This window comes from Pelobates fuscus, chromosome 6 (assembly GCF_036172605.1).
Source record: "Pelobates fuscus isolate aPelFus1 chromosome 6, aPelFus1.pri, whole genome shotgun sequence".
Classification (NCBI taxonomy): domain Eukaryota; kingdom Metazoa; phylum Chordata; class Amphibia; order Anura; family Pelobatidae; genus Pelobates; species Pelobates fuscus.
Genome location: NC_086322.1, coordinates 229,743,796 through 229,968,647, shown reverse-complemented (window position 1 = coordinate 229,968,647; position 224,852 = coordinate 229,743,796). Strand labels below are relative to the sequence as shown.

The window sequence follows — 224,852 nt, the reverse complement described above, 5'->3', positions numbered from 1 at the left end:
TACGTCAGAAGAGTGAAAATTGTGTTACATGTTACGTAAATGGCGTGGTCACCGAGTAACTACGTCCAAGAGTTAAAAACAAACGCCCGGACGGGGCAAGTTGAAAATACAGAGGCTACCTCAGCCTGTCAGATTGTATCCATAAAGCCCATAAGCCCCTTTCATGAAAATCCCTTAATGTGCATCAATGTGTGTATAAAGATAAAGTGCCGTGAATAAGTGAAAAAAAGTACATAGAAAAACTTACAGTGCATAAACTGTGTACAAATCTACACATCAGAGGTTGAGAGCGGGGCTGGACCATATGGTAAACAATAAACTAGTAAGTATTATTGTGTTATCTACCCCTATGAGGTATATTGGCTTTCTACTAGCTGCCCCTGAAGGGGTATATCAGTTAGTCTTAGTTGCTATGTCAAACTGCAGGTATTGAGCTGGGGAAAAAATTGAATAGCTAGATATTGGTCTTATCGTATATATACACGGATAGAGATATATCTACACAAAAATTGATCAATAAAAAAATGGTACTTAAACAAATTATTAGATAAATAAATACATTTATATCTGATCCTCTCCCTGACTATCTAAACTGGCCCACTACGTTAGGGGCGTGTATTGCCTATACACATTAGACTCCATTTATAAATATATCTAACTGATGAGAATCAAAGACTACTAATTAAGGTGTTAATGGCAAGAGAAAAATTGGGTGCGATCTTTTCTTTATGGACTAATAGGTAGTTCCATATAATGAGGAGTAGAGAGTATCACTTGTTTATCAAGTGGGCACTGTATTGTAAAGTTGCCGCGATGATTTTTATCGTACTGAGTACTATAATGTATAACCATAATATAGATTATAGCAATAAAAGTTCTGTTTCAAAGGAACATAGACAATGCAAGGTGTTCATTCAGTCCATTCGGAGTCACTGTGTTAAGATGATGAATCCAGTAAGCCTCGCGTTGTAGAAGTAACTTGGATCTGTCACCTCCTCTCGGTTGTACCGGGACGTGGTCAATGGCGATGAATCGTAGTAAGGGTAGATGATGGTTGTTAGCTAGGAAATGTTTTGCAACGGGTTTTTCGGTTCGTTTATCTCTAAATGCCGTCATTATTCCTGACCGGTGTCCCCTGATCCGGTCCCTTAGAGTCATATCGGTTTTGCCGACATATGAGAGTCCACAGGGGCATGTGATCATGTATATGACGTGTGTGGTCATGCATGTAATGTAGTGTTTAATTGCCATTCTTTTTCCACTGTGGGGATGAGCGAATGTTGATCCCGTAAGCATATGGCTGCAGGTAACACATCCGCTACATTTAAAGCAGCCTTTTTTATGAATGAGCGGTGGTTTCGCATAGCAATGCCGAGGGTCGTTTCGAACCAATAGGTCCCTTAGGTTTCGGCCCCGTCTATAGCTGATCATAGGACTCTGGACGCTGGCGGAGCACTTGCTTGAGCACCCCCACGATTAAAATTGGATTTATCATCTAAACGGTGATTTGGACATAGCCATCAAGATCGTTTAAATATGGAGGATTTCTTACAAAGAGCTGGGGCTTTAACGGAGGTAGCAGAAACACTATCTATTACGGATGAAAAGGCTCAATCTGTACTATGGCCACGCAGCTCACAAGATCTACCACATAGACACACAGCAAAGGATCTTTACAATGATCTATCCAGACTTAAAAAACGAGAGGTGGACCTTGACCTGCACGGTGTGTTCCTATCGGACTATTACAGATCCAAGCGGATCCCGAGGGGCTTCCGCATTAAAAACGCTCCCACTATAGGGAGACAAAACCCTGAGTTCTGCAAAAAGTGGATGAACATTTCTAATAAATGTTCCTTAGACTGGCTGGTGATCGTTATTGAGGAGGTTGGAACAGAATTGGTACAAGTGAAAAAGTTGATACAGGATTTTGAACTTGCGCATGTAAGCGCTTTACAATCCATACCATCTACAGATTTTATGCTAAAACTCCAGGACGATATACAAAGATACCAAGATGAGCTGATTCGCTTCAAGAAAGTAAAACTGGAAAAGGTAAATCATGACTATAAGTTCCACCAAGTGTACCGCTGGCTCAGCGGCTCAGACTCCAACACGCGCAACCCACCTCCACGATTCCGCACACGCATTAGGAAGCCTTCATTACAAACTGTAGATGTCAGTTCAGGAGAATCTGCCTCTGAGGGTGACACCCACACCGATCAACAATCTGCGAAACAGGTGACTTTTTTAAAAACGGGAGAACATTTAAACGATCCACCACGAGCATACAACACCAGCAGACGGGATGTAAGAGACGTAAGAGACACCCCAGACGTGGACAAAAGGGTCACAAGAAATACAGGCAACATGGGAAAACCTCCCAGACAACGGAGATAATACCGATATTTAATTTATCCCAGAAAGTACTGGACCATAACCATCTTTCGGTTCTACAAAAAGGGCTTACATTTATACCAGTTACCCATCCGAAACCATTTGAGATGGCAATCGATTTGTATAAACTTCAAAGAACCCTCTACAGTAATGAGATAATAAAAGAGACACCTACAACCAAAACATACAGGTTCCCTACACGGAACAAAAAAGACATATATACACCGAACCCTTCAATCAAAACCTTTATGCAAACGATACGCCATGAAACCACAACGCCATGTATCATACCACCTGCCCATCGTGACAATCTGTCACCAGAGGAACACACGGCACTTAAAGATCTAATGCAGGATCCCAATATAATAATCAGACCTGCGGACAAGGGTGGTGCTGTGGTAATCCAGGCCTATGATGATTATAGAACCGAAATTTTACAACAACTACAGGAGGAATCAACATACCTAAAACTCACGTTTGATCCAGTCTCAAAATTCCAGAAAAGGATCACATCCGTGATTGAGGAAGGATTAGCACACCGCTACCTGGATGAACGCACTGCTGAATTTTTATTTGTGAAACATCCCAAACACCCGGTGATGTACACCCTACCAAAAATACACAAAGATGCTGACCGTCCACCGGGCAGACCGATTGTGTCAGCAAAAGAAGGGTTAATAGAGCCCATTGCTCAATTCATAGACTTTCACATCAACAGCAGCATAAGGAAGCTACCGACATGTTTACTGGACACCCAGCACTTCATTAGTCAGGTAGAAAACATAGAGCTAACCAACACAGATATCATTCTAGCCACCATGGACGTTAAAAGCCTTTATACGATAATACCAAAGAAGGAAGGCATGGAAGCCATCAGTGAAATTTTACAGCAAGATGAAGCATACCAAGGTCCTCCGATCCCATACTTAATGGAATGGCTTGATATTGCTCTAACCTGTAACTACTTTAAATTCGAGGAGCACTTCTATCTACAGACCTCCGGTACGGCCATGGGGGCAGCCATGGCACCGGCATATGCCAATGGATTCATGTACTGGTTTGAAAATACGTACATTCTCCCTAGATACCAACATCAGATAATTAAGTACTTAAGATATGTTGACGATATCTTCATGATCTGGAAAGGGACTACGACTACACTTGAGGAAATGGTGGAGAACATTAATAGTCTACCAATACCAGTAACGTTGACACTTAGTTGGCATAATACCAACATTGAATTTCTAGATGTCTCGATCTTTAAGGAAGAAGATCGGCTGGGGTTCACCCTATACAGAAAGGTGACCGACCGTAACACTCTTCTATCGGCTACCAGTTTCCATCCTCAACACATCAAGGACTCTTTACCCATCTCACAATTTTTAAGGGTGCTACGATTCAACAGTGACCCAAGTAAGTGTGAAGAGCAACTGCACGAAGTTCGTGACCGCTTCCTAGCAAGGGGATTTCATCCCAGAATATTGGATATTGCATTGGACAAAGCTCGAAGCAAATCCACACAAGTCAAAACTACTAAATCTAACACCAAGGACAGACTGTTTCTTCCTTTAACTTACAACACCGCAACTGCATCACTCAAAAGATCTATATTTAAAAACTGGAACATACTTCACGCGGATCATAACCTTCCTAAAAAATTTAAACAGAGTCCTATGATCAGCTATAGACGGGGCCGAAACCTAAGGGACCTATTGGTTCGAAACGACCCTCGGCATTGCTATGCGAAACCACCGCTCATTCATAAAAAAGGCTGCTTTAAATGTAGCGGATGTGTTACCTGCAGCCATATGCTTACGGGATCAACATTCGCTCATCCCCACAGTGGAAAAAGAATGGCAATTAAACACTACATTACATGCATGACCACACACGTCATATACATGATCACATGCCCCTGTGGACTCTCATATGTCGGCAAAACCGATATGACTCTAAGGGACCGGATCAGGGGACACCGGTCAGGAATAATGACGGCATTTAGAGATAAACGAACCGAAAAACCCGTTGCAAAACATTTCCTAGCTAACAACCATCATCTACCCTTACTACGATTCATCGCCATTGACCACGTCCCGGTACAACCGAGAGGAGGTGACAGATCCAAGTTACTTCTACAACGCGAGGCTTACTGGATTCATCATCTTAACACAGTGACTCCGAATGGACTGAATGAACACCTTGCATTGTCTATGTTCCTTTGAAACAGAACTTTTATTGCTATAATCTATATTATGGTTATACATTATAGTACTCAGTACGATAAAAATCATCGCGGCAACTTTACAATACAGTGCCCACTTGATAAACAAGTGATACTCTCTACTCCTCATTATATGGAACTACCTATTAGTCCATAAAGAAAAGATCGCACCCAATTTTTCTCTTGCCATTAACACCTTAATTAGTAGTCTTTGATTCTCATCAGTTAGATATATTTATAAATGGAGTCTAATGTGTATAGGCAATACACGCCCCTAACGTAGTGGGCCAGTTTAGATAGTCAGGGAGAGGATCAGATATAAATGTATTTATTTATCTAATAATTTGTTTAAGTACCATTTTTTTATTGATCAATTTTTGTGTAGATATATCTCTATCCGTGTATATATACGATAAGACCAATATCTAGCTATTCAATTTTTTCCCCAGCTCAATACCTGCAGTTTGACATAGCAACTAAGACTAACTGATATACCCCTTCAGGGGCAGCTAGTAGAAAGCCAATATACCTCATAGGGGTAGATAACACAATAATACTTACTAGTTTATTGTTTACCATATGGTCCAGCCCCGCTCTCAACCTCTGATGTGTAGATTTGTACACAGTTTATGCACTGTAAGTTTTTCTATGTACTTTTTTTCACTTATTCACGGCACTTTATCTTTATACACACATTGATGCACATTAAGGGATTTTCATGAAAGGGGCTTATGGGCTTTATGGATACAATCTGACAGGCTGAGGTAGCCTCTGTATTTTCAACTTGCCCCGTCCGGGCGTTTGTTTTTAACTCTTGGACGTAGTTACTCGGTGACCACGCCATTTACGTAACATGTAACACAATTTTCACTCTTCTGACGTAAACACCTAGTAACTACGCTATCTACGTAACACGTAACACGTCATACGCACACTATCACGTGGTGGTTCCTCACTTCCGGGTTTCAGTCTACAGGCTGTCCGATCATCCTAATTGGTAAGTTCCACATATGTTTATGTATAAATTGTTAGTATTTTATGTTTTGCACTGTGATCTTGATAAAGACCCAGCAGGGTCGAAACGTTGATTTGCTGTACCACAGCGTTGTATTCCTTTTGAATGCAATAAATACTTTTTGCACAATTTTCAAGACCTAGTGTGCTCCCTTTACTACCTTTTGATATATATAACGCGGGATTGCACCTAGGCTCAGAATACCTAAATTATAAATACGGAGGAGGGCCTGGCTTTGGTATTTTGTTTATATATATATATATATATATATCTCCACCAGAGCTGTTGACCGTGAATTGAATGTTAATTTCTCTACCATAAGTCATCTCCAAAGACGTTTCAGAGAATTTGGCAGTACATCCAACCGGCCTCACAACCGCAGACCATGTGTAACCACACCAGCCCAGGATTTCCACATCCAGCATCTTCACCTCAAAGATCGTCTCAGACCAGCCACCCAGACAGCTGCTGCAACAATCGGTTTGCATAACCAAAGAATTTCTGCACAAAGGGAAGCTTATCTGCATGCTTGTCATCCTCATCGGAGTCTCGACTTGACTGCAGTTCGGCGTCATAACCGACTTAAATGTGGCATCTGGCACTTTGGAGGGGTGTTCTCTTTACTGATGAATCCCGTTTTACACTGTACAGGTCAGAAGCCAGACAGCGTGTATGGCATTGAGTGGCCCATGGTGGCAGTGGGGTTATTGTATGGGCAGGCGTATGTTATGGACAACGAACACAAGTGCATTTTATTGATGGCATTTTGAATGCACAGAGATACTGTGACGAGATCCTGAGGCCCATTGCTGTGCCATTCATCCACGACCATCACCTCATGTTGCAGCATGATAATGCACGGCCCCATGTTGCAAAGATCTGTACCCAATTCCTGGATTCTGAACACATCCCAGTTCTTGCATGGCCAGCATACTCACCGGACATGTCACCCATTGAGCATGTTTGGGATGCTCTGGATCGGCGTATATGGCAGCGTGTTCCAGGTCCTGCCAATATCCAGAAACTTCGCACAGCCATTGAAGAGGAGTGGACCAACATTCCACAGGCCACAATCAACAACCTGATCAACTCTATGCGAAGGAGATGTGTTGCACTGCGTGAGGCATATGGTGGTCACACCAGATACTGACTGGTTTTCAGACCCCTCCCCCCCCCCCCCCGGACCCTTACAATACAGTAAAACTGCACATTTTAGAGTGACCTTTTTTTGTGGCCAGCCTAAGGCACACCTGTGCAATAATCATGCTGTCTAACCTGTGAGGTGGCTGGATTATCTCGGCAAAGGAGAAGTGCTCACTAACACAGATTTAGACAGATTTGTGAACAATATGTGAGATAAATAGGCCTTTTGTGTAAATAGAAAAAGTCTTAGATCTTTGAGTTCAGCTCATAAAAAATGGGAGCAAAAACTAAAGTGTTGCGTTTATAATTTTGTTCAGTATATATACACACAAAATCAGTAAAATAATAAAATATCCGGGAGGTTACCAGCATGAAGCAGTGTTCATATATTATAAAAATAAGTGTATATAATTATGCTCATTGCTGATGTGCAACCCGGTTAGTAGACAAAACAAATTATAGCAGCATTTAGGCTCTGAGTAATGGGAGTGTGACTCCATCCCTCAATTTTGTCTTTAGGTTTTTTATAGTATACACTATGTTGTTATTTTTTGTATTTGTTTCACAGATACTGCACCTTATTCTTGCACTTATTTAAACATCACTATGGAAAGATCAAGTGTCGACATAAGATATGTTTTTTTCTTAAATTCTTTATTTTTACTGTGCATGAGATAACAGATAACCTTGCTGTGCCACAACAGCAGAAGCAATGATAATGAAAACAATAAGTTATATGGCATTTGAGAGAAAAACAGCACAATTTTATATATGAAGGTAGTCAAACGGAAAATGCATGAGTAGACTTCTATTAAGGGAATAAGCTAGGAATGCATGCATAGACAATAATACTGTAGTCATGTTGGTCCACATGAATAAAAGAGTAATAAAACAAAATACACCACCCAAGGGAGATCTAGGGACAGAACATGTAGTGCATGATTGCTTGACAAGAGGACACCAACCATCTGAGTACTACAGAGATGAGCATAGAAAATAACAAGGTGTTAGTAGCAACAGAGATCTATAGGCCATGTGTGGACATAAGGAGTCTCAGTCATGCGGTAAGCACACTCCCGTTATGGGTACAACTCCCGTTATGGGTACGATGCAGTGCCAGCCGAGATCACCATGCTGCTTGCCCAGTGCCAATAGTGTCAGCTGTGGGTTCCTCATGCTCAGCCGCTTCCCCCCCCCGTTCTGCTTCCCTCCTCAGTCACGCTGGACGTAAGATTGCTCAGATGCCGATCTGCCCTCCACCTTCCTCGTGGTGCATCTGCAAGGCCTTCGCCGCCTGAGGCGAGCTGTGTGGTATCAGGTACTGGTTCCAATTACATACATAAGCTTCTGAGCACCACTAAACATGATCACCAGGGCCGCCATTACAGTTCTTGAAGCTTTTGACAAAAACACTGACTGTTCCCCCCGACACTCAGACAGAGAAACACATTCATGTTGACAACCTGACACCCTGTGTCCATTAGTGTGTATTTGCGAGTGTGTGTTTCTCTCCTGACAGAGAGAAATACACACTAATAGACACACACAGACAGATACTAAAGACACTCTGTTAAATTTACACACACACACAGCTACACTAAACTATATACGGGTCTTTCTCATGAAACCATTAATAAACCATTGCAGTAATGATTTTAAATATAAAACATATAATTTAGGAAAAATATAAAATATAAGAATGACATTATGTTCTCTGCCTTGCACAAAGACTATTCTCCACATAGGAATCAATTGTTTTTTTTTTTTTTATTATTTTATAGCATTTTCTGTTGAAGTTCTCCAATTATGTCTGAATGTATTTTATGTTGTAGTTTAAACAGAATAACATGACTATCATAACCACGTGAAGCTTGTTCTTTCTAAGTTACTTGGATTGGATTGCAAACTTGAAAAGTGTCTATTTTATATAAAATAGGTACAATTCTTGGGATACATAATATCCGGTACAGGGTTTCAAATAGATCCCAAGAAACTAGAGGCTACATTAGATTGGCCTTGGCCAATCGGATTAAAAGCCATACAGCGTTTCTTTGGTTTTGCTAATTAGTAGAGGAGATTCATTAAAGGGTTTTTATCTATAACAGCCCCGATCACTTCTATGAATAAGGAAGGAAGAACACAACAAGAATGGGCACCTGAAACCCTTGCCGATTTTGAATCTCTTACGTTTTTTGCCTTGGCACCTATACTGGCACACCATGAACCTTCTCTACTTTTTTTGTTGGAGGTGGATGTATACGAAACGTGTGTAGGGGCAGTACTCACTCAAAGTCTAGCAGCTATTTCACCCTTGTGAAAATCACTGCTTTAAAGGAATGAAGACACATTTTAAAAGGGTCCTCCACTCCAATAACGATTCTAACTGATCATAAGATTTTGTCATATCTTGGGGAGGATAAAAGACTAGCAGACAGGCAGGCATGTTGGTCTCTGTTCTTGTATCATTTCAACAATATAGTAACACACAGACCTGGTTCTAAAAAAACTGACGCCGTATTTCGTCATTTGTATGCCAAAACCAGTCCCGAGCCACAAATGTAATTAATTATACCCGAGGACTGTTTGTTAGCCAAAAACAAGATCGAAATTAGATCAGAGTTGATGAATCTATTAGAAAGTCAAAAAGATCAAGCACCGGAGAAGACACCTTCTAATAAGTTATAATTTCATAAAGAACATAGAGAAACCGTTCTCTCTCTTATGCATTAGAGCAATCTAGCAGGTCATCCAGGAATCCATAAAAATTAAGCTCTTCTTGCAAATCAGTTTTGGTGCCCTTCCTATAAAAAGGATGTTCGTGATTTCATAGAAGCATGTGCTACTTGTTTGGCAAACAATTCACTACATAAACAACCTTGTGGTTTATTTCAATCTTTACCAGCGGTATTAACTATCATAGATAGATTCTAGAAAATGACTCACTTAATACCCTTTTTAAAACTACCTACCTCTTCTGAACTAGCCACTGTTTTTACTAGAGAGGTTGTCAGGTTGCATGAACTGCCGAAGGAAATAGTTTCAGACAGCGGTCCACAATTCATTTCAAGTTTCTGGAGGGTTTTCTGTAATCAATTGGCGTCAAATTGTGTTTTTCTTCCTCCTATCACCCGCAAACCAATGGTGCTCCAGAAAGAATGAATCAAGATCTTGAACAGTTCTTGTGTTGCTTCATATCTGAGCATCAAGACAATGAATTTGCACATAACAACAACAGACACAAGTCCACCCAATATAGTCCATTTTACATTATTATTTTTGCCATTTATATAGCGCCAACAGATTCCGTATCACTTTACAATATTATTAAAGGGAGGATTTAACTATAAATAGGACCCATCGAAAATCCTAAACCCCTCAGATCGCAATGGACGTGGAAGCTAAATGAATTCCCTACTAGAGGACCCACTAATTCAGACAGAAATACGTAACGCCCCAGAGCACTTCTTCCTCACCAATAAGCCACCTGAATCCACACAACCCACCATCTGGGAAAGCACATAAGTGTGTCATTAGAGGGATCCTTATCAAACATAGCACCCGCCTGAAAAAATCACGCGCACAAGAAATCACACACCTTGTCACCCGGATAGCCCAACTGGAAGCAACACACAAACACACCCTTCATGAAGCCGCCCACAAACAACTCCTGGAGGCCAGAGCGAAACTCAACTCATGCCTCCAATCAAAGATTCAATTCCAGTTCCAACTTACAAAGAAAACATTCTACGAATTTGGAAACAAAAGCGGCAAACTGATTGCTAGGGCACTGAGGACGCAGAGGCTCAAGAGTCACGTACAAAAGATCTCCGCGGCGGGGAAACCCCTGCTCACACCAAAAGCCATAGCCGAAGGTTTCCGACAATACTACTCCTCCCTGTACTGCAAACCTCCGAACAACTCACGCGCGAACACTGCAGAGGAGACCTTCACAGCACGCCAGAAAGCATATATCGCGGAGAACTTGACTTCCAAGCTTACGCCTCAAGCCATATCCACACTGGGGAAGACATCACGAGCGAAGAAATACGATTAGCCATAAAACTGGCTAAACAAGGATAGCGCCCAGGACCAGATGGATACACGGCGAAATACTATAAGATGTTCGCAGATGTCCTCACTCCCCATATGCTAGCCCTATATAACTCCATCCAAAACGGAAGCTCCCTGGACCCCAACATGCTCCTAGCCCATGTTGTGGTGATACCGAAAGAAGGAAAGGACCCGTCCTCCTGCACTAGCTACCGTCCGATATCCCTGCTAAACGCTGATCTTAAGCTATTTGCCAAGATTCTGGCACTGCGCATCCAACCCTTATTGCCGGACCTCATCCACCCTGACCAGGTGGGATTTGTTGAGGGACGAGAAGCCAGATACAACACCATCAAGGCACTTAATCTGATACACGCAGCAAGGAGGGATTCATCGCCCACCCTGCTGGTTTCAACAGACGCGGAAAAGGCGTTTAACAGGGTGGACTGGTCCTTCCTGATGACCACACTTGAACACCTCGGGATGGGACCACACATGATGGCATGGATATCGGCCCTATACACCAACCCAGCTGCCCGAGTACAAGTAAAGGAATCCTCTCTGACCCATTTGAGATTAGAAACGGCACAAGACAGGGATGCCCACTATCGCCTCTGCTCTTCGTCATCAGCGTGGAACCGTTCCTTAACGCCATTCGAACCCAACCCGACATCACTGGGATCAGAGGCAACTGGGGAGACAGCAAAGTATCTGCATATGCGGACGATCTCCTATTCACTATCACCAACCCAGCATCTTCCCTCAGAGAGCTACTGCATCAATTCGACATTTACGGCACGCTGTCGAACCTAAAAATAAACTTCACGAAATCGGAAATCCTTAATGTAGGATGCCCCCAAGCATTAGTAACCACACTGCAAAAAGACTTCCCCCTCCACTGGTGCTCTGAGGCAATCAAATATCTGGGGACTTGGCTATCGGCGGACCTCTCAGACACCTTCCGCATTACCTTCCCGCCCCTCCTCGACCGGATAAAAAAAGGATCTAAACTCCTGGCAACTCCCTACATCACATGGTTAGGGAGGATCAGCGTACTTAAAATGAACATACTCCCACGTCTTCTATATCTCCTACAAACCCTACCAATACACATCCCCAAAACCTTTTTCACGCAAACCAGACAGATAATGACAGACTATGTCTGGTATCGCAAAAGAGCAAGACTGAACTTCACCACCCTCACAAAACCCAAGCAGCACGGGGGACTAGGACTACCAGACCTGGCTAAATATCGACGGGCCGTCCACCTCCAGCGCCTGATAGAATGGACGCACAACCCAAAAGACAAACTCTGGATTCCGATAGAAGCAAGTTTCTCACAAATACCTCTATCTCTCCTCCCTTGGCTACCGAAGGCCATGACCGGCGAACTACCGAAACAACACCCAACCCTACGTGCCACAATGAAAGTCTGGAGACGCATAGCGCCGCACAAAGACCTAGCCCCGGAGCTCTCGCCTCTGTGCCCCATATCACACAACCTAAGATTCCCTCCGGCGGAGGATCCTCGCTATACCATGACACTGGGACTGCCGTACCCTTGTAGGATAAATGACATATACAAACAAGGCACGATCACGCCTCTGGGAGACCTGGCTCCGAACAACCCACATAACTGGCCACTTCGCTTCAGACACCACCAATTGACGAGATTCCTGAAGAACATACCTGGGCTGGACTCAGCATCATGGACACTCTCTACCTTTGAGGCAATTTGCTCAAACACCCCATCCCCACCGCACGCAATCTCCTTCCTCTACCGCCTACAAATCACACCCCCCAACGATGCACCTCTCCCATACTTCACTAGATACTGGGAAAAAGACCTAGGACACGAACTCACCGGGGAACAATGGACCACTGTGTTCACACTTATACATAAGGCCTCCATAGCCATGAAGTTCCAGGAAGCAGGATATAAAATGCTCTCACACTGGTACAACACACCAGAGAAACTATCGGTTATGAAAGCCACCCGCGAACCGGAATGCTGGAGATGCGGGAGAGAATTGGGAACACTCTTCCATATTTGGTGGACCTGCCCACTCATCAAACCCTTCTGGAAAGAAATCCACACAACCCTGGAGACCGTAACGGAAGCGAACCTACAACTCACACCTGAAACCTACCTCCTCCAACTGACCCCAATCCCCATGAACAAATTCAAAAAATCTGTGATACCGCACCTACTAAACGCGGCCCGAAGCCTCATTCCGAGACACTGGAAACGTACCACGGCCCCGACGATGAGAGAGTGGATGACCAGAGTGGAGGACATCAGATGTATTGAGGAGCTCGTCCTCTCGGCGGCGGGACGTATACAGAGATATCACGACACCTGGTACCACTGGCTAAGGTGGCTGGCCTCCACCCCGACCGCCGACCGGGAGCGGGGAGAGCTGGAGTGGGACCGGGACCCGGACCCCCCCCTAGCCCACCCCCACCCCGCCACTCCTTCTCCTGCTCACCTTAAACCCATCCACCCCTCCTTACCCTTTTCCCCCCCTACTTTTCCCCCGCCCTCCTCAGGCTGGCTCTGACCACACACAGCCCGCCAGGGACGAAGTAACGCCGAGACAAGTAATTGCACAAGATAACCGACGCACCAAGATACACACACTTCCCCCCCCCACCTTATCCCCCGGGACATAGGAAGGACACACACAACTCGATTAACCCCCGGAGACACAACTACGCCACCCAACACACGCACACACACACACACACACACACGTGACAACACCCCAGAGACGGCCCACCCCCCCACCACACGCTAACGACCAGACTGCCAATCCCCTACCTCCCCCCCCACGTACCGGACGCAGCAAGGTCCCCGACAACCGCCCCCCCTGCTGCCACAAGCCCCTGAACGCTAGGCCCCAGGCGGCCTCACCGAAACCTCATTGACGGACCAACCCCGCTGCTCGCGAGGGCTGCGAACCACAACTTGATCCACTGAGTAACATAACCTCATAAATATCTTATCAACTGAAAAAACCTCTCTTAGCAACCGATGTTAGACATGTAATTTACTATGTATGCACAGTACGCTCTCAACCTGTTATTGCATTGTATACCATACTGAACTTCATGTCACTGTACTCGGACATCTGTGTGATCACACCCACCTGTAACTATTGCATGACCTTAATAAAACCTCTGAATGAAAAAAAATTAAAAATAAACTATTCCCTTAATGAAATTTTAAAAAAAACAGGCGAAATAACGAAATAAGCAGGAAATTGATGAAGATTGCCGTCTGGAATGGACAATGAACATTGTACTTGGTGGAGGATATTGGGAACAAAATTACAGAGATTTGTATTTCTGAATGACTAATAAAAATACTAAAATATAAAAAAAAATAACTATAAATAGGACAATTACAAGAAAACTTACAGGAACAATAGGTTGAAGAGGGCCCTGCTCAAACACGCTTAGAGTCTATGGGAGGTGGGGTATAAAACAGATTAGGACAGGAAATAGCAATCAAATTAGGTGGGAGTGAAGCAGAGCTGGAGGAGAGAGTAGAGTGCTGCCCTTTGGGATAGAGCAAGAGACAGCTATGTGAGGTAGATGTTAGTCTGGGAGGCCATAAGCTTTCCTAAAGAAACGGGTTTTAAGGCACTTCTTAAACGATTGAAGACTAGGGAAGAGTCGGATGGCAGTAGGCAGGCTACTCCATAGGAAGGGAGCCGCCCGCGAGAAGTCTTGCAAGAGCGAGTTGGCCGTACGGGTGCGAGCAGCGGACAGGTGGAACGGAGCGACCGAGAAGGGGCATACCTATGGATCTGTGAGGAGATATAAGAGGGGCTAAAATTGATTCAGTGTTTTATAGGTATGGGTTAGCACTTTGAATTGACTCCTATAGTATACAGGAAGCCAATGTAAGGACTGACAGAGGGGTGAGGTGTGAAAGGACCGACTAGAGAGGAAAATCAGTCTGGGGCAGCATTCATTACAGACTGTAGCGGGGCAATACGGCCATTGGGAAGACCAATTAGGAGAGAGTTACAATAGTCCATGCGAGAGATTACTAGAGCATGGACAAAATGATCAGTAGTAATTTGTGTATTGTGCGGATGCGGGCAATGTTTTTTTTTTTTTTGAGAATTCTTTATTTTTGTTGTGCGGGTAGGTACAGCATAAAATCAGGCGCCATAACAGCGTATTACAATTATAACATAACATTAAGTATTGGCATGAAAATTCGCAAATTTTTATAGGATATATAAGCATAGTTTAACAATAATACTGTCGGCTTAATATTGAGTAAGACAAGAGAGTAAACCATTGCGCAACAGGTTTAGATTGGCTATGTTTTTGTCGAGGAGATCCTTCTATTTTGCTTATCATGAGAGGAATGATACAAGATTAGGTATAACTAAATAATATAAGATTAGACAGTGCACATTTGTATAGAGACAGGTTTAAGTTACTGCGGTCATTATGTGCTCGTCAGTTTACAGGCTATGCAGTTTCAACATCTAGTACTGGTTTCTAACTTCTCAATTAGAGTTAAGCATTTTTAAAAAGAATAACTTTTTCTCCTCATATTTAACGTATGCAGGCAACAGCATGAGAAACACTGCTAGGAGCGGAACGGTGTCCGTTAGGAACATTAGATTTTAGTTTAGCATGTCTCGGTGTAGATTGTACGTAACAGAAGTGAAATCATAGTTAACGTTTGTAAGGCATAAGACAATAGTTTAGCTGCCATCTAATAACTAATAACAGATAACCTGCACGGCTAGTCAGTGCAATATGAGTTTAGGTGTCCCCAGTTCAAGATAGGCAAATGCCATGATGCGAGTGTTTGGGCTGTGTGGTATTTCCAGCGGTGGCCTTGTCCCGTGGGGTGTATAAGGCAGGAGTCCCGCGCCAGTTGCCTGTGAGCCTACCCCGTTCAGCCTATACCCACCGGGTGTTTCGTTGTGTCCATCATTGGGTGGTCCCGCCCGGGGGTAGCCCGCTCGCATGGCGGAGTGATGGATGTGTTGTTGCGTCGGGGCGCTCGTCCCTTCGGTGTTCTCCCGTCTGTTGGCCGTGGGTAGGTTCCCTGCTGGTCGGACCCTCGCCCTGTTGTGGCCCAAGTGGTGTCGCTGATAGCTCCGCCGGTCCCCTCGCGCTGGGTTGTGGCATGCGAGGTGATTGTCGCTGGGACCGCTGGGTGATGGGCGGGTTGGGTACACCGGCGGGTTCCATGCTTGGGCTTGAGGACGTTGCCTTGTGTCGCTTTCCGCCACACTGCTCCTCTTCTCTTTTCCTGTCGGGTGGTCCCGCTAGGGCCACGTGGTATGTTCCACCGCAGGCAACGGCGAGTCGCCGGACGGATCCAGGCCGCAGCCTCTTTCGCCGCCAGTGTGAAGGGTTGCGTTCTGGCTTTAAGTTTTACCCACAGGTAGGTACAGAGCTTGCGGAAGAACTCTATTGTGTCCGTGGGTGGCGTGGAAGGCGAGTTCTTCTTTGTGTGTAGCGTCGCCATCTTTGTTGGGCCCCGACTTCTCTGTGTGAGTGCGGGCTTCTTCGCTTGGGTAGGCAGAAGTGCTGGAGTGATGGGTCCCAGCGAGGACCGGGATATCCCCCACCGGTCCAGAGGGGGGGGTTGCAGGGCTGAAGCGTGCTTTCGTGTATGAGCTCGGCCCGGGTCATGAGATCGGCCGCCTCCCCCGGATTCCAGGCTTCGCTCTGTTGTAGGCCGCATGGCCGGTGCAAGTTTTCCTGCAGCGCTCAGGTGCCGGGCTGGTGTCAATCGGTTGCTTTTATCGTGCTCTGCTCGTACCCGGTCTCTGTTTTCCGCTGGTAGCTTCAGATCTCTCTGTAGCAGCTCTCTTTTACCCATCATTGTGGGAGATCCATGAGTATGCGACCAGCCATCTTGGCTGTCAGGCCCCGCCCCCGCGGGCAATGTTTTTAAGGTGGAATTGGCATGATTTGACAACAGACCACCTGTTAGGCTCAAAGGTGAGGCCAGATTCAAAAGTAACACCAAGACAACGTGCTTGTAAGGATATACTGATATTTGTACCACCAATCTGAAGGGAGAGCGAGAGAGGAGGATTAATATTAGGAGGAGGAAGGACAAGAAGTTCTGTTTTGGAAAGATTGAGTTTCAGAAAGCGGGAGGACATCCAATCAGATATAGAAGAAAGGCAAGAGGTGACACGTTGCAGGACATCAGGAAAGAGGTCCGGGTAAGAGAGATAAATCTGGGTGTCATCAGCATACAGGTGGTATTGGAATCCAAATGAGGTAATAAGTTTGCCAAGAGAGGCAGTGTAAAGAGAAAATAGAAGGAAAGAGCCTTGGGGGACTCCAACTGAGACAGGACGAAGGGTGGAGGTATCATTGGAAAAGGAGACACTGAATGAGCGTTGGGTGAGATAGGAGGAAAACCACGAGAGGACAGAGTCATAGAGACTGAGTGATTGAAGAGTTTTGAGAAGGAGAACATGCTCATCGGTGTCAAAGGCAGCAGAGAGGTCAAGAAGAATTAGTATGGAGTAGTGACCTTTGGATTTAGCTGTGATAATGTCATTAGTGACTTTAATAATGCCTGTCTCAGTAGAGTGGAGGGGAAAAAGCCGGACTGAAGAGGGTCAAGGAGAGAGTTGGAGTTGAGGAAGTAGGCCAGACGGGTAAAGACTAGTCTTTCAAGAAGCTTTGAAGAAAAAGGGAGCAGGGATATAGGACGATAGTTAGAAGGGGAGGATGGGTCAAGACATGATTTTTTAAAGATGGGTACTACAGTAGCATGTTTAAGGGCAGCAGGGACAGTGCCAGAAGAAAGAGAGCAGTTGAAGATGTGTGTTAAGGATGGCACAAGACAAGAGATATCTGATAAGAGAGATCTGATAAGGTGAGATGGGACAGGATCAAGTGGGCAAGTGGTGGGGCAAGAGAAAAGGATAAGCGCAGCCACCTCTTGTTCAGTAGCCTGGGAGAAGGTCGGAAGGGTTGGAGAGGCATGATCCAGGTGTGGTTGAGAAAGTGAGGGCCAGGGTGGTGAGAATTCTTTCCTTAGCTGTTCAATCTTGTCAGTAAAGTAGCATGCAAAACTATCAGCTGTAAGGTTAGTTTGGGGGGTGGCCACAGCAGGGCAAAGAAGAGAGTTAAAGGTATCAAAGAGACTGGGTTTGCAAGAGCATGAGCTAATAAGTGAAGAAAAGTATGACTGTTTGGCAAGGGCAAGGGCTGCGCTGTATGAACGCAATATGAATTTGTAGGGTGGAAAGTCTGACTCGGTGCTCTGATTCCGTTGTCCTTCTGAGGTCCTTCTCTACCAGTGGTATGCCTGTTGTGGAGGAGCCTTTGAGAGAGCTTCAAAAAACATGGATTGGAGTGCAGCAAATTCTCACACAAAAAGCAAACCTGCACAAGAAAAACGCTGATAGGGGTCGAAATGCAGCTCCTGTATATACTGAGGGTGATAGGATGTGGTTGAGCAACAAGAATATCAGATTGCAGACATTTTAAGATACTTAAAAAACTCAATCCTAATGCCTTCCATGTTTCATTGCTCAAATCTTTGTTATGCACACTAAACTTGCCTCAATGCCTTCCTCCATTCCTGTAGATGGACAGGAGGAGTATGAGGTTAAATCCAATTTGAATTCCATGTTTTCTCGTGGTAAACTCCAGCATCTCATTGATTGGAAGGGATATGGCCCTAAAGAGAGGTCCGGTCCGGTCTTTCCATGTTCGTTTTCCTGATAAACCTGGTCCTACACACACAGTGGGCGGTTTTCTGGGAGGTGGTACTGTCAAAATGTTTTACCTCTCTCCAATGTGCCCACGTGGTGCAGCACCCAACGCCAGCTCCGCTCACAGGCGGATTGGCATGTCCTAAGTCGGACGCTGGAATAATTTCTCATGATGTGACGCATGTGCATTGATGTCATTACGGTAATGACGTGGATTTGCATAATTTTCACCAGTCGAGAATGTTTTGGAGGCGTGGCCTTAAACCGAAAAGACTCTCCCATATAAAAAGAAAGGACACCTTTTGCTTTGTTCTTTGCCCTATTGTGGCTCTTACAGTTCCCTCTAGTGATACTTATTATCTCTCAGTGTTTTCTTTGTATATTTGACTCGGCTTGGCTATTCACTATTCTGTTCTCTGGTTTTCTGACTAGGCTTGTATCTTGACTTTTCTACTTTCTAGTATCCTGACCCAGCTAATACTGTATCGCTCTCCTAATTTTTGGCATCCTGATATATTTTGGCTATTATCTGACTTTTTTTTTCTGTCCTACGGTAAGCCCGACCATACTAAGGTTCGGTAATACGTTCATACTGCGTGTTGGGGTTTACGCAACCGTGATCCTGTGTAATACATCCCACCCCTTGACAGTTGCCATTGTAACAATATAATCAATGTTATTCACTTCACCAGTCAGTTGTTTTAATGTTGTGGCTGATCACTGTACACTGCTATTCACACACTAATACTGATACTTTTATTTACCTACCCTCCTTTTAAGTTACCATTGCAACTGGTATCCCTGTGGTCCAGTGGGGTACAAGCCGGCACAGGGATGCAAATTACATTCTTCTTCACTCACGCACGAATGCCATGACATCCATTTATCCCAGCAATGGAATAAAGAGGGGCAGTCATTGCACTGTGTTAAAGGGCCCAGGCTACCATAGACCGCCCTGCTTGACCAGAACCGTTAATATAGTTCTGGCTATCACCCCATGGTGGCCACCCTCTGCATCACCCACAATCACATTCCTCCTTTCTTGTGCCCTAATGCGGGGAATGTATGCCTGTGAATGTGCGGGTGAATTTTAGGAGCTTTATCAATGTGTGAATGTGCGTGGCGCATTTCTATGGAGCAATAGAGTATGAATTTTGAGTGGTGCATTTCCATGGCTCATCACTGTTTAACCCCTTAAGGACACATGACATGTGTGACATGTCATGATTCCTTTTTATTCCAGAAGTTTGGTCCTTAAGGGGTTAAATGTTTGTGGTGTATTTCTGCTGAGTGTACGTTTTTTTTTTTTTTTTTTAACGTGGGGGGTACACAAAGCCTTTCCACCTGTCATGAACTAATTGATCCATCAGGGATTTACATGATGGATCGATTCTCTCGGGCATAGATGAACAATTACTGTATTAGTTTTTCGCAGGTGAAAAGGATTAGTGCACAAGTCTAGTGGGCTACCTAAGTGTTGTGTGCGGAGGCTGCATGTGAGATTGTTTGTGGGCTTGTGTTTGGAGAGGGTTGTTTGTGGTATAACACATGTGTTGATATGGGCTATAATGTTTGGAAAGTATAGTGGCTGTGGTGTGTGGGGATGGGGGTAACACAGTGTGTGTGTGTGGGGGGGGGGGGGGTGTGGATATAGGGGCTTTATTGTGTGGGGAAGTGTGAACAGTGGGCTGTAGTATGTTAAGGTAAAATATAAGCAGTATTGTGTATTCTGTGTGTGTGTTTGTGTGTGTGTGTGTGGGGAGGTTGGGGGGGGGGGGATATAGGGGCTGTATGGTGTAGGGGAGGGGGAATCGAGGGCTTTTTGCATGTTAAGGTGAAATAGGGGCATTATTGGGTGCTGGGGGTGGAAGTGCAAAGGCTTGGCATTGAAAACATTAGGTTTAGGTTTGGCATTGAAAACATTATTTTATTTTAAAACATTTCTATTTTATTTAAAAACACAAAAAAAGCTAAGTACAGTTTATTCTTCCCCCCCCTCTTACTTTTTCTTGGCTCAGGTGGGTTGAGTTGATCCCAGTGGACAGTTACCTGCACCATCAGGTGGTGCAGACTATGCTCAGCGCTCCCTCGGGCCAATGTTCTATTATGATGGTAACCAGGGCAGCGCTCTGACCCGCTGCACGGAGCAGTGCACTTGGTCTGCACCCCGAAGCGCAGACTGCAAGCTCCCTGGCATCAGTCTCAGAGCCCCCGATACATTACCGAGGACCTGAGTCTGCCCCAGCCGGTGCTGCAAGCTATGTGACCGCCTAGCGCCCCTGTTGCCATGGTGCCCTGCCCTATCTCTCCCCCCCTCCCCTCGGTCGGCAATATACTCTGGCTGAGCATACAGTAGCTCTATGCTCCCTGCCTCCCCTCCCTCCCTGGCTGTCAGTTTCCTGGGCGGGCAGGAGGTGGAGCTGTCAGCCGCAGCAAGCAGAAGCAGAAGGAGGTTTTTTGGCCTCTGAATGGATGAACTTCGGATTATCCTCTTCCGTTTCCAGCACTTCAAGAACCCAACAACAACTACTACTACTACTACTACTAGTGACCAGCACGGCGGGCAGGACTGTGAGGAAGTGGGGGGCTCCACGAAGACCCCCGAGCTAGCAAGCACTGAGTGCCAGGGTGACAGATGAGCCCAGTGTGTGAGATACTGTGTTAGTACCCTCAGAGGGTAGAGACCATGGGGCACTGCCTCTGCAGGTCATAGCACTATGTATGCTGCAGCCCTTCTATAAGAACACAAATGTGAGATTTATTATTGTTTTTTTTTAATGCTGTGTGTATATCACTGTTGCTATTGGGGCTCTGGTGCCCAATTACCTGCATTTTCTATATACAGTACTGCATTTGCTGTGTGTGCCATTGCTCTGAGAATGTGCTGCAGCTGCATGTAATTTTTTTTAAGTCAGTTTGTACTGACCTCTTCTATTTTTGTGTGCCTGCTGCTATCTAAAATACCACTGTGATATCAATATCCCCTTCCAGGGAGAAAAGGTACTAACTATCCTCTTGTGACTGGACATATCTGCGGAGAGTGTGGCACAGAGCTGTGAATTTGACAGTCTTTGGTGCCAGCACACTCTGGTTGCTGCTGTTTTCCTTAAAGGTGCTGGTAAGACTTTTTAATCACAATGAAGAAGTTTTCTCGGATGCCCAAGTCAGAAAGCGGCGGAGGTGGTGGTGGATCTAGTCTATGTCCAGGGTCCTCGGGCACTGCTACCAGTGGAGGGGTGACTGTGGGCAGAGGCTTCACCATTGGGCGTTATCAGGTCACTGTGGAAGAACTTGTGGCAGAAGGTAACAATGTTTTCATAAATTACTTTATGTAAGATTAAAGGATTAAAGCTATTTTTTTTTCTGTTTCCATTGTGTTTTGCGAAATAATTGAACATACCAGTGGAAATTTTCATCAGTGTTTAAGTAGTATAGGTTTAATATTTTGTACACAATTATCTGTAACGTGGTACTAAAACATACATATGTTTGATAGTAGTACCATCTGTGCTGACTGCAGACATATGTAGACTGCTGTACACGTCATAAAGTCATATGTTGCTACTTAGTTGGCAGACACACACACACACACATTGCAATGTGGAATAACACCTAGGCCCTTTCCTCAGGTGAGAGAATGCATATTGTTTCCTGAAAACTCTTGTTATGTGTGCGCCAGTTCACTGAGAGCTGGCATGGGTCTAAGGAGTGGACTGCTATACACTTGATCACACCAAATGAAGAAAGAAAAACATTTTATCTCTCTTATGCATCGTTAAAAAGTTTTAAAGTGTAGTCACAAGTTTTCAAGCCTCAAGCTAGGCATCTTGCCAGACTTGTTTATTATATTGAATTAACAGACAACATAGATACAGTTAGCATAATGGTAAGTCTAAGTACTAATAATTTAAACCAAAATCATATTTTAATTATTTACTTTTTTTTTTATTATTTACACCAGTGCCCAAATGTCTGTACCAAAACAGCAACAACAACTTTAAAACTAACCAATAATAATGGCGTAGCTTCTAAAGTTTAGTTACTTATGACAAGACCTTACATTTCAATACTAGAGACATCTCACGGTTGCCCTCCACTGCAGCCTGGAGGATCCCTGACCCTTGCCAGGGCCTAAATTCCACTCGCCAATGGGCAATGGGTTTGTGGAAACTTTGAGCCCTAACATGTAATTTCATTCTTGGGCATACTTTGCCAGGGTTTACAACTTAAGGCCCTCAAGGTCAATGTAAACGTGAAATTATGTATAAAGATTATACAAATTAGTGTATTGAGGATTCAATATATTGATCTCATTGTATTCCTGATAGTATTCAGCCAAACTGTATATTGTTATTAGTTAAATGTGCCTGATACAGTCAACATACAGTGTAAAACATAAATAGTGCTTGTCAATTAAACATATTGCAAACTAACTCTCTGGCACTCACATTGTTGATGTATAGTAAAGTTGAAACCAAATATTACACGTTAAGTGGGCATTGTAAATTGTTGCTGATTGCAATGTTTACAACTGCTCTCTTTAATTCTGGGGTCTTGGCATATTTTTTTTGTGTGTGTGTGTGGGAGTGGGATCGAGCCGCTTTAACATCATGTAGATATGAAAAATTAAAAGTTTTATCCAGGGTTTGAGATTCTCGGACAAGAGTTATGGAACTACTTGCCAGCTGCCTAAAGAAAGCCCAGAAATACGAAATATTTTAGTTATTTTCTTGACTATAACAAAGCTGCCATAACATTATTTATTGCAAAATAGAAGAGGGAACCGCACTCAATTCGCATAAAACAAAGGGTGCTTTTATTAGAATATATAAGCAGGCATGTTTATTAGAACATGTGGGACACTGCGACGTTTCAACCCCAGATCCGGTCTTTGTCAAGACATGGATTTGTAGTATCTAGTTTAAAAATGATATGTCAAAGGTTTGGCTTTCACATTTTTTATGAAAGGGACCCTATAGGCACCCAGACCATTTCACCTCATTGAAGTGGTCTGTGTGAAGTGTCACTGTAACCCTTAACCCTGCAATGTAAAATATTGCAGTTTTACCAAACAGCCAATAGAGGTGCTTTCTGCAGTTCACAGAGCTTGGTTACGTAAAACATAGTTGAATGTCCTCACACCTTGTGTGCTTTCCTATGGTGGACATTAGGTTGCTTCCATCAGCTGACATTGACAGAGGAGGAGCCCGAGCCAGTGCTGAGGGACATTGGTGATGAAATCACATAAGTGTTTAAAGTTTTTTTTTTTTTGCTAACCCTTTACATTGCCAGGGGTTTTTGAGGTGCAGGGCTGTATTTAGTGTGAGGCTAACAAGCCATTTGTGTTGGGTGGCACCCAAACGCCCAGCAGATGCCTTGTTAGACTGGCCACTTTTGCCCCCCCCCGAGGTGGGCGGTGATGGAGCGCTAATCCTTGATCTGCCTTGCAGTGATGCCGGGAGCCGGCGTATTATGTCACTCCGGTCCTGGCATCCCTGTGGGGTGCACGAGGGAGCAAAGGAAGGAGATTACACTGCATACACGCCAGCCAGTATGCATGCCTGGTTCCCAGGGACATCAGCCCCACTGGAACCCAAGAAAATCAACCCCAATGAAACCCAGGGAGATCAGCTTCACTGCACCCCGGGGAGATCAGCTTCACTGGACCCCGGGGAGATCAGCTTCACTGGACCCCGGGGAGAGCAGCCTCACTGGACCCCGGGGAGAGCAGCCTCACTGGACCCCGGGGAGAGCAGCCTCACTGGACCCCGGGAAGAGCAGCCTCACTGGACTCTGGGGAGAGCAGCCTCACTGGACCCCGGGGAGATCAGCCTCACTGGAGCCCAGGGAAATAATTCTCTCCAGCTTTCCCAAAGGTAGGGAGGCTGGGTGGATTTAAATGAACATAAACAAACAATAAAAATTTGTGAAAAAGTGAGTGTGAGTATGTCAGTGTGTTAGTGAGTGAGTTTGTGTCTTATCAGTGCGTGCGTTTGTCAGTGTGTGTGTGCCTGTCAGAGACTGTGTGTGTTGGTTAACCAATGTGTGTGCCAATGACTGTGTATCTGTCAGTGAGTGTATATCAGTTCATGCATCTGTGAAGGTGTGGGTCTTAGTCAAAGGACATGTTGGTCTCAAACAGGATAAGGTGTGGCCTTGACAGGAAGGGGTGGGGCAAATTTAGTTTAGGGGGTGCCCCAGTTTTGTCATGCAAAGGGCAGCCCAAATCCTGAAAAGGCAGTATTTACATGAAAATATTCAGCTGTAGTTCTGGTGACTATAGTGTCCCTTTAAAAGATGTTAACGCCTGATATTGTAAACTTTATTTTGTTTTAATAATCTTCACTTTAAGTTTGATTTAAAACACATGGGTGATTTTGAAAAGCCAGAAAAAGTCTTTACATTAGGTTATTTAAAGAAAGTTTTAGCTGAACTTGATGGACGCATGTCTCTTATCAGCTGTGTAACTATGTAGCTGAGGAAATGAAGCAGATGAACTGTGACGCAATATATTTGCGCTATATAAATGTTATTGTAGTTGTGAGAAATAAAGTGAATACATTGCTTCTACATTTTACGCTTAAGACTTTTCACTCCTCGAGGGTACTTTTTAGTGTTTTTTTTGTGTTGTGAATCTTGGGACAGTTTTGCAGGGCATTGATAAAAGTGAATAAAATGGTATAATAAAAGAAAAATCATGAAAGATTTTACACGAGTCCTTTAAGTAGTGTCTCTGGCCTGAATGAATCCTCAAGGGAATTTCAATGGTTCCCAGTATGCCTGTGAACAACACAGACTTTATTACATTACCTCATGGTTATTAGGTTAATCTTAAATGGCTATGGACTTCTTAATATTATTATAAAATCGAGAACGGCTTCTGCTAGCAGTATTTTATATTGTGCGATAGAAAGCACTGTAATGATTAATTTTGTTACTTGTAGCAGGCATTAGGACTAATGATACAACAAATGTATTTTCCTTCTGGTCTTGTCATTTTCCAGTATTCGGCTTTTTGTCATGATATCTTCAGCTCTCTACTTTGTTGGAAACAAGTAGAAAGTATTTGTCTTCAGTTTTATAAATAAGCACAGAGATTATTATTAAAAAAGCTAAACCGACTGAAAAGTGAACTGATGATATTTGCACAGGCATGTCTGTCAAACTGTGCAGGGGGTGTCTACATTTTTCAGCAATAGATTTTTTATTTTATTTTTTACCTTCCAATTGTTTGTCCTCATTTATAAACCTTTCTAATGTAATCGTCTGTTTCTAAATTACGGTAGTTATATGCCGATGATCTATTTTATAACTCCATGTTCGATATGTGATTTCTGTCATTTTTACACTGGCCTCTGCATTGGAATTGTATACTGCATCACATAGATGATCCTACAGGATATTGAACCATTGTCTACGTACCTATTTACATCCTGCTCAAAGAGGTTTTAAATTTACTCCTGGTGTGAAAGACATTATGTACTGAAAGAATTAAAGCAACACTGTTCTCTGCAAACCTCTTTTACAAAATCAGTTTAAAAGAATAATGCAAATAGATTGTTTCAGGATGGAGATTGCCATTATTTAAAGTGGCACGGGGTTTTCATTTTTCTTTCTCTTTTTTTTCATTATGCCCCTTGTAGCTTAATGATTATGTTACATTTCTTGTTACTTGTTTCTTCCTTGCGCCAGATCTCAATATCTGGGTGCTGCCATTTTGTTCTCCTTTCTCTGTGATGTTTGCAGTTTCCCTTCTATGGGATCATTTTGACTGATGGATTGTGAGAATTTTAGCTAACAAACTGAAAATGAACTTTGCTTAAAGGGACACTCCAGACCTTTGAAGCACTTTGGTTATTGGACAGCCAATGAAAGTATGGGTTGGGTTAGCAGGGGGAAGACTTGCAAATTCTTCAGACAAGATCTGCAGCTTTTGCAAGCAGTTTGTAGATACCACCAATGTAAAAATGTATAATTAAATGCATGCATATTATTGAGGGGTATATTTACTAAACTGATTTTTATATATTTTTTTCAAATGTTATTTGTGCAGTAGAGTGTTCTTTTAACCCCTTAAGGACCAAACTTCTGGAATAAAATGGAATAATGACGTGTCACACATGTCATGTGTCCTTAAGGGGTTAAGGGGTTAAAGGAATACTATAGTGTCAGGAATACAAACAATTTTGCGCATGCGTGGAAAAATGCCATGCTGCGTCAATCAACATCTCCTCCTAGAGATGCATTGAATCAATGCATCTCTATGAGGAATGTTCAGCGCATCAGTGATGAGCGTAGAGATGATGATTGTCAGTGCTGCACACTGCAGCACTGGACTAGGAAGCACCACTAGTGGCCATCTGAGTGACTGCCACTAGAGGAGTACCCAGGCAGAAATTTAAATACTGCCTTTTCTTTAAAAAGGAAGTGTTTACAGTGCTCAGTATCCAGGGACAGGGTTTAGACACCAGAACCAGGGGGGTGGGGGGGGGGGGGGTTAATATGTAGAAATAGAGGGACAAAAAAAATTATCTTTTGCACTGCCTCCATGACAGTTACTGATATAAGAAAAACAAGGTTACAGAGAACATGTGATTTTCCAGGTTTTCATTGTGCAGTTTTCTTTTCTGTTTATCAATAAAACAAACCGCTGAACAGATTTAAAAATAGTTTGCATTGTTTATACAGATTTTAAAATTATGCACCTAGTCGAATGTATGTACCCGAAGTGTACTTGAGATCTATATTTTTGAATATAAAGATAGAGAAATGTGTCTCATTTGACTTAAAAATTCACTAACCATTATAAATAGTGGACATTTCTTAAATGTAATTGATTTTCCATTGAAGATGATTTGGCAATTTTGAGACTTCCTCATTCCCATTTTAAGGGGCTACATGTGCTTAAGATAATTTAATACATAGCGTTTCTTGCTCGTGATTCTCTTTTATGATTATCTCACGAATAATCAAATTTGTCACTTGTAGGGTCTGCATTTTTTTTGCATAGATCCACAAGGACCATTTGCATAGTGCTTGATAGAAAGAAAATTGTAGAAAGGGAGATATGCTTATCTGAAGCTCTCCTCTGTTTCTGCTGCCATGTTCCTGCACTTCTTTTTCTTTGGCTCCTTCGAGCCTCACCAGCCAGAAGCCCCTTCAGTTGTATACTAAACAGGGCTAAATAAAACATTATACAATAGATCTCTTGCACATACGCAGTAAGATTACATCACTCATGATGGTTGATTGAAATGGCAAGATATGTCTGTGGAGACCCATCCATTGCCACATTTTGCCTTTATTCAACAAAGTACCTAATTTTTCCCTTGTATCTTTTGATTGCATTCGAATTTCAGTGAGATTCCAATGCAAATAGGCATTTTTCATATAGTTCTATATTTATGGGAAACTCAAGTGACAGTGCTGCTTTAATGCAAGTCAGATTACTGACCAGCAGAAAATGTAGAAAAAAAAATATCATCAGAATGTACTGTAACACTGCCTTATTTTTAGGTTAACACAGTCCCAAACGCTCTTTGCCCAGCTCTGACTACATCGACGTGCAATTCAAGGCCAGCTGAGACAAACATTCTTTCACAACACCATAAAGGGAGATACTCCAGATCATTATAAAATATCTAAGATCTCCTTTTTTTTGACTGATAATAAAAAGAAAGGTCACATACTACATACTACGTACTACAAGAGAAGGACACAGGTTGGACCCCTGTCTGCTTTCACTTTCAAGCAAATGGGCCTTTTTGGGACAGAAGAATTAGAGTAACAAAAACGAAGTAGTATTCTAAAATTTATTTTGGAAATGTCACTTCAAATAATGAGCAGACAACAAGGTGTCCACGGCACGAAGGGTGCAGATAGATAACCAGAATGTAAATCGCTCATCCCATCCTGCTTTCCTTTCTCTGTACCCTCGCCAACCAACCCCCCCGAACTTGGTTATGTAAATCCATCTGTGTGTTAACACCACCTTGACAAATGTAAGATGAGTACTGTATTCGATATTGCACCCTATCCCCCTCCCTCTTCCTTTTTGTACCCCACCCCAACCCTAAAACCAAACGATTACAAAAATTGATATAATCATAGAATTTACTTGTATACAAACAACATACGCTGAAACCAAAGACAAAATACCTGCATTCCTGCTCAAATTGTTTGATTGTCACTATAAGTACATGTATGTTATGCGAAGATTGTATCACAAACCTTAACCCCCATTTTTAATTTCTGTACCCCTTCCCCATAAAACAAAATCTTTCAAAATAAAGAATTTATAAAAAAAATAATGAGCAGACAAGGGGCCATGCTTATGACATTCTCTGGCTCCAACATATAGTCTAGTTCAGAGGTGGGCAACCTTGAACCTCCAGATGTTTTGCACTATACCTCCCATGATGCTTTGTCAGTATTATGGCTGTAAGAGCATTATAGGAGATATAGTCCATAACATCTGGAGTGCCAAAGGTTGACTTTATTGATGTTGACTTTTATATTTTTAAAAAAAAAGTTTTTTTACATTTTTATTTTTTTTATTTTTTTATTCTTTATTTTGGTGTGCATGGTGATTAGTACATACACGCTCTTGGTGCCCCAACAGCAATCCTCGAGCATTTAGTCCAGCATTACATTAGGAGCAGTAGGGTAACGAGCACATTTTTATATATTAACAGATTCATAACAGGAACATTCTATCAGATTGCGTATAGGGTATGGTTAGTGGCCATTTAGTCACAAGCACTTACTGCCATGTTGTCTGAGATACGTAAGCATTTTGTGGTGGCTGGAGTAAGTAGTATGGTTCATTTAACCGCTATTGCCTCTCATGATGGGTCTGCCATACCTTCGTGTACTTAAGCGTGGAATACATGAACTTTGCCGATGAACCCTCTTATATAAACTTGTCTGAGTATATATGCGTGTATACATTATACCAAGTAGTTAAGTTCTGCTGAACCACCTAATGTGGACTTTTGTAAGATTAACGTCGATGGAAATACCAAAGCTTTTTGCAGACAGTGCCTGGAGCTATTTTTAAGAAATATAATTTTATTTTATTTTTTTATTGAAGTATTTATACAGAAATGGGTTATTAAGCAGGGCTTGCAGGTCCATGTCACTCCAGCAAAGATCACAAGAAACATTGGTAGTGTATAATCAGCCTGGAGCTATTTTATGGTTGGGTGTATTGATGTAGTAGGAATTCAAATGACATCTGGTAACTCACTGTTATGTATTTTTCTGAGGCTCAAGGATAACAATTTGATAAATAACTCTAATATGAAGTCACTTTGAGCAAGGGAATTCCTTCGCCGTAACCTTGGGTAATATACACATTTTCTCATTTGTTTTCAAATACTTACTAGAGGGAATTCTATTGTTCATAAAATACTACTCGTTTACTTTTTCTGTTTCCTGTATTGTAATCACGTTACTAACTTCTATCCCTGACAGCGTCCCTGTTAATGTAACAATAATTGAATTCCCTGGGGGGAAAAAATAAATATATTTTTTGTGTTTTTATGATGTTTTGCATAGTCCGTTGTGAATAGGAGATATGAACAGTGTGAGTTGACTAAAGGCTGCTGCTACCTGTAAGGATGTTATGTTGAACCTGTGCAAACACCAGAACCTAATGCTATTTATTAGATGAGACATAGCTTTGCCTTTACTGAAAACACGTTACTCAATTGGTTAATGTAAATAATTGTGCAATGCTTAAAGTATTACTATGTGAGTTGCAATGTCTTCAAGGTTCAGTGGTGCACAAGGTTCCTTATAGGGTGTGTATTTACTGTTTAATCATACATGCATGAATTCAGACATTATGATGTCAGTATAGTAAGCTATTTTTTGCAAAAGACAGCATTTACAGCTAACTCAGTCTCTTGTCAAGGACTCACGGCCTTAAACTGCATCAGAAACATCTGTGCCACTGGTACATTCTGCTAGGATTGCATTGGGAGTTTGTTCATCCTCGATTGCAAGGCATGCACATTCTGTCTGTAGTTATGTTTGTGTGCTCATATGTGACTGCGGTTGATTTCTATGGTAGAGCCATGAATGTGCTTTGCTTCTTCTAAAAGTTTTAGTGAAAAATTAGGGATTGGTTGACTTCTCCCAGTTGCTGCCTGATTTTGGGAAACATCAACAGAGGTGGGTTGAAGTTTAGAGAGGCTTCTTTTATTATCAATAATGCCTGCTGTAGTTGTTTTGATGCCAGGAATACCTTGGCCATGTTCTCCAGTAATTGTAAAAACCATTTAGCAATGCTATGTACCCTTATCTAGGTCCACACTGGGCTTTTGGTGGTCCATCAAATTATTTCCGGCTTCTGCAGAGCTGGGTCATCACCATTCATTACACAGAATGTCAGTCTTTGGCTAAGAACGGCCCGTTGTTACTCTGAACCAATCACTGACATTCTGTGCAATGAAAGATGCACAAAATTGACATTAGCTTTTCTGGGCTGGATGATGACGCTGCTCAAAGTCGAGTAACATCTCCGACTGCAGAATAGTTTAACTCTGTATGTGCAGCATGCAAATCTCTCAAGTGGTTATGGTGCTTGCAGTAGCTCTTTGAACGCATAGCAATAAATGTCCTTTTTGGACAACATGAACTTACTATGGGGGGAATTTAAAAGTTTAAAGGTAATTAAAAAAACAAAAACAAAGCCTCGATATCATAAGCTTCTGAAATGATTCAATAATGTTACAAAAATTCCCATAGACTTTAGTGGTGACTTCTGTTGACAAATCATTTGGAAAGTTTTTGCGACAGCATTGACTCATTTGGAATCAAGGCCAAAGTTTAATTGTTTTTAATAAATAACTATAAAAGATAACCTCGTTACCAATATTTATTCCCACTAGGACTAATCCATTTAGTTCTTTGCATCCATTACTCCTTTTTTAAAATTGCATTTTAAAGAGAATGTGTTGAGTCAGAAAATTAATGTAAAAAGTATAATCTATGGTTTATGTTTCAAGCATGTTTTTTCCTATTCATGATATACCCTGTAATTTAATTCCCATTTGCCTTTTCTACCCACCCACATAGTGTTAGATTTAATGTCTGGAAGCGCTGTATCAATCATCCGTATAGTGGAAATGTAGAGTGAATGTAGGCTGTGGGGTATAAAATACCCTCTTGCTTTTCAACCCAATTGTCAATTTTCTTGTATATGATTCCTACTACATTTTTTTTTCTTATGCATGATTGTACGTTAGCATGACTTTTTGTTATGAGCATAATATTGTTGTGCAGACTCATTTGTTCAGGTTCCATAAATTTAGCAATTATTGTGAGTTTGGTAGGTTGGTTGTTTGAGTGAGACTTTGGTTAGTAAGCTATAGGTGGGAGTATGGCTAGTTAAGATTGTGGTTTTTTTTTATTTTAAAAAGAGTAGGGGCCATGTTATACATTTCTTATACCTTGTATGTTATTGTTAAAGGAACACTCCAAGCACAATAGCCAATGCATTGTTCTGTAGTAGTTATGGTGCTTCAAGTGTTCCTTTAACCCCTTAAGGACCAAACTTCTGGAATAAAAGGGAATCATGACATGTCACACATGTAATGTGTCCTTAAAGGGTTAAAGTATCATTTTTTCCAGTAATCACTGTCACACATTTCCTTACTTGTAAATGCTATTAAAGGACCACTCTAGTGCCAGGAAAACATACTCGTTTTCCTGGCACTAGAGTACCCTGAGGGTGCCCCCACCCTCAGGGACCCCCTCCCGCCGGGCTCTGGAGAGAGGAAGGGGTTAAACTTACCTCTTTTTCCAGCGCCGGGCGGGGAGCTTTCCTCCTCCTCTCCATCTTGATCGCGACGTCATCGGCTGAATGCGCATGCGCGGCAGGAGCCGCGCTCGCATTCAGCCGGTCGCATAGGAAAGCATTTACAATGCTTTCCTATGAACGCTTGCGTGCTCTCACTGTGATTTTCACAGTGAGAAGCACGCAAGCGCCTCTAGCGGCTGTCAATGAGACAGCCACTAGAGGATTTGGAGGCTGGATTAATCCTCATTATAAACATAGCAGTTTCTCTGAAACTGCTATGTTTATAAAAAAAAGGGTTAATCCTAGAGGTACCTGGCACCCAGACCACTTCATTAAGCTGAAGTCGTCTGGGTGCCTAGAGTGGTCCTTTAAAGAAACAAACATGTATTCCTGACACTATAGGACTGAAAACAACGTTTAGGGACCAGCCCCCTGTTAAAAGGGTAGTTTACTCACCTTTTTCCAGCACCGACCAGGTCTTGTCACAGCTGTCCCTGCCCATGCTCTGCTTCCTTGGCTGAGATTATACATTTAGGAAAGCATTGGGAGGATTTTGTGCATGTGGCAATCAGCATCTCCTCATAGAGATGCATTGGATCAATGAATCTCTATGAGGAACGTCCTCTGCATGGAGACATTGAATGTCAGTTCTGCGGATTGTGCAATACTGACTCAGGAAGCATCTTTATTGGCTGTCTGAGTGACTGCCACTTGAAGTGTTCGTTACTAGGTAGTAAAATAAACACCACCTTTTTGTTGAAAAGGCAGTGTTTTTATATTAAAAAAAAAAAAAACTTGCAGGGTCATACTATAGACACCAGAGCAGCTACATTAAGCTGTAGTTGTTATGGTGACTATAGTATCCATTTAAGAGATTACTGTGGTGAAGAATGTAGTGGAGACAATCTAAACACTCTTACTTTTAAAGTGCTTATATAACATATGGTCCGCAAAACCTCATCTGGTGGTTGTGGGTGATGTCTTGCCTGCGTAGGTATCAGCTGCGAAATGTACATTTGGGGATTGACTATTTCTTACAAAGTGATGTACACTGGGCGTTAATTTAATTCTATGTATGTTCTAGCTGTGCCAGGAGAGTCAAGCATAGAATGGAAATAAAAAGTAAAAACATTCCTAAATAGACAATAATAGAGGGCAGGAAGTGAATGAAAGCAAAATAAATCCTAGCTCATCCCGTACGAGCTGTAAAACAATAGCATATATATCTGTTGTGAATGTTAAAAATTAATCTGGACACGCAAAAATAGGATGTCAACTTTTAAAAAAATTTGTAGGAAGGCTGTTCGTTTACTCGACATCAGCAGTTTAAAAGCATTTCATAATGTAGACGTCAAAAGTTTCCAACAGGAACACCCCGTTTCCTTTTAAGCTTTGTGTTTGAATAACTGATTGGTGTGTAATACTTTATGGACACATCGAGGCATAGCCTGCCTTAACAATTAAAGGAAAAGTATTTTATACTATTAATTACGCTTATGATATCACCTGTTGTTTCTGTTTATCTTAGCTTGTTTGTTGGTTTTGTATCTTTATATAAAGTGCTATTGAATATGTATTACTGAATAAACAATAAAAGGAAAGGAACATCATAGCATTAGGAATACAAACCTGTATTCCTAATGCTATTGTGCCCTTGTCCCTGGTTATATATAGGTCCACCCTTTAAAAGTTTTACTTACCTTTTTACAGAGTCGTAGCTCCCTCGGTTATGCTCACCTCTCTGCCTCCCGCGATGCCAGAGAAGAGACATGGCCTCCTCTGGCGATGGTCCAATCCAGTGCTCCTCTTAGAGGACCATTGGGGACCTTATGCCCATGTGAAGCAGGTGTCCAAGCTTTCCCATATAAAAGCATTTTATTCGGTACTTTCTTATAAGCATCTGTGTCACGTGACTGAGTTTTAGAGGTTGCGGAACTGTTCACCTTTTGCAATAGACCTATACATTTTTTTACCCATGTAGACTTAAAGGGACACTATAGTCGCCAGAAGAGCTACTGCTTATTGTAGTTATTCTGGTGTCGATGGCCTGTTCCAGCAGGCATTTTAATGTAAACACTACCTTCAGAAAAGGCAGTGTTTGCATTATTGCCTAGTAACACCTGTAGTGCTGACTACTGCAGCTTGGCGTTTTGCCACTCATGTGTAATAGCCTCATGGGAAAGCATTGGATTGACTGAGATTGTCAATTTTGATGATCTCAGTCAAGGAGGCGGAACAGGATGGGAGCTGAAATAAGTGAGTAAAATCAAATTTTACATTGGTTACAGGGAGGCCTGCCACCTGAATAGTGTTATTACAGCTATCGTGACAGGAAAACATGTTTGTATTTCTGTCACTGTAGTATTCCTTTAATTCATTGGATGTGAGTGTCTGTTGAGGCTCTCAAACAATGAATTAGGTAAACAATTGACTAGAATTTTGTTCGCTAAAATGGAAGGAAAACTTGTGTCTAAGCAAATTCAAAAAGGTTTGGCAGGCTTTGGGTGTCTGGGCTAATGTACTGTTGGATGGTGCCAAGGGGCTCCTACCACCATAACCAGTGGCCTGTAGTGCTTGGAGTGCCCCTTTAACTTTTTTTTTAATGTTACAATATAGTCACTAGAAATAATACCGCTCATTGTATTTGTCCTGGTCAGTACGTGCAGGCATTTTGCAGTACACACTGTCTTTTAAGGGGAAAGGCAGTGTTTACATTACAGCCTAGGGATACCTTCAGTGACCACACCTTAGATGGCTACTAGAGTTGCTTCCTGGGTCAGTGCTGCACAGTGTGCAGCAGTGCCGTTCGCTGTCTCCACCATCTACATGGAGACACTGAACTTTACTCATAGATGCATTGATTCTATGAGGAGATACTGATTGGCCAGAGCTGTGTTTGGCTCGTGCTGTCTCTGCCCCTGATCTGCCTCCTTGACAAGCTCAGCCAGTCCTATGGGAAAGCATTGTGATTGGCTGAGATCACCACTTTTGATAATATCAGCCAAAGAGGCAGTTCAGGGGCAGAACCTTTGGCAGCAGGCTTGAATGAAAGTAAGATTTTACTATATTTAGGGGTGTGGGGGTGGTGAGGGAATAGGGCAGGGGGCTATATAGTGTAACACTATAGGATCAGGAATGCATGTTTGTGTTCCTGACCCTATGGTGTTCCTTTAAAAAAAACAAAAAAAAAACTATGATTTAAATTAGGAATCAAACTTAAACTGCAACACAAAAATAGTCACAATTGTAAATTATATATATAGTGCACTGCCAACCAGAAGGATTATATAAATAGCTGCAAAGTTTTTGACAATGTTTGTCTAGGTGCCAAACAGACCTACGTAGTACCTGAATTTTGTAGGAATGAGGGATACGTTGAAGCTATAGTTTGATATTCATCAGTGTTGATATTCCCAGTAGTAATAACTCTGCTTTTTAATTTTCAAGCATTTTGAAAGCATTATAATAGATCTTGCTGTGTCTAAGTATTTTGAAACATGAACCATACTAAGAGCAGCACAGAAATCCTAATATGAAGAGATTTTTTTTTCTAGTAGTCATATTTGTAAAGACACAAAATCCTCTCCCTTGTCCCATAGTGTTCTCCCCCCCTCCGTTGTTCCAGTGTTCCTTATCACCCATTCCCCTCCCCTGTCCCATAGTGTCCCCCCCTCCTCTCCCATAGTGTTCCTTATCACCTACTCCCCTCCCTTGTCCCATAATGTTCCTTATCACCCACTCCCCTGCCCTGTCCAATAGTGCCCCCCCCTCTCCCATAGTGTTCCTTATCACCCACTCCCCTCCCCCGTCCAATAGTGTTCTCCCCTCCTCCTCTCCCATGGTGTTTCTTATCACCCACTCCCCTCGCCTGTCCCATAGTGTTCCTTATTATTATTTTATTTTATTATCACCCACTCCCCTCCCCTGTCCCATAGTGTTTCCCCCCCCTCCTCTCCCTGTAGCGGTACTTACCTTATCCGGGGGCCGGACGCGGTCCTCTCTTCAAGCCGCGCGCGGTCCTGCGGCTGCATGAGCCGCGCGCGGCTCGTCCGACTGTTCTGACAGGAGGGCGGGCAGTGACCGCGAGAAGCGGTCACGTGTCCCGCCTGCAGCTAAGAGCGCGCCGCGAATCTCGGGCGCGCTCTTAAAGAGACAGTGGGAGCCTAAATTGCAAAAAGGCTCCCATTGGCTCCTGTCATGCCAATCACCCCATACACTTACCTGTTGGGGGAGTGGAAGTGACAGGAGCCAATCACATTAGTTTGAAGGCTACTTATACTTACCCTTTTCCCTTAGTTCCTTGCCCTATCGTGGTTTCTGCTACAGTTCCCTTTAGTGCTTGTTGTGTTCAGTTGTGTTTCTCCGTATTTGACCTTGGCTTTGTATTCTGACTTCGTTTTCGCTTTATCCTATTCTGTACTGTTTGCCGGCTTGCTGATTCCTGTGTACCAGTCCCCGGCTAGTTTTCGTTTACGCTGTCTCTTTGTGCCCTTGACCTCGGATCGTTCCTGACTCTGTCTTATCCTATTACGTCGAGTCCGGCCACTCTAAGGTCCGGTAGACGTATCTCTCCTCTGTACTGTCATCTGTTAGGGCTGGATCCTGCGTGTAGGGGTATATACTCGTTACATTACGATAGGGCCATGGACCCCGCAGATTTAGCTCAACAGATGGCGACCCATGAGGCTAGATTTGTAGAGCAGGATCACCGTATGGATCAAATAGCTCAGGCTCTCCAGACGCTCTTAGCTAGAACCATTCCAGCAACCGCACCTAACCCTCCTGCACCCCTGCTTCCTGAAGTATCGACTATGCCTAACGCTACAGCACATTTAACGCCTCCTCCTAGGTATGGAGGGGATTCTAAGACATGCAGAGGGTTCATTAACCAAATAGAGTTTCATTTTGAAATGTATCCACGTTCATTTCCCACAGAGAGGTCTAAAGTTGGGTTCTTTATGCACCAACTTACCGACAAAGCACTTGAATGGGCAAACCCTATTTGGGAGGCTAATGGACCTATGGTGCATAACTTTCACAGTTTCCTAACAGCTTTTCGCAGAACTTTTGATACTATGAAAAGGTCTAAGAATGCCGCTAGAGCATTAATGAGGGTTAAACAGGGTTCTAGGTCTGTGGCTGATTACGCTATACAGTTTCGTACCCTTGCCTCACAGGTCGATTGGACCAATAATGGGTTAACTACGGCCTTCATGGAAGGTTTATCAGACTCTATATTGGATGAGGTAGCAGCTAAGGAGCTTCCTATTGCCTTAGAGGACCTTATTGACTACCTCATCGATATAGATAATAGGATTCGTGACAGGCTCTATACTAAGAACAGGAATAGACGTTTTGTTACACCTATTCAACCCAGAGTTAATATACCGGAGAGTGTTAAAGTACCTGAAGAGGAACCTATGCAATTAGGGGTTGCCAAACTCTCAGATACTGAGAAATTACATAGGAGAAGGGAGGGACTCTGCCTATATTGTGGTAAGAGAGACCATATGGTAAAGGAGTGTCCTCTGCTCCCGGAAAACTCTCGCACCTAAGACCTTATAGGGGACTGGCCTTGGGTGTGATTTCTAAGTCTCCTACATTGCCTCCTAACCGACTGCTTCTCCCTGTTTCTTTACATATGGGAGAGAGTTGTATAGTTGAAAACATAGACGCCCTGGTTGATTCTGGGGCAGCCGAGAACTTTATAGACTCTGGTTTTGTAAAGAGAAACAATATTCCCATCAGAGAGAAGGAGATACCCTTGGCCGTTGAGGCCATAGATGGTAGACCATTGATATCTCCAGTTGTTACTCACGAGACTGCACCGCTACACATGTACACAGGGGTTCTACACTATGAAACCATTCGGTTCCAGGTCATCACCTCTCCCTCTTCACAGTTGGTGTTAGGGTATCCATGGTTACGTGCCCACAATCCCATTTTTGACTGGGAGACAGGGCAGATAAAATCATGGAGTGAAGCCTGCCATGAGTCATGTACTATTGAAGTCACGCCTGTGAATTCTATTAACGTTCCTACTGTTCCTCCTTTATCTACGACTATACCCTCTCAGTATTTAACTTTAAAGACTGTCTTTGATAAAAGAGAGGCTGACAAATTACCGCCTCACAGACCCTACGATTGTGCTATTGATTTGTTGCCTGGTACTATACCTCCTAAGGGCAGGGTGTACCCCCTATCGGTTCAAGAAAACCGTGTCATGGAGGAGTACATTAAAGAGTCATTAGACAAGGGATTTATTAGAAGATCCTCTTCTCCGGCTGGAGCGGGGTTCTTCTTTGTATCAAAGAAAGAAGGTGATTTAAGACCTTGCATTGATTATAGAGGTCTTAACAAGATCACCATCAAAAATGCTTACCCTATACCTCTAATAACAGAATTGTTTGACAGGCTCAAACATGCTACGGTATTCACCAAATTAGATCTTAGAGGAGCATACAATTTGATACGTATTAAAAAGGACCACGAATGGAAGACAGCCTTTAACACTCGGTCAGGTCATTATGAGTATACCGTCATGCCATTTGGGCTTTGCAATGCCCCAGCAGTGTTCCAAGAATTTATTAATGATGTCTTAAGGGATTTTATTCACTCATTTGTTATTGTGTACTTGGATGACATTTTAATATATTCTACAGACATTCACGCTCATCACAGACATGTTACAACAGTTCTGAAGACCCTTCTTGCTAATGGTCTTTATTGCAAATTAGAAAAATGTCTATTCGACCAGTCCGAGGTCCAGTTTTTAGGGTATTTGATTTCCGCCGAGGGTTTTCGGATGGATCCCCAGAAGCTCGCTGCAGTCATAGAATGGCCTCTGCCGCAAGGTCTGAAAGCCATCCAGCGTTTTCTGGGGTTCTCTAATTATTATAGACGTTTTATCAAAGGTTTTTCGTCTATAGTAGCGCCTATAACTCGTATGACTAAAAAGGATGGCAATACACGTGTCTGGTCTACTGAGGCACTTCAGGCTTTTGACTTTCTTAAGACTACGTTCGCCTCTGCCCCTATTTTACAGCATCCTGTCCCCTCATTGCCATATATACTTGAGGTTGATGCTTCCGATATAGGGGTAGGTGCTGTCTTATCCCAAAGAGAGTCTCCTGACAAGCCATTGCATCCTTGTGGCTTCTTTTCTAAACAAATGTCCAAGGCAGAGAGGAATTATGATGTGGGTAATCGCGAACTCCTTGCTATCATTTTAGCACTCAAAGAATGGAGACATTTGCTAGAAGGAACTAAGGATCCTATTCTCATATTTACAGATCATAAGAACCTATCCTACCTTAGCGAAGCTAAAAGATTGTCTTCAAGGCAGGCTAGGTGGTCACTGTTCTTGTCTCATTTTAATTATATAATCACCTATAGGCCAGGTGACCGGAACACTAAAGCGGACGCTCTGTCCAGACAATTCGAGACTATTGACAAACAGGAGATTGATGTCACTCCTGTCATTCCCCCAGACAGGATAATAGCAACTACTATATTGTCTATTTCCTCGTCCCTCTTGCAGGCCATACAAGCGAAACAAGGCATGGCACCCAGCGAGAGGCCTAATGATAAATTGTTCGTTGACATTCCCGAGAGACGGGATATTCTGTCACTTTATCACGATACTAAGACTGCTGGACATCCTGGTATTTCCAAAACAGTGTCAGCCGTTTCTCGGTATTTCTGGTGGGATACCTTACGTAAGGATGTTACTGACTATATAAGTGCTTGTACTACTTGTGCATGTATGAAAACCTCTCGTAGAGTTCCTTGTGGGCTGTTGCATCCGTTGCCCGTTCCCGAGAGACCTTGGTCTAATCTATCAATGGATTTTATTGTTGAATTACCCCCTTCGAATGGTAACACAGTCATCCTAATGATAGTAGATCGGTTTTCCAAAATGGCTCACTTTGTGTCTCTTCGCAAGTTGCCCACTTCCAAGGAATTGGCTCTTATCTTCGCTAGAGAAGTGTTTCGATTACATGGTATTCCCTTATCTATTGTATCCGATAGGGGTAGCCAATTTATTTCCAGGTTCTGGAAAGCCTTTTGTTCGGAGATGGGTATTTCCCTCTCATTTTCTTCCGCTTACCATCCCCAGTCTAATGGAGCTGCTGAACGTGCCAACCAGTCTCTAGAGCAGTACCTCCGTTGTTTTGTGTCTCACCATCAGGACAATTGGTCTGACCTGCTTCCTTGGGCTGAATTTGCTCGGAATAATGCCACTCATGATTCTTCCGGCAAAAGCCCTTTTTACGTTGTCTATGGCCAGCATCCCGTTGTTCTTCCGGCTGCATTCTCCTCTCAGGGCATGCCAGTTCTGGATGAGCATTTGGCTGGTTTGCGTAATACTTGGGAGCAGGTTCAGCGTTCTTTGGTGGACTCTGCTGCCCGCCAGAAGGCTCAGGCTGACAAGCATCGCAGAGCGGCTCCTTCCTATGTTGTGGGGGACAGGGTTTTGCTTTCCACACGGAATATTCGCCTCCGGGTGCCTTCTATGAAATTGGCTCCCCGCTTCATTGGTCCTTATCGCATTATACATAAGGTTAATCCCGTTTCTTATGCCTTGGGTCTGCCTAAGAATCTGCGTATACCCAATGTATTTCACACCTCTTTGTTGAAGCCTTACGTACACAACCGCTATACCCGGCATACTCCCCCTCCCCCTCCTGTCTCTGTGGAGGGTCATGAGGAGTTCGAAGTATCTGCTGTTATTGACTCTCGTTTTCTTAGGGGTCGGCTTCAGTACTTGGTACATTGGAAGGGTTATGGGCCTGAGGAGCGCAGTTGGATTTCTGCGGACGCTGTTCATGCTCCCCGCCTTGTACGTTCTTTCCATTCGCGTTTTCCTGCCAGGCCTGGTCCTGCCCGCCCGGAGGGCGTGTCCTCAGGGGGGGGTACTGTAGCGGTACTTACCTTATCCGGGGGCCGGACGCGGTCCTCTCTTCAAGCCGCGCGCGGTCCTGCGGCTGCACGAGCCGCGTGCGGCTCGTCCGACTGTTCTGACAGGAGGGCGGGCAGTGACCGCGAGAAGCGGTCACGTGTCCCGCCTGCAGCTAAGAGCGCGCCGCGAATCTCGGGCGCGCTCTTAAAGAGACAGTGGGAGCCTAAATTGCAAAAAGGCTCCCATTGGCTCCTGTCATGCCAATCACCCCATACACTTACCTGTTGGGGGAGTGGAAGTGACAGGAGCCAATCACATTAGTTTGAAGGCTACTTATACTTACCCTTTTCCCTTAGTTCCTTGCCCTATCGTGGTTTCTGCTACAGTTCCCTTTAGTGCTTGTTGTGTTCAGTTGTGTTTCTCCGTATTTGACCTTGGCTTTGTATTCTGACTTCGTTTTCGCTTTATCCTATTCTGTACTGTTTGCCGGCTTGCTGATTCCTGTGTACCAGTCCCCGGCTAGTTTTCGTTTACGCTGTCTCTTTGTGCCCTTGACCTCGGATCGTTCCTGACTCTGTCTTATCCTATTACGTCGAGTCCGGCCACTCTAAGGTCCGGTAGACGTATCTCTCCTCTGTACTGTCATCTGTTAGGGCTGGATCCTGCGTGTAGGGGTATATACTCGTTACACTCCCATAGTGTTCCTTATCACCTACTCCCCTCCCTTGTCCCATAGTGTTCCTTATCACCCACTCCCCTCCCCTGTCCCATAGTGTTCTCCCCCCCATAGTGTTCCTCATCACCTACTCCCCTCCCCTGTCCCATAGTGTTCCTTATCACCCCCCCGTCCCATAGTGTTCCTTCACCCACTCCCCCCCTCCACCTGTCCCTTAGTGCCTCTCTCTCTCCCCCCTTGGTCCCCGGTATGTCTCCTACCGTTATGTAGGGTGGCCAAGCGGAGCAGTGCGCACAGGGAACAGTTTCCGGTTCCCGGCCGGACTGAAAGGAAGTTAGCACTCGGTTCCCTGTGCGCACTGCTCCGCTTGGCCACGCTACATACTACCGGGGACCAAGGGGGGAAGAGAGAGGGGCACGTTCGCTCCATAAGACGCACAGACATTTCCCCTCACTTTTGAGGAGGAAAAAAGTGCGTATTATGGAGCGAAAAATACGGTAATAAGCTAAAAAAAAATCATACTTGCCTGAATTAGATGTCCCCCTCCCCCAATTCTGTTATTTTTCTGTTCAATCTCAATACAGCTCGTTGTTTAATAAAAAGACTATATATGAACTGTAATTCCATATGACCTGAAAGCGCCCCAGGCTGATTTAAAGGATTACCTTACTGCATTACTCAACACACTACTCAATGCACAAACCTTATAGCAGATGAAAATCAGAATTTGAAAAGAACATATCAAAATGCAAGCATTCTGACAAAACCAGTTCGTGCTGGTTCATATAGATAAAACAAGGCGAATGTTTCCTATGGACTGTATCCTGTCAAACCTCCTTCAGGCTGTTTGCAGTAACAGTGCTGTTTCAAAGGAAGCATGAATGTAATTGTACGCAGACACACACACACATACACTTTTCTCAGGTGAACACATAGTCAGTGTTTGTTATTTCACAACTATTTGATTAATCCTCAATGCATTTTGATTGGGAATCCAAGATTGTTCAGTGTTTCAGCTGTAAGAGCATATTGGGAATAGGCCTATATATGCAAGGCCACATAAAGGCTTTTTTGGAGGGGAAGTTGGTTTTTCAGTTAAATGTAATTTCAAGATATACTGATATCTTTCTACTATGTAACATATAGGAAAACCAGTGCTTTTCTCTGTCTGTACGTGTATCCATAACTTGAGAGGCTCTTATAGCTTCATATGAGAGAGCCCGTACTGCATCCACACAAACACATAGCATTCATTAAAGGAACACTATAGTGGCAGGAATACAAACATGTATTCCTGTCACTATAGCTGTGAAACACAGTTTAGTCCCACAGCACCTCTGTCAGCTAAGTGAAAGATGATTTTACTCGCCTTTATTCCAGCCATGCACAAGTCTCCTCGCGCCTGGCCCCACCTTTCCCGCCTCATTGGCTGAAATCATCGGATTTGATCATCTCAGCCAATACAATGCTTTCCCATAGGAAAGCATTGGGAGGCTATTGCACATGCATGGCAATACACTGCGCTGTGCAAATCAGCACCTCCTCATTGAATCAGTGTATCTCTATGAGGAACAGTCAGCGCCTCCATACAGTGCATGGATACTTGAAATGTCAGTGCTGCACATTGTGGCCACTAAATGTGTTACTAGGCAGCAATGTGAACACTGCTTTTTACCTGAAAAGGCAGTTTTACATCAAAATGCCAGCAGGGACAGAATATACTCATCAGAACAACTACGTTAAGCTGTAGTTGTTCTGGTGACAATAGTATCAGGAAACACAAATTAAAATGGGGAAAACTACTTCTTAGGTTTGAGTGGGTGCTTATGGTATGTGCCTTTATGTTTGTATTTCAGGACTCCAAATTTTCACTCACCCACTAGCCATTGGAAAGTGTAAATTTAGCCCTGGTGAGTAGAAAGTAGAAACCCTGGTGACTGTGCCATGGCCCTCAAGGCTTGGATTGGTTAGTACCTTTTAGGCTCGGCTAGTAACGTAGGGGTTAAAATTTTAAGGAGAAGGAAGTGTATAAGATTTGGCTAGGTAAGGGTTCATCAAAAGCTGGCTGGTGATGACAGGGCTAAAACAAGTGACTACTCACAAGCTAGAGTGACATGTTCATGTGTCTAACGCCTGACATATTTCAACATTTCCTGTATGCTGACATGTCTGTTTTATAATCTTAAACTATTCCTTGTATTTAAGAATGGGTAATGAAATCAAATTTTATTCTGTGATTTATAAACGTTATTTAAAAAATGTAAGACAAGTATAGCTCTATGTTTCATTTCCGTTTTGGAATGGAATGCATGCAGTGTTTAACTGTTGGCAAGCTGGTGAGGCATCTATTGAATCAGATTACTGGAACAATTTATCTTTGGCCTGAGGATGAGAGAGCTTATTCAGTTCTATGCAGTGGGTATTGTATATGTAGCATGCTGCTAAACACATGATCTGGTTTGTTCAGCCAAATGTTCATTCAACATCAGCTGTTTTGGAGATTCCCACTTTTAATCCAATTCAGCTCATAACACATGTCTGTCACATACCTCCAAAGTGTCTCTATTCAGAGGAGACATTCCTTGTTTGGCGGCCAAATCACCCAGACCCTCTTTCTTTATGCAATGTCCCTCTTTGTTATGAGCTCATCTCAGTGCTTGGTGTGTGTACACTTGTATCTCAGAACTTTATAGTACTAGAGCTAACTAGGCTTTTTTTTTTTTTTTTTTTTATTGCATCAGTGTGTTAGAAATTAATTTGTGATATTAAAATACATGTATTTTGGTCTATTACTCAATTATATACATTGTGTATTGGTAGATCATGAAGTTACATAGAATGTTGTGCTTTGACCCAACTCATGCTCACAATTACTAATACAAAACTGTCCATCTTCAGCTTTTTTTTTTCCAATGTTGGGTGGCTAGTTAAGCAAATTATGTTAAAAGTAATGGCTGCCTTGTGTAGTATATATAGTATATAAGTAAACCTTTTGGTTGAAACTAAAACCAAACATTTGTTCGATACTAATGTTTAGTAAAAAGCATCATTTACACTATTTACTTGTTTATCTAGTTTTGTTTCATATAAATTCCTGAAATTGCACAGACAATGTTGCTGCTTGCACAAGCAACATTCTTTTGTAATAGGAAAAATGTTTGTTGCAAAAGTTTATAAGGGAAGTAGACAAGTGTTTTTTTTTTTTTTAAATGTTTGCCATAAAATCTCGCTGTACATTTGATTTGATGTGCTCTCTTTATTTAGATTTTAGATCCCCCTCAGCTTTAAGTAAAAAAAAAAAAAAAAAAAAACCTTAAAGGTTCAGTGGTCATGTGATTTGAAGTGGTCATGGTTGTAGGAGTATGTATGTGCAGGTTTTCTGCTTCATATTTTTAATTGTGTGCCAAGGGCCCCAATTCACCAATGGAAATCTGTTTGACAATGCCTAATGTCAATCCTGTGCATCTTTTCCGTCTGTCGTCGGCACGCCGGCCACAGTCATATCAATCTTTCCCCTTGTAGGCAGAGCACCTGCAAGGGGAAGATAGCTGTGGGCACTCCCTCCTGCCTCCCTAAGTAACATGAATAGGTGTTCTCCTCTCCTTGGAGTAGCTGCTCTGCCTCTTTTGAAGTTACCAGGATTGATGATGGTTTGTCCTTTCCAATGCATGTATACTTTTGATTTTCAAAAGTCTTATGAACAAAATGCTAATGTGACAAGCTGTTAATCTGTTGAGCTTTGCCTGACAAGTGTAAACATTGCAGTTTCTCATTAATGGCAATGCTTACATTTGTCAGTGAAAAGGGAGTGCTTTTATGCACCAAAACCGCTTCATTAAGTTGTAGTGTTTCTGGTGTTTAGATTGTCCTTTTTTTTTTTTTCTGATTAGAATAATGCCCTATAGGTCCTCCCCTAAAGAAAAACTCAAAAGCGTTGTAAAATAAAGTATTACTTATCTTTATCCAGTGCTGGGCGTGCTGCTCAGCGTGCTCTCGTGTGACATCACCAAGGTCTAATCAAAGTGTTCTCATAGAGAAGCGTCTGATTGGACCATTTTACAGACTCCAGGCGTATGGGCATGCTCTGTGCCAGTAAAGGGAGGGTGGGAATGGAGGAGTAGGGAGGGCAGGGATTTAAAAATTATAGCAAAGGGGATAGGGAAGAGGTAGTGCTGCGATTGGTGTGGGAGGGGAAATATGCACATAATTGACCTTTGGCAGCTCAGAACAGGGTTCCATGCAGTATATCCTTTTGACTGGGTTTGATTTTCAGTGAAATTCAAACACAGTTAGTATGAGAATTCCATATTTCATGAATATTCTATCTTCATGAAGTACTCATTTTGCAGGGTGGGTGTGGGATGACAGTGACGCTTTAAGTGTGAAGAATGACTAGACAACATGAATTTTACAACTAAACAGAAAAAATGTGTGTTGCTATGTTTTAAATTACCTTTTCCCTTCCTTAAAGCGGCACTGTCATGCAGAACTTAACTTTCCTCAATCTCTTCCTCTTCTCCCCCTCTCTCAGGATCTGTTCTTATTTTCTTCCTGTCTTCTTTAGTTTTCTTTAACCCCTTAAGGACACATGACATGTCTGACACGTCATAATTCCATTTTATTCCAGAAGTTTGGTCCTTAAGGGGTTAAAATCATAAGACAAAGTAGGGACTCTTTGCCTTATGGAGGATTCCTCCGCTTGACCAACTCTGACCAGTGGAGGAGCAAAGTGTGCTTCATTTCCGCTGGTCAGAGCAATTTTCCCATGATCCTTACCTTTCCTCTGTGTTCCCGCGATGCTTCCTGTCATTTTAGACGAAACTGCCGAATTGCGTTCTAACTGAATGAGAACAGTATGTTTCTTTTAGAACGCAATTCAGCACTTTGTTCGGATCGCAATTTCATTAGAATGAATGAAACTCCGATCCTATTCATTGCCGCGTCTGCATCTTGCAGCCGCTTAGTAGATAACTCCCTAATTCCCACGGTAGTGTAGCGAGTAGGGGCATTTGGGAGATTTTAATCTCCCTTGTGCTATTATGGGGGTCATATTGACCCCCATAGAGTGAGAGGGGGACCTGGGGGGCTTATAAAGTGGCGGGGAGCACTGCTCCCTGCCGCTTCTATCTTTACATATTACAAGGAGGGAGCTGCAAGCCGGTAGCTCCCTCCGTGTAACAAACCGAATGAACAAACGAACACTGATACTCAATGTTTGTTTGTTCGTCTGATTTTTCTATTCATTCACTCATTCGTCTGTCTGATGAATGAATAGATGAAATTCCCGTTCGCATGTCCAGGTGTTTCACTGGGCATGTGCGGGAATCTCACAGTCTGTCTAGTGTGGGCAGATGACGTGTCCCACAGGGACTTCCTCTACCCACACAAAGATGGCGGCGCCCTAAATATAGATCGGGGCAGAAAATACAGATTAATAAATAGGTAATCTGGGGGGCTTAGGGGCATTTGGGGGTGACTAACGGGTCAATTGGATGTAGTGGAGACGGGAGGGGGGTTAAAAAACACAAAAAAAACGGGATTCGGCATGACTGTGCCGCTTTAAAATCATGTAACTTTAATGATACATAACAGGAGACTGTGAGTTCTAGGAAAATGTGCCATCTCTGTTTCTGGAGACATACCTAAAACTCTCAGGCTTCTGGTTTCTAAGTGCATGCTTGTGTGCGTGTTTTCTCACTACCTCTCGTCATAAACCATATTGATAAGCATGATGGGTATCACTGCATACTAGAATACCCTTTTATATAAAAATAACCAATGCAATTGTGCATTCAAGAAAATATTTTGTCCATCACACTTTCATGGCATACTGTTATTTGTGGTCCTAATAAAATAGTAAATCGATATTGTGAAAGCCTCTTGATTTGTCATACTGTCATACAGACACAATGAAGGTGAACCCATTCATTTTCGCACCTTTTTCTTAATACTAGCTTGCAGACTGTGTCAGCATATTTTTCTCCAAGTGGCAGTTATTGAGCAAACTGACTCGACACATGCCATAACAGTCTGGCAGAACGAAGCATCGTAGTAAAACCCCATCTGTCACTTTTTCCGGCTTGTTTCCACTTGGGAGAGACGTCTGTACACAATGGAAATGGAAATGCATCTGTATTTTGATTAACTCTTTATTCTTACTAATATAATAAGGTTTCCGAATGTTCACACTGATTTGCAGACATTTATTAACTAAACAATGAAATGGGAATGAATAGCAAAACAAAATCTGTAAACCTGTACTATAGCTTCACTTTAAGTGAACACACCCCAGGGTGAATACCAATGATACTAGCGGTTTACATAGACTGTGGACTAATGGTAAAATTAGTTAGAGGGATATTTTGGTATCAAAACAACTTTAGCTTAAGGAAGCAAAGTGTAAATCACTTTGTTTGTCCAATCCTCGTCCCTCCTCATTGCATGTGACTTAAAGGACCACTCCACACCCATAACATATAAAACACTACAGGCACCCAGACCACTTCATCTCATTGAAGTAGTTGGGGTGCAGGCCCCCATCCCTATAACTTTCATAAAACTTTGCAGTTTCATTGCAGGGCTAAGACTGCCTCCAATAGCTGTTTTTGAGCTGGGGTTTGCTGGACATTGATCCCTGTCTCCACTATTAATGCTGGAACTTAGCAGGAACTTCCATTAGCTATCCAGAACAGGGGCGGATCCAGAGCCTGTTCTCGGGAGGGGCACTTGTAGAATATTTAAAGAAATAATTCAGGCAAAATAACCACTGCAGCTCTGTGTAGGGGTTATGGTGCCATGAGTGCCGAGACCCCCTCATAGAGTAAGTAGTCAGACCGGTATAAGAACAGTTTGACAACTTACCTGGGGTCTGCTGGGATCTGGGGCTGTAGTAGGGCATAAGAGCAGTGGTGTGTGTGTGTGTGTGTGAGGGGTGCAGTGTGTGTATGTACAGGGCAGTGTGTGAGGGTTGCAGTGTGTGTGAGGGTTGCAGTGTGTGTGTGTGAGGAGGACAGTGTTTGAGCGGTGCAGTGTGTGTGAGGGGGCAGTGTATGTCAGGGGTGCAGTGTGTGAGTTTCTGTGTGTATGTATGAGGCTTGCAGTGTGTGTGAGAAGGGAGCAATGTGTGTAGGGAGACTGGGGGGTGTAATGTGTGTGAGGCGGGTAGTATTTGTGTATGGGGCAGTGTTTGTGTGAGGGGTGCAGTGTGTGTGTGTATGAGGGACAGTGTTTGTGTGAGGGGTGCAGTGTGTGTGTGTGTGTATGAGGGGCAGTGTGTGTGTATGAGGAGCAGTGTGTGTGTATGAGGGGCAGTGTTTGTGTGAGAGATGCAGTTTATGTGTGTGTATGGGGGCAGTGTGTCAATGTGTAGGGTGTTATTGTATGTGTGTGTGTGTGTGTGGGGAGGGAAGCATATCAAAGCAAATCTAACTTTTTTTATATGTTCTTTTTTTTTAACAAATTTAAATAAATATATTGTATATCCCCCCTCCATCCTTACCTGTGGCCTACTTTCCATCCCTGGTAGTCGAGTGGAGAAGCCCTGGTGGTCCCAGTGGTGGGAGTGAACTCTAGCCTGCAGCTCAGGCTAGAGTTCACTCTTGCAAGAGCGGCAACGCTCTGCGCTTGCTAGAGGAGAACCCGGCAGAGCTGCAGGTAAAGACTCCCTCGGGTTCTTTCTCCCTCCCCTGCTGGCTGCCAGCAGAGTGCCTGCGGCCCGGGGAGGGAGATCACTGATCTCGCCTCTGGTCCGTGAAGGTACACAGCAGGGCTGGTGATTGGATAGCGCCAGCCCTGCATGTGCTGGCAGGGGAGAGCCTCGAACTGCTCTGTTTTCTCAGGGGTGGGGGGGAAGGGGGGCATTTGCCCCGTTGCCCCTGCCCCCTTGGATCCCCCACTGCTCCAGAGCTAAGCCTTAAGTGATTGATCTACTTTACCTTTCACCAGCAACTGCAAAATGTTAAACATCACCTTGTCATGATAAGATTTGTGTACAAAACACTTGCAAACATGCCCATGTAGAATAATATATTCACTTCCAAAGTAAGTAAAGGTGTCTGCAGTGTCCCATGAAGATATGGTATCCTACAGGTGGTTTTGTATCATGGAACTATATAGATGTATTCCTGATTTTGTTTTGTCCATATTTGTTATGAGTATTAACAAAACATCTATTTTGTTAGTTGTGGGTTTTTTGTTGTTGTTGTTTTTTGTAAAGAGTGTCTTTGAAGCTAACTGTGCATGTTTTGTGGTCTTTTTGTTATGTCCCAGTTAGCTTTTTGCGTACCCTCATTTTTGTAGGATTTACAAACTTCTCAAGGGTTTGCATAGGTCTCCGGAAGCAGCTGTGGGTTCTGACACTCTAATGTGGTTGTTTAAAAACAAAGGGAAGTGTTCTTGGGGAAACAACTGTTTTGATAAGTAGAAGATTTGATTATTTTTCAAACTCCACACATGACTGATGCATTTTTGTGTAAATAAAATAATGTGGTCTTACAACTATGTTTTATCATGGGTTGAAGCAAAAAGTGTGTTTTTAAAGTAGTTGGTTTTATTTTAATTATTAATGGCTGATGCAATCTCGAAAATAACCTATTTCCTTGTGAGTCGAAAGCTCAATGACAGAATGCAAAGTATTTTTCCCAGTAAAATGTTATTGTTTTTGAATTCTATAACAGAAAAAAAATATCAGCTTAATAAATATTATAAAGTGAATCAATATAAAAAGGAGCTAGAAAAGGAAGATAAAGGGACTTGGCAAGGTTAGAAGAATAGGAGAGCAATAATTTAATCTTCTAAATGTGGCATGGTACGTTGGCAGATATGAAAAAACGAATAAGGTAATACTGTTAACTTTCTTCATTACTGGTTATCAAACATGCCGATGGTTTCTTCATATGCTTAAACTACCACGATATATACCACTTTTAGATGTGAAATACAGTCCTCAATGGATTGTCAGTATATTTTTTTATTATTTTTTTATTTTTTTTAAAGGCTTCAACCAGAAGAACTTGCATGTGGTTGCTTGGCAGTCATTGGGGCTTATAGTTAAAGTTGTAAACGAGGCAGATTGTTTGCAGGCCTAAGGAAGAAGTTCAGTCATAAAACCCCCCCATAAAAATGAACATAAATAGTTGCCATTAGAGTTGTGACTCCTTGGTTTCTGAGCTTTGTCAGCTAGTGATATAAACCATAGGGCAAAGCCGACTCATTGTGTATACCCCAGGAGCCTTGACATGACATGATTTTAAATAAGTTTCTTTGTTTAAAGGACCACTATAGTGCCAGGAAAACAAACTAATTTCCCTGGCACTATGTAGTCCTTAGGTCCCCCCCACCCTCCCGCTTGGCCGAAGGGGTTAAACACTTACCTTTCTCCTGTGCCGGGCTCCCTCTCCTGCCAACATCAGAGCCGAATGCGCATGCGCGTCAAGAGCCGCGCGCACATTCAAACCGACCGTAGGAAAGCATTACTCAATGCTTTCCTATAGACGCCAGCGTCTTCTCACTGTGATTTTTCACAGTGAGAATCGTGTAAGCGGCCTCTAGTGGCTGTCAGTGAGACAGCCACTAGAGGCTGGATTAACCCTCAGTGTAAACATATCAGTTTCTCTGAAACTGCTATGTTTACAGCTGCAGGGTTAAAACCATTGAGCAGAAGTGGTCTGGATGCCTATAGTAGTCCTTTAATGTCAGACTGTCAATATGTTGAGGAGACCTCTGAATGTATACAGTAACCAGTGAGCTGACAACCAAGTAGCAAAATTTAAAATAAACAGTTGAGTTAAAAAAAACTATGACTTCGCTGTGATGCAGTTTTTATTTTTATTTTTTTAATAATTTTATATTCATGTTCAACTGTTACCATGTTACTGATGTGATACAGTTGTCATGCAGAGTAAGTCATACAAAATAAAACAATAAAATATAAAGCAATTAAAGGGACACTATGGTCACCAGAATAATCACAGCTTAATGTAGTGGTTTTGGTGTGTACATTGAAAAGAAACTGCAATTTTTACATTGCAGAACTAAGACCGCAACTAGAGACGCATCCTGCTTGCTAGGCGACTTTAGGTTGCCTAACTGATGCTGGATGTCCTCACGCTCTGCATGAGGATCTCCAGCATCAATAAAATCCCCATAAGAAAGAATTGCAGCAATGCTCTCCTATGAGGAGGTCCTAATTAATTTGTGGCGCTCGCTGCACATGCACATTAGCATGCCCCAGTTCCGGTTGGGTGATTTCGGAGGAGGTGGAGCACCAACCCAGCTCAGAGGGTCCCCGGGGGCTGGCCGCGAGGAAAGGGGGAGGCAGAGGGAGCTATAGTGCTAGGAACAGCTTTGTATTCTTAGCACTATAGTATCCCTTTACTGTTGTAGATCCTATGTTTATAATGATTTCTCTTTAGAAGTGTTTCACGCTGATCTGTTAAACACATACAAAATTTAGATAAAAACATATGAGGTATAATATATTATTGCATAACTGTTTTGTATTCATGGATGTCTTGATAACAAGGAGCTGGCTAAGATACATATATAATAGAATATTTTTTTCGACAATTAGCGATTGTAAAATTCCCAAAGACTAACTATTCTGTTCCCAGTGCTGTTCTACTGGATCAAAGCTTTGAAAGCAAATTTACTTATGCGAAGGAAAGGTTTTGAAGAAAGTTCTCAAAGTCTTGAGATTATGTTTCAAAGACGGCTAATTCCTAGATTTATCATACCTGACAGCTTTTTTTCCTCCTTCTTACTTTTTGATGTTCTGTCACAGGAGAAAAACAGTAACATTAAAAAAAATCGTGCTATTTTAGGACCAAATTGCATTCATTATTATTATTATTGTTCTTAAGTTTTAAAACTAAGGATTGAATAATATGTATGGTACTCTAAGTGTGTTATGCGCTTAAAGCTTACAACTTATCTGAAAATGTATAAATACAAATCATATGTTCCATATTGTTCCATATTTATTTATTAATGGGTTTAGATCTGAGCAGCTCTGGCTTTAACCAGAATCTAGAAATACATACACACACACAAAAATAATTAAAAAAATTAAAAATCAATAAATTAAAATATATATACTCAGCAACAGGATATCAAAGAATCCACAGTGTTGGTTATAATAAAATAATTCACGTATCAATTTGGAATACAAAACAGTACAAATCACTATACAATAATCCCCAATATTAAAAGTTACACTTATAACATTTCAATACTTTCTATTTACAAATATAACTCTTGCATGATAATATATATATTTTTAAAGGTATCGTGTTGCTCCCTTCTGTTTGTGCTTTCTTCCTCTCTCCCCATCCTTCCCACTTTTTCAAAATGGCTTCCTAGATATAATATTGACTCTCATTTAATTACCTGGGACTATTCTGATTGGTTGGGTCATAAGATTACTAGATGACATACCATGAAATATAGAAAATCAAACGACTTGCCTAAAAGCATAGAAGAATCCATCAGGGATGGGAGGGGGAGATAATACTCGCCTTCGCGTCATTAATAAAATCACGACTTAATGATAGTAAAATCCAGGCATTTTATTAAAAACACAGAGACTCCTGTTATGTAAGTTTAATGCTGGGAAACAACAGATCCTGCAAAATGCTGAATAGGTCTGATGTAGAAATCTCAAAAGACTCCAAAGACCAGTCGGCAGCTCTCAAGATGTCTTCCAAACGACAGCCAACCTTTGGAGCCTTAGAGCCCAAAGCACCACAGATCAAAAAACAGATATTATTACCCACTAGGGATATAATCCATTTGACCCAATGGGCTAGGGTAGGAGTAGACTTGCGGAATGAGATGAAAAGCTGAGGCTTCAAAGGATTGCGTACAAGAGCGGTACAAGCTTCATATTAGCGTAATCATGCAACTGGGCAAAACTGAGTTGTCCTACGGAAAGCTGGGTATACAACTGACTTGGAGAAAGTCTTGGTTATCTGAGATATGTCAAAGAGGACACCTTCTGATGTAATCGAAAGAGCAGCTGTGTCAAGTGCTTGAACGTCAGAGACTATCTTATAGGAGATTAAACAAAAACACGACAAGTTTAGCAGAAAGTTGTTCAAAAGACAACAAAGCATTATCTGGCCAAGCGTAGAAAAAAACAAAAAAACTATTGACGATCAGGCTAATCAATCTTTGGATCCAACCACTAATGGTTAAGTGACCCAGCATCTGATCCAGGGCTAAAAACTCTTCCAATGCCTCAAGAATCTTGATCACTGGACCCAAGATATCCAGGATTTTATCCTGGCAATTCCATATAGAAGTTTTTAAAAGTCTATCTGTGTCAATGTACTGATTTTTTTTTTTTTTTTATGTTATTTATTTTCTGCTGAGGGAAATCAAGAAAGAGTGCAGCATATTACTCACCTCTTAAAACATTTTTTTTTAAAAATAGTGAATTTATCAGCAATTAGCTAGCTGTTGATCTGTACATTATCAAACTAAACTGTGACGGAGCTCCAGTACTCCAACCGAGTACCTCCGCCAAGTCTACTTCCTTGCAGCTATCAGGGACCCTGGAGCACTTCAGACCTAGTCGCCGAGGCTTGACTGGGATCACTGAGGGCCTTTTCCACCCCGTACCAGGCTACTGTGTGAATCTGGGAACCTACATATAGTGTCTGTCTTCCATTCCCAGTGACGGTGACGGTCAAATGAACATTTTTACATTCAAATTTAAGACAAACCTACCATCCCAAGCTAATCTGTGACTTAAATTCAATTCCTGCCATATATAACAATAAATAAGTAAGAAGAAGAGGAGACCTATGAATTGAACTGTGTCCCTCCAATCACTAGTAGAGTTGCAACAATTAAAGGAATACTCCAAACACCAGAACATAACTGCTAGTGATCAGTGTATTGCTTATGGTTGGTGGAGTGCCCTGACTCCTTTGTCCGTAGTCAAACCATTTTTGAACAGATCAATGCATGTATAGAACTAAAAAAAAATAAAAATGAAGGAAACTGTGCACAGGATGGAGTGGATATATATATATATATATATTTGCTAACTACCTACATCACACATGGATTTCTCAGACCCATAATTACAGTCTGTTCAGGAGAATGCAACTAGGAGCAGCAGATTAGTTTAGCTTTTTTCCTCTTTTAAATATAAGCCTTACATGACTTGGCCGTGGAGTTTGTGGATTGCCTAGGCTATTATTGAATGTATTGATTATCAATAACACATGCAGAGAAAGAAGGAAGCCTAGCTAGCACGAGTGTTGAGGGCCTTGTTAAGTGGTACTGCCCCACTCAGTCTTTTAGACCATATTGTTTACATGTCTTGGGGAAACAAAAAGATATGTCCTGCCCTTGTAATGTGGGGCATCCGGATCACGAACACGTTCTTTTTTCTGTGAGGCCTATAGTTTGACAATCAATGGCACAGTTTGTTGGTAGCCTTTGTGGTTAGATAGAGGTTTAACACACGGGGCACTTCTGCTGCATTGAAGTGCTGAGCTGTTCCTGTGCAGTAATTGTCAGAGAAAGGACACTGAATTCCCTTAGGTAAAAGACTTCTTTATCAGCCTTACAAGTGCTTACACCATGCCTTAAAAATCCTTCCCACAGTATGTTATATAAAAGCACATGTTTTTATAAAGCTTTATCATTGCTGAGCGATTTATAAGTACTAGCAAATAGTGAGAGCGGATTCTGCTGCCTTTAGGAACAAATAGGTAAAAAGACAGAACTTAAAGAGGAAGGAGTAAAAGATTACTCTAAATATTGTATTTCTTAATCTAGGCCAGTGTAAAGGACTACTATAGTCACCTAGGTCTGGCTGCAGTGGTCCTGTCATTTTAACCCTACAATGTAAAACATTTGTACAAGGCTTTTTTTTCACAAATGTTTATATCGCAGGGTTTAAATTCACCTCTAGTGGCTGTCTTCCTGACAGCCACTAGAGGCACTTTCTCCTCCAGAATATGGGAATCAAATGCTGCTAATAGTCTGTTGATTGGAGGAGACTGGATTTTGACTGCACATGCCTAATTCCAATTACAAATACCTAGTTCTTTTAAATAACTCGTAATTTGGTCTTTTGCCATAGCTTGTATACCTTAAAGTTTTAAACAGTTCTTGCACAGTTTAACGCCCAGGTTGCCTCCCGCGCCGATCTTAACTCCCACAAGGCGGCATGTGGGTTCTGAAATTACACTTTCAAGAAGCGAGGACTGCTGCCGGACAGGGGCGCTGCTGGTGCTCTCCGCCAGTCAGTGACTCCCCATTCACTTAATGTTTCTTTGCAAGCCAGTTTTGTGAATGGGGAGTCACTGATTGGATGAGAGCATCAGCTGACTGCTCAGCCAATCAGCAGTGGCACTCTGCGCTTCCTCAAACTGAAATGTGGCATGATCTATTCAACAAAACTGCTTCTTTAACCCCTTAACCCCTTAAGGACACATGACATGTGTGACATTTCATAAATCCCTTTTATTTCAAAAGTTTGGTCCTTAAGGGGTTAAGCTAAAGTTGTTTTGGTGACTACAGTGTCCCTTTAAAGCAGGGGAAATCATCAGGAAATTCTAAAGAACATGACCTCTACTGCAAAATGTCCCTTTAACATGCTTTCATTTTTATTTTAAGAAGAATAATGACCACACGTTTGTGACCACACGTTACTTTAAGATACCTTTTTTAAATACATGGATATACATTAATAAGCTAATTGTGTGTATTCTGTATATTCAGAATATGTTCTGATTGAATGAAAAAAAGCATGAATGCTAAATTTTCGTACTTAACTATTTAGAATGGAGCACTTTCCTTTCAGAAACCTCAAACAAATTATAACTATTCTATTCATAGAAATGAGATTTGTCATTTTGAAGCCCAGTGCATAATTGCCTGTCTCGGTTATTATGCTCATGTGTTAATCTCTATTTATAATGCTCTATACCCATACTATGTCACTGAAGGTTTTTAATATGCTTTATTTTTTAACATACGTCTCTACATTTGAGGCATTCCAGAAGGCAAATGTAATTTTTAACCTTTAAACCTAAAATGCTGCTAATATAAGTTTATTGTATCATTATAAGCCCTTTTCTATGTTTACAGCTTTTTATATATCTCTGAATGGGTAGATTAAAAGTTTACTCTACTAAAAACCACCGCTTTCATAAAATATTGGTCTGGCGAAAGTAACCTTGCCACTGGTTTTTGGAGGAGCCTGTTTGCCAGCCTCCTGCCCTGCGATTATGGCCCTTGGATGTATTGCCCTAAGGAACTGAGTTGGGGCTTACTGACGTATATTATACTATTACTGACCCTTTAAGAACTGTATTTAGGCATAAGGGATTTGTATAATGCTGTTTCTGGCCCTTTAATTACTTTGGAGCAGTGTTGCAACTTTAAATTGGCACTTCGGATACAGCCGAAGTAGTCGAAGTGGCCGCCATTCGACAAACGAACACGTGGCGGCGGCCATCTTTTTTTTTTTTTTTTGCAATGTATTTTATTTGTCAATTTTCATACATGAGAAATACGTAACAGCCGCAATGGCGGTGGGGGTACAGAAAAGAAAAAGAGAAAGGGAGGGGAGGACAACGGTATATAGCACAACGATTTTGTACAGAGGTAAGTTCAAACAAATTTACAATTATAGGTACATTTGTCTAGTTAGCATGTATAAATCGAAACATATGAAATTTTTATTTGTTTATACCCATATATCGTTGTATGCGCTAACCTTGATACATTCAGTCCTAACTGGGTATTAAGGGAGAGGAGGGAGAGGGGGTAGAGGGGGTAGCAGCATCCTTCAAGCTTGTGACCTCTACATCATCCATGAAGTTGTTAATAGCCTTGAGCCCTATTAATGGTGTTAATTGTTGTTGGTTATTGAGTGGGAATGATTTTTTTTTTCTTTTTTTTTTGCAGTTTCGTGTTTCTCCTTGTCTATATTCCACCCATCTATGCCAGCGTGTCGTATGTTTGGCTTGGTTATCGGTTAGTCGGCTTTCATGCATTCATATGTGTAGGTTGAATCTAGTCTACTCAAAATCTCTGGCAAAGTGGGCGCCTGTGTGGACTTCCATTTATGGGCTATTGCGGTTTGGGCTGCTATCAGGCAATGTATCATTAAATAGAGTTCATCATCAGGGAGGGTGTCCGTGAATATGTGGAGCAAAAAGCATTCAGGGCTCATTTGTATCCCGATCCCTAGATTATTGCGTAGAAGTGACGCTATGTCGCGCCACATTGTGGTGATCTGTGGGCATGTCCAGAATATGTGGTAGAGGGTGCCTTCCCAGTTCTGACATCTCCAACACATATTTTTTGTCCCAGGATAGATATGGGCGAGTTTGGTGGGAACCAAGTACCAGCGCATAATTAATTTGCAATAAGATTCCCATTGGTTGAGACTATGGGAGGCCTGCTTTGTTTTCTTTTGGGCACGGTTCCATGCTTGTATCGAAAAACATTTGCCCATATCTAATTCCCATTTTGCCATATAGGGTGGCTTGAATTGCGCGTTCTGGAATAGCAGTGTGTTGTAACACAGAGACAGTGCTTTAGCCTTCGGCAGTTTCCCCATGCATTTTAGGATGAACGGCGGCAGGAATGCGGGCTCTCTAAGCCGTAGCCCGCACTCCTGCGCTATATTCCTAATTCGTAGATAGGGGAACAGTTCTCGTGGCGGTAGGTGATAATCCCTAGCTAATTCTGGGAATGGTTTGATACCATGGGGGGTCAGTAGGGAGCGCACAAATTTAATCCCTTGTCGTAGCCACGGGTCCACCTTGAGGTTAGTCGTTCGGGCCGATAGAGCCCGAAGTGGCGCTGCCATGAGTAAGTCGTTTTGTTGTAGGAATAGTGGGGTAGTCTGCTTCCATGTGCGGAGCAACGTCTCTGTGGTCGGTAGGGGGGACTTCGGTCCGGGGAGCCGAGCTCCCGTCCAAAGGGTAAGCTATTAGGCATACACGCATTTTCTAGCCATACCGGAGGAGATGCTCGCTCAAGGACCGTGATGCCCTGTGCCAATATGGATGCTTTATAGTATAATTTTACGTTGGGTATGCCCGCCCTTTGTGTATGAGCGCCACATCGACTTTTGTGCTATCCTCGGTGGTTTTCGTTTCCAAATGTGTGGGTTCATTATGGCTTGAAATTTCTGTAAGATGGGATTGGGGATTGTGATAGGTAGGTGCGAAAGAGGTATAATATGTGTGGTAGTATCATCATTTTTATAGTGTGGATTCGCCCCAACCATGAGATCTCTTTATCTTCCCACTTTTTAAGTTGTTGGTCTAATCTGTTGACGAGCGGTAAATGGTTTTCTCTAATTATCGCTGAGTGTGAGGTTGGCAATTTAATGCCCAGATATGAAATGGAGGTTGTTCGCCAATCGAAATGATATGAGGGTGGAGGATGGAATCCCCACCGCTAGTGCCTGTGTCTTTTTAGCATTGTTTTTATAGTAAGACATCTTTCCGTACCTGTCTAGTAATGTTAGCAGGGTCGGTAATGTAGTTTCCGGGTGTGTTAAAAATAGGAGGACGTTGTCCGCAAAAGGGGCTATCTTTTGGACCCCTATCGGCGTGTCTAGTCCTCTAATTGCAAATGTATTCTTTATATGTCTGATCAGGGGTTCCATGCATAAGATAAATATTAAGGGGGATAGAGGGCATCCCTGCCTGGTGCCATTCGTAATTTGGAAGGAGTGCGACAGGAAGCCAGAATTAAATATTTTAGCTGCAGGTTTAGAATATAGGACCATAATACATTTCAGGAATTCCGTGGGAATACCCATGTGCAGCAGCACCGCCTGCATATATGTCCAATTTAAGCGATCAAATGCTTTTTCTGTATCCAACGCTAAAAGTATGCCCTTTTGGTTGGTAGTTTGGGCCCAGGTGATTGGCGGCGGCCATCTTTGTTCATTCGAACGAGGTCAGCGGTATGTGTAGCCAAATCCATGGAACTGAAATCGGCTACACATTTCAATGAACACCGCTGACCCTTACTTTCTCCTGCACCGAGTTTTCAGCCACAGAGACTAAGTCCCATTCTAAAATTCAAACGCACGTTTGAATGGGACTTAGTCATTTTTTCAGTGTGAAATTGACCGACCGCACAGCCCAAATCTATGGAACTGTTTTGGGCAGGAAAATGTGCTTGCGGTCAGTCATAAAGGACTTCCAGCTAACTTTTTAACCCCTGGATGTAATTTTTTATGAAGATTGAATGTATAGTTTTAAAGTTATAAAAATGCATACAAAGTATAAGTTTTAGCTTAGAGATAATTGAGTAGATACAGTAAGAAACTCAATTATCTCCCAAGCAGAGGGGGGGGAATCTGTGGATGTAACCGTTGTCTGATTGGTTAATGTCTAATTGCCTGTGGGCGTCTCCCTTGCAGGGGAGCACTGCATAAAAGCAGAGTACCTGCCATTAAACATCAGTTCTTCTTCACCCTCAATCTAGAGTCCTGTCTCTTATTGGGGGAATTGCTATATCCCTACAAGGGATTGCTATGCTCTGCATGCTCCCTTGGATAATCACTTCCAAGCTCTTTTAAGAGCTTGTTCCTGCTTCACTCTCTTGGAGCGGAGGTTCACCCACTGGAACCTGGAGCCTTGTCGTAGGTCCAGGGTGGGTAGGAGACGGCGAGACCCCAACCGAGCTGCGGCGGTTTGTGGGGTCTAAAGTGGTTGCGGTGTCTAGTGGAGCGCTTGGAGCCCTCTGTAAACGCTAGGAGCATCCTTCAACAGAGGTACCCAGTCGGGGTGCCAGGTGATCCGTTACAACTGGTTTTGGTAAGAATAGCCCAGGGCCTGAGAAATCCCATGTTGCCATGGCAACTAGAAATTTTGTCCTGGCACCTGGATGTTTGTCAGCCAGCGGAGGCAATCAGCTGAGGGTGAATGCATGCGGCCAGCTAGGGTTAAATGCAGGTGTTGAGAAGCTGTGATCTTCCTACTCTTTTTGCTCTGCTCCCTTGAGCGACCTGCTGTGATATAACTCCACTCTTGCTGCGGCATCTCTAAAAAGCCAGTGTTTACACTTAAAAACCTGCAGGGACTTGATATAGACACCAGAACCACTACATTAAGCTGCAGTTGTTCTGGTGTCCCTTTAAGAATTTTATTTTAATCTCTTTATGGGCAGCGGCTAAAACCAAAACTGCAAATCTAGAGCATTTGTTGCTTTTCCAGTGAACCCCAAACCAGCAAGTGATCAAAATCTGGGCCCTATCACTGTACACAGTGGGAACACTGAGCATATGTCAAATGGTTTGTAAGGGACACTGTAGGCACCAGAGCAGGACTCTTCAAACTCTGGCTGTACAGATGTTGCTGAACTAAAACTCCCATGATTCTTTGTATGAAATAGCCAGAGAATAATGGGAGTTGTAGTTCAGAAACATCTTATGGGACAGAGTTTAGAGAACCCTTCACTGGAGTCATTTCATCTAATTGAATTCAGCGGGACACTCACAGCCCAACCATAAGTGGAGATATTGCAGAGATTACAGTATGACACTCTCAGCCTATCACTGTAACACATTGCTGCTCAGGCTAATGCTTTCTTAATAGCCTGAGCAGCATACAAGAGGTGGGCTGCTGAGACTTTTGTTTAGCATTAAATGGTTCAACACCAAATGGATGGACCGTGCTAGTGGACTTCAGATACTATAACCACTCACATTGTGAGATGAAGTAGATAAATTGCCTAAAAGTCCCCTTTGAATATACAGAAGTATGGCTTTTACTCACTTGCCGAAGTCATTTTTTATATTGTTCTTGAATCTGTGGATGTGTTTGACATCTTCTGTCTTTGATTCAGAACAGCTTTCCTCTGTGATGTCACTGAGTGAGGCAGGGTAAGCTTCTAACTTTAGCAATTTTTCATAATTTTTTTAAATTCTATTATTTATATGTAAAATATCACTTTTTCACTTATTAGAGTGTTTCTTTAATTGTCCTTTTACATTGCAACCAGTGAGCTACGCATTAATTGGCATTTCATTTGAAAATAAACTTTAATCTAATAGTAGCGTTTAGATTCTTCTATCCTGGGGTATTTCTTTTATAAAAACACAATAAAATAATGTTTGTTTCAAATATTTATATTACTTTTATTTCCTTTTGTGATTCTTGTCCATTGTCTCATGCTGTCAGATGCAATTAAATGGAACCTGATATCTATAATATGATCCTTACCTTCTATACAGAATAAACATTGTGTTCTAAGTGTTTCCTGGATTGCATATCTTTCTAGTAATATTTACTTTTTAATCTGAGCGCTTTTTGTTGAACTCTCCTATTAATATAAACTTGGGAAAGTCACATTTGTTTATTGTACAATACCACTGAGACAGCAGATTCATCTGACACTCCATACTCCATAACAAGTACCAGTGGTCACCACTAATTATAATGTGGGGGAACAAATATTTGCAGTAGTTTAGAAACACTAGGAATCTTTTTTTTTTTGTAATAAGTTTCAGTTCTGCAGCTGTACACCTTTGGTAGCAGTTTAGAGAAGCATACTTGAAAATATCTGTAAAAAATTGGTCTGATTTGAAATCTGCCTTGTTTCAGCAGGTTTGGCACATGCCTAGTGCCCTTTAAGAAGGAATTTCAGGAAGTTTCATTGCGTTGCCATTCAGTTAGTAGAGGCAGCTGGCTATGAGTAGAGGCCTGCTATTGACCTCTCTATTTAGGGGCCTTCATTGGCTGATAACATCAGGGGATGGGGTTACATTGCTCTAAGGCAGGGGTTCCCAAATAATTTTTCCTGTGGAACCCTTTGACATAGTATATCAACATCGTGGAATCCCATCTCCTCCCCCCACAGTGTGTATCTGTGTGTATGTATGTGTGTGTGTATGTGTGTGTGTATCTGTGTTTGTATGTGCCAGTGTGTATGAATCTTACACACAGATACACACACACACACACTGGCAGATAGTGGCACACAGATACACGCACCTTGACAAACCGAGTGTATCTGTGTGTCAAGGTCTGTGTCAAGGTGTGTATATCTGTGTTTGTATGTGCCAGTGTGTGTATCTGTGTGTGTTAGTGTGTGTGTGTGTATGTATCTGACACACAGATACACACACACACACACACACACACACGAACATAGTGATACACACTGACACACACTCAGAAAAACACTGACACACAAATCTTGACTCACAAATACACACACACACACACACACACACTGTTGGGGCCCATTAGGTGGCCCAAAAATTTAGGGCCACCCGATGGGCCCTATATCTTCAGGGGCCCGGTCAGCGCTGTGGCCGTTTAATAGTGCGATCTGGCCCCTTTAAAAATGGCAGCCACAAGTTGTGCTGGGAGGAAGTGACAGACACAGAGGAGAGGCAGCCAACTCCCACCATCCCCAACCACCCTCCTGCAACAAAAAATGTAAGGAACAGGAGGGTGGCTGAAAAATGAGCTGTGTATATATGTCAGTATGTATGCATGTATGTCTGTATGTGTGTGAATGTATATGTATGAATATGTCTGTATGTCAGTATGTATGTGTGTGTATGTATATATGTCAGTATGTATGTGTGTGTTTGTGTGTATGTATATATCCGTGTATATGTCAGTATGTATGTATGTCAGTATGTGTATGTTAGTGTATGTATGAATGTGTCTGTATGTGTGTGTGTATGCCAGTATGCATATATGTATGTCAGTATGTGTGTGTGTGTGTTTGTATGTCAGTATGTGTATGTATGTCTGTATGTATGTGTGTATATATGTATATATCAGTATGTATATTAGTGTGTATGTATGTATGTATGGCAGTATATATGTATGGCAGTATGTACGTATGCGTATGTATGTAGGTCAGTATGTATGTCTGTATGTGTGTGTGTGTCTGTTTCTCCTTATGCATGGGTGTGTGTCACTGTATATGTATGTGTGTGTCAGTATGCCTGTATGTGTGTATGTCTGTTTCAGTATGTGTTTCAGTTAGTATGTGTTTATCTTTCTGTGTGTGTCTGTGTCCTGTGTGTGTGTCTGTGTATTCCTGTGGGCGGGATTTGGAGGCAGGCACCGGGGGCCCACACCTTGAACTATGTTAGGGGCCCCAAAATTTCTGATGGCGGCCCTGATGCCAAGTGTATTATATCTTGATTTCCTTTCATCTCTGTTTGTGGTATGGTTATCTCTATTGTATTCAGCTCTATGTATTTTATAGATATATTTATGTTGTGCAAAGCCTGTTTTATAGTATGAATATAAATATGTTTTGCTCAGCTTTCTGTATCTCAGTACTGTATAGGGAGGAGTAAACTTCTGGGCAGTCCACCATCCCAAAACTTCACCAGCCGTTACTGACCAGTACAGCTTATGTTTATAATATTAGGAAGCTGGCACTGTAAAGCAGGGCTCGAAAAACCATTGTGACTAGGAATTTTGTCCTGGCACCTGGGTGTTTATCAGCCTTTCCAGCACACTGGCCATCTTAGACGACCCCCTGAGGTGTGTGGCTGACGGCTGGGTGGATTGAAAGCGGGCGGTGATGGAGCTGTAATACTTTCTCCTCTTCTTGCTCTGCTCTCTCATGCACCCTGCAGGAATGCCGGGAGCTGTAATATGACGTGACACTGGCCCCGGCATCAAAAGCAGCACATGAGGGAGCAGAGCAACAAGGGCTTTACTGGACTCAGGGAAATGATCCACTCCAGCTCTCCCAAAGGTAGGGAGTCTGGTTGGAAATAAATGAAAGTAATACAAATAATAATAATTTTGTGAGTGTGTGAGAGAATGTGTGTGTATGTTAGTGAGAGAGTGTGTGTGTTAGTCTGTGTGAGTCTGTATGTCTCTCTCAGTGTGTTTCTGTCAGTGAGTGTGTCTGTTTAGGTGACAGCCCCCCCCAGCCATAGCATGTGAAAAGTGTTTTTACTCCCCCCACACCCTTTTTTTTTAAATGGCGTGCTGGTCCCACCACAGCTGGCCCAGCTCAATGACTGAGGATGCCACTTACAAAAAAGTCCATTGATGGGGTCTATTGTACGCTGAATGCGTGGCAAGCAGAGGGCACAGCACCAAGGGATGTGACTGCCCGTTTTCATTATTGCTCGACTAAGGAGACCAATGTCAAAAGGTGAATGGGAACTGAGGCTTCCTTTCAGGGCAAGTGTATGTGTTTTGTATGTGTGTCTGTAAAAGAGTGTGTATTTGTCAGTGAGAGTTTATGTGTGTCTGAGTGTGTCAGTGTGTGTATCTGTGTGTCAAGGTTTGTGTATGTGTTACTGTGTGTATCTGAGTGTGTGTGTATATGACACTGTGTGTACGTGTCAATGTGTGTATGTGCCAGTTTGTATATCTGTGGGTGCAAGTGGGTGTGTATCTGAGTGTGTGTATTTGTGAGTTAAGATGTGTGTGTCTCTGTGTCATGGTGTGTGGGTCTGTGGGCCACTATGTGCCAGTGTGTGAGTATCTGTGTGTCAGATACATACACACACAAATACACATTGACACAGAGATAAACACCCTTGCACATACAAACACAGATATACATACCTTGACACACACCTGCACTTAGAAACACAGATACACACACTTTGACACATAGATACACACACCTTGACAGACAGATACATACACACACTGTGTGTCTGTGTCAGTGTGTGTATCTTTGTGTCAGTGTGTGTATCTGTGTATCAGATTCATACACACTGGCACATACAAACACCTTGAAACACAGAAACATACAAACACAGATACACACACCTCGACACACAGATACATACATACACACAGATACACACTGTGTCAAGGTGTGTGTATCTGTGTGGCACTATGCGCCAGTGTGTGTATCTGCGTGCCATACATACATACACACAGATACACATTGACACACAGATACACACACTGGCACATACAAACACAGATACACACACCTTGACACACACCGGCATATACAAATAACGGTGCAATTTATTTTTTTCTGGGTGGGGGGATACACTTTGTCAAAGGGTTTCATAGGAAAAAATTAATAGGGAACCCCTGCTCTAAACAGATAGTACAAAAGGAAAAGAACAAATGAACAAGCCAAAAATAAAAAAGGGTAAAAAAAAATTAAACAAAAGAAAAAAAAAAAAGAAAAGAAAAAGCACAGAAAAATGGTAACAACACAAAATTATTTTGATTCAAACAACACCCACAACATACAAATGGCAGGTAGTGGTATCCACAAGTAGTAGTAGTATTCCTTATTGTCCCTACCGCACTGGGAGAAACTATTGTAGACACCCAGGGAATGGAGGACTTGGTCACCACTTACAATTTAAAATACAAGCTCATTAAAACTTATACTGTTCATATCTAGCAAGTCTGTTTCATTTCACATGGTTCTATACCACAGTGGTAGATGCTCCGTGTCAGGCAGACATCGCTGGATCCACCAGTGAAGTCTTCAAAAGGAATAAACGCAGGCAATACTCTAATAGTAAGGATGGTATATTTATCGATAGGTGAACCACCCCATAGAAAGTGTTAATCATGCAATAAGGCTCTGCTGAGCCGAAACGTTGCACTTTCTTTGGGGTGGTACACCTATCAATAAATATACCATTATTACTATTGGACTATCTGCGTTTATTCCTTCTGAATACATACACAGATCGTCATACATACTGTATGTCTCTGTATGACGGTCTGTGTATTTACACAGGATGGCTAAAAGATAGATCCCCATCTGTCGTGCAACTTCAACAATGCTTTGAAAGCTGGGGCTCTACCGATTCCCCATGCTTGCAGGATTGTATTTAGCACGGAACAGTATTTGTGTATTTGACTGTAAGCATGTGTTTGTATAGAGTATGTTTGTGTGAATGTAGGGGTGTGTTTGTATGTAGTGTTGACATTTGAATGCAGGGGTGTGTTTGTATATAGTGTTGAAGTTTGCATGCAGGTGTTTATTTGTGTGTAGTGTTGGTGTTTGAATGTTGAGATGTATGCACATATACACATACACTGCCACACACACTGTGATACACATACACGAAGATACACACACTGACACACATGCAGATACACATATACACAAACTGATACACATTCAGATAGACAGACACACATATACAGATACACACAAACACTGACAGACATACAGATAAACACACACTGACATACAGACACACTGACAGATATACAGATACACACATACACAATGATAGACATACAGATACACACACAGACATACACACACACAAAGACACACTAACAGACAGACATACACACACACAGACACACTGACAGACATAGATACACATAGACACACTGACAGACATACACACCCGGACACTGACAGACAGAAACACACACAGACACACTGACAGACATACAGGCACACTGACACACCCACCCACTGACAGACATATAGATACACACTGACAGACATACACACACACACAGATACACACACATGCTGATCAAAATATACACTTTTCTAGCCACACACAGGAGGGTGGCTTACCTGGGATCCAGAGTGCTGCCTGAGGTAGTTGGGAGTTGGAGCTAGTCCTGCCCAGCTCCCCTCCTCTCTGCTCTCTGCTGTAGTCTTCTTGGGAGGAAGTCCTCCCATGCTGATGAGAAGGGGGCCGGCGGTAGCTCCGCCCCTGCTGGGCGCCAGCCGCTCTGTGTGCTACAGAGGGAGCAGGGATATGACGTGTTCATATCCCCGCCACCTCCACACAGTCCGCGGCATGATGCAGGAAGGAAGGCTGGTCTGTGGGGATGCTGCTGTTCGCCCACGCTACAAGAAGTGACCAGCAGCAGAGGGGCACTGTGCGCTTCCCTCCTGCCGGTCACCCGGACATTTACGCCCCCGGGCCGGTGCGCCCTAAGGTGTCTACCCATAAAGCTTCCACATTTTCCTCGTCACACTCCACATGCCTAAGATTTGACTTTAACTCATGGTTGACATATAAACATACTCCACCACCCTTCTTGTTTTTCCTATCCTTCCTAAATAATGTGTACCCATTTAAATTAACTGCCCAGTCATGTGTCTCATCCCACCATGTTTCTGTTATGCCTATTATATCATATTGTTTAGTGTATGCTATTGCCTCTAGTTCCCACATTTTGTTATATAGGCTCCTTAGATTAGTAAGCATACATTTAATATTATCATGAGTCTTTTGTACTTTTTGTGAATTATCAATATTACATACCTCCTCTGTTCTGTTCAGTTCAGTTTAGATATAGCCTGATTCAGTGTTTAATGCAAAGTGTTCAGCAGATCTGGGGTCTAAACCTTGGCTCCCTCTCCTGTTGCTACATGAAAATTTGTATAAAATGGATACAGCCAGAATTGAACGTTTTTGTTTCTTCCAGGTTGGCTTGTTGACAGAAGCCAGATGTGAAATCACATTTTGCCAAAAAAAAAAAGCTTAAAGATACAATCTAAATCCCAAAAAGCATTTTCACTAAAGCAGGTTTTCTTTTTGACTATCTGGTTTCTCGTTTTCATTTGACTGCCCAATGCCAGCATCAAAAAGCTAATTCAGTGAATGACCACCAGAAGTGACTCACCTACTCAGGTGTATGATGTCACAATACCGGTCTCTAGTGGGACAGTACGATCAAAGAAATGATGTCACGTCTGTGTTCTGAAGCACACCCACACATCCCTAACTTCCTGGTTCCTCACTATGATGTCATATATGACATGGAACACTTCCATTGGTCTCTTTTTATAATGTCAGTCTATGTGGCATTCTAGTATCATCATTGCCCTTTGCAACCAATCATATGGTTTATACTTACTGGTTGTCCTTAATTCCTTGTCCTGTCATGGTTCTTGTTACCTGGGAGTGCATTTATACTGTGTATTGGATTTACTATTTTCTGACCTTGGCTTGTTTGACCATTCTTGCTCTCTGTTCTCCTGATCTTGGCCTGACTATCGAATCTGTGAATCTATGTTATCTTAGACCTCTGTCTATGTCTTGTTTATTCTCTCTCTGCTTGCAGACAATTCATTTATCTGTCTTGGGCACTTAAGGACCGGTACATGTTCCCTTACTGTATCCTTTGGATTTATGTGTTAGGGTATCTGCATTCATGACAGATGTCAATTCAGAGTGTTACTATAATTTTACATTTTTTGTTTGTTAATGAAAAAAAAATGGAAAACAAAACAACTACCACTCCAGCTCGCTTTTGTGATTATAGTTCCAGCATTCCCCTGGCACAGTCTGTGTTGAACTGTTTTTGAGCTTGATTGTTTTGCCTAAACGTGTATCTCCTTACTCGATTTACAAGATTTCCTGCTTTGGTCAATAGATCCCAATGTCTTTCTTTTAAGTTAATCTCACCGCTGCGTCAGACTAAAAGTTATTTCAATTTAAGAAAACATGTTTTTCTCTTCATATCCATGCTCTTTAAGCAGATGCCTATTTTTATCACAAATTAACATAGTATTTTATCAGCCTCTAGTCAGACTTTACTTTTCCCACTTGCAAGCTGGATGACTTTTTTGGCATTGAACTGTGTGTGCTTTGTTTTTATCATTGACAATGTAGAAAATACACTGAATCCAGCACTAAGGCTTAATAGACCTTCTCCAGCAATCTGACATCACTGCTGGCAGTGTATCCCTGTTTATTATTAACCCCTGCACAGTGAACTTGAGAACCCTCTGGCAGGCAGGGGATTAAAGGCATTGATCAAAGTACACGGCTAAATAATGTTTCTTGAAGTCAGGAGTATGGTGCTAATTATCTAAGCAGTTGAGAACCTCATTCTAGATAAAATAAGTAAATACATTAATACCAAAAAGGTCATTATTAATCAGAGTACCTTGATGTTGTTATTATCATCCAGTTAAATAAAAGAAAATTACAGTAATTTGCTTGTGTTTAGATCATTATGTATTTTCTTATTTTATCTCTTCCTAGCCTCTAGCCTCTCTTCAACCTTGGCCCATATATTCAGTTCTGCAGGCCATATGATTTTCTATTTCTTAACTAGCAACGTGACACCAGTTTTCTACATCACCTCCTATCTCTCTTTTTTTCCTTTCACAGATTTTTTTTTTCCAGTGTCCGCCTACTAAGCTCTGGATTTTGTTCCAAATCACACACTCCTATCTCTCTCTTCAAAGGGAATTTATCATCAAAATACTGCGAAAGGACATGCAAATTTAAACAGGCTTAGATATAATTTGTTTAAGATTTGTGCTTGCTGTCAGAAAGTCCTTTGTTTGTTTGAAACGTTATTTTCTTGAATTAAGTGTGAAGTCCACTTTATAAAATAGCACAGAGCCCTATTCTAATCTTAATTTCAACTATAGATTGTATTCACTAAACAGCTGGCACAAAATATAAATATTGAGTAATTAAGCACCAATAATGCTAAACAATACAATGGAAAGGTACTTGTTTAAAAGGACACATGCATAAATATTTTATACAGTTATCGTCAGGGTTTTTTGATACCGCACAATATTTTAGGATGAAAGAACACACCAAGCACTATAACTACTTACCTGCTCACATAGGTTGGCTGAGAACAGCCAGAAAAAGTAAATAAACAGAAGAGAGTCAATTAACTCATCTGTTTTATTTACTTTTTCTGGCTATTCTCAGCCAACCTGCACCTTTCACTTTCAGGCACATCTTCTGCTAATTATGACACCCATTCACCCCCCTCCTTTCCTACCCTTTTCTACCATCAGTTATTTTAAGTGTTAAACTCTATCAGATTGATTCAGTATTGCTTCATACCTGAGGAAGAGCGGAAACTCTTGAAAGCCTTATAACAATTGACTACATGACACGACCAATTTAAGGAGGAGATCAGGCACAGGCCCGTGTGATTTGCAGGCTCCTAAAGGGACACAAGTAGATCTAACATAGAAATATGGAAGTTAGCTGGAAAATTAAGCTTTTAGTGCAAAGCATGTAAGTATTCACTAGTTATGTCTGTTTTCTGCAGGCCAACCAAAATGTGAGTTTCAATCATTACAACATTAACCGCACAACACTGAATATTGCCCTTGGTTGAAGTGACTAGAATCCTAATTTACACATTTCTGAAGTAAGCTGTCTGAGCGAAATATAATGCAGACATTTGGTTTGATTCCCGTCTGCAGGGAACTATGCAACAAGTGAGCTCAGCTTGCTAGTATCTGTGGTTGATGATCTATTATTGACTTGCAAAGAAGTAACTCCCAGGTCACCAATTGTGTTTCGAAGCATCTGGATTTGTAAAGATGCTGAGCTTTGCAGCTTCTCAGTTGTGCTTATCCCAGAGGTGGAGGGGAAAAAAAGGAATCTCTGAAATGCTTACATTATAAACTTCCGTTTAGACAGCGACACAAGTATGGTTTTGCATTCTAGCACATGGGTCAAAATTAAACTTCTATTAAGAGGATAATGTGCAGACTGTCAACTTTACTTTGAGCAATTTGCATATCCATTAATATGACCGATGATAAGTCCTTTCATTTTAAGGGTATGAAAACTGATTGGATAATTGGCTACTTACTCTGATTTATTCTTTTTTTGGCCCTGTGTATTTTATTTGATCTTTAGTTCATGCACAGGACAACTAGGAAAAGGTTCTGAATTGATTTTGTAGTCTGCTACAAGTGTCTCTTGACAACCAGTACAAAAAAAAAAAAAAAAAAAGTATCCGTGCTACATTAGAAGTACCTTGTGAATAAAAGAACATGGCTTAGACATTAAATGTGTCCAAATCACTATTACGTTAACATTTATTTAAATTATTAGATGGGTTGTCTAAGCACCATAAGAAATATAATGTACCACAGCGGTTATGTTACCAAGTGTCCCCTGGGACTGGCCCACAGTAAATAGTATATTATTTTCAAATCAGTTAGTTCAGCAATTGCACAAGACTTGGTAGACCATTGTAGTTGTTGACTAAAAAATTATTGTGGTTGTAAAGACAGCTGCCAAACACACCAAGATACACTGATCATCCACAACATGAAAACCACTTGCCGCATAACATGTAGGTCCTCTTTGTGTTGCCAAAAACAGCTCTGACTTTGCAAGGCATGGACTCCACAGGAACTCTAAATATGTCCTGTGGTATCTGGTTCCAAGATCTCAGCATCAGGTCCTTTAGGTGCTGCAAATTGTTCACTTAGAATATCAACAGAGAAGACCTCTAGAATCTGGTGATATCTGTCGTTCTCAAGTTTAAACCAGTGATTAGATGTGAAGGACTTTGAAATATAAACAGAACTACTTTTTGCAGATTATATTCATTTTCCCAATTATTCATAGACTTCTAAGATGGAGGGACTGTGCTTAAAATGTGTTGTAAGACCCGCTGTAACAGTTGTTGTGTCACTGTTCAAATTCTCATGAACTATACGGATACATTTAAACCAGGGTTTATAAATATATAGAGATCTGCAGCCACTTGCTTTATGTTTTTGTTAAATGTGTTTTTGAATCAGGATGGAGATCTAAGCCTCTAGGTAGAGGCATTAAAAAAAATAGAAGCAATACTCACGGGATTTGTCAAGAATAAATGTGGAAACCATAAGTGAAAGTAAAATATTTGTTTGAATGTATTATGTTTTAAAAGTATTGTTTATTCTAAATTTTCTTTTTTTATTTTGCACCTCCACAATTATGTACATTAACCAAATATTGTTAATCCACATGTATTTTACTTTGCTTTGCTAAAATAAGTGTTGAAGGAGAAAAAAAGGAAAGAAAAGGCACAGAAGTAATTACTAGTAGAAAAGACAATTCAAAGTTTCCAAAAAAAGGTAGCTTATTCAGCAACCCTTTGATACGTTTCCTTAGTTATGGTCTGTGATGCTTACCCACACTTGCGGCTCAATTTACTTTGAGTCCTAAAGCATCATCCATTCTGCTCCTATAGACTAACTTCCATTTAGGACCAGGTAATTGTAGAAATCATGCTAAAGGCAGGAATTTGTTTTATTTATTTTTTAATGACTCCAGGGCGTCAGTATCATTGCTGAAACTGCTTGCCTAAATACATGTAGCTATTTGTCAATAAAAATATTCTTGTAAGTTTGTGTATCTGTGTTTGTGCAGCATCTGTCAGCTGACGCTCTCAGCCATTCAGTGACTCCCCGTTTACTAAACTGGCTTGGAAAGATTGTCTTGATTGTCTTAGAGCGTCAGCGGCCCGCTCTCTGCGCTTCCTGAATTGTGGCGGCAACTTTGCGCTTCCTGAATCTGAAAATTCAGAAGCCGAATGTTGTCTAGGTGGAGTGGACATCGCCGCTGGAGACAACTTTGTTGTTAAACCATTGGAAGAACGGTTTTACTTCTTGAGGTAAGAATGCCTCCAGGGGCTTCCTGGCACCATAACAACTTTATTTGATTACGTTGTTTTGGTGCCTGGAGTATCCCTTTAAGCAAGTTAACTTTTGATTGAAAATTAAAAATGTTTTCTTTCCATGCAGGCTGTGTCAGTCAGGGGAGGTGTGGCTAGAGCTGCATAAACAGAAACAAAAGTGATTTAACTCCTAAATAGCAGAGAATTGAACAGTGAGATTGCAGGGGCATGAACTATACACCAAAACAGCTTTGTTAGGCTAAACCTGTTTTAATGCCTGTAGTGCCCCTTTAACAAACATTCTTCAGGATATCACTGGGAGCTGTAATATATTGGTGCATTGGCAATTCCATCTGCTGTATTTTGTATAGAACTTTCTTTTATTAAAGCTCAGTGTGCTGAGCCTAACACTATTAAACGGAGCAATGTGCAGTGTTTCTGTGTGAAAGGAAAAGGAGATGGGACTAAAGAGATCTGGCTTAAACCAGTTAAAGGAATGACCTGCTGTTTGTACTTTCTGGATGCAAGACTCACCCTGTTAGTTAGAATGGTTTCCTTTCCAAAAGCGAATCTTGCTCACTGTATGTAGTGATCTGCAGAACATAGCGATTTTGGCTTATAAGCAATTTAACATGCTAAATGTCATTGAACCCTTCCTCTTTTCAAATTAAAATTGGCTGGTGTGTCTTAAAGGGACACTATGGTCACCAAAACAAGTTTAGCTTAATGAAGCAGATTTCTTTATAGATCATGCCTCTGAAGTTTCACTGCTCAATTCACTGCTGTTTAGGAGTTAAATTACTTTTGTTTCTGTTTATGCAGCTCTAGCCACACCTCCCCTGGCTGTGACGGACACAGCCTGCTTGAAAACAAAATGGTTTCATTTTCAAACAGATGTTTTGATGTTTTACAGATCTCCTGCTCTGTAAATTGAACTTTAATCACACCCAGAGGCTCCTGCAGGGTCTAGCAAGCTATTAACAGAGCAGGAGATAAACAATTCCAAATTATACAGAATTTGTAATAAAGGAAGTATAAACATTAGATGACAGAAAGTGTTTAGGAAGGCTGTGCAAGTCACATGCAGTAAGGTGTGACTAGTGTTCATAAACAAAGTGATTTAACTCGTTAATGGCCGTGAGACTGCAGCGGCATGATCTATACACTGTGTGCGCAGCTCAGGGTGTCTTATAAAGTTGTGACTAAGTTTGTAAAAGTTCATGAGGACTTGAAAAATACATTCAAATGGTTTAACGTCACTTTTGTTTGTCTGTGCAGTTTCAATCGTGGACTTTTCTGAACATTTTAGAAATATTCTATTTATGTGTGTATTTTTACTGCTGGAGACTTCTGTCTGTTTAGTAAAATAGCCTTGACTAGAGCATAGATGGAACAGCCTTTAGAAAACTGCCTAAATGTTCTGTTATTTGGAGAGGTATTGCCAAGTTAAAAACTTCCATATGAAAACTTGATGGCCCATCCCTCAAGGCTGAATCCTATGCAATTCCCTAACTTTTATCCTCTGCTTTCTTATATCTTAGCCCATTCTTGCCATTTAATTCCCCTATCTCGCAAAACCTCCTTGTGTTTCTCTTGCTCTCTTTCTATCTCCATAAAAACTATATGTCACTCTCTCCCTATCTCCCATTAAACCCTTTGTTTATCTTATAAAACCCTGTTTGTCCCTCTCCTTATCTCCCAAATGCTATTACTGTACTAATTACACTAGTCTTGTTGTGACTTGTTGGAATATACTAAAACTGTGGTGTACTGTTTTGATAAACTGCCGCCCCATATAAAATTATAGAAGCACTAGTATTCTTCCACTTGAAGAGATCTGGAGCTTAGGAACCCCATATCTGGGGCGTAGGCCCTAGAAACTCCTCCTTTCAACACCATTATAGCCCATACAGCCCATTGGAGTCCCTTAAATGAACACTATAGGATCAGGAACACATTTGTGTATTCCTGAACCTATAGTGTTAAAACATTTTGATTATTACTAATGATGTAAGGAGCCAATAATGAGTGCATGATAAAGGAACTTATTTTCCTGTAAGTATGTACTTCGAGACAAGTGTGATCGCCTAAATAACAAAATTGAGCAAAAGTACACTGCCTTTAGTAAATTGTTCACAGTGCCGCTTTTGTTTAACACTACTTAAAATTATCATAAACAGAACTCACAAAGGGCATGATTTTGTGCGACATGGAAGGAAATTTGTGTTGATTTCACTCCCACAGATGATAATCAGCGTATGGAGAGACAAACATCAGTATAGAAGATGGTCTTCAATTTAGAGTGTCTATTCTGAAATGCCCATGTTGAGTCAGGTGTAGAAAACTTTGATTGTGAAACAGTTTTTTCTAGAACACAATCTATTACATGTGATTTTAATCTATTCTTTAGGGAAAATGACTTCAGTTGAAAATCTTTTTCCTGTGCTTAAACAAATTCTGTAGTTGGAACAAATCAGTTTTTTTTAAAGATTCAAAAGATTGACAAATTTGAATGATTTAACTTCACATATAAATAACAAAAACATGAATATGGGCATCCTTCCATCAATCCATCCAGTGTGTGAGTTTACGTTTAAATTCATTAGAATATAGCCTTGGAGACGTAAATTTATGTTGGCGTCTATGGGCCATTAAGACAATGTGGTGGAATCTCAGTAAAAATAAATTTACTAGGACAAGATTGCCACATGGTATGTGCATTTGCATATGTTGATGTACCAGTTAAGTCAGTTACACGTAGCTAAGATACAATCAGTAGTGTAAGCAGCATAAGTAGGAATACAGGATATACGAGTATTTCCCCTCCTTCATTGTGCTGGGCAAGCCATGTGGTCAAACAGGATTTTAGTCTCTATTCGGTTGATTAGATAAGAGTATGTGTAGGTTGAACTGATTATGGGAGGAGCTACATGCCTATATAAGGGACCTACACTGTATGATCAGGACTCAGACTTTGCTGTTTTTTGGTGACATTAGTCCCTCTGAGTCCCGGTCGGTGAATCGAATAAAGAATCTCTTCCTTCCTGAAGAAACCTGTGTCCATCTCGCTGTGCTTGGCTTCCGTCAGTTTCTCCGGTATCAACAACAGCTTGAGACTCTCAAGAAGAGTAAATAGTGAAATAGCCAATAATATCCACCAGCAAATATAATTATTAAAAAGTATGCTTTATTAGAAAGAAGGATGTGTTATTCTCAAAACAGGAGACAGCATGTTTTTAGGCCACAATAGTAGAACTGGAATGTAAAAAGATCAAAAGATCTTCTGGCTCACCTATTTTGGAGAGAAAAACAAGTAGCAAAATAGGTGAGAACGTACAACAGCTCAATTAACCTGCCCTTTGGTGGGTCCCCGCTCAGATCTCAGGCTGGTTTTAGCTCATCTAGTTCTATTACAGAGAGAATATATCTGAAGTATATCAGACTGGTCCCACCCGTACAGGCAGTCCAGATCTGAAATGCCAGCAAGTTCCCTCTGCACGAGAGATACAGCAACTCCAGACGATTGTTTCAAACTTGTCTGGTACCATTGCCAATACCCCTCTAGGCACCGTTAGCAAAATATTTAGGTTTAGGCTGGCCTATTTTGGACAAAACATTACAATTCCCTTATCCACTCTCCAGAATTCCTGTATTAGCAAATTTCTTCAAACATGTCCAGGGTTTTAGAAGTTATCATTACCTAAATTAAATGGACAATCTAAGTATAAGAAGCAATACATCTTAATGTAGTAATTTTGTTGTGTAGATGCTGTCTCTTTTCTAGGAGAAATGAAAGCCTTGAAATTTTTTAGCAATGACCATGTTTACATTTGGCCAACAAGATGCCTCTAGTGTCTGACAAACAGCTCTGACAAGGTGGTAATGTTTAAACGAACACCATAGTGATAGGTTTACAAGCCTGTATGTCTAATGCTTTATTGGCCTATTTCATAATTAGATTTCACCTCACCCTGTCCGCACTTGTGAAAATACATCCAAAAATTGTTATTTACTGTTTTTCCAGCACTGAGACTCCCTCAGTGCTACTGCCTCCTGTGACATCATCGTGGAGGCATCGCTTCCAAAATGAATGTCCGATCCAGTGCTCCTCATAGAGGAACTTAAGAAACGGGGTGCTTGTGATGTAGGCGTCCAATCAAATGCTTTTCATAGGAAACCATTACATTCAATGCTTTCCTACAAGCTGCATTTGGTCACATGACAGGGTGTTGCTTCCCTGCGGTCCAGGACTGAGTGAGTCGAAATACAAGCTGAAAATTTCGGTTGGTGCACTGCGACTCATTAGTAAGCACTAAACTGCCTGCGAGCGATTTCTGAAGGTGCGGACCCAACACTCCTGTCCTGGAACTTACTCACCCAAGTCCCATGTACCAGCCCTTCCACTTGCCTGCCTGGAGCCCGGAACTCTGCATGCCTGGAGCCCGAAACTACATCTCTCAGACGTCTGGCGATAGGAATTCCATGTACATACATTCCTAACTTTAACACAGCTTTGAGACAGAAGTAGTGTACTACATGAGAGGCATTAAGTAAAGCTGGACAGTTGTGGTTCTTTGTGAGTAACATAGATAAGAAATTATCTCTTTTATCACATGCTTGCTTTGGAATGAATAGACATTATTGTGTTGTTCTTGTGCAGAAAAGAGAAAAATAACTCTTAACAGATAAGTAACCTAGTTTAGCTTGTGCATTGAAGCACTGCCTTAGGTACTGCTTGTGCTACAGTATTCACTGACATCTTAGGAGCTGGTTCACCAATTTATATTTCATTAACAAAAGTTGATCAAAGAAGGTAGTGCTTTTTATGCTAACTCATTAAAGGAACACTCAATAGAAATAGAAACATAGAATGTGATGGCAGATAAGAACCATTCGGCACATCTAGTCTGCCCAATTTTCTAAATACTTTCATTAGTCCCTGGCCTTATCTTATAGTTAGGATAGCCTTATGCCTATCCCACACATGCTTATACTCCCTCACTGTGTTAACCTCTACCACTTCAGCTCCAGACTGTAGGTAACCCATTATTTAAATGCATTGCATAGATAATGCATTTAGACAAATCCACAAAAACAACCAATCCAACTGTTATCCAACCGTTATGCTGCTAGGATTTCCCTGGCTCTCTAAATAGTCAAACTGTTTGCTAAGAGTTTGACCTCATACCTGGGGTCAGCTGGGCATCGCTGCTTGTCTCCACTTTTTAACGATGGAGAGCTGGAACCTCCTGCTAGGAGCTTCCGTTACTTCTACCACGCAAAACCCTGCACTGCATGGTCAGCTTGTTGGTTGAGGGCGTCAGATGATTGCTACCTGCCTTGAGCTAAACCCTGCACCACTGGGCTTAGCTAAGAGCTGAGAGTTTCTGGCTCTTATAGAAATGGGGAGCAGAACCCAGTGCACTCCAGGTAAGAAGTGAAACCCTTGGCAAACAGTTTAACTACTTACACCATTCTAGGAGCCATAACCAAAAATGTATTGGTTTTATTTTTCATATGGCTGGTGCTGATAACAATTATTTATAGCCTCGGAGCTGGATCAGGTTAAATAAATGTTTTGTTTTTTGTAATTCTTTATTTTTGACATGCAAGGAAGTACAACAGTGCCTGTATTGCCGCAGCAGCATCAGCAGGCTCAGTTTTCATGGTCATAATAAAAATAAAAACAATAGTTTGGCATTGCGGGTTTGCATACAGTTATAACATAACCAGGTGAAGGCGGTGTAATTCGACAAAAAGCTCAACATCTGATCCTAAAAACCAGTGGCAACTGTAAGTGTCTAGGTGTGTCCCAAGAGATAAGGCAGCATGGTAGTTCGCTATTAGTGCCGCTGCGGGTAGAGCATCATTTGGACCTGATAGCTGAGGAGTAAGTAGAGGTAGGAGTGTAGTGGTGTGACGGCTGGCCCAAAAGAGGGCTGAGATAAGTAAACAATAGCATCTGGTAGGTCAATACAGGTACTTTAAGATGGAACTATGCGTGGTCGGTTAAATATTGTGGTGTTCGCAGTTAATTGCCTGCTGTTTAAGTTTAGTTTTTGAGGTCACTTCAGGTGTGTCCAGTGGCCAAGACTACATTACACCCGGGTCAGTTGGTTATGATCTGTGTTTTAAGGAGCCCTTGGTATGGAAACCCCCGGCCCAGGACAGATATGAGGATGTTGGGCAGACATAAATCCCTGTGGGTAACCCCGAGCAAGTGGATGCTAAATTGTATATTATGGCACATCCACCTTGTAATGCATCTGGTATCAGGGTCTCCTGAGTGAACTCAGTATGATAGGCCTAATGGTGCAGGTGAGCGTGTGTTGATGCTTGTTCGGTTATGTTGACCGGTTTTCGTTGTGCCTATAAGGAAGGGCATGTTTTATGTGGGAAACATCCTAGGTGTGCTAGCACGCTACCATGAAGTCCCATATGAGGGTACTGCCGTCGTGGTGGGTACCCGGTCATACAATCTGTAGTGGTCATGGTCAACTTCGTTTTTTGCATATACAAATGTAAGGATGCTACTGTGGGTTATTGTGGGTTATTGTGGCATGTGTTTACAATATTTATCTTAGAGCTGTACGTCCTGGGGAGATATCATGTTAGATGGGGAGGCAGGGTTGATGACTGCGCCCCTTAAATCTAGACGTCTATGCTGTTGTATGTGGAGCGCTTTGTAAAATCTCGTAGGCTGTTGATCGCTTGATATGTAAGGTGGACTGTGGTTACAAAAACAAAATGCAGTCTCCACCCCAACTCTCCACCCCTCCTATTCAAAGGATATAGATTTTATTTTTGAAATCAAGACTGCCGCTTGGACTATGAAAAATGAAATTTACAATGAGTTTATTTATTTTTTTCCATACGTCCAAGCGGCAGTCATCACAAATGCGATGTAACAAAGCTAAAACACTGGTCGGGAAGACAATTTCACTTAGAGAACCCACAATACAGGATCTGTGGATTGTAATGGCTACTGAATCACAGCGTATACCATCTGATATTCAACCCAGAAGAAAAAAGGAAAGAAAAAGAGACTATTAAGGTAAAAGCCACTTGTCCTAATAAGCCTCTGGGTTGCTGGAGGGTTGGATAGATACTGGTAAGTAATCTGACATGGACCCGCAGGACAGATTGTTACTGCTGGGTTTAAATAGACTCACATTAGACTCAGAGCCCTCCTTGAGCTGGAGATCCCTTAACGTGTCTGGCAAAAAAACACAAAACTTGTGAGTAGCCTAAGCTATTCTGAAATATTCTATGGACAGGCTGAGAAATCTGCTACCTGACCAGGCCATAACAATATATATATAAATAAAAATATATCAATATAGCAGAAACTATCAAACCATTACTAAATATTTTTTTCTTCATAATATTGCATAATTTTAAAGGTTTATACAAAAATATGAAACCAGTTTGAAAGCCTATCCAATTATTATCATCTAATTATTAATTTGAGACCAAGATGCTTAAATAATTGTCAATGGCACTTTGCATATTGCGGCCTTTATTCACAGCAAAACTTTATAAGTAGAGCAGGAACCTTTAGAAGTTGTAGTTTATATGAACTACAGCTGACCATATAAATACTTTTTCTTTCTGATTACATAAACAATTATTTTTGGAGAAACACTGCAGTTTAGGATAGACAGAAAAGAAACTGTGCAACCTAAAAAGCAACACTCCAGTGTGTCCTTAAAGTGGCACTGGCAACCCCACCCCTCCAGAAACATGAGTATTTTTTAAAGATAATGTTTATGAAATATTCATTTTGACTGTTGGAATTTTACTGAAATTTGTCTATACTAAGACAATGTAAGGACTACTTTGTCTCTGTAACTTTCCTCTGCCTGACTTTGGGTGGAGCTAAAGGGTCAATCCCGACAGCTGTCACCAGCGACCACTGCAGGGAATTTGCTCTGTCAGTAGAGGATCTCATGGTAATCCTCCATAGACATGGACCTCCGGCTGGTGCATGTGTTGGCTCCTGAAGGGGACCAGCCGGAGGTCCTTCCAAGCCTCCACCGGACTCCTAGCGGCAAAGTCTCTGTCGTGGGTCTTTGAAATTTAGTAAAGTCCCTAGTTGATGACAGTGCCACTTTTATTCCTCAAAGACCCTTTATTAAAGTACATAACGTGAATAGAGCAACATTTTAACTTATAAATGGTCTTTTTCAATAAAGGAAACTGACATTATATGCTAGACAGTATTTTAGAATGAAGGTGGTATGACCGGTGAGACAGGGTTCAGATGCAGAATGTTGCAAAGCATGTATTTAGTTATTTATGCTTGCATAAACAATGTAAAATTGTGTGTGCATAAATACAGCAAATTATCAGGACCCAAAGCTATAAAATGCATAAATGAAGTTATTGTGCCTAAAGTGTACCTTTAACCAACCATTATATAAGCAGATGGTTTTTGAGTGTCAGGAGAAACCACTGCTATCTGAAACAATATCCAGGTAAAGCTATTGTTTTATTAGATATTATTTTTTCAATGAGTATTCTAGGCTAGAGTTGACATCCTTTGTAATAGATTCTAGTAATATTAAAAAAGGAAAGCCTAAATAAATCCTGAAATATGTTAACATTTGAAGTTATTGTGTGTACTGCAAATCCCTGAAAGTTGCAGCTCCTATAGTGAGCACTCCTACTGCCCTGTCAATCAAGTAGTCCATATTGTTTTCAATGGCCGTGCTTAAATTCGTATTCAATTCAGTGGCCGTGAAAGCTGCACCATCTTCTGCAAAGATTGATAACAATCCATGAATTTAGCTATTTGTGTAAGGCACTTAATTTAATATATAGATTTGTATAGATTATAGATGAGTGGAGCTTTAATTGTTCCACAGGAAACTATAAGAACCAAAACACAATTTTACAATGGGTGTGTAAAAAAAAAAATTAAAATATGATTATTTTGGGTAAATGTTACGCCTGCAATAATATGTGCTTGGTCTCACTAGGAGAGCATAGTCCCACTCATTTCCCCTGAAATTTAACGTAAACCATTTAAATGAATACATGCTGGAGTCTGTCACATCTGCCAAACACCCCCATTATGTATGACAAAAAATTGCTACTCCAACACTTTGTAAACCATTGGCATTATTGAAACAGTTGCTAAAACACTGAGCGTGTACTTGATATCAATATCTCTCTGATGTGAAGTGGGTTTCTAAGCATTCCTGATGCTCAGAAAGAGAAATCTAGTCCCAATCTTCATGGACTTCTAACATGATATACGCTGTGTATGCATGTGTATATACACACACACACACACACACACACACATACATATATGTTGTCTGTCTAGTCTAATCTAGTTGGTTAACCTTGACACTGCCGAAGTTTTTGTACTAAATATTCCTAGTACAAGTTTTGTACTAAAAGTCATAATAAGAAATGAGGTAGTTCTCAAACATCTGTGGTTCCAAGGTTAGTCATTACTGTATTAGAGGAATATATAAATAGAAATGTGCATATTACTTAGTCACTTGCTTGGTAAGAGCAGCATGTGCAGTGGTATCTGCCGTAGCAGCTTAATTATAAATAAATAAAAAAAAAAATTGTTGAGCATGTTAATTACATGTTTTTATGATAAATTAGGCATGTTATTTGGTCAAATTACTTTACAATTTATGCAATTTTAGGACTATTATTTATATAAATATACACTGAACAAAATTATAAACGCAACAGTCCTGTTTTTGCCCCCATTTTTCATGAGCTGAACTCAAAGATCTAAGACTTTTTCCCATGTACACAAAAGGACTATTTCTCTCAAATATTGTTCACAAATCTGTCTAAATCTGTGTTAGTGAGCACTTCTCCTTTGATGAGATAATCCATCCACTTCACAGGTGTGGCATATCAAGATGCTGATTAGACGTCATGATTATTGCACAGGTGTGCCTTAGGCTGGCCACAATAAAAGGCCACTTTAAAATGTGCAGTTTAACTGTATTGGGGGGATCTGGGGAGGTCCGAAAACCAGTCAGTATCTGGTGTGACCACCATTTTCCTCACGCAGTGCAACACTTCTCCTTCGCATAGAATTAATCAGGTTGTTCATTGTGGCCTGTGAAATGTTGGTCCACTCCTCTTCAATGGCTGTGCGAAGTTGCTGGATATTGGCAGGACCAATATTGGCAGGATCGTATGCGCTGATCCAGAGCATCCCAACCATGCTCAATCGGTGACATGTCCAGTGAGTATGCTGAGAACTGGGATGTTTTCAGCTTCCATGAATTGTGTTCAGATCCTTGCAACATGGGGCCGTGCATTATCATGCTACAACATGAGGTGAGGGTCATGGTTGAATGGCACAACAGTGGGCCTCAGGATCACATCACTGTATCTCTGTGCATACAAAATGCCATCAATAAAATGCACCTGTGTTCGTTGTCCAAAACATACGCCTGCCCATACCATAATCCCACAACCACCATGGGCCACTCGATCCACAACGTTGACATCAGCAAACCGCTCACCCACACAACGCCATCTGCCCTGTACAGGATTCATCCATGAAGAGAATACCTCTCCAAAGTGCCAGACGCCATTGAAAGACAGTAAGCGGCCACACCAGCCACATAAGGGACATTATGGACCATGCCAGCACCCACTAGTCTAAAATTGTCCCCCCACTATACGAGGCATACACCACCAGCTAGCTAGCCACACCATGATTCAGCAAGGTACGTGTCGGAAGGCACAATCCCGAGTCCGACACACACATGTTGAGCATGGACATGTATATCACGGTCCACAGGCTGGCCGATTTAATAACATAGATACATAACTTCCCCCAATACACCTATAACACACTCAGCTCACAGATACCTGCAAGGCTGCAAACCGTATTTTGTTTCTGTTTCCTAGTCTGTCTATCACACAGTCAGCATATGTACACTACTGCTTTCTCACTCCGATGAGCCCGATAAACACAGAATTGTACCACACACAGTTTAGCCAGACGCAGCTATAAGGTTCACTGACGCATGCCTTATCTTGCTACCTTTTTGTTTATACAAAAAATCGTGCTAATCCTTCGACTGTCACATTGTTTTGATATGTGTTTACTGAACCTGCCTCTGCTGTTGTGGCAGGCCTGTTTGTTAATTGAGCACAACAAAAATAAAGAAGAAAAAAAGAAAAGAAATTATAATGCAAACCACCCCCCACAAATAAATACAATAAAAAGTGATAAGCGACACTTAAAAAATAATAATCGCAACATCTTGTAGTTGTAACAATATGAAAAGAAATAATAAGAAATATAACAATGACAATGTACTCACAAGTGCCGACTTCCACCACACCTGGAGTCCAAGGTATAGGCGTTTGGTAAAGGAATTATGGGTCCTCAAAGTACCTGCCAAGTTAGCTTGCTCCATTTATAACTAATACATTTTATTATTGTTTTTTTTTTTTTTAAGTGTCTCTTCTCATTTCTTTTTGTGTTTATTTGCACTGGAATCTTGATTTTCTTTTCTTTTTTCTTTCCCACCCTCCATGTTCACCTATTTGAAGCATCTCAATGGACTTAAATTGTAATTATTTGCTGCACATATTTTTAATTCACATAGCTTAATTGACACATTTATTACAGTATAGACAGAAACAATAAGGTGCAATCAAACTTGGGTGAAACAGGTAACCAATTGTCTCCACTGTCATCCAGTAGGGTCCATATAAGCCATCAACAGCTAAGCTAAATCTTCTTTCTTTGCTGCTCAACTGGCTAAGATAAGCAGTATTTATTGTATGTTCAGTGTATTGATCTCTATTTTGTTGCTGTCCTAACCCATCATGCTCTGTTTTCACTATTTTTTCTTGTGGTATTTTTTATACTTGCACTTTCTCCTCTCTCGTGTTCCATTTTTCAGACGCCATCTCTTATATCCTTGTGGCATTTTAGTCTTTTCCCTTCTTCTTCTCTGTTTGTGCCATTAGCTCTGGTGACCTGCATTCTCCCTGTATGTCACTGTAGCTATTTGTGAGATTTTGCTCAGAGCAACCCTTTTACCTGCCCAAATCCTGTCAGTCCTCACTGGGTTTTGCCTTCCATTGCAGACATCTGTGGTTTGGTTTTGTCGGTTTCAAAGTTAGATTGCACCAATTGATTTCATTTTCACAGTACTTTTGGTTTTTTCTTTAGCAGTTTAAATTCTTTAGTTCAAATTAGTATTCGCTGTTTCATTATTATATTTGTGACTAATTATAATAGTTTTTTCCTAAAATTATGGCGAATAAGGACATACTTAAATGGACACTATAGTCACGAAAACAACTTTAGCTTAATGAAGCAGTTTTGGTGTACAGGGAGTGCAGAATTATTAGGCAAGTTGTATTTTTGAGGATTAATTTTATTATTTAACAACAACCATGTTCTCAATGAACCCAAAAAACTCATTAATATCAAAGCTGAATATTTTTGGAAGTAGTTTTTAGTTTGTTCTTAGTTATAGCTATTTTAGGGGGATATCTGTGTGTGCAGGTGACTATTACTGTGCATAATTATTAGGCAACTTAACAAAAAACAAATATATACCCATTTCAATTATTTATTTTTACCAGTGAAACCAATATAACATCTCAACATTCACAAATATAGATTTCTGACATTCAAAAACAAAACAAAAACAAATCAGTGACCAATATAGCCACCTTTCTTTGCAAGGACACTCAAAAGCCTGCCATCCATGGATTCTGTCAGTGTTTTGATCTGTTCACCATCAACATTGCGTGCAGCAGCAACCACAGCCTCCCAGACACTGTTCAGAGAGGTGTACTGTTTTCCCTCCTTGTAAATCTCACATTTGATGATGGACCACAGGTTCTCAATGGGGTTCAGATCAGGTGAACAAGGAGGCCATGTCATTAGATTTTCTTCTTTTATACCCTTTCTTGCCAGCCACGCTGTGGAGTACTTGGACGCGTGTGATGGAGCATTGTCCTGCATGAAAATCATGTTTTTCTTGAAGGATGCAGACTTCTTCCTGTACCACTGCTTGAAGAAGGTGTCTTCCAGAAACTGACAGTAGGACTGGGAGTTGAGCTTGACTCCATCCTCAACCCGAAAAGGCCCCACAAGCTCATCTTTTATGATACCAGCCCAAACCAGTACTCCACCTCCACCTTGCTGGCGTCTGAGTCGGACTGGAGCTCTCTGCCCTTTACCAATCCAGCCACGGGCCCATCCATCTGGCCCATCATGACTCACTCTCATTTCATCGGTCCATAAAACCTTAGAAAAATCAGTCTTGAGATATTTCTTGGCCCAGTCTTGACGTTTCAGTTTGTGTGTCTTGTTCAGTGGTGGTCGTCTTTCAGCCTTTCTTACCTTGGCCATGTCTCTGAGTATTGCACACCTTGTGCTTTTGGGCACTCCAGTGATGTTGCAGCTCTGAAATATGGCCAAACTGGTGGCAAGTGGCATCTTGGCAGCTGCACGCTTGACTTTTCTCAGTTCATGGGCAGTTATTTTGCGCCTTGGTTTTTCCACACGCTTCTTGCTACCCTGTTGACTATTTTGAATGAAACGCTTGATTGTTCGATGATCACGCTTCAGAAGCTTTGCAATTTTAAGAGTGCTGCATCTCTCTGCAAGAAATCTCACTATTTTTGACTTTTCTGAGCCTGTCAAGTCCTTCTTTTGACCCATTTTGCCAAAGGAAAGGAAGTTGCCTAATAATTATGCACACCTGATATAGTGTGTTGATGTCATTAGACCACACCCCTTCTCATTACAGAGATGCACATCACCTAATATGATTAATTGGTAGTAGGCTTTCGAGCCTATACAGCTTGGAGTAAGACAACACGCATAAAGAGGATGATGTGGTCAAAATACTAATTTGCCTAATAATTCTGCACTCCCTGTATAGCTCCTGCCCCTGCAGTCTCATGGCTCAATTATCTGCCATTTAGGAGTTAAATCACTTTGTTAATGCAGCCCTAAACACACCTCCCTGCATTGATCTTGCACAGCCTTCCTAAACACTTCCTGTAAAGTGTCATCTAATGTTTACACTTCCTTTATTGTAAATGTTGTTTAATTCAGAATTTCTTATCTCCTGCTCTGTTAATAGCTTTCTGGACCCTGCAGAAGCCTTCTGTGTGTGATTAAAGTTAAATTTTCAGAGGAGGAGATAAAAACTTCTAAAATAAGTTGCATCTGATTGGAATTTAAACTACAGTGGGACCTCAGTTTACGAATTTAATGCGTTCTCCGGGACGTTTCTTATTGCGAAAAATGTGTAAATCGAAATGCGGTTTCCCATAAGAATGCATTTGAAAACCAATTAATCTGTTCTGGAGGTCTTAAAAAAGTCAAAATAAGCTGGCATGGAAACCAACCCACAATGCAGAACACACAATAAAAGGCATGCAAAGGACGAAGCTCAGCTCCCTGCCTTGCAAAGACTTCTTGTTAAGCTGTATTGGGAAGTCTGTGATTGGACAGCCACAGTAAGTCTGGGCAGGGTTAGAAGGGGAGGGTTGCAAAGACAGCAGACAAAAGAACTGCAGGTTTTGCAAGCGTTTTTTTTTTTTTTTAGATATACTCTCAATAAAAAATTAAATACATGCAAATCACAATATGGGGTATAACTACTAAACAGTGATTGTAATGTTTTGATATTCCCCTCAATCTAGAGGCAAAAGCAGAGCTTTGGCATCCAGTTCAATACACTTCTGCTTTAGATGCTTTTATTCAATAATTTTCCTGAGGGACCAATTATGATTTTTCTCCATTTGTTCCAATTCCTAAGGTCTTAACTAAACTTTCAGCCAATGGCAGCCATCTCCTGGTGGCTGACACAACAGTGATTCCCATGATTGATGGCAATACTAGTGGATGTTCTAAGACTTTTTCCCCTGTTCAATCATGTTTTGACGGATCCTTTCAGATATCCACATCATTCCAGCCAACTACAATGATAGCGTGTTTAGTTTAGGGCTCTCCAGAGTTAATTGCATATTTTCAAGCATTAGAGATATATTTTCAGATGTTTGGGCACCAGGAACTGGCATCTATGGCTTCTTCGGTGCTTGACCATTTCTTCCACATGAACTTTCTTTCACATTCTTTTGATTTGGGAATAGCATATTGGGCTATCAATACTGATGGGTCATATTCCGATTGATAATATGCGAGTAGAGAAACACCCTTTAGTAAATTAATGAGTTATCCATCTTCAGAGACCCCTTGCCCTAAATAAAGTGAAACATTGGATGCTAAATTCTTGGGACAATATTGACATCTTATCTCGCAAACTACACTTCTCCTATAAAAGAAGTTTACCAGTCTGATATGTGGGCTTTAGATATTTCCCATGACAGTTTATACTGCACTGGGCCCAGTTTCAAATTACTAAAACCAGTAGTCAATCAGTGTTCTATACTGCCCAGACACTCATGTGTGATACGATGTTTAAAATGTTAAGAATCCAGAACATCCTTCCTCAGACATACTGATAAACCAAAATGAATTCATTTATATTGGAAATCCTATCTATTAGATTCCACACTAATTCTAGCTAGATGGGACCATAATACTATGTCTGTAGCTGGCAATACCCTTGACCTAATCTTCACTTATGCATGTACAGTAACTAATATCTGCAACACTCCATATCCACTCTCTGATCACCACCTCTTATCATTTGCTCTTGCGTACCACCTCACCCAACAACCTCAGCCTAACCCCCCTCAACTCAGGAGGGACCTTAATTCTCTTGATCTCCAACAGTTGTCAGCTGACATTGATTCACAACTGCTGTCCATCCCTTCCATCTCCTGTCCTTCACTGGCCATCTCCATATATAACTCTACTCTTACATCTGCCTTGAACACTGCAGCGCCACTCCAAACCAGCACCTCGAGGAGGACCCGCCCCCAACCATGGCCAACTAAATCAACGCGCTACCTGCAAAGATGCTCCCGTTGTGCTGAACGCTCCTGGAGGAAGTCTCGTACCCAATCAGACTTTCTCCATTATAGATTCATATTGTGTTCATAAAGTGCAGCCCTTGCCCTTGCCAAACAGTCCTATTTTTCCTCTCCCATTAGTTCATGTTCCCGCAACCCCAGGCGTCTCTTTGACACCTTTAATTCGCTTCTTCGCCCTGCTGTGGCCACCCCCAAAACTAACCTTACTTCTGATAACTTTGCATGTTACTTCACTGACAAGATTGAACAGCTAAGGAAAGAATTCTCGCCTCCTTGCCTTTCTGTTTCTCAATCACACATAAATCATGCCTTTCCTACCCTTCAGACATTCTCCCCAGCTACTGACCAAGAGGTGGCTGCTCTTCTTTGCTCCTCTCGCCCCACCACCTGCCCGCTCGATCCTGTCCCATCTCACCTTATCAGATCTCTCTCCACTTGTCTCGTGCCTTCTCTAACACACATCTTCAACTGCTCGCTCTCTTCTGGCATCGTCCCTGCTGACCTTAAACATGCCACTGTAGTACCTATACTAAAAAAACCATCCCTCGACCCATCCACCCTTTCTAACTACCGTCCCATATCCCTACTCCCTTTTTCCTCAAAGCTTCTGGAAAGACTTGTCTTTACCCGTGTGTCTCATTTCCTCAATTCCAACTCTCTCCTTGACCCCCTTCAATCTGGCTTCCGCCCTCTCCACTCTACAGAGACTGCCCTTATCAAAGTCACTAACGACCTAATCGCAGCTAAATCCAAAGGCCACTACTCCATACTAATTCTTCTTGACCTCTCAGCGGCCTTTGACACCGTTGATCATGCTCTCCTTCTTCAAACTCTTCAATCGCTTGGTCTCTGTGACTCTGTCCTCTCGTGGTTTTCCTCTTATCTCTCCCAACGCTCATTCAGTGTCTCCTTTTCTAATGATACCTCCTCCCCTCGCCCTGTCTCGGTTGGAGTCCCCCAAGGCTCCGTCCTTGGTCCCCTTCTATTTTCTCTTTATACTGCCTCTCTTGGCACACTTATTACCTCTTTTGGATTCCACTACCACCTGTACGCTGATGACACCCAGCTATATCTCTCCTCCCCGGACCTCTCCCCTGCTGTCCTGCAACGTGTCACTGCTTGCCTTTCTTCCATCTCTGACTGGATGTCCTCCCGCTTTCTGAAACTCAATCTCTCAAAAACTGAGCTCCTTGTCTTTCCTCCTCCTAATACTGATCCTCCTCTTTCGCTCTCCCTTCAAGTTTGTGGTACCAACATCAGTCCATCCTTGCAAGCGCGCTGTCTTGGCGTCATACTTGACTCTGGTCTCACCTTTGAGCCTCACATCCAGCATGTTGCCAAATCCTGTAGATTCCATCTTAAAAACATAGCCCGCATCCGCCCCTTTCTTGCACCAGATACTACCAAGGAGCTTGTCCATGCTCTAGTAATTTCCCGCATGGATTACTGTAACCCTCTCCTGATTGGTCTTCCCAAAAGCCTTACTGCACCCCTACAGTCCGTAATGAACGCTGCTGCCTTACATTGGCTTCCTGTATGCTATAGGAGTCAATTCAAGGTACTAACTCACACCTATAAAGCACTGAACAACTCTAGCCCCTCTTATATCTCCTCACAGATCCATAGGTATGTCCCTTCTCGGTCTCTCCGCTCTGCCCGTGACCACCTCCTGTCCGTTGTCCGCACTCGTACAGCCAACTCGCGCTTGCAGGACTTCTCCCGGGCGGCTCCCTTCCTATGGAATAGCCTGCCTACCGCCATCAGACTCTCCCCTAGTCTTGCATCTTTTAAGAAGTGCCTTAAAACCCATCTCTTTAGGAAAGCTTATGGCCTCCAAGACTAACCAATACCTCACATACCTGTCTCTTGCCCTCTCCTAAAGGGCAGTCCACCTTATTTGATTGCAAATTCCTGTCTTAATGTGTTTTACACCCCACCTCCTATAGAATGTAAGCTCGATCGAGCAGGGTCCTGTTCAACCTATTGTTCCTGTAAGTTTATTTGTAATTGTCCTATTTATAGTTAGATCCCCTCTCATAATATTGTAAAGCGCTACAGAATCTGTTGGCGCTATATACATTGCAATAATAATAATAATAATAATGTAGCTGGCATTGACATAACCAAATGTTGTGCTCATTCTGTGTCCACAAAACATATCAAGCTAGGGCTTCCCAATTTAGAGGCTGCTGATTGGTCCTCAGATTTTACCCGTAAATTATTCTATTTTCGTCCTGTTTCCATGATTGTACTGTCATAGTGATATATGTGTATATTAATCATAGCTTTCAATGTACATAGTAGGAGCATCTTGTCTGCAATAAAGTTTTCACATTTTCCCTTCCCTGTGGATAGGATAATATAGATTTTTTTTCTCTCTCAATATTAAACAGATATGGGACATTTGAGTAGATTTGCACACTTTTTTTTTTTTTTTAAAAGGTGAGTAATTTGAAGTCCACTCTTGTCTGAGGAAGCTGTCATGTTATCGTCTGAGCGTAGTTGGGTGGACTGTGCTATGTCAGGCTTAAATAACTACAAAAACGTGAACCGTGGATTAACTGCAGGTTTTACCCATTTAGTTGCTCGTAACCAAGGAGATAGACCTTATTCGCGGGACTATGTCGGGTGTCGTTGAGGTCACTCAACGTGTTGTATTGTACCCTATGTACATGTAGGTAGCATCGTTGTGGTTGGTACATCTGTTGTGCTGTGGGTATTTATGTATAGGCCTGGTCCTGGCTCTGTCAGTAGGAGGTGTACAGTGATGCTAGGATGTAGGTGCTGTTTGTCACGAGGTACAGATCTAAAATCTGTCTGAGCAGGCATAATGAGGGGTCTTGGACGTTTGTAGGGAGCGTATCCCTCCGTCCTAGCTAGTTCTCGCTGTGGGCATCAACCAGAGAGATTACTCCCGGTGCCCAGGTCACCCGTGGGCATGGGGGGGGGGTGTAAGGGATCATATGGGGAGGCAAGCATGCCAGTCTTCTGAGTGGTTGAGTATTTAGCGTGTCCCGTCAGGGGTATGTGTAACTGTAAAGTTCCAGGGGTCTGGGGTATTCTCAGTGGGAGAAGGTCCCTGCTGCGTTCAGGTGGTGGCCCGGGCATAGGGCTCCGAAGCCTGTGGTCTGGGTACAAACTCCGTGGCTGTCTGCGGGTTCCAGTGGTGTCGGGTTTCGGACGTCTTGGGCAAGATATCTCGGTTCTGAGGCTCGCCAGAGAGGCCCATGTTGTGTAGGATAGCTGCCGCTTCTTTGACGTCTTGGGCTGTGTGGGTCGCTTCTCCGTTGTAGATGATCAGAGAACGAGAGAGGTGCCACCGGTAGCGGATATTGTGTTGCCGTAGCACCGATGTAAGTGGTCGGAATTCTCTACGCCAGGCCAACGTGCTGCCCGAAAGGTCGGTGTAAAAGGTGAGCTCCTTTTCTTCGAAGTGGTATGGTAGCTTATCTATGCAGGCTGCCAGTAGTGCCATTTTGTCTTTCCCGCTGCGGAACTGAACCACCAGGTCTCTCGTAGCTGTGGATGGTGCTTTCCGTGGTTTGGGTACCCGGAATACGCCGTCGATTTTAATTGTTTTGGCCTGTCTAGGTGTCAAGAGGGCCGCTAGCAGACATCTGGCCATGTGTGGCAGCTCTGCCTCAGGGACAGTGTCCGAGATCCCCCTTATTTTGAGGTTGTTCTTGCGGCATGTGTCTTCTTGGGCTGCAAAACGGCGCTCGTGGACTGCCCTCTGCAGGGATGCAATTTGCTTCGTGCCTGTGGTGGAGGACCTCTCCAGTTCCCCCAGACGGCCTGTCAGACCCTGTATATCTTTGCGTATGGTAGCCATATCTGCCATTAGGTTTCGTTGCAGATCTGCTAGGAGCTCTTTCGTTATCTCTGTGGTCACCGGGGCAGTGGTCGGGTCTGGCCGTGGAGGTAGCAGCGTGGTAGCCGTAGCGGGTAAGTACCCTTCATCTCCCTCGTTGAGTTGATCATCGGAGAAATCCTAGCTGTCTCCCATGATAGACGCCATCTTGTGCCCTAGGCCGCTGCTGGCCTGTCGCCACATGTCTCCGATATTCATCCCCAATCGGGGCTTGTCAGGCTTCAGTTTTTTATTTTTCTTCCCCATTATGGCCCTAGAGTTTTGGGAATCTGTTGTCGCCCAAAAGTATCGGTAGGAGAGGCAGTATTTTGTCGATTTTGGCCTTTGATTTCAGGAGCTCGGGAATCATGCGACCTCTCGCTTTGGCAGTCAGGCTCCGCCCCTGTTTTTGGATTTTTATCTAGTTTTGTTGTTTTATTGAGATGCTGTTAGCTGTTTCACTGGATGTCACAGCTCAAAAAATATCTATATTTTTTCCACCATAGGTTAGGGAAAATCTGGAAATTAGTGAATATCTGAGCTGTAACCAGCTACCTGACTTGTTTGAATTTGGCCCCTTTGTATTTTTGCAACATTCAGATTTTCAGTTACTCAGTACTTTCACATAACTGTCTGTGACAAATGGAGTGCAGTATTTCAAGGAACACTACAGCAGTAGGAATACCTATGGGTGGCCGCCCCCTCACTGTTAGGGATTAAAAGGAATTACTTACCTTTACTCCCTCGCTGCACTTGACTCTGTGTAGATGCTCTGCTTCCAAGATTGATGATTTAAGCCAATTCAATGTTTCCCCATAGGGGAATATTAGGAGGCTTGTGCGCATGTATGCCAAAATCCTCCATAGAAGAGTATACCACTTCTATAGAGGTGGAAGCACTATAGAAACTTGTATGTAAACACTTCAAACTGAACTATTTTACTTTACAGGGCTAAATTGAAAGATCCATTGCACTGTGACCACTCCATGGAGATGGAGTGGCCTGGGTGACTTTAGTTATATTTAGTAATATTTTACTTTGTTTACAGGGCCAGGGGGGGCTCGTTAGTTTTTTTTTTTTTTTTAACACTATACTGTCAGGAATACATGTTTCTGTTTCTGACCCTATAGTGTTCCTTTAACTGAATAATGAAAACTAAAACAAATTCTTATTCAGTATCCTCTTCTGAAGTCTAGCGCAGCCTGAAGTGTTACTAAATATTTGAAAAAGGTGATTGGAAACCCATTACAAGTGTGTTGAAATGAGCAAACAGAAATGTGTAATTTACATACCTGAAAAGTGAACAGAGCAAATTTTATTATTTATTAAAATCTATTTTTATTCATGCAAAGTTTGATAGTTCGGGTTATCTTATTTTTCTTCTTTACTACCACCAACACCACCACAAATGAGTCAATACTCTCAGTTGTGTTTTCACTTTAAGGGACACTATAGTCACCAGAACAACTACAGCTTTATAATCATTACATGCAGGCATTTTCATGCAAACACTGCCTTTTTAGAGAAAAGGCAGTGTTTACATTGTCCCTAGGGACACCTCCAAGTGGCCACTCCTCAGATGGCCACTGGAAGTGCTTCCTGGCTCAGTGCTGCACAGTAGGCAGCTCTGCCGTTCAGCATCCCCATGCTGAATTTTCTTCATAGAGATGCATTGATTAAAAAAAAAGTGTTGTATTGTTAATATTGATTTAGGTCATCGTAAATACAATACTTGGAAATTTAAATGAAGATTTTTCTCCTTGCGATTTCATCTTGGGACACCAGTATCTCAGTTCGCCATGGCAGTTCTGCTTGCTGCATTCTTCTCCCCAAAACACAACTGATCATTTTGCAGTCCTGACTAGATATCCCGGAATCCTTTGTCCCTCTTAAAAGTAGTTTATTCAACCCCCCTTTTCCAGAGAGTTTTGTCTTTACATAAGTTTTTCCCTTTGATCTCCTTCCCCAGCTACACTAGAACATTCTGTAAGAAGTGACCAGTTAGGGTGGGTTTCTAGGCTATAATGCAGACCTAGACCTAGAGACAGGATGACTTGAGAAAACGCATATTTGCATTGTTACACCTAAATATTAATTTCTTTGATGTTTTGATCTCCTGATGACATGACTCTTGCAACTATTACAAAAAGATGTACACATTACTTATTACATATCTGTAACAAAAATCTAAGCAAACCATCTATGTTGTACGCTTTGATGACAACTTCTTTTGATATGTAAATGATGTTCCATTGTGAAATCAGATAGCCTTTCTTAGTTTATTACACACCAAACCTCCACAAAAGCATATGCCCATATATTAAATAGAAAATAAAATTTTTTAAAGGCAACCCATTTATACATTCTGATATTGTCCATATTGAAGTCTAAGCAAGCTAAATTTGCCTGAAGCATTAGAGGATGTTAAAAAAAGCTTGTCAGGGGGCGGAGCTTGACCGCTGAGCCGTGCAGACGCATCTGCCACGAGCTCCGATCCGGCGGGCAGAAACCGGGGTATCAGCGACGACTAATAAGCCCAAAAGCATCGGAGGGTGCACTACCCACGTTGGGGGTGCCCCACTGAGCATACAGACACCACCCCGGTGCCTGTCAATGCCGGGAAAGCGGAGTTCCACATGCGGCCTACTGGGGCTGAAGCAGGGGGGAGGCGGCCGCTCCCCTCAGTGCAAGAACCCACAAGCTACTACACCTCAGCATACCCTCCCCCATGGACCGGTGGGGGACATCCCGGTCTCCAAAGCACATACGGACCAGCATGGAACAAGACCAAACCAACCACCAGAAGACCACACCAAGACCACACCAGACCACAGAGGTACAGCCAAAATGGCCGACCAACCCGAGCTGCGCAGGCGGAATACCCGCTCAAGGACACACACGTCCCCTATGACAATATTGGACCGTACCTGCGCTGGTCTCAGGGCAGCACTGCGAAACCAGGGAGCAACTCACCGCCAAGCTGATCAGATGGTGGCCTCATGGTTGCAAACAACAACGCGACGCAGGCACTACATACAGGTACCCCACGCATCCAAGATGGCCGTCAGACACAATAGATACCGAAGGGCATCGAGACGGGACCCAGCGCCAGGCCTCTCAGACACACGCTCTCACCCACATACAAACAAAGCCGAGACCTCCAATCCAACAACGGTGCACATTACTAAAATACCTTACCTGAATCCCGGCTTCCAACACAGTAACGAGCGCCACCCCTCAACCAACACTGTGATACAAGTGAAGGGGAAACTGCTCACCGTGAAGCGACGTCCTGGAACTAACCCCCGAAATGGAGACACCGGGCCCTGCGACCACTATGACAAGAAGAACAGCAACAGCCTGCGGATCCTACCAGCGCTGGGCATAGGATGAAGTGCCTACCACACTGCTTCACACAGGTGAAAGATTGCTGGACTGTTCAGAGCACACGATCCAGCTGAGTACCCGGACCCTGAAGCATAACTCAAGCCACGAATGGACTATTCTCATGGACTGGTGGTAATAACTCTAAATCTGATGACAACCGTTCCTGATGGTCCTATGGACACTGAAAATTGACAAAGCAGTTAATACCCATGCCTGGAATGCGTAGGAAAGCTATTTTAAGTGACAGGATGGACATAGCAAAGTGCCACAGGGCAATCATATCATAGAGAGAATAGTGATGTTAAGGCATATTATAGGCAAGTTATTAGCAATGTTAATTATAATAAGATGTCTCATCAGCTAAATACCCATAGCATAACGTTACTTTGCACCATTTGAGAATTAGCTACTGCTTTGTTGCAAAACATGCTCGCACTCTATCTACTCTAGCATAGGCGAACTAGCAATGTTAAACGTCTTTATCTTACTTAATCTTATTCAACTCTACTCTGAAGTAACGACTGTTTAGTTAAGCATGCAGAAAATATATAAAATGTGCGAATTATCATGCCACTGTTAATTTTTTATGAAACTTGAAATACGCTGTTGTGGCGTCCGTTGAAAGCCTGTAACCATCTGCACAACCTAAAATAAAGAATTAAAAAAAAAAAAAAAAGCTTGTCAGAAGCTCATTTGAAAAGGATAATGTACTCTTGCATATAATATGCTGTTCTCGGTGAACAGGTCTTTGGTGGTATGCTGTTTTGTTACACATGAGATTACTGTACCTTTCTAATACAGGACTGTTTTTTGAATCAAGGCATTCATTGCTATAGAGCAGGGGTAGGCAACTGTTGACATTCCAGATGTTGTGGACTACATCTCTCTTTTTTTTTTTTAATTCTTTATTTTTGTTGTGCAGGTAGGTACATGATCAAACGCCACAACAGCGTACTTATATATATATATATATATATATATATATATATATATATATATACATACAGGCTTAACATTGGCAAGAGTATGTGCACATTTTTTAGGATATAAAATACAAGCAAGATCAACATAGCAGGCTTAACAATGGTGAAGTGTTACTGCAATGTAGGTTAGCATATGTGTGAATTAGGGTGCTTTGCTGTATACTACTGCAGTATTTTGGGTGCTGGAACAAACAAGTCTGCCTGAAAAATTAGGCCGGTGTTTCAATCATAGGGATCAGCAGGCCTGAAGAGTATCAGTTAAGTAGGTTAGGTAAATAAGTGAGTGTTCTGGCTGTGCTATACAGTTAGAACATCAGAGTGAAAAATTAAAGTAAATAATACAATTAATGCTTAACAACGCTATTCTATCTATACCCTTATCGTTGTTATGTCACCGGCTAAACATGCAGTTTCTATCGTGCTAGTCAGGGGTGTCTAGGTTGTGTGAACTTGTGGCAGGTTTATGAGTAGTTCTAAACAATGGTATTAGAAGAAAAACATAAGAGAATAATAATTAGTATTGCATGATATGCCTATTCTGGTGCATATGCTGTCACTGAGCGTTAAAGGACCACTCTAGTGCCAGGAAAACATACTCGTTTTCCTGGCACTAGAGTGCCCTGAGGGTGCCCCCACCCTCAGGGACCCACTCCCGCCGGGCTCTGGGGGGAGGAAGGGGTTAAACTTACCTCTTTCTCCAGCGCCGGGCGGGGAGCTTTCCTCCTCCTCTCCTTCTTCCTTGCGACGTCATCGGCTGAATGCGCATGCGCGGCAGGAGCCGCGCTCGCATTCAGCCGGTCGCATAGGAAAGCATTTACAATGTTTTCCTATGGACGCTTGCGTGCTCTCACTGTGATTTTCACAGTGAGAAGCACGCAAGCGCCTCTAGCGGCTGTCAATGAGACAGCCACTAGAGGTTTTGGAGGCTGGATTAACCCTCATTATAAACATAGCAGTTTCTCTGAAACTGCTATGTTTATTAAAAAAAAGGGTTAATCCTAGAGGGACCTGGCACCCAGATCACCTCATTAAGCTGAAGGCTTATACTGAACACGCTATTCTAAAGACTCACTGCTGCATGTCGTTCCATAGTTGTACGAAAAGTTGTAGGTCAACGTTTATCATATATCATATATTAGTTTAACAGTTATTAACCAAGATTAAGTAGCAGGAGCCTGGCTTGGAATCTGGGCAGTGCGGTTAAGCTACCTAGTGTCTTGTCAGACTTGTGTACTTGCCGCTAGGCGAGTGTCTGGGCTATAGGGTATTGCTAGCGGTAATCCTGTTCCCTGAGGTGCGTGAGGCAGCCGTTAGAGTCCCGCACTGTGCGCCTGTAGGGATTCCCCTTTCAGTCTATACCTATCGAGTTGGTAGAGTAAGATTAGTGTGGCCTTGGTTATGGGAATTACGGAGCGAGATTCCAAGGGGCACAAGGTTATGCTAGTGAGTTGGGATAGACACGAACATTACACGTGAGAAACATGTTAGGGGGTCTCAGAGGGTTTTCTCATTTAAATAGGTGGCCAGTATGTCAGGGCCCCTAAATGAGTGAATGGATAGGACCCCATCCTGAGTTGAGGTGAGGGTGTAATCTATTCATCTTGACTGGGGGGGGGGGGGGTAGGGGGGGTCCGTAATATGGTCCCCAGTGTGAACCCCAGTTGCTAAGGGTGCATTATAGGCCTTACGATGAGCCTTAAAGGAACATGACCTCAGGTGGCCAACTATTTGTGGTGGAGGAACATATGAAGACTATAAAGAAAGGAAAAGAAAATAACAATAACAACTTGCGGTAACGTAAATCTGAGTTCAGTACACAGTGGAGTCCATCTTTGGGCCCGACATGAAAGTGAAAGTCCAGCCACTAGGGCGTTAAATTTCAACCTGTGCCTGCTGCAGTACTGGGCACAAAAGGAACAATGTTCGTAACGTCCCATGAGCTTCCAGCGCGGGTGCTGGGACGGGTGGTCTGCACGAGCCCCAGGTTGTTCAGGAAGGCACCGGAGTCATCGGGCGAGGTGAGTTGGAAGGTTTTGTCTCCCTTGGTGACAGTGAGGGAGTGGGTTGGCCCCCATCTGTACCTGATGCCGGCTTCTTGGAGGGTCAGGGTCACCCGACGGACTGAGCGCCTCCAGTCCAGTGTGGCTTTGCATAGGTCCTGAAGAACAGTGAGCTGCATCTCTTCAAATGTGAAGGGGCTCTGGGTATTGAGTGCTTCCACAACCACCATCTTGTCGCGGTAGGATTGGAATCGAAGAAGGACATCGCGGGACGTTGCTGTTGGGGCCCTTATGGATTTAGGGAGCTTGTGGGAGCCCTCTAGAGGGGTATGTTTTGCTTGCCTGGGACTTTACTAACAGATTTATTAACAATTTCCTAATGAAGATATTTGATGTGGTTGCGCAACTACTTTTGCGCATGGCCACTGATAAAGCTCATGCACAGAAAGCTGCAAAGGCATCTTTCAGGGGAGGTAGACATTTGTGTGGCTAGTGCATTTTGCAGAAATATATGGTATCACACACTACTAAGTATTTTTACCAATCATAGCAGTTTAACGCAAATGTGTACATCTGTTGTTAAAGTGCTCAAAATGCCCTTTTACATAATATTATATTGTGTTTTTGACATGCTGTCTAGATAAATTCTATATCTTGTAGAATTACCTTCTTCAAGGCAGGTTATCTTCACACAATATTTTATTATAGTAAATCACATGCTTTATAAATATTCTCGAAAGTGTCTTCTTCGTCTGCAGTCTGTAAGCACACACATCTGGCTTACAGAATGACTGATTATATAATCTGTTAAAGTGACCAGTTCACCATTTCAGTGAGATCATAAGTTGTAAACTTAAACACGAAACCTATTTGAGCCCCAGACGAAAAAAAAATAAAAAATACAGAAACCAATTCTGTTACAATGTCCAGGACATAAGGGGTTAAATCCAGCAGAGATTGATAATCAGCTAAGAGTTGAAGCAAATAGTTCTACAGATGTTGTTTTCGTAAGAAATTAGTTCTTCAGATGTTCTTTTGTTTCTTTCTTTGGGTATTAACCAATCTTTAAATATAGACCTTTCAAATAAGCGTAAATATGTGTAGATTTCCAAAATATGCATCAAGTGAATTTATAATACAGTGTGTGTGTATATATATATATATATATATTTTTTTTTTTTTGCATTTCATGAAGGTTCATTATTACATGTTGCTGCAAAGCAAACCAAGATATATTTCACTGTTTACTTGGAAACAGGACTTATTGTGCTGAAGAAACACTGTCTTCAGAACCAACCTTTTAAAATTATATTGTAAATTTGCCTTTTAAAAAAAAAAAAATAAAAAAAAAAAATAAATTCTATTTCCCCAGGGGGCTTCTCCACTGTCTTTCTTGTGCGCACGGCTGGAGGATTACGCTGTGCCTTGAAGAGGATGTATGTGAACAATGTGCCTGATCTTAATATCTGCAAGAGAGAAATTACAATTATGGTGAGTTGACCTAGAACTGTCTGTCATCGTGCATATTATTCTTTTAATTAATATACAATGTCAAACATGTTAATGGTATTAGTGTTTTTGTACTGCTGTGTCTAAGGCTTTAGTTCTAAATTAATAAAGACCCTGTCTGAGTTATACATGGTCCTCTCCACGTAAGTCAAAGCACTTCAGTGTACTCTCTTTGTTCCAATTTCATCATAGCAGTTTTAATGTCACAAGAGTATTTGATTATTACATTTATATAGAAGTGGCGGCTGGTAAAGTTTTAATGGTGGGGTGCAAGACTCCTCCTATTAGAATTTGACTGTGCCTCTTAACTCTGCAGCCACCATCTTCTCTGCTTAACCTCAAATACTCAGCCCCTAATGGCAGTCTCCATACAGTACACACAGTTTCATACAATACTAAGAGCAAGATACAATACAGCGATAACTATACAATTCACAGAACAGAGTAGAATATAGAGATACCCCTACAAAACACTGAACCAGTTACAACACAGTCATACCCATACAATATGAATAACCCGGTACAATAAGGATTTGCCAACACAATACATGGAGCGGAGCATAATACAGAAAAAATATACATACAGAGATGGGCACAACAAAAATTAACCGTAATATGCACAGATCTGGATGGAAAATACGGAGATACCCATACAACATACAAGCTTGGTACAAAAATAAGATATCCATAATTATTACTCCCCACATCCTTTTCCACTGTGATGTACATACAGAGCTTCAATACAGATATACCTACACAGTACAATGTCTCTGCATTAGGCTTCAGAGTTCTCTGCCTAATTGTTTCTCACTAGCCTTCTCTAAATCTCCTTTTCCTGATCTTATCTTTAATAGTGCTCCTGCTATGGCAACTTTAGTTTTGTCAGACAGCTACTTCTGATTCACTATTAGATCTCAGCGCACAGCGTTAAAGCAGCAGGATAATCAGACTCCTTATTACCTTTACAGCTGCCAACATGATCAATCCGCAGTTGTAAATTGGAGCTATGACGTAGCTGACAATCATTACAGTTTATAGAGTGAAATCAGAATGAGCTCAGTCCTAGTCCTGCAGTGTGGACCTTCACATATTTTTATCTAGTCACAGCACAAGTGTCTCAGCTACAGAGTGACAGAGTACGTTAATTACGATGGTGGGGATTGGGTAGCTGAGCCTACACTATGCACATGTGCCAATGGGCGCATGTCTCTTTTCAGCTATGAAACTAGATATTAAGACTATTAGTGACAGCCATCTCTGTGCTGTCTGTCAGAATTGTCAGCCATTTTCCTGACTTTGTATATATATACATCATATATTTTTAGTAAATTTCCTTTATTAATCAGACAGATTCTGAGACATTGGGGGAGAGAAAAAAACATCATACGGGTACATTTGACAGGGGCCAGGAGCTGCTGCTGCTATGCTACTTCCAAGATGACTTTTTGCTTCTTTCTACTGTAGGCACTGTAATCTCACCTTCTGATGCTATGAACCAATGATGGCTCCTGAATAGAGAAGCCAATAGAAAACCTCTACTCATGGGCAGCTGGCTCTGCTGTCCAAATGACAATTCAATGGGAGGTCCTGAAATTCCTTCTTTAAAATAGACTATGCATGTGCAAAATCTGCGGAAACAGGACCGATTTTAAACCTGTTCTTTTTATTTTTTTGGACAGTTTCTCTCAAAAAAGCTTTTCAACACAGCCACAACTCAGGGAAGGGGCCCTACAGTACCTTTAGCATATTACAGAGACATAGATTTTTAAAAAAACATGATTTTGATACAGGCCCTGGGTATTACTTGGAACGAGCACTATAGTGTTAAAAATACACTTTTCAATTTTTGTATTTTTTTTTAAACCCCCTCCTGACTCCACTACATCTAATTAACCCCCTAGACATCCCTAAATGCCCGTAGGTTCCCCATATTACATTCTTTTCAACTTTATTTTGTGCCCAGACCTAGGTCCTTGGCGCCGCCATCTTTGTGTGGGCAGATACTTTCAAGAGTTTATTGGCAAAAAAAAAAAAAAACAATTAACAAATTAAATTCTGAATGGTAAATATCAGACTACAATTGCCAAGGTGTGATTATATCATTTCTTCCAGTTTAAGATTTTTTCAATGTTGCCTTTCAAATTGCAATTCATTACAATTGGGAATTTAGAGTGAAGTTTAAGTTTGTGAAAAAAATTGCCAAATTGGAGAGTTTCTCCATGTCGATTATGTTTCCAGCCTGGCTGTTTTGACCTAAAATGTTAAATTTAATTTTAATTAACATTGAATTCCCCAAAATTCACTTTACAGTAAAAGAGATGTGTAGCTAAATGCAGCACTTTGGTCCTCACAGAACATGCCGTTACTTTGGGAACAGGAAGTCTAGTTGGTGGTACGCAGGCTGAATTTCAGCATCTTAAAATTTTGTTAGTGCATTTTATAATACCTATGAGTTTGTTAGACATTGAATTGTATGAAATGGCACTTTTACTTCAACGGTTTAACCCTCCCCTCCCCCCCCAGACGGCATCCGGCTTCTGAAATTTCACTTGAAGGATGTGCGGAGTGCCTCTGTCAGCTGACATGTTCAGCCAAGGGAGGAGTGGATATTGCCACTGGAGGCAATTTAGGGGTTAAACCGTTTTAGAACAGTTTATCTACTCAAATTAAGATTGCCTCCAGAGGCCTCCTGGCACCATAACAACTTCAATTAGATGAAGTTGTTTTGGTGCCTGGAGTGTACCTTTAACTTGACTGAAATGCCAACATTATACAAATGTTTGACAGCACTTTTGTTTGTGTTTTTTTTGTTGTTTTTTTTGAGCACTTAGATGTGCAAGCATTTTATATTAACTAGGTAAAGGGAGATATTTAAAAACGTATATTTGTAATTTCAAAGGTATTTTTAAGGAACACTCCACTGCGTACTTAATGTAATTCAGGTCAGTCTATAAATATTTTTACATTTAAAGGTACTCCGATGTAAATACTGCACAAATGCAATAACAGGCTATTTAACAAACTGATCCAACTAAACAGAGACAGGTTTTGCATATTTATTTTTTAGGCAGACTGCGGTCTGCGTATGTTTAGTGCATACTAAACGTATTATACATACACCAGTAAAATATGCAGTGCCAAATGGTATATTTAAATGGAAATAGCAGTCCAGGTGGAAATATCTGTTTAACATATGCTGACAATTTTATGAAGGAAGTTTAGGAACATGAATTGGAAATATGTATGTAAAACCTTTTTGTACTTAGTATATAGAAATATAGCCATTAAAGGGTTTATTTTATTTTATTTTTTTTAACTTGAGGATACAGTACAGGTGTGATCAAAATTATTCAACCCCCGTTGAAAATCAGGTTTATTTAAATTTACAGGCTTTTAGCTGTTTGCAATGAACAAATCAAACAAAAGCAATCTAAATAGCTCAACACAACGGATGCTTCAAGTGGATTCCCCAAATTCAACTGAAAATGCAACTGGATGTTGAATAATTTTGATTACAACTGTAAGTTTTTAAGAATCAAAAATGGTGGGAAAAGGTAAAGCATACCATTTCTGAGATAAATACCATTTTACATTTAAGACGTAGAGTAGAATGATGCTGCAAAAGTAGCATCAATAGGTTCTTTATTCAATATAAACAGAGAGGATCCACACTCCTTTCCAGTTGACACGAGGTTCTTTATTCAGTGTAAAAGGACATTTATAAAAGCATAAATAATGCAATCCTAACAAACATTTATAAATAACTTTAAATAAGATCATATGGCGTGGTGTTAGATATGAAAGTGAATCAAATTACCTTGAAATAGCATCTGCAGATAATAGTGCCCCTTTAACAAATGTTGCACATCTCCGCAAATGTTCATTATAAAAATGTAGACAATATTACAGTATTACGAAAAAGAAACTATAAAGATAAATGGATACTTAATTACCATATATGATAAAGCATTTGCATGTACACGTCATTACTGCCAGACTTCAGGCATCTATTATATACCATTTGGTTGATAACCTTATGTTAACATATTCTCCTGTGATACAGACAAAACATAAAAAAGCATCACTTTAATTGTCATGACTAGGTATATATTTTGACATCATGTTTGGTTTTGTGGAATATAAAACAAAACGTATCTACCTTTTCAAAGAAAGCTATTTTTTGTACTGCTTTGGAGGGGAAACTAAATGAGGAACAGAAAGTTTCTTGCTAAGTATAGTTTTATATATAAAAGAGAAGAGGTGGAAAAAATTAAAACCTTAAGAAAAAAATTGGGAAAATATATTCTATTAAAATAACAAACAAAGTTGTATGACTATGTAGTAGCAATCACCTAAGTGTAAATCAATAACTGAAACACATACCAATAAATATACACCCAAATTATTCGGTTTATGTGTAATATTCTTAAATTTTTTAGTAATTTGCAAAAAGATAAATAAAAACACTAACAGTGCAAATTGCAAAGACATAGAATGATCATACACGTGCTCCTTCTAATTCTATGGCAGAGTTCTTCAAATAACTTCTTCAGTGAAAATTTCCACGAAAAGTCATTTGACGAAACCGGTCAGAAAGGAGCATATACTTTAAGTTGGTGTCCACTAGTAATTGTAAGAATCCCAGAGAGGAAAAAAATTATCTCCCGTAATGGAAACCATGTATCCCGACCAAAACTCACTACTTAGTAAAGACAAAAAGGGAATTGGGGGCACACCCAGAACAATTTTTTCTCAGGAATGGTGCTGCCATAGAGACCAAAATGTATACCTAACACAGATTAAGCAACAGCGCACACCTACTGTGACAAAAGCTCCATGCCCTGGACGTTTGCCACAAATTTGTGAAGGTGTGTATAGGCTGGCCTCCTGCCCACCAACTATGGCCCATATACAAAGACTCTGTTCGGAAGTTAAATCTCCCCAGCCGCCATTAGTAGTATGCTCTGGGTGCCCCTGGTTTGGCAATTTCCCTTCATGCTACCGTTTGCGTGAACCAAACCCACGAATAGTCCCAGCGGGACTTAGTCGCGACCGCTATGGAGCTAATTTCGGCATTAGGACTTCATGGGTTTCCAGTCACCTGAGCAGGACTTAGCCACGAATGTTATGGAACTGTTTTTGGCATGAGAAGACCGTGCGGTTCCCGGACAACTTGGTTCGCAGTTTTGAACCACTTTGAAATCCGACAGGAGAGAGCTTTTTGGAGGAAAGGTGCCTGAAAATAAGGGGAACAAACGCTATCTAAGAGCAAGCCGGAGTACCCCATATTGCGGCCACAGGAGCTGCCGAATGTTGCGGCCGGTCAGAACTTTAACACGGTGGCGTTTCCCCTACACTGCATGGATCTGAGCGTTATTTGGAGAACTTGGGAGCTCAGATCAGGGCTATTTAACAATATTATATTTGTGGGGGTTCCTATATTTTATGTATGTTATGTTTTTATGCTTAGTCATCCTGACTCATAAATCCATGGGCGTGTTGTGGGAGCGTTATGGGTGTGATGTTTGCACAGCTCAGAGCTTTAATCGCTGCTTCACTTGGGATTTGGGAGAACTACAGCGGATATACTCAGTCGGAGTATAGGGGATCCGTTACACCTACAAATACTGTTTTACATTTTATAAGGCTACTTAAAATGACCTATCTCAGAAAACAAATATGTAGATTCAGTTCCACCATATGGCCATAATGTGTTAAGCCCACTATTTCTTCACAGTACCCCAATATCGGTGGGTCCTACACCAATTCCAACGTGGGAGTCAATCAAATAGTGCTAAATAAGCAAAAGTGCAAAATTTATGTGATAAATGCAATAAAGAAATGCAGTATCAAAACTAAACAATGAATGTGCTGTAATGTATGTACCCACAATGCATATACTATATCAGCTCTATATCAAATGAAAATTACAATTGGCATTGTCTATGAAGGTTCCCACTGGATCCTCCCTAGGCCTCAGTGTTGTGCACTCATACATGCACAAGAGTTCAACATTGACATAGGCTCCTTGCTTATGAAGTGCAAGGAGCTGAAGAGAAAAACCATGGCGCTGGTTGAGAGAGACAGGTTCCCTTGAATCCGGTAGCCATGAGACATCCAGCCAAGCAGTCCCTTTTACGGGTGTTTGCAAAATATGCAAAGACCCCAGATTGTGACAGAGCCGATTTCAGGGCAAACAGATTTGAGCTATAACAATTCACAAAGGCAGATTACTTGTAAACTCCCTATACTCGAAAATGGAAAGGCTGTGTTAAAAAAACATTTATGTGTGTGTTTGAGCAGACCTTTGTTTCTGAAACTAAATGATAGTTGTGTTGTTATTGTTATGTGCAGTGTTTTAATTATCCTGGTTTCAATAGCATGCATAGAATTTCCAACCTCAAAACACAGCCATGGATAACTATAAAATATAATAGTATACCTGCCATTGTAACATTAGAACAGTTTTGCAAAACGTATGCTTTTATGTTTTTAAAGCCTTAAAGGAAAAGGGTTGACATTTTAACTGTGACCGCTAGCAGAAACCCACATTGCTTTAATTGCAAATACAGGGATTCAGCTGTTTTCAAATACTTTATGATAACATGTTTGACATCTTCTGGAATGTTATTCCAAAATTGCAGTGCTCAGTATGAAAAGGTCTTCAACCCACTTCCTCTTTGTAGTACGTGATGGAAAAAAGTACTTGTGATACTGGAGATTGCATTGGTTGTGCAAACAGCTGCATTGAGCAAACTGTTCGTGTATTCCAGAGAAGTGGAATTTGAGGGTCCTTCAATTTTTTCTTTGAATGAGGTACAGTAGTGTATTTACAAAAGAAATGTAGCAGCACTAAACAAGTACAGTAATAAGAGGTAGCACACCTGATACTAGGGGGATCCCTCAAAACCATTAGGATACTAGGACAAGTAGACACAGAATAGTATTGTATTTACATTGAAGAGCAAGGCAACAAAAAAAGTTTTACATAGAGTTGTGTTGCCGATTATGGATTTGAAACATAGCTCCCTGAATATACACTGGTCAGCCACAACATTAAAACCACCTGCCTAATATCGTGTAGGTCCCCCTTGTGCTGCCAAAACAGCTCTGATGCGTTGATGCATGTAATCCACAAGATCTCTGATTGTGTCCTGTGGGTATCTGGCACCAAGATATAAGCAGCAGATCTTTTAAGCCCTGCAGGCTGGAGCTTCCATGGATCGGATTTGTTGTTCCAGCACATCCCACAGATGCTCAGTCGGATTGAGATCTGTTGAATTTGGAGACCGAGGCAACACCTTGAACTCTTTGTCATGTTCCACAAACTAATCCTGAAGAACTGTTGCAGTGTGGCAGAGTGCATAATCCTGCTGAAAGAAACCACTGCCATCAAGGAACACCATTGCCATGAAGGAGTGTATGTGGCCTGCAACAATCACTAGGTAGGAAATACATGTCAAAGTAACATCCACTAGACCCAAGGTTTCCCAGCAGAACTTTGCACAGAGAATAACACTGCCTGCCTTCTTCCCAGAGTGCATCCTGCTGCATGACACACACACCCAGCCATCCACCTAATCTAAACAAAAAAAAAATGTGATTCATCAGACTAAGCAATCTTCTTCCATTGCTCCATGGTCCAGTTGTGACACTCGCATTTCCATTGAAGCCACTTTCCGTGGTTGACAAGGGTCATCATTGGCAGCCTTATACGCAGCAAACTGTGAAGCACTGTGTGTACTGACACCTTTCTATCATGACCAGCATTAAGTTTTTCAGCGATTTGAGCTACTTTAGTTCTTCTGTGTGATCGGAAAAGGTGGACTAGCCGTCGCTTCCCATGTGCATCCATGAGCCTTGGGAGCCCATGACCCTGACACCAGTATACCGTTTAGTTTTTTCATTGCACCACTTTTGGTAGGAACTAACCACTGCATATCGGGAACACCCCACAAGACTTACTATTTTGGAGATGCTCTAACCTAGTCATCTAACAATTACTATTTGGCCCTTGTCAAAGTCGCTCCATTTTTCCAGCTTCCAACACACGACATTCAAGAAGTGGCTGTTCACTTGCTGCCTAATATATCCCACCCCTTGACAGGTGCCATTGTAACAATATAGTTGTTCAGTTCGGTTCACCTGTCAGTGGTTTTAATATCGTGGCTAATGTATGTATATTACGACATCACCTTTGTCATTGAATTCGTGAGGATTTGTTTCTGAACAGCACACAATGTTAGGGGTATTTTTGGATGACAATTTTTACAGCATGCATTCCAAATAAGATCTAGTGATCTAACCACATGCCCAAATATTCAGTACTGCGTTTACATTTTGGTTTTGTCTCAATGCATAATCACACAGCGCTGTTGTCAAATGTGATTGAAAATGAGACTATATGAGTTCCAGCTAGGAAAGGTGTGACTAGGGATGCATAAAAAAGCAATTTAACTCCTAAATGTCACTCAGACTGCCTTGACATAAGTTACCATATGGAATATGCGAAGCACCAGAATATTAGACGTCCAAATATTTTAACTAGAGATTCATTGGATTATTTAGTAGAGTGAGAATTAAAGATCAATTCAAACTTTAGGCCAGAGTAGCACAACTGAAAGCATAGCTGACCTAGAGAATTGTCACTTTAGTGAATAACCATGTTAGAAGAAGATAAATATGAGCAATTTCTCCAGGGCTGCACGTCTTCTGTGGATCTCCCTTCCCTTCTCCGTAAGACTTTCACCCAGTCTCCACTCATTCAAAAAAATCATTGAAAACTCACTTCTTCAAGAAAGCATATCAATTAAACTGTTAGCAGGTTTTTATCCCCCACCCCCATGACTCCTCTCCTGCAACTGTCAAAAATGACCTACTAAGCCCTCAGTGAATACTTTTCTAACAACCTACTTCATACCCGTACTTTTACCCTTTGTGTCACTATACCCCACTCCCTCTATAATGTAAGCTCTTTGAGCAGGGCCCTCCACCTCTCTGTTCCTGTACGTCCAGTTGTCTGGTTACAATTACATGTCTGTACAGCGCTACGGAACCTGATGTCGCAATATAAATAATAAAATAATAATAATGTATTCAGCAGTCTGTGTGTGTGTATTCAGCAGTCTCTGTGTGTATTCAGCAGTCTGCATATGTGTGTGTATTCAGTAGTCTGTGTGTGTGTTTATATATACACATTCATCCACTCATCCAGACAGGATATACACACACTGCTTCACATACACACAGTCAGACAAAGTACAAACATTGTAAGTATTCTATTAGTGATTTAGGGAATTTTCTGCTTCCAAATGTTCTCGTTCTTTTATGTACGTTGTGTGCTGTTTATGTTACGCATATATAATTAATTATGCAAATTAGCATGGCTGGTATTTTTTCCCCAAAAAAGGTGGCCACCCTAGCCACATGAGCTCGAACTAACCAAAGGGCAAACTGTTAAATTTTTGCCAATTTTCAGTGTTAATATATATCCATCTAATTAGTGGGACCATTCTCCACTTCACTCCCACCTTCCAATTCTGCTACTGGCCTACCCTGTCACTTGGTTCCTATTTCAGATGCTGCCATTCTCTAGACCAGGGGTAGGCAACCTTTTAGCAGCACTGTGCCGATATAGGATTGTGATGTCCCGTGGCGTGCCGGTCCTATTTTTTTAAATTGAGGTGTGTATGTTGCCGTATTCTGCTTGTGTTATTTATACTGTAAATGCTTTGTATCGTTGTATTTGTGCGTATATGAGCTATTATATTGTATATGTTCAGGAGTAGTTTGTGGTATCGTGTAAGATACATATGAATGTGGGCTGTGTAGGGGGCTGCTTGTGGAATTGTGTGTGTGGATGGAAATGCCACATTGTGTGTTTGGTAGTGTGTGTATGTGTTGGGGCTGTTTGGGGTTGCATGTGGGGTTGTGTGCATGTATGTGGATTGTTAGCGGGTTACGTTTGTGCGGATTGTATGTATGTTTGTTTGTGGGCTGTTCGTATTATTTGTATGAGTAAATCTAGCAGTGTGGGTGGCTTCCCTAGGTTCCAGTGGGAACCAGGCTGGCCAGGTACAGGTCAAGGACAGCAGCTGCAGGTTGCTCTACTACAGTGTGGATTCCCATTCACTTCCTCTATGTGCTGCAATGCATTACTTGAGGATTGTCCTTCACCACCTTTTCGTATTAGCAGATATCTGCAGTTTCACTGGGACTCCTGATAGGCCAGAGCCTGTTTGGCTGTAGCAGCCTTGAGTGCCGTGTAAAGACACCTCGAGTGCCGTGCATGGCACTAGTGCCGTAGGTTGCCTACCCCTGCTCTAGACTGTAAGCTCATTTGATCACTGTCCTCAGAAACCTATTGTTATTATCAACATTTGTAATAGTTTGCCTCATGTGTTGTTAAAGTCCCCTTAATAATATTGCACTGCAGAATAAGGTGGTGCTATTTAAATGCTGATAATACTAATACTAAGAAGCATATCTTATGGTTTTGGCAAGCTGACATATTTTTGCACTTATCTGAAAAATATTTATAACTGTGTCTTAAAGGGACACTATAGTCACCAGTGCAACTACATGTATTCCAAGCATTTAGGGCCACCCGATAGGCCCCATATCTTCAGGGGCCCGGTCAGCGCTGCGGCCGGGTAATTGCACGACCGGGCTACACCGCAAGGGCTGCTGGGAAGAAGTGACGGCCGTTCACTTACTCCCAGCTTACTGCGCGGAGAGAGGAGAGGCATCCGCTCACTCCCATCATCCCCAGCCAGCCTGCAACTTAAAGGTAAGAGGAGGGTGGCTGATAAATGAGGTGTGTGTGTGTGTATGTGTCTGTGTCTGCATATATGTATGTATGTCTGTGTGTATGTCAGTATGTCTGTGTGTGTGTGTGTGTGTGTGTGTGTCTGTGTGTATGTTTGTGTGTGTGTATGTCTGTATGTGTATGTATGTCTGTGTGTATGTCAGTATGTCTGTGTGTGTGTGTGTGTGTATGTCTGTATGTGTGTGTATGTCTGTATGTCTGTGTGTATGTCTGTGTGTATGTCCGTGTGTATGTCCGTGTGTATGTCCGTGTGTATGTCCGTGTGTATGTCTGTGTGTATGTCCGTGTGTATGTATGTCTGTGTGTGTATGTCTGTGTATGTCTGTGTGTATGTTTGTGTATGTATGTTTGTGTATGTATGTCTGTGTGTAAGTCTGTGTGTATGTGTATGTGTGTCTGTGTGTGTATGTATGTCTGTATGTGTGTATGTCTGTCTGTGTGTATGTCTGTGTGTATGTCTGTGTGTATGTCAGTATGTGTGTGTATGTATGTCTGTGTGTATGTCAGTATGTGTATGTATGTGTGTCTGTGTGTATGTGTGTCTGTCTGTGTGTATGTCAGTGTGTCTGTGTGTATGTCTGTGTGTATGTCTGTGTCTGTCTGTGTATGTATGTCTGTGTGTATGTCTGTGTCTGTCTGTGTCTGTCTGTGTGTATGTCAGTGTGTGTGTGTGTATGTCAGTATGTGTGTGTATGTATGTCAGTATGTGTCTGTGTGTATGTCAGTATGTATGTATGTCTGTATGTGTATGTATGTCTGTATGTGTATGTATGTCAGTGTGTATGTCTGTGTGTATGTATGTCTGTGTGTATGTCTATGTGTATGTGTGTATGTATGTATATATCTGTCAGTATGCATGTATGTATGTGAGTGTGTATGTCAGTATGTCTGTATGTATCTGTGTATGTATATATCTATCTGTGTGTGTGTATGTCTGTATGTATATATGTATATCAGTATGTATGTGTATGTATGCCATTATGTATGTATGTATGTTTGTATATCTGTATGTCAGTTTGTATGTATGTCTGTTTGTCAGTATGTATGTATGTGTGTCTGTCAGTATGATAGTATGTATGTACGTCAGTGTGTGTGTGTATCTTTCTGTGTCTGTGTCCTTTTGTGTCTGGGTGTGTGTATTCCTGTGGGCGGGATTTGGAGGCAGGGCTTGGAGGCGGGCACACGGGGGCCCAGTCCTTGAGCTGTGTTACGGGCCCCACAATTTCTGATGGCAGCCCTGATAGCCTGATCCAATCACAGTGTTTCCCCATAGGATTGGCTGAGACTGACAAGGAGGCAGATCAGGGGCAGAGCCAGCATGATTCAAACACAGCCCTGGCCAATTAGCATCTTCTCATAGAGATTAATTGAATCAATGAATCTCTATGAGGAAAGCTCAGTGTCTGCATGCAGTGGGAGGAGATACTGAATCACAGGATGCTTGGGCACAGCAGATCTGAGTGGATGGAGGCATATTAAGAAGTCCCTCTGGTTCACTGTGAGTGACTGCAACTGGAGGTGTTCCTAGCTTTCAATATAAACACTGCATTTTCTCAGAAAATACAGTGTTTACATGAGAAAGGCTGCAGGGAGCTATAGTTCTCACCTGAACAACCTCATTAAGCTGAAGTTGTTCAGGTGACTTTAGTGTCCCTTTAAATGATCAATACTCCATTTAAATATATATTTAAAATACGTATTTAATCACAGGATAACTATTTAAAGCAACCAGAGTGACTTCAATGAAATAAATAAATGTTGCTATGTTTGTGGAGATTTTGCTTTGCGAATTGAGTGCTCAAGGCCATCCTGTTAAGTTGAAGTGATGGAACAGCTGTTTACTATCTATCCCCAATCATTGGTTTCTTTCAGAGATAAATGCTCAGTCTTTCTTTTTAGCAGTCCTCAAGAAAAGAAGTATGAGGTTACTTTTAGATTATAGATAAGGTAGCCTTGAAAACGGCCAACCTCAAGAGACTTTCAGCTTTGTTCTTTCAAATCCCTTAAATCACATGGAAGCATAATGTTCAGCACATCAAGTGAGCACCTCACAGCCCATTCTCCTGATGGATAGAAGCAATCATGCATGGATTTGGATTCTGTGGAAGGAGCAGAGAGCTTGGTAGTTTCCTACACTAACAATCAGAAATTGCCTCTCTTGGCAATATATTGTCGAAACAATGATTCCTGAGTAGTTTTAAATATATTTGTGTCGTAACACTGAAAAATGGACACATTTCCCAATGATTGCAGAGGAAATCGTGAAAAAACATTTTTGCTCAGTTCTTGCTTGTGTGAATTGTTTTTGGGTATCATGCAAGAAAGAGATCTGTATGATAATGGAATTCATTCAGTTGTGTTTCTCCTTTAATATCACATTGTTTATTGCACACATAAAATGTCTGATTGTTTGTGTGTCTATGTGTGAATGTATATGTGTAAGCGTGTTTACGTATGGTTGAGTGAGTGGCTAGTTCTAAATGTCTGAATGTAAGTGTAACGGACGTTTCGCTCATCAGAGGTTAAAAACCATTTAGGCGATATTCCCCTTTCCAGATGCACAGGCAGCAACTGTAAGCACCAATCTCCCGAACTGCAAACTCTACGAATCCTGGAAACAGCCGAACAGGAAAACCATACAAAAGGGTTACACTCCTGGCAGTCAGCATACAATCCAATTCCCCCAATAACGAGACGACACTTCGTTTTGAGGGTTAAGCAGAATCTCCCTGTCCTGGCACATACAGTCTCTTTTATTCCCAATCCACAACTACAGTACAGCCCACAGGGTATTACAGAACAACCAATCAATCCGTACAATACACACAGACACTCCCACATAAAATCCTCCCCTCTGCCTGTGATATGATTACTGAACACAATAGTTAATATAATTATCACAGGCAGAGAAATACAGTTTTTACCAAATATTTATAACTTCTAAAATATACATGTCACAAACATAAAACATACATTTTCATAATCAGCATGCGAGAAATAAACACATACTCAAAAATCAGGGCAATCAGTTCAGGGGTTAAAAAGTTATATGGAAGTCCTTTAGGACCGACCGCAAGCACATTTTCATGCCCAAAACAGTTCCATAGATTTGAAAAAATGACTAAGTCCCATTCGAATGAGCGTTCGAATCTTCGAACGGGACTTAGTCTCTGCGGCTGCAAAATCACCGTGGGAGAAGGTAAGGCTCAGCGGTGTTCGTGGAACTGTGTAGCCGATTTCAGTTCCATGAATTTGGCTACACATACCGCTGACGGCATGAAATGAACCAAGATGGCCGCCGCCACGTGTTCGTTTGTCAAATGGCAGCCACTTCGACTACTTCGGCACTTCGACGGCATTCGAAGTGCCAATTTAAAAGTACAAACTCTTTCTTTGGGAGTTAAAGGGCCAGCAGCAGCACACCAAAAATCCATTATGCCTAAAACTTGTAATTAAAGGGCCACATCTTCCCAGGCCATAGTCAGAAGGCAAGAGGCGGGGTCGGTTTCGCCACAGTAAGTATGTCTGTGTGTGAAGTATGTGCGTCACTTTGTGTGCTTGTGTGTGAGCATGTGAATGTATGAGACTTGTTTGATATGTATGAATTAAAGTGACCCATGTGGTTGGAAAAACTTGTTTGCATATGAGCAGTTAGCTCTAGTATGCATAAAGGCATTTTCTGCACTGCCACTGTTTAAATAGACTTTTAACGTCTAACTTATGAAAGTATTTGCCCCCTTTTATGTAGCTTTTGGTTTGCGTGTCATTTTAAAAATTGTTAAAAATATGTTTAGCAGTTACTAGTTAACGCCTTCTGGAAATCATTAAATGTTTATATACATATAGTGATACCGGAGAAACTGACGGAAGCCAAGCACAGAGAGATGGACACAGGTTTCTTCAGGAAGGAAGAGATTCTTTATTCGGTTCACCGATCGGGACTCAGAGGGACTGATGTCACCAAAATACAACAAGTTCTGAGCCCCGGACAATAGTGCAGGCTCCTTATATAGGCACATAACTCCTCCCATATTAAGCTCCAACCGCACATTCTCTTGACCAATCAATACGAACAAGAACTAACTTCCTGCTTGACCGCATGGCTTGTCCAACACAATGGAGGAGGGGAATACTACATCCTGTATTCTTGCACATGCTCCGTACACTACTGATCGTATCTTGCCACGTGCAACCAACCGACCGATACGTCAGCATATGCACGTACACATGCCACGTGGTAATCTCGGCCTACTAAATTTATTTTTACCGAGATTCCACCACAATAGGTCTGTGAACTCACTGCCCCTGAATAAAACCCCCCACTTCTTATTATCACACGTAATTAATATCTGGGGATTTCCAGTAGCAAAGCCCTTCGAATATCTCATCATTGATAGAATTGTAAATCAGTCATTGTCTTTATCTTCAGAGGCTATACCCAACATACTTAGCAGGTCTTTTTGTGATTGTAAATATCCTTCATTTATTTTGAAACTTGATTAACAAATAAATGCTTGTTTCATTATTTATCAAAAACTCCCTATTCTGTCCCAGTTCCTCTTTTGTGGGTTTTCTCTTCCCTTTTACTACCTGACTGCAGTTTTAACATTGCAAGCACATTTTTAGAATCCTTGTCAATTCACCACTGGTAAATTATTAGCGATATTTGGCACATACTGCACAAATACAGCATTGTCACTTCTGAGCAGCTCAAAATGCAATCAACTATTCATATAGCACAAATATTACAGCTATAATAGAAGCCACTCTGGACCAGTGCAAATATTTTTATTGCCTTGGGCAAAAATCCACTTTACTGCTCCCTTATACATTCCACATCTCCATTTGTTTTCTTTTTTTACTCTTTTCTTCCATTCATAGGTTTTTCTTTTTCTCTCCCCGTCTCCCTCTAACTTCTCCTAGTCTGTTTTTGTGTCTTTCTGTCAGTCCCATACAGCATTTATCTCTGTTCCCCAGCTTCCTGCCTGTCTCCTATTATCTTTGCCTGTATCCCTACCATCTATCATTTTCATCCTAACTAGCATTTTCTATTTTCTCATTATCATTCTTCCTGTGTCTAATGCTGTGTTCATGGAGGCTTCAAAGTTCTGTTGTCTGTGTTTGGGCTGCTTGTACTGTTTTGTGGGGTTAAGCTGTGTCTGGGGAAACTGCATACGGTATGTGTGGGCAGTCTGTGCATGTTTTGTGGGGGTAAGTATGTTATCTTATGGGAAAGCTCCGTATGTTTTGTGGACGGTGCTATGTATATTGTATGTATAGGGAGGCTTTGTGTGTTGAGTGTTGTGTGTGTGTGGAGGCTGTGTGTATGAGGTATGTGTGTGCTGTGCATGGTATACCTGTCTATATAAGATCTCACTGGTGTAAACGCATATCAGAGCAAAAATAAAACCATCAGGTCAAAGGAACTGCCTGAAGAGCTCAGAGACTGGATTGTGTTGAAGGCTATAAAAATGTGGCTGCATTTAAAGGGACACTATAGTCACCAGAACAACTACAGCTTATTGTATTTGTTCTGGTCAGTAGAATCATTGCCTTCATGCTTTTTGCTGTAAACACTGTTGTTACGGTTGCCCCAGGCTAGCTGAGGGTTGGATCGTAGAAAGGATGCTCCTAGCGCTCACCAAGGACCATCAGCACCGCACCAGACACCATAAGCACTGCAGACCCCACGAACCGCCGCTGCTTGGTTGGGGTCTCGCCGTCTCCTACCCACCCTGTGGGTGAACCTCTCTTCCTTCTGGGAGTGCGAAGCAGGATCAGGAAAGAGCTCTTACAAGAGCTTAGTGAAGCTGAGGGAGTATGCAGAGCATAGCAATCCCTGTAGTGATTATAGCTGTCCCCTCCAAACACGAGTCGAGGCTGCGAGTTGAGGGTCAAGTAGAACTGGTTTAATGAGCACACAGGCCTTTCTTATATACACATTTCCCCACAAGGTTACCACCCACATGGACCTTGTGGTACACAGGACACAAAGTTACAACAGCCAATCAACACAGTACAGTACAGTCAGACACTCCCAGCTAAGGCACACAAACCCTCCCCTCTGCCTGTGATTCAATTGCTGAACACAATGGGCTAACTTAATTATCACAGGCAGAAAATATACAGTTTTTACCCAAAACACAGAAACACCCCAAAACAACAACAACAACAACATTATACATCCCTGGATAGCTCTGATCTGGGCGAACAACATATCCAAAAATCACCCAAATCAGAGCAGAGGTTGAGGAAATTCCTGGAAGTCATATTTGACCGACCGCACGCACATTTTAATGCCCAAAACAGTTCCAAAGAATTAGGCTGTGCGGCCAGTCTATTTCACATAGTTCAAATGCCGTTCGTGCAAATAGTCAGAGTTAAAGTGGCGTTCGAAGTGTCGAACGCCGCTCGACTCCCACTGAAGTGTCGAAGTTCCAGAGAAGGTAAGATTCAGCGGTGTTTGTGCCGTCGCGTGTCCTATTTGAGTTCCAGGAACTCGACGGCAAAACACAGCTGACCACGTTCGACTAAACAAGATGGCCGCCGCCACGTGTTCGACTATACGAACAGCGACCACCCAGCCGTTCGTCAATTAGCTTACGTTTAACCACAGCTTCTGGGAGGTAAATCGGCTGCACACTCCACTTGCGTGTGGTCTGTCTGTTCATTCGGTAAACTCAATTTACCGAACCACATAGGGAAAAAGGCACAAACAAGCCTTTTTGCAGTCTGGGAACACAGCGTTAGCCATGGGCCATAGTCATAGGGCTGGCAATCAGGCTCCTCCAAAAGCCAGTGGCAAAGGGTAGTTTGTCACAGCTGTCTTTTCAGAGAAAATGCAGTGTTTACATTACAGCCTAGTGATAACTTCACTGGCCACTCCTCAGATAGCTGGGTCATGGCTGCCTAAAATGCATCCAAACATTCAGTGTCTCCTCCCTCTGCATTCAGACACTGAACTTTCCTCACAGAGATTCATTGATTCAATTCATCTCTATAAGGAGATGCTGATTGGCCAGGGCTGTGTTTGAATCATGCTGGCTCAGCCCCTGATCTGCCTCTTTGTCAGTCTCAGCCAATCCTATGGGGAAGCATTGTGATTGGATCAGGCTACCACTTCTGATGATGTCAGCAGACAGCTTGTTTTTTGTTGTTGTTTTTTTTTAGGCAAACAGCATGCAGATCTACAGCTTCAGGCTTGAATACAGTTAGATTTTGCTATATTTATGGAGGCATGAGGGGCCCAGGGGGGCTAGATGGTGGTTTTAACACTAGGGTTTGTGTTCCTGACCCTATAGTGATCCTTTAACGTTCAAAAGAGCACAATGGCCTCCATAATTCTTAAAAGAAAGGAGTTTGAAACTTTGCTGGCCACCAAGCCAAACTGAGCAATTGAGGGAGAAGGGCCTTGGTAAGAGAAGTTACCTACAACTCGATGGTTACCTTTATGGAGGGCAGAAACCCCTCCTCACATTAAACACATTAAAGCCTGCTTGGATTTTGCAGAAAAACACTATCTACTCTCAGACTGTGAGAAATAAAGATGACCTGGTCCGATTAAATGGTTATTGAACTGTTTGGCCTAAATTCAAAGCATCATGCCTGGAGGCACTGCTAATCACCCCTGTGGAATACCATACCAACAGTGATGCATGTTGGTAGCATCATGCTCTGAGATAGCTCAGAATGCATCATCAGTAGAATCTGTTCAACCCTTGGGTCGCAGGTTCAAACCCCGGCAAGGTTGACTTAGTTCTTCATCCTTCCGAGGTAGATAAAATGAGTACTATTAAATTGGATAATAGTAACAACCCCTGGATGTTGGGCTAAGGTAACATCCCCTGGACGTACTTGAAAACCAGAGTAATCTGAATGTACCTTTCCTGGTTAAATACTTTGTTATTATTCCCAGCAGCAGGGATTGGGAGACTGATTAGCGTTGATGGAAAGCTGAATGCTGCAAAATACAGATATATACTTTATGCAAACCTGGTCCAAAGAGCTCAGGACCTCAGAATAAGCTAAGTTTCCCTTCCAAGCAAGTAAGTTAGACAAAACTGTGTGAATGTCCTTGTGTGGCTCTCCAGCGACATGGTCCTCATCCACACCCACGTGTCTCTGTCATTTCTGCTAGTCTGCAGTCTTAGAGTGGGGGTTAATCAGAAAATGTAGTGATTAGCATACAAAGTAAATGGTATAAATAAATTGAAAAGCAAATTACGAAATGTGAGTTGCGGAATTGGAGAATTTTTTTAAGTTTGTTACTTTTGTCTAAGTGTTGCAATTCACTCCAGTTAGTGTTGAGTTAATACACCCCTAAATGTTCTGTCCGTTTTCTGCCTGTTTCCTGAATCTGTGATCCCATATTCCCTTAATATGAAATTCAGTTTCATGGATTTTTCATTATATCATTTCCTGACAAGCTTTGGAAATATGCAGTAAAGAAATAGGATGTGGAATACACAATAAGGAAGGATGTACATCCTTTAATCAAAGCTGCATTTGAAATAGTTTTGTTAAATTTATGTTGACATGCTTTCCCCCCCTTATATATATACAACATTTACCAGGTTACAGTGAATAGACTTAATACTGTTTGGATATAAGGGTTTTACTATTTGCGAAAATTACAATGTCTCAGTCATGTTAAAGGGAAAAATAGTCCTGACTCTTCGACCTTCTTGATCAGCTAACTGCTTCTCATACAGGACCTGTGATCTGGATCATTACTGACTTTTAGATAGCAATAGGTGCTTAAAGGGACTTGTAAAAACTGTGTTAAAAGAAAAGTATAGGGGGCGGGGCCGGACCGCCAAGCTGGACGGTCGCAAGTCAAAGCGGCTCCTGCAAAAAAGCTACTGAAAACCCTCTAAAATCATACATTGCCAGCTAAAACCGAACCAACAGCACAGATGCCCAGTGCCAGGGGACTGTTGGACCCGGGGAGAGGCTGGCTCGCTGAGCTTCATTCCCCCTGGCGAGAAAATCTTGATGACCCAACTCAGTCCTTCTTCTGCGGTGAGTGGGGCAGACGGCTGCTGCCACACTATCCTGTACCACAGAGCCCAGCCAAAGGTGCAGACTGATGCGGATCCGGCTCCGTCCCCCCCCCCATGGACCGGGGGGGGTGATCCCGGTCCTCACCCGGTGGCCATGAGCGTGGCTCCACGGTCGGGGAAGGGGGGCCTGACCGCTACCTCCAAAATGGCGGGCGCCATGTGCATGGACAGCAAGGAGAAGGCTCCCTCCCTCCTGGCGCTCACTGCTGCTCTAACAGCCCCTGACGACCGAACCCGCCAAACAGGGAAGCGGCAAAAACCGTGCCAACCCTCCCAACTGCTCCAGCCAACAACACGAAAAACAAGCAGCGTGAGAGGGCGAATGTCAGCGGCAGCGCCGAGGGGACAGAACACGGCTCATCGACCATTCCTGCCCGGGGGGACTGCGCCAACCGCCCAGTGAGACAAACCCACTAACGGACTGATCCTGTGCTCGCCTTACACTCAGCCTGCAACAGACCAGCCTGGAAAGCGGTGGATCTCCGGGAATAATGTCCAGCAAAGAGGACACACACCCGCGGAAGACCGAAGGTATCAAGCCTAACACACCAAGCCAGCAACCCAGAGGAACCCTACGAAAACTGCAGAACAAAACATGGACAAAACAAGCCCTGATACCTGCTCTGAAGGAAGCTTGCACCCTACCACACAGACACAACAGAGCAGGTATCGGATAAAATAAGGATTGCCCCCATATGAAAAGGCCTTGGTCCACTAGAACGCCGACCCCTTCCCAAGGAGGAGGCACAGAGAACCCCGGCGCACCAGGGGGACAGCTTTGCTAATTGTCCTGAATCTATCTAGCCTCTCTAAAACGACACGCATAGATCTCGCCTAGTGGTTAACTTATAGCTTGTACTAGGCGGTGACAGCAGGTTAAATGCAAAATATATGACACTCATAACCAACGTTATATTCCTGCACCACAAGTGTCATTACAAGCATAGACCCACACTACTCAAACCTATTAATCTAGCTATGTCAATATTTACTATATCTTAGAATAGGCATTAAGTTTAAGCTTGTATTTGAATTGTCACTGACACCATCACTGATTAGTACTAGCCTGTTTATGTAGCTACCGTTGAATATATCTGTATTACTCTTGACCCATACAATTTATAAAATGTGCAGCTATCTCAAATGTCACACATGTTTAACACTGTTTTATTAAGCCTGCTAATGCTGTCGTGGCACTGCATGCATGTATGTTAATTATTGCACAATAAAATATAGAATAAAAAAAAAAGAAAAGTATATTCCAGATATATTTATTATTTGTTTTTTTATCTCTGGGGCATATATGTCGCTAAAGGTCTCCTCCCGCCGCCTCCTCCCACCTAAGACCCTTATCCTTCCCTGCCCCCTCTAAATCCCCTAATAATATATCCACTACAGCCTCTATTACCCCCTGCACTTACTACAGTCTGTAACCCTCCTCAGTACCAATTACAGCCCCTATCCCTCACCAACTACCTCTGTCACATGTAAATATAGAAATATATACTGGTGCTCTATAGAAACCTTAATTTAACAAAATATACAAAGAAGAACTTTATAATAGCTGCTGTACCACCAAGTGTAATCTTCCCTCATACACTAATCACAAAAACATAAATATAAAAATATAACAGAAGGTGTAGCGCTACATACAGATAGAGAGTTGTCCAAAATCTTAATGGTTGTCACTCCCGAAAAAAATCACAGAACCATATTCTGAAAGAGAAATTAAATGCTCATAGTGCAAAACTGTAATTCAATATTAAAGATATTATTCTGTATAAGGAACCACTCACATATTACTGAGCTTATAGCCAAGCTCAGGGATAAACGCTCTCCGTAAAGGCGACCTTTCCCCTTCTTTAATCCAAAAAGTATCCCACGATGATGCTAGAGCTCAAACTGAAATATATATGGTGCAATATAGTCTGTAATCCGTATTTGTGTAAGAAATATAAATATTTATACTCACAAGTATGGAGCCACTCTTTAGGCTCTTTACCAACACGTTGTGTAGTTAAGGACTACACACCATATAGCAGGAACCAATAGCCCAATATGGAAAATCCAAATATTTTATTAAGGTATTCTGAATCTAAAATTCTAATGGCCAATTAGAATATCTAAAAACAAATATACTTCAAAACAATTTAAAAATAATTATATAAAAAAGGGCATAAAGGTGATGGTATTGAAGTCCCCAGGATGCGTTTTGACAAAATTCTATCGGCTTCCTCAGCTTGGTAAAAATCACAATACGTTCCTCCTTCTCTCAGGAGTCCTGCTATTATACCTTGTCCGTAATTTTGAACACGGCGTTTAAACGCCGTGTCCAAAATAATTATTTTTAAATTGTTTCGGATTAAAGAAGGGAAAGGTCGCCTTTACGGACCAGAGAGCGTTTATCCCTGAGCTTGGCTATAAGCTCAGTAATATGTGAGTGGTTCCTTATACAAAATAATATCTTTAATATGGAATTACAGTTTTGCACTATGAGCATTTAATCTCTCTTTCAGAATATGGTTCTTATCATCTACTCTGTGATTTTTTTGGGGAGTGACAACCATTAAGATTTTGGACAACTCTCTATGTAGCACTGTTATATTTATACCTCTGTCACATGGCTAAATTGGCCAGATTTCATCACTGACTGCAGAGGAACTGCCTGGGTGTTAGGTAGATGCCCCACATAGTATTAATAAATAAAAAAAAGAGACACTGTAGGCACCCAGACCAGGCTCATTGTAGGCTTATTGAAGTGGTCTGGGTGCAATGTCCCATGTTCCTTAATCCTACCTGGTAATTATTGCAGTTTCTGAGAAACTGCAATAATTACCTCTGAGGATTAACTCCAGGTTTAGTGGCTGTCTACTAGACAGCTACTAGAGGGCTTCCTGAATTGAATCGGACCTTTGGTCCGTTATCTGACGCTGGACGTTCTCATGCTCTGCATGAGGACTTCCAGCGTCAGATTTTCCCCTATAGGAAAGCATTGAAAAATTCTTTCTTCTGAGAAAATCCTAATGCGAGCGTGGCCATTGCCGCGCATGCGCATTAGGTCTTCCCTGTCGGCTGACAGAGCGTGGGCAGAGCCTGACCGGTAAGTCACTGAAGGAAATGTAACCCCTTCTGCACCGCGGGAGGGGGGCGCGAGGGAGGGGGGCACTGCAGGAGCCCACAGTGCCAGGAAAACGGCTTTGTATAAACAGCACTATAGAATCCCTTTATTTATGGCAAAATAATATATAAAAATACAATGAAAACTCAAATGTGAGTGTTTTAGAGCAGAAAGGTGGATAATGACACTGATATAATCATTGAAAGGTTAGCTCTTTTTGTTAAAAATACAAAAAAACTAATATGAACACTAACTTTGTCCATGGATGTGACTAATTGACTACTAAAAAAGGACTTGACATACCCCATTTTGAATAACTTGTTTTGTCTACTTTTACAAATGATATGCCCTGATGGTGGCAATTCTCATTCCTGGGCTGTCATACAGTCTCAAAGGCAGCATAGGCCCAGCAAACCAATCCGGCAAATTTCAATGTGTAAAAACTGAGATGGACAAGCTGGTTTATGTGACCCTTTAACTTTCCAAAAACACCATGAAACCTGTACATGGGGAGTGTCATTGTACATGGGGAGTGTCCTGGTATGGGACATAACAGCACAAATATGTGTGTTGTACTGCAGTAAAAGCCAACAGTAAAAGTTAAAATGCCATGCAGAACTTGAAAAATTAATACAATTTCTTAATTGCTTACATTTTTGTTTTAGATTTTATTCATGTTAAATTGTGTTCCATATATAAATATTTGATGTGAAATGAAAGCCCTATTTCTTCTGATCAAAATTATATGTAATAAGTGTGGGTGCACCTAATATGAAAAAGGTAAGTTATGATTGAACAACCAAATAGCTCAAATTCCAGGCTTTATTTTGGTTTGGTTTTGGCCCAAACTTGTACAATTGCCTCGATCTTTAAGGGTTTAAAAAATACATACATTTGAAAACATGCATGATCATAAACTGTGTAGTTATACAAAGGCCTTAGTCCACTGTACTCAAATGCTGTAGATCAAATAATGTGTAATTTATCAACGCTTGTTCTTTAATAATTGCAGTACATTTTTATTTTTATGTTTTTCAGAAAGAGCTGTCCGGACATAAAAATATTGTTGGTTATTTGGACTGTGCCATTAACTCTGCTGGTGATAATGTCTGGGAGGTCCTTATTCTTATGGAATATTGCAGAGGTAACTCAAGACAAGATTTGTTACCTACAGCAAAACAAACACGGTTGTGGTTGACATTGAGTACTTTTGTGATGTTGTATTTTTCAAATAACATAATCGGTCACTTTTATTATATTATTAAGAATAGCTATTGCAGTATTTTTAGGTTGAATAACCTGTTCCACTCTGAATAAAAAACCAAGCATACTAACATAACACACCTTTAAAATGTTTTTGGAGTGAACAGCAACAGTGCTTCCATTTGCCTAACATTCTCCATTTAATATTGAATATAGATATTGAGATATATGCAGATATATTTATTGACATCTCATCTCATTATCTCAGGTGATTCTGGGAATATTGCTTTTTATTATTATTTTCACCAAAACACAATGCTTTTGCTTAAAACGATGGTGTTGGTTACAAAATAGTAAGGGAGTTTGATAGGGCTACAGGCAAGTGTGAGTGGATCAGAAATCGATAGAAGGGACACAATGGTACACAGATAAAGAGGAGAGGAGGCTAAAAATGGTGTTGGGATCCAAAGCACTGAATTCACGGACTTAAAAAATTGTTTAGCTGGGAGCTTCAGGGGCTGATGTTGACATGATGGAATCAAGAGAGACAAATTGCATATCAGTAGGGGTGATAGGAGGGTAGGTGAGAGGACTGAGCACTGAGATGGCTAGGAGTTGGGCGGAAAACCACAAAACAAGATGGTATGGTGGAGTGAATTCCTGGTTATTGGGAGCCAAAGGCTTAGTATAAGAGGTGACTGAAGCTCACAAAAGTACTCAGATGTAAACAATTCTTCAGCTGATTAATAATTTTTTATATTACTCATGTCAAAGGAACTTATTGCATCAGTCGAAGAATGATAAAAGGAAAAATCCTGCAAGATCCATGACGAGGTTTAAGCATATGGTTGGATTCAGTGTATTAAAAGATATCTATAAATTTTTTTTGTCTTCTAGCTGGACAAGTTGTGAATCAGATGAATCAGAAACTCCAGTCTGGTTTCACTGAACCAGAAGTTTTACGGATATTCTGCGACACTTGTGAGGCAGTAGCCAGACTTCATCAGTGTAAAACGCCAATTGTCCACCGAGATTTGAAGGTAAGTATTTGTTATGGTTTGTTATAAATTTATTTCTGTGTCTGGTACACTTCCTACCATGCATGATGCGCATTTAAATGTATCTCCAACTTACATAGATGTTGGTCTGTATAGTGGCCACATAGTGGACGTAAAACTCCCTTTAACTATATAGTGGCATCTTCTATTCATTTTTTAAAATCCATATATATTACTAATACGTTTACAAGTATTTCAAAGATGAAAATCCTTCTTTTACCTATTTTGCAATTTTTTAAAATTATGTTTTTCACTAAATCAGCATAATATGAAATATTTTTTTAGAATTTATATTCCATAAGTTTTTAGCAAGTAATAATACATTTTCATTCATCAAATGCATTTTCCCACTTCTATTAGTTGATTAAAATTGTGCATATACCTATGTAGTTTGATTAGCGTTTTATCATCAGACCAGAAACACAGTCCACTCCATTCGTATTTAGTAGCAGAACAGCTACTGTTCACCCTTTACAACCATAAAGCAGTGCAGATCTTGACACCTTTTTGTGGGATTTTACGTGTCTTTGTTTTTGTAAATGCCCCTAAAATTATTTATTACGGATTTAGCTTTTTTTGTAATATGGAATAAAATGTAACTCTTTACTGCAACAAAAAGACCCGTGAGTGCCCATATGTATTTTGGTTTGTGATGTATATATTGCTGTCATTGGGTCCAGGGCAAGTAAGCATATGAAGACTTGAAGATCTGGTGAAAGTGAGTGCCATTTCATCCTGTGTAACCCTGTCTCAGTCATATGCTATGAGCCCGAACAGAGCAAATCTGTACATTTTACTTTAAAAATATATTTATATGATGGGTTATGTTGGCATACCAATCTGTTCTTTAACCCTTTAACAATGTTAGGAAGTGTCAGTATGTCTTAACTGTACTGGACTTTAATGCTGTTAAATGATATTGACAGGTCCTGCAGTTTGGTGCAAACAATCCCTGCTCACACCAAGGAGTCCCAGGTATCAATGAATACCTGGCGCTCTCCTCTATCAATTGAGACATTTGTAGTGGCCCCTGACTGACAGATGACCTATTTATAGTGTGTAAAGAGAGCGCTGTATACAGAGTATAAAATCTCCTTAGATGACAATGCAATGTTAAATCCCTGCTTACACCAGGAAACAAGGTGTCTATAGATATTTGGGGGTGCCCTCGGTCAGTTGGAGCCATTTCAGAGGGCCCAGACTAACTGATCCCACTCAGCTGTGATATTTCTGGGATGCAGACTAGTGAATAAAGACCTCCAGGGATTGAACAGACCCTGAAGGGATCTTCCTGCATGTCCCCAAGCAGGTTGTAAAAGCATGCTCCATTCAGTAATACAGGAAAATCTTCCTGTAATCCTGAAAAAAGCCAATACTTGGTGGCAACATACCACTCTACGCCCTTTCTGTCCTTTAATATTCAGTTTAAAATATGTTTAGGGGCACTTAAAGAGAAACCCTTACATTATGACAGCATAAACAAGAACTTGGACAGTTACCCTTAAGGGGTTAAAGAAAAACTGTACATTTCCAGGATTTTGTAACATTACGTTTACTTATCCCATATTTAGAAAATATGTGTTTGTGAAGTCTAAAAGATAAAATATAATGCAGTCAACCACACTGTTGTATTTAACTTTAATGTGGAACTGGACACCTCCATCTTGGCTTATAAATATTTCCCTTTTCTCATCTTACGTCCAGTTAAGTAGTGTAAAGAGTTAACACAAGTAATAGTGTTTTCCAGGGCTCAAGGCTGTATGAAAATGCCAAAGCTAAATAAACAGGACATTCCATGGTGCCAGTTTTTTAGGGACCAAACTGACATGACATCAAATTGTAACCAGCAGCTTTACGATGATCATTGCTACTTATCAATACTGCGTTATATTTGTGTTCTCTCTCGTGTTTCCTGTACACTTTAATCAACACATCCATAAACATTTTGAATGATTTTATTTTGTTTTTGTTTTGCTTTCAGGTTGAGAACATATTACTAAATAACAATGGGAACTACGTATTGTGCGATTTTGGTAGTGCTACAAACAGATTTCTAAATCCACAGAGAGACGGTGTTAACGTTGTGGAAGAAGAAATTAAAAAGTAAGTACCTTTGTATATTTTTATTTTCTCCATATCAGCAGATGTTGGATATTTTACTTGAGTGCATGTAAATGTGCAAATTCACTTTTCATAATGTTCATTAAGATGCAGTGAGCAATGCCAATGTCACATAGTAGATAACATTTGAAATGTAAGACTTGCTTCCGAAAATGCACAATTCAGCCTTCTTCTTCTTTCCTCCTCTGGTGTCTATGAATAGTGTTGCTGTATTTATGTATTTTACATTAAAGCAACTAAAGCAATCTATGTTTTATTCATTAGGTGTCTTACAATATATGCTATTTTTCAATTTCTTCATAGTAGTTTATAAAATATAAAAATCTTTAAGAACAAATCTAGTGTACTCTTGTTAATTTGAAACCTGCCTGTCAATAAGCTGCAGCTGTTAGGTCTATGTGTACTTCAGAGAATAAAAATCTTATATATATCTCATTATGCTACCAATTTCTTTCAAGCATAGACTAGCTAGCTCATAAACAGGAGGTTTAAGGAAAAACTGTATTTTTCTATTTATTTTTTTTCCATTTTTACTTGCTTGCTTACAGTAGACACTAATAATTTGAGCTATGTCCATTTCCTTAAAAGGACACTCCCAGGACAATAAGCACTACAGCACACTTTAGTAGTTTGGACGTGTGAAGTGCTTTGGACCCTCCGTGGATAGGTAGTCAAACAATTTTCAAATTCCGTAGCCATCCAATTTGGAAAGAATCATACTTAATAATAAAGAATTTACATTATTTTATCATCAGTGTGTGTGTACGGTGCAGGCTGTGAACACCACAGATTTTGTTAGAACACTCTAAAACCGCTAGACAGAAAACCAAGGGTGGCACCACAGTTTTCTGTTTAGCTGAATGACCTTTAGTGGTATTGGTGTTTAGAGTGCCCCATTAATTGGAGTCGCAGTAGATTAACGAAGGATAGATGATGTAAAACTAGCTTAATTTTGCTCTATGAAGAGGTGAGTAAAATACAGATCAGAATGTTTCAGTGAATACAATTTACTCTACAAATAGAAAACTAAATGAGCACAATAAATTAATTGGAAGCAGTTACAAAGAAGGGTGCAGAAAGATAGGAAGGGAAAGAGCCAGAAAATAATCTCTCTCTGTTGTTCTTCGTAATTGCTTGTGCTGCCCAGTCGGCCAGTGCTTCATTCTTGTAACGAGTATATACCCCTACACGCAGGATCCAGCCAAACAGAAGACAGCACAGAGGAGAGATACGTCTACCGGACCTTAGAGTGGCCGGACTCGACGTAAAGGAGAAGTACAGAGTCAGGAGCGATCCGAGGTCAAGGGCACAAAGAGACAGCGTAAACGAGAACTAGCCGGGGTCTGGTACACAGGAATCAGCAAGCCGGCAAACAGTACAGACAAGGATAAAGCGAAAACGAAGTCAGAATACAAAGCCAAGGTCAAGTACGGAGAAACACAACTGAATACAACAAGCACTAAAGGGAACTGTAGCAGAAACCACGATAGGGCAAGGAACTAAGGGAAAAGGGTAAGTATAAGTAGCCTTCAAACTAATGTGATTGGCTCCTGTCACTTCCACTCCCCCAACAGGTAAGTGTATGGGGTGATTGGCATGACAGGAGCCAATGGGAGCCTTTTTGCAATTTAGGCTCCCACTGTCTCTTTAAGAGCGCGCCCGAGATTCGCGGCGCGCTCTTAGCTGCAGGCGGGACACGTGACCGCTTCTCGCGGTCACTGCCCGCCTTCCTGTTTGAGCAGTCGGATGAGCCGCGCGCGGCTCGTGCAGCCGCAGGACCGCGCGCGGCTTGAAGAGAGGACCGCGTCCGGCCCCCGGATAAGGTAAGTACCGCTACAGTACACCCCCCTGAGGACACGCCCTCCGGGCGGGCAGGACCAGGCCTGGCAGGAAAACGCGAATGGAAAGAACGTACAAGGCGGGGAGCATGAACAGCATCCGCAGAAATCCAACTGCGCTCCTCAGGCCCATAACCCTTCCAATGTACCAAGTACTGAAGCCGACCCCTGAGGAAACGAGAGTCAATAACAGCAGACACTTCGAACTCCTCATGACCCTCCACAGAGACAGGAGGGGGAGGGGGAGTATGCCGGGTATAGCGGTTGCGTACGTAAGGCTTCAACAACGAGGTGTGAAATACATTGGGTATACGCAGATTCTTAGGCAGACCCAAAGCATAAGAAACGGGATTAACCTTATGTATAATGCGATAAGGACCAATGAAGCGGGGAGCCAATTTCATAGAAGGCACCCGGAGGCGAATATTCCGTGTGGAAAGCAAAACCCTGTCCCCCACAACATAGGAAGGAGCCGCTCTGCGATGCTTGTCAGCCTGAGCCTTCTGGCGGGCAGCAGAGTCCACCAAAGAACGCTGAACCTGCTCCCAAGTATTACGCAAACCAGCCAAATGCTCATCCAGAACTGGCATGCCCTGTGAGGAGAATGCAGCCGGAAGAACAACGGGATGCTGGCCATAGACAACGTAAAAAGGGCTTTTGCCGGAAGAATCATGAGTGGCATTATTCCGAGCAAATTCAGCCCAAGGAAGCAGGTCAGACCAATTGTCCTGATGGTGAGACACAAAACAACGGAGGTACTGCTCCAGAGACTGGTTGGCACGTTCAGCAGCTCCATTAGACTGGGGATGGTAAGCGGAAGAAAATGAGAGGGAAATACCCATCTCCGAACAAAAGGCTTTCCAGAACCTGGAAATAAATTGGCTACCCCTATCGGATACAATAGATAAGGGAATACCATGTAATCGAAACACTTCTTTAGCGAAGATAAGAGCCAGTTCCTTGGAACTTGCGAAGAGACACAAAGTGAGCCATTTTGGAAAACCGATCTACTATCATTAGGATGACTGTGTTACCATTCGAAGGGGGTAATTCAACAATAAAATCCATTGATAGATTAGACCAAGGTCTCTCGGGAATGGGTAACGGATGCAACAGCCCACAAGGAACTCTACGAGAGGTTTTCATACATGCACAAGTAGAACAAGCACTTATATAGTCAGTAACATCCTTACGTAAGGTATCCCACCAGAAATACCGAGAAACGGCTGACACTGTTTTGGAAATACCAGGATGTCCAGCAGTCTTAGTATCGTGATACAGTGACAGAATATCCCGTCTCTCGGGAACGTCAACGAACAATTTATCATTAGGCCTCTCGCTAGGTGCCATGCTCTGTTTCGCTTGTATGGCCTGCAAGAGGGACGAGGAAATAGACAATATAGTAGTTGCTATTATCCTGTCTGGGGGAATGACAGGAGTGACATCAATCTCCTGTTTGTCAATAGTCTCGAATTGTCTGGACAGAGCGTCAGCTTTAGTGTTCCGGTCACCTGGCCTATAGGTTATTATATAATTAAAATGAGACAAGAACAGTGACCACCTAGCCTGCCTGGAAGACAATCTTTTAGCTTCGCTAAGGTAGGACAGGTTCTTATGATCCGTAAATATGAGGATGGGATCCTTAGTGCCTTCTAACAAATGTCTCCATTCTTTGAGTGCTAAAATGATAGCAAGGAGTTCGCGATTACCCACATCATAATTCCTTTCTGCTTTGGACATTTGTTTAGAAAAGAAGCCACAAGGATGCAATGGCTTGTCAGGAGACTCTCTTTGGGATAAGACAGCACCTACCCCTATATCGGAAGCATCAACCTCAAGTATATATGGCAATGAGGGGACAGGATGCTGTAAAATAGGGGCAGAGGCGAACGTAGTCTTAAGAAAGTCAAAAGCCTGAAGTGCCTCAGTAGACCAGACACGTGTATTGCCATCCTTTTTAGTCATACGAGTAATAGGCGCTACTATAGACGAAAAACCTTTGATAAAACGTCTATAATAATTAGAGAAACCCAGAAAACGCTGGATGGCTTTCAGACCTTGCGGCAGAGGCCATTCTATGACCGCAGCGAGCTTCTGGGGATCCATCCGAAAACCCTCAGCGGAAATCAAATACCCTAAAAACTGGACCTCGGATTGGTCGAATAGACATTTTTCTAATTTGCAATAAAGACCATTAGCAAGAAGGGTCTTCAGAACTGTCGTAACATGTCTGTGATGAGTGTGAATGTCTGTAGAATATATTAAAATGTCATCCAAGTACACAATAACAAATGAGTGAATAAAGTCCCTTAAGACATCATTAATAAATTCTTGGAACACTGCTGGGGCATTGCAAAGCCCAAATGGCATGACGGTATACTCATAATGACCTGACCGAGTGTTAAAGGCTGTCTTCCATTCGTGGTCCTTTTTTATACGTATCAAATTGTATGCTCCTCTAAGATCTAATTTGGTGAATACCGTAGCATGTTTGAGCCTGTCAAACAATTCTGTTATTAATGGTATAGGGTAAGCATTTTTGATGGTGATTTTATTAAGACCTCTATAATCAATGCAAGGTCTTAAATCACCTTCTTTCTTCGATACAAAGAAGAACCCCGCTCCAGCCGGAGAAGAGGATCTCCTAATAAATCCCTTTTCTAATGATTCTTTAATGTACTCCTCCATGACACGGTTTTCTTGAACCGATGGGGGTACACCCTGCCCTTGGGAGGTATAGTACCAGGCAACAAATCAATAGCACAATCATAGGGTCTGTGAGGCGGTAATTTGTCAGCCTCTCTTTTATCAAAGACAGTCTTTAAAGTTAAATACTGAGAGGGTATAGCCGTAGATAAAGGAGGAACAGTAGGAACGTTAATAGAATTCACAGGCGTGACTTCAATAGTACATGACTCATGGCAGGCTTCACTCCATGATTTTATCTGCCCTGTCTCCCAGTCAAAAATGGGATTGTGGGCACGTAACCATGGATACCCTAACACCAACTGTGAAGAGGGAGAGGTGATGACCTGGAACCGAATGGTTTCATAGTGTAGAACCCCTGTGTACATGTGTAGCGGTGCAGTCTCGTGAGCAACAACTGGAGATATCAATGGTCTACCATCTATGGCCTCAACGGCCAAGGGTATCTCCTTCTCCCTGATGGGAATATTGTTTTTCTTTACAAAACCAGAGTCTATAAAATTCTCAGCTGCCCCAGAGTCAACCAGGGCGTATATGTTTTCAACTATACAACTCTCTCCCATATGTAAAGAAACAGGGAGAAGCAGTCGGTTAGGAGGCAATGTAGGAGACTTAGAAATCACACCCAAGGCCAGTCCCCTATAAGGTCTTAGGTGCGAGAGTTTTCCGGGAGCAGAGGACACTCCTTTACCATATGTTCTCTCCTACCACAATATAGGCAGAGTCCCTCCCTTCTCCTATGTAATTTTTCATTATCAGAGAGTTTGGCAACCCCTAATTGCATTGGCTCCTCTTCAGATACTTTTACACTCTCCGGTGGATTAACTCTGGGGTGAATAGGCGTAACAAAACGTCTATTCCTGTTCTTGGTGTAGAGCCTGTCCCGAATCCTATTATCTATATCGATGAGGTAGTCAATAAGGTCCTCTAAGGCAACAGGAAGCTCCTTAGCTGCTACCTCATCCAATATAGAATCTGATAAGCCTTCCATGAAGGCAGTAGTTAACCCATTATTGGTCCAATCGACCTGTGAGGCAAGGGTACGAAACTGTATAGCGTAATCAGCCACAGACCTAGAACCCTGTTTAACCCTCATTAATGCTCTAGCGGCATTCTTAGACCTTTTCATAGTGTCAAAAGTTCTGCGAAAAGCTGTTAGGAAACTGTGAAAGTTATGCACCATAGGTCCATTAGCCTCCCAAATAGGGTTTGCCCATTCAAGTGCTTTGTCGGTAAGTTGGTGCATAAAGAACCCAACTTTGGACCTCTCTGTGGGAAATGAACGTGGATACATTTCAAAATGAAACTCTATTTGGTTAATGAACCCTCTGCATGTCTTAGAATCCCCTCCATACCTAGGAGGAGGCGTTAAATGTGCTGCAGCATTAGGCATAGTCGATACTTCAGGAAGCAGGGGTGTAGGAGGGTTAGGTGCGGTTGCTGGAATGGTTCTAGCTAAGAGCGTCTGGAGAGCCTGAGCTATTTGATCCATACGGTGATCCTGCTCTACAAATCTAGCCTCATGGGTCGCCATCTGTTGAGCTAAATCTGCGGGGTCCATGGCCCTATCGTAATGTAACGAGTATATACCCCTACACGCAGGATCCAGCCAAACAGAAGACAGCACAGAGGAGAGATACGTCTACCGGACCTTAGAGTGGCCGGACTCGACGTAAAGGAGAAGTACAGAGTCAGGAGCGATCCGAGGTCAAGGGCACAAAGAGACAGCGTAAACGAGAACTAGCCGGGGTCTGGTACACAGGAATCAGCAAGCCGGCAAACAGTACAGACAAGGATAAAGCGAAAACGAAGTCAGAATACAAAGCCAAGGTCAAGTACGGAGAAACACAACTGAATACAACAAGCACTAAAGGGAACTGTAGCAGAAACCACGATAGGGCAAGGAACTAAGGGAAAAGGGTAAGTATAAGTAGCCTTCAAACTAATGTGATTGGCTCCTGTCACTTCCACTCCCCCAACAGGTAAGTGTATGGGGTGATTGGCATGACAGGAGCCAATGGGAGCCTTTTTGCAATTTAGGCTCCCACTGTCTCTTTAAGAGCGCGCCCGAGATTCGCGGCGCGCTCTTAGCTGCAGGCGGGACACGTGACCGCTTCTCGCGGTCACTGCCCGCCTTCCTGTTTGAGCAGTCGGATGAGCCGCGCGCGGCTCGTGCAGCCGCAGGACCGCGCGCGGCTTGAAGAGAGGACCGCGGCCGGCCCCCGGATAAGGTAAGTACCGCTACAATTCTCCAGACCAGTTATTGTTGATTGCTGCGTGATGGGAACTGAATGTGCCCATCGAGGTGAAGAGAGCATATTCAATATGTTTATCAGGAGGCATGGCTCATTAAATCCCACCACTCTGGTAAGAGCAGTAACTACAGAGACGAATTTGCATCTCAAGTGCCTGTAGTCTAAGAATTCTGAGGTGCCTTCCTCCTACGTATCCCCTTGGTTCAAATTAAGTAGCACCTCTTGCCTATTGCTTGTAAAATATAACAAAATTACAGTGAAATTAGTAATATCAACTAGATGTAATGAAATCTAACACTATTGACATACATGCATGCATTTTTATCCTGTTTGAAGTGTGCATTATTGTGTTAATTAATTAGTTTAAAAGTGTGGGTACATCTGTGTATTTGTGTGTCAATGCACATGGATATAAAAGTTTGTGTATTTTGTATAATGCGTGGATGTTTTGTTCTTTTTGTTGACAAAGTAGTCTATTAATAGGAAGGGAAAAGTTAATAAGGGTTGGTGCTATGCATGATGCATAAATGTTGATCAAAGAGCAGCCCTACCTGTCATCAGGTACCCAGCTGGAATAATAACCTGGCCAAGAGAAGAACTGGTCACCATGGATGTCAAGAAAAGAAAACTACTCGCTATAAATGGAGAATTCCACCCGAAATCCAGCACCCAGAAACTGTACACCCCCAGAAGGAAGGACGTCGGGGCCTGATTGTAACATATTCATACTCCCCTTGTGCCGCTCAGCAGCTATGCGCCAGTATACCTGACTCCTGCAACATGTTGGTGGACGCCAGCCGCTGCAGATCCACTCCATTTTATAGCCCCACATCCGCCCACGGCAATGACGACGTCAACGTGCATGTGACGTCACGCAAAAGACGCACACGCACGTTCTGAGGTCAAGGGCCGGTTACGGCCAATCGGATCCGTAGGAGGCTTATTTAAACACATTTTTACTTCTTCTCATTGCCCTGTCATGGTTTCTCTTAGTAGGTTATCCGAGAGTGTGTTCCTGAGCGTTTATTTCTGGTTACTGACTTGGCTTCATTTTGACTTCCCTGTATTCAGGTATCTTTGACTTTTGGCTTTCCCTCATCGTTGTGTCTCCTTTTCTGTCCCTGACCTCGGCAAGTATTCTGACTATTCTCTGGTGCATTAAGTCCGGCCATTCTAAGGCCCAGTAAGACGTTTCCTTTAGTCCTAGGTGTGATATAATTCTTCTTTTTTTTTTATAATTCTTTATTTTTCATGTGCAAAAAGTTTACATCAAGCGTGCATAGCCACGACAGCATCTGCAGGCAATTTGCATAATATTTCAAGTCGTAGTTGTTGTCAAGACAGCACATATATTTTTTAAAATTAACATAAGGTTAACAGGTCAGTAAACATTGGTGATTAATAGTTTAGCATGCTAGGTTAAACGAGTAAATAATAAAGCTAGTTGCACTGGAGCTTAGACATGTATTGCGTTACATTAATTGGTAAGACAGCTTTTACGCTTAAAGGACCACTCTAGGTACCCAGACCACTTCAGCTTAATGAAGTGGGATGGGTGCCAGGTCCAGCTAGGGTTAACTAATTTTTTTATAAACATAGCAGTTTCAGAGAAACTGCTATGTTTATCAATTAGTTAAGCCTTCCCCTTTTTCCTCTAGTGGCTGTCTCACTGACAGCTGCTAGAGGCGCTTGCGTGATTCTCACTGTGAAAATCACAGTGAGAGCACGCAAGCGTCCATAGGAAAGCATTATGAATGCTTTCCTATGCGACCGGCTGAATGCGCGCGCAGCTCTTGCCGCGCGTGCGCATTCAGCCGACGGGGACAATCGGAGGCGGAGAGGAGGAGGAGAGCTCCCCGCCCAGCGCTGGAAAAAGGTAAGTTTTAACCCTTTTCCCCTTTCCAGAGCCGGGCGGGAGGGGGTCCCTGAGGGTGGGGGCACCCTCAGGGCACTCTAGTGCCAGGAAAACGAGTATGCTTTCCTGGCACTAGAGTGGTCCTTTAAGTTTTGGTTACACATTGTTAACTGCAGGAATAGGCTAGCAGGCCCCCCGCTGATTTTTACAGGTTTAAATTTGAATTCGAGGTGTCCCTCTGTCTATGACTAACTAATTAGAGAATGCATGGGTGGTTACAGATATTAGCAGTGAAGCTCTATGACAGAAGCTCCTCGAGAGGAGATGTACCAGCATATTAAGAGCGACTATTGCTGATTAAATAATAAACATTCAGTAAGCAGTACTTATGGTACAAGGCATGATGTGAGGTGAAAGTCCGGCAGGAATGAGACATGTCTGCTAGTCCTCAATCTGCAGCCTATTCATCCGATCCCTTTTGGTTGCGAGATGCAGTCCCCGAGAGCCACTGTCTCCGGCTTGGGAGAATCATATGGCAGGCTTAGTGTTGTCTGTTTGGTGCTTCCAGGTGGCGTCAGTGGTTTGGGATGCAGGTACTGCTAAAGCTTCAAAGCAGGTCGTGGCTGGGAGCAGGGATTTAGGTGTGTGGCTATTCGGCTGTGTTGATTCCCAACTGCATCGGAATACTGGCATGTAGCTTTGCGACCCGGAGAGTGCGGTCGTCTCCGCCGCCGTCTTTGTCGAGCTCCCTTAACCCTGAGAACCACGTGTTTGCGATGGGAGCGTGGGTGCGGTGGTTGGGCTTGTGGCTCCTGGAGGGCATCTGCTTGCTGGCGCTCACGAATCTTGCGCTCCAGCCGTCTCCAGAAAGCTGAGAAGATTGCATCCAGTTTGTCCTCCAGCTCATGATGGGTGTCTCTGGGGTCCGGGGGCCACGCGTTTGCCGCCATTTTAGGTGAGTCACAGGAGGTTCTAGTAGCTCTAGTGGCTTGTGCTCTCCCAGTTGCCTCCGAGGCTTGGACTGGGATAACCCCTGCCGGTCCGAGGGGGGGTGACGGGGCTCTTGCGTGGGAACAGATGCTTTGGTGCGCTGCTGGATCGGGAGATCGGCCGCCTCTCCCGTCCCAAGCTTGCTAGGCCGCCACCGTGGGCCGCAGCCTGCCACCTGGAATTCTCGCTTGCGGGAAACACTCGAGTCCGGTATCGAATGATTCACCAGGGCGCCCCCAGTAAGGGTAGCACACCCCGGCGTTAATTCAGGCATGAGATCTGCTGGTGTTTCCCTGTAAACAGCCTGTGTCAGGCCCCGCCCTCCCGGTGTGATATAATTTTGTGTGCTGGATTTACTAGTAATCCTGACACTGATGAGTGTCAAGGCCACAGTCCTGGATAAAACACAGAGCATCCACAAGTACATCATGAAGATGGCTCCCAAAGATGAACTGCTAAGGGAATGCCTGAAACCTCAGCAGATAAAGGATGCAGAAAAAGAGGAGGTTCCTTGGCAAGACAAACCTCTCCATGGGGTGTACCACCGGGAAATAGTGGATGTTGCTCACATGAGAAAGTCCTACCAGTGGTTGGAAAAGACAGGACTAAAAGACAGCACTAAGGCACTAATCCTAGCAACACAGGAACAGGCAGTCAGCACCAGATTAATAGAAGCTGGAATCTATCATACCATGCAAGACCCAAGGTGCAGACTGTGCAAAGAGGCCAGGAACAGCATACACAGAGAGACACAACCAAGTTGCTGGGATTGTGTACCGAAACATCTGCACAGAATATGGATTGGACCTGCCTAAGTCCAGATGGGAGATACCACAAAGGGTAGTTGAGAATGACAGGGCTACGATCCTGTGGGACTTCAAGATCCAGACAGACAAGCAAGTGCTGGCCAACCAACCCGACATCGTTGTGGTAGACAAGGAACAGAAGACTGCAGTCGTGGTGAATGTGGCAATACCCAGTGACTATAACATCAGGAAGAAGGAACATGAGAAGGTGGAGAAATACCAAGGACTGAAAGAAGAACTAGAAAGGATGTGGAAAGTAAAGGCATTAGTAGTCCCAGTTGTGATAGGAGCACTCGGGGCTGTGACTCCCAAGTTGGGGGGAGTGGCTTCAACAGATTCCAGGTAGGACATCTGAGTTCGCTGTCCAGAAGAGTGCAGTTCTAGGAACAGCTAAAATACTGAGCAGAACCCTCAAACTCACAGGTCTCTGATGGAGGACCCGAGAATGAGGAATAAACATACAACCCAGGAGGGATGAGATAATATATATATATATGATGAGATTATATATATATATATTATCTCATCCCTATATATATATACACATACATTGACTGACTAGCCACAGGTGAAGTAAATAGCATCAATTATATTGTTACAAGGGCACCTGTATAGGGTTGGCATATATTAGGCAGCATATTTTAATACAGAACAGGTAGGCACACTTGACCAACAGCCATATAAGAAAAATCTATGCAAAACCATAGAAATTAGGGTGCTCACTCTGAAGACTTATTTTCCAAGGCCATAGATAAGTAATCTATAATAATGAATGAGGAACACAACCAAAAAAACCACTTTGTCTTATGTATTTCTCCTACCAACCATTGACAAGTTTTGTCACATCCCTAGCTTTCGCTAGCGATGCATTGTTTCGTTCACCTCAAGACAATATCCATGGAGGGCCCCGCAATCTTGCACGATTCTCCATTGACATTAGTGATATTTTCTTCATGTATGTACGAGAGTACAGCACTGACATGACTCCTGACAGATGAAATGCTGAAAAGGTTAAGAAAGAAATTGGAAGATGGACAGCGCCCGCTGGGGACAGCATCTGGTGAATATACCTTATCTGCAATGCATCCCAGGGCTTCCATACACTAAGCAGCGATGTGACCATTGGGGATCTTTGTAAAAATATGAAAATAATCCAGAAACTGACCGTCGCTTTAACCACTTTTGTTTTAATTTGTTTCCCAACAATACATGATGTAGAGGTACTTTTATGATGTTCATTTTAAGATATTACACTTGAGTCCGTATTTTGTTTCCTGAGAACACTTAGTTGCCATTCAGTCATAGGTATCAATTCTCTTATTCTTCTGAAATTGCCCTTCTTAAAATTAAGCATTTTAGTCTTGCTCATATGGTGTTAAATGTTGATCAGTTCTAATTTTGCATCCAATAAGCTTTACATTCTGAATATTTCTTTTTAAACTGTTTGTTTCACTCCGTGTTCGTGACTAGCCTGTGAATTATTTCCTTGGACAATTGTCTGAAAATTGGAAACACATTTGCGTCGTCAAACATCACCGTCTGTGACAGATTGTCTTCTTCATGTCACACAATGCTTAAGTTGTATTTGATGAGTGTTTATAATGGAATCTTTATTTGGAGAAATTTCTATGTAAGGGCTGGAAAGTGTTCCGAAGCAACTGGCTCATTTAGTGTTTGATAACCTTTTTAAACCCATTTTTGTTTTTGTGACCGAAATAGAACCTGTTTAATTACCTAGCATAGGAAAAGACAAACTAAAATGATAGTTACAGTCACAACAAGCTGTGTTTCTTTTGAAATGTGCGGTAGTCATAGAACTGGAACTAATACAGAAGAACACCAAATAGGCTCTTGGTTCTCATCACCGCAATACTGTTACTTAATATAAGCCATTTGTAAGAGCATAATTTCCCCCCTTGATAAAAATATTGTACAATGTAAAATACCTGCAAACTGCAGTAAACTTGAACATACTAGCTTCTGAGATTACAATATTACTGAAGATGCTTAATTTAACAAACTGTCTTTATTTATTTATTAGCAGGTACCCTGCTCCTCTCTGCAGTAAATACAATTTCATCACCGACCATAAAAAATAGGATCGGATAAGGCAATTTTGTGGCTAAATTTCTAAAAAAAAAACAAATCTATAAATGCTTGCATATAGTGCTGATATAATTAGTGTTAATGAAATATTAAACATCTAAAAACCCAATGCAGCCTCTCATGTATATAAATGGGATAAATGGCAACACACAGATTTTAATCTGAGTGCGTGCCACATGTGGGGAAAAAACAAAAATGGGACAAATTTGTACATATCAATATTCAAATACAGTTAAAACATTTAATATCCATGCATTCCTATAATATAAATTACATCAAAATTATATATAAAACATCTTAATAGCTTAGTTTACTCACCTCCAAAATTTGAAAGCACTCAAAGATGATGTTGGCTGTCTTAACAATTCTTGAGATTGGGTATCCCTGGCAGTGTAGCAGTGGTTAGTGTTGGGGTAAGAAGGGTTAGGAATAGAAGCAAGCCCTGTAATTATTAATTTATCACTCTATCTATATACATGGTTGGAGTAATGTTGTAGGGCTCTTGTCTGCTGCCTTTGCAAGCCCCTCCCCCTTCTATATCCGCCCAAACATTCTGTGGCTGTCCAATCACAGACTTCCTAATGCAGCTCAATGAGACGTCTTTCAGAAGCAGGTGCTCTGGGAAATTAAGGCCTCTTGCGTTTAGCTCCACTGGGCTAACCAAACCAGGACGTAATATTACCTGTTGCCTGCTTGAAAGCCAGGGGGTTGTAACCAGGTTAATTTATAAAAGTGTACATTTCTATTGACATCTGAACTTTTTGCAAAATGAAAAAGATAAGACACACTCTTGACACATAGTGCACATGTGCCTTAGGAGTCTGGAGTGTCCCTTTAATCAAAATATGAAAACATACATATATACAACAAATCATATGATATAATGAATATAATTACAATTCTTCTGTGCTGGAATCTAATGTCAAATCTTACAGTTCCTCTTAAAGTGTGTTTACATTGGATGGTTCTATTTTAATCCGCTTTTTGAATTTACTGTAAATGAAAAGTTATATTGTTCTTTAGAGGTCATGCCAGTTTTAAACCACTTTCTATTTCTGTGGTACAACATCACCCCCTTCATTTGATCTCTTTCAAAGGCTTGGACCTTTATTCTTTGTTTACTGGCATACACTACTAACAAAACACTATGTAATTATGGTGAGCAGAGGGAGAACATTGGACAGCTTTTTCAGAGTTTTATAGAATCCGTCACCAACATGATAAATGTGATCTTCTTTGCAGATATACAACTCTGTCATACAGAGCCCCAGAAATGATCAACCTTTATGGAGGCAAGCCAATTACCACTAAAGCCGATATCTGGGTAAGACACAGATCATATTAATATAAATGAAAACCATTTTGCACTGATGACAGGACTATGATGGCTCAAACCGCGCTATGCTATTTTAAGCTTTGTCTTTCATTTTTCACTGATTTATGTAAAATTAGCTTCAGGACTTTGAGCATGTACCACTGCAGCCATCTTTCACTCTGTCTGAACACCTCATACAGAATTAAGTCCTTACATAATGAATTGAAAAATAGGAGGATTCTGGAGTTTTCTATAAAGCGGACTCCAGATATATGTAACAAAGTATGGTATGGTAAAGCAAATGCAGAAGAAAAAAAAATGTGTAGCGTTTTTAATTTTTATTTGTCTCTGATATATTGCAGTCTAGTGAAAGTGCATTAAACTATCTGAAATAATGACACTCACATTTAATCTATTAATAACCCGTTTATGAATAGAGCTCCTAGTATAACACTTACCACCTCAAAAATTATAATAATTGTATACTTCTGACTTATCTTTTTTCATTTATTTATAAAGTTTTCTATTATTTTCAATTGGTTTCTAGCTCTGGAGCTGGTATTTGACTTGTACTACTTATATTTCAGTGTATGTGTTACAGTGGCAAAAAATAGACTTTTTAGCCACAAACTAGACATATTGTTTTCTTTCCTCGTATTAGAGTTTTTTTGTGGTTTTTTTTTTGCTTCTCAAATGTTTAAACATTTTGTCTAAACAATTGCAATTTCTATGTCAATTCTGCATGGAAATAATTCCTTAAAAGTGATTGTTTTCTTGCTTATCACACTCCATCTATCTTGACAAAATGACCTTCTGTCATCACTGGCTAAATTGTATATTTTGCCCATCTCTACCATTTTGACCAAAATCTGTTTGTCACTGCAAGTTACTCATCCTATAAATCTGCCTCTCAGTGTTTTTGGAGTTTTAGGAGTGTTTTTTTTTTGTACTGTGGATTATTATTTTGTAATGTTCTGGTGAGAGCTGCTTTCGATAGTAGAAGTGTGCATTTCACTCATATAAACTAGTCACAGCCATTAACTTGCAGTGTCTTATTGTGACAAAGGAACACTGTCTGAAGCAGCTATTAAATGTTACAAATATAAAGTGTAATTGTGTATAACAACATGACATTGAATGGGGTGTTTTGAACCTTGGGTGGCCTAGATCAGTTGTCTCCAACCCAGTCCTCACGGACCACCAACAGTCCAGGTTGTGTCAGTATCTCTATTGGAATAAAACCAGGAAATACATAAATCCTGGACTGTTGCTGGTAAAATGAGGACTGGTTTGCAATCCACTGTCATAGATGACCTATGTGAGATGCATAATTCTTAAAAGACATTGGATATTACATATTCAGGAAAGACTGACTGTATGGTTAATCATTTTTCTTTCTTTTTTTTCTCTCTGCAATTTGACAAATGTTGTGCACAAATACATACTTCATGTTACGCTAAGCATAATGTTATATGATAGCACTATCCATGAGTCGCAGTATGACAAGATTACGCTTAATAGCATATGTACAGAATTGTATGCATGTATTGGTGCATTAACAGATCTTATATTTTATTATTTTTATAAACCTATTTTATAATGGCTGTGTGTTTATTTATGTTAATAAATACACATTTGATATATAGTCCTTTAAACTTGTAATTGAGTTAACATACAACCAAAACAACACTTTCTATTTTGTGCTTCTCCAATTTCTTCCTGGACGTGTAATACAATTGAATCAAGCTTATTTTGATTTTTGTATTTGCTCTCCTTCCTTACATGGTAAATGCTTAATTTAAACTGCACTTGAATCTGGCACAGTTTCGTATACAGCTGGACTGAGCTCAGTTCGTGCCGTGTGTAGAGACCTTTCCCTGATTCCACTTCTCCCAGAGCTTCATGCAGAATGTGCAGTCCTTATACTGTAACAGGCTTAATTACTACACTACATTGAATAATCGATCAAGCAAGAATAATAGTTTGGGCGGGGGGGGGGGGGACTTTTTTAGAAGCATGAGATTGCGGACTGCATCTACAGAGTCCTTTATTTGACACAAAGACAAGGTTTAGAACAAAATAACACAATGGAAGCAGGTTACATCATTCCCTGACACTTATTTGATTTCCTGTGTTATTCTAATTAGTGATTATTTCTAACTGAACAAGACAGATTCAATTCCTATTGTCTCTTTCTTCTTTTTTTTTTTTTTATCTTATCGTACGTTTGCTTATGCAGTAAATGACAGTAGCTTTTACAGAAAGCATATAAAGAGAGAAAAACAGGTGTTGCAAGGTTTACAGTCTTATCTGTCAATATAATTTTTTTCAATGACATCAGCACTGATAAAAAGCACAATTTAAGAGGCATTTATGGGGAACGGACAAAAGCTTAATAGCTATCAATACTCCTCCCTTTGGCTGCACCCTGCCCTATCGTAGGCTGAGAGCATTTGTGTGGGAAGCTGCTCCAATCAATTTACGCAGTGGGCTTCCCAATTCTCATAGTGCCCCACACTCTAGGGATTGTGGGATGCTGATTATGTGATTTGGAGGTTGGGCAGGTCAAGCTGCTGCTTATTGAGAAAGTGATCTTCAGGTGAGTTTATCTTTTTATCTGACATTTCCTGGGAATTTTATTAGATCAGTGTATGCCTAGAGGTAAGCCTAACTGAAGATGAATGTGCCATCCACATATTTTGACCAAAATATATGCAGATTAGCCAGAAAAAGGATTATACAGAAAAAGGCTTTCCCACTCAGAAAGTCACAAAGGACTTGCCTTGCATTTTGATTCTAGATTGCTCCAGAAATGACAATGTTGCAGGTTCACAGGATAATCTATAAAGAACTGTATAATTGATTTGTGTCTATTATACCTTTGTTTGGCTTATTTTTTTATTCTTTTTTAGTGGTAATCTAGATGTGGACTTCTTACTTCCTGTGTCTAGATGTGGCATTAGCCATTCCTTACTAAAAATCGATACTGCGACTCGGACCCGTCAGTGTACCAAGGATCAGTATAAATTGCAGTTATAGGTTCATTCTGTAATGGCGCAATCCTCTTGAGTAGAAACAACCAATTGCACAAGCAACAAAACCACATCTTAATTAAGTGGGTTTAGTGCAAAGACCCTCTCCTTTTTTTGTAACTGTAAAACTTTGTCTTTTTTTTTTTTTTTTTTACATATGCATTGTCTGATTGATAACTTTTTTATTGTGAATGCAAGATATAATTGACATGTCATGCATGGTAGCATCGATAAGAAAACAAATAGAGTACAACAACACTGTTAATAGTGCATATGAAATATTGTACATTCACTTTACTCTGATAACTTTTAATTATGTCTTCATGTTTGGCATTGCTGAGCACTGTGAATGCTTCTCATAAAGAAGCATTGGATACAATGAGTTGGCTGAGTGTGACACAGTTATTCACACTAAACTATTTTAAACTAAATTTTTAAAATCACTTTATATTCACTTTCTCACAGTTGAGTGAATAACACTGACCGTTAATCATTTACTCATGAGCACTGCAACAGTATATTTGACTGAGCTGATGATATGTAAATTACCAAACAAGTAATGTATATTGTAAATGAGGTTAATCTAGACAGTGACTGTCCACAGCTCTCAGTCAGAGCAGGGGTGCCCAAAAGGTAGATCCCCAGATGTTGTAAAACGACAACTCCCATGATGCTTTGCATGCCTTTAGAATGACAAAGCATCATGGAAGCTGTAGTTTTAAAACCTCTTGGGATCTACTTTTTGGGTGATATTATTCATTACAAAACACAAATCTGTATGTATCATCCTTATTTACATAACCAGTATTCATGTTGTAAGCTTATGGGAGTCCATTTGTTTTTTAGGCCCTTGGATGCCTGCTATACAAGCTGTGTTTCTTTAGCCTTCCCTTTGGTGAAAGCCAGGTTGCTATTTGTGACGGAAGTTTCACCATTCCAGATCATTCCCGCTTTGACCACAAGTTGCACTGTTTAATCAGTAAGTAAAACAGCCTAAAGCATTTTTATTTTGTTTGTTTTTGAACAATGTGACATAGCTCTAGTCGGAATTTGTTTGATGAGTTGTTAACATTTGCCACAATATAAAAGGCCTCCCAAGGACATAATAATGCATATTTTGGTATTTTTCCGACTATGCTTTGTGGTTGTTGCATAAACACTAGACACTCTTTAACCCAGTTAATCCCACTAATGTTTTGTTTAAATCTTTATAACTTTCATTTCAAAGTGGTAGTTTAAAGGAACATTAAAGGCACCCAGGCCATATTATCTCAATGAAGTGGTCTGGTAGCAGTGGCCCTTTAGTTTTATCCCTACAATCTAAAACTTTGCCATTAGAACGTATGACAATGTTATGACTGCAGGTTTAAATACAGCTCTAGTGGATATCTTCCTGACAACCACTAGAGGTGCTTCAGTCGAATGACCGTTTCAGACTCCGTAAATCAATCAATTGCTGCTCAAAGAGAGTGCATGCACACTAGACTCCCAAGATTTCCCTGTGTCGAAGAAATGGATTGGCTGAGATAATCAGTCAATGTTTGTATTCCTAAGGCTGTAGTGTTCATGTAATGGAATTACACAATTTAGGACACAATATTAAAATTTAACAATTTATCTGAATACCTATTTTTCTAATTCTCATGTTTGTTTGTTTTTCTTACAGTTTTTAAATTGTCTGTCAATTCAGTTCAGTGAATAAACAGTTTTGCAGTAATATGCACAAAAAATAGCAATATTTTCTGTATAAATTAAAATTGAAAAGGTTTGTGCCCCCTCCCTCCCCAAGTTTTTTTTCTAAAGATAAAAGCTTTACAAACTACTCACATTGACTGTGTTGGGCGTTCTCCATTATCAGGCGTTAAGGGTGAGAAGTAGCATCCAGTGGACCCCCAGGTAAGAAGTCAAAGCATTCTAAAATCATTTGACTCCTTACAGTGAGGACAAGGGGTGGTTTGAGTGTTTCTTTAATATTCTTCTTTTCCACACCGAGCACTGATTTAAGGTCTGTTTTGTTGTGACAATGTTGGTATATACATCGGTTATACTTGGTGATTTCACTAAATAGTTTTGAATTCAAAATTAATTTGTATGACTTGATATACATTTTTTGTTGGTTCATGTTCTAGATTTACTGTAGTAAATATGTTGCTTGAAAACCATGCACTCGCCTTTCTAACAGTGAGTTACTCAAGCAATCTATCCGTATACTAACTATTGACCTCTCTGTTCTGAATAATTTCAGGGTACATGCTTGAACCTGATCAGGAACGAAGACCGGACATTTACCAAGTATCATATTTTGCCTTCAGACTAGCTAAAAAGGATTGCCCAGTACCCAATATGCTTGTAAGTGTTTACTGTAGTACGCACATTAAATAGAAATATAATAGCAATCTAATCCCGCTCATGTCTGAGAATCATCATTGAATACTACTGAATTAGCTCGTTTTCACAGATCATGAAGTTCTTCCCAAACTGTTCCCATAGAATGCAGTCAGTCTTCATAATGAATTATTGATTACCTATTATCATTGTGTGCAGGTTCAAATCAATATAGTTCCACATTAAAATAGAGAAAATATAACAAATAGCGTAACAACACAAAAAAAGTAGGAAATTAATAATTGTGCCAATTTTCAACTCACATAGGTAGAAACTAGTACAACTTGGTACAAAGCTGTTGGTGTCTTACTGTAGTTTCACCACACATTCTGCTTCTGAATGAGTAAATTTTCTGGATGGCATCCTGAACACAGTAAACAAAAAAACTAAAAATAGTGTTAGTATTGTACAAAAGAAGCAAATAAATGTGGCAATGATGAAACATACTCATATGGCCTAGAGCCTATGTACCGTACATTGGTTGTTTTTTTATTTTTTTTACAAAGCAATGTGCCAAATGTGTTGTTTTGTTTTTTTTAAATGTGATTTCTTTATTTTCGTTGCGTTTTCCATCACTTTGTAAAAAAAAAAGTGATAATCTCCTTGGACATTAAATGTTTAGGGAACAAAAATTGATTTTCTTTCAAATGTGTCTGTATAATATATTTAGAATCTTGAAATGCTTCTTTACTCGTATTTTCTATTTTTGTAAAATCTAAATGATTTAAACCTTTTAAAACATTGTTTTAGGGTGGTATGATTAAAAACTTGATCTGTTAAATTAAAAATACCTTCATTTGACACTACTATTTCTTTTTTTATTTTGTTTTCTTTGTTGGGCTAATCTTCCTCCTCTACTTCTCCCTGTTTTATGATAAACCATGTTTACTCTTTCTTTCTTTCTTGCTCTCTCTCTTTTTCGCTCTCTCTCTTTTTCTCTATCCCTCTCTCTCTCTTTTTTTCTCTATCCCTCTCTCTCTCTCTTTCTCTCTCTCTCTTTTTCTCTATCCCTCTCTCTCTCTCATTCCCTCTATTTTACTCTCTAATTCTCTCTGTATCATCATAGGATCATAGGCAAAGAGTTGTCAATGTATATTGCTAAAGCTTTTAGCTCACATCAGCACACGGTCATCAAGAATATAGGGTTATAAGTGCCATCCATATTTAGGAAAAATTCTTATTGCAAGAGCAGTAGCAGTGCCTCAGGGATTCCTCATTTTGATAAAAAAAATGGTTGGATCCAGGTTCCAGCAGCTTAGTAGCGAACCAAGTCACTACAATAGCATGTAGTGGTAGAGTGCCCCTTTAAAGGACCTCCTGTTTGTCTGCTGTGGAAGTACCACTTCTTCATTAGCAATATCAGTTTCATTCTTCTTTGAGCGTGTCAGCTTACTTGGGGATTACACCCACAACCTATTAGCATCATAATCACTAGAACAGCAAGTACACTGCCATCTTAAGTCTCCACTTATTATTTATGGGCTATACCACCATCAAATGAAAAAATATTCACAACTTTATTTTACGTATTAATGTTCAATATAAATAATAGGATTTAATTCTATAATGTTATGATGTATGATGTAATCTGATGTATTCTGCTTATTTTGAAGAATTCTCCACTTCCACCTGCGCTTCCAGAACCGATGACAGCCAGTGAGGCAGCTTCCAAAAAGAATCAAATAAAAACCAGGTAACTTTCCCAGAACAATACCTTAACATGTGCAATAGCCTTACTGCTTACTAAGGGAGTTAGCACCACCTTGCACCACCTTGTGAAGCCTTTGGATTTTGATTATGAATACTCCCAAGGGACTATGGATCCCTTCCATGCTGCCCCAGGGGTGGGAGCAGCCACTATTTGGTTTCCTTAGTGCAACAGTACCTTTGGAATTGGACACAAAACAGTAGTAATTAAATGTTGTTGTTTTTTCTTTATATAACAACTGAGTGTGGAAAAAATGAAGGGGAAAGAATAATTTCTATAATTTTTAAAATTTGCATTCTAGAATAACAGATGCCCTTGGGCCTACAGAAACATCAATCACGCCAAGACAGAGACCAAAGGGATTTGCTGGTACAGCCACAACAAAGGTGCTTCCAATCCAAAGTTCAGCCACCCCGGTAAAGATGCCCATGCAGAATGTTCCAAGTCGCCAAAGCCATAATGGTAATATTAATAAACAGATTGATAAAAATGCACTTTATCTTGATTGCGAGCACACTAACTCTGGCTGCGATAGTTTCCATTAGTCTAGTACAAATTTCCACATGAATTCATCCAACCCAGCCAGTCTTGTCTCCCAGTGTTTCAGATGATCATGTAGGTGATGGAAGTGCACTCAACCCTTCGTCCTGGAATCCTGGGTGCTGTACTGGACAAGTCCCAGTACCAAAGGGGACCAAATGTGAAATTTGAATATAGAGAATAATCCAGGCACTCCAATGAATTCCAAACAAGGCAGTTTTTATTGGAACCAGAGAATAGAAAGCAACGTTTCAACCCCTTAGGGTTGACAAAGACCCTAAGGGGTTGAAACATTGCTTTCTGTTCTCTGGTTCCAATAAAAACTGCCTTGTTTGGAATTCATTGGAGTGCCTGGATCATTCTCTATATTCAGTGTTTCAAATGATGGCAAAACTCTAAATTATCCATCTCATTTCTATTTTAAGACACAGAACCCTTTCCCCCTATATTAGTGTTCATCCTTTCTGAGTGCTGAGCAATATAAAGCTCCATAACTTTAAAACTCACTGCAGTGTCAGTGAAAACTGCAGAGACAGTGTTTTTTGAATTAATTTTTTGTAAAAATATGTTCTGGTTTTCTTTTGAAAAACTTACATAAAGTGGACCAGCCATCATTCTGGAACTCACTAGAATTGTATCTCTAAAAAAAACCAAACTGCTTACAGATGTGCTCATTAAAATATTCTTCACTGAAATTGTCCCTGGGTAATGTAGAGAGCTTAATGCACAATTACTCAAAGCACCTATAGAGCAATGCTAGTTTAGCACTTCTAACTGGCATATCATAAAGTTTATATGTTTATTTCATTGAAATATTACTGCACAACATAATTCCTCTATATATTAATTGTCAGTTTTTAGGGCACAATTAAAGCTAGAAGACTATTCAAAGTGCAAAAAATGCAATTTTTTTAGGACGTGTAAAATCTTGCCCACAGCAATTTAACCTTGAAAGTGTAAAAAACAAAAGGTATGAACAGGAATAAATATGAATATAATCCTCTTCCAGCAGCAACATCGGCACCAACGCCTGGTAATGGCCAAGAACCGCGAGGAACTCAGGAGAGCATCCAATTATCTCCACAACAGTACAAAGCATGGCAGCAGTATGGAGACACTGGATTACAGACTCTGCGCTTTCTATATCTCCAACAACACAACCAGCAACTACTCCGGGAAGCCTTGACCCAACAGGTGTGTCTTTTTTTTAAATCAGACAACAGTACAGTTTAATATTTTCTCTATCTCCACACATTCTTCTAGACTGTGCTCCTGCCACCTAAAAAAAGTAACTTCTTGCTGATTGCTAAATCAGTAGAGCCATCTTTCTTTTTGGGGGCTGTGTAAAGCTTACCTTTATAAACATCCAAGGGCTTATTGGCAGAACCACAATTCATATCACCTATTGTACAATTTAGTGTGTGAAAGTCCACAGGTAGATTTCCAATGTCATTGAACTATAGATACATTTCATTATCTGTAAACCATAGTTTTTAAAGAGTGTGGGAGTTGAAGTTTAGTAGCATGTGGCACTGCCTCTATTGACTGCTCACCATGTGCTAAAGCAGCTGGAGCTTAATTTAGATTTTGTTTTTCCTGACAGGTAGGTTGTAGAACATGGGGCATTGTTGATACTTTTACATATACCAGGTTATGAAGATAACACTAGAAATGCTTTGTCATTCACTATGTTTTATGTTAGTTGGATAAATGTCAGATATTTGCCTTGAAGAACCAGTTAATGCCCATGTCACAGAATGGATTCCCCATTAACTATCACAATGATTTCCTTGAGACAATAAAGTGTATATTTGTAATGTGCATAATTTACCTAATATTTTCATGTTTATAACATTCTCAACATTAAATAAAAAACAAAATAAAAGTGCAGCCTGTGACACTCATAAGTAAACTATACAATATAAGCTCACATGATCCAGAGCCAAAGGACTGTTGGCTTTATGTTTTATAAGGTTCTGTGTTTTCAGGCAACACAACTGCTATCCTTCAATATACAGATATGGATTGATGGGTTATTGAGAATATGTGTAAGAAATCCACACATGTAGTTCAGTAGAACTGATTCTGTGCAATCCGATCGGTTGTTAGGGGATGGTGTCCTTATGAGAAACACATCCCTGCAATGCCAATATTAGACACTGGTCTATTAATTTTAAAATATACGGTACTTACATTTATTACACACACAGAATAAAAATATGAAATTAAATCCTGTGTAGTAATTATATCCAGCCTGGAGCATATATTGAGTATGTCATGAGATATTTTACTATATATAGTATCAGTTCCTATACTAGGATATTTATTTATTAATTTATTTCATTTTTATTAGCAAAACTGTAATACAATAAAACCAGATATATAAAATTATTTAAAATCACATGTTGGCTATGAAGAATTCTGATGTGTCAGTACACACTCATACTATTTTGGGGGGTACATATATTTGAAATGGCAAATGTCAATACACTGTCACAGTTTATTTGTAAGCATTACATATACATTAATTATTTGTATATATTATATATATTTATATTTTAACGTTTTACATGTCACTGGACATGTAGCCACTAGATGGAGTTAGTATACTGTTTATTCTAGTGTATAGCATTTACATTGTACTAGCTACAATTTAGACATTTAACCACTAGATGGCATTTGAACACTATATTTTTTTTTGTGCTTTATTTTCTTAACTTATTTACACCTGCACCTGTTTTATGCTGATTTTGTTTCATTAAATGTGTAGCATAAATACACATTTATTTGCATTTCACTGGGGTTCTGGAGACATCCATTATTTAGCCTTTGGTCTCATGGTTTATTTTATTTATTGTTAACAGTTATATAGTGCCAAATTTCACAATGCTTTACAACTGTATAAGTGGGATACTTAGAGGTAAAGAAACCCCTGCTTAATGAGTTTACAGCCTATGCAGATATGAGGTAGGCAATATATATAAAATGATCAGCCACAGCATTAAAACCACCTGATTAATATTGTGTAGGACCCACTCCTGCTGCCAAAACAGCTCTGATGCATTTAGGCACCTCTGAACGTGTTCTGTGGTATCTGACACCAAGACATTAATAGCAGATCCCTTAAGTCCTGCAGATCGCCAGGTGGGACTTCCATGGATTGTATTTGTTGTACCAGCACATGACACAGTTGCACAATCAGATTGAGATCTGAGGAAGTTGGAGGCTAAGGCAACACCTTGAACTATTTGTCATCTTCCTCAAGCCATTCCTGAACAATGCTTGTGTTGTGTCAGGGTGCATTATCCTGCCTCGGTCATCAGGTAACGACATTGCCATGAATGGGTATACATTGTCTGAAAGAATCTCTAGGTAGGTAGTACGTGTCAAAGTAATATCCATATGAATGCTAGGACACAAGGTTTCCCAGCAGAACATTGCCTGAGCATAACACTGCCTCCCCCGGGCCTGCATTCTTTTCCCCAGGTAAATGATGCACACACCTAGCCATCCACATGATCTAAAAGAAAATGTGATTCATCAGACCAGGCAACCTTCTTCCACTGCTCCATGGTTCAGTTTTGACATACACATCCCCATTGAAGTCACAATCGGTGGTGGAAAGGGGTCATCATGGACACACTCTGACCAATCTGAGACTACGCAGCTCCATTTGCAGCAAACTGTGATGCCCTGTGTGACCTGGCACCTTTCTATCATTGCCAGCTTTCAGCTTTTCAGCAATTTGAGCTACAGTAGCTCTTTTGTGTGATCGGACCAGATGGGCTATCCTTCCACTTGTGCATCAATGGGCCTTTGGCACTCACGAGCCTGATGCCAGTACTCCGGTTGTTCCTCTTTGCACCAATTGTGTTGTGTATAACCACTACATATCAGTAACACCCCACAAAACTTGCCCATTTGGAGATGCTCTGATCCAGTCATCTAGCCATCACTATTTGACCTTTGTCAAATACACTCAGATCTTTACACTTGTATGACAGATCGCTGCCTGTCTGACTGAGTTGGCAGCAGAGAATCCGAGCGCTGGAACACACACTAGTCACAAAGAATTCTGCTCACCACCCACCCCTCTGAACTCACGACCGGTGCAGAGAAGAGAGGATGAAATACTGAACTACTGTATGGACTTGTGATCCCTGTACAATGTATTCTTGTACAGCCATGACAGCTTCAACAAGTACCACAATTACAATCATAATATATAGTAACATGGCATACTGAATAACTGCACATTTTTAAAGAAGTAATCTCAGGCTAAATATCAACATGTTATAGGAACAAGCTTAGCCTACTAGTCTATCACCATAATTAGAAGTGTTTCTGACAGAGTAGCAGTTATGGTAATTGCTGAACATCATCTAGAATCAGCTAAATATATGATTGAGCAACAGTTGAAACTACAACATTGTTAGTAATATAGACTAGTCAGGTAGGCAATATTAAAGATAAAAATAAAATAACATGCATAACTAGTAGCAGTGAGTTAGCATTGTAGCCACTGGGTATTAAACTGTCAGGATACTAGTTGATCCAGCACGCAGAAGTGTACACCTAGGACTAAAGGTAACGTCTTACCGGGCCTTAGAATGGCCGGACTTAACGTACCAGAGAATAATCAGAATACTTGCCGAGGTCGGGGACACAGAAAGAGACACAATGATGAGGGAAAGCCAAAAGTGAGGATACCAGAATACAGGGAAGTCAAAACGAAGCCAAAGTCAATAACCAGAAATAAACGCTCAGGAACACACTCTCGGACAACCACTAAGGGAAACCACGACAGGGCAATGAGGAAAGGCAAGAAAGGAGTTTAAATAAGTCTCCTTTAAATCAGATTGGCCGTGGTATGGGTCCGCAGCGGCCGGCGTCTTTTAATATGCCGCAGGAGTCAGAAGCACTGGCACAGGGCTGCCGACCAGCATCTCCACCAATGCCCGGAAGGTAGTTATCCCCAGAGACTGCAAAAGGTGAGGATGAACATGTGACATAAACTGAATGTAAAAAGTTAGAGACAAGAACAGAAGATCCCTTTACTATGAACAGGTGAATAATTTGCAGGGTAACTGTTCATCCAATGCCGCAGACAGGCCACCAGATACCGGTAATCTGCATGCCGGATAGGCTGTCAGGCAGCGCTATGAATATAACCAGGCTTCTTGCAGGCAAACTGTAATAGAAGCGCTGGGCAAGGACTGTTCACATTTCGTAGGCTGGACCTTAGGGGGTACCCTTGCCGCAAGTCCAAGGACCCCTCTGCGTCCGTGCGCAGCTAGGCTGTTGATGCTCCGGGTGGGCCCCCAGTCCAGTGCTAGATGGGTTTTCCGACACAGCAGCTTGGCGGTTCGTTTAGAACTTGCAAGGTGAACATTTTGAGATCGGCTATGAATGCGTCTCGAGAATTTCAAGCAGAGTTGATCAAATCAAGCCTAGAATTTTTCCCTCCAGATCTGGTTTACTGAGCTCCCATGGAGGTGTGGAACCTGCGGCGCGGCGGCCATCCTAGGCTCGGCACTTTGTAGCCGGATTAGTGGGATATTCTGCTGGTGCAGAGAGGTGAGTTTCCTAAATGGGGATAGGGATATTCCTTACTGGTTCAGAGAGGGAGCTGCAAGGCCTCAGGAGATTGGCCGCCTCCTCTGGCCACCAGCCAGTCAGTCATGTTAGGCCTCACTGCTGGATGGTATTAATTCTCAGTAGAGCAACTTGGGACATGCATTCTGAAACTCCTACTCAGTTCAGGATTCGTGTGTAGTTCACTCAAGGCTGCTTCAAATGCAGTGTTGGTTAGAAAATGCCCTAATGCAGCCCATTGTTGTGGAAGTTGGACTGAAACATGTCCGGCCATATTGGCTGTCAGGCCTCACCCCCCATTTAAATAAATTCTCATGTTTTATGGAGTACACCATGTCTCCTCTGTTTCTTCTTTTACAAATGGGGATTTTGGATTGATTTCACTTTCATTATTAAGTTGATTGTGAATTCTAATTTACAGAAGATTATTTGTACCTTACAGTGTTATCCCTACTGGGTACTATAGCATTTAGCTGCAAGTAATTTTATTTTACAGCATCTGACACTTTTTTGCTACATTTCCTTGTCGGACTTTGTATTGGACTATAGCTTTTTTTATTCACTTCATATTATTTACAATACTTACTATTACTATTTGTATTCACTGTTTTCTTTTTTTATATCTTTTATATTTTTGTATTACCTATTTTGTTTTTATTTTTTGGTAATACTGACTTTTTTAAGGTGTATATTTTATCTAACATTGTTGAGCATATTTACATAATTAATATAGCCCTCAATCATTCATTTTCCCTCTAAATACCTGCTCCTGGGTGTCCCTGATCAGTGTTTAGCTGTTCAATCTTATTTATTGGTGTTACCACTGATCTAACTATCTGATCTCTAGAACCCCTTTTCCTATAATACACTAATCTCGGTTATATAGTCTTAATTTATAAGAATATAAACAAGCACTCACTAAACATATCTGTACATAAAGGATGCAGATATGGACAAGAAACTTAGTCATTTTGATTTCAAACAATAAAATGAATCATACACCGGCCAACCTAGTTTATTCTACATCTAGACAAGACAGTTTATCCCTACATATTTTTTTTTTATTTTTTTTTGCATTATCAGGTCAGCTTTCAGTACAATCTGTTATAAATTTGACAAAATATTAGAAAAAAACAGACTGATTCTCAACCTTGATGGTGTCCCCATTTATTTTTCATATAGATTGAACAACAAACCTTTCAGCAGCATTATTATGCAAGCTCCATGTATCAGCAGCAGCATCAAATACCTGAATGTATGGCCATGGTAAGTCCTGTTTGTTTACATGCTTTCAATGTTTATACATTTTGATACTCAATGTAATCTTTTTTGATATTGTTGATATTGTGTGTTTGGGTACACAGAAAGTTCTAATATGTAGAGGAATGATTGATGCATTTGTTTATAAATCAGACTATGTATTTGAGGAAATCTCTCCCTGGGCACTGGAGACCTCAATAAAGCATGAAGAAATCAGAATCTCTATATGCTGTTGTTTTTCCATAATAAATTATTCTTAGCTGTATGAATTCCACAATCTAATTGGATATATTGACCATGATATATATGAAGCAGGATCTCCATGTCATATAATGTACATCATATTAAGCTGATTTCAAAAATATGATCATTGCTAAGGTTTATTCCAATGGCCTCCACAGTACTCTGAACACAAGCTAAGAATGCCACTTTGACATGTGGTTTACTGGGTGGTTCACTGCATGTAAATGCGCCATAAAATCTGCAGTAATGGAATGATGCTGACTCTGGCAAAGTTCGTAAGGAATAGTTCTACTAGTCTACTGAATCATTTTCACAGTGGAGGGGCCCAGTGAAATTTTATTTTTGAGAAATGGCAATTTTTACAGTTAACTAAAATATGTTGGCCTCAGCAGCACCCCATTTATGCATGTTCAGGTGAGTGCAGCCCCCTGGTTTCATATGTATTTGGAGTCTAGGCCAACTCCTTGGTTTTGCACCCCTCTCATTTCACAAGTGCCTCATTCCAGGGCCTTATACTGCACTGTGCTGCAGAGAGCCCCAGTTGGATTTTCTTTAACAATTAAGTGGGTTAATCTCATAAGAGCAGTCATTAGGTTGAAAGAGTAGGACCTGTCAAAGATGAGGTACATTGATGTTGTGGCAGGCTTATGCAATGTATGATCATATACTGTAACTAAACCTCCATTATTTTTGCCTAGATTAGGTGTTTTTAAAAAAACGAATAAAGTCTGTGAGCTTTGAAGTTGCTGTTTAGTGGATGAGAGAGTGCTGTGGATCTTGTGTTATATATAAATATATGGGGATCATTTGGAAATATAAAGCAAGTGAGACAATACACTTGTTTTTATAATATTTATCCTCCCCTTAATTTTAGGTGTAGTTTCAAATGTTCGGGAAATGCCGGGAGGAGTATTACACTTTTTTTTATAATTAACAATAAAGTTAACAAGTTTAGAATAGTAGTTTAATGCAGTCATTATATATAGTAGTGAATTCAGTGGGTCAGTGATGGAGATTGTAAATCTTCAGCATAAATTGATGCCTTGAATTGAGAGGAGGTGGTTGGGATTCCAGGAATGTGTGGGTTACCGTGTATACTCGAGTATAAGCCGACCCGAATATAAGCCGAGGCCCCTAATTTTACCCAAAAAAACTGGGAAAACTTATTGACTCGAGTATAAGACTAGGGTGAGAAATGCAGCAGCTACTGGTAAATTTCTAAATAAAATTAGATCCTAAAAAAAATATATTAATTGAATATTTATTTACAGTGTGTGTATAATGAATGCAGTGTGTGTGTGTGTATGAATGCAGTGTGAGTGTATGAGTGCAGCGTGTGTATGAGTGCAGCGTGTGTATGAGTGCAGCGTGTGTATGAGTGCAGCGTGAGTGTATGAGTGCAGCGTGAGTGTATGAGTGCAGCGTGAGTGTATGAGTGCAGCGTGAGTGTATGAGTGCAGCGAGTGTGTGAGTGTGTGAGTGTGTGAGTGAGTGTGTGAGTGTGTGAGTGTGTGAGTGTGTGAGTGTGTGAGTGTGTGAGTGTGTGAGTGTGAGAGTGTGAGAGTGTGAGAGTGTGAGAGTGTGTGAGTGTGAGAGTGTGAGAGTGTGTGAGTTGCAGAGCCTTGGTGGGGGTGGGTGTTTTTTTTTTTTATTTAAATTTGTATTATTTAAAAATTTTTGTTATTATTATTAATTATTATTTTTATTTATTTAATTATTATTATTATTATTATTATTGTATTATTTTTTTTTTATTATTCATAATTTTTTTTTCGTCCCCCCTCCCTGCTTGATATATGGCAGGGAGGGGGGCTCCTTCCCTGGTGGTCCAGCATTGGTAGTTCAGTGGGGGGAGAGGGGTGCTGGCAGAGCTGTACTTACCTCTCCTGCAGCTCCTGTCAGCTCTCCCCTCCTCCGCGCCGTCCGTGCAGCTCCCTCTGTCAGCTCACAGTGTAAGTCTCGCGAGAGCCGCGAGCTGCAGGAGAGGTAAGTACAGCTCTGCCAGCCCCCCTCTCCCCCAGTCTGTATTATGGCAATGCAAATTGCCATAATACAGACAATTGACTCGAGTATAAGCCGAGTTGGGGTTTTTTAGCACAAAAAATGTGCTAAAAAACTCGGCTTATACTCGAGTATATACGGTAATTCCTATGGAATTTAAAAAGGGTTCTAAGTGGTGAGAGAGGGCATCTTTGTCTTGTACCGTAGGAAATGTATATCAGGTCAGAAAGAGTACCGTTTATCCAAACCTATGCTTGTAGTCAAGTGTATAATGCTTTAGCCCACTCTACATATCTTGATCTAAATCCCATCACATGTAAAGTGTCAAAGAGTAGGGAAAATCCTTCTTGGCATCAATACTAATTAGTACTGTGGGAGAGTATCTGGTGATAGCATTACGTATAGCACTGATTACTTTTGTGGTGTTGCCTTGGCTTCGTGGAGTGGAACAAACCTGGCCTAGTCAGGGTGGACTAGTCTCTGTAATAGTGGTTTAAGGCGCATTGCTAGTAGACAGGAAAAACGTTTGACATCATTATTATTTAATGAGACAGGTCTATAATTCCTGCATAGAATGTGGTCTTTATTCGCTCTAGGGATAAGTGTGATAGCGGCTGCAAGCGTGGAGGAACTAAAGGGAGGCCTCAGTGGATATTGAAAGCATTCAACACATGTGTGCCCAATTGTGGGAAGAAAATGTTAAAATATTTGTTTGAGAATCCATTAGGTCAGTTTTCACTGCGTCTTGGAAGTCTATATTAGTGATGGGTTTGTTTAATATGTCTCATGATTTAGATGATGATAAATGTTGAGCAATATATTTGTTTAAAAATAATTGTCTATAACTCTGCAAGATTATAAAGAGAAGTGACGGAATGATGCTGATTCTGGCAATTCCTTTTACTATTTCATAATTATGCAAATGTGCTCTGTGCTAATACTTACTATTAATTTTAAAAATATATCATTTATGTAGCCTTTGTTTAAGTGCCCTGGCTAATAGTTCATCACTTCTATTGGCTTGCACGTAGAAGTTGTGTTATATGAGGATAAAGTTAAGTTTTGCTTTATGATTGAGTATACAGGACAGTTCGACTCAAAGCTGCTGTATGTTGTGTATGTCTATAGTTATTCAGTCAGACTTATGTTGTATTTCAAAATCGTAAATTTGAGATATAAGAGAAGTCATTGTTTTCTCTCTATCTTTCTGAATCAGTCAGTGAACATAATTGTATAAGAAATGGTCTGATCACACATTTATATATATTTATGCTTCCCACGTCCTTAGATGAAGTGTCTGTGACTGGGTTGTCATGCAAATAATTCAAAATTGCTTCTTGTATTAGCAATTTATTGGCAGGATTGCCTAGTAAAGAGTCATTAATCTTCACATTTGGTGGGATACAGTTGGAAATGTAATACTAACGTGCACTGGGACATGGGTCGGTCCATGTTATTGGGCCTATACATGAGTTTAGCACGAAGTGTCAAATCTATGTTGACTAAAGATTTAATATTGTTGGGAATTAGTGTCTTGTGTATGTGAGTAAAAGGTTTAGTCATTTGTGGTATGGTAATAAGTCTCCAGCAGTCTGTTAGTAAAGCAGAGTGAAATTAAGTCAGAATTATTTTCTTTTGAATAGAGTTCGTTGGGTGGGATAAGGAGTTGACTATGTCGTGTGTATCGAAATGCACATTAATATCACAGCCAAAATAAGAATGCCCTGTGCAAAACCAGCATAGAAAGGGATTTTTTAATATCCTTGCTTGTTGTTAGGGGCATACATATTTGCAAATGTATACATTTGTGAGCTTATTGCTCCCCTGACATAAAGAAATCACTCATAAGAGTCAGTTAATTGATCATGTACAATAAATGGAATTTGTAATACAAATAAAATAGCAACTCCTCCTGCCTTATCTCATTCATAGTGCGTAAAAAAAATCCTAACTGATCTCTGCAACCTTTAGAGATGGAACTGCTACCTGGCAGAAATGAGTCTCCTGAGTACAATGACTGCCTTCATTGTCATTTTGAGAGAAGAAGGCCCCTCTGTGGGATATTTAGCCCCCTGACATTAAAGGATACAATGTTAGCTGTCATGACAAAAGTTTAGCACCATCCCAAAGTAAGTGTAGCATATGAGACTAAGTGATAAGCAAATTCTATATACCTGAAACCAATCAAAAAAATGGGAAGTGGGAAAAAAAGGAGGAACTGAGGCAGAAGGACCTCTTGAAAAGATGTTCTCATTCAGAGAATCAAATAATTAAATTTGTGCCATTCCAAGGGTATAGGGCAAATGTACTGGCCCCAGGGAATAACATATTTGTGAAACCGCTCCTTGGGGGTTTGGAGCGGGGCCATAATCTGAGCTCAGGTGGATCAAATGGGTTTTCGCAGCAGAACTGGAGCGACCCTCAGTGGCGATTTTTTGGGTGACGGAATGTAGTAAATGAGATTAAGTAAGAACAACATGAAAATTCTTTAAATAAACATCCAGTTCCTTGAGTGTACCATGACCCTTAAGGGGGACGGGTATGAATGTATAGGTTTTTAAATCAAGGAGGTTATATCAAAAGTTGTATAATAGGACATGGAGGTCGGGCAAAACATATGAGTGGTGTGTAGTGTGGATGTTTTTTTTTACAAGTTTATTTAGACCTGTCCCACAGAATTGTTTTTATTTGTAATAATTAGCAATAATTTGAATTCATTTTTTAATATATATATGTTTTGTCATAGTCAGACTAGGTTGCTTCAGAGGACCATCAGATTTAACTTTTACAAGTGTATTCCCCTCATATGAGAGGGGACTACATGTGTGTAGTCAGTGATGTAACATTCAGAATAAAACTTGGTTATAACATAAACTACAGTTGAATTAAGGCAATATGAGTTAAAGGTTAAAAGTCATGCAGAGTAGTTGTACTCCCTTAGAAGCGTTAAGATGTGTACTTGTGGTCCTGGAGGTCCATTCCGAATAGTTAGCCTCTTCGGCCAGTGTTGTGGTCCTTGGAGAGTTTTTGAGTTTCTTAGAGGCTGGTTGCCATCTCTTCCATTGAGATTGTGGTGGAACTGGTATGTCCCTCAGGTCACGGTACCAATCAATTAGTGATGTTCATCTCTCATAAGTCAAAGGCCTGTAATAAGTTAGGGATGTTTTCCGTTGTGGAAATCCTCACTGTAATGCCGCTGTGGAATGCTGTCAGATAAAAATGGGAAGCCCCATCATTATCGAACTTGTCTCTCCCTCAACTGGCTGGTGATAGGGGATAAGGCCCTTCTACCCAAAATTATGGACCAGAAGTGGTCTTAGAACAGTTTGACCGTATGTGGAGAAGCGCAGGGCAGGTGAGTCTCAAGCTTTTCTCAATATATCTTCCTTAAGAGGCAAGTCATGGATGCTACATTTAATATTGTGCGGAGAGTCTCCAGGCCTACTACTTGGCCATAATGCTCTATGCTATCTGTCAAATTTAATAAAAGTGTTTTAGAACAGCATTGAACAGCGTGGTCAGAGTGACGATAATATTTTTTCAGCAGTCTGTAGGTTCAAGAAGGTCCATCATGCCAATGTTATTCCTCCTACCTCTGTTGTCGATATCCTCCAGGTATCTATGTAGCAGTGAAAGTTGTAAATTAGTAGAACCCACCTTGGTTCCGAGTGTCGACTGGTAAGTTTCAGGTACATCTGTGGTTGATTCGAGATTATAGACTCAGTATCCTAATGATTTCAAATTGGTGCCTAGCTCACTTATATTAGCCTGGATGGTATTGTCTAGGTTGGTAAGCATCAGTGCGATGTTTTCCCTGAAGGAGCGTTTATTTGGAAGCTGTCTTATTTCTGTCTCTTGTATCACAGAGGATTCTGGTGCCAAGAGACTCATTTGTGAGGTTGTATGCAATGGTCCATGGGATGCCATGTTGGCTCCAGAGGTGGCAGGTTCTCTGTTGTGTTTGCCATTGAAATATTTGCTCAATAGTTGAAATCTTGACCAACAAGGGTTGTTAAGATCTTTGGTAGCATAAGAGTCTGCTTCTTGTTGCCTATGTTGTAGTTTTTGAGGTGGAAGTCGTAGATTGTGCTTACTGTTTGGTTAGAGCTGCAGCTTTACATCTCTGCTCACATGACCATCAGAACATATCCCCTTCCCTCCTCACCCTCAATTATTATTATTATTATTATTATTATTATTATTATGAATTTTAGCATCTATATAGTGCCAACCTATTCTGCAGTGCTTTACAATGTTATAAAGGGGGACATTTAACTACAAATAAAACAAACTATTATACATTTTAGGTGTAGACAATCTATAGAAACACAAATACACAATAGGGAGGGCAGCATCTGTGAGAGTAACCAAAATAGCGGAATCGGAAGATGAGAGTGAAGTGGGAATGGACCCAATAATTAAGTTCAGAGAGCAGGATATAGGCTTAAGGAATGATTGTTAACCTGGGAGGCAATAGGTTATTCAGAATACATGGGTTTTAAGGGACTGCTTAAAAAATTGAAGACTATGAGAGAGTCTGATGGAGTGAGGAAGGCTGGTCCTAAAGAATCGAGCTTTCCTCAAGAAGTCCTGTAAATGTAGGTTAACCATGAGGGTATGAGTGGAAGTCACCAGCAGAATTGAGCAGCCAAGAAGCGGTGTACATGTGAATTAGTGAATGTGTAGAAGGTGATGGACCTGTGTCTTTTTTTTAACCTATATTTATATGTAATATAAATACTATGCAATGTACAGAAAGTAGACCAATAGTGTTATTATGTTTCAGCAACGATTTTATATGCACCCCATTTACGAACAACAGCATCCTGTACCTGAATGTCCAACTATGGTAAGCCTGTTTTGCATGAAGATGTTTTAATTTATTTATTTCTCTAAATGTTGGATCCATATTTAGTTGTTATTGGTGTTCTATGCTGGGTAAAATAATAAATCTTACTGTATAGGGGAATAATTGAAGATTTGTTATTTGTTTTGTCAAAACAGCTTTTTGGCTTCCGATATGGTTATTCCCTTAACTTAAGATTCAAACTGAATTTAATAGTTATGGTCTAAGTAGCTGAACTGGAAGCATAGCTGATTTAGAGAATTTCCAGTTTAGCTATATTATTTTACCTTAAATTTGAAAATCACTTTGAATAACCCTTGCATGTGTTTAATCTGGCATGTTATGTTAAAGGGACACTCCAGGCACCCAGACCACTTCTGCCCATTGGAGTGGTCTGGGTGCCAACTCCCACTACTCCTAACCCTGCAAGTGTAATTGTTGCAGTTTTTTTATAAACTGCAATAATTACCTTGCAGGGTTAACTCCACCTCTAGTGGCTGTCTACTAGACAGCCACTAGAGGTCACTTCCTGACTCATAGCACAGATTATCTGTGCTAGAGCGCCTCACGCTGTGTGAGGACCTCCAGCGTCGCTCATTTCCCCATAGGAAAGCATTGAAATAATTTTTCAATGCTTTCCTATGGGGAGCACTAATGCGCATGTGCGGCATTGCCACGCATGCGCATTAGGTCTCCTCGGTCGGTGGGCGGGATCAGTCTCGCCCACTGGCCGACGCAATACAGAGGAGGAGCGGCGCGGAGGAGGAGACAGCGGCGAGGGACATCACCGCTGCCTCAGGTAAGTGACTGAAGGCTTTCACCCATTCAGTAACAGGGGATTGGGGGGTGGGAGGGAGAGGGACCCTCCAGTGCCAGGAAAATGGATCGTTTTCCTGGCACTGGAGTTTCCCTTTAAGCACGAGTTTTATTGTGTTATGAAGGTGTAGCCATTTCTGTTTGTGTGTGATAACAGATTATCTAAAATATATAATACAGAGAGATAGAGAATATAAATAACAACCTATCATGTCTTTTGGGGAAATAAAGTCTTCAAGGGGTTCTGGAGACATCATAATAAACCACAAGAGTTCTAAAAATGCACACTTTACAGTTATGTACTGTGTATTTTACAGGACCACTCAAGTTTCATTGGAATTAATTTTTTTGAGTGAGAGGAGGTAACCAGGTGGTGGCTTACCTCATGGAGTCAAACTATCAACGAGCGTATTAACCCCAAAGTCTTGAATCCAGCTCTGCCCAGATGAATAGTATCTAAATAAAAGAGGGTCTTTTGTGCTGGGGAGAGGACGGCTAGAAGGTTGGAGGAGGCTTTAAACTAGGAGTGGGCGGAGTGAGGGTCAAAGAAGGATAAATGTGGTAAATAGTATAGAAAGGGGATGGAATTCAGCTGAAGTTTAGGTGGGTGGAGATGGTAGGAGTGGTAAGATTAGCAGACAGAGCAAGAAGTTATTAAATATATGTTGTTTAAAAAAAAGTTCAAGAAACAAATGGTAACTTTCAAGAAATTGTGTAAGAAAACTGGGAAGCTTGTGATATTGGCATATACAGGAGCAGTATGACATAATTGAGATTGTTGAGACTTGGTTGGATGAAACACTTGATCGAACCATTATTTAGATGGATATACATTATTTAGGAAGAATAGGAAATAAAGAAAAAAGGGTGAATGGTGTCTTTAAATTAAAGCTAATTTGAAGTCAAGAGTTAAAGAAATTGCATGTGATGATCCAGGTCTGTATGTGCTATATATAGCTTGAATTAAGCAGCCTCAGACTAGGAGCCTCTGATAGGCTGAGAGCAGGTAAGCTGGCCTTGGAGACCTCCTCGCTCCATAAGAACGTAATTTCGATTAAGCTGTTGTGGTACCTGGAATGCTCTTTGTAATAATATACTTAGGCTGCAGTTTGTGTGTTAGGGTTGGGGTTACGCTGTATGTAAGGCTAGACTTAAGGGTAGTGAATTAGCATGAAGGCCAAGGGGAGATGTTCACTGTTAAGCTAGCATGTTCCAGTACAGATTGAGGTTAGTAAGAATAAGCTGAATTAAAATGGTGGCATCTACAGCTTGAGGTGAAATGTACATCAATCCCTCTTTTATGGAACTTGCTTCTCTCTGCCCATAGAAGAGCTGTGAATGACCTACATGTGCATCATGTTCCAACTAACCTGTGCTGGCTGTCTCCTAGCTTTACAAGACCCTATTCATATATTATTATATGATACAACAGCTTGTTGATCCAAGTTGTAATACCTGAAATCTGATTAGCATTTTGGCGTCAATACATTTTTTTTACCATTTTGTGTGAAAATTGGAAATTGCTTCAAACATCATCTTTGTGTCAGCTTTTTCATCCTCAGTGAAATAGATCAATAGAAATGTGTGAAAGGCTTAACTTGACTTTTAGAGCCTGTATTACTATGAATTGTGTTTCAACGCTCAGGTTGTGCAGCTGCGCACTCTTTCTCACATTTGATTTATTTAATAGGTTTACCAATACCAACAAGTCCCTATACAGCAACAGCAACAGCAACAAGTTATCCTTCAGCAACAGGCCAATCCCCCACCATATCTAAGTTCCCCTCAAGAGTTCACACCTGCCTTAGCTTCCTATGCAGTTACCCAAGCTGATTCCGTGAGACATGTGCAGAGCACAACTAATGCCAACAGGTAAGTTTTCATGCAAGTGCCTTTGTATATGAATATAAACTTGCTATATTGTCCTAATATCTCATGCCCTATATAAAAGGGGACCTCTCCCTTCCCAGGGTTACTCCTACCAAAAAAATGTTTTAAAGCGGCTATGTCACCACCCACCCCAATAAGTATTTCATAAAGTTAAAATCTTTATGAAATACATTAACTGTTTTAGAATTTTACTAAAATTCCAATGAGGTCAATAGGATTAAGATAAAGAATAAACTACTTTGTCTTAGTGTTTTCCCTATGCTTGACAAAACATGACAAAAAGCAGGACCTGCCCCGCCAACTTAAAAAAAAAAAAAACTTAAGTTATGCCAGTCCTGAGGTTAAGTTTTCCTTTAACCCAATCCTCCTCCACTGATGTCACTCCCCCTCACTGCGTGGACTAGGGAGGATCGGCTTAGGGGAGAACATATGCTGTGTGTCCTCACGCCAGGCATCCAAAATAGACAGAAGTGCATTAGCCAGCCTGGAACTCTTGTTAAAGAGATTAAACTCTGTATGTGTAGCATTTTATTGCACTGAAGTGGTCATGATGCGGGAGTAATCCTTTAGATTTATTCATCCTATTTAACTAAATGTTACCACATAATTTAGACCACAATAACCAACAGAGGTAGAGCGCATGCTCAGTCACAGTAAAGGGAAGTATTAGACCTGATGAGGGGAGAAAAAAGGAAGAAAATAACCCCAAAACGGGCAGACCATTAGAATAATAAAACACCAACACTATACAGGATATAAGAGTTTCTCTCTTTCTCTAAGAACAGGTGAGTATAATAAACAGACAAGAACTTACACTAAGAATAAATTAATAGGGATGGGGGGGGGAAACCGGGGTGGGGTGGGGGGGGGAGGGGGGAGGCGACCGGGTGGGAGTGATTAGTAAGATTAATAGAAGTACAAGATATATGTATGTAATATTTATGATATTGATGACATAGTACCAAGGCTAAGTATACAGTGAGGGGAAAAAAATATTTGATCCCCTGCTGATTTTACACTTTTGTCCACTGACAAAGAAATGATCAGTCTATAATTTTAATGGTAGGTGTATTTTAACAGTGAGAGAGAGAATAACAAAAAAAAATCCAGAAAAACACATGTCAAAAAAGTTATGAATAGATTTGCATGTCAATGAGTGAAATAAGTATTTGATTCCCTATCAGCCAGCATGATTTCTGACTCCCAGGTGTCTTTTATACAGGTATCGAGCTGAGATTAGGAGCACCTTTTTAAAGTGAGTGCTCCTAATCTCAGCTCGTTACCTGTATAAAAGACACCTGTCCACAGAAGCAATCAATCAATCAGATTTCAAACTCTTCACGATGGCCAAGACCAAAGAGCTGTCCAAGGATGTCAGGGACAAGATTGTAAACCTACACAAGGCTGGAATGGGCTACAACACCATCGCCAAGTAGCTTGGGGAGAAGGTGACAACAGTTGGTGCGATTATTCACAAATGGAAGAAACACAAAACAACTGTCAGTCTCCCTCGGTCTGGTGCTCCATGCAAGATCTCACCTCGTGGAGTTTCAAAGATCATGAGGAATCAGCCCAGAACTACACAGGAGGATCTTGTTAATGATCTCAAGGCAGCTGGGGCCATAGTCATCAAGAAAATAATTGGTAACACACTATGCTGTGAAGGACTGAAATCATGCAGCGCCCGCATGTACCCCCTGCTCAAGAAAGCACATGAACAGTCCCGTCTGAAGTTTGACAATGAACATCTGAAGGATGTTTTGGTCAGGGTGAAAGTGTTTTGGTCAGATGAGTGTTTTGTCATCAACTCAACTCACCGTGTGTGGAGGAGGAGAAATGCTGCCTATGACCCCAAGAACACCATCCCCACCGTCTAACATGGAGGTGGAAACATTATGCTTTTGGGGTGTTTTTCTGTTAAGGGGACAGGACAACTACACCGCATCAAAGGGACAATGGATGGGGCCATGTACCATCAAATCTTGGGTGAGAACCTCCTTCCCTCAGCTAGAGCATTGAAAATGGGTTGTGGATGGGTATTCCAGCATGACAATGACCCAAAACACACATCCAAGGCAACAAAGGAGTGGCTCAAGAAGAAGCACATTAAGTTCCAAGAGTGGCCTAGCCAGTGTCCAGACCTTAATCCCATAAAAAAATCTGTGGAGGGAGCTGAAGGTTCGAGTTGCCAAATGTCAGCTTTGAATCCTTAATGACTTGAAGAGGATCTGCAAAGAGGAGTGGGACGAAATCCCTCCTGAGATGTGTGCAAACCTGGTGGCCAACTACAAGAAACATCTGACCCAAGGGTTTTGCCACCAAGTACTAAGTCGAAGGGGTCAAATATTTATTTCAATCATTGACATGCAAATCAATTTATAACTTTTTTGACATTCGTTTTTCTGTATTTTTTCTTTGTTGTTATTCTGTCTCTCACTGTTAAAATACACCTACCATTAAAATTTATAGACTGATCATTTCTTTGTCAGTGGGCAAATGTTCAAAATCAGCAGGGGTCAAACACTTTTTCCACGCAGTGTATATAAGGAAATCTAATTCTCTATCTGTAAATAAAGCATCTCACTCCCACATCTCCGGCCACAGATGATTTAACTCAAAAAAATACTGTAGCCTGTTTATTGAGCTACATAGTGGTGTTGGTTGGAGTATTTGTATTCACGCTAATTTTCCTCAACTACAATATGACACGCTTATTTTTCACATAATCTGTTTATTGATCGTTTTTAATGGTTGCTATTTTGGGTAATCCATGTTTGTTGGTCCTTACCACTGGTGACTGTTCTGCAAGGATACCAGCAACAAAAATTATGTGGAGAATGGTAGAGTGGGCATTTCCCCAAGGGATATAATTTTAAATTTGTGGGTTAGCAGCTTCTCGATCCAAGAAAAGATCTGACTGCCATTCTGTGGTCAAAAAGGAATTTTGTTTACTAGTTTCTTGCAAAATTGGAAAGCTCTTAAAACTGTTTTTTGTTGTTGTCTTCTTTTGGATCAACAGCAACAACAGATGTGAGACAGGCTGAACTTGATGGACGCATATCTCTTTTCTGCCTATGTTACTATGTATCTGTATCACATGAGGTGCATTTATACACCCTCCCTTTTCCACTCTTTCTAAACTGTGTGATTATTAGCCCTTAACCCCTTAAGGACACATGTGATATTCCAGAAGTTTGGTCCTTAAAGGGTTAAAGGGACACTATAGTAATCAAAACAACCTTAGCTTAATGAAGCAGTTTTGGTGTATAGATAATGCCCCTGAAGTCTCACGGCTCAACTCTCCACCATTTAGGAGTTAAATCACTTTTGTTTCTGTTTATGCAGCCGTAGCCACTGACTGTGACTTACATAGCCTGCATGAAAAGAAATGGTTTCACTTTCAAGTATTAACAGAGCAGGAGATAAAAATTCTAAATTAAACATTATTTTCAATACAGGAAGTGTAAACATTAGATGACTCTTTGCAGGAAGTGTTGGAAGGCTCTCTAAGTCACATGCAGGGAGGTGTGACTAGGACAGCATAAACAAAGGGATTTAACTCCAAAATGGCAGAGAATTGAGCAGTGAGACTGCAGTAACATGATCTACACACCAAAACTGCTTCATTAAGCTAAAGTTGTTTTGGTGACTATAGGGTCCCTTTCATTAACCTCTACATCTTTGTGAATTAAACATCTTGATAGAAAACAAATGGAATACATTGTACTTATTAGTTGTTCATATGATATTTATCAACTATGTATATGTTTTAAATGTACTTGCTAACTTTGACTTGCACTTCTATTGTAATATAAATCAATCAAAAGAACTATAGGAAAGTGTTATTTATTATTAATAGTAATATATTGTTTGATTTTATATTTTATTGGAAAATTATGTAAAGGCAGCAGCACTATTCCTTTAAAGTATGTTTGAGCTATGATATTTTGATCTCCTATTCATAATCTTTTGAACCATGAAAATTGCACTACTAATAATCTAGATGTTTTTATATTGCAACTCTTTAGATCTCAGCGTGTTCCAGACACAGAGACCGGTTACAACATTTCAAAGCAGAATAGCAATCCTCCAGACATGTCAGGTTGGAACCCCTTTGGAGATGACAATTTTTCCAAGTTAACTGAAGAAGAATTACTGGACAGGGAATTTGACCTTCTAAGATCAAGTAAGGGGGAGTTGAAAGCTTATTTTGCTTCTCAATAAATATGGACACAGAGCTATTTGCCAAAAAAAGTGAGCTGGCTGCAGGACCACATTTTATTATGTATTTTTGAGCGTCTGCAGGCAACATAAGGGGAGATTTATATAAGTGTTGCTAATAGAAATTGGAAAACAAAAGTGGTGTAATCACCATGGAAACAACATTTCACTTTCCTATAAGAACACTGGTACTAGAAGGACCAGAATTTCTGGGTTTGTAAAAAAAAGAAAATTAAAAAAGAAAATTAAAATAAAATAGTATTAATACCAATGAAGGCTCCATAAATATTCTTAAGGAAATTAAATATTGCCTTACGTGGTGTATGAATAACCTTTTTGAAAACCGTAAATACTAGTCCTTCTTCACAGTCAAGGTGTTGGGCTGCCCTGGACTGTGCTGTACTAGGTGGGCTGGTGTTGTTCTTCCCTCTATATAACCTTTCTATTAGAAAAACGTTTCTGAATCCCCTCTGTTGTGTCCAGTTATATTGGAGACATATTTATTTTAATGCAGATGGTAAAAAATAAAATATTCTTCAGCTATTGATAATTATATTCTACATCAAAGCTCTTACCGCACGTACATGGTGGGACTTTGGTCCTGCTTGCTTACTTATTTTTATCCATGTAATAGACCGTTGATGCTCTTTGATGACGACTGAAAAGAAAACTGGTCTTTTTCAAATTCTGTTAAAATCTGTAATGCCCACTTGGTATGTTTCTACCTGTAAGAGTATCATTTTTGTTCTCTAACATGGTAATAAACCTTTTCATTGTGTCCTTTTTTGCTTGTTGTGCTCCAGACTTGACCTATTTCTTCCCTTGATTGTGCTTAGAATTATCAAAATTTTAGAGGCACAACATTTGTGATATGGTATTGGCCTTTCTTAGATTTAAGCTCCACAAAGTTGTCTCTGTAACTGTGGGTGAGTGGGTAGGGGGTCGGTGACTTGGAAGGAACTAAAAAACTAAATTGTATGAATTAACATTGGAGAAGGAGATAAAATAAAACAAAAACAAAGAACTGTAACCTTAAAGTACAACATAGATGAGAAGTACATCACAGGCTAAGATAATTTTCAGATCAACACACAGAAGAGATGGGGGTTAACCATTGAAAAAATAGGGAAAGAACTGTGGAAAAACAGAAATTCAAATTTAAGGAGAGCTTAAAACTGGACATTTTTCTTGCATATACTTTTTTTTTTTTTAAAGCAAATTATTTTATTGACAATTATTGGTTGCTTTTTCTTTTAACCCCTTAAAATGTGAATGGTAAATTGTAGAAAAAATTTAACCGGAAAAAAAACAGTTGTTGTAGCTGCAGGAGTAACTCCTCTCTATAGCTCTTTGGATTACAGGTGTAAACATATGACTCGAGGCCTTTTATTAAATCACTGGAGACAGGGACGGCGATAAACAGAAGCAAATACTGCATTTATTAAAACATGTAAATAAACAAAAAAATGTGCCCTTTAGCTTTACACTGTGTCCCACTTCCAAGAGAAATTGACAAGACAATAGAAGGAAAAAGTTCCTCACAGTCTCGCTATTTCTATGGGATCGCCGTTAGGTAGGGAAGACTAACTGCATCCCACACCAGCTCCTAGTATGAAATAGGAAATATATTAAGGTTTTCCAGACCTCTCTGGCCTGTCCAGTCAAGACTGATATTAAGGCAGGCATCCAATAGACTAGGCCAGCCCCTAGGACCATCTGTGGCTAAGAACTCAGTCTGCCACCTTCTTCACCATACACTGTGAAAATTTCCAAAGTGGTAGCAAAAGCCTCAACTGTACTACACTTTCCCTTTGTGAGAAGTAATATCCCTATGCATTAAACTTGGCTTGCCAAACATTTGTAGAATTGAAATCAAGTTAAACCAGTTAATCTTCATATGTTAGAACCAGCATGTTATCTATAGTGCATGGTATCTATATAATATACTCAAAAAGTTAATCTCTTTCATTAATATTTTTACTGATGTTTCCTTCTTCCTGGATAACGCACTAATTTTCTCTTAATTTTTATTCTCATGAAATAAAAGCTCACCAAAATGAAAAGAAACTAGATCCAAAATTATTTACTGAAATTGCATTATTTGGTGGAATTTACTGCCATCTAGTGAAACATTTTTATATAGCAGAGAGAGCATAAAGTGCACACTTTTAGTATCTATGTACAGTGGGACCTCGTTTTACGAATTTAATGCGTTCTCCGGGACGTTTCTTATTGCGAAAAATGTGTAAACCGAAACGCGGTTTCCCATTGTAATGCATTGAAAAACCAATTAATCCGTTCTGGAGGTCAGAAAAAAGTCCAAATGAGCTGGAAAGGAAACCAACCCACAATGCAGAACACACAATAAAAGGCATGCAAACGACGAAGCTCAGCTCCCTACCTTTCCACAGCTGGAGAAATGCACCAAATAAGTTCCAAAAAGTCCCAAAACCACTGGAAACAATTTCCACAATGGCTCCAAAACTCAATGCAAAAGCCGCTCCAACACCTCCAAACTCAATGCCACGTGCTACCCAAAGGCTCCAGCATGCAGGGTGGCAGTGCTATAAACCTCCCAGGTGCAATGCATCCTGGGAAAACTTGCTTTGTATTGCGAAAATAATTTGTAAACCGAGGCATTCTTTTCAATGGATTTTGATTTGTAAACCGAAAATTATGTTAACCTAGGCGTTTGCAAACCAAGGTCCCACTGTATGTGTATCTATGCATCAACACATACATATTAAACATGAAGCTTAAAGGGTTACTTCAACCCTTTTGAATGGGAAACCTTTCTGGTGTAAAATGCCCTATTGGGGCATTTTACACCGTCCTCTTCTTGCCCTCCAACCTGCAAATAAAAGATTTTACTTACCTGGAATCCAGCATGGGGCTTCTCATAGAGTAGCCTGAGATTGGTTTGTTTTGACGGCTCAGAGAGCATGCGCGTGCTCGAGGCCTGGAGGGGAGGGAAGGTTTAGAAAAAACTACTGAGGGCAACAGAAGGGGCGGGAGGGAGCACACAGAGGAAGAAAGGGGAAGCAATCTTCCCCTTGCAAGTGCTCTGCCTGCAAGGGAGATTTCTACGTATGATGACAGCGTGCAGTGCATGCTTATGACAGAAACATAATATGCACAGAATTGACATCGGCAGCCCAGAGCAGACAGAGTTCTTGGCTGCCAGTGCCAAGTGTGCTAGGGGTGCTACTAGCCCGCAAAGACAAATTTACAAATTTCAAATCAATGAAGTGGTAATTGTTATTGGAGCAACTCTTAATTGAGATTCTTATTTTTTTATTTGTTCCATAGGAACAAATCTATACATATAATTAACACTTATCATAGGGAACAACCCACAATTTCTGAATAACATTGACGACAATAGTTAGAGAGATGATTTTCAATGGTTTCCAGTATGATGGTTCCCCTTTAAAGTGACATGGAAGAAATTAGTTACTTTGAGTTGTCAAAGGCCACGAAGTCCAAGTCTGCATGATGCAAATTGAGATTAATTAATATTTAATAGTTTTGTTATTTGTTATTATTGCTGTAAAATGAAGCTTAAGTACCCAATACACCATTATATATTGAAATTGCCCACAAGATGGCAGCAAATCACTCCAAATCTTAGACTGGTGTCTTCAAACGTTGTGGACAATAGTTTTAGTTACAGTCATTCAATCTCATATTTCCTGTGCTTAACTATGCACAAAAAAGTGACAATATTATCAGGAAGGAAGAAGCCATGAGTAAAAATCTTACTGATGGAATCAAGTGTTTTGACTATTTTTGACTGTAAAAGCTAATTTAAGCAGGACCTGAGCCATTTTCTATTCCTATACAATCGATTTGTCTTGTTGCAACTTTTTGTTTGTTAGCCCACCTAATGTACAGTTTTGCGTAATATCTAGGTGCATTATAAATCACAATAATAAAAATAATAGAGATGTACCTATACATTAGGTTCTAAGTGACTCCATTAAATATGTCTATCCAAAACGTTTTGGGCTTTATGGATGCTTTTGGCATCAAAATGGTTTATTTATTAATTAAATTCATAATTAATTCCATGTATTGCTTACATGGTCAGGACAACAAAGTCAGTCTTGGTGAAGGAGGACTGTCCTGATAGATGCTTCTTACAAAACCAACAGCAATAATAAAAAAAAGCATTTTAAGATACTGTACAAGTATAATGCAAACCTGCCATGATTATATGGTGCACTACACAAATTACCTGTTTTTTTCTTTAGCCACAGAAATAACTTTGTGCATTAGCATTATGTTTACAACTGTAGATTGTAGGAGCAAGACAAACCCATTATTGTTAATTTATTAGTATTTATAGCTGAAGTGTTTCAGCCATGAATATTTGTTTTGTAGTATCACTGTTTATTATTGAACCTGCATTGTTTCTTTACATTCCAATCCCAAGATCAGGCACTTTGTCTGTGTACTCAGAGGACACCTACATACATGATGGTTTCAAATGATAAAGTCGGGTCTACCTTACAAGCAAACCAACCTATACAATTTCCTGCCTTCCATAAAAGGCTTAGACAATGCATTTTGTGTACCTGTAATGCAGCTCCAAGACAGCCTCTTCTCTGCTACTAGGTCTGCCCCTGCTTAGGTCATCAGGCTTGATGACAATTTTGCCCAATCAACTGAGAAGCACTGTGGACTTAATGAGAAGCTTCAGTGAATATTCCATGTCCTTATGCAATGTCTGGCTCAGTTCTTACAGGGGAAGCACCATCTCGTGTCTGTCAGTGTAACAACCACTAGAGGTTTGTTTACCCCACCCAGGGAAAACAAGGCGATCAATGGTGGCACAGTCTCCCCCTATGAGCCCGTCCTCCCTGACATTGATGTATAGATGATGTATCTGCAGTCTCACTGTTTAATTCTCTGCCCTCCTCACAATGTGAGGGTTTAAAAAGGCCTCCTCCACTCCAGTCTCTGCCCTGGTGCTTGGTCAGTGTAGATGATCTCAGCCAATCCTATGTTTCCCTGTTTGATTGAAATATCCGAGTTTAGAATACAGGCACTAGAGGAATCTTACCATTGCAATGTAAACATTGTCATTCCTGCAGAATGACAATGGTTTCAGTTGCAGGGTTAAACAGACAGGGACATGGTACCCAGAACACTTCATTTAGATAAGGTGGTCTGGCTGCCTATAGAGTCACTTAAGCAGGAGATACATTCCAAATTAAACACAGTGTTCAGCAAGATAAGAAAATACATTTAGACTTTTTGTTTAAGGGAGGCTGCGGGAGTCTCAGCCAGGAGAGGTGTGGCTAGGGTTGCATAAACAAAGTAATTTGTATCCTAAATTACAGAATTTCACAGTGAGACTGCACAGGGCATGATCTATACAGGAAAAACTACTTCATTAGGCTATAGTTGTTTTTGTGCTTAGAGTGTCACTTTAATGTATACCCAAAATAAACTGCATTAATTTGTTTCACATCGAAAGTTCAATATTTTCACTTTCATTTAAGGCACTATAAAAATTTTTGTTCTTTTTTCCATTTTCCTAATACATGTTTGATAGCTGCACCACCATATTGCTTGAAAAATGTGTGTAGAACACAGACAATTATTGATATACATAGCATTTATCCAAAAATGTAGATAGTATTCTGTTATAATTTACATATAGGGGCAACTCTTTGCTTTTTTTTTTTTTTTAGTGGACAGATTAAAGAAATCTGAAACTTTTTTTTCCTCTTAACCTACACATATGATTGCAGTTTTGTCTTTAGATTATGTTTATCTTACATATTTCCTAGAACGTCCTGTTTATCATTCGTGCTATGTTTATCGGTCATATATTTGTGGGAAGTGATGCTATATGTGCCCCATTAACATTTTAGTTATCATTGCTTGCTGGCTAGAACCAATATGTATATGTTTTTCTGTGTGTGTTTGTGAGGTTTTATAATAAATAATTGATACATTTATTTTAGGCAAGGTCTTAAATTCATATTGATCAATCAATTAATCAAACCTGCGTTCTGTGAATCCACTCTATTTTTAACATTAAGCATTAATAATGAATACAAAACTATACAATGTGTAGTGTGTGTTTTATTTAAATTGGTTATATGACATATTTTACTCTGGATGCCAGCCATATCTTTGGTTTTTGTAGAGCACAAACATGTAAATGTTAAGAGGAGATTTCAGCAAATTTTGTTGCATAAAATAAAAAAATGATGGAAACAATTGTCGCAGTCTTTCTTTCACATTGAAATAATTTTGTTTTAATAATGTAAATAAGGATTAACAAAAAGATCCCCGTAAGGACATTGTCATGATTACCTTTTATTTCTGAAGCTGTGTCCTTAAGGGGATATTGAATACTTTAGTGTAAATGTTTTGGTGGACATGAAAATGAAAGCTTGGCACTTTAGACGAGTGTTGTGTGCACGCATGCTACATTCATATGAAACTGCAGGGATTAACACATTTGTATGCTTTACCCAGTGTACCCGGTAAAGCATGTCAATTAATATGAAAATTAAACTATTAAGAATTAAAAGAAAGAAAATATATAGTACAACAAATAGCTAACTTAGTTGGATAAAAGTTTGGACAAAAATTTCTGAAGTTCTGTAGCTTCTTCGGTTGAGGCAAGTTGACAAATATCTGAATCAATAGCTTTTCTGACTTTTTCCAAGTCAGCAACAAACTCCCCACAACTATCTGATGAGTAAATAATCCTAATAATGATGGACTATGGAGATATATATATATATACATATATATATCATATACATTTACAGCCTCAATTTTAATCTGATGATGTACGTGATAAATAATGACAAAAGGAACTTTTATTAGCAATTTCAAAAACGTAAATCATATTGTATGCATTCTATTCACTCACCTGAGATTTTGCAATCAATAGGATATGTTTGACAGCTTTGAATAATTTCAAGAAATATTAATATTACGTTTATTTGAGGTCAGTAAATATGATTTGTATAAAATTATTTGCAACATGAATGCAACTTGGCACTTAACAGTTTCCAGCAGGTACCCAAATTATGCACATGGCGATTGATGACCTATTGTAAAACTGTAATATAAGATATAACAATAAATTAAGCTAAACATTTTAATTAGATTTCTTCCAAGCTAAAGGGTTCTCTATTATAATGGAGTGCTGCTAGAGTAAGCAGTTTTTTGTCCCCGACCTATGGGTTAAGAACTACTTCAATATATATATATATATATATATATATATATATATATATATATATATATATAAAAATTAACCATTCAGTACATCATATATAATTTGAACAGTAAGTATCAGGGTTGCAATTTCGTTTAAACTTTCATGCTTTTAAGTTATACTAAGCAGAAAATACTAGCTTTATACTAGGACATACTGTAAAACTGTTGAAAACTAGAATTATAGTTCATGGTTAGATAATTTGATATTAGTATTATGTCATCTCGTTAGGAAATATTAACCTCTTGCAGCTTATTTATTTTTCCTTTTTTTGGCATATGTTTTCTTCCATCATTTACCAGTTGATATAATTAACTGGCATGCATGCCTCCATTTTCATTTTATTTTTGTTTTGTTCTGTTTTGCACATTTATTTACACAGAGAAAGTTGAAGAGCTCAGACCTTCTGCAAACACCATTATTGAACCTGTGTCTGAACCACAAATCCAAACTACAGAAGATGCCTTTGGTGCTGTCCCATTTGTCTCTCACTCAGGCAAGTTTTGCTCATAAACATTTAATTAATGTATGTAATACAAAATGATAGGTTGTCAACAACATGGTTGTACAGAATTGCTACATTATGCATATTTTGCTTTTTGTACACTTAAAGGGATAATAAAGTAATATTTCAATGACATTCGATTTTTTTATTTTCCCTTTTTTTAAAAAAAAATAAATTCTTTCTTTTTTTTTTGTGCATAGCATGAACAATCTTGTTTGCCCTGCCACAATAGCAGGTGCAATCAGTTATGGAAAACACATTTTAACAATTACATAGCATTAAAAAACATTGCACAATTTTTATATAAGTCAGTATAGGAGACATGTTAAAGGTTAGTCTTTCTTATATGATTAAACAGTGTGATGAAGCTTGTCACATATTATATGTAGTGTGTATTAGTAAGTAGTATGCTAGCGTCCTCAGTAACTCAATGGGAGCGGTACTATCAGGTATGTTGTGGATCACACCTGAGAGAGGAGTGTGGACCCCATGGAAGAGGGCAACACCCCATCAGGCTGTAGTATGTCACTGATCAGGTTGCTTTACCGCAATTCACAGTAGCATGAGTAAGGTGCTAATTGATTGGGCCAGAACATTAAAACAGTCTGAGATTAATTATATGGGAACAGCAGGTCTGCATACATTGACCGTCGGGAGGGTCGTGTTGCAGCTCAGGAATACATTTGTGAACTGTAGTAAACGTGCTAGGCCAAGTGTGTACCTATCAAAGTTGCTTGTGTTACAGGCATTTTTAGGAGTAGTAATGGTAGTATTAGTAGGATGAGGATATACTTGCTAGGCTGCATATAGGTGAAGTACAGTTAGCCATGGCAGCAAGTTCGCTTAGTAGTCGCGTGGAGGGCCTCAGTTGACTAGGTCTTTGCCCCATGGCACAGGACCACACCCCCCTCCCCGTAGTGGACCACAACCTGTTTCTGCAGGTGGTTTTCATGGGTCCATGACCCCAAGAGTTTACTGTGGGTGGCTATTAGCAGGGTCTGGCTTCGTTACAATATTTACAACCCTGTTACGTATAGGGGTTAACCACTTGAGTCAACTTACTTATGGTTAAATAGTAGAGGCAGGGGTGGGGTGGCTATGGGTTGTCGCTGGTCGAGTCATATAGCACATATAAACATGAGCATGACAAAGTAAACTAGGCAATCATATGACTTAGCAAAAATATGAGCATTGGGTCGTCGTTGGTCGAGTCATATAGCTTATACTAACATGTGCATGACAGGTTAAACTAGGCCATCAGATGGCTCAGCGTAAATATGAGCAGTGGGTTGTCGCTGGACGAGTCAGATTGCACATATAAACATGAGCATGACAAATTAAACTAGGCAATCATACGACTTAGCAAAAATATGAGCATTGGGTCGTCGTTGGTCAAGTCACATAGCTTATACCAACATGTGCATGACAAATTAAACTAGGCAATTATATGGCTTAGCAAGAATATGTGCATTGAGAGCAACCAGACGCCTGCTGAGGGCGTGCTTCGGAGCCTTCTTGGGTATCTGCCGCAGCCACCCCCTCTACTGGCACTGGGGATTGGGGGCATACAGATGGAGGTCATCCAGTCTAGGTGCCGTGTGTACCAGTACCTTGGTGTGCCGGGGTTTGAGATTCGAGGTCAAGGTGCCATTGTAACTATAGTATAACCAAAAAAAATGCTTAGAAAAACGGGAAACATTATGCAATGGAAACAATATGGAGAGTTAAGTTCAGTTGAGACTGTCCACCCTTCAGGTAGTTGCAAGTACATAGGAGTCCGGCGTGGATGTTTGTGGGACAAAATCAGGGGTCCCTGCTGGGTTCCACAGGTGTCGCCGTTTGGGGGTGCCATTGGGGACCTGTTGGGTCAGCGATTCTGCCGGGAGGCCCAGTTTCGGCAGCTGTGCGACACTCTCGTGCAGCTCCTGAACACTGTAGGTCGAGTCTCTGTGTGAGATAGTCAGGGTTCGCGTTGGGCGCCACTGATAGCGGACGTTATGTTGCTGTAAGAGTATGGTGAGTGGTTTCATGGAGCGTCTCCACGCCAGTGTGTTGCCGGATAGATCCGAGCAAAAGGATAGGTCCATATCTTCAAAGCGGTAGAATGCCTGCCCTTTGTTGGCGGACATTACCGCTAGTTTATCTTTAGTGCTCTGGAACTGAACAATAATGTCTCTTGGGGCCGTGGCGGGAGCCTTTGACGATCTTGGTATGCGGAATGTGCCGGTGAGCACCGCTGTTTTGGCGCCCCGTGGTGTTAGCAAGGCCGTCAATAGGCGCCGTATGAAGTATGACAGTTCCGCCTCCACTACTAACTCCAAGACCCCTCGTATTTTAATGTTGTTCCTTCTCTTGGTGTCGTCTTGGGCTGCGAGGCGTTGCTCTAGGGTCCGAGTTTGCTGTTGTATCTCCTGCACTGCTTGTTGGAGGGAGGCAATTTGCTGGGAACTTGTTTGGGTAGTATGTTCCAGCTGGTTAAGTCTGCCTGTTAGGCCCCGTAAGTCGCCCCGCAGTGCCGTCACGTCGGCTGATATTTTCTTGTGGTGATCCGCGAGGAGGTCTCTTAGGACTGCCGTGGTCACCGGAGCTGACTCAGGGTCAGTCTGCGGGGATATATTTCGGCTTGGTGGATGGTGGGTTAAGGTAGGTATCATACCCGCTTCCGTGTCGTAAGACAGGTCGTCGGAAAAATCTGAGCCGTCTTCCGCGAGGGTCGCCATATTGGGACCATGCGCGCCTTGGGCCTGCCGCCATAGATCTCCTATTGTCAGCCCTTCCCGTGGTTTGGTCGGTTTGGGTTTTTTCATCTTGCGCCCCATAAGGTCAGTGGTTGTCAGCGGTCTCCCCAGGCCTCTTTCTGTGTGTGAATTGTAGTAGATTTCGGTGGTTACAGGGCTGTATTCCTCGGAGCTCACTATATGTGCGGCCGGCTGCTTCTCTATTTTCCCTTTTTGAGCATTCAAATGTTTAACTATTGGCGGGGACTAGTACTTTGCTGCTAACTGACTCATTGACATATGGTAACATCAGGGATATAGTGGAAACCAGGGACTAATGAAAGTATTTAGGGCAGACTAGATGGGCCGAATGGTTCTTATCTGCCGTCACATTCTATGTTTCTATGAAACGACACAGGAGCATGGTGGCAGAAACAAGCATAGTCAGGCAGACAATTTCTGCAGTCAGATACTTAGACAGGAAGGAATTCGACAGATAGCTGACCAAGTACTTTACAAAGAGGACCAACAACCGGTATTATTGATAGACAGAGTTTAGTCTGCAAGTGAAATAGCAACGAGTCACTATAGCAAATTCAGAGTAACAATATCAGGAATCAAGATACACACATGAAGTATAGTTAGGAAAATGTGCAGTCACTCTCCTATTAGTTGACAATCAGACAGATAGCATAAACAGTAACAATACAAAGTAGATATCAAGCCAATCACAGCAGACAGTGTAGTCATGATTAAGTCGAAATTGCAGCAGGAAGAGGTGACACAGCGTTAGAATTATTATTATAGCGCCAACAAATTCCGCAAACAAGTAATTGTAACAAGACATGTTAAGAGTCACAGTAACATAAGGTTCTGAGGGCCCTTCTCAAACAAGCTTACATTCTAAGGGAAACAGAGTAAAATGACACAAGAGGTAAGGGTAAGATATATTTTGTGTAATGGAAAAGTAAGTTGCTAGGATAGTTGTCAATGAAGGCTTAGTTTATTAGATGACACAGTTACAGAAGAGAAGGTGGGTAAGTGAGGTATGGGGAGGGAAAGCTGTTAACAGTTTCATTGATATGCCTTATTGATTTAAATATATGAGTTCTCAGTTTTGTTTTTTTAAGGAATGGAGACTGGGTGACAGTTTAATGGAGCGGGAAAGGGAATTTCAAATGACCGTCGCAGATCTAGAGAAGTCTTGAAGGTGTGAGTCAGAGGTGCGAGTCCGAACAGAGGAAATACACAGGTCTTTGGCAGAACGCACTGGCCCGAATAGTATATTCGTGAGCATAATTAGACAGGAGATTTGTAAGCCAGATGCAGAATTTTAAATTGAGCCTTACATCTATAGATATAATATGATCGGGAAAGCGGGTGGACGGCAGACACACAGCTATCTGCCTAGTAAAATCTGGTCAAATGCAACTTTCCTAGGGAAGTGCTTTGCGATTTCTAGGGAATGGAATGTGATGTCATGCCACCCTCTTTGGTACCACTGCACCTTAAAATGTGTAACTGCCCTTCAATGTTAGAGGGAGTGGAGGGTAGTGGTGAATACCTCAGTGTTCAAGCATGCAGCATTTCATTTTATTTTATTTTTTATATTCCTAGAGAGTGACATTTTGTTTTTAGTTTATAAGTCTATATTTCTTAGTGGTGCTTGCCTCTTTAGCCTGTAGCGGAATGTTTACATTTAAATTTCACCGTGCCATACTATACAACATTCAATTTCCAAATATTAAATGTCCAGATTGAGCATAACTGCCATCAGTATGACTACCTCAAAGGATTAACACTGCCACACAAGAAATTGTCATGAGCAAGCTGAAGCATTTTCATGCTTGACCTATATCAAAGATTTATATTTTTTATTTCATTTTTTTTAATTTCTAATTTTTTTTTTTTTTTGTCAGTCTTGAAAAGACATCAGAGCTATAAATCTCTATCAATGCTGAGCAGCTGCCACTCTGGCTGTTCTCAAAGAAATCGTGCAGATTTAGGTGACATGTCTTGCTAATCCTTTGGCCTGACATGTGGCCTGTTGCTGTGAAATGATGGTGTCAGTATGTTACCAATTGAAAGACAGGGTAAATCTTGTTGATCCCGCCCCAGATGACGATACAACAGACGGGTTGTAATTACTAGTTGCAAGACATTAATCAGCTTTAATCGTATACTAGGAAAAAGAACATCAGGAACATCACATTTCCTTGAAGATTTGGATGATCTTATATGATTAAAGATGCTCCCCTGACTGGTGTTGAAGGGATGAGCAATTGTCCTTGAAATGATGCAGACGTGATTATAAGTGGGAAATCTAAGCAATCCGTTTGAAGCAGATGTTGACGTCTGCTCTGTTTTCACTTATTTTATTTTTATCATGTATTTTCAGTAGATATGAAAAGAGTGCATTGTGCTGTAAACAATATGAAGAATTCTCACAGATAAATAACAAGCACAACAATTAGTTTTATGTTGAGAGTATATAAAATAAAGCCCCTTCCTGAATTATGAACAGTATTGTAAAATAAACTGGCAAATTGTATTGCCAAAATGTAATAGCCCTTGTAGCAGTGACTGTAAGAGACCTTAAAGAGACAGGTTAGATATGAATATGAAACATCTAATATACTGTAGCATCATATAGACATTCCATTAACAAATACAGTTGTAAAAATGTAATATTAATCTCTGCATTTCACAGTTTGCATCGATCTAACAGAATCTTAGGCCTTGCTAGGATGCCCTCTTCTTTTTTGGAATTCCTTTTCCTCCTGTAGCTTTACAGCTGTAGTTGAATGAGCACTTCTTGTAAATGCAAATGGAAGTTTACATTTGTATCCAATAACGTGTGAATGCTGTTTGCATTATTTTGTTGCATGTGTGAAACCCCTTGACCTACTGACTCTACTGCAACATTTAACCTGTGGGAGAACACTACATTTCTCATAAACCTCTGCTTATTGCGGCCTTGTGGAAACACACAACTGTATAGGTGTCTTCACTCACAACAGGTCTGGGACAGTTAGCAGGGGCATACGTGATTGAAATTACTGCACAAGCCAATCAGGGACAGACTGACAGCGATCTGGGCCCCCTCAATGTCCAATACCTACACAAATACACATGGTTTATTCAATAAAGAGTGCATTACAATAAACTGAAAGCTAAATCACTCATTTTGAAAAACACACCACTATGTTACAATTTGGCTTTATTAACTTAAATGTTGCTATTCTATTTTCGGTTTACTCTTTAGTGAATACTACACTAGAGCTGATTAGCAATAAATATTGGAGGATTGACAAGGAACTGAAACATATAGGCTAATATAGCCGAGTCTATAATGTGTGATCCCCATATCAAATTTCCACAACAACCTGTTCAGTAAATAAACATACATGTGTATTTGTATGTGTACATATATTGAGTGTTTGCGTTTGAATGCAGGGTGTACATATAGTCCTGGCTTTTAAATGCAGGTGTCCTTTTGTGTGCAGTGTTGGGGTTTGAATGAAGGGTTGTTCGTGTACAATTTTACTTTTTTAATATAGAAGTGTGTTTGTATGTAATTTTGTGTTTGATTGCAGGGGTGTATTTCACTGTAATGTTGGCTTTGAAATGCGGATGCACATTTGGGTGTAGTATTGGTGTTAAAGTGAAGGTGCGTATTTGTATATAAATTTGAAGTTTGAGAGCAGGGGTGTGTTTGTATGTAATCTTTATGTTAGACTGCAGGAATTTGTTTGCATTTTGTGCTGGTGTTTGTTTGCTTGGATGTATGCACATACACACATACACTGCTAGATACTACTCAGATATACACACCCAAACACACAAATATACACGTATACACACTGACACATGCACACAAATTCATAAACACACTAAGTCATAAACATAGATACACACACAGATGCACACACTGACACATGCACAAGATAACACAGATACACACATGACATATGCACACACAGATGCACAGCTGGACACACATACACATGCACACACCTTGACACATGCACACACAGACATACAGATCCACACACTGACAAGCACACACAGAGATGCACACCCTGACACACATAAACACTGACACTTGCACATGCCCTGATACACAGATGCACACGCACACATACACACTGACTTAAAAATGCACACACATCCTGCAAGACATATACACACACCCAAACACACAGATGCACACACATAAACACTGACATATGCGCGCACACACACACACACATACACAGACGCACACCCTGACACAAAGATGCACATACATACACCTTGACACACAAATACAGGGCCGTTATTAGAGGGTCACAACCACGATGGTTGTCACTGGCCCAGCGGTCCTGGGGGGCCCGGGCTTCCTTTCCCTTTCTGCACACACACATATATTTAGAGATTATTAATATATATATATATATATATATATATATATATAATAAACAATACACAAGATCCAGCGCACTCTCCTATCTACTAAACAGCAACTTCAATGTTGACAGATTTTATTAGTTTTTAAAAGGTTTTTTTTAAAAACAACTTATCTAGGCAAAAAATAATGGGGATTTAGTTACATTATATGATCATACATTGCATAAGCCTGCCACAACGTCAATGTACCCCATCTTTGGCAGGTCCTACTCTCACAGTCTAATGTCTGTGAGAGTAGGACCTGCCAAAGATTGGGTACATTGACGTTGTGGCAGGCTTATGCAATGTATGATCATATAATGTAACTAAATCCCCATTATTTTTTGCCTAGATAAGTTGTTTTTAAAAAAAACCTTTTAAAAACTAATAAAATCTGTCAACATTGAAGTTGCTGTTTAGTAGATAGGAGAGTGCGCTGGATCTTGTGTATTGTTTATTGTATAATATGGCCCCCAGCAGCACCCCATTTAAGCATGTTCGGGTGAGTGCAGCCACCCCCCCATGTTCCATATGTATATATATATATATATATATGCCCTGGCAGTGGCAGAACTACCGCCTGCATCGAGAGCCCGAATGCTGAGGGGCCCATTTGCTGGCCCATGCACTGTCAGTGTGTATCTGCGTGTGTATCTGTCTGTCTGTGTATTTGCATGTATGTCAGTGTGTGTGTATCCGTGTGTGACAGTGTATACAATGCACACCTGCATTAAAACTGCTTACATTCAAACACACATACACAGCTCAGTGGTAACCCTGCAAGGATTGGCAAATTGTAGATGCCCAGCTGGCAAAGCATTCTGGGACTCAGGGCCGGCCTTAGGGGTGTGCGAGCTGTGCGGCCGCACAGGGCGCCATGGTGCAGGGGGCGCCCTGCGGCCGCATAGCTCACACGGCATGTCTGTTAGCCGCAATGCTAACAAGGCATTTGCCTTGGGCGGCATTTTCCAGGGGGCGGCAAAAAAAGCCGCCCCCAAATGCCCAAGGCAAATGTCTTGTTAGCCTTGCGGCTAACAGACATGCCGGGCTGCTAGGCGGTTGGGCGGCGCTGGCGGGCGGCTGGCGAGGGAGCACTTCCTCTGAGCTGTATGCTCAGCTCCCAGCCTCACTCTGCGGCGCGCGAGGGAGCTGAGCAAACAGCTCAGAGGAAGTGCTCCCTCGCCAGCCGCCCGCCAGCGCCGCCCGACCGCCCAGCAGCCACTGGACCACCAGGGAGGAAGAGACCCCCCCCCCAGCATTCCCAAAGGTAAGGAGGCTGGGGGGGGTGTCTAAATAAATTTTACAAAATGTGTTAATGTGGGTGAGTGTGTGTGTGTCTGTGTCTGTTAGTGTGTGTGTGTGTATGTTAGTGTGTGTGTGTGTATGTGTGTGTCTGTTAGTGTGTGTGTGTGTGTGTATGTTAGTGTGTGTCTGTGTATGTTAGTGTGTGTCTGTGTCTGTTAGTGTGTGTCTGTGAGTGTGTTTGTCTGTTAGTGAGTGTGTGTGTCTGACTGTGTGTGTGTGACTGTTTGCCTATGTGTGTGTGTGTGTGAGACTGTCTGCGCGTGTGTGTGTGTGACTGTCTGTGTGTGTGTGTGACTGTCTGCGTGTGTGTGTGTGTGTGTGACTGTCTGCCAGTGTGTGTGTGTGTCTGTCTGTCTGTGTGTGACTGTGTGTGTGTGGCTGTCTGCCAGTGTGTGTTTGACTGTTTGTCTGTGTGTGTGTGGCTGTTTGCCTCTGTGTGTTTGGCTGTCTGCCTGTGTGTTTGTGTGTGGCTGTGTGTGTGGCTGTCTGCCTGTGTGTGTGTGTGGCTGTCTGCCTGTGTGTGTGTGTGTTTGTGTGTGACTGCCTATGTGTGACTGTCTGGGCAGACTAGATGGGCCGAATGGTTCTTATCTGCCGTCACATTCTATGTCTGTGTGTGTGTTTGTGTGTGGCTGTCTGTGTATGACTGCCTGAGTGTGTTTGTGTGTGTATGGCTGTCTGCCTGCCTGTGTGTGTGTGTGTGACAGGGTGTGTGGGAAGGGGTAAGGAGTGGGGGAGGGGGGGGCGCTGTGAAGATTTTTTGCACAGGGCGCCCAAATGCCTAAGGCCGGCCCTGCTGGGACTTGTACAAAAGTTGGGGATCTACATTTTGACCAATGCATCCACTACACACACACACACTGCATTGACTCTACACGTACATTGCATCCTTGTGGGCGGACTCAGGCATGGACCCCGTGGGGAGACTCTTACACAGACACACAGATGCGCACACTGACACAAAGATGCACACACTGCAATATGCACACCTTGACGCACAGATGCACACACCTTGGCAGAGATGCACACACTGACATACACGCGCACACTGACGCACAGATGCACACACCCTGACAAACACACACTGACATGCACACACCTTGACACATACACACACATACACATCTGACATACACACATACATGATGATGCTGGCTGAGGCTTATGGGAGTGAGTGTGAGGGTCTGAAGCCTCTATTCTTAATGCTGCCTGTGTGTGCTGCGGCTCCTTCCTCCCACGCGGCGCTCTCTGTATGAAGCTCGGAGGAAGTGATCGGATGACACTTCTTCCCAGCCAGCTGATACTGCAGGGGCCCGGTCGTGCTCTTAACCCCTTAAGGACCAAACTTCTGGAATAAAAGGGAATCATGACGTCACATATGTCATGTGTCCTTAAGGGGTTAAAGAGTCGTGACACCTAACCGGCTCTGTTCAGCAATAATAGCCATCGGGTGGTCCTAAGTGCATGGGCCACATGATGGAGTTCTCTGGTGCAGCCGCACCACCAGCACCGGCGGTAGCTTCGATGATGCAGGGCCAGCTTTGGAGTTCTGCTGATCTCCCCAACTGGCCCATAACTTCTCCTGCAACCAGGCCCCCATGTAAGTAGTCAAACCATTTGCTAACAGTTTTACAACTTACGTGGGACACCAGTGTGGCAAACCTAGCCACTTCAGACTATAGAACTGTAACTCTAAAGGTTGTCCTAAACACTGCTGCCATATTATGTTTGAATGTACTTTGCATTCTGTATGGAAATGTATATTTGCCTGTATCCTTATAGCATTCGTATGCTAGCAGCTGAAACCCGCTAGCATTTACATGGTTGTTTCACTAACAGCAACTTTACCGGCTGTTCGTGAAACGAACTAAGTACCAAACCCAAGCCCACACACTGAAAGTCGTGTGGCACCAATTACCAGATTGCAACATTGTTGCAATCGGTAGTTAAGTGCTTTCCTGGGTGGCTGTTGTTCGACTACCGACCACGCGGCGGTCGGCCATCTTGGATCCTTTGTCTCCCCAGCGGTGTTTTGCCGTTGAGTGCCTGGAACTGAAAACGGCTACTCGACGGCATGAACACCGCTGTACTTCCAGGCCGTTCGGGAGCTCCGGTCTTCTCCTATTGTGGTTCCCCATCGGTGTTCGGTACTTTCAGATGACCTTAATAGTAAAGTGTATTTCGTGTGGTGTTCGGTTGTTTTAGCTGGGATCTGAGCGGTACTCTCACGAAAGGTGCACTCAGACCCCATACTATGGATAGGGGACGCTGCCTAAGAGTAAATTATTTTTTACATAAAGTGATTGAGGCTGATGACATGGAGACTTACCTGACAACTTTTGGAAGGATTGCTACCCGAGAAGGCTGGCCTCCAGATCGGTGGGCAGGATTGTTAGTCCCTTGCCTCAGTGGAGAATCCCAAAAAGCATATGATGATTTGTCTCTCAGCCAAGCCCAAGACTATGACCGATTGAAAGCAGAAAAACTAACACGGCTTGGAGTTACACCTGCAGTGCAAGCCCAAAGATATAATGTGTGGGTTTATGATAAAGAGAAATCTACTTGGTCACAAATGTATGACCTCTTGAGACTTGCCCTGAAGTGGCTACAGCCAGAAATTAACTCTGCTGAAGTAATCATTGAAAAGGTTGTTATTGATCGCTATCTCTGGAGTCTGCTGATAGCTATATGGAAATTGGTCAGTGAAGTGGATCCAAAGGACCCAGAAGAAATGATGAACTTGACAGAGAGATACCGGTTTGCTAATGAAACTCGGAGTAAAGAGCCTTACCTCAACCCCAAATTCCAAATTTACCGGAAACCTGGAATTAACTCTGGAGGGTTTAAAGAAACAGATGAAAGAAAAGATTCGGTGCAGACCCATAGACACACTGACTATATGGAAAATTGGTTCCCCAGATTCCCATCCAGGCCACAAGACCAGACTGAGAGACCGATAAAGTGCTATAGATGTCAGGAGATTGGACATATTGCACGTAACTGTCCACAGACTGATGAACCTATGGAATGTAATTTGGAGAGAGGGGGGAGAAACATGGTGCACTGTTGGTATACACAAAAATGTCTGCTTTGAAAAGTACTGTTGGTATTAACCATGTAAAATCTGTAAATATGGAGGGGAGGAGTGTGCAAGCACTCTTAGATTCTGGGAGTGAGGTTTCATTGGTAAACAGATCTTTACTTCAGAGTGAGCTAGTAGATAGAGAATCACATGTTGGATATTGTATGTATACATGGTGACACCCACACGTATTCCACGGCCGAGGTAAAATTTGGCACTAGTGTAGGGGTGATAAAACATAGAGTTGGGGTGGTACCAACATTGCCTTATGATGCTCTATTGGGGTGTGATTTTTCCCTCTTTTGGAAGATACTACAATAAAACAGGATAAGCATACAGAGGTAGTGGCAGAAACTGTGGGTTTAGAGAATGTTTTCCCTTTTTCTAATGTTGATTTGGAGCAGTATAGTGAAAATGAACCCGCTGTAGTATGTTTGGGTGATGAAGGGGAACACAATGAAAGTTATTCCTCCCAAGTAGAAAATCTAAGAGAAGAGGTGGAGTTCCATCACTTAGGTATTAGTTCAGGACATTTTCGGGCTGCCCATAACAATGTTCAGGTAGTGGAAGGTACTCCTGTTAACCCAGAAACCCAATTGTCCCTTCCCTATTTTGCGGAAAGAAATAATTTACTTTACCGAGTAGAGAGGAGGGCGAGTAAAGAGGTTGAACAATTACTGGTACCTCAATCCCACAGGAACCTAGTCTTAAAACTAGCACACAGACATATATTAGGGGGGCATATTGGGAATGAAAAAACTAGGGAGAGAGTACTAAGAAGATTTTACTGGCCAGGAATCTACTCTGCTATAGAGATATTTTGCAAGTCATGCTCAGAATGCCAAAGAAGGGTTCCATTTCTAGCTTCCGTAATCCCCTCCCTGCTCTTCCATCAGAAGTCTTTTTTGAAAGAACTACGATGGGCCTGGTTGTTCCTTTACTCAAATCCTCTAGGGAGCACCAATATATCTTTGTAGTACTAGATTATGCTACCCGCTATCCCAAAGCAATCCCTTTAAGAAATACCTCAGCCAAAACCATTGCCAAAGAGTTAATGTTTATGTTCCGCCGGGTTGGAAAACCTAGAGAAGTACTTACAGACCAGGGTACCCCTTTTATGTCACGAGTGATGAAGAGGCATGTAACTCGCTGAAGATTAAACAATTGAAAACTTCAGTGTATCACACACAAACTGATGTGTTAGTGGAAAGATTTAATAAAACATTAAAAGCAATGCTCCATAAGGTAATTTATAAAGATGGTAAGATTTGGGATTGTTTGCTCCCATATCTAATGTTTGCTATCAGAGAAGTCCCCCAAGCTTCCACAGGTTTCTCACCCTTTGAATTGCTATACGGCAGATATCCTAGAGGTCTCCTTGATGTTGCGATGGGAGCAGAAAAACACTCCTCATAGGAGTGTTATTGAACATGTGGCACAAATGGTGGATCGCATTGAGACCATAATGCCAATTGTCAGAGAAAATATGGAGAGAGCACAGGAGGCCCAGAATGCTAGTAATAATAGGAATGCTAGACTTAGGGTCTTTCAACCCAGGGTTATGATACTAATCCCCACAGTAGAAAGTAAATTCCTTGCAAACTGGCATGGGCCATACAAGATCATTGAATTGGGTCAATGAGGTTAATTATAAGGTGAGACAACCTGGTAGAAGAAAGCCTGAACAAATCTATCATATAAATTTACTTAAACCCTGGACAGACAGAGAGGTCTTGATGGCCATGACAGAGAAAGCTTCTCAGACCAAAGTGGAGAAAGTATCAGAGATCAACATTGCTAACACTCTAGCACCTCATCAGCAATATGAGGTCCGAGAGCTTGTTGCTAGAAATCAAGATGTGTTCGCTCCGGTACCAGGAAAGACCTATGTTATTGAACATGACAATTACAGAACCTGGAAAAAGGTTTAACCTCCTACAAAATCCCAGAGGCCAGAAAAGAAGCCATTAGAACAGAGGTCCGAAAGATGCTTGAGCTAGGGGTTATCGAGGAGTCACAAAGTGAATGGAGTAATCCTATAGTGGTGGTACCCAAGCCAAGCAGAGAAATCAGATTCTGTAATAATTTCAGAAAATTAAATGAGATATCAAAATGCCTAGGGTCGATGACCTAATAGAGAAATTAGAACGATCCAGATATCTGACTACATTAGATTTGACCAAAATATAAAAAGTTTTTTCTACACCAGAATGTTTATTTTACTATAAAGTATTACCCTCTGGGTTCCAAAGAATGATGGATAGGATCCTTAGACCCAATAGTGAATATGCGGCTGTCTACCTTGATGATGTGGTTATACACAGCACATATTGGGAAACACACCTTCCCCGAGTTCAGGCAGTAATAAAGTCAATACGAGATGCAGGTCTAACTGCCAATCCAACCAAATGTACTATAGGTTTGGAAAAGGCTAAGTATTTGGACTACACTATTGGGAGAGGTCTCCTGAAACCACAGAAAAGTAAAGCAGATGCTATTTGGGATTGGCCACGTCCTGTGACAAAGAAATAAGTCAGGGCATTTTTAGGCTTAGTGGGCTACTACCATAGATTCATACCTAACTTTGCTACAATCGCAAACCCTTTGACAAACAACAAAGGCAAAAGGCCATGCTTTGATAACCTGGACTCCCAAAGTAGAGGAGGCATTTAGTACCCTGAAGGAGGTTTTGTGTGCTGACCCAATTTTGGTTGCCCCATATTTTACAAAACAATTTGTGGTACAGACAGATGCATCTGATGTGGGCCTGGGAACGGTTCTTTCTCAAGTACACAGGGAAAAAGAACATCCCATTATGTACCTGAACAAAAAGATGAATCCCCATGAACAAAGATACTCAGTGGTTGAGAAAGAGGGCTTGGAAATAAAGTGGGCACTAGAAACACTCAAGTATTATCTGTTGGGGAGAAGGTTCAAACTTGTTACAGATCATGCGCTCTTGACTTGGATGAAACAAAACAAGGAAACAAATGCCAGAGTAAACAGGTGATTCTTAGTTTTCAGCCATATAACTTCTCTATGGAGCATAGAGCTGGAAAAGACCAGGGGAATGCAGATGGTTTATCCAGAGTCCATTGTTTGTGGTCAAAGGACGCTACAGCCAATGGGTCTAAGCTGGTGGGGAGGATATGTGACAGAGTCTATGGGAGGGTAATAGAAGGAAGGTCTTTAGGATCCAGAATCCTCCAAAGCCTGTATTACTCCACCTGTCCTAATTATCAACTGCTGAGGCTTTAATTAGCAGGCCTGAGAGCAGAAAGGCAGGATATACAATCTGTGCAGAGCAGCACTCTTGTAAAAAGTGCTAAAGGTTGGTGAAACCTATGTTTATAGTTCGATTATTACTCTGGGTTGGTAAGGGACATTATGTTTAGTAAGTGCTCAAATTTGATCTAGGATTTTGTTTGTAGATTTTCTTTTCTGTTTTGCTGCATTTATGAGCAAACTGATTGCTGCTTGGATTTTGTGCACAATGTAAATAAACCACACCTTTTTGCATAGGAGACTGTTGTCCTCAGGGGCGGGCTGGGCCAGGGGGCAGGGAGGCAATTGCCTAAATTATTTTAAGACCGGCCGCTGTGGGCCGGCCCTTTAAATGCTGCAGCCGCCTGAGCGCTCTGTTAAGAGCCTCAGGCGGCTGCAGTTGCTTCTCTCCTCCCCTCCCCTCCCCTCCCCTGTAGCGTTGCCGAGCTGCTCTCTGGTCCGCGGTGCCCGGCCGGAGTGAAAGGAAAGTGCACACTCAGTCAATCCTGTCGGATCCGGACGGGTACAGGAAACAGAAACTCCTGTTCCACGCCAAGTTTCTGTTTCCTGTACGCGGCCAGAATGACAGGAAGTGCACACTGAGTGTGCACCTTCCTTTCACTCCAGCCAGGCACCGCGGACCGGAGAGCAGCTCGGCCACGCTACAGGGAAGGGGAGGTGAGGGGTAAGAAGAAGGAGGGGAGGGGGAGGTTAAGAAGAAGAAGGAGGGGAGGGGGGGTTAAGAAAAAGGAGGGGAGGGGGTTACGAAGAAGGAGGGAAGGGGGATTAAGAAGGAGGAGGGGGATAAGAAGAAGGAGGGGAAGGGGGTTAAGAAGAAGGAGGGGAAGGGGGTTAAGAAGAAGAAGGGGAGGGGGGTTAAGAAGAAGGGGAGGGGGTTAAGAAGAAGGGGAGGGGGTTAAGAAGAAGGGGAGGGGGGTTAAGAAGGAGGGGAGGGGGTTAAGAAGAAGAAGGAGGGGAGGGGGGTTAAGAAGAAGGAGGGAAGGGGGTTAAGAAGAAGGAGGGAAGGGGGTTAAGATGAAGGAGGGGAGGGGGGTTACGATGAAGGAGGGGAGGGGGGATAAGAAGAAGGAGGGGAGGGGGGATAAGAAGAAGGAGGGGAGGGGGGTTAAGAAGGAGGGGAGGGGTAAGAAGAAGGAGGGGAGGGGGGTTAAGAAGAAGGAGGGGAGGGGGGTTAAGAAGAAGGAGGGAGGGTAAGAAGAGGGGAGGAGTAAGAAGAGGGGGGAGTAAGAAGAAGAAGGAGGGGGGAGTAAGAAGAGGGGGAGGGGGAGTAAGAAGGAGGGGAGTAAGAAAAAGAGGGGGAGTAAGAAAAAGAGGGGGAGTAAGAAGAAGAAGAGTGGGGAGTAAGAAGAAGAAGGGGGTAAGAAGAAGGGGGAGTAAGAAGGAGGGGAGATAAGAAAAGGGGGGTAAGAAGGGGGGAGTAAGAAGAAGAAGAGCGGGGGGTAAGAAGAAGAAGGGGGTAAGAAGAAGAGCGGGGGGTAAGAAGAAGAAGGGGAGTAAGAAGAAGAAGGGGGAGTAAGAAGAAGAAGGGGGAGAAAAAAGAGGGGGAGTAAGAAGAAGGGGGGAGTAATAAGAAGAAGGGGGAGCAATAAGAAGAAGGGGGAGAAATAAGAAGGGGGATAAGAAGAACAGGTGGGGGAGTAAGAAGAACAAGGGACTGAAGTAAGAAAACAGGGAGGAGGGGGGTAAGGGGAACACATGGGGGGAGTGAGAAGAACACAGGGAGGGTGGAGGTGGGGGATGAGAAGAGCACAGGGAGGGTGGGTGAATGTGAGAAGAGACCGCTAGGAGAGGGTGGGGGAGAGGAGAGACCACTAAGGGGCAGGGGAGAGCTCTAAGGGACAGAAGGGACAGCTCTATAGGACAGGGGGCAAGACAGGGAGCTCTTTCACACTACGCGCACACACACACAATGCATCCCTATACACACACACAGAAACACACAATGCATCCCTACACACACAGAAACATAACATGCTTCCCTTACACACAGAGAAACACACAATGCATCCATCACACACACACACACACACAATGCAACCCTTACACACAAAGACAATGCATCCTTTGCACACATACACAGAAACACACAATGCAAACCCTTACACACACATGCAAACACACACACTGCTTTTCTTACATACACAAAGAAACACAATGCATCTCTTACACTCAATGCACACACATACAGACACACACCTTGCATCCCTTATGCATACAAACACAGATTCACACAATTCATCCCTTACACACAAGCAGAAACACACAATACATCCCTTATACACAAATACACACTGCATCACCTACACAAACTGGTATCCCTATACACTACATACCATAAGCACACATATTAGATCCTCTACAATAACACGTAACACATCCCCTACACACTCCACTCCCTGTGAGCGAACTCATGGGTGGGTGGAACATATAAGTGGACTTATGAGTGGGCCTTATGGGCATACTCACCGTCAGGCCCTGGGGCCCAGACCTTGAGCTGTGTAAGGGGCCCAAAAAAATGGAGCTGCTTCCAATTCTCCCAGAACATTGAATTTTGTGACCACAGTTGCAAACAGCCTCCAGATATCCTGTTCTACACCAGACCAGTGCAGCCAAACTGCAGCCCATCATCATCCTCATCTAGTTGTAAGTAGGCAATCTAGTATATTATTAGTGACACTAATCTATAATTTACCTCACATTAAAGGGACACTATAGCTTAATGAAGTGGTTCTGGTGTCTATAGCCGGTCCCTGCAGGCTTTTTAATGTAAACACACACTGTGCAGCACTGGCGTTAGTTCATATGGCAGATCATATGGGTGGGGCATTGTGATGTCACATGGGGGGGGGCGGCAAATTTTTCTTCTAGGGCGGCAAAAATCCTTGCACCGGCTCCGATCCTGGGCAGGTGCACCAGTCTACTGGTGACCCACAGGAGGGGAGTGCACTGATTGCACTGCACTCTCCTCCTGCCCAGACCCGTCTTTACTGCAGTGCAAGTGCCCTCTGCCCCTAATTTACAGTGGCTCACACTCACAACAAGCAGTGCCTGGAGCCCTTTGCAGAGACGGGAACAAAGAGGTTCTGCGGCCGCTGGCCGTTCTGCAAGCATTACATTAAACAGCTGTTCCCCATGCAGCCACAGGTGGCGCTGTGCTGGGAGAATGTGATTACTCTTCACTTCCTCCCAGCCTACAGAGCAGCGCATGGGAGAGAGAGAGGAGGAGGCATGATTTAATCTTACAACAAATCCTCTAAGCAAATCTTTATAAATTTGGGGGGATCAGCTCTGTTTCCACAGTTTATTGGTGTTTACTCTGATGTCTGTATTAATATTGAGGGATGTCTAAGTAGTAACATCAGTGTGTGTCAGCAGGGCCAGCCGTTGGGGTGTGCAAGCTGTGCGGTCACGCAGGGTGCCATGACAACAGAGGCGCCCGGCGACCAACACAGCTCACAAGTTGGGTACACCAGCATATTCAATTTAAACGATTTGCTGGTGGTCCACTGGTGCGCACCAGCAGTAGGTGCAGTCAGATTATATCCTCTCCCTCGTGGTTCCGGCGCTCAGTTAGTGAGTCACAGCACAGGCTCAGAGACTCTGCCTGCGCTCTGAACACAATTGAAAGTCAGAGCCGTGAAGGAGCGGGTATGGCAAAGAGCTACTGATTAGCATAACATCAATATCCGTTATAAAACCAGGAAAAGGTAGGCATGGATGGTGAATTGATTTGGTGGTGCAATGGGCCACTTGACTGGTTTTGCCCCCCAGGCCTAAGGCTGCCAGCCCTCCCCTGGTTGTCCTATACCTGTTATCCTAGAGGACCATGTTGCATTGCCAATAAAAGGTCACAAGATATATATATATATATATATACACGTGTGTGTGTGTATATATGTGTATATATATATAAATTGTATTCATTTCTCTTGCTGATGGCCAGTCTAAGCATTGGAAACTGATGTACATGTGCGGCAAGTGTCTTGCGCATCCAAATGCGTCCCATAGTAAATAATTAATTTCTATGCCTTGCTTTCCTCCGAGCTGCAAAGTCATTTGACTGAGTTTTATTAGAATGTTATAGAGGAAGCGCCTAAGTGGCTGTCAGGAAGATGCAGGGTTACAATCACAGGTCAACTACACCCAGACCACTTCATTAAATAGACCTCCACTCCAGACCTCTAAATCACTTTAGCTTGCTGAAAAGCTTTATGTGTAAAGTGTGACATCTTTTCTCATTTTGGAAGAAGTGCATATTTCTATAGAAATTGATACTTTTATAAATTATACTGGATACACCCCTGGTTTGGTTAGCTTATTTGCATTAAACTCAAGAGTTTGACAGTCACATAAGGTTTGAGAGGGGTTAGACGAGGAGGACTTGGATAGACAACAGACAAGATAAATGCAGATTTTGCAAGCTGTTTTAAGATATAACTCTAATAAAAAAATGCCTAATTAAATGCATGCAAGTGTTCACGTGGTGTATATCTACTTTGACAGTGATTTTTATTCATGTTGTATTTAGACAATGGAGTGTTCCTTTAAGATAAAGTGGTCTGGGTGACTTTAGTGGTCCTTCATCTAATATAAACAGAATGAATTTGAACATAGACAAATGAACTACTCTATAAAGCATTGCTTCATTGTACTATATTGATAAAGCAATTTCATCTATAGATTATAGCCAGATTTCAATACTTATATATATCTAGCATATTCCATATTGGTGATCTACACTATGTCATCTAAATCCATAGCATTCTGGAATTCATTGTGCATTGTGGGAGAAGCCTCATTTGCACTACCCCTACACCAAGGGTTCCCAATTAATTTTTCCTGTGGAACCCTTTGACATAGTGTATCAACATCGTAGAACCCTGAACCTCCCCGTAAAATAAAAAAAATTGAGCCGTTGCATAAACCTTTTTTTTGTATGTGTATGTTTTGTATGTATACACACACACTGACACACAGATACACACACCTTATTTGTGTGTATGTATGTATGTGCAAGGTGTGTGTATCTGTGTGTCAAAGTGTATGTGTCTGTGTATCTGTTTGTATGTGCCAGTGTGTGTATGAATCTGGCACACCTTAACACACACATTAACACACATTGACACACAGTGTGTATCTGTGTGTCAAAGTGTGTGTATCTGTGTTTGTATGTGCCGGTGTGTGTATTTGTGTTTGTATGTGCCAGTGTGTGTATCTGTGTCTCAGTGTGCGTGTATGTAATTGACATACAGATACACACACTGGCACATACAAACACAGATAGACACAGATACACATACTCAGATGCACACAGTGACACATACACACACTTGCACCCACAGATACACACACTCAGATACACACATTAACACATACACACAGTGTCATATACACACACTGACACACACTCAGATACACACACACACACACATACAAACACACTGATGTACACTGGCACATACACACACCTTGATACACACATTGGCACACACAGTGACACATATATACACACACATACACACACACAATTTGACATACATCAGAACCACCCTCCTGTTAACTTACCTTGTCTATCCAGGAGGGTGGCTTGCTTGTGGCCCTGGTGATGTTGGCTGTGGCTGATGGTCGTGCTCACTCCAGCCTCTCCTCTGCCATATATGCTGCTCACTCTCTAAGCAGCCGTCTCCTGCCTCCTCCCTGCTGCACAGCAGCAACTCTGTGAAGCTGGGAGGAAGTGCTATCACTTCCTCCCAGCCGGCCGATACTACAGGGGCCCGGTCGTACTCTTATAGGGCCGTGGCACCTGACCGGGCCCCTGATTTGCGATAAAATTGCGGCGGCCATTTTGTTTGGGGAAATCACGGCTGAACACCAATTAGGAAACGTTGCCCTATACAGATACAGTTTGTATAAATTTAATGATATGTCTAAAGGGGCCTTCATTTTTGTATGATGGTTTAATTTAAAAATTGCTTTAAACAGTTTTACATGTCATGTTCTAATATTAAAAGAAGTCAGCTGCTAAAGAGATTTTTTTTTTTTTTTTTGGTGAAGCTTAAATTTTATAATAAATGAAATCCCTATACCAACAACAGGAAATCATTAAAGTTTATAGTTAATAACATTTGTTACCCTTTAACCTCCTTCTTCAGTACCTTAACAAGTATTTAAATTGCTAGGATTAAGAAGACAAAAATGCAAAGTCCAACACTAAGATTGTACCTCTGGGAAATCTAAATTATTTTGTAATCCTGACTTTAATATCAACAGTAAATTAAATGTGCATTGCTGTGTTTAAGCTTGCAACTGCTATACACGCTGTAATAATAAGACATACATAAAAAAAATCAAAACCTAAAAAAACTCCAATCACCTGATGTTTATTGACACACATCGGCTTTTTATTCAAAATCCCAACTCAAATCCAGCCTAAAACATTATTTAATTACAGTTCAACTCTAAATCTGTCTGTGCAAGTAAGGACATAAAAAGTGATTTGAAAAAGATGTATTCAACGTTTTATTGTTTCACGTCCATCTTAGGAGTGGTTAAAAAAAAGCCTCATGTTATTAGACTTAAACCGTATAAGATTATTTTTAGTAAGATGGTCAGAACCTTCTCACTGTACAGATTGCCTCGGAAAATAATTCTTCGTGGGATCTACGCAGGCTCCTAAGCAGAATGACTTGGTACGGTAACAGATGTGGTACATATTTTAATACTGTAGAACTGGACGAAAAAAACAAAACAGAGAAATATCTCTATATATTACCTACTATATCTTTTTTCCTGTAAAACTTCGAAAGAATGTTGTTTTTGTTTTTTAAGTAGATGCTTATGTAATTGTAAATTTAAATGGATCAATCATAATTGTGCAAAAGTAAAGACATTGATTTGATTGTAATGTTTTCAAAAGTATAATCTTTTTAGTGAGCAATCATTATATATATTTGTTTCCACTAAAACAGGAATATGGAGTATTGACATGCACATTTTACATTTTAGTAAAAAATAAATAAAAAAAAGTTGGTAAAAGCAAAGTTGTAGAATGCTCCAGATGTTTCTAGTTTTGCCTAATTTGCTTGCTTATTCTGTAACTTCTAAATAATGTAAAATGAAAATTAATATTATTGTTCAGGGATTTGTTGTGTAGTATAAAGATTTAAAGAACAACTGTCACATCTTTTCAATTCACAACATTGGTTAAAACTTTGAAAATCACATAGAACTTATGTTAACCTTTTTATGAACGAGAGCTTTCTCTTAAATGTATAAAGATTTAGCAAATTACTTCATAATCCAGTTCAGTTCAGTTAAAAAAATAAAATAACGAGGAGAAATAGAATAATTATTTCATTTATCTTTTTCTTCGTATGCTTCCTCTATGCTGACCATCAGATACAAAGAAAAGGACTTATAATAATGATCGAAAAATCACAAATACACATTTGTTAAATATAGAGGTAGATAAACATTAACAATCCTATGAAGTGACAGTTTCCCTTTAAATCATCACTTATATTCTATAGCTTATCATTTTGCAGCTGATGTACCAGATACTGGTATTTATGTTTTCTTAAATATTTTCTCTTCCAGTTGCCCTTGGGAAATGTTTGGATAAATCAACATGTACTGAAAGCCAAATTGTTAATGTACCAAGTAAAGATGAAAAACAAAATCCGTCTTTGAGAGGACAGAGCGTAGGTCAGAAATCACAGGCTCCCCCATCTTCTCGGAGGTCAACAAGGGAAGGAGCAGAATCTGAAAGTGACTTTGAGTCAGATCCCCCCACTCCCAAGAGCAGTGAAGAAGAGGATCAAGAGGATGAGGAGACCTTGCATGGTGAGCAAGAGATATTCCATGATGATGATACAGAGCCAGAAAATATTGGTCAGAGGCCTTTATTAATGGATTCTGACGAGGAACAAGAAGAAGAAGATGAAAAGCACAGCTCTGATTCTGACTATGACCGCACCAAGATTAAAACTTCAAATGTTAAGCGTAACAAGAAACCTATACTAAACAATGAGACTAGTCAAGGAATAGAAAACCCTCACATTAGCGTTTCAAATAATTTGCTTAATAGCACAGTGCAATTATGTTTAAATCAGCAACTAGATGCTTTTGGTGCAGTTCCATTTTACTCTTTACATGCCAAGAAATTTGATCCTGAAGTAAAACCCACAAAAGACCCTACCTCTGCAACATCAGCTTTTTTTATCAGAAGAGATCATGATGAGTTTGATGTATTTTCTAAGGCACCTTTTAGTAAAAAGACAGGAGAGCCCGATTGCCAAATAAGTTCCCCAGTTTCTCCTAAGAGTGTGGATATTTTTGGGTGCCCACCATTCCATCCACCTTCTGTACCTGAAAAAGGTTTTTGTAACAGAGAAGACCTTTTTGGGTTAGTGCCATTTGAAGATATAGCGGGGAACCAATCCCAAAATAAAGTAAAGCAACAAAGGAACCATCAAAAGCTGACCTCTCGTCATAGACGTACAAAACAAGAGTCATCAAACAACAATGGGAAACGTCACCATGGCACACCATCAAGCACCAAAAAGTCTGCTAAGCCCAGTTACCGCACTCCTGAAAAAGTACGCAGACATAAAAAGGGAGGCCGCCGTGACTCACAGAGCAGCAATGAGTTTCTCTCGATATCTGACTCAAAGGAGAATATTAGTGTTTCACTGACAGATGGGAAAGATCGCAACAATCTTTTGCAGGCAGATGATAGTATGGTGGACCCCTTTGGAGCTAAACCGTTTCATCCTCAAGACTTGCGGCAGCATCAAGCTCTGGTAGACAACCGAGGAGATAACCATACCACTCCTGCTGGCAGACCAAGGCAAAGCTCGTTGCATGGATCTTACCACAGCAGTGATAATCGTAATATGGATGACTTTGGTGCAGTGCCTTTTACAGAACTAATGTTGCAGAGTGTAACACAACCACAAAGCCAGCAACAACCGCAGCCATTAGAATTAGACCCATTTGGTGCAGCTCCATTTCCCTCCAAACAATAGATGTTTCTGTACACATTTTTTACATTTTTTTTTTTTTTTTACTGTCTATACCTATTAGTTAAGGTATTTTAATGCATAATTCCATACGTGCTATATTTTTTACTATCCAGGCACTTTACAAAATTTAGAATTACTATGCCAGGAATTTTTTTACTCCATTAATCTGAAATTAGATTTTGCATTTATTTTAAGATGTATTTTAAATAAAATGTAGCACATATTTTGTAAGTAAACATACGTTTCATAGAAATTATAAAATAAAAATTATATAGTAGTTTTCATTTCATATAGAGCACATTCCTTTAATTGATGGCCACTATAGTCACATTTATAAACGCACCTTCCAAAGTGCTTCATGCACTGACATTCCATTCTGAAATATAGTATACCTCCTAGAATTTAGTCACTCCAAGCCAGGTCTTAGTGACGTTACCTGGTAGCCAGCAGGCCAACCACTGTCAGGTCTATTCACTAAACTGTGAATTGCTGAGAATTTCAAATTTAAGACCAAAGTCACAAGACCGGAAAATATCTCCAAGCACTTCACAGTTTGGTGGATAACCCTGTCAGTCTAGGAAAATACAAATGTTTCTATTATTTCATATTTGCTTTAGAGTCATGATTCTATATATTCTCCATTTTTACCTAGAATGTGTTCATTTTCTACATGCACTCTACACTCGGACCCAATATGCATTGGCCACTTGGTTAACTCACAATCTGCATTTGCTGAATTGAGAAATGTTTATGCTGTTACTTGTCTATGTTGGACAATCTGCTAGCAGATTCTTCTTAGTGACTAAGCACACTCCTTGAAACTTTATATTTCACTGTGAAAATGTTAACACTGTACTAAACTCCCTCACCTGCACCTGAAAGTGAATTGCACTCCAAATATTTGCACGTGCACATTTTGTTATTATGGCCACAACTCTTTAGTTGTAAACATTATTATGGTAAACATAATTAGAAATGTTGCCACCGTAAATGCATAGACTTGATAACCTTAACCTACAATATTCCTCGGTAATTATCAGAATGCCCAAGGAAGTGTTATCTCCGACCTATGTTTCTTGCTCAGTGATGTCATGATTCAATGTCTAATTGCTGGACTTGTGCACAAATGTGTTTCAGCTGGTTTGAATAAATCAAATTGATTTTAATCTACAGCCAAATGAATAGATCAGTCCGGAATTTACCTGTGGAGTTTTATTCAAGGAATAAGACTCAGGTAAATCCCAGATGATCGATTAATTTGGACATGGATTAAAACTAATTTGATTTGTATTTGTTCGAACTAGCTGAAATTTATTTGTGCACATGTCTACTGATTGATTCAGGTGCTTGTAATGACTGATTGCCTATTTAACAATTTCCCCTGGCATGGCTTAATTATTGAGTCACTCTGATCTGTCTTGCCATGTGTAATGTTTTTGCTTGCATTGTCCCTGTGCTCCATTTTTACACCTAACTCTGGCCCTCACTCTTGACAACTTTCTTGGGTTACCCCTCCATGCCTGCTCCCCTGGATATCAAACCTCAGAATGAAATTAATTATTATGGACATTGCTTCCAGGTCTACAATCATGGTAAACTCAATCATTACTTATTTGCTATATGCATTCATTTTAAAAGACTCTGTTAATTTACAGACTTTGTAACAACTGCCTTTCCACGATAAACCACTCAGTTGCCTTGTTTTAATTCATTCTGCTAAAACCTGACATTTGTCCAAGTTTCTTTGCTGCCTCTATCGGTCGACCTCAGCAGCTCACTCTTCTTTGGATTCTACAAGTTTGTCAGTCCACCCCAAGTGACCTCCTCACATATTGCATTATTGTAGGTCTCCTGGCAACTATATTAAAAGATTGCCAAGCCAATACAAACCACTCAAAGGAGATTCTACCTCTTTATGCAAACTACCCAATTATACCTGGAGCTTTTCTGCTGTATATATTGTAAATATCTACCAACACTGTTTTGTCCATCCATTTTTATTATCAAGTTAACTCCATTGTGTATGGGTTCAATTATCAAAATCTATGCCAAGAGTGATAAAGTAAAGTTATTTCATTTACTGTTTAAATTATTGTCTCATCCATCTAAGTCCATGCAATAGTTTAAACAGGCATGCAGGAATAAACCGTACTGCACTATTAAATGAAACATAGAGAATAACCTATATGGTAGAGGTAGACAAAGCTCCATTCACCTACAGCCAGCTGAGAAGCATGCCACAAACAAGTGCTCAGCATGATAAAATGTTTTTTATTTGGCACCAAACAAAAACATAATTGGTGGAGCCACAAACCTCCTAATGCATTTTAGACCTTTAGGTCTTTACTCATAGGAACGTTGGGCATACACACATAACCATTAAAATATTCCACTGTTCAATAAGGAAACTAATGTCTAAAGGTACAGCATTATGCTGATTGGCTTGGATATATGTGCGATATGCAAGCAGGTACCAAGTGACACTGCAGAATAATTTTGTAGAACATTTCTAGATGGGACGTGCTATGAGTAAGGCCCTTGAGGTTTTCATGATAAAGTGCCCAATCTTCATCATAAATGGAGAGATTTTGTTAATTTTTCCAGCGGGCTTTGTGAGTACAATACACCCTTTGTAGAATCTCAAGTGCTTGGTAGCATATAGTGATACCCTGTCTGGCAAACATATGTCTGTGTAATTATTACATAACTCTTGAAAAAAAAACAAAAAAAAAAACCAAAGGATAGATTCTCCTTATAGGTTAACAAAGTTCTTAATCCGTCTGCTTCCCAGGCCTGTAAAGAAAGTGTCGGTAGTAAGCTTCTTTAAATATGGGTGAGTGCATATCAAATTATTCTACATACTATTACAATGCTGGGTGGAGGGTAATAGAGAGTATTCTATATCTTTCCATGGGAGTAATCCCGCTGGGCCAAACATAACTGTGCATTGGGCTAGTTTTGTAGCCTTATAATAAGTGCGAATGCACCAGCACCCCGTGACAAATATTACCTCTGTTAAGCCGTCTGGGCTTATGGAAATCCACATAGCTGTTGTGGCCCTTCTGGATGGTTTTCAGGAAAACGTCGGGGATAGTGTGCAGTAGGTATAAAACCTGGACTGTCATTTTTAAGTGTTGCTTTTCTACCCAACCAGGAAAGGTCAAGGTGTTTTCATTTTTTGAGATCGCATTGGCTATAAACCCATTGCTAGACTACTGACTGGATGTTTTGGGGGATTTGGATCCCGAGCTAAGTATTTCTCCACTTGTATCTGTATTACTGGCGTTGCCTGGACAGCAGGGAGTGAAGTATCTGGATCTGACAAGGCAATCATAATGTCATCTACAAACAGACCTATGAAGGGATGATACTCAGAAATTCATTGAGAAGAACATTGTTATTAGTTTGTGTCTGCGGATGACAAAAAATATATGTAAAGTAATACAGTGTGAGGAGGATATTACCTTGCTGTAGAGGGATTTAGATCGATTGGGGACTGGACACTCAAATGGCAGATTCAATTTAATGAAAAAAAATGCAGAGTTATGCACTTCGGGGTAGAGAATGCACATGCAACTAATACCCTGAATGGTAGTGAATTAGGAATAACAACACACAAGAAGGATTTGGGGATTGTTATAGACAACAAACTAGGCAACAATGTGCTAAAGCCAGTAAAATATTGTCATGTATAAAAAGGGGCATTAATTCTTGGAAAGAAAATCTAAGTTTGCCTTTTTATAAATCAATAGTAAGACCACACCTTAAATATACTGTTCAATGTTTGGCACCTGTTCTAAAGAAGGATAGTATGGCACTAGAAAAAGTGCAGAGGTGGGCTATAAAATGTAAATAACAAATGTAAATAACAAATTTAAATCTCTTTATTTTAGAAAAATGGCACCTCAAAAGGGGATTTGATAGCATTATACAAATATATTCGGGCCCAATACAAACCATTGTCTGGAAATATATTCATAAACTGGACTGAACATAGGACACAAGGTCACACATTTAGACTGGAAGAAAGGAGATTTAGTCTAAGGCAAAGGAGAGATTTTTTTTTTTTTACAGTAAGAAAAATAAGGATGTGGAACTCTCTGCCTGAAGAGAAGGTTTTATAAATCAGTGCTGATATTTAAACAGCAAGTGGATAGATACTTGCAAAGCATAATATTCAGGGATATAATTTTTAAATTGTGGGGTAACAGCATCTTGATCTAAGGAAAGATCTGACTGCTATTCTGGGGTCAAGAAGGAATTTGTTACCAAGTTAGTTCCAAATTCAGAGTGCTTTAAACTGTGTTTTTTTTCCTTTTTTATTTAACAACAGCAAAGACATGACACTAGAGACAGACAGAGAAAATGTATAGCCTAATAGATTGGGGTTGCAGCAGATAGCAACAACAGGTGGCTCCAAGACCAAGTCATGTTGGAGCTGAGAATGTGGGCACACCTGTCTAGACCCATTAGAGATACTGAACAGTATTTTAACAGCATCAATAAAATAATTAGGGAAACCATAACATCACAGCCTCCGACTTATATCCTCAGTGAACCCTATCAAATGCCTTTTCAGCACCGAGAGGGGCAGGCACGGCCAAGACTCATGGTGGGTATGTTGGAGGATATTGATGAACTTCCTAGTATTATCAGAAGGTGTAAGAGACAAACCCCACCTGATCGGGGTGATGTAGGAGGGGTAGTATGTGGTTAATGCGGTTTGCCAGAAGTTCTGCAAAGATGTTTGTGTCTCTGTTAAGCAGGGACATTGGCCAAAAATTCTTGCAAATCACTGGATGTTTTCTCGGCTTGGGAAATGTAATGATGTGAGCGAGTAGAAACTCCCAAGAAACAGAGTTAGCCATTATGTAGGAATTAAGCAGCGAGGTCAGGTAGAGGAAAGGACTAAGGACATTTTTTTTAATAAAGACCTGAAAAGCCATCAGGGCCAGGACATTTATAAGGTTTCATTGTTTTAATGGCAGCAGTTATCTCTGCTACTGACAAGGTAAGTATGAGTCAGGGTTTTTAGGTAAGTGTAACCATTACAGTAAAGCACAAATTGAGTGGGCTGGTGCACTGAGGAATCATCTCTAAAGTTATAAAGATTTGAGTTAAAATTTGCAAATTCCTCAGCAATCTTGGCTGGATTTTAAAATTGAATCCCGTTCATAGAAGAAACATATAGTAGAGTATAGGGATACAAAAAAAATAAAAATGCAAAATTAATTCCAAAAACACTGTTACGGTAACAAGTATACAAAACATACCATAAAAATATATGTGCAGCATTATGCTTGAGATCTATATAAATGCTTGAGCCTCAAAGCAGGCTGCAAGCATTTAAATAGAAACATAGAATGTGACAGCAGATACTGCACAGACCCCCCAATTCTGAAAGACCCCCAATACAACACAGACCCCCAATACAACACAGACCCCCCCAATACTGCTCAGACCCCCCTCCCCCCAATACTGCGCAGTCATAGAAACATAGAATGTGACGGCAGATAAGAACCATTCGACCCATCTAGTCTGCCCAATTTTCTAAATACTTTCATTAGTCCCTGGCCTTATCTTATAGTTAGGATAGCCTTATGCCTATCCCACGCATGCTTAAACTCCTTTACTGTGTTAACCTCTACCACTTCAGCAGGAAGGCATCAAATATTCTGTACTCTGCCCTTGGGTTTTTACGTCCAGGATGCATTATCTTGCACTTATCCACATTAAATGTCAGTGGCCACAACTCTGACCATTTTTCTAGTTTACCTAAATCATTAGCCATTTGGCTTATCCCTATTGAAGCATTAACCCTGTTACATATCTTAGTATCATCAGCAAAAAGCCATACCTTACCATCAAGACCTTCTGCCATATCACTAATAAAAATATTAAAGAGAATGGGTCCAAGTACAGATCCCTGAGGTACCCCACTGGTGACAAGCCCAAGCTTCGAATATACTCCATTGACTACAACCCTCTGTTGCCTGTCACTCAGCCACTGCCTTACCCATTCAACAATATTGGAATCCAAACTTAAATATTGCAGTTTATTGATAAGCCTTCTATGTGCAACAGTGTCAAAAGCCTTACTGAAATCTAGGTAAGCAATGTCTACTGCACCACCCTGATCTATAATTTTAGTTACCCAATCAAAAAACCAATAAGATTAGTTTGGCATGATCTCCCTGAAGTAAATCCATGTTGTCTCTGATCTTGAAATCCATGTGTTTTTAGATGTTCAACAATCCTATCCTTTAACATGGTTTCCATCACTTTCCCCACTACTGAAGTAAGGCTTACAGGCCTATAGTTGCCCGACTCCTCCCTATTACATTTCTTGTGAATGGGCACAACATTCGCCAACTTCCAATCTTCTGGGACTACTCCTGTTATCAATGATGGTTAAATAAATCTGTTAATGGTTTTGCTAGTACACCACTAAGCTCTTTTAATAGCTTTGGGTGTATTCCATCAGGTCCCATTGACTTATTTGTCTTTACTTTTGAGAGTTGAAATAGAACCTCTTCCTCTGTAAACTCACGTGTAATAAATGACTAATTTATCCTTTTTCTTAACTGAGGTCCCTTTCCTTCATTTTCATCTGTAAATACCGAACAAAAATATCCATTGAGGCAGTCAGCTAGACCTTTATCCTCTTCTACATACCTTCCTTCTTTTGTTTTTAATCTAACTAATCCTTGTTTTACTTTTCTTTTCTCATTTATGTATCTAAAAAAAGTTAGACTGTGCTATTTTCTCTTGTGTGTGTGATTTGGAAGCTCTTATAACTTGCTTAGCCTCTTTCTGCCTAATCTTATAGATCATTGTCTTCTTCACTCTGGGTTTTTTTATAATTACTAAATGCTAACTCTTTGTTTTTTACTATTTTGGCCACATCTGCGGAGTACCACAGTGGTTTCTTGAATTTTTTGCTTTTACTGACAAAAAAAAATATTAAATAGCCTTTGTATATGCCCAATAAGGATTGGATTTGGTTGTGTCCACACTATGAGGATGTTAAATGTAGAGGGAGACCTTAGTAGAAAGGAGAAGCGTAGAGAGAGAAGAGAAAAGCAGGAAGCAAAACAACACCAGAATGCAGAGAGTATAAAAATTGTGGTAGTCCATAATCCGGACTTAACGTGCTGGCGACCAAACTGAAACAGCACAGTGTGGAATGGGGAGATAGCAACATGTAATAGACCTCGGGACTAAGAACCAGCTCAAAAAATGGAATAGGTAAGTTATGAGCAATTAGTAAATGGAACCCATGGCCCCTAGGCCTTAAATCACATTTGTATAAAGTAAAAATAAGCATTACATTGAACGCATGGATTAGCGGACATATAATTGGAAAATGTAACAACATAAATATTAAACCCAAATATGAGCAGATGAAACTAGTGGAGGGAAAGACAGCCACTATGAGCAGAACCAGAATGTTAGGCTGGATCTTGCTGAGGTCTAGCTGGAGAGGCCTCTAGCCTGGGTGAAGCACCAGGTCCACTTAAAGCGAAAGCATGGGTGTTGGCGAGGAGTCCACTTGACTGGGTACGAAAGGATCTGAGAACAGGCCCCATTGTTGTAGTAATTTGGATTCGGCTTGTGGAGAGGAAGCAACAGAGGTTGAGACATTGCTGGTTATGACAAGCTTTACTGGGTAGCCTCAACTGTATGGCATACGGTGAGAGCGCAAAAATATGGTAATTGGGGCAAACTCCCTGGGCAACTGCAAGGTGAGATTGCACAGGTCTGCATAGAGGTGTAATCGAGGAAACTGATAAAAGTATAGTTTATTGCTACAGAATTTCATGGCCTTTGTTGTGTAATAATATACCCATAAAATCACACCCCTGGGAGTCCCCTGTAAAGTGGAGAACCTTTGGGGAGTCTGTGGGTTCAGTCCAGTTGTACCTAAGATGGCTTTACTGATGGTAGCAGTTCCATCAGGAATTACTTAGCAAAGTTCCCCAAGTCAGGGGCCTTGATGTCTTCAGTCATTCCCCTGATACAGAGCATGTTCCTCCCGGTCTTCCATGTCTGCCATTTTACTTTTAAGCAAGCGTACCTCTCTATTTAATGTGCTGTGCTCATTGAATAATGTGTTGTGGTGTGTGATTATTTCATCCGCCTTGTCTTTAGTAGTATGAGTTTCAAATTCCAGCAACTCTTGTTTAATATCAGTGGGCAGGGATCTAATGTCAGCCTTAATGTTTTTTAAGTCTCTCCTGAATTTGGTGTAGGTAGGTCCACAGTCGAGGATTCAATAGTGCTAGCCGTCCCACCTTTTCTGACATAGGCCGAGTGGTCCGACTTCTTGTCAAAGTCAGAGGCCGTGTGGTCCGCCATCTTTGGTCCTTCATCGGAGAACTTCAGCTCTGTTTTCAAAGTGAAGTGGTAAATTTGCATTGCCTTGCGGATGGCTTACCAGTCTTAGTCCTGAACATTCTGCGTGTGATTGGAGAAACAATTATCACTCAGGATGGGGTGAGTTTATTGGAAGTGAGCTGGTTACAGCAGAACTGCACTAAAACGTGTCCTGCACCATCTGCATCCCTACTCCACCCCTTTGCATAAAATACTTTTTAACTGTTAAGAGCCATGACAAATTTATTAATGTCAATGATGGTATTGAAGCTATCAAAATAGGTAGAACAATGTTAAGCCCCTCTACCAAAACACTCAATTCTACTTTTGTAAGTTCAGCACCCAAAATCTTGAAAAAATTATCTGTATTTGAGTATTCTCTTTATTTTTCTTTCTTTCATTTATTGTACAACTCTTTTTTTCCTCTTAGATGTTCTAATTTTTTTTTATGTAATATGCTGTAATTTTATCCTGTCTTTCCTTAGACTTATCTGAGCCATATCTGATTCAAGACTAGTTGAAAGAAGGAAGCCAGAGTCACTCATAACGTCATTACTAGAAAATGATACTTTCCTTTTCGACTTGAAAACAGATTTTCTGCAAATTACTTGCCCTTCCCTATAATCTCTGTTAGCCTTCACAAAACTTTAATAACAATGAGTTATGTGTGTATTCCCAGTGTTCCTATGAATGAGAATGAGGACCTAAGGTTCTGAAATGCATTAGGAGGAAGTTTGTGACTCCCACGTGTTGTTTTTGTTAGGTGCCAATACACTCTTTTCTATCACGGTAAGCAAATGTCTATGGCGTACTTTTTGTAGTGGTAAGATTGTTTCTGGATTGAAGGATTGGATTATTGCACCAACTTTACCAGAAATTGTGACAGTAGGTGATTTTATTTTTTTTTTACAGAAATTATACAATATGAAAATATTTTTAAAATGTATGGATTTTATTTAACACAAGAGTAAGTCTATCAATTATCCTAGTGGTAATCCTAGATTTCCCTTATAAAATCTGTTTTGTAATTTTTTTTTTTTTTATAATACTTTTTCATGTACAAAAAACCAAGGATCTTTTTATACTTTATATGATTGTTTATAGTTCAGAGATTATCAAGGCATGATAATTCAGAAATTTCATTTTGGGACCACTGATCTAATATGTAAAAATGTATGTTATTATGAAAATAAATATTTGGTAATTTTTTTGTGGTGTACCAAGTATAATAATAAAGTGCCATAAACACCATACATATATCTTTACTGAAACAAATGTTATCGAATCTGAAATAGATTTATATTTCATAAAGACATATCTCCATAGCTACCTTCTCAAGATTACATCTGTAAATATATCGGAGTATAACAGTAGGATGGGGAATAGTCATAAAACACAACAAGGGGATACATTTTACAATGTAAAGTAATCTGCCTTTCATGGTTTCTTCTGTATAAAATACACTTTTTTTTATATAAAACTTTCTGCCAAAGTTTAAATATTATTGTGCTTCATTATTTACAGAATAAGTTATTTTCCCTTTCATTTTTCTTCTAAAGTTTTTTTTTTTTTTGAGGGAAAAGAAAAGTCTGATCCAAACTATGATCCCTAAAAACTGGTAAACCTTTTGAAATCAGTAATAAGTAGACGTCAATGTGTACGTCAACACACAATGAAAACTGTATGAAATGGGTTGATAGTATCAAAGCTATTTATCACGGTGTATAAAAAGGATCAGCTAAGTATGTGGTACCTGAGCTATTAGATATTTGTTTGAGTTTCATAACTTTTACTCCATAGTAATTTGTGAATGAATAATTACGCATTTATTGCAAGGGTGCACAAAGCATATATTGTTTCCTAATTTAAAATACTTTCCAACCTAAATATTTCCAGGACAATCACACTCTTTTTAAAACAAACATCACAAAAGTCTATGTTGGAAGGTAAGTTAAAGTGACACTATAAGTACCCAGACCACCTCATCTCATTGAAGTGATCTGGATGCACAGTCCCTGTCCCCTTAATCTTGCAATGTAAAACTCCTTGAGGTGCTTCCTGCAGTTTCACAGAGTTTGACTCAATGAAATGACGCTAGACATCCTCACACTTTGCATGAGGATGCACAGCATCCAGAGAATCCACAAAAGAAACGATTGATTAAATGCTTTCCTATGGGGAAGACCTAATGCGTGCACTGTGCATGAGCATTAGGTTCCTAAATCGCCATAATTTCGGCGGAGCCCAACCTAGCTCCGAGGGACATTGGCGCTGAAATCGGGTAGGTGAAAAAAGGGCTATAAACCCTGTATATACACTGTGAAGGGGGGTTTCTGGAGTTATTACCATATAATTAATCACATCTTACCTTCAATAAGGACAGTTTTCAATAACATGGCCTTATTACCAAGATATGCACACAAACTTATCTAAATATAAAGTGATGAAAACCTTTGAGAACGTCCTTGGTGCCAAGCTGAGGCCAAACGGTAGGCTCCCTAGAGTCCAGAATCTGAGAAACTTCACATGATCGTTGTTTATAGGGATTTGGTAGTAGACGTCCTTCAGATCTATTGAAGTCCATTCCCCTTTTTTGATGTTTTTCATAATTGTTTGTAAGGATTCCATTTTGAATATTCTTATGTTGAGCAACAAATGTATTTTTTAAAGTTCAGAATTAGACGCCACTTTCCTTGTGGTTTTGGTGCCAAAAACATTGTGGAGTAAATACCCTTGACTCTTTCTGCTTTTGGAACTTCTTCTATTACACCTAGTCCCCGAAGTGTAGAGATGCAGTCCATCATGGCCTTTTGTTTGGTGCCCTTTCGATACCCTTGATTTTTTGAAAAAGGCGGTTCTTGGGTAAGAGGAGAACTCTATCCTGTAACCCTCTTGTATGATGGAATTGACCCATCCGTCTGTGATATTTGCAGCCCAAACAGGGTAGAAGACCCGCAGTCTTTCTACTACATTCCCCGAATGTGCCTGAAGAGCTTCAGAAGTTCTTCCCAGATGTTCTAGAACCTCTCCCTCTGGAAGTTTTATTTGCCGAAGACTGGGGGAAGTTTCTCCAAGATGAAAATCCGGACTATTCTCTCCCTGGTTATAGCTCCTGCTATCCCGTTTATTTCTCCAGGATGAGGAAAAAGGCGTCCTTCTCTCTTTTTCCCCATCTGCAGCCTTTTGTATGGCTTCATCCAGTATTTTCCCAAACAACAAATCCCCCTGGAATGGAAAGCCACACAGGGATGCCTTGGAGGCATAGTTGGCACCCCATGAATTAAGCTACAAGGCCTGAAGTCCTTGAGTCTTTCCAGGAGATGTTCTCTGCGGACTCCACGGTCAATATCATCCTCCAAATTAGCACTCCATACTTTGAAGGCCCTTGAAAGAGTAGTTAAGGCCACTGCAGGGTGGAGGGCGGAGCATAGGGCTAAATGAGAATTTATTAAGTCGCCATCCATCCGTTTTTCCATCTGTCCTCTAAGATAAGCCATGGAGTCAATGGGAAAAGTAGTTATTTTAGCCATACAAATTACAGCAGTCTATTTTAGGAATCGAATTCCAAACTTTGCTGTCATTGACGGAGTAAGGATATATCCTAGCAAATTAATTCTTAAGGGTGGATTTTTTTTCAGGTTTGTTCCATTCTTGACATATGGTTTCCTTGGTTGTAGAATGCACTGGAAATGTTTGTCTATTTAGCTTGAGGTCCTCAAAGTAACTGTCAGCTTCTCTCAAACCTGGTTTCTCCTCCGTGAGGCTAAGCGTGTCTCTTATTAGGGTAATTAGCCTAATAGAAAGTGACTTAGTCCAAGGACCTGGAGGTATACTCAATGACCTCACAGTCATTTGAGAACTCCCACATATCAAGGCCCACTTTAACCCGTGATAGACTTTAAACCTTCAGCAATAGCCTGGGAAATCCAATTTTTTTATATCATCTTGTTGAGAACTTCGATAGGAAGTATCTGCTATTTCCATTAAGCATTCTCTGCAAAGGTTATTTTCATGAGGTGCAGAGAATGAACAATTCATGCATCTATTGGTTTTATCCCTTGCTTTTCTTGGTGGAGAACCCAATGCTTTGCTGGGGCTGAAAAAAGCCATATATGAACATATATTACAGGCTCATTCTGGCACTCTTAAAGCGGCACTGTCATGGCTGAATCCCGTTTTTTTTTTTAACCCCCCTACATCTAATTGACCCCTAAGTTACCCCCAAATGTCCATAAGCCCCCCATATTACCTATTTTTAATCTTTAATTTCTGCCCTGACCTATATTCAGGGCGCCGCCATCTTTATGTGGGTAGATGAAGTCCCTGTGGGAAACGTCATCTGCCCACACTAGATAGTGCTGTGAGATTCCCGCACAGGTCCATTTAAACACTTGGGCATGCGAACTGGAATTTCATCTATTCATTCATTCGTCAGATAAAAAGTTACCCCCTACCTACCCCCCTTACCCTAAAAAATAGTAAGGGGGGAATAAAATAACTAACCTGTAAAGAAAAATGTTACTTACCATTTGAAGTCTTCTTTTTTCTAAAATCTTAATTTTTCAGCCCCCAAAAAGCACAAATAAAAAAAAACATCATACCCGAACGTAAAATAAAATTAAAAACCCGAGCGCCGCCCCCAAAAACTCACGAAAAAGAAAAAAACAGAGCGCAAAAAAAATAATCCTCCTTCACCCATGGAGGGCTCAGTGCAGACTGAGCTCTGCAGGGCAGGGGAAGGCTTATAAAGCCTTGCTACGCCCTGCAGTTAGGCAAGAACACTCTGATTGGTTGGTTTAAGCCAATCAAAGTGCTCTTTGTCATTTTACACAGCTTGGGAAAATTCCAAAGAACTTTCCCAAGCTGTATAAAATGACAAAGAGCACTCTGATTGGCTTAAACCAACCAGAGTGTTCTTAGCCTAATTGCAGGGCTAGGGAAGGCTTTATAAGCATTCCCCTGCACTGCAGAGCTCAGTCCGCGCGGAGCACTCAGGTTTTTTCTTTTCTTTTAAGTTTGACGGGTATGATATTTTTTTATTTGGCTTTTTGGGGGGCTGAAAAATGAAGATTTTAGAAAAAAGAAGACATCAAATGGTAAGTTTAATTTTTCTTTACAGGTAAGTTATTTTATTCCCTCCTCACTATTTTTTAGGGTGAGGGTGGTAGGTAGGGGGTAACTTTTTATTTGGGTGGGTGACTAGGGGTTTGGGGACCCCTAGTCACCTTTGATGGGGGGAATTTGTCTTAGGGCCCCCTTGGGGGCCGGGGGGGAGGACAGTAGGTCCCCCCATTATCTTTATGGCCCCCACCTGCCGCCCAGGGGTGGGGGCTAGTGGGGGAGGACAGTAGGTCCCCCCATTGTAATTTATGCCCCCCCCCCACCGTGCAGAGGTGGGGGCTGAGGGGAGGACAGTAGGTCCCCCCCATTATCTTTATGGCCCCCACCCGCCGCCCAAGAGTGGGGAGGACAGTAGGTGTCCCCCCTCATTATCTTTATGGCCCCCACCCACCGCTCAAGGTGGGGGCCAGGGGTGGGACAGTAGGTCCCCCACCCACATTGTAATTACTGGCCCCCACCCATCGCGCAGGGGTGGGGGCTGGGGGGAGGACAGTAGTTGTCCTGTCCCCCCTCATTGTCTTTATGGCCCCCACCTGTCGCACAGGGGTGGGGGCAATAGGTTTTTTTTTTTACAGTGAGCAGCCACAGGCGCACAGGGAGACATGCCCCTACTCACGGTATAGCGAGTAGGGGCAGCATTTACCAATACTAAGTATCTTTACTTAGTATTAGTAAATGTGGCTGAAAGACCAATTTAGGTCTTTCAGCCTTTTGGTAGATAGCTCCCTGATACCATGGGAATTAGGGAGTTATCTACTAAGCGGCTGCAAGATGCAGCCGCAGCCATGAATAGGATCGGAGTTTCATTCATTCTAATGAAATTCCGATACGAACAAAGTCCCGAATTGCGTTCTAACACAAATGGAGAAACTGTTAGAACGCAACTCGGCAGTTTTGCCGGCGTCCTGTCTAAGTGACAGGAAGTATCACGGGAACAGGGAGGAAAGGTAAGGATTGTGGGAAAATTGCTGTGACCACCGGAAACAAAGCACACTTTGCTCCTCCGCTGGTCACGGCGTAGGAAACCTCTATGAAAGAAATAGTCCCTACTTTTTCTTAAGTTTTAATGAAAACTAGAGCAGACAGGAAGAAATGAAGAACAGATCCTGAGAGAGGGAGAGAAGACAGTGCCGCTTTAACACCCCAATAAAAATAAAAAATATACATTGGCTCAACTATGTTTTCTAGAGAGGGATCTTGCAGAGGCAGAGGTAGAATCCATACTACAATAGAAAAATAATAGACTAAGAATAAGGCAAGAAGTCTATCAAATTGCAAAAACAATTGACACTGAAGCTAAGAAAAAAAACTAAATGAAAGAAGAAATACCTTTTGAAATGGAAGAAAAATCCAAGCAGCCAAATGATGGAACCGCACCACTTCAATACACTGAATCAGGTGTTTAGCCAGGATACCCATGACTTGCAGGCACACAGGGAACCTCAGACTGCCCAGAATTTAAATAGCGCCGAACCTAGACGGTTCGCACATGCGCAGACGCTTGGAACACACGCCATGCTTTCCAAACAGATTGCATCATCACCCGTGCGACTAATCGCACGGAAGTAGATAGCGATAGCCGCGTTCCACTGCAGACCGCCTCCAGGTAGGAATCATCTGCGGCCTTAGAGAGTGTAAGACACAGACGGCTACACTCCCCTGTTGTTCCTTAGGAGGAACCAAACATAAAGGCAAATAAAAAAAGATTAATCCTTACTTACTGCAGGCACATAGAGAACCCACAAGTCTAAATAGGAAACAGCAATAAAGAAAAAGGGCGTCCTCCAAAGGAGAACCCCATAAACATGTATGGCTCCACAACTGCCTCCTGTAGGGGACATGTGGCCCCATCCATAGGGGTAATGCATAAGGGGAAATTTTTAAGGAGATCCAACCCCAATATTTTACCTTAAAGACGTGTCTCCCTCAGAACACCATTTTCATCCCACGTAGCATTTCAGTACCTATACTGAACCTAACTCAGTTAGTCCAGGCTGTTTACTGGGTTCATCAAATGAAGAGAGGCTGAACTTCATTTGGGAATAACCCACGACAAACGCAGGAAGATGGTCAAAAAGGAAACATATTTTTAAGTCCTGTAGAACCAGCTAAGGACAGGAAAAAAAGACTGTGGTGTAAGGGGAGGAGGGACTCTCTATACCCATCAGTCTAATGAATTATTCCTGTCTTGTGACAACTAAGGTAGGAGCTACCCATAAGTGATGCTGCCATGATTAGCCAGGAAAAGTATTTTTTATTTTTTTAAGGATAAATCATTTTAAAAGGCAGAAGATAAGGGTTACAAGGGCATTGTATAATCAGGTTTCTTAACATTAGGGGTAATCTGTCTGGGCATGATTGTTAGTGTACTACTACAAAGAGTTTCACATTTGGCTTCCCCTTATTAACAGGTAAAGCAAAAGTATCTCTATGCATGCATATTTAATGTTTACTCTTAGAGTGTCGTGGGGACTGGGCATCCTTTGGAACTATTGCGGTGAGTTGAGCCTTAGGATTTGATATATTTTTCTTAATTACATGCCAGGGAGCTGGGCATTCCTAAGCATTTTACAGGAGGGAGCCTGGAAGTCACTCCCTGTGGGTAGAAAAAGGATCATACAGTGGTTCCTCCTCATTAACCAATACACTTCATTTTAATTTTTTTGATTATAAAGGAAAAAAGTTAGCATAACATGATTTGAAACAAGGGATGCATAGCTAGCATATACATATAACACATCAATTTTGTGGACATAATGCTTGCAGACAAATGTAAAAAATAAATGATGTCAAAGGACACTTATTTTTTACTTAAACATTCAGCCTTGATACAAATGTTTGGTAAATTAAAACTTTAGACTGTATACAGTGTTATTTACCTTGCAATATAATGCACATAGTCTGACATTTTAGTCTAAAAGCAAAAAACACTCCCCCACCCCCACCCCAAACAGTAGTAGCAGCAAAATAGATTAACAAAAACGGCTTATATGTATTTGTCAAGACACTGAATGCATTATGAGAAGTATAGATAAGTAAAATTGGCAGCAGAATGTAAAAGGAATGTCTGTATTTGAGCATGATACACACATGCAGATCATGTAGTTAAAATCATATGTTTCTAAAATAAAACCACTATGTCAGTGATTCCAAGTCAGTAAGTCAATTTCCTGTTATTTCAATTTATCATACAGTGTGTACTATATTTTAGTTCTTGTTTTTACAGGTCATGGTGAGGAGTTAACCTTTACATCTCCAAGAGTGGAAACTGCACATATATCCAAGAGTGGAGATTATTCCACTCTAAGCTCTACACAAGGAGCCATTAGAAGGCTCCATTGAATGTGAGTGGGCACTTTACAAACATTTTACCTACTATTTTGTGTACTGCACTATATTACCATTTCTTTTTCTCTTATATAACTGAAACACACCCTTGTGGATCAAAGCATAAAATCTATATCCTCAGGTGGGGATTGTGCCACCCAGGTGCAGAGATTAGAGCCAATTTATAGCTCCAAAACACTAAATTCAATTCTTCCTTTAATCCTCCATAAAATAATTTCTAATCTACACAATATTTCCTTTTGCTTGTTTCATACAGACTTGGATTTAAAGACCACATCAAGGTACTGCTCCCCTCTTTCCCTCTATATTACTCATCTGCGACCAAATAGGAGGGACTCGGGTTTGGGGTGTTTCAAGCTGCCTTCTACAACAAGCGCTAGAAACGTTCCTATCTCTATTATTAAAGTTAATGGGTGCATAGTGTACCTTTTACGGGGAATCTAGGGATATGCAAGCCAATTATGTTACTGCTCAATGACCTGTTTAAAGCAGGTTTAAAGTCTTTCCACCTTTTCTTTCCAAAGCCCATACCCTGTACATGTCATACCCATATTCCATATTTAAAAAACAAACAAAAAAAAACCACAACTAATAAGATTCTCTATCACCCCCATCCAGAATTATTGTTTCACTGAAATTCCAATGCAGACAAAAGATATTCTCTATGCGTGAGAAAACTTGACAAAAGGCATGGTCTATGAAGGAACCACTGGTCTTGCAAATGGGGTGTAGTCATCATGTCTTAGAAAAAGATAAGGGCAATGTTTGTGTGTGTAAAATGTCACACCTAATACAGGGACACCATTGGGAGCCAGGCATCAATTGGAGAATTCACTTTGCAAATCTTTCTGTTGCATCTGACACCTAGCACATTCCTCTACTAAGTGACCAATTCATGTATGCACTACACAAATCACATTTAATAGCAATAGGCAATACTAAATTATGCTCAATGGGCATAACACTATTTTTCAAAGATTATTCCTACAATACTGATGAGGCAAAACATGCCACAGGTACAAGTTGAAATAAACAATAAAAACAAACATAGTAGATTCCTCAATAATTCAGGTAAATTGACACACAAGTAACAGAATAAGAGAGCCTTATAACCTCTATAGGACCACCACACAGGACTCCGTAAAGCTTGGGGAAAGGGCAAAATCTCCATATAAATAATACGCTGCGGTGATCTCAACTAAACTATATTCTGTTTTTTTTCCCCACATGATGATAAAAGATTTTGAAGTACAGACACCACTTTTTTTTAAGGTACATATATTTGCCATTTTGGGTGTTTTATTGCATACTGGGACATCGTATATCTTCACATTTTATTCACACATTAAATGAATGCTTTAAAAAAAAAAATGTAAAAACTAGTAAAGCACACAGAGGCCAAGTTTATTATTTTTTAAGCATTTCCCTGTTTAAATATTTGACATCTGAGCATTTCAAGTACCACATAAAAAGAAAAAAAAATAACATGCTTCTAATTCATTCCATAAATACATTTAATGTACACTTTTTTTTTAAATTCATACATAAATAAACTTAAATATTTATAAAAATATTAATTGGAAGATAGTACACTGGAATTAATAAGCATTGCAATTACACAATGTACCAGTTCCTGGATGTAAAATAAATGGACATTATTTATTATCTTGAACACAGTAGCATGTTAGTAAAAAATCTCAAAGTATCACACACACTTTCACATTTTTAAATGAAAGGGGAAAAAAAATCAAAATAGTTTGTTTAAAGCAGCATTTTTAGAATTGTTACTAAAAGTCTAAGGCTAAATGCATTGCACAATATACATACATATTCAGCCATCAAATGCACATGTAAACAGAAAATCAGAAGACAATGACATAGAAAGGTTAGAACTTAGAACTGAATTTAACAATAGTGTATGGAGGTCTTAAACGCCATATACTGTTGCTAAGTTCAGATACACCAACACGGAAGTATTTTCTGCACAGAACCAGACATTCATTGAGTACTGTCCTGGGATAATGGTCCCAATGTTGATAAAATACTGAGTGAAATACACTGTTGGTTTATTTAAAAAAATCAGGGATTATTAAGAGCTGACAAGGAAAGTGCTCATTTAGGCCAACATGGGTAAAATTTAAAAAAAAAAAAAAAACACACCACAACTTAGAAATGTATTTAGTCCTGTATACAAGTCTAAACTTTGCAATTCTTTTATCAGTTCTCTGCAATTCCAATTTAGTGAATAATCCCCATACATGAAACTTTTGAAATCTCTAGTGATATAATTGTGGAATTCACAAGTGACCTAATTTAAATTATTCATATAGAATTAATATACATCTTTTTACATTGAGGCAAACATTACAATGATCAAAGATACGCGTGCAGTCGGACCCACAGTCTGCAGAAAAGAGATTATTTTCATAAACAATATTATAATTATAGAGACATGTTCAATAAATTCTTTAGTAATGCATTGTATAGCCAAGTGTTACGTTCCAACTTCTGACTCTATAACAGGCACATAGGGCCATTCCAACCATGACCACAAAGAATTACAGGTAAATAAGGCATAATATTAAATTAAAAAAGAACATTTAAAAGCTAAGAATTTTCAAGGACACAGTCCATAGGCTAGTCCCTGAAGCTTTATAAAATAAGGGAGTTTCAGATAGAAGCTGTCACAGAAGTCATGACTAGATGTCCAAACCAAATGCAAGTAGCTGTTACCATGTTCGTTTTCAAATTATTTAAATTATGGTAAACATACTATAAAAATTTTTGGGCAGTTCAACACTGAATGAAGGTTCTGTGCCACCCACAGCCATGCCCCCAATGGTATAGCTAAGGGAAATTTAAACAACTTCTTCTAGCCATATTAATTAACACCACCAATGGTCAGCTGACACTCACAGCAAATCACTACCACCCATTGCTGCTCATGCCAATGTTACCCCATTAGCCAGTGTTGGGGACTTCACCTTAACCACTTCAATGAGAAGAAACGGTTAGGGTGCCTACAATGTCTCTTTAATTAAACTAGAACGATCAGAGGTGAAAAAAAAAGAAAAAAAAATGCATTAGACAGACCGTTTTAACCGCTTAAGGACACATGACGTGTGTGACACGTCATGATTCCTTTTTATTCCAGAAGTTTGGTCCTTAAGGGGTTAAAGGTATTCATGAGAAAAAAAAATAAACTATATTAGAAATGTGTTTGTGTTCTAATAATCTTAACTTGCATTGAATCTCGTCATATACTTTTACTAGAGGCATAAAGACACCCTTCATCTGCAATGATTGAATAACGCTAAAACTTTATTTAATTTCTTCATGAGAAGCTTTAATGAAGTAAACTTGGACACAGTCACGGTTCAACATTTTAATATACCACTAGTGAGTGCAAATTCAGTCCAGGCAAGTAGATATTAATTCCTGGTGCATGTGCCATGCATTCTTTAGGTATGCAGAGGCAAGTAACCTTTCAGGTCTGACTAGTAGCATAGAACTTGAAATTTTAAACTCTGGTTGAGCTGAACAAATATTGTAATGGAGCAGGGAGGGGCCTGGCACTATAGTTTCTCTTTAACATCTTATAATACGTAAAATAAAAGGTAATAAAGAGTGCCTGGAGTTTATCCATAAAAAAACAAAATATTAAAAAAAACGAACACAGCAAAAATTTAATAAATTACAGACCGAGTTATGTGTAAACGGATAGCAGCCACTGATGCGAATTGATGAGTGGAACTGCTGTTGGGTGATAAACTACTTATCTCCTAAAACATCATAAAACCTGACAGGCAGAAGTTGATTGGATAATAATGAACCACAATCAGATGCTTCAGAATGGAGGTGTCTTCCTAAACAAGGAGAGGTCTAGGTATTGCACTTAAATGAACACTATAGCGTTAGGAATGCAAATATGTATTCCTAACACTATAGAGCTCTAGTCACCGTCTAGCTGACTAGGGCTCCGTTCTGCGGCGAATAAAGGGTTAATTAACAATTTCTTTGCTTACCTTAATCCAGCGCCGGGCACTGGTGACCTCTCCTCCTCCATCGATGTCAACTTCCGAGTGGAGCCGAATGCGCATTCAAACCTGCCCATAGGAAAGCATTACTCAATGCTTTCATATGGGGATCTTTTTTGACGCTGGACTCCATGAGGACGTCCAGCGTCACATATGTGCTATTTACTCTGTGTAAATCGTGGAAGCGGCCTCTAGTGGCTGTTAGGGAGTTTCTCCGAAACTGCTATGTGTTCAGCTGTAATATTAAAACTAGAGGGACCTGGCACCAAGACCACTTCATTGAGCTGAAGTGGTCTGGGTGCCTATAGTGGTCCTTTAAATCCTTTATTTTTCGTAATTTACATTGATTTTGTTTTTGTATTTATTAAATTAATATCTACATAAAGTATTAAATATATATTATACCACAGGAAGGAGGAGTTAGGGGATGGAACAAACCAATTAAATGTTTAGGAGTCTGGCTGTCTTTCTCAATCCAGATTAGAGGATATCCCAGTTGTAGTGCACTGTCTCTAATCCTAAGGAAAAATACATTTAAGGCAAGTAAAATGTATGCTTTTACAGTAAGAACAATAAAAGGATGTGGAATTCTCTGCCTGAAGAGGTGGTTTTATCAGTCTATACATATGTTTAAACCGTAACTGGAAGAATACTTGCAAAAACATGATATTCATGATATAATTTTAAAATGTGGGGCAACAGCTTTGTAATGGATGCATTAAGAATGGATATTTTCAGCCTATGTAACATTAGCAGGCCCACAAACTAAATAACGAAGATAAAAGAAACAATACTCAATAAAATAAAAATACCAACAAGTAAATGGTTTTGTGCAATGAATTAAAAGCAAACTCACTTTCATTATTAGAACAAGAGATTACAGTAAAACAGTCCTTAAAAGCAGTCCTTATAGCACTAAAGTCTTCATCTTACTGTCAGCAGGTAATCGTGAAATCTAATGGTTAGCAAGGATGAAACCCAAAATGATATAGCTAGAATCTATAATCTGCATGTACTCGATAACAGAGGAGGGGAGGGTGAAAAACCCCCAATTCCAATTTATGGAGTCATCAATTTTGTTTTCTGTAAAGGCACATAATGACAATTAAAACAATTTAATCAGACCATCATCAAAACTGTAATAATTTAACAGAAGCAGAAATGGATATTTTGCTATGGACGGTACAGGGAAACATTTTATGGGGTCAGAAGAAGAATTGGTGTAGTGGGCTAAAATGAAGATATGCTTAGCACTACAAAGCAACAGAAATCTGGAAAGTGATAAAAGCCCAATGCATTTGATTCCAGGTGCATCAATCGCGAGGAGGAAGGGAAAACAGACAAACAAAAAATAGTGTACAGTATTACTCTTTCAGGGACAAAAATCATGTTGCATGTGCAGCATTGAAAGTGCAAGTAAACAGTGTCAGTAGATCTGCCAGTTATTTGGCTATAACACAGATTAAACTTTCTCCCCAAAGCAGATCTTGTCAACCAAACACTTGTGGACGACAGGCGTATTTTAATGATTAAAAAGGAGATTTTCAGGATGGGTAGAAAAGACAAGGACAAAAAGAACAAAACAAAAGCAGTGAATACAATTTAAAATATAAA

At 41.0% G+C, this 224,852-nt stretch overlaps 1 protein-coding gene across 2 annotated transcripts; it reads left to right on the top strand.

The window, feature by feature from the left end:
- Positions 1-20,962: 20,962 nt before the first annotated feature.
- Positions 20,963-178,531, top strand: BMP2K (BMP2 inducible kinase). Of its 2 annotated transcripts, none has more exons than XM_063458811.1 (16): positions 20,963-21,853; positions 100,828-100,946; positions 125,011-125,116; positions 126,073-126,215; positions 128,215-128,336; positions 142,153-142,234; positions 146,104-146,236; positions 147,503-147,606; positions 149,256-149,335; positions 149,652-149,812; positions 150,903-151,084; positions 156,668-156,751; positions 163,776-163,838; positions 166,342-166,523; positions 170,570-170,727; positions 178,394-178,531. In XM_063458811.1, the coding sequence occupies exons 1-16, from the start codon at positions 21,688-21,690 to the stop codon at positions 178,522-178,524; spliced, it is 2,016 nt and encodes a 671-aa protein (XP_063314881.1). In that variant the 5' UTR covers positions 20,963-21,687; the 3' UTR covers positions 178,525-178,531. The 2 variants fall into 2 exon arrangements, with proteins under 2 accessions (XP_063314881.1, XP_063314879.1); XM_063458809.1 differs by having other exon boundaries at positions 150,900-151,084.
- Positions 178,532-224,852: the final 46,321 nt, after the last annotated feature.

Coding starts and splice junctions, on each gene's coding strand:
- BMP2K (XM_063458809.1), top strand. CDS start 21,688: ATGAAGAAGTTTTCTCGGATGCCCAAGTCAGAAAGCGGCGGAGGTGGT. Junction 21,854..100,827: donor GGAAGAACTTGTGGCAGAAG/GTAACAATGTTT, acceptor CTATTTCCCCAG/GGGGCTTCTCCACTGTCTTT. Junction 166,524..170,569: donor AGCACAACTAATGCCAACAG/GTAAGTTTTCAT, acceptor GCAACTCTTTAG/ATCTCAGCGTGTTCCAGACA.